General features: G+C 44.5%; 2 protein-coding genes across 3 annotated transcripts; one reads left to right on the plus strand and one right to left on the minus strand.

The window, feature by feature from the left end:
- Positions 1–15,188: 15,188 nt before the first annotated feature.
- On the plus strand, positions 15,189–179,986 carry TNNI3K (TNNI3 interacting kinase). Of its 2 annotated transcripts, XM_072128309.1 has the most exons (25): positions 15,189–15,345; positions 17,546–17,654; positions 39,990–40,075; positions 43,620–43,717; positions 52,713–52,823; positions 70,011–70,109; positions 71,063–71,201; positions 71,674–71,818; positions 78,828–78,932; positions 79,273–79,367; positions 81,269–81,418; positions 82,187–82,273; positions 82,548–82,604; positions 86,855–86,947; positions 87,036–87,093; positions 88,093–88,287; positions 88,988–89,092; positions 113,959–114,011; positions 114,648–114,700; positions 119,548–119,680; positions 131,716–131,825; positions 150,895–150,954; positions 155,025–155,194; positions 179,015–179,094; positions 179,613–179,986. In XM_072128309.1, the coding sequence occupies exons 1-25, from the start codon at positions 15,306–15,308 to the stop codon at positions 179,687–179,689; spliced, it is 2,508 nt and encodes an 835-aa protein (XP_071984410.1). In that variant the 5' UTR covers positions 15,189–15,305; the 3' UTR covers positions 179,690–179,986. The 2 variants fall into 2 exon arrangements, with proteins under 2 accessions (XP_071984410.1, XP_071984411.1); XM_072128310.1 differs by lacking the exon at positions 39,990–40,075 and having other exon boundaries at positions 15,200–15,345.
- LRRC53 (leucine rich repeat containing 53) lies at positions 136,177–173,119 on the minus strand. Its single transcript, XM_072128308.1, has 4 exons — positions 172,996–173,119; positions 143,809–144,615; positions 142,087–142,566; positions 136,177–138,910 (listed from the first exon to the last, which is right to left on the minus strand). The coding sequence occupies exons 1-4, from the start codon at positions 173,000–173,002 to the stop codon at positions 136,674–136,676; spliced, it is 3,531 nt and encodes a 1,176-aa protein (XP_071984409.1). The 5' UTR covers positions 173,003–173,119; the 3' UTR covers positions 136,177–136,673.
- Positions 179,987–219,066: the final 39,080 nt, after the last annotated feature.

Raw genomic sequence — 219,066 nt, forward strand, 5'->3', positions numbered from 1 at the left:
AGCCGTGCACCTGTGTGACATCACATGACCAGAGATATAACGAGCCGGGCACCTGTGTAACATCACATGACCAGGGATATAACGAGCAGTGCTCCTGTGTGACATCACATGACCTGGGACCAGTTTTTATCCACAGGAAGAAAACAATGCAGTTTCCTATAGAATGACAGCAAGCAGAGATCTAGAAAACTGAAGAATTGATGCAGAAATTATTTGGGAAAATTATAGAACTTTTCATTACACAAATAATATCAAGTATTTGCTGAAAGTGGACGACCCCTTTAAGTTCTGATTATGTTTTGTTCTATTTGATTGTTACAATGTTTTTATGTGTCGCACTCCTCAGGATATGTAATCAGAATATATTTACGCCTCTATTATGCACGTTTTATGCCATTGTATTGATACTATTGTCATGTGAAATGTTATTCTGTGCTGGTTCGGTCCAATCCCTCGCATAGACGTGGACTTGTATACACCCCGTGGTACCAGCTCATTACAGCTGCATAATAAGAGGGGGGGTAATTCCATCTTCCAAAGTGTCCAGTGGGCGGTGCCTATCTGGGAAGTGTCCTGTACGATCAGGAGATGGCGGGGGAGAGGTGTGAATGGCGCGGCTGAGACTTTCAGTCCATCTCCCTCCCGAGAGGTCGGACCCCCTGCACAGGTCGGACCCCCTTCACTCTGTATCTTTCCCCTATTCGGTGGATATTAGTTAATATGATAGGACAATCCCTTTAAATCAGGTAATTGGGTAATAACCTCCCGTCTTGCCCACAGTCTAACACTTTGTAGAATGTTTTCACGTCTTGTCTAAACAATAATCCGCACGAAGCCTTAAGTGGATCCTACAGAACAACAGAACCCGAGGTGGCGCCGCACAATGGAGCGTTTTCTGGGAAGGAGCCGCAGGTAACGGATTTCCGGATAATTCTCCCTAATTCCCATTGTGTCTGAGCATAGGATACGGAGAAGGGCATTTCTGGCTGCGATAATGAATTACATTCATCTCTTCAGACTGAAGCGCTAATTAACCCTCCGCGGGATGGGAGTGTTTATCGCCCAACAGGAAAATAACGCAGGATCATGGCACCGTGATATCGGCCTCCGAGGTATTTACATACCGGATCCGCTCAGCGCCCCCATCCATTATCACCTGTGATGATTATTTTAGGTCCTCACACCAGCGCCTGATCGTTACATCCTCTAATAGGCGCCGCTCCGAAGGTCACAGCGCAGACGGAATTTTCCCGCTAGTTCCTACCGTTCCTGAGTAATTTGTATCTTTTGATTTGGCATCCGATATGCTAATTAGGATCTATACCGTCTGCAGGGCGGTCCTAGGCTGCTCCAATCCAGAACCTGGACACAGGACATTAGGGGTGGAAGTAACTCCACATGAGCCTCGTCCGGTGTCTACAGACGCCTCCCATGGACCTTTTGTACGTGGCCAAAACTTCCACTAATTGTTCCAGATTCAAAATAAGGTTCAACATTATTTCCAGCTCTGCTTGGTCAGATGTCTCCTATTCTTTCTGCTCTCAGGCTGTGTTGGCAGCTTCACAAAGACTTGGTCCAATGGGGAGGGCAGACAGATGGGAGGGGCCGGTCCAGACCACAGACAGATGGGAGGGGCCCGGTCCAGACCACTGACAGATGAGAGGGGCCGGTCCAGACCATAGACAGATGGGAGGGGCCGGTCCAGACCACAGACAGATGGGAGGGGCCGGTCCAGACCACAGACAGATGGGAGGGGCCGGTCCAGACCACAGACAGATGGGAGGGGCCGGTCCAGACCACAGACAGATGAGAGGGGCCGGTCCAGACAGATGGGAGGGGCCGGTCCAGACCACAGACATATTGGAGGGGCCGGTCCAGACCACAGACAGATGAGAGGGGCCGGTCCAGACAGATGGGAGGGGCCGGTACAGACCACAGACAGATGAGAGGGGCCGGTCCAGACCACTGACAGATGGGAGGGGCCCGGTCCAGACCACTGACAGATGGGAGGGGCCGGCCCAGACCACAGACAGATGGGAGGGGCCTGGTCCAGACCACTGACAGATGGGAGGGGCCGGTACAGACCACAGACAGATGGGAGGGGCCCCGTCCAGACCACTGACAGATGGGAGGGGCCCCGTCCAGACCACAGACAGATGGGAGGGGCCGGTCCAGACCACAGACAGATGGGAGGGGCCCGGTCCAGACCACTGACAGATGGGAGGGGCCGGTACAGACAGATGGGAGGGGCCGGTACAGACAGATGGGAGGGGCCGGTCCAGACTCCAGATAGATAGGAGGAGGCAGTCCAGACTACAGACTGATGGGAGGCGCCAGTCCAGACTCCTGGACTGATGGGAGGGGCCGGTCCAGACTCCTGATTGGTGTAGAGATAACTGTGGATTGCTATTCTGTATTTACATTAGCGATAGTTGGTAAATGCAGCTACTGACGGCTGTAAGGAGGCGGTCCAGACTACTGACTGCTGTCAGGGGGAGGTCCTTACTGTAGCCAGAGTGAGGCTGCTTCTTATCTCCATAATATGTAGCAGAGACGACAGTCGTGATCAGATCGGTCCGTGGCACGGCACTCGCCACGGCCACAATCACGGACTGACCTCCGGATAATGTGCAACGGCCCTAACATTGCGTTTTGTGCACAGGAATGTAATTCGGCAAATCTCCTCCTCCAGGCTCGAGCGCATGTTGTTTTTAACTATTTCCTGTTCACACACAGAAAGTGACTGAATATTTTCAGCTCCGCCGGGCGTCTTTCGGTTACTTGTACAGGGAATCTGCTCTCTGCGTTGTTGATTTTTTTCATGTCTTCCATTTGTTTGATGAGATTATTCAGGCCGCAGCCGGATATTAGATGTTTTTATATGTTCAGCTCCAATAAATCGCGCTCCAGATCGCTGGCCGCGTCCGCTGCCGTCTCTGCACGTAATTATAACCCGATCAATGGAGACACCGGGATTATAGGGGACGCCTCAGCACCTATTATACACATATATCTTCTATCCCCTCACGTGGCTGGGGGGGGGGGGGGGGCACAAATGAAGAATATCCATGGAGGGGGGGTAGTGATGGAACGACTATAAATGTCTCTGTGGTGCTGTCATTTTCAACAAATTCTTCAAACCACCCACAATCTTACATAAATGTGATTTATCTATTCTAAGCACAGCCCCTTTATCATTTTGGTGGGAGTCTGACATCAAGCCCCCCCCCCCCCCCATAGATGAGCTGAAACATAGAGAATGCAACCAGAAGGAAACAGCTCCACTCCCTGTGTAGTGGTTTACCTGAGTCACTGCAGCTTGGCTCCTGTTCAGCTAAATTGGAGTTGAACTGCAATAACCTGGTGTGACCACTACATAGACAATGGAGCTGTCTGCTTCCTGCCGGTCTCAGTCTCTGTTGTTTTGCCAGCCAGACCTATCCTAGATTTCCTATTATGCCCTACTGGAGGCAGGATGTAGTCAGGAACAAGCACAATATACAGAATTACAGAGGCAGCATTGTATTGTATGACAAGTCTCCATAGGAAAAGAAGAATCGGTGGTGACCAGACCCAAACTGCAAAGTTCTGTTTGGTGCTGAACATTGCGGGTTCACGTCCCTGAATAGGACCTAAACTTAAGTGAGAAGTCGGGGGTTTGGCTCAACTTCAACAATCGGTGGCAGCGATCAGTGTGGGTGGCGGCACGTGGCATGTGGGCGCCAGGACCTTCTCCTGACCCACGAACGACGAAATTTTGGAAAGGACTGTGGTCGGTGCCAGAACTGATTGTGGGTGTTACTCAGGGTCTTAGGTCCAGATACCAAAGCTACAGACACAATTTGCAGGGGGAAGGTTTACAGGTTCGCACATCACTAGTCGGAAAATAAAGATACAAAGTAGCAAAATTAAAAAAGGCATTACAATAAGTAGAACTAAACGGAATTTGTCATTTAGACCGTGAAGCCCAAAAAGATGAAACTAATGTGATTTTTGGCCACTCCCAACTCCTTCAGATTATTGTTCTCAGCTTTCTAGTACATTTCACAGTGTATTCAGTGGTGCCGCAAGAGAGTAGAGCTTGTCCTGCAGAAAACAAGTCCTCACAGTGCTCTGTAAATGGAAAGTAAGGAAATCAGAATCCATCCAGGGACATAACTCATAGATCCAGGCACCGGGACTGTGGTATCGTCTTATATTTGTTATATCCATGGCCTCTTTCCTTCCAAAATCAACTTTTAAAATTATGCTAATGAGTCTGAAGGGCTCTAGAGGCATTACCAGAGCCCTTCCTTGCTTTGTCTTCAAAGGCTGCTGCAGTGTCTCCCCCAATCCCTACTCCCTCGTCCCTTCCCTGCTCCTGCAAACTGTAACAGGTTGTGAAGCTGCAGCTCAGAGGAGCTCTGGTAACACCCCTCAGAGCCCTTCGGGCTCATTTGTATAATTTTAAAAGTTGATATTAGAAGTATGGAGGCCATGGATAACAAATATAAGAAGATACCGCAGTCCCGGTGCCTGGATCTATGAGTAATGTCCTGGGTTTATCAGGATGGAGTCTGTTGGCAGATTTTATGGGGTGTTTTTACTTAAAGGAAAACATAAGTATAATAGCTCCGGCCCCATCGTATCAATCTCTTGATGACACAGAACATGCGATTTTCTGGGATTTGTTCTTCCTTATACATTTGTGAGGTCCATGAATACCCGGACTGGCGCACATGATGATTGTTCCTGGATGAAGTCTCTTCTGTAATGAGTTGTGTGCGCTGTCATGTCCGTGTAATATCGTGTGATGGATTACGGCAGGACGCGTTCCGTGCTTCCATTACTAAGGTGTTAGTGCAGATTAGCGGCGTGCGCAGGTGGAGACGGGCGGCAGCGCATTCATTTATTTCTAATCAGGTTAATGGCAGGAGAGGAAGGAACGGGGCGACAGGTTTCAGGCGGATACTAAGAAATGTTATGTAGTAATAGTCTGGATTGGTTTCTCGTGTGCGGCTTTTCATGTGGATAAAATCCCCCAAATTAAACTACGATGAATAAAGCAGCGGCTCTGACTGCAAAATAAAGATCAGCATTTAGTAAGTCCTAGAAAATGAGATGTTCATGCACAGAGATCCCCTGCGGCACCGGATCTGCCATATATTGTATGTATAAGGGGATGTAAGGGATAGGAAGCTGATCCGTAATGGACAGACTGCTGGGACCCCGCTGATCACGAGAACCGGACCCCCAGCAATACGTAGCACTAGCGTTCTGTTCTCACTAATGGATGGAGACGCAGGTGGAGCTTGCGTCCTGCGGCTCCAGTCTTGTGCCCCCATTCTCCGCAGTACTGGGGGTCTGTTCTTGTGATCAGTGGGATCTCAGCAGTCGAATCCTCGTCCATCAGCTTGAAAACCTCTGATCCATGATCTAATAGAACGCACGCACTCTGCCCACACACAGCCACTATTTAATAGAGTTTAAAGGGAACCTGTCACCAGGAGAGCCATTTTTAGCCCTCCCCCAGTCCCCACAGAGCATAGTACATACACTGCCAAAGTGTTTTTGTATAAAAAATAGGTTTTGCAGAAAAAAAGCTATGTTATAATGTACCTTTCATTAGCATCTGCTGTGTGACTAGGCAGTTGCCAATTGGGAGGGGCTGGAAAGGAGCAGTCCCCCCCCCCACCCTTGGGAAACAGCTCCTCCATGTGACCTTTTCAAATATATGAAAACACCCATCACTTGGCTTAGCGACGCCCCCTGCTCCTCTACAGCCAATCCCGAGTGAGGGGAGTTATTCATATATTTGTAAAGGTCACATGTTTCCCAAGGGTGGGAGGGAACTGCTCCTTTCCAGCCCCTCCCAATTGGCAACTGCCTAGTCACACAGCAGATGCTAATGAAAGGTACAATATAACAGATCTTTTTTTCTGTAAAACCTATTTTTTATACAAAAACTCTTTGGCACTGTATGTGCTATGTGCTGTGCCTGCTATTCCTGCAGCTCTACCCACTGGTGAGAACAAAACGTTCTCCGGATTGATGGGGGGTCGGAAGGTCCTGACAGTCAGACGCTGAGATTGTTGGAATGGTCCCTACTGCTTGCTGAGCTCTCATTGGTGGCTTCTCCTTACTGGACACATTAGGATCCGTTATTCTGTCTCTTATATTTCCCCAAATTACTGTCGTCATGAAAGACTCTGGACACCCCAAACTTATAACAAGGGGAACAATCCCACCAAAATCGGCGAGTGCAGCCGGTATCCATCCGATTTGTATGGACAACGAAAGCTGCACTATTAACCCTTTCCTACTAGTTCTATCTTCATCCATCAGATGCCGTTTCCAAATCGCTTCCTTAAATCTCTCTCCTATCGCTGCGCGGCCGCTCTATTATCCGAGTAATTGCATGGAGTCTCCGGGGTGATGTAAACATCCTATGTAGACCACAGGATGGCGGTTTTATATACCGGAGATGGTTTACACTGGAGATCACAATCCCGCTGACGAGGGTGGAGGCGCCGCAGATACGTGAACTTCATCTGATCCCCGTCCCGCAGGGGCAGCCCCTCGCCTGGAGAGGATAGCGCCGGCCGTAAAAATCCCACTATTCTTACAGTTTGGGATCTTTGGGGTCCATTATACCCACTGAAGGTGGCAGAGTAATCGCAGCCGCCGCACAGACACTTCACGTAATGTTTCATCCCGGAACGTTTCAGTTTTACAGCTTTTGTGTTAATATAAACATAAAACTAACAGAAATGTTGCGCGGAAACGGTCGTAAAATCGTCTAATTATTAAATCTCATAAAAAGTAACGATCATTGTCATTTATTAGATCCTAATACCGCACATAGACGTTAGATAATGAGGAGTCCTGATCCCCCCGTGGTCACAGCTCAGAACCATCAGAACTAATCCCAGAGAAATAAACCATCAAGTGCACAAAAATGTAACCAAACAAAGAGACGGAAAGTGTCAATAATTTATTGTATTAATATAGAACAAGGAGAAAGATTCTATTATACTATATAGACAGGGGGCAGTATTATATTAGTTATATTCTTGTACATAGGGGGCAGTATTATAGTAGTTATATTCCTGTACATAGGAGGCAGTATTATAGTAGTTATATTCCTGTACATAGGAGGCAGTATTATAGTAGTTATATTCCTGTACATAGGGGGCAGTATTATAGTAGTTATATTCCTGTACATAGGGGCAGTATTATAGTAGTTATATTCCTGTACATAGGGGGCAGTATTATAGTAGTTATATTCCTGTACATAGGGGGCAGTATTATAGTAGTTATATTCTTGTACATAGGGGGCAGTATTATAGTAGTTATATTCTTGTACATAGGGGGCAGTATTATAGTAGTTATATTCCTGTACATAGGGGGCAGTATTATAGTAGTTATATTCCTGTACATAGGGGGCAGTATTATAGTAGTTATATTCCTGTACATAGGGGGCAGTATTATAGTAGTTATATTCCTGTACATAGGGGGCAGTATTATAGTAGTTATATTCCTGTACATAGGGGCAGTATTATAGTAGTTATATTCCTGTACATAGGGGGCAATATTATAGTAGTTATATTCCTGTACATAGGGGACAGTATTATAGTAGTTATATTCCTGTACATAGGGGTAGTATTATAGTAGTTATATTCTTGTACATAGGAGGCAGTATTATAGTAGTTATATTCCTGTACATAGGGGGCGGTATTATAGTAGTTATATTCCTGTACATAGGGGGCGGTATTATAGTAGTTATATTCCTGTACATAGGGGTAGTATTATAGTAGTTATATTCTTGTACATAGGAGGCAGTATTATAGTAGTTATATTCCTGTACATAGGGGGCAGTATTATAGTAGTTATATTCCTGTACATAGGGGGCAGTATTATAGTAGTTATATTCCTGTACATAGGGGGCAGTATTATAGTAGTTATATTCAAGTACATAGGGGGCAGTATTATAGTAGTTATATTCAAGTACATAGGGGGCAGTATTATAGTAGTTATATTCCTGTACATAGGGGGCAGTATTATAGTAGTTATATTCCTGTACATAGGGGGCAGTATTATAGTAGTTATATTCCTGTACATAGGGGGCAGTATTATAGTAGTTATATTCCTGTACATAGGGGGCAGTATTATAGTAGTTATATTCCTGTACATAGAGGGCAGTATTATAGTAGTTATATTCCTGTACATAGGGGGCAGTATTATAGTAGTGATATTCTTGTACATAGGGGGCAGTATTATAGTAGTTATATTCTTGTACATAGGGGGCAGTATTATAGTAGTTATATTCCTGTACACAGGGGCCAGTATTATAGTAGTTATATTCTTGTACATAGGGGGCAGTATTATAGTAGTTATATTCTTGTACATAGGGGGCAGTATTATAGTAGTTATATTCCTGTACATAGGGGGCAGTATTATAGTAGTTATATTCCTGTACATAGGGGGCAGTATTATAGTAGTTATATTCTTGTACATAGGGGGCAGTATTATAGTAGTTATATTCCTGTACATAGGGGGCAGTATTATAGTAGTTATATTCCTGTACATAGGGGGCAGTATTATAGTAGTTATATTCTTGTACATAGGGGGCAGTATTATAGTAGTTATATTCCTGTACATAGGGAGCAGTATTATAGTAGTTATATTCCTGTACATAGGGGGCAGTATTATAGTAGTTATATTCCTGTACATAGGGGGCAGTATTATAGTAGTTATATTCCTGTACATAGGGGGCAGTATTATAGTAGTTATATTCCTGTACATAGGGGGCAGTATTATAGTAGTTATATTCCTGTACATAGGGGGCAGTATTATAGTAGTTATATTCCTGTACATAGGGAGCAGTATTATAGTAGTTATATTCCTGTACATAGGGTGCAGTATTATAGTAGTTATATTCCTGTACATAGGGGGGCAGTATTATAGTAGTTATATTCCTGTACATAGGGGGCAGTATTATAGTAGTTATATTCCTGTACATAGGGGGCAGAATTATAGTAGTTATATTCTTGTACATAGGGGGCAGTATTATAGTAGTTATATTCCTGTACATAGGGGGCAGTATTATAGTAGTTATATTCCTGTACATAGGGGGCAGTATTATAGTAGTTATATTCCTGTACATAGGGGGCGGTATTATAGTAGTTATATTCCTGTACATAGGGGGCGGTATTATAGTAGTTATATTCCTGTACATAGGGGTAGTATTATAGTAGTTATATTCTTGTACATAGGAGGCAGTATTATAGTAGTTATATTCCTGTACATAGGGGGCAGTATTATAGTAGTTATATTCCTGTACATAGGGGGCAGTATTATAGTAGTTATATTCCTGTACATAGGGGGCAGTATTATAGTAGTTATATTCAAGTACATAGGGGGCAGTATTATAGTAGTTATATTCAAGTACATAGGGGGCAGTATTATAGTAGTTATATTCCTGTACATAGGGGGCAGTATTATAGTAGTTATATTCCTGTACATAGGGGGCAGTATTATAGTAGTTATATTCCTGTACATAGGGGGCAGTATTATAGTAGTTATATTCCTGTACATAGGGGGCAGTATTATAGTAGTTATATTCCTGTACATAGAGGGCAGTATTATAGTAGTTATATTCCTGTACATAGGGGGCAGTATTATAGTAGTGATATTCTTGTACATAGGGGGCAGTATTATAGTAGTTATATTCTTGTACATAGGGGGCAGTATTATAGTAGTTATATTCCTGTACACAGGGGCCAGTATTATAGTAGTTATATTCTTGTACATAGGGGGCAGTATTATAGTAGTTATATTCTTGTACATAGGGGGCAGTATTATAGTAGTTATATTCCTGTACATAGGGGGCAGTATTATAGTAGTTATATTCCTGTACATAGGGGGCAGTATTATAGTAGTTATATTCTTGTACATAGGGGGCAGTATTATAGTAGTTATATTCCTGTACATAGGGGGCAGTATTATAGTAGTTATATTCCTGTACATAGGGGGCAGTATTATAGTAGTTATATTCTTGTACATAGGGGGCAGTATTATAGTAGTTATATTCCTGTACATAGGGAGCAGTATTATAGTAGTTATATTCCTGTACATAGGGGGCAGTATTATAGTAGTTATATTCCTGTACATAGGGGGCAGTATTATAGTAGTTATATTCCTGTACATAGGGGGCAGTATTATAGTAGTTATATTCCTGTACATAGGGGGCAGTATTATAGTAGTTATATTCCTGTACATAGGGGGCAGTATTATAGTAGTTATATTCCTGTACATAGGGAGCAGTATTATAGTAGTTATATTCCTGTACATAGGGTGCAGTATTATAGTAGTTATATTCCTGTACATAGGGGGGCAGTATTATAGTAGTTATATTCCTGTACATAGGGGGCAGTATTATAGTAGTTATATTCCTGTACATAGGGGGCAGAATTATAGTAGTTATATTCTTGTACATAGGGGGCAGTATTATAGTAGTTATATTCCTGTACATAGGGGGCAGTATTATAGTAGTTATATTCCTGTACATAGGGGGCAGTATTATAGTAGTTATATTCCTGTACATAGGGGGCAGTATTATAGTAGTTATATTCTTGTACATAGGGGGCAGTATTATAGTAGTTATATTCCTGTACATAGGGGGCAGTATTATAGTAGTTATATTCCTGTACATAGGGGCAGTATTATAGTAGTTATATTCCTGTACATAGGGGGCAGTATTATAGTAGTTATATTCCTGTACATAGGGGGCAGTATTATAGTAGTTATATTCCTGTACATAGGGGGCAGTATTATAGTAGTTATATTCCTGTACATAGGGGGCAGTATTATAGTTGTTATATTCTTGTACATAGGGGGCAGTATTATAGTAGTTATATTCTTGTACATAGGGGGCAGTATTATAGTAGTTATATTCCTGTACATAGGGGGCAGTATTATAGTAGTTATATTCCTGTACATAGGGGGCAGTATTATAGTAGTTATATTCCTGTACATAGAGGGCAGTATTATAGTAGTTATATTCCTGTACATAGGAGGAAGTATTATAGTAGTTATATTCTTGTACATAGGGGGCAGTATTATAGTAGTTATATTCTTGTACATAGGGGGCAGTATTATAGTAGTTATATTCCTGTACATAGGGGGCAGTATTATAGTAGTTATATTCCTGTACATAGAGGGCAGTATTATAGTAGTTATATTCCTGTACATAGGAGGAAGTATTATAGTAGTTATATTCCTGTACATAGGGAGCAGTATTATAGTAGTTATATTCCTGTACATAGGGGGCAGTATTATAGTAGTTATATTCCTGTACATAGGGAGCAGTATTATAGTAGTTATATTCCTGTACATAGGGGGCAGTATTATAGTAGTTATATTCCTGTACATAGGAGGAAGTATTATAGTAGTTATATTCTTGTACATAGGGGGCAGTATTATAGTAGTTATATTCTTGTACATAGGGGGCAGTATTATAGTAGTTATATTCCTGTACATAGGGGGCAGTATTATAGTAGTTATATTCCTGTACATAGAGGGCAGTATTATAGTAGTTATATTCCTGTACATAGGAGGAAGTATTATAGTAGTTATATTCCTGTACATAGGGAGCAGTATTATAGTAGTTATATTCCTGTACATAGGGGGCAGTATTATAGTAGTTATATTCCTGTACATAGGGAGCAGTATTATAGTAGTTATATTCCTGTACATAGGGGGCAGTATTATAGTAGTTATATTCCTGTACATAGGAGGAAGTATTATAGTAGTTATATTCTTGTACATAGGGGGCAGTATTATAGTAGTTATATTCCTGTACATAGGGAGCAGTATTATAGTAGTTATATTCCTGTACATAGGGGGCAGTATTATAGTAGTGATATTCTTGTACATAGGGGGCAGTATTATAGTAGTTATATTCTTGTACATAGGGGGCAGTATTATAGTAGTTATATTCCTGTACACAGGGGGCAGTATTATAGTAGTTATATTCTTGTACACAGGGGGCAGTATTTTAGTAGTTATATTCCTGTACACAGGGGGCAGTATTATAGTAGTTATATTCCTGTACATAGGGGGCAGTATTATAGTAGTTATATTCTTGTACATAGGGGGCAGTATTATAGTAGTTATATTCCTGTACATAGGGGGCAGTATTATAGTAGTTATATTCCTGTACATAGGGGGCAGTATTATAGTAGTTATATTCTTGTACATAGGGGGCAGTATTATAGTAGTTATATTCCTGTACATAGGGAGCAGTATTATAGTAGTTATATTCCTGTACATAGGGGGCAGTATTATAGTAGTTATATTCCTGTACATAGGGGGCAGTATTATAGTAGTTATATTCCTGTACATAGGGGGCAGTATTATAGTAGTTATATTCCTGTACATAGAGGGCAGTATTATAGTAGTTATATTCCTGTACATAGGGGGCAGTATTATAGTAGTGATATTCTTGTACATAGGGGGCAGTATTATAGTAGTTATATTCTTGTACATAGGGGGCAGTATTATAGTAGTTATATTCCTGTACACAGGGGCCAGTATTATAGTAGTTATATTCCTGTACATAGGGGGCAGTATTATAGTAGTTATATTCTTGTACATAGGGGGCAGTATTATAGTAGTTATATTCCTGTACATAGGGGGCAGTATTATAGTAGTTATATTCCTGTACATAGGGGGCAGTATTATAGTAGTTATATTCTTGTACATAGGGGGCAGTATTATAGTAGTTATATTCCTGTACATAGGGGGCAGTATTATAGTAGTTATATTCCTGTACATAGGGGGCAGTATTATAGTAGTTATATTCTTGTACATGGGGGGCAGTATTATAGTAGTTATATTCCTGTACATAGGGAGCAGTATTATAGTAGTTATATTCCTGTACATAGGGGGCAGTATTATAGTAGTTATATTCCTGTACATAGGGGGCAGTATTATAGTAGTTATATTCCTGTACATAGGGGGCAGTATTATAGTAGTTATATTCCTGTACATAGGGGGCAGTATTATAGTAGTTATATTCCTGTACATAGGGGGCAGTATTATAGTAGTTATATTCCTGTACATAGGGAGCAGTATTATAGTAGTTATATTCCTGTACATAGGGTGCAGTATTATAGTAGTTATATTCCTGTACATAGGGGGGCAGTATTATAGTAGTTATATTCCTGTACGTAGGGGGCAGTATTATAGTAGTTATATTCCTGTACATAGGGGGCAGTATTATAGTAGTTATATTCCTGTACATAGAGGGCAGTATTATAGTAGTTATATTCCTGTACATAGGAGGCAGTATTATAGTAGTTATATTCTTGTACATAGGGGGCAGTATTATAGTAGTTATATTCTTGTACATAGGGGGCAGTATTATAGTAGTTATATTCTTGTACATAGGGGGCGGTATTATAGTAGTTATATTCCTGTACATAGTGGGCAGTATTATAGTAGTTATATTCCTGTACATAGGGGGGCAGTATTATAGTAGTTATATTCCTGTACATAGGGGGCAGTATTATAGTAGTTATATTCCTGTACATAGGGGGCAGTATTATAGTAGTTATATTCCTGTACATAGGGGGCAGTATTATAGTAGTTATATTCCTGTACATAGGGGGCAGTATTATAGTAGTTATATTCCTGTACATAGGGGGCAGTATTATAGTAGTTATATTCCTGTACATAGGGGGCAGTATTATAGTAGTTATATTCTTGTACATAGGGGCAGTATTATAGTAGTTATATTCCTGTACATAGGGGGCAGTATTATAGCAGTTACTGTATGACCCTGTATATATCTAGTACTTACTCTCTGTATTTCCTTGGTGCTGGATTCTCTCTGTGACATCGTCTGTCTTCTCTTATTTATTGGGCAGATCATTATCTCTCTCCATCTTGTGGACATATGTAAATAGAATGTTGGGCAGATATTATAATGCTCTCAGCCTGGAATGAGATGGATTCTTTATGGCAGACACCAGTCATTTATGTATCCGGCAAATAACTATTATTAATCCTGTGATGATACAATAAGGGATCTCCCGCTGTGTGATTTATCATCCGGCCGCATACATTACAGTCCCATCTCCTGTCGCCCGGCTCGCCCGTATTTCACACCCAGCCATTAGGACATGTAAAGTGGGTCAGTTATTAGTCGGATTGATGTGTAGATTAATTGCAGCCGCTTCTGCAGAATCCAATGTGACGCCCGCTGGATATTTATCACCCACATAAAGTTCTGGAGTGAAGGAGCAAATATCAGGCAATTCCGTAAATTCCTCTGCACTTCCAGGATTTACATCCAGATGTAGCAGAGGGATTTGTTTGAGGGAACCTGTCATCAGGAGCCCATTTTCTGCACCACCCCCCCTCCCCCAATGTCCTTATAGATAATAGTGTGCACATTGCCAGAGTGTTATTATAGCAAAACCGGCTTTTTCCGAAAAAAAGAAAAGTTAGTTGAAAGGTTCCCTTTCTCTCTGCAGAGCAGTGTCCCCTGGGCGTGGCCAGTGAGAAGCAGCCCGCCCCCTCCCCCAGCCTCGGGAAGTCGCTCCGTCATGCGTCTATTTCAGATGGGGGCGGGATATGGGTGTTTTTTTGAATGTGAAATCATTTTGCTCCGTGATGGAGCAGTTTCCCAAGGATGGGAGGGGAAACCGCTTCTCACTGGCCCCTCCCACGGGACTTTCATCAAACATAATCTTTCCAGAACAGAAGCTTCTACAGGTAAAAAACTTAGATCCAATTTTTTCTTTGATTCCAAGAAAAGGGACATGCGATGTCCTAACAGTCACCCTGATGCTATCTGTACCGGGTTCCCTTTAATGTGTGATTGCAGCTGAGCCCACTACGTTATCTTAAACTAAATTTAACGGCAATTTTAAAAAATTATGCTAATGAGCCAGAAAGGCTCTGGGGGGTGCTACCATGGCCCCTTTTTGCTGAAGCTTCACAGGCTGCTACACTGTGCAGGAGCACTTCCCACAATGCAGAGTTCTAAGAAAAGATGCTCCAGGATTGTAATTTCATGAAAATGTGCTGAAGCAGACTTTTACATTAAGAACCCCCCAAGCGCGTTCGGCTCTGCTACATCTGTGCTGTGATTCGCTCTGCTGATGCTTCTCTCATTGTTGTCTGACATTCCTCTTAGATGGGTTTATTTTTAGCCGGGGGCTATCGTGGTGGGCGCCAGCATTTGGGCCGTTTGTTCTCACAGTGAGACTCGGATTACACGGAGCGTCCGCCGTGAGAAAGAGACGTCCGATAAACATATGGGAAATTATAAATCTCGGCCGACCCAGACCTGCACAGGTAACGGATCACACGGTATACCTTCCTGCAGGACATTGTTATAGGGTCTTCTGGTATGGGTGGAGGGTGGTCATGGGGGGCCACATCCCTTAGACCCCTTATTATGCAGAGACCTGTGACCTCTCTATAGGATGCTACCTGTCTATAGGGACCAGTGACCTCTCTATAGGAGGATACCTGTATATAGGTACCTGTGACCTCTCTATAGGATGCTACCTGTCTATAGGGACCAGTGACCTCTCTATAGGAGGATACCTGTATATAGGTACCTGTGACCTCTCTATAGGATGATACCTGTCTATAGGGACCAGTGACCTCTCTATAGGATGATACCTGTCTATAGGGACCAGTGACCTCTCTATAGGATGATACCTGTCTATAGGGACCTGTGACCTCTCTATAGGATGATACCTGTCTATAGGGACCAGTGACCTCTCTATATGATGATACCTGTCTATAGGGACCAGTGACCTCTCTATAGGATGATACCGGTCTATAGGGACCAGTGACCTCTCTATAGGATGATACCTGTCTATAGGGACCTGTGACCTCTCTATAGGATGATACCTGTCTATAGGGACCAGTGATCTCTCTATAGGATGATACCTGTCTATAGGGACCTGTGACCTCTCTATAGGATGATACCTGTCTATAGGGACCAGTGACCTCTCTATAGAATGATACCTGTCTATAGGGACCAGTGACCTCTCTATAGGATGATACCGGTCTATAGGGACCAGTGACCTCTCTATAGGATGATACCTGTCTATAGGGACCAGTGACCGCTCTATAGGATGATACCTGTTTATAGGGACCAGTGACCTCTCTATAGGAGTGGATGAGTCTGTTCTATAGAGACGTGAGCCTAGATGATGCTCATAGAAGTTTATGGACCCCTGTGACCAGGGGTGGATAATAACTGCCCTTGGCCCGGGGATGTAGGAATATTATTGCCCCTACAAGTCTGGAATCACTTCCTACATCTGGGACTAGAATCAGCTTCTTGGGGAATGGAGGATGAGCCCCTTCTGCTGCTTTCAATCTGAGGTTTCAGGACCATTGGAGGAGCTTCAAAGGTCCTGAAAGGCTCTTGTGTACATGTGTATTGAATGTGATATATATATATATATATATATATATATATATATATATATATATATATATCATTACAGGCTGGAGAGTCTATATAATGTCTGTGGATACCTATGGGATATATCTATAGAGACCCGGGAGTCTCAGTGATGTCTATAGAGACCCGGTGGCCTACGTGATGTCTATAGAGACCCGGTGGCCTATGTGATGTCTATAGAGACCCGGTGGCCTATGTGATGTCTATAGAGACCCGGTGGCCTATGTGATGTCTATAGAGACCCGGTGGCCTATGTGATGTCTATAGAGACCCGGTGGCCTATGTGATGTCTATAGAGACCCGGTGGCCTATGTGATGTCTATAGAGACCCGGTGGCCTATGTGATGTCTATAGAGACTCGGGAGCCTATGTGATGTCTATAGAGACCCGGTAGCCTATGTGATGTCTATAGAGACCCGGTAGCCTATGTGATGTCTATAGAGACCCGGTAGCCTATGTGATGTCTATAGAGACCCGGGAGCCTATGTGATGTCTATAGAGACCCGGGAGCCTATGTGATGTCTATAGAGACCCGGGAGCCTATGTGATGTCTATAGAGACCTGTGAGCCTATGTGATGTCTATAGAGACCTGTGAGCCTATGTGATGTCTATAGAGACCGGGGAGCCTATGTGATGTCTATAGAGACCTGTGAGCCTATGTGATGTCTATAGAGACCTGTGAGCCTATGTGATGTCTATAGAGACCCCGGAGCCTATGTGATGTCTATAGAGACCCCGGAGCCTATGTGATGTCTATAGAGACCCGGGAGCCTATGTGATGTCTATAGAGACCCGGGAGCCTATGTGATGTCTATAGAGACCCGGGAGCCTATGTGATGTCTATAGATACCTGGGAGCCTATGTGATGTATATAGAGACCCGGGAGCCTATGTGATGTCTATAGAGACCCGGGAGCCTATGTGATGTCTATAGAGACCTGGGAGCCTATGTGATGTCTATAGAGACCTGGGAGCCTATGTGATGTCTATAGAGACCTGGGAGCCTATGTGATGTCTATAGAGACCTTTAAAATGAAGCCCGGACTGTGATATTGTTGCTTTTTGTTCTAGATGAGTGGAAGAAGAAGGTGAGTGAGTCGTATCAGGTGATTGTGGAGAGACTGGACGATGACCTTCACATCAAGGAGCTGGAGCTCGGGGAACTCACCTTGGTATTCAGGTAACGTCTCTGGGCTCTTCTGTGTTACCAATGAAATGTAGCAGGGTCGAGTTTGTCTTTTGGCACAACTCATTGTCATAGGCCAATAGTTTTACATGGAACTACAGAAACTTATAAGATTGTGTTCACACTGCAAACAATATGAGAGATGGACACAATCAGCCTGACCCTTCTGCCTTACCCCCGGTTGTAAGATGTAGATAAAATCAATGTCCTCCTTCTGGGACTTAGCTCCAGGCAGAACCAGTTTCCTTTTCGGTAAATCATCTGGACAACCAGTTTCCATCTTCTTCTGGGTATATACTCTGGACAGAATTAGTCTCCTTCCCCTTCTGGTTGGAGGCTCTTGAAAGAACAAGTCTTTTTCTACTTCAGGGTGTATAACGTGGAGAGAATCGATCTCACGCTGCTTCTGGGTATTTACTCTGGACAGGATCTCTGGAAATAGTCTCCTTCTCATTCTGGGTGTGTACTTTGAAGGAATCAGTCTACTTCTCCATCTGGGTGTATACTCAGAACATCAGTCTTCTGGGTTTATGCTGTGGACAGTATCAGTCTCCTTCTTCCTCCCGGTATACACTCTGACCAGAATCAGTCTCCTTATCCTTCTGGATATAGAATTGGGAAAGAATCAGTCTGTTCTCCTTCGAGGCATATGTTTTGGACAGAATCTGAGTTTATAATGTGCATCAGTCCCGTTATCCCTCTGCATATATACTCTGAACAAAATCACTCTCCTTCACCCTCTGGGTATACACTCTGGAAATTATCAGTCTCCTTCTCCTGCTGGATGTAGACTTGGGAAAGAATCAGTCTGCTTCTCCTACTGGGTGTTTAGAGAAGGGATAGAATTAGTTGCCTTTCCTCTCTAGGAATAAGATTTGGTTAGAGGAAGTCACTTCCTTCTTCTGTGTCTTCTTCATACTTTCTCACTGCTATGTTTTCTTGGCTGTACATCTATGTAAGGCAGAGGCTCGACTCCTTCCCTGGCGAGCAGGGGAAATGCTATTCCTATTGGCTGCCGTACAGAGGTAAAGTCTGCAGAGACTTGGCTGTAAGAGAGTGACTGAGCATGTCCGTCCACCAGCACTCATCCCGTCAGGTGGACGTGCATGTTACTATACACTCCAGACACTAGGTGGTGTCATATAATAGAAGTAAATGATTGGACTCAGTCTCCGGTGATAACCACTGATCCTCATCCTACCAGGGCCACTCAGACATGCTGATATGATAACTACACTAGATAGGGGCTGCTATTAAAGGGATTGTTTAAAATTTGATAAACACTAAATCTAGTATGTCTAAAACAGCAGCACATCAGCCTACAGGTTGTTTCTGGTATTGCAGTTGCATTAGTGACCTCAGGTCAGCCGCAGTATAAGACTGACCCAGCACAGCGGTGCCGTTATCAGACAGACATGGGGTGCAATCAAAGGATCTGTCTACACAACACACTCGGCTCTGCTGCACCTGTAGTCATGCAGTGTTGTTATTCTGGACGTTCCCGACTCTTCCCCACCCTGGGAGAGGCCAATGCAGATTTTAATGTTTCACACTAAATCACAGACACGGAGGAACTGAAAAAATAAATCCTGCTCCAATCTCAAGGCTGAGAGAAACCAGGAGGTTAATACCAAATCTACACTCAAACCTCAACACAGCGAATTCCAGAGAAGAAAGAGGAAAGTGCAGAGAAGCCGAAGATCTGGAGGGAAATCAGAAGATTTAAACAGTAATAAAAATATATATGGCCTGATATAATATAACTGAGGATCAGTACAGGATAAGTAATGTCATGTATGTACACAGTGACTGCACCAGCAGCAGAATAGTGAGTGCAGCTCTGGGGTATAATACAGGATGTAACTCAGGATCAGTACAGGATAAGTAATGTCATGTATGTACACAGTGACTGCACCAGCAGCAGAATAGTGAGTGCAGCTCTGGGGTATAATACAGGATGTAACTCAGGATCAGTACAGGATAAGTAATGTCATGTATGTACACAGTGACTGCACCAGCAGCAGAATATTGAGTGCAGCTCTGGGGTATAATACAGGATGTAACTCAGGATCAGTATAGGATAAGTAATGTCATGTATGTACACAGTGACTGCACCAGCAGCAGAATAGTGAGTGCAGCTCTGGAGTATAGTGCAGGATGTAACTCAGGATCAGTACAGGATAAGTAATGACATGTATGTACACAGTGACTGCACCAGCAGCAGAATAGTGAGTGCAGCTCTGGAGTATAATACAGGATGTAACTCAGGATCAGTACAGGATAAGTAATGTCATGTATGTACACAGTGACTGCACCAGCAGCAGAATAGTGAGTGTAGCTCTGGAGTATAATACAGGATGTAACTCAGGATCAGTACAGGATAAGTAATGTCATGTATGTACACAGTGACTGCACCAGCAGCAGCATAGTGAGTGCAGCTCTGGGGTATAATACAGGATGTAACTCGGGATCAGTACAGGATAAGTAATGTCATGTATGTACACAGTGACTGCACCAGCAGCAGAATAGTGAGTGCAGCTCTGGAGTATAATACAGGATGTAACTCAGGATCAGTACAGGATAAGTAATGTCATGTATGTACACAGTGACTGCACCAGCAGAATAGTGAGTGCAGCTCTGGGGTATAATACAGGATGTAACTCAGGATCAGTACAGGATAAGTAATGTCATGTATGTACACAGTGACTGCACCAGCAGCAGAATAGTGAGTGCAGCTCTGGGGTTTAATACAGGATGTAACTCAGGATCAGTACAGGATAAGTAATGTCATGTATGTACACAGTGACTGCACCAGCAGCAGAATAGTGAGTGCAGCTCTGGGGTATAATACAGGATGTAACTCAGGATCAGTATAGGATAAGTAATGTCATGTATGTACACAGTGACTGCACCAGCAGCAGAATAGTGAGTGCAGCTCTGGAGTATAATACAGGATGTAACTCAGGATCAGTACAGGATAAGTAATGTCATGTATGTACACAGTGACTGCACCAGCAGCAGAATAGTGAGTGCAGCTCTGGGGTATAATACAGGATGTAACTCAGGATCAGTACAGGATAAGTAATGTCATGTATGTACACAGTGACTGCACCAGCAGCAGAATATTGAGTGCAGCTCTGGGGTATAATACAGGATGTAACTCAGGATCAGTATAGGATAAGTAATGTCATGTATGTACACAGTGACTGCACCAGCAGCAGAATAGTGAGTGCAGCTCTGGAGTATAGTGCAGGATGTAACTCAGGATCAGTACAGGATAAGTAATGTCATGTATGTACACAGTGACTGCACCAGCAGCAGAATAGTGAGTGCAGCTCTGGAGTATAATACAGGATGTAACTCAGGATCAGTACAGGATAAGTAATGTCAAGTATGTACACAGTGACTGCACCAGCAGCAGAATAGTGAGTGTAGCTCTGGAGTATAATACAGGATGTAACTCAGGATCAGTACAGGATAAGTAATGTCATGTATGTACACAGTGACTGCACCAGCAGCAGAATAGTGAGTGCAGCTCTGGGGTATAATACAGGATGTAACTCAGGATCAGTACAGGATAAGTAATGTCATGTATGTACACAGTGACTGCACCAGCAGCAGCATAGTGAGTGCAGCTCTGGGGTATAATACAGGATGTAACTCGGGATCAGTACAGGATAAGTAATGTCATGTATGTACACAGTGACTGCACCAGCAGCAGAATAGTGAGTGCAGCTCTGGTGTATAATACAGGATGTAACTCAGGATCAGTACAGGATAAGTAATGTCATGTATGTACACAGTGACTGCACCAGCAGCAGAATAGTGAGTGCAGCTCTGGAGTATAATACAGGATGTAACTCAGGATCAGTACAGGATAAGTAATGTCATGTATGTACACAGTGACTGCACCAGCAGCAGAATAGTGAGTGCAGCTCTGGGGTATAATACAGGATGTAACTCAGGATCAGTACAGGATAAGTAATGTCATGTATGTACACAGTGACTGCACCAGCAGCAGAATAGTGAGTGCAGCTCTGGGGTATAATACAGGATGTAACTCAGGATCAGTACAGGATAAGTAATGTCATGTATGTACACAGTGACTGCACCAGCAGCAGAATAGTGAGTGCAGCTCTGGAGTATAATACAGGATGTAACTCAGGATCAGTACAGGATAAGTAATGTCAAGTATGTACACAGTGACTGCACCAGCAGCAGAATAGTGAGTGTAGCTCTGGAGTATAATACAGGATGTAACTCAGGATCAGTACAGGATAAGTAATGTCATGTATGTACACAGTGACTGCACCAGCAGCAGAATAGTGAGTGCAGCTCTGGGGTATAATACAGGATGTAACTCAGGATCAGTACAGGATAAGTAATGTCATGTATGTACACAGTGACTGCACCAGCAGCAGCAAAGTGAGTGCAGCTCTGGGGTATAATACAGGATGTAACTCGGGATCAGTACAGGATAAGTAATGTCATGTATGTACACAGTGACTGCACCAGCAGCAGAATAGTGAGTGCAGCTCTGGTGTATAATACAGGATGTAACTCAGGATCAGTACAGGATAAGTAATGTCATGTATGTACACAGTGACTGCACCAGCAGCAGAATAGTGAGTGCAGCTCTGGAGTATAATACAGGATGTAACTCAGGATCAGTACAGGATAAGTAATGTCATGTATGTACACAGTGACTGCACCAGCAGCAGAATAGTGAGTGCAGCTCTGGGGTATAATACAGGATGTAACTCAGGATCAGTACAGGATAAGTAATGTCATGTATGTACACAGTGACTGCACCAGCAGCAGAATAGTGAGTGCAGCTCTGGGGTATAATACAGGATGTAACTCGGGATCAGTACAGGATAAGTAATGTCATGTATGTACACAGTGACTGCACCAGCAGCAGAATAGTGAGTGCAGCTCTGGTGTATAATACAGGATGTAACTCAGGATCAGTACAGGATAAGTAATGTCATGTATGTACACAGTGACTGCACCAGCAGCAGAATAGTGAGTGCAGCTCTGGGGTATAATACAGGATGTAACCCAGGATCAGTACAGGATAAGTAATGTCATGTATGTACTGTGACTGCACCAGCAGCAGAATAGTGAGTGCAGCTCTGGAGTATAATACAGGATGTAACTCAGGATCAGTACAGGATAAGTAATGCCATGTATGTACACAGTGACTGCACCAGCAGCAGAATAGTGAGTGCAGCTCTGGGGTATAATACAGGATGTAACCCAGGATCAGTACACGATAATTAATGTCATGTATGTACAGTGACTGCACCAGCAGCAGAATAGTGAGTGCAGCTCTGGAGTATAATACAGGATGTAACTCAGGATCAGTGCAGGATAAGTAATGTCATATATGTACACAGTGACTGCACCAGCAGCAGAATAGTGAGTGCAGAACACAATTAGAGACATGTCTGGAGATATTGTTGTGTATTTCCTGTATTGGGACAGTAGGGGGCGATGTGCAGACGGTGATTTGTGGGATGTCGCGGTTAATTACCCTGTAATGATGCGGGTGAGATATTATTTCCATTAGCGCTGATGCAGACTGTGGTGTAATATTATATAACAATCCTTATTGGCGAGAGAATAAATATTCCAATGAGTTTATGAAGGATTCGCTATGAATTCTCCTCGGAACGTCTCACACATCCGGAATTTTGATTGTTGAACAATTAAATTAGGTTTCATCATTTACATGAGAAATGTTCAAGTTATAAAAGTTGTTGAGTCTGAATTTGGCTTCTATTTATCTCCAAACTTTTACAAGGAGGAATTAAAGGGGATGTTTTTAAACAGCGCCCCCGGAGGCTCGGTGTGGTATTGCAGGCAGCTGAAAACGTTACTTGTGTTTTTTTTAATTTTCTGCAAAAGTAAATTCAAAGAGAAGGAAAACTTGCAGGAAATGGTTAACTCCTCGCCTTCCCACGCAGTGAACGTGAGGCTGATGAGAGGGAGGGCAGCGCCGGCCGCTCCTGGCACTTACTATGGAGGATGAATGGGAATATTGAAAAGGTTGCAGGATCCCGCAGCCGCTCGCTGTATGTCCTGATAATGTCACATCCCGGGAGGATTCAGCTGCTACATTACTTCTCTTTCTGTAAGTTGTATCTACAACAAAATGCGAACTATATCCATCTACTCTATATGATACAGATATTATCCAAGAACAGAGAACAGAGCCAACACCGGAATACAGATACACAATGTAACCACCTCCTGATTATACTGTAATGTAAGTGTATACTAGTAGTAGTACATAGGGGGCAGTATTATAGTAGTTATATCCCTGTACATAGGGGGCAGTATTATAGTAGTTATATCCCTGTACATAGGGGGCAGTATTATAGTAGTTATATCCCTGTACATAGGGGGCAGTATTATAGTAGTTATATTCCTGTACATAGGGGGTAGTATTATAGTAGTTATATCCCTGTACATAGGGGGCAGTATTATAGTAGTTATATTCTTGTACATAGGGGGCAGTATTATAGTAGTTATATTCCTGTACATAGGGGGCAGTATTATAGTAGTTATATTCCTGTACATAGGGGGCAGTATTATAGTAGTTATATTCCTGTACATAGGGGGGAGTATTGTAGTAGTTATATTCCTGTACATAGGGGGCAGTATTATAGTAGTTATATTCCTGTACATAGGGGGCAGTATTATAGTAGTTATATTCCTGTACATAGGGGGCAGTATTATAGTAGTTATATTCTTGTACATAGGGGGCAGTATTATAGTAGTTATATTCTTGTACATAGGGGGCAGTATTATAGTAGTTATATTCCTGTACATAGGGGGCAGTATTATAGTAGTTATATTCCTGTACATAGGGGGCAGTATTATAGTAGTTATATTCTTGTACATAGGGGGCAGTATTATAGTAGTTATATTCTTGTACATAGGGGGCAGTATTATAGTAGTTATATTCCTGTACATAAGGGGCAGTATTATAGTAGTTATATTCCTGTACATAGGGGGCAGTATTATAGTAGTTATATTCCTGTACATAGGGGGCAGTATTATAGTAGTTATATTCCTGTACATAGGGGGCAGTATTATAGTAGATATATTCTTGTACATAGGGGGCAGTATTATAGTAGTTATATTCTTGTACATAGGGGGCAGTATTATAGTAGTTATATTCCTGTACATAGGGGGCAGTATTATAGTAGTTATATTCTTGTACATAGGGACAGTATTATAGTAGTTATATTCCTGTACATAGGCGGCAGTATTATAGTAGTTATATTCTTGTACATAGGGGGCAGTATTATAGTAGTTATATTCCTGTACATAGGGGGCAGTATTATAGTAGTATATTCTTGTACATAGGGGGAAGTATTATAGGAGTTATATTCCTGTACATAGGGGGCAGTATTATAGTAGTTATATCACTGTACATAGGGGGCAGTATTATAGTAGTTATATTCCTGTACATAGGGGGCAGTAATATAGTATTTATATTCTTGTACATAGGGGGCAGTATTATAGTAGTTATATTCCTGTACATAGGGGGCAGTATTATAGTAGTATATTCTTGTACATAGGGGGAAGTATTATAGGAGTTATATTCCTGTACATAGGGGGCAGTATTATAGTAGATTTAGTCTTGTACATAGGGGGCGGTATTATAGTAGTTATATTCCTGTACATAGGGGGCAGTATTATAGTAGATTTAGTCTTGTACATAGGGGGCAGTATTATAGTAATTATATTATTGTACATAGGGGGCAGTATTATAGTATTTATATTCTTGTACATAGGGGGCAGTATTATAGTAGTTATATTCTTGTACATAGGGAGCAGTATTATAGTAGTTATATTCTAGTACATAGGGGGCAGTTTTATAGTAGTTATATTCCTGTACATAGGGGGCAGTATTATAGTAGTTATATTCCTGTACATAGGGAGCAGTATTATAGTAGTTATATTCTTGTACATAGGGGGCAGTATTATAGTAGTTATATTCTAGTACATAGGGGCAATATTATAGTAGTTATATTCTAGTACATAGGGGGCAGTTTTATAGTAGTTATATTCCTGTACATAGGGGGCAGTATTATAGTAGTTATATTCCTGTACATAGGGAGCAGTATTATAGTAGTTATATTCTTGTACATAGGGGGCAGTATTATAGTAGTTATATTCTAGTACATAGGGGCAATATTATAGTAGTTATATTCCTGTACATAGGGGGCAGTATTATAGTAGTTATATTCCTGTACATAGGGGGCAGTGTTATAGTAGTTATATTCCTGTACATAGGGGCAGTATTATAGTAGTTATATTCCTGTACATAGGGGGCAGTATTATAGTAGTTATATTCTTGTACATAGGGGGCAGTATTATAGTAGTTATATTCTTGTACATAGGGGGCAGTATTATAGTAGTTATATTCTTGTACATAGGGGGCAGTATTATAGTAGTTATATTCTTGTACATAGGGGGCAGTATTATAGTAGTTATATTCTTGTACATAGGGGGCAGTATTATAGTAGTTATATTCTTGTACATAGGGGGCAGTATTATAGTAGTTATATTCCTGTACATGGGGGGCAGTATTATAGTAGTTATATTCCTGTACATAGGGGGCAGTATTATAGTAGTTATATTCTTGTACATAGGGGCCAGTATTATAGTAGTTATATTCCTGTACATAGGGAGCAGTATTATAGTAGTTATATTCCTGTACATAGGGAGCAGAATTATGGTAGTTATATTCCTGTACATAGGGGGCAGTATTATAGTAGTTATATTCTAGTACATAGGGGGCAGTATTATAGTAGTTATATTCCTGTACATAGGGGGCAGTATTATAGTAGTTATATTCTTGTACATAGGGGGCAGTATTATAGTAGTTATATTCCAGTACATAGGGGGCAGTATTATAGTAGTTATATCCCTGTACATAGGGGCAGTATTATAGTAGTTATATTCCTGTACATAGGGGGCAGTATTATAGTAGTTATATTCCTGTACATAGGGGGCAGTATTATAGTAGTTATATTCCTGTACATAGGGGGCAGTATTATAGTAGTTATATTCCTGTACATAGGGGCAGTATTATAGTAGTTATATTCCTGTACATAGGGGGCAGTATTATAGTAGTTATATTCCTGTACATAGGGGGCAGTATTATAGTAGTTATATTCCTGTACATAGGGGACAGTATTATAGTAGTTATATTCCTGTACATAGGGGGCAGTATTATAGTAGTTATATATTCCTGTACATAGGGAGCAGTATTATAGTAGTTATATTCCTGTACATAGGGAGCAGTATTATAGTAGTTATATTCCTGAACATAGGGGGCAGTATTATAGTAGTTATAGGAATCAAAAAAAGAAGAGGAAAATCGGGAAACCGGCACTCATGAAAAAAGGTCCAAGGGTAAGCGACTCTTTAAAAACATGTGGAAGCATTTATTTAGAAAAATATTTTAAAACACTGCTGAATAGCATGGAAAAACATGGACACAGCAATAGACAGTGTGACACGGAAAAAAAGGGGGGGGGGGGATAGCAGAGGTAACGCGTTTCGGACTCTATTCACTACAATCTCCACTACAACCAACTACAACAAAAGGGTGAGCCGTTACCAGAATTTTGTTTTTCCTTTTTCTATGTATTATAGTAGTTATATTCCTGTACATAGGGGGCAGTATTATAGTAGTTATATTCCTGTACATAGGGGGCAGTATTATAGCAGTTATATTCCTGTACATAGGGGGCAGTATTATAGTAGTTATATCCCTGTACATAGGGGGCAGTATTATAGTAGTTATATTCCTGTACATAGGGAGCAGTATTATAGTAGTTATATTCCTGTACATAGGGGGCAATTTTTATTAGTAGAAACATACAAAATACATGGTACATTCCAATCAGAATTTAACAGAAATCATACATTGAAATTAATAAATAAATGTATAATAAGTAACTTAAATGTCCATCATTGGTTAAAGGTAAAAGGATTAAACATAATTACACGATGCATTAGTCCAAACATATATTCCTACATAACTTCCTATTCCCATCTCTTTTTCCTATCTCTATGGATCGGATCCACCTGAGCTCAGACATGATGAGTGTGACTGCTGTCATGTGCTGGAAGGTCTCGCTGTGGATTGAGACTCGGGTCCTGTTGTGCCAGTGGTAATACTTAATGATGGTTATAATGAGGTACATGGTCACCCGGTCAATGTCCGTTATATGTGGTGTTACCCCATAGATGATATCTGGGTATCTGAGAGACAGTAGACGTGGTATATTCAGCCTGCGGGACACCTCCTCCCATATCTGCCTCCCTCCCTGGCACTCGGTGGTAAAGTGCTCCATAGTCTCCTCCTGCTGACATCCTAGGGGGCACATACGGTCAGAGACGCTCAGGAATTTTAAATTGCCCCTAACAAAGAGCTTCCCATGCAGAGATAACCAAGCGATGTCAAATAATTTTGCAGGAAGCCTAGGACTATTCAGAAACTTCAGACTCTCCTGCAGGGCGGTCGTCGTGCAGTCCCTCAAAGCTGGCTGTACTGTATAGTAGGTCTTACAGATATTAGTGTACAGCTCCTTCCTGGTCCTACTCTCCAGATAGGTCTTATCTATTCTCCACTTTTCCATGCACCTGAGACCATACTCCAGATACTGGGGGAGGAAGCCAGGAGTCCATCGGCCCCTCTTGAGACTGCCGCCTCGCACCCAAGACTCTGCAAAAGGCAATATCCAGTCCCTGACACTACTTACCCACAGGAGACCATTATTTGAGTCCAGGCAACCAAAATTGACTTTCAGAAACATGGAGTCAAAGAAAACCCTTGGATTTAACATATCCAGCCCACCCTCTCTCCTCTGCAGGTAGGTGATCCCTCTTTTTACTGGGTTCAACCTGTTCCCCCATAAAAGCTGGAAGAACAGGCTAAAGAGCCTAGCGGAGAAAGATTCTGGCAAAGGAAAGACGACAGAGACGTAGAGGAAGACATGGACCAGGTAAGTCTTCAGCAGAGTAACCCTTTCTCTATAGGTCAGCCTCCAGTTCTTCCATCGCTGAACCTTTGCATTTCCGGTTTCCAACTTCTCTTCCCAATTTAGTTTGGCATTATCTTCCCTCCCAAATTTCACCCCAAGGATTTTAATATGGGTGGAAGCCTTGGCGAACTGTGGCAGATCAAAGCCAGGAGCAGTATCCAATGTCCAGAAAGCTTGACTCTTCTCAAGGTTGACCAGAGACCCGGAGGCCTCTGAGTAACTTCTGATGGCTGCAGATAACATCTCCACCTCATGAGGTTCAGATATCACCACAGTCACATCATCCGCGTAGGCGACTACCCTCAAAGGCAAGCAACGGGGGACCGGCACCCCCCCGAAAATCACACCGCTGCAGTGATCGCAGAAACAAGTCTATGGCAAACACATACAGCAGTGGACTCAGAGGACAACCTTGTCTCACCCCAGCCTCTACCCCGAAAGTGTCCCCCTGCCAACCATTGATCAGAGGAAAGCTCTTCGCCTCTCTGTACAAAGTTCTCAGCCAATCTATAAATTGTCCCGGAATACCGTACTTTGACAAAGTGGCCCATAGATAGTCGTGATCAACCCTGTCAAAGGCTTTAGCCTGGTCCAGACCTACAACATATCTCCCACACCTCAGAGCTTTACATCTCTCAAACATCTCCCTTATCGAGATGACTGCTCCAGAGATGTTCCGCCCTCTTACTGTGCCGTACTGAGAGCCTGCCAACAGTGCCGGGGACAAACAGACTAATCTAGAGAATAGAATTTTTGCCAGAATTTTCCTGTCGACATTCAAGAGGGCGATCGGCCTCCAGTTCTTGATGTGACTAGGCTCTTTACCTTTGGACAGCAGAATAAGGGAGGACACTCTCATGGATGGAGGCATCAGGTGATTCTCTAGACAATTTGTAAATATATCCACAAGGATCGGAGCTAAGAGGTCTTTAAACTTTTTATAGAATTCTGCTGTTATCCCATCTGGTCCTGGTGCCTTCTTCAGATGTAACTTATCAATGGCCTCTTTAACCTCCTCCTCTGTTATTTCTGCTGTGAAAGGAGAAAAGTCCAAATCTTTAGTGTCAGGACCTGGAGTTGCCTCCAAGAATTGAGCCATTTTCTCTTTATCCAAAACCTTTTTCTGAAATAATTCAGCATAGTAGGATCTCACCACCCCCAGGATACCCTCCCGAGATTCCTGTAAAACTCCCTGGGAGTCAGTGAGACCTGTGATCGATTTCTTGGCCACACGTTCCCGGCAATTTTCATACATATCAGGGACGCCTAGAGTCCCGTAATCTCTTTCTATTACCAGGGACGTGTGGCAGCTGTACTGATACTGCTTTATCTCAGATTTCAGTCGGTCAATATTTTGTTTGTCATCCCCACCCGCCGAATACAGTGACTCCAATTCTTTCCGCAGCTTCAGATACTGGCTGTACTTACTCTTACCCTTTTTCACTGACAGTCTCCTTAAGAGGGACCTGATCTCCTCCTTGACGTTCTCCCACCAGTCAGATATGTTTTCATAGAAGTCCTGTCTCTGGAGCTGGTCCTGAAAAAGGGAGTGGACACAGTTCTGGACATATACATCATCCAGGATGCTGGAATTAAGCCTCCATAACCCCCGTCCAATATCAGAGCGGTTAGTGGCGCCTAGGTGAAACAGTAGGACAAGATGGTCAGAATATGGAACGACCCTCTCAATCATCCCACTAACAGTCTCTGAAGGACTTACAAACGCCATGTCAATTCTACTGTTCCTGTCAGCACATGTGTAGGTATATTTAGGTTTCCTCCCGTCCAGGGTGAATACATCACATAGATGGGCCTGTGATACGATGTTCTGTAGTACTTTTGAGTCTCTGACCACTGCTCTGCCCGAGGACCTGTCACCCGATGTCATGGTAACATTAAAGTCGCCCGCCAATACTAAAGGGATCGAGGTAAAAAGATATTGTTTTACCTCATTAAACAGCTGGATTCTCTCAGTCACTGTCTGTGGGCCATAGATGTTAATCAGCCGGAGCCGCCTACCATGGATGGTCACTTCCAGCACCAGGCACCTCCCCATAGCGACCTCCGTCAGCCTGTGCACCGTCACGTCTGTGGTGTTAAACAGTATGGCGACCCTGGCGTACGGCTCCACAGCCAGTGACCAGTAAGAAGGACCAGACCGCCACTCACGCTCAGCCTCACGGAGATGCCCTAAGGTGGTCAGACGGGTCTCCTGCAGGAAGATGACATCCGCGCCCAGATATCTCAGGTGGTCATATACAGCGTGTCTGGTCCTTCTTACTTTAATGCTGTTGACATTGCTAGAAGCAACTTTTAGAGAGAACCCAGCCATCACAATGAGAAAAAGCAGAGCAGTGACCCCCATCATCATGAGTCAGAGTCAAAGTCCCCCTGTCTTCCACCTGTCTCCATGTCTGACTCCACAGCGGTATCTTCAGGAGGGGGCTTCTTCTTAGTTGGGGGGTCCCCTGTGTCCACCTCACACTCATTATCAATGCGCTGTAACTCGCGCTCATAATCACCTTCTGACTCAGACAGAACATCATATCTGTTAGATAGGACCATGACCCCGGTATCACCACTGGACTTTTTCCTGGTTTTTGGACCTAAATTGCTTTCTTCCTCTGGTTTACGGGAGGACTTATCTTTTTTCTTTCTTTTATTTTTTTTTACCTCCTCATATTCACCAGGAGCTACAGAGGTGGCTGCCTGAGGCTGCTCCTGAGTTACCACCCCCAAACTCCCCTGAGCACCATCCGACATCTGAGGTGCTGGTACAGCATCACCTGACCCCTGTACCTCCCGCCTGGTCAAAATTTGCCCTGACACCAAGGCCTCCTCCTCTAAGGCGTCTGCCTCCTGCACCATCTCATCATCAGAGAAGTCTCTGGCGATGTTATGCCAGGCTTCCGGGCAGTCCTTGTGCGGGTGGCCCATCTCTCCACAGAGGTTACATTTCACCTTCTCACAGGTGGCGCTGAGATGACCGACCTCCCCGCACAGGTTACACTTCACCACTGTACATATATTGGCCACGTGCCCAATCTTACCGCACTTGAAGCACTTTCTTGGTTGCCCGGGATAAAAGCAGACACCTTTCTCTCTCCCTATGAAGAAGCTGTTGGGGAGGTGCAGGGTGATATTATTGTACTGCCTCAGTTTTACCAGAACCTTCCACCCACCAGTCCAGATGCCGTCGGCGTCTCTGTTCTTAGTGAGGTCAGACACCAGATCACAATGGCGCCTGAGCCACACTATAATATCCTGAGGGGGAACAGACTCGTTCCAGAATATCACATTGACCACCACAGTACCTGGCCTGGATATGGGGACAAACACGAACTTACTCCACCCGTCCTTATCCCTGAACCGGGGGAGTTTATCCCAGAACCTATCCAGACTAGACATGAGCTTAAAGCTGACATCGTAGCCCTGTCTGTCTGGTAGGTTTATGACCGCCAGGATATCATCAGGCGTGAACCCCATCTGGCTGCACAGGAGATCCCGCACCACAAACCTCCTATCTGGGAGATCTTCCTTGGTGCCCCTGTTTTTAAAGCGCACCACGTTCCTCCTCTTAAACGCCTGCCCTGTGTAGTGTGCGCTAGAGGTGAAGGAGGGAGCGCCGCGGCTCCAGGCGTTTCTGGGGGGTTCCTGATGGGGCTCACTCCGGGTATTGGGGGGAGGGTCTGGGCTAGAGCGACCTGACTCAACTGGGGGGCTCGATGTTATAGGGGGGAAGTCACTTACATTATCCTGTACCCCCTTTCCCCCATCCACCTCTATGTTATCCTCAGGTGACTGCACATCCCATACAGATTGAGGGTCCCCTCCATCCCCCGACCCCTCAGGAATATCATGATGTCCGCTAGTGTCCCCAGTGTCTGCTCCAGCAGTAGAACGGTCCTGGATCACCGAATCACCCTGACACATAGGTGCATGTCCACTGTCCTGCTGCGGTGTAGTGCCTCCTGGGACTTGTGGTGCCTGTGCCTGTGCATGCTCCTGCTGCGGTGTAGTGCCTCCTGGGACTTGTGGTGCGGGTGCATGCTGCGGTGTAGTGCCTCCTGGGACATGTGGTGCCTGTGCATGCTGCGGTGTAGTGCCTCCTGGGACTTGTGGTGCGGGTGCATGCTCCTGCTGCGGTGTAGTGCCTCCTGGGACTTGTGGTGCGGGTGCATGCTCCTGATGATGGACGGCTGCAGACCTTGGCAGCTGCTGTTTTCCCTTCTCGCCCTCATGAAACACAAAGCTTGGTGCCTGCAGTATGGGACGTGTTCCTCTCTCATCAGGGGACATGCTGGACACTGACGCAGCGTCAGAGGGTCTGGACATAGATGCAATGTTCTGGCTGGCAAAGCGTTCCTTGTTCCTATAGGACTCAGACAGCGGCCCCATCTTCTCCAGGACACAGTCCATCTCTCCCACCACCACCGCCAGCTCTTTACTCAGTGAGTGCAGCTTAGAGTCATACAGGGCGCTACTCTCAGGGTGCGCAGTTTTTAGTGAGTACATGCAGTCTATTTGCATTTGCAGCATTTGTTTGTGGTGACTAAGCTCCCCCATCCTCCTTACCAGTGCTGGGATCTCCTCCGCCAACTGCAGCTCAGGCGCTCGGGTGGTCTCCTTCACCTGCCGTGCTGGTCGCTGTAGTCCTCCAGGCTGAGTGCATCCACCTGTCTCCTTCACCTGCCGTGCTGGTCGCTGTAGTCCTCCAGGCTGAGTGCATCCACCTGTCTCCTTCACCTGCCGTGCTGGTCGCTGTAGTGCTCCAGGCTGTGTGCATCCACCTGTCTACTTCACCTGCCGTGCTGGTCGCTGTAGTCCTCCAGGCTGAGTGCATCCACCTGTCTCCTTCACCTGCCGTGCTGGTCGCTGTAGTGCTCCAGGCTGTGTGCATCCACCTGTCTCCTTCACCTGCCGTGCTGGTCGCTGTAGTGCTCCAGGCTGTGTGCATCCACCTGTCTACTTCACCTGCCGTGCTGGTTGCTGTAGTCCTCCAGGCTGAGTGCATCCACCGGTCTCCTTGTGTGTCACATCTCCAGGCTTGCTGCTTGCACCGGGCTTTGCAGGGACATGTTGTGGCTTCACAGCAGATCTGGTGCGGCCTGGAGCGGCCATGCAGGTCACCACATCCCTCTGCTGCAGGTTCTCTCGCAGGGTTTGTTTCTCTATGGATGTTCTCCTCTGTCTGGGTGCAGGAGTGGGGGGCTGTGCACCTGCTGCTGGTCTGACAATCTGCTGCTTCACCTGTGCTACTCCACGCTGGGCTGGTGAGGAACTTTCTTCTCTGCTTGCTGTACTCACTTTCTTCACATCAACTTTCTTCTCAACATAACTGCAATTCAGTTGATTCTCTTGCTTACTGAGAACTTTTGGATTTGCATCCATCTTTAGAGTTATCTGGGAGTTCACTCCCGGTGTAGGCCTGGAGGCCTGGAAGCCTGGGCCTCGCTTGGGGAATCTCCCCACCCAGGGTGGCCCCGCCCTGGGCTCGCTCCAGACATCAGGAGACTCAGGAGCTCTCACCACACACAACCTCCCAGCAAGGGGGCAGTATTATAGTAGTTATATTCTTGTACATAGGGGGCAGTATTATAGTAGTTATATTCTTGTACATAGGGGGCAGTATTATAGTAGTTATATTCCTGTACATAGGGGGCAGTATTATAGTATTTATATTCCTGTACATAGGGGGCAGTATTATAGTAGTTATATTCCTGTACATAGGGGACAGTATTATAGTAGTTATATTCTTGTACATAGGGGGCAGTATTATAGTAGTTATATTCCTGTACATAGGGGGCAGTATTATAGTAGTTATATTCCTGTACATAGGGAGCAGTATTATAGTAGTTATATTCTTGTACATAGGGGGCAGTATTATAGTAGTTATATTCTAGTACATAGGGGGCAGTATTATAGTAGTTATATTCTTGTACATAGGGGGCAGTATTATAGTAGTTATATTCCTGTACATAGGGGGCAGTATTATAGTAGTTATATTCCTGTACATAGGGGGCAGTATTATAGTAGTTATATTCCTGTACATAGGGGGCAGTATTATAGTAGTTATATTCCTGTACATAGGGGGCAGTATTATAGTAGTTATATTCTTGTACATAGGGGGCAGTATTATAGTAGTTATATTCTTGTACATAGGGGGCAGTATTACAGTAGTTATATTCCTGTACATAGGGGGCAGTATTATAGTAGTTATATTCCTGTACATAGGGGCAGTATTATAGTAGTTATATTCCTGTACATAGGGAGCAGTATTATAGTAGTTATATTCTTGTACATAGGGGGCAGTATTATAGTAGTTATATTCCAGTACATAGGGGGCAGTATTATAGTAGTTATATTCCTGTACATAGGGGGCAGTATTATAGTAGTTATATTCTTGTACATAGGGGGCAGTATTATAGTAGTTATATTCCTGTACATAGGGGGCAGTATTATAGTAGTTATATTCCTGTACATAGGGGGCAGTATTATAGTAGTTATATTCCTGTACATAGGGGGCAGTATTATAGTAGTTATATTCTTGTACATAGGGGGCAGTATTATAGTAGTTATATTCTTGTACATAGGGGGCAGTATTATAGTAGTTATATTCCTGTACATAGGGGGCAGTATTATAGTAGTTATATTCTTGTACATAGGGGGCAGTATTATAGTAGTTATATTCCTGTACATAGGGGGCAGTATTATAGTAGTTATATTCCTGTACATAGGGGGCAGTGTTATAGTAGTTATATTCCTGTACATAGGGGCAGTATTATAGTAGTTATATTCCTGTACATAGGGGGTAGTATTATAGTAGTTATATTCTTGTACATAGGGGGCAGTATTATAGTAGTTATATTCCTGTACATAGGGGGCAGTATTATAGTAGTTATATTCCTGTACATAGGGAGCAGTATTATAGTAGTTATATTCCTGTACATAGGGGGCAGTATTATAGTAGTTATATTCCTGTACATAGGGGGCAGTATTATAGTAGTTATATTCCTGTACATAGGGGGCAGTATTATAGTAGTTATATTCCTGTACATAGGGGGCAGTATTATAGTAGTTATATTCTTGTACATAGGGGGCAGTATTATAGTAGTTATATTCTAGTACATAGGGGGCAGTATTATAGTAGTTATATTCCTGTACATAGGGGGCAGTATTATAGTAGTTATATTCTTGTACATAGGGGGCAGTATTATAGTAGTTATATTCCTGTACATCGGGGGCAGTATTATAGTAGTTATATTCCTGTACATAGGGGGCAGTATTATAGTAGTTATATTCCTGTACGTAGGGGGAAGTATTATAGTAGTTATATTCTTGTACGTAGGGAGCAGTATTATAGTAGTTATATTCTTGTACATAGCGGGCAGTATTATAGTAGTTATATTCCTGTACATAGGGGGCCGTATTATAGTAGTTATATTCCTGTACATAGGGGGCAGTATTATAGTAGTTATATTCCTGTACATAGGGGGCAGTATTATAGTAGTTATATTCCTGTACATAGGGGGAAGTTTTATAGTAGTTATATTCTTGTACATATGGGGCAGTATTATAGTAGTTATATTCCTGTACATAGGGGGCAGTATTATAGTAGTTATATTCCTGTACATAGAGGGCAGTATTATAGTAGTTAGTCTTGTAAATAGGGGGCAGTATTATAGTAGTTATATTCCTGTACATAGGGGGCAGTATTATAGTAGTTATATTCCTGTACATAGAGGGCAGTATTATAGTAGTTAGTCTTGTAAATAGGGGGCAGTATTATAGTAGTTATATCCTTGTAGTGAGCAAATAGAGTTGGGCGAAGTAGCACAATTTAAATGGAGGATCCAGTGCTCAAACATGGATTCAAACGTGCTCCTGATGAGGTCAGTATTGTGTGTGGCCTCCACGTGCCTGTATGACCTCCCTACAATGCCTGGGCATGCTCCTGATGAGGCTCAGTAGTGTGTGGCCTCCACGTGCCTGTATGACCTCCCTACAATGCCTGGGCATGCTCCTGATGAGGCTCAGTATTGTTTGTGGCCTCCACGTGCCTGTATGACCTCCCTACAATGCCTGGGCATGCTCCTGATGAGGCTCAGTAGTGTGTGGCCTCCACGTGCCTGTATGACCTCCCTACAATGCCTCAGTATGCTCCTGATGTGGCTCAGTGTTAGGTTTGCTTCCACATGCCTGTATGACCTCCCTACAACACCTTAACATGCTCCTGATGAGGCTCAGTATTGTGTGTGACCTCCACGTGCCTGTATGACCTCCCTACAATGCCCCAGCATGCTCCTGATGAGGCTCAGTAGTGTGTGTGGCCTCCACGTGCCTTTATGATCTCCGTACAACACCTCGGCATGCTCCTTGTGAGGCTCAGTATTGTGTGTGGCCTCCACGTGCCTGTATGTCCTCCCTACAACCCCTGGGCAGCTCCTGATGAGGCTCAGTAGTGTGTGTGGCCTCCATGTGCCTGTGTGACCTCCATACAACACCTCGGCATGCTCCTGATGAGGCTCAGTATTTTGTGTGGCCTCCACGTGCCTGTATGACCTCCCTACAACACCTCGGCATGCTCCTGATGAGGCTCAGTATTGTGTGTGGCCTCCATGTGCCTGTATGACCTCCCTACAACACCTCAGCATGCTCCTAGTGACGCTCAGTATTGTGTGTGGCCTCCACGTGCCTGTATGACCTCCCTACAACACCTCGGCATGCTCCTGATGAGGCTCAGTATTGTGTGTGGCCTCCACGTGCCTGTATGACCTCCCTACAACACCTCGGCATGCTCCTGATGAGGCTCAGTATTGTGTGTGGCCTCCACGTGCCTGTGTGACCTCCATACAACACCTCGGCATGCTCCTGATGAGGCTCAGTATTTTGTGTGGCCTCCACGTGCCTGTATGACCTCCCTACAACACCTCGGCATGCTCCTGATGAGGCTCAGTATTGTGTGTGGCCTCCACGTGCCTGTATGACCTCCCTACAACACCTCGGCATGCTCCTGATGAGGCTCAGTATTGTGTGTGGCCTCCACGTGCCTGTATGACCTCCCTACAACACCTCGGCATGCTCCTGATGAGGCTCAGTATTGTGTGTGGCCTCCATGTGCCTGTATGACCTCCCTACTACACCTGGGCATGCTCCTAGTGACGCTCAGTATTGTGTGTGGCCTCCACGTGCCTGTATGACCTCCCTACAACACCTCGGCAGCTCCTGATGAGGCTCAGTATTGTGTGTGGCCTCCATGTGCCTGTATGACCTCCCTACAACACCTGGGTATGCTCCTAGTGAGGCTCAGTATTTTGTGTGGCTCTTATCTCAGTACCTAATAGTAGCCAGACAGCCTCTAGTGATCACATGGAGGGCTGTGCGGCCCCTTAAACATTATTGACCCACTGCCAAACCGAACATGCTAAAATATGCTGCAGGCAGCAGATCACTCTCTGCGGCGCCTCCAGACTCTGTCTTGTCTGTCACATGTGCTCAGGGTGAACCTGATTTCATCTATGAAGAGCATGAACATTGGGCCATCAAACCATCCACCATGGAGTCAGTTTCTAAATGTTATGCAGATACATGGGGGTGATTTTGCAGGGCTCTGGCAGTGCCCTTTATGTTCCTCCTTGCACAAAGATGGAGGTAGCGGTCCTGCTGCGGGGTTGTTTCCCTCCTACGGCCCTCTCCACGTCTCCTGGTGTACTGGCCTGTCTCCTGGTATATACTTCTCCATGTCTCCTGGTGTACTGGCCTGTCTCCTGGTATCTGCTCCTCCTCCATGTCTCCTGGTGTACTGGCCTGTCTCCTGGTATATACTTCTCCATGTCTCCTGGTGGTGGCCTGTCTTCTGGTATATACTTCTCCATGTCTCCTGGTGTATTCGCATGTCTCCTGGTATCTCCTATACCTCTCCTGGTGGTGGCCTGTCTCCTGGTATCTCTTCCATGTCTCGTGGTGTTCTGGCCTGTCTCCTGGTAGCACCTCCAGCCGCTGGACACCAAACCGACCGAACAGACAAAGAAAACCTTCTTCCCACGGCTTGCATTGATGTGCTCTCCTAGATGAGCGGCACTACCTGTTGTAGAGTCCGTCTCTTGCTACCACGAATGTGAAAGCACCAATAACATTCAACACTGACCAAAACATCAGCCGGAAACCATCGGTACTGAGAAATGGTCTGTGGTCCCCACCTGCAGAACCTCTCCTTTACTGAGTGCGTCTTGCCATTTGCCTGTGAAATTCATTGTCCATCAGTGCGGCTTCCTGCGTGCACAGTTTGATCTCACAGTTTCATCTACTTGGAGTTATATATATTGGGAGTCCATTACTAAGGGCCCGATTCGCGTTTTCCCGACGTGTTACCCGAATATTTCCGTTTTGCGGCGATTTCCCCTGAATTGCCCCGGGTTTTTGGCGCACTCGATCGGATTTTGGTGCACCGGTGCCGGCATGCATGCGACAGAAATCGGGGGGCGTGGCCGAACAAAAACCCGACGGATTCGGAAAAACCGCTGCATTTTTTTAAAAAATGTGTTGCGAAAATTGGACTTGCCTTCACTCAGCCCGCCTCGGTGAACTCCAGCGCGTTTTGATGCTTTTCAGCGCAGCCACCTGGTGGACAGCGGAGGAACTACCTTAATAAATCCCGGCTGGACCCGAATCCAGCGCAGAGAACGCGCCGCTGGATCGCGAATGGAGCGGGTAAGTAAATCTGCCCCAATGTGTTGTGTAAGTTGAGCAGTATGTAAAGGGGTAGTACAACTATAGTCTTCATAAGAGAAACAGAGTGAAGTTTTCAGACTGTTAGTTACAGACATCGGGGGCTTATACTTGTCTGTTTAGCTTTTTTTCCTATTCATTTTATCAAACAATAATTTGCAATTGTTTGGACCATTTACAGAACCGCGACACATCTGCTCTTGGGTCAGTTCTGGATCTGAATTCCATCTTATTACACGTTTATGTTGTATCCTTTGAATTGATGATAAGTTGTGCCACATAACAAGCTCAGCTCTGCTACATCTGCACTTGTATGACTTGGAGACAGACACATTGATGTCTGAGATGAGCAGTTTAATATCTTTTAGGTTCGTTTCTTTGTTAACATTTTGCCGTCCATCATTTTACATCACTTTAAACCCATCAGCGCTTCACTTTTCTGCTTCGTGTCTGATTAAAATTCACATAACTAAATAAAATAGCGCCGCCGATAAAGCCTGTGTGATCAGCTGGAAAATCTATTTTGCAGCTCAGACGAAGCCTTTGGCAAAGTCAATTTAAACTATCGAACAGAGAATGGCCTCTCTCTCCTTCACTTGTGCTGCATCTGTGGCGGTAAGTAGGCGACCTCCGAAATATACGATATACAACTTCATGTAAGAAATGAATCTGAGATAAACACATTAAATGGTAGAACGAGCAGAACAATCTCTAAGCACATGAACTTCAATGAGGGGCTCCTGCAGCTCCGAAATATAACTACTATAATACTGCCCCCTATGTACAGGAATATAACTACTATAATACTGCCCCCTATGTACAAGAATATAACTACTATAATACCGCCCTCTATGTACACGAATATAACTACTATAATACTGCCCCTATGTACAGGAATATAACTACTATAATACTGCCCCCTATGTACAAGAATATAACTACTATAATACTGCCCCCTATGTACAGGAATATAACTACTATAATACTGCCCCCTATGTACAGGAATATAACTACTATAATACTGCCTCCTATGTACAGGAATATAACTACTATAATACTGCGCCCTATGTACAGGAATATAACTACTATAATACTGCCTCCTATGTACTGGAATATAACTACTATAATACTGCCCCCTATGTACAAGAATATAACTACTATAATACTGCCCCTATGTACAGGAATATAACTACTATAATCCTGCCTCCTATGTACTGGAATATAACTACTATAATACTGCCCCCTATGTACAAGAATATAACTACTATAATACTGCCCCTATGTACAAGAATATAACTACTATAATACTGCCCACTATGTACAGGAATATAACTACTATAATACTGCCCCCTATGTACAGGAATATAACTACTATAATACTGCCCCTATGTACAGGAATATAACTACTATAATACTGCCCCCTATGTACAAGAATATAACTACTATAATACTGCCCCCTATGTACAAGAATATAACTACTATAATACTGCCCACTATGTACAAGAATATAACTACTATAATACTGCCCACTATGTACAGGAATATAACTACTATAATACTGCCCCCTATGTACAAGAATATAACTACTATAATACTGCCCCCTATGTACAGGAATATAACTACTATAATACTGCCCCCTATGTACAAGAATATAACTACTATAATACTGCCCCCTATGTACAAGAATATAACTACTATAATACTGCCTCCTATGTACAGGAATATAACTACTATAATACTGCCCCCTATGTACAGGAATATAACTACTATAATACTGCCTCCTATGTACTGGAATATAACTACTATAATACTGCCCCCTATGTACAAGAATATAACTACTATAATACTGCCCCTATGTACAGGAATATAACTACTATAATCCTGCCTCCTATGTACTGGAATATAACTACTATAATACTGCCCCCTATGTACAAGAATATAACTACTATAATACTGCCCCTATGTACAAGAATATAACTACTATAATACTGCCCACTATGTACAGGAATATAACTACTATAATACTGCCCCCTATGTACAGGAATATAACTACTATAATACTGCCCCTATGTACAGGAATATAACTACTATAATACTGCCCCCTATGTACAAGAATATAACTACTATAATACTGCCCCCTATGTACAAGAATATAACTACTATAATACTGCCCACTATGTACAAGAATATAACTACTATAATACTGCCCACTATGTACAGGAATATAACTACTATAATACTGCCCCCTATGTACAGGAATATAACTACTATAATACTGCCCCCTATGTACAGGAATATAACTACTATAATACTGCCCCCTATGTACAAGAATATAACTACTATAATACTGCCCACTATGTACAAGAATATAACTACTATAATACTGCCCACTATGTACAGGAATATAACTACTATAATACTGCCCCCTATGTACAGGAATATAACTACTATAATACTGCCCCTATGTACAGGAATATAACTACTATAATACTGCCCCCTATGTACAAGAATATAACTACTATAATACTGCCCCCTATGTACAAGAATATAACTACTATAATACTGCCCCCTATGTACAAGAATATAACTACTATAATACTGCCCACTATGTACAAGAATATAACTACTATAATACTGCCCCCTATGTACAGGAATATAACTACTATAATACTGCCCCCTATGTACAGGAATATAACTACTATAATACTGCCCCCTATGTACAGGAATATAACTACTATAATACTGCCCCTATGTACAGGAATATAACTACTATAATACTGCCCCCTATGTACAAGAATATAACTACTATAATACTGCCCCCTATGTACAAGAATATAACTACTATAATACTGCCCCCTATGTACAGGAATATAACTACTATAATACTGCCCCCTATGTACAGGAATATAACTACTATAATACTGCCCTCTATGTACAGGAATATAACTAGTATAATACTGCCCCTATGTACAGGAATATAACTACTATAATACTGCCCCCCTATGTACAGGAATATAACTACTATAATACTGCCCACTATGTACAGGAATATAACTACTATAATACTGCCCCCTATGTACAGGAATATAACTACTATAATACTGCCCCCTATGTACAGGAATATAACTACTATAATACTGCCCCCTATGTACAGGAATATAACTACTATAATACTGCCCCCTATGTACAGGAATATAACTACTATAATACTGCCCCCTATGTACAGGAATATAACTACTATAATACTGCCCCCTATGTACAAGAATATAACTACTATAATACTGCCCCCTATGTACAGGAATATAACTACTATAATACTGCCCCCTATGTACAGGAATATAACTACTATAATACTGCCCCCTATGTACAAGAATATAACTACTATAATACTGCCCACTATGTACAGGAATATAACTACTATAATACTGCCCCCTATGTACAGGAATATAACTACTATAATACTGCCCCCTATGTACAGGGATATAATTACTATATTACTGCCCCCTATGTACAGGGATATAATTACTATAATACTGCCCCCTATGTACAGGAATATAACTACTATAATACTGCCCCCTATGTACAGGAATATAACTACTATAATACTGCCCCCTATGTACAGGAATATAACTACTATAATACTGCCCCCTATGTACAAGAATATAACTACTATAATACTGCCCCCTATGTACAGGAATATAACTACTATAATACTGCCCCCTATGTACAGGAATATAACTACTATAATAATGCCCCCTATGTACAGGAATATAACTACTATAATACTGCCCCCTATGTACAAGAATATAACTACTATAATACTGCCCCCTATGTACAGGGATATAACTACTATAATACTGCCCCCTATGTACAGGAATATAACTACTATAATACTGCCCCCTATGTACAAGAATATAACTACTATAATACTAATAGAAATAAAGTGATTTTCTCCATTACAGTATTTTTCGGAGTATAAGGCGCACCATCATTAAATGTCTGCTAAAATGTCTAGGTTCATATATAAGGCGCACTGGACTATAGTCCAAAAAATACGGTAAATAGTATATATATATATATATATATATGTAGGTGGATTCTTCTTCTCATACGTCTCTCGGTTCCTTTGTGTTCTGATCCGTTTCTGCTTCCATTGCAGGTAATAAGTCACATATTAGATCCCTGATGCTGAAAGGTTTACGCCCCTCCAGACTGACCAAAAATGGCTTCACCGCCCTCCACATCGCGGCTTACAAGGTCAGATGAAGCTCTGAGATCACATCGAAACTTTGTATTTTGTGGCAGATTTTTCTATATATTTGCACCAGTTTTCCTCCCGTAGACATATAATAACATTTGGCTATTTGGGCCAACACTGGTGAACTGTAAAGTTGTCACATTAATTGTTGTTAGTAGCCGCAGGACTGTGAAATATGGATTTATATTCCAGGATTGTAGGTTCCCCATGTGTCCTGGGGGCGTGTCCTCACACTGCTGTGCTCTGTACTCTCTGCACCCAGCTGTTCTCTTCCATCTGCTTTGCATTAGAAACAGAATTATTCTTCAATGTTTTGTTTCTTTAAATCACCCAAACAGGCTGAGAAATTTCCTTACAGGGATCCTATAAACCATTTTTCTGCCCTAGACCACCAGGGAGTCGTGCACTGTTCCCTGCCTTAGACCACCATGTATGTACATTAACCCCAGCTCTAGACCACCAGGGATAGTGCCACTAGCCCTCCTACTACACTAGACCGCCAGGGATACTGCCACTAGCCCTCCTACTACACTAGACCACCAGGGATACTTCCACTAGCCCTCCTACTACACTAGACCACCAGGGATACTTCCACTAGCCCTCCTACTACACTAGACCACCAGGGATACTTCCACTAGCCCTCCTACTACACTAGACCACCAGGGATACTGCCACTAGCCCTCCTACTACACTAGACCACCAAGGATACTGCCACTAGCCCTCCTACTACACTAGACCACCAGGGATACTGCCACTAGCCCTCCTACTACACTAGACCACCAGGGATACTGCCACTAGCCCACCTACTACACTAGACCACCAGGGATACTGCCACTAGCCCTCCTACTACACTAGACCACCAGGGATACTTCCACTAGCCCTCCTACTACACTAGACCACCAGGGATACTGCCACTAGCCCTCCTACTACACTAGACCACCAGGGATACTGCCACTAGCCCTCCTACTACACTAGACCACCAGGGATACTGCCATTAGCCCTCCTACTACACTAGACCACCAGGAATTCCTATTTTAGTCTTGCCATAGACCAACATATACTTACATTGCTCCTTACTACACTAGAGAACCAGGGAATCTTACAAAATGTCTTCCTCTCGACCACCAGGGGTGCTCACATTAACCCCTTCATTGTCGCAGAACATCATTGATGCATACTATTCACATAGATAGACAACCTGCATTATCCCAGACCACCAGGGACACTTAAAATGAATCCCATTTTCTATCAAAGGCCACCAAGTATCCGGACATTAACCCTCTTACTACACTTGACCTCCAGGCATTCTTGTTATTCCTTAGACCAGAGATACTTATTATATTACCCCCAACTCTAGACAACCAAGAATCCGGACATGGACCTTCCCTCTCCACTAGACAACCAAGAATCCGGACATGGACCTTCCTTCTCCACTGGACAACCAGGATTTTGGACATCATTTGCTGCCCTAGACAGCCATTAACCCCTTTATTGCCCCGGATCACTGGAGGTGCCTACAATAACTCTAGCAATAGACAACCAAGTATATTATCACAAGTTCCATCACATAGACCACCAGAGACACTTACAATGAACCTCATTTTTGCCTTAAGCCACCAATGCTCTTGAAATTAACCCTCTTACTACACTAGACCACCAGGGATTCCTCCATTATTTTCTGCCACCAACAACATGGTTTAAATGAAATTAATACTAGCTCTAGACCACCAGGAGTGATAAAACTTCTGCAACACCCCTGGCAATGCGCAAGGCAGAGGAGTGTTTGCGAATAAGCCCCCTGTATCATTCGGTACATCTAGAGGTAATTAGCAGCGGTAGTTTCTGCCTGGACGGGCAAGGGTTAATCTTATTAAATACTGTTATCCAATGATGTTCCAATCTGTAAACTGGAGTGTGATTGGAGAGTGAGCACCCACTTACTGGAGTGTAACGAAACCTTTGGTCGAGGAGGGGCAAGGCCTCTTAGTGCTGAGCTCTCACCTCATGAGCAGCTCTTGGCCAGCAGTTCCTGACACAGGAGCATCTCTTCCCGGTCTTCTAGAACACTGAGTGACCAGAGACAGCCGCACACCTTCAGTGTGTCACAGAATTAAAGCTGCATCTTCCATATCTGGACACAGCTACTTCCCAGGCTGCACCAATGTACAGGCTGGTGAATCTACTCCAGAGGATCACTCTCCATGACCACTCCAGTAATCCGGACTTCTCCAATTATCCGGCCTGCAGTTGTTCCAATAAAGAACCGTGAGTTATTTTTGCACAACGTTGCCTCGGTCTGGTCCCGAATATGGCTGTAACATCAAGGGCTTCCCCATCCACTAACCAGGGACATATACTATGGACACTAAGGGGTTGCCCCAGGGAGAACCAGTACCACAGCCTCTCCCTCATCTAATTTCTAGCACACACCACCCGCTGGAGACCTGCCAGGCTGTAGTACAGCCCTCCTGTCCCCATACCAAGCACCGTGACCACAGCGTGCCTAGGCTGCAACTGCCAGCCACTCCGGTATTCTGGGCCCCGGCAGCCTTCATGCCCCAAGAAAAGGCTAGGCCCTGGTGGGGGATGATGCAAGTGGCGTCACGAACAGGATATCTACTTCTGTGCCTTATACTGGCACTATAGACTGTCGTTTTACTAAAAGACTGTGCTGCCTAACCCTGCTGCCATCCAGGTTTAGGTCCAAGTGATTTTGCGTTATACAACATTGACATTGTTACTACATTGCCACGTGCTGTCGAGCTCCGCTCCAGGACTCAGGAGATTAATCCCTGCAACGGACTTTGCCAGCTCTGCTACATCTCCTTGCTGCGCCACAATCTCCAGTCTGCCAAACCTTCACTGGCGGGAAATCCAGGTGACTCACCAAGCTTCATCAATATGCGAATGGTGCAACCCCGCCTACTGTGGCGCAAAGGAAAATCAAGCCTGCCACAGTCCTTGGCGGGAAAGAGAGTGACTCCGCCCTCTGGCGTGAAGCGGACTTCCTGCCATGCCTGATTGCAGCGCCAGAACTCCTGTGGACCGGGAGGTCAGCACCATGTTAGGTCCTAGGCCTTTCTCCCCCGCTGAGAAACCGGAGTTCCTAGAATGTGATTGTGATCTCCGCACAGCCAGTCCAGAGGCCCTTTGCAGGGCATCGGCTGCAATGCGGGATGACCAGGGCCTTTGTCATGAGGACTTACCTGCAGTCGGTGACGGAGCACCATGCATCACCCGGGCGGTTTCTGTTGCCTCTCCTGGCTACCATGCTGGTGCCGTGGACCTACGTGGAGGCACCACATGGGGAGGCCCCGACTCCTACGGAGCCCGTGCTTGGGCCTACAGCTGCCGACCAAACTAGGGTTCCTGCTCCAGTTTCAGCACCTGTCCGACCATGTGTGAAGCCTGAGCTTGTTCCGGCGAGACAGCCTGCAGCAGCGGCACCCATGCAACCTCAGGGCTGAGGTGAGGCCCTCCGCCGGCATCTCAGAGGCGCTGTCTCGGATCAAAGACGACGGAAAAAGGGGGCCCAGCGGTTTATGGCCAGCCGCTCCAAGGAGGGTATCTGGGTCAAACAGAACCGGACCACCGGTTAAGTTCGCTGCTTTGACCGGCAGCGGGGCTTGGGCTTCGCCAAACAAAAACTACACCAGACGGGAGGTATTTACTCCCCGCCGCTCTGTCAAGTGCCCTGACTTGCCGGAGCGTCTAGAGGACCGGTGGTGTTCATCCAGTAGCACCTAGACGCCATATACTCAGGGTAAGACGGTTAGACGGTAGGTAAAACTGTATTGTATGCACTACATATACTGATAAGTGTATTATATTTGTGGGCAAGGACAAAGAGTTTTCGGACAAATAGTCAAGCCTTGGTGCAAGGAGTGTATTACCGGACACCACACCTTTCCCTACTATACAGTTGATTCAAGGGCATTGGCTACCGACTGTCACATATGTTTGTATTTTGTGTATCCAGTCCAACACCATCACAGGTGTCTCCAGGACCATGGGCGGTTTGTCCCCTACACTGCACATAGCCAGCACTTCACAGTGTAAAACCTATACCATCTACACCCCCTACCGGCCGTAATGTACGTGGACCCTCTGGAAACCATCTGCTGCTGGCCAAACTAAGCCCTAGCTACACTAGACCATGATAAAACTATCTCCTTCATGCCCTACACCACCAGGAGATTTGACATAACCAGGGATATTGTAATCTTCGCATTCACTACCTAAAGACCAGAATCTGCCGGTGTTACTCCATTATTTCCCCTAGACCACTAGGCATGTGGTTATTAACCCTTTCACTGCGCTAGAATATAAGAAAATAGTTGTTATTATAAATATTATTATTCGTTTCTTTACCCCCCGCCCCCCCAAGGGGAGACCCCATAGGACCGTATCTCATTACTTTGCCAGGTGCTCATTTTAGACAATGGGGCAGATTTATTTACCCGGTCCTGTCGCGATCCCGCGGCGCGTTGTCCGACGTGGATTCGGGTTCTGCCGAGATTCACTAAGGTCCGTGCATCCGAGTTCCTGCAGGTGTCACTGCTGCGCCGAGGTCCGCCGGAGATCACCTTCTTCTTCCTGGTGCATGTAAGTGTGTGTCAAGCGACACATTTCCTTTTTTAAATTCCGCGGTTTGCCCAAATCCGTTGGGTTGTCACATCACTGAGCCCATAACCCAATTCCAGCAGAGTCTGACTACAGAACCAGCGCCGCAGCTCTATGGCGGTGGAAACGTTTCCTACACAGTCTAATTCTCCCGCAATGAAGTGAATGGCCGCTCAATGTATCAACAAGGAGAAGACAAACAAAACTTCTTCCTGTCTTATCAAATGAGGCTCCACTCGCGAGTTGTGAGATTTAATCACAATCCACTTAATCCCCGACATTATGTTTACAACTGGAGGATTATAATATAGAGGAAACCAGAAACAAAGTCACTGCCGAAAATGTTACTGAATACTAAGTATAAGGAGGGGACATGAAATGGTTAATCATACCGCCATCTAGTGCTGCATGTGACACAAGGACGCGAAGGGACAAATGTACTTACCTGGTCCAGTCGCCTTCCCCGATTGGGACTGTCCGACGAGGATTCGGGTCCGGCTAGATTCATGAAGATCATGTACCCGAGTTCCTGCATCCGTCGCTTCCCTGCGGAGTTTACCTTCTTCTTCCCGGTGCATGTAAGTGCGTGTCTTGCGATACATTTCTAAATGTTAAATCTTGCACGTTGTCCGAATCCGTCAGGTTGTCCGACGGCCATGCCCGCTGATTTCTGTCGCATGCCAGCCGGTGCCAATGTGCCAAAATCCGTTCACGTGCGACACAATCCCAGGCACAATGCAGTGCTAAACGTAAATCGTCGGGAAACCCGAAGTGATTAACCCCAAAATGTTTCCAATTCTGGAGGTTTCATTTGAGCTCTTGTCTATTCGTGTTAGAATTCTGAATAAAGGAAAATAGAAAAATTTTTACTCATAAAGGGTAAAAAGCCGAACACCTCATCCATATAGACAGGAATAAATCTCTACAGAAAAAAATCTACCCCTATGTACAAGAATACAACTACTATAATACTGCCCCCTATGTACAAGAATATAACTACTATAATACTGCCCCCTATGTACAAGAATATAACTACTATAATACTGCCCCCTATGTACAAGAATATAACTACTATAATACTGCCCCCTATGTACAAGGATATAACTACTATAATACTGCCCCTATGTACAGGAATATAACTACTATAATACTGCCCCCTATGTACAAGGATATAACTACTATAATACTGCCCCCTATGTACAGGAATATAACTACTATAATACTGCCCCCTATGTACAGGAATATAACTACTATAATACTACCCCCTATGTACAGGAATATAACTACTATAATACTGCCCCTATGTACAGGAATATAACTACTATAATACTACCCCCTATGTACAGGAATATAACTACTATAATACTGCCCCCTATGTACAGGAATATAACTACTATAATACTGCCCCCTATGTACAGGAATATAACTACTATAATACTGCCCCCTATGTACAGGAATATAACTACTATAATACTGCCCCCTATGTACAGGAATATAACTACTATAATACTGCCCCCTATGTACAGGAATATAACTACTATAATACTGCCCCCTATGTACAGGAATATAACTACTATAATACTGCCTCCTATGTACAAGAATATAACTACTATAATACTGCCCCCTATGTACAGGAATATAACTACTATAATACTGCCCCCTATGTACAAGACTATAACTACTATAATACTGCCCCCTATGTACAGGAATATAACTACTATAATACTGCCCCCTATGTACAGGAATATAACTACTATAATACTGCCCCCTATGTACAGGAATATAACTAATATAATACTGCCCCCTATCTACAGGAATATAACTACTATAATACTGCCCCCTATGTACAGGAATATAACTACTATAATACTGCCCCTTATGTACAGGAATATAACTACTATAATACTGCCCCCTATGTACAGGAATATAACTACTATAATACTGCCCCCTATGTACAGGAATATAACTACTATAATACTGCCCCCTATGTACAGGAATATAACTACTATAATACTGCCCCCTATGTACAAGAATATAACTACTATAATACTGTACATTATGTACAAGAATATAACTACTATAATACTGTACCCTATGTACAAGAATATGACTACTATAATACTGTACCCTATGTACAAGAATATAACTACTATAATACTGCCCCCTATGTACAAGAATATAACTACTATAATACTGCCCCGTATGTACAGGAATATAACTACTATAATACTGCCCCCTATGTACAGGAATATAACTACTATAATACTGCCCCCTATGTACAAGAATATAACTACTATAATACTGCCCCCTATGTACAGGAATATATCTACTATAATACTGCCCCCTATGTACAGGAATATAACTACTATAATACTGCCCCTTATGTACAGGAATATAACTACTATAATACTGCCCCCTATGTACAGGAATATAACTACTATAATACTGCCCCCTATGTACAGGAATATAACTACTATAATACTGCCCCCTATGTACAGGAATATAACTACTATAATACTGCCCGCTATGTACAGGAATATAACTACTATAATACTGCCCCCTATGTACAGGAATAAAACTACTATAATACTGCCCCCTATGTACAGGAATATAACTACTATAATACTGCCCCCTATGTACAGGAATATAACTACTATAATACCGCCCCCTATGTACAGGAATATAACTACTATAATACCGCCCCCTATGTACAGGAATATAACTACTATAATACCGCCCCCTATGTACAGGAATATAACTACTATAATACCGCCCCCTATGTACAGGAATATAACTACTATAATACTGCCCCCTATGTACAAGAATATAACTACTATAATACTGCCCCCTATGTACAAGAATATAACTACTATAATACTGCCCCCTATGTACAGGAATATAACTACTATAATACTGCCCCCTATGTATAAGAATATAACTACTATAATACTGCCCCCTATGTACAGGAATATAACTACTATAATACTGCCCCCTATGTACAAGAATATAACTACTATAATACTGCCCCCTATGTACAGGAATATAACTACTATAATACTGCCCCCTATGTACAAGAATATAACTACTATAATACTGCCCCCTATGTACAGGAATATAACTACTATAATACTGCCCCTATGTACAGGAATATAACTACTATAATACTGCCCCCTATGTACAGGGATATAACTACTATAATACTGCCCCCTATGTACAGGAATATAACTACTATAATACTGCCCCCTATGTACAGGAATATAACTACTATAATACTGCCCCCTATGTACAAGAATATAACTACTATAATACTGCCCCCTATGTACAGGAATATAACTACTATAATACTGCCCCCTATGTACAAGAATATAACTACTATAATACTGCCCCCTATGTACAGGAATATAACTACTATAATACTGCCCCCTATGTACAAGAATATAACTACTATAATACTGCCCCCTATGTACAGGAATATAACTACTATAATACTGCCCCTATGTACAGGAATATAACTACTATAATACTGCCCCCTATGTACAGGGATATAACTACTATAATACTGCCCCCTATGTACAGGAATATAACTACTATAATACTGCCTCCTATGTACAGGAATATAACTACTATAATACTGCCCCCTATGTACAGGAATATAACTACTATAATACTGCCCCCTATGTACAGGAATATAACTACTATAATACTACCCCCTATGTACAGGGATATAACTACTATAATACTGCCCCCTATGTACAAGACAGTAACTACTATAATGCTGCCCCCTATGTACAGGGATATAACTACTATAATACTGCCCCCTATGTACAGGGATATAACTACTATAATACTGCCCCCTATGTACAAGACAGTAACTACTATAATGCTGCCCCCTATGTACAGGAATATAACTACTATAATACTGCCCCCTATGTACAGGAATATAACTACTATAATACTTCCCCCTATGTACAAGAATATAACTACTATAATACTGCCCCCTATGTACAAGAATATAACTACTATAATACTGCCTCCTATGTACAGCAATATAACTACTATAATACTGCCCCCTATGTACAGGAATATAACTACTATAATACTGCCCCCTATGTACAGGAATATAACTACTATAATACTGCTCCCTATGTACAGGAATATAACTACTATAATACTGCCCCCTATGTACAAGAATATAACTACTATAATACTGCCCCCTATGTACAAGAATATAACTACTATAATACTGCCCCCTATGTACAGGAATATAACTACTATAATACTGCCCCCTATGTACAAGGATATAACTACTATAATACTGCCCCCTATGTACAGGAATATAATAATTGAATTAATATAATCTTCTTATTTCAGGATAATTCTGAGCTTCTCACAGCTTTGCTTCATGGTGGAGCAGATATCCAGCAGGTTGGTTATGGAGCTCTCACCGCTCTTCATATTGCGACAATTGCAGGAAATCATGAGGTAATCAGTTATTTCAATGAAAATAGATGATTAAATAGTACCGTATATACTCGAGTATAAGCCGAGACCCCTAATTTTACCACAAAAAACTGGGAAAACCTATTGACTCGAGTATAATCCGAGGGTGGGAAATGCATTGGTCACAGACCCCCCAGTAGTATACAGCCCAGCCTGCCCCCAGTAGTATACAGCCCAGCCAGCCCCCAGTAGTATACAGCCCAGCCTGCCCCCAGTAGTATACAGCACAGCCGTGCCCCCAGTAGTATACAGCACAGCCAGCCCCCAGTAGTATACAGCACAGCCGTGCCCCCAGTAGTATACAGCACAGCCTGCCCCCAGTAGTATACAGCCCAGCCTGCCCCCAGTAGTATACAGCACAGCCTGCCCCCAGTAGTATACAGCACAGCCGTGCCCCCAGTAGTATACAGCACAGCCGTGCCCCCAGTAGTATACAGCACAGCCTGCCCCCAGTAGTATACAGCACAGCCGTGCCCCCAGTAGTATACAGCACAGCCTGCCCCCAGTAGTATACAGCACAGCCGTGCCCCCAGTAGTATACAGCACAGCCGTGCCCCCAGTAGTATACAGCACAGCCTGCCCCCAGTAGTATACAGCACAGCCGTGCCCCCAGTAGTATACAGCACAGCCTGCCCCCAGTAGTATACAGCACAGCCTGCCCCCAGTAGTATACAGCCCAGCCTGCCCCCAGTAGTATACAGCACAGCCCCCAGTAGTATACAGCACAGCCCCCAGTAGTATACAGCACAGCCTGCCCCCAGTAGTATACAGCACAGCCTGCCCCCAGTAGTATACAGCCCAGCCTGCCCCCAGTAGTATACAGCACAGCCCCCAGTAGTATACAGCACAGCCCCCAGTAGTATACAGCACAGCCTGCCCCCAGTAGTATACAGCACAGCCGTGCCCCCAGTAGTATACAGCACAGCCGTGCCCCCAGTAGTATACAGCACAGCCTGCCCCCAGTAGTATACAGCACAGCCGTGCCCCCAGTAGTATACAGCACAGCCGTGCCCCCAGTAGTATACAGCACAGCCTGCCCCCAGTAGTATACAGCACAGCCGTGCCCCCAGTAGTATACAGCACAGCCTGCCCCCAGTAGTATACAGCACAGCCTGCCCCCAGTAGTATACAGCACAGCCTGCCCCCAGTAGTATACAGCACAGCCCCCAGTAGTATACAGCACAGCCCCCAGTAGTATACAGCACAGCCTGCCCCCAGTAGTATACAGCACAGCCTGCCCCCAGTAGTATACAGCACAGCCCCCAGTAGTATACAGCACAGCCTGCCCCCAGTAGTATACAGCACAGCCTGCCCCCAGTAGTATACAGCACAGCCGTGCCCCCAGTAGTATACAGCCCAGCCAGCCCCCAGTAGTATACAGCACAGCCAGCCCCCAGTAGTATACAGCACAGCCTGCCCCCAGTAGTATACAGCACAGCCGTGCCCCCAGTAGTATACAGCCCAGCCAGCCCCCAGTAGTATACAGCCCAGCCAGCCCCCAGTAGTATACAGCACAGCCAGCCCCCAGTAGTATACAGCACAGCCAGCCCCCAGTAGTATACAGCACAGCCAGCCCCCAGTAGTATACAGCACAGCCAGCCCCCAGTAGTATACAGCACAGCCTGCCCCCAGTAGTATACAGCCCAGCCAGCCCCCAGTAGTATACAGCACAGCCAGCCCCCAGTAGTATACAGCACAGCCTGCCCCCAGTAGTATACAGCACAGCCAGCCCCCAGTAGTATACAGCACAGCCTGCCCCCAGTAGTATACAGCACAGCCTGCCCCCAGTAGTATACAGCCCAGCCGGCCCCCAGTAGTATACAGCACAGCCCCCAGCAGAATAAAAAAATAAAGTTATATACTCACCGTGCGTCCCGATGCGCAGCGCTGCTCCCCCGATGTCATCACGGCTCCTCTTCTGGCTTCCCGGCTGTTCTTCTTCCTTCAGCTTGCTGTGCGCCGTCTTGTCCTTCTCGCGGGCGGCGCCTAGTATGACGCGCCGCTGCTGACATCATACTAGGCGCCGCCCGCGAGAAGAGCATGGCGGCGCCCAGCACGCTGAAGGAAGAAGAACAGCCGGGAAGCCAGAAGAGGAGCCGCGATGACATCGGGGGAGCAGCGCTGCGCATCGGGGCCACCGGAGGGTGAGTATATAAGTTTATTATTTTTTTAGTCAATTTTAGTCAGTATTGACTCGTGTATAAGCCGAGGGGACGTTTTTCAGCACATTTTTTGTGCTGAAAAACTCGGCTTATACACGAGTATATACGGTAAATAATATGTTGTTTTTTTAATGTTTAGGTCTTCCAAAAATACTACAACCCTTATTCAGAAAGTCATTCCTTCCTATCATTACATCACTACTGACAATAGATGATGTCACAGCTTATCTCCTCCCCCTCCCTGTACAATGACCTCTATATAGATAACACTGACCCATCATTACATCACTACTGACAATAGATGATGTCACAGCTTATCTCCTCCCCCTCCCTGTACAATGACCTCTATATAGATAACACTGACCCATCATTACATCACTACTGACAATAGATGATGTCACAGCTTATCTCCTCCCCCTCCCTGTACAATGACCTCTATATAGATAACACTGACCCATCATTACATCACTACTGACAATAGATGATGTCACAGCTTATCTCCTCCCCCTCCTGTACAATGACCTCTATATAGATAACACTGATCCATCATTACATCACTACTGACAATAGATGATGTCACAGCTTATCTCCTCCCCCTCCCTGTACAATGCCCTCTATATAGATAACACTGACCCATCACTACATCACTACTGACAATAGATGATGTCACAGCTTATCTCCTCCCCCTCCTGTACAATGACCTTTATATAGATAACAATGACCCATCATTACATCACTACTGACAATAGATGATGTCACAGCTTATCTCCTCCCCCTCCCTGTACAATGCCCTCTATATAGATAACACTGACCCATCACTACATCACTACTGACAATAGATGATGTCACAGCTTATCTCCTCCCCCTCCTGTACAATGACCTTTATATAGATAACAATGACCCATCATTACATCACTACTGACAATAGATGATGTCACAGCTTATCTCCTCCCCCTCCTGTACAATGACCTCTATATAGATAACACTGATCCATCATTACATCACTACTGACAATAGATGATGTCACAGCTTATCTCCTCCCCCTCCCTGTACAATGCCCTCTATATAGATAACACTGACCCATCACTACATCACTACTGACAATAGATGATGTCACAGCTTATCTCCTCCCCCTCCTGTACAATGACCTTTATATAGATAACAATGACCCATCATTACATCACTACTGACAATAGATGATGTCACAGCTTATCCCCTCCCCCTCCTGTACAATGACCTCTATATAGATAACAATGACCCATCATTACATCACTACTGACAATAGATGATGTCACAGCTTATCCCCTCCCCCTCCTGTACAATGACCTCTATATAGATAACAATGACCCATCATTACATCACTGCTGACAATAGATGATGTCACAGCTTATCCCCTCCCCTCCCTGTACAATGACCTTTATATAGATAACAATGACCCATCATTACATCACTACTGACAATAGATGATGTCACAGCTTATCCCCTCCCCCTCCTGTACAATGACCTCTATATAGATAACAATGACCCATCATTACATCACTACTGACAATAGATGATGTCACAGCTTATCTCCTCCCCCTCCCTGTACAATGCCCTCTATATAGATAACACTGACCCATCACTACATCACTACTGACAATAGATGATGTCACAGCTTATCTCCTCCTCCTCCCTGTACAATGACCTCTATATAGATAACACTGATCCATCATTACATCACTACTGACAATAGATGATGTCACAGCTTATCTCCTCCTCCTCCCTGTACAATGACCTCTATATAGATAACACTGACCCATCATTACATCACTACTGACAATAGATGATGTCACAGCTTATCCCCTCCCCCTCCTGTACAATGACCTCTATATAGATAACAATGACCCATCATTACATCACTACTGACAATAGATGATGTCACAGCTTATCTCCTCCCCCTCCCTGTACAATGACCTCTATATAGATAACACTGACCCATCATTACATCACTACTGACAATAGATGATGTCACAGCTTATCTCCTCCCCCTCCCTGTACAATGACCTCTATATAGATAACACTGACCCATCATTACATCACTACTGACAATAGATGATGTCACAGCTTATCTCCTCCCCCTCCCTGTACAATGACCTCTATATAGATAACACTGACCCATCATTACATCACTACTGACAATAGATGATGTCACAGCTTATCTCCTCCCCCTCCCTGTACAATGACCTCTATATAGATAACACTGACCCATCATTACATCACTACTGACAATAGATGATGTCACAGCTTATCTCCTCCCCCTCCTGTACAATGACCTCTATATAGATAACACTGATCCATCATTACATCACTACTGACAATAGATGATGTCACAGCTTATCTCCTCCCCCTCCCTGTACAATGCCCTCTATATAGATAACACTGACCCATCACTACATCACTACTGACAATAGATGATGTCACAGCTTATCTCCTCCCCCTCCTGTACAATGACCTTTATATAGATAACAATGACCCATCATTACATCACTACTGACAATAGATGATGTCACAGCTTATCTCCTCCCCCTCCCTGTACAATGCCCTCTATATAGATAACACTGACCCATCACTACATCACTACTGACAATAGATGATGTCACAGCTTATCTCCTCCCCCTCCTGTACAATGACCTTTATATAGATAACAATGACCCATCATTACATCACTACTGACAATAGATGATGTCACAGCTTATCTCCTCCCCCTCCTGTACAATGACCTCTATATAGATAACACTGATCCATCATTACATCACTACTGACAATAGATGATGTCACAGCTTATCTCCTCCCCCTCCCTGTACAATGCCCTCTATATAGATAACACTGACCCATCACTACATCACTACTGACAATAGATGATGTCACAGCTTATCTCCTCCCCCTCCTGTACAATGACCTTTATATAGATAACAATGACCCATCATTACATCACTACTGACAATAGATGATGTCACAGCTTATCCCCTCCCCCTCCTGTACAATGACCTCTATATAGATAACAATGACCCATCATTACATCACTACTGACAATAGATGATGTCACAGCTTATCCCCTCCCCCTCCTGTACAATGACCTCTATATAGATAACAATGACCCATCATTACATCACTGCTGACAATAGATGATGTCACAGCTTATCCCCTCCCCTCCCTGTACAATGACCTTTATATAGATAACAATGACCCATCATTACATCACTACTGACAATAGATGATGTCACAGCTTATCCCCTCCCCCTCCTGTACAATGACCTCTATATAGATAACAATGACCCATCATTACATCACTACTGACAATAGATGATGTCACAGCTTATCTCCTCCCCCTCCCTGTACAATGCCCTCTATATAGATAACACTGACCCATCACTACATCACTACTGACAATAGATGATGTCACAGCTTATCTCCTCCTCCTCCCTGTACAATGACCTCTATATAGATAACACTGATCCATCATTACATCACTACTGACAATAGATGATGTCACAGCTTATCTCCTCCTCCTCCCTGTACAATGACCTCTATATAGATAACACTGACCCATCATTACATCACTACTGACAATAGATGATGTCACAGCTTATCCCCTCCCCCTCCTGTACAATGACCTCTATATAGATAACAATGACCCATCATTACATCACTACTGACAATAGATGATGTCACAGCTTATCTCCTCCCCCTCCCTGTACAATGACCTCTATATAGATAACACTGACCCATCATTACATCACTGCTGACAATAGATGATGTCACAGCTTATCTCCTCCCCCTCCCTGTACAATGACCTCTATATAGATAACACTGACCCATCATTACATCACTACTGACAATAGATGATGTCACAGCTTATCCCCTCCTCCTCCCTGTACAATGACCTCTATATAGATAACACTGACCCATCATTACATCACTACTGACAATAGATGATGTCACAGCTTATCTCCTCCCCCTCCCTGTACAATAACCTCTATATAGATAACACTGACCCATCATTACATCACTACTGACAATAGATGATGTCACAGCTTATCCCCTCCTCCTCCCTGTACAATGACCTCTATATAGATAACACTGACCCATCATTACATCACTACTGACACTAGATGATGTCACAGCTTATCTCCTCCCCCTCCCTGTACAATGACCTCTATATAGATAACACTGACCCATCATTACATCACTACTGACACTAGATGATGTCACAGCTTATCTCCTCCCCCTCCCTGTACAATGACCTCTATATAGATAACACTGACCCATCATTACATCACTACTGACAATAGATGATGTCACAGCTTATCCCCTCCTCCTCCCTGTACAATGACCTTTATATAGATAACACTGACCCATCATTACATCACTACTGACACTAGATGATGTCACAGCTTATCTCCTCCCCCTCCCTGTACAATGACCTCTATATAGATAACACTGACCCATCATTACATCACTACTGACAATAGATGATGTCACAGCTTATCTCCTCCCCCCTCCCTGTACAATGACCTCTATATAGATAACACTGACCCCTCATTACATCACTACTGACAATAGATGATGTCACAGCTTATCTCCTCCTCCTGTACAATGACCTCTATATAGATAACACTGACCCATCATTACATCACTACTGACAATAGATGATGTCACAGCTTATCTCCTCCCCCTCCCTGTACAATGACCTCTATATAGATAACACTGACCCATCATTACATCACTACTGACAATAGATGATGTCACAGCTTATTCCTTCCCCCCTCCCTGTACAATGACCTCTATATAGATAACACTGACCCATCATTACATCACTACTGACAATAGATGATGTCACAGCTTATCTCCTCCCCTCTCCCTGTACAATGACCTCTATATAGATAACACTGACCCATCATTACATCACTACTGACAATAGATGATGTCACATCTTATCTCCTCCCCCTCCCTGTACAATGTCCTCTATATAGATAACACTGACCCATCATTACATCACTACTGACAATAGATGATGTCACAGCTTATCTCCTCCCCCTCCCTGTACAATGCCCTCTATATAGATAACACTGACCCATCACTACATCACTACTGACAATAGATGATGTCACAGCTTATCTCCTCCCCCCCTGTACAATGACCTCTATATAGATAACACTGACCCATCATTACATCACTACTGACAATAGATGATGTCACAGCTTATCTCCTCCCCCTCCTGTACAATGACCTCTATATAGATAACACTGACCCATCATTACATCACTACTGACAATAGATGATGTCACAGCTTATCTCCTCCCCCCTCCCTGTACAATGACCTCTATATAGATAACACTGACCCATCATTACATCACTACTGACAATAGATGATGTCACAGCTTATCTCCTCCCCTCTCCCTGTACAATGACCTCTATATAGATAACACTGACCCATCATTACATCACTACTGACAATAGATGATGTCACAGCTTATCCCCTCCCCCCTCCCTGTACAATGACCTCTATATAGATAACACTGACCCATCATTACATGACTACTGACAATAGATGATGTCACAGCTTATCCCCTCCCCCCTCCCTGTACAATGACCTCTATATAGATAACACTGACCCATCATTACATCACTACTGACAATAGATGATGTCACAGCTTATCTCCTCCCCCTCCTGTACAATGACCTCTATATAGATAACACTGACCCATCATTACATCACTACTGACAATAGATGATGTCACAGCTTATCTCCTCCCCCCTCCCTGTACAATGACCTCTATATAGATAACACTGACCCATCATTACATCACTACTGACAATAGATGATGTCACAGCTTATCTCCTCCCCCTCCTGTACAATGACCTCTATATAGATAACACTGACCCATCACTACATCACTACTGACAATAGATGATGTCACAGCTTATCCCCTCCCCCCTCCCTGTACAATGACCTCTATATAGATAACACTGACCCATCATTACATCACTACTGACAATAGATGATGTCACAGCTTATCTCCTCCCCCTCCTGTACAATGACCTCTATATAGATAACACTGACCCATCATTACATCACTACTGACAATAGATGATGTCACAGCTTATCTCCTCCCCCCTCCCTGTACAATGACCTCTATATAGATAACACTGACCCATCATTACATCACTACTGACAATAGATGATGTCACAGCTTATCTCCTCCCCTCTCCCTGTACAATGACCTCTATATAGATAACACTGACCCATCATTACATCACTACTGACAATAGATGATGTCACAGCTTATCCCCTCCCCCCTCCCTGTACAATGACCTCTATATAGATAACACTGACCCATCATTACATGACTACTGACAATAGATGATGTCACAGCTTATCCCCTCCCCCCTCCCTGTACAATGACCTCTATATAGATAACACTGACCCATCATTACATCACTACTGACAATAGATGATGTCACAGCTTATCTCCTCCCCCTCCTGTACAATGACCTCTATATAGATAACACTGACCCATCATTACATCACTACTGACAATAGATGATGTCACAGCTTATCTCCTCCCCCTCCCTGTACAATGACCTCTATATAGATAACACTGACCCATCATTACATCACTACTGACAATAGATGATGTCACAGCTTATCTCCTCCTCCCTGTACAATGACCTCTATATAGATAACACTGACCCAACATTACATCACTACTGACAATAGATGATGTCACAGCTTATCTCCTCCCCCTCCCTGTACAATGCCCTCTATATAGATAACACTGACCCATCACTACATCACTACTGACAATAGATGATGTCACAGCTTATCTCCTCCCCCTCCTGTACAATGACCTTTATATAGATAACAATGACCCATCATTACATCACTACTGACAATAGATGATGTCACAGCTTATCCCCTCCCCCTCCTGTACAATGACCTCTATATAGATAACAATGACCCATCATTACATCACTACTGACAATAGATGATGTCACAGCTTATCCCCTCCCCCTCCTGTACAATGACCTCTATATAGATAACAATGACCCATCATTACATCACTGCTGACAATAGATGATGTCACAGCTTATCCCCTCCCCTCCCTGTACAATGACCTTTATATAGATAACAATGACCCATCATTACATCACTACTGACAATAGATGATGTCACAGCTTATCCCCTCCCCCTCCTGTACAATGACCTCTATATAGATAACAATGACCCATCATTACATCACTACTGACAATAGATGATGTCACAGCTTATCTCCTCCCCCTCCCTGTACAATGCCCTCTATATAGATAACACTGACCCATCACTACATCACTACTGACAATAGATGATGTCACAGCTTATCTCCTCCTCCTCCCTGTACAATGACCTCTATATAGATAACACTGATCCATCATTACATCACTACTGACAATAGATGATGTCACAGCTTATCTCCTCCTCCTCCCTGTACAATGACCTCTATATAGATAACACTGACCCATCATTACATCACTACTGACAATAGATGATGTCACAGCTTATCCCCTCCCCCTCCTGTACAATGACCTCTATATAGATAACAATGACCCATCATTACATCACTACTGACAATAGATGATGTCACAGCTTATCTCCTCCCCCTCCCTGTACAATGACCTCTATATAGATAACACTGACCCATCATTACATCACTGCTGACAATAGATGATGTCACAGCTTATCTCCTCCCCCTCCCTGTACAATGACCTCTATATAGATAACACTGACCCATCATTACATCACTACTGACAATAGATGATGTCACAGCTTATCCCCTCCTCCTCCCTGTACAATGACCTCTATATAGATAACACTGACCCATCATTACATCACTACTGACAATAGATGATGTCACAGCTTATCTCCTCCCCCTCCCTGTACAATAACCTCTATATAGATAACACTGACCCATCATTACATCACTACTGACAATAGATGATGTCACAGCTTATCCCCTCCTCCTCCCTGTACAATGACCTCTATATAGATAACACTGACCCATCATTACATCACTACTGACACTAGATGATGTCACAGCTTATCTCCTCCCCCTCCCTGTACAATGACCTCTATATAGATAACACTGACCCATCATTACATCACTACTGACACTAGATGATGTCACAGCTTATCTCCTCCCCCTCCCTGTACAATGACCTCTATATAGATAACACTGACCCATCATTACATCACTACTGACAATAGATGATGTCACAGCTTATCCCCTCCTCCTCCCTGTACAATGACCTTTATATAGATAACACTGACCCATCATTACATCACTACTGACACTAGATGATGTCACAGCTTATCTCCTCCCCCTCCCTGTACAATGACCTCTATATAGATAACACTGACCCATCATTACATCACTACTGACAATAGATGATGTCACAGCTTATCTCCTCCCCCCTCCCTGTACAATGACCTCTATATAGATAACACTGACCCCTCATTACATCACTACTGACAATAGATGATGTCACAGCTTATCTCCTCCTCCTGTACAATGACCTCTATATAGATAACACTGACCCATCATTACATCACTACTGACAATAGATGATGTCACAGCTTATCTCCTCCCCCTCCCTGTACAATGACCTCTATATAGATAACACTGACCCATCATTACATCACTACTGACAATAGATGATGTCACAGCTTATTCCTTCCCCCCTCCCTGTACAATGACCTCTATATAGATAACACTGACCCATCATTACATCACTACTGACAATAGATGATGTCACAGCTTATCTCCTCCCCTCTCCCTGTACAATGACCTCTATATAGATAACACTGACCCATCATTACATCACTACTGACAATAGATGATGTCACATCTTATCTCCTCCCCCTCCCTGTACAATGTCCTCTATATAGATAACACTGACCCATCATTACATCACTACTGACAATAGATGATGTCACAGCTTATCTCCTCCCCCTCCCTGTACAATGCCCTCTATATAGATAACACTGACCCATCACTACATCACTACTGACAATAGATGATGTCACAGCTTATCTCCTCCCCCCCTGTACAATGACCTCTATATAGATAACACTGACCCATCATTACATCACTACTGACAATAGATGATGTCACAGCTTATCTCCTCCCCCTCCTGTACAATGACCTCTATATAGATAACACTGACCCATCATTACATCACTACTGACAATAGATGATGTCACAGCTTATCTCCTCCCCCCTCCCTGTACAATGACCTCTATATAGATAACACTGACCCATCATTACATCACTACTGACAATAGATGATGTCACAGCTTATCTCCTCCCCTCTCCCTGTACAATGACCTCTATATAGATAACACTGACCCATCATTACATCACTACTGACAATAGATGATGTCACAGCTTATCCCCTCCCCCCTCCCTGTACAATGACCTCTATATAGATAACACTGACCCATCATTACATGACTACTGACAATAGATGATGTCACAGCTTATCCCCTCCCCCCTCCCTGTACAATGACCTCTATATAGATAACACTGACCCATCATTACATCACTACTGACAATAGATGATGTCACAGCTTATCTCCTCCCCCTCCTGTACAATGACCTCTATATAGATAACACTGACCCATCATTACATCACTACTGACAATAGATGATGTCACAGCTTATCTCCTCCCCCCTCCCTGTACAATGACCTCTATATAGATAACACTGACCCATCATTACATCACTACTGACAATAGATGATGTCACAGCTTATCTCCTCCCCCTCCTGTACAATGACCTCTATATAGATAACACTGACCCATCACTACATCACTACTGACAATAGATGATGTCACAGCTTATCCCCTCCCCCCTCCCTGTACAATGACCTCTATATAGATAACACTGACCCATCATTACATCACTACTGACAATAGATGATGTCACAGCTTATCTCCTCCCCCTCCTGTACAATGACCTCTATATAGATAACACTGACCCATCATTACATCACTACTGACAATAGATGATGTCACAGCTTATCTCCTCCCCCCTCCCTGTACAATGACCTCTATATAGATAACACTGACCCATCATTACATCACTACTGACAATAGATGATGTCACAGCTTATCTCCTCCCCTCTCCCTGTACAATGACCTCTATATAGATAACACTGACCCATCATTACATCACTACTGACAATAGATGATGTCACAGCTTATCCCCTCCCCCCTCCCTGTACAATGACCTCTATATAGATAACACTGACCCATCATTACATGACTACTGACAATAGATGATGTCACAGCTTATCCCCTCCCCCCTCCCTGTACAATGACCTCTATATAGATAACACTGACCCATCATTACATCACTACTGACAATAGATGATGTCACAGCTTATCTCCTCCCCCTCCTGTACAATGACCTCTATATAGATAACACTGACCCATCATTACATCACTACTGACAATAGATGATGTCACAGCTTATCTCCTCCCCCTCCCTGTACAATGACCTCTATATAGATAACACTGACCCATCATTACATCACTACTGACAATAGATGATGTCACAGCTTATCTCCTCCTCCCTGTACAATGACCTCTATATAGATAACACTGACCCAACATTACATCACTACTGACAATAGATGATGTCACAGCTTATCTCCTCCTCCTCCCTGTACAATGACCTCTATATAGATAACACTGACCCATCATTACATCACTACTGACAATAGATGATGTCACAGCTTATCCCCTCCTCCTCCCTGTACAATGACCTCTATATAGATAACACTGACCCATCATTACATCACTACTAACAATAGATGATGTCACAGCTTATCTCCTCCCCCTCCCAGTACAATGACCTCTATATATAGATAACACTGACCCATCATTACATCACTACTGACAATAGATGATGTCACAGCTTATCTCCTCCTCCTCCCTGTACAATGACCTCTATATAGATAACACTGACCCATCATTACATCACTACTGACAATAGATGATGTCACAGCTTAGCTCCACCCCCTCCCTGTACAATGGCCTCTATATAGATAACACTGACCCATCATTACATCACTACTGACAATAGATGATGTCACAGCTTATCCCCTCCCCCCTTCCTGTACAATGACCTCTATATAGATAACACTGACCCATCATTACATCACTACTGACAATAGATGATGTCACAGCGTATCTCCTCCCCCTCCCTTTACAATGACCTCTATATAGATAACACTGACCCATCATTACATCATTACTGACAATAGATGATGTCACAGCTTATCTCCTCCCCCTCCCTGTACAATGACCTCTATATAGATAACACTGACCCATCACTACATCACTACTGACAATAGATGATGTCACAGCTTATCTCCTCCCCCTCCCTGTACAATGACCTCTATATAGATAACACTGACCCATCATTACATCACTACTGACAATAGATGATGTCACAGCTTATCTCCTCCCCTCCCTGTACAATGACCTCTATATAGATAACAATGACCCATTATTACATCACTACTGACAATAGATGATGTCACAGCTTATCTCCTCCCCTCCCTGTACAATGACCTCTATATAGATAACACTGACCCATCATTACATCACTACTGACAATAGATGATGTCACAGCTTATCTCCGCCCCCTCCCTGTACATTGACCTCTATATAGATAACACTGACCCATCATTACATCACTACTGACAATAGATGATGTCACAGCTTATCCCCTCCCCCTCCTGTACAATGACCTCTATATAGATAACACTGACCCATCATTACATCACTACTGACAATAGATGATGTCACAGCTTATCTCCTCCCCCTCCCTGTACAATGACCTCTATATAGATAGCACTGACCCATCATTACATCACTACTGACAATAGATGATGTCACAGCTTATCTCCTCCCCCTCCCTGTACATTGACCTCTATATAGATAACACTGACCCATCATTACATCACTACTGACAATAGATGATGTCACAGCTTATCTCCTCCCCCTCCTGTACAATGACCTCTATATAGATAACACTGACCCATCATTACATCACTACTGACAATAGATGATGTCACAGCTTATCTCCTCCCCCTCCCTGTACAATGACCTCTATATAGATAGCACTGACCCATCATTACATCACTACTGACAATAGATGATGTCACAGCTTATCTCCTCCCCCTATGAGTTCGGGTTGGATGTCCGTCCTCTGATCATGGACAGAAAACACTATACAAAAATCATCATCAGAAATTAAAATTAGATTAGAACACAAATCTCTGGAAGAGCTGGGTACTACATTCATTATAAATCGAGTCGATCCATCGCTTTGCAGAGCAGTTTGTACAAGAGACATCGCAGACTTTAGACGCTTTGAAAAAAAAACAGTTTTTGTATTTTTCTTTTATTTTTTTATTGTATAGAAATCAATGAGAAGTCCGGCCGCTCATAAAGGAAGTTTTTGAAGTTTAATTGGCGCTAAGCAATGATAATTGTTGGTATTTTGTCCTGAAACCGCGGAGTGCAGCACCAGGGTCAAAGGTCATTGATTTTTTTCCTAAGGAATCGGGAAGAGAATCCTCTGATTTGTGATCACATCATGTTCTTGTCACATCTCGCAGTCTCCGGCTCTGGTATTAAATCATGTGGAAGTAAACAGGACCCGACTGCGACCCCCGACCCTGAATGTTTCGCCACCCGGAGAAATTGATACCGACCTTCATTTAAAGGCAAATTCCGGGGTCACTGCCTCCACATTAAAGGCTTCGCTAGACCTCAATATATTTCACCACCTCAATTGTTTTGCTGATGTCTTGTGGACTCCACATAAATCCCCGGAGAATCCGAACGTCTCCGTTTTGTTTTCAATTTTCAGGACAAATGTCAGATTTGAATAATATGGCTGGAAAATAGAAGGAACGGGATGGTATGGAAGCCGGAATATTTCCATATTTATGACTTAACCCTTAAAGGGAAACTGTCGGCAGCGTTGACCGTAGATAGAATACACTCATTGGGGCTCATTTACTAAGGGTCCGAACGCCGCGCTTTCGTCGGGGTTTCCCGAATATTTCTGATTTGCGGCAAATTGCACCGGGATTTTGCTGCACGCGATCGGATTTTGGCGCATCTGCACCGGCTTTCACGCGACAGAAATTCGGGGCGTGGCCGTCTGATAACCTGACTGATTCAGAAAACCTGCAGAAATTAAAAAGCGATTTGTGCCGCAAGATCAAGCACTCACATGCACCGGGAAGAAGAAGGTGAACTCCGGCGGACCTCGGCGCAGCAGCGAAACCTGCTGGATATCGGGCGCACGATCTTAGTGAATCCCGGCAGACCCGAATCCTTGTCGGACAACACGCCGCAGGATCGAGACCGGGTAAGTAAATCTGCCCCAATGGGGGTCATTTACTAAGGGCCCGATTCACGTTTTCCCGACGTGTTACCCGAATATTTCCGATTTGCGCCGATTTCCCCTGAATTGCCCCGGGATTTTGGCGCACGCGATCGGATTGTGGCGCATCAGCGCCGCCATGCACGCGACGGAAATCAAGGGGCGTGGCCGAACGAAAACCCGACGGATTCGGAAAAACCGCCGCATTTATAAAAAAAAAAATGTGTTGCGAAAATTGCACTTACCTTCACTCAGCCCGGCTCGGTGAACTCCAGTGCGTTCCGATGCTTTTCAGCGCAGCAGCGCCACCTGGTGGACGGCGGAGGAACTGCCTTAGTGAATCCCGGCCGGACCCGAATCCAGCGCAGAGAACGTGCCGCTGGATCGCGAATGAACCAGGTAAGTAAATCTGCCCCAATATGTGTGTTGTTAGTAGCCGTGTATCCTCACACTGCTGTGTTCTTAGCTCTGTACAAGTAAGAACTACTATGGTCACTCAGGACAGAGGAAGAGGGGCTGTGACGCCTGTTGGTGCAGAAAGAGCACAGCAGTGTTAGGACCCTCCAGAGCGCAGTATCATCCCTTGGGAGCTGCTCAAACTAATTTTTGTATATGATTAATGTAAAAACTTGAGTGTGGAAAATCAAGTTATATTTCAGGATTGTAGCTCCAAGTGCACTGAGGTGCTTCCTCACACTGCTGTGCTCTAAGGTCTTGTAGTTACATTCACCTTTAAGGCTGGGTCCATTATATACCTGCCCAAGTACAGACCTCCCAACAATCCCCTCTAAGTCACACCCCTAATCAGGCTCTGGCCACACCCCAAATTGTTCTTACTAATAATTATCTCCATAATAAATACATCTTTGCCCGGGATTTGAACCAACAACCTCCCCCCTCCACCTGCCATAGAGAGACAGGACAAAGCCTCTATGCACAGAGTCCAGGCTCTGGTATATAGAGATACATCTTCTCAGAGATTATTATTGTAATTCTTATTATTTTATTATTTTTGGAGGACCTGCCCCATCCATGTCATTTATTATTTCCTATTCCTTGGATTGGGACTCATGCAGTACAACATTTCTCCTGTAGAGGTCACTGCTGGGATCTCCCTATAACTTCCTGGAAGTGATTGAATCCGGTCAATGGGATTTTCTGATATTGGGCTGAATCCAACCATTGGATGATCAGGGATTCTATGGGATATAATGGTCGGGAAAAGTAAGAAGTGTAAAGTGCTGAAGACCAATCAGTCCCCTGAGATCAGAATCAGTGGTACCTTGCCTTTAAGGATTTCCCCTTTTACACCCCCCCCCCATTCTCCCTCCATATATTAAATATTCATCTTATCGCCGCCCATCAGATAATTTTATTTTCTTGTTCATGGCCCGATGAAAGAAATATTGTGTGCGTGGGGGGGGCGCTGCATCCGATGTTTACATTTCGTCCCTAATCTGTATATAAATAAAGGAATTATTATTATCCTCCTCCTGACTTCCATGAAATCTTTATTCCTTCAGGCTGTGGACATTCTATTACAACACGGGGCGTACGTTAACGTTCAGGACGCGGTGTTCTTCACCCCGTTACACATTGCGGCGTATAACGGCCATGAGCAGGTGAGATATTGGAGCTTGGATTGAATGCGATGTGCGATGTAGCAGAGCTGAGTTTGTTAATGTGAGTTCCCAAGATTGTGATGCAATCCCAGACACAAACGTATAGGCTGAGAAGGGAATTCTGGGTAAAAAATAACTTGATGGAAGTGGTGTTTAGTAATCTACATTTATCACCCTTCCCTCTAGTGGTCAGAGATCATTTTATTCTGATACAGAGCTCCACATCCTGCGCTTCCCTGCACACAGCTAGAACACTGGGAGATTAAATTATGTTGATTATGTTGTATCCTGAGAGTACACAGATTATAGTGCTCAATACTGTTATGCATCAAACAAAATGGGGCAGATTTACTTACCCGGTCCATTCGCCATCCAGCGCGTTCTCTGCGTTGGATTCAGGTCCGGACGGGATTCATTAAGGTAGTTCCTCCGACGTCCACCAGGTGGCACTGCTGCGCTGAAGTCCGCTGAAATGCACTCAAGTACACTGGCCTATTCCTGGTGAAGGTAAGTGCAAGCTCTGCGACACTTTTTGTTTTTTAAATGCGGCGGTTTTTCTGAATCCGTTGGGTTTTCGTTTAGCCACGCCCCCCGATTTCCGTCGCGTGCATGCCAGCGCCGATGCGCCACAATCCGATCGTGTGCGCCAAAATCCCGGGGCAATACAGGGAAAATCGGCGCAAATCGGAAATATTCGGGTAACATGTCGGGAAAACGTGAATCGGGCCCTTAGTAAATGACCCCCATTGTTCTAGATTTTAGATTCCAGTGTCCACCATTTAATACCAAATGTTTCCTGTAGTGGTCGCAATAATAAAGATAGTACAGTGACCTGGTGCTCCCATTCAGACATATGGAGCTCCTCGTCGTCAATCCATTGGAATAGAAGAATGTGATGAATTGTACAAGTTCTCTATAAGTGAAGATGTCCGCCATTTCTTGATCTATGTTAGGTCACTCGTCTCCTCTTGAAATTCGGGGCAGATGTTAACATGAGCGGAGAGGTTGGGGACAGACCCCTGCACCTCGCCTCTGCCAAGGGATATCTTACAATTGCAAAATTACTGATGGAAGAAGGCACCAAGGCTGACGGTAAATCATTTGTTTAGTTTTTTTGGGGGGAAAAACAGATCCTCCCGAATATGTAAGGGTCCTGGGTAGTTCAGTGGTGCATGAGAGGTTAATTTGTAGAGATTGGCATCCAGTTTTTATAGAAACTTAAATGGGCTTTTGCCTATTCCATGAATGTTTCCATGAATGTACTTTTGTACTGTGTGCAGACTCTCCGTGCTTCTTTGTTTACATGCCTGAGCTCTGCTGAAATGTTATGACTGATCCTGCTCCCTCCCCCTCCCCTCTTCCTGTGTCTGTCAGTGAGGATGGACAGTGAGAAGAAAGAGACGCCATAAGGATGGCCTAGAGCAGTGAGAGGAAGCTGTGTATAAGGGGAGAACTGGGGGAGGCGGAAGCTGTCACAGATACATATACATGCAGAGACATGTCTGATGGAAGAGATTTATTGAAAAGTGGCCAATCCCTTTAATAATAATTTATTATTTCATAGTCAACGCCCAGGACAATGAGGATCATGTTCCGCTACATTTCTGCTCACGTTTTGGGCATCATGATGTTGTCCGATATCTTCTGCAAAACAACTCAGACGTGCAGCCCCATGTGGTGAATATATATGGGGACACGGCCCTACACCTGTAAGTACTCTGTATACAGGACCTAAGTTCTCCAAACACAGGCCTCTACCAACTGTAGAGGAAGAATCCACCCCTCTCCATACAGGACCACTCGTAAGCGCAGGACACACTTACCTAAGCAGACCCCTAACCAAACACTGTAGACTAATAATACTAGATAATAACTAGAAATACAGACCTATAGACTATACCACCTGTATACCGACCCCCAGACCATACCATCTAAATATATACAGCCCCCAGACCATACCATCTAAATATATACAGACCCCCAGACCATACCATCTAAATATATACAGACCACCAGCCCATATTTATATATAAATATATACAGCCCCCAGACCATACCATCTAATTATATACAGACCCCCAGACCATACCATCTAAATATATACAGCCCCCAGACCATACCATCTAAATATATACAGACCCCCAGACCATACCATCTAAATATATACAGCCCCCAGACCATACCATCTAAATATATACAGCCACCAAACCATACCATCTAAATATATACAGCCACCAAACCATACCATCTAAATATATACAGCCCCCAGACCATACCATCTAAATATATACAGACCCCAGACCATACCATCTAAATATATACAGACCCCCAGACCATACCATCTAAATATATACAGCCCCCAGACCATACCATCTAAATATATACAGCCACCAAACCATACCATCTAAATATATACAGCCCCCAGACCATACCATCTAAATATATACAGCCCCCAGATCATACCATCTAAATATATACAGCCCCCAGACCATACCATCTACATACATACAGCCCCCAGACCATACCATCTACATATATACAGCCCCAAGACCATACCATCTAAATATATACAGCCACCAAACCATACCATCTAAATATATACAGCCCCCAGATCATACCATCTAAATATATACAGCCCCCAGACCATAACATCTAAATATACAGACCTCAGACCATACCATCTAAATATATGCAGCCCCAGACCATACCATCTTTATATATATATACAGACCTCAGACCATGCCATCTAAATATATACAGCCCCCAGAGCATACCATCTAAATATATACAGACCCCCAGACCATACCATCTAAATATATACAGACCCCCAGACCATACCATCTAAATATATACAGACCTCAGACCATGCCATCTAAATATATACAGCCCCCAGAGCATACCATCTAAATATATACAGACCCCCAGACCATACCATCTAAATATATACAGCCCCCAGACCATACCATCTAAATATATACAGCCCCCAGACCATACCATCTAAATATATACAGCCCCCAGACCATACCATCTAAATATATACAGCCCCCAGACCATACCATCTAAATATATACAGCCCCAAGACCATACCATCTAAATATATACAGCCCCCAGACCATACCATCTATATATATACAGCCCCAGACCATACCATCTAAATTTATACAGCCCCCAGACCATACCATCTAAATATATACAGCCCCAGACCATACCATCTAAATTTATACAGCCCCCAGACCATACCATCTAAATATATACAGCCCCCAGACCATACCATCTAAATATATACAGACCCCCAGACCATACCATCTAAATATATACAGACCCCCAGACCATACCATCTAAATATATACAGCCCCCAGACCATACCATCTAAATATATACAGCCCCCAGAGCATACCATCTAAATATATACAGACCCCCCAGACCATACCATCTAAATATATACAGCCCCCAGACCATAACATCTAAATATATACAGACCCCCAGACCATACCATCTAAATATATACAGACCCCCAGACCATACCATCTAAATATATACAGACCCCCAGACCATACCATCTAAATATATACAGACCCCCAGACCATACCATCTAAATATATACAGCCCCCAGACCATAACATCTAAATATATACAGACCCCCAGACCATACCATCTAAATATATACAGACCCCCAGACCATAACATCTAAATATATACAGCCCCCAGACCATACCATCTAAATATATACAGACCCACGGACCATACCATCTAAATATATACAGACCCACGGACCATACCATCTAAATATATACAGCCCCCAGAGCATACCATCTAAATATATACAGACCCACGGACCATACCATCTAAATATATACAGCCCCCAGAGCATACCATCTAAATATATACAGACCCCAGACCATACCATCTAAATATATACAGACCCCCAGACCATAACATCTAAATATATACAGCCCCCAGACCATACCATCTAAATATATACAGACCCCCCAGACCATATCATCTAAATATATACAGACCCCCAGACCATAACATATAAATATATACAGCCCCCAGACCATACCATCTAAATATATACAGCCCCCAGACCATACCATCTAAATATATACAGCCCCCAGACCATACCATCTAAATATATACAGCCCCCAGACCATACCATCTAAATATATACAGACCCCCAGACCATACCATCTAAATATATACAGCCCCCAGACCATACCATCTAAATATAACAGCCACCAGACCATACCATCTAAATATATACAGCCCCCAGACCATACCATCTAAATATATACAGCCCCCAGATCATACCATCTAAATATATACAGCCCCCAGACCATACCATCTAAATTTATACAGACCCCAGACCATACCATCTAAATATATACAGACCCCCAGACCATACCATCTAAATTTATACAGCCCCCAGACCATACCATCTAAATATATACAGCCCCCAGACCATACCATCTAAATATATACAGGAGGACACCCTCACCACATTACTCCTTGTAGAACAGTAGAGTCCAGTAGCATGAGGACACCCTCGCCACATTACTAATCAGAGAGCACTAGAGTCCAGGAGCATGAGGACACCCTCACCACATTACTCCTCGGAGAGCAGTAGAGTCCAGGAGCATGAGGACACCCTCACCACATTACTCCTCGGAGAGCAGTAGAGTCCAGGAGCATGAGGACACCCTCACCACATTACTCCTCGGAGAGCAGTAGAGTCCAGGAGCATGAGGACACCCTCACCACATTACTCCTCGGAGAGCAGTAGAGTCCAGGAGCATGGGGACAGCCTCACCACATTACTCCTCGGAGAGCAGTAGAGTCCAGGAGCATGAGGACACCCTCACCACATTACTCCTCGGAGAGCAGTAGAGTCCAGGAGCATGAGGACACCCTCACCACATTACTCCTCGGAGAGCACTAGAGTCCAGGAGCATGAGGACACCCTCACCACATTACTCCTCGGAGAGCAGTAGAGTCCAGGAGCATGAGGACACCCTCACCACATTACTCCTTGTAGAACAGTAGAGTCCAGGAGCATGAGGACACCCTCACCACATTACTCCTTGTAGAACAGTAGAGTCCAGTAGCATGAGGACACCCTCGCCACATTACTAATCAGAGAGCACTAGAGTCCAGTAGCATGAGGACACCCTCACCACATTACTCCTCGGAGAGCAGTAGAGTCCAGTAGCATGAGGACACCCTCACCACATTACTCCTCGGAGAGCAGTAGAGTCCAGGAGCATGAGGACACCCTCACCACATTACTCCTCGGAGAGCAGTAGAGTCCAGGAGCATGAGGACACCCTCACCACATTACTCCTCGGAGAGCAGTAGAGTCCAGGAGCATGAGGACACCCTCACCACATTACTCCTCGGAGAGCAGTAGAGTCCAGGAGCATGGGGACAGCCTCACCACATTACTCCTCGGAGAGCAGTAGAGTCCAGGAGCATGAGGACACCCTCACCACATTACTCCTCGGAGAGCAGTAGAGTCCAGGAGCATGAGGACACCCTCACCACATTACTCCTCGGAGAGCAGTAGAGTCCAGGAGCATGAGGACACCCTCACCACATTACTCCTCGGAGAGCAGTAGAGTCCAGGAGCATGGGGACAGCCTCACCACATTACTCCTCGGAGAGCAGTAGAGTCCAGGAGCATGAGGACACCCTCACCACATTACTCCTCGGAGAGCAGTAGAGTCCAGGAGCATGAGGACACCCTCACCACATTACTCCTCGGAGAGCACTAGAGTCCAGGAGCATGAGGACACCCTCACCACATTACTCCTCGGAGAGCACTAGAGTCCAGGAGCATGAGGACACCCTCACCACATTACTCCTCGGAGAGCAGTAGAGTCCAGGAGCATGAGGACACCCTCACCACATTACTCCTTGTAGAACAGTAGAGTCCAGGAGCATGAGGACACCCTCACCACATTACTCCTTGTAGAACAGTAGAGTCCAGGAGCATGAGGACACCCTCACCACATTACTCCTTGTAGAACAGTAGAGTCCAGTAGCATGAGGACACCCTCGCCACATTACTAATCAGAGAGCACTAGAGTCCAGTAGCATGAGTCCAGGAGCATGAGGACACCCTCACCACATTACTCCTTGTAGAACAGTAGAGTCCAGGAGCATGAGGACACCCTCACCACATTACTCCTTGTAGAACAGTAGAGTCCAGTAGCATGAGGACACCCTCGCCACATTACTAATCAGAGAGCACTAGAGTCCAGTAGCATGAGGACACCCTCACCACATTACTCCTTGTAGAACAGTAGAGTCCAGTAGCATGAGGACACCCTCGCCACATTACTAATCAGAGAGCACTAGAGTCCAGTAGCATGAGGACACCCTCGCCACATTACTAATCAGAGAGCAGTAGAGTCCAGTAGCATGAGGACACTCTCACCACATTACTCCTCGGAGAGCAGTAGAGTCCAGGAGCATGAGGACACCCTCACCACATTACTCCTCGGAGAGCAGTAGAGTCCAGGAGCATGAGGACACCCTCACCACATTACTCCTCGGAGAGCAGTAGAGTCCAGGAGCATGGGAACAGCCCCACCACATTACTCCTCGGAGAGCAGTAGAGTCCAGGAGCATGAGGACAACCTCACCACATTACTCCTCGGAGAGCAGTAGAGTCCAGGAGCATGGGGACAGCCTCACCACATTACTCCTCGGAGAGCAGTAGAGTCCAGGAGCATGAGGACACCCTCACCACATTACTCCTCGGAGAGCAGTAGAGTCCAGGAGCATGAGGACACCCTCACCACATTACTCCTCGGAGAGCAGTAGAGTCCAGGAGCATGAGGACACCCTCACCACATTACTCCTCGGAGAGCAGTAGAGTCCAGGAGCATGAGGACACCCTCACCACATTACTCCTCGGAGAGCAGTAGAGTCCAGGAGCATGGGGACAGCCTCACCACATTACTCCTCGGAGAGCAGTAGAGTCCAGGAGCATGAGGACACCCTCACCACATTACTCCTCGGAGAGCAGTAGAGTCCAGGAGCATGAGGACACCCTCACCACATTACTCCTCGGAGAGCAGTAGAGTCCAGGAGCATGAGGACACCCTCACCACATTACTCCTCGGAGAGCAGTAGAGTCCAGGAGCATGGGGACAGCCTCACCACATTACTCCTCGGAGAGCAGTAGAGTCCAGGAGCATGAGGACACCCTCACCACATTACTCCTCGGAGAGCAGTAGAGTCCAGGAGCATGAGGACACCCTCACCACATTACTCCTCGGAGAGCACTAGAGTCCAGGAGCATGAGGACACCCTCACCACATTACTCCTCGGAGAGCAGTAGAGTCCAGGAGCATGAGGACACCCTCACCACATTACTCCTTGTAGAACAGTAGAGTCCAGGAGCATGAGGACACCCTCACCACTTTACTCCTCGGAGAGCAGTAGAGTCCAGGAGCATGAGGACACCCTCACCACATTACTCCTCGGAGAGCAGTAGAGTCCAGGAGCATGAGGACACCCTCACCACATTACTCCTCGGAGAGCAGTAGAGTCCAGGAGCATGAGGACACCCTCACCACATTACTCCTCGGAGAGCAGTAGAGTCCAGGAGCATGAGGACACCCTCACCACAGTACTCCTCGGAGAGCAGTAGAGTCCAGGAGCATGAGGACACCCTCACCACATTACTCCTTGTAGAACAGTAGAGTCCAGGAGCATGAGGACACCCTCACCACATTACTCCTTGTAGAACAGTAGAGTCCAGTAGCATGAGGACACCCTCGCCACATTACTCCTTGTAGAACAGTAGAGTCCAGGAGCATGAGGACACCCTCACCACATTACTCCTTGTAGAACAGTAGAGTCCAGTAGCATGAGGACACCCTCGCCACATTACTCCTCGGAGAGCACTAGAGTCCAGGAGCATGAGGACACCCTCACCACATTACTAATCAGAGAGCACTAGAGTCCAGTAGCATGAGGACACCCTCACCACATTACTAATCAGAGAGCAGTAGAGTCCAGGAGCATGAGGACATCCTAACCACATTACTCCTCGGAGAGCAGTAGAGTCCAGGAGCATGAGGACACCCTCACCACAGTACTCCTCGGAGAGCAGTAGAGTCCAGGAGCATGAGGACACCCTCACCACATTACTCCTTGTAGAACAGTAGAGTCCAGGAGCATGAGGACACCCTCACCACATTACTCCTTGTAGAACAGTAGAGTCCAGTAGCATGAGGACACCCTCGCCACATTACTCCTTGTAGAACAGTAGAGTCCAGTAGCATGAGGACACCCTCACCACATTACTCCTTGTAGAACAGTAGAGTCCAGGAGTATGAGGACACCCTCACCACATTACTCCTTGTAGAACAGTAGAGTCCAGTAGCATGAGGACACCCTCGCCACATTACTCCTCGGAGAGCACTAGAGTCCAGGAGCATGAGGACACCCTCGCCACATTACTCCTCGGAGAGCACTAGAGTCCAGGAGCATGAGGACACCCTCACCACATTACTCCTTGTAGAACAGTAGAGTCCAGTAGCATGAGGACACCCTTACCACATTACTCCTTGTAGAACAGTAGAGTCCAGGGGAATTTGACCAATTGCGATGTAGAAATTGCTCCTAGGAGGAGGTAGAGTCCAGTAGAAGGTGGTTCCTGGAATCTATCACTCTCCATGGACTGGACCTTCTCCGTCTTTTCCCCAGGGCTTGCTACAATGGAAAGTTTGAAGTAGTGAAGGAACTGATCCAGCTGTCAGGAACGGAGAGTTTGACGAAGGAGAATATTTTCAGCGAGACGGCTTTTCATAGGTAAATATTTGCACAATTTCTCTCTTATTGGAATTGATACCGTACATTATATATTATAATCATCCGTCTGAGTCATCTCTGTGACAGTCTCCTAGTAAATCATTGAGAGGGTTGTCTTCTGTACCAGTGCTCTCCATACACCCTGTGAGGAGATAGGACGTCATACAGGATAGTCTCCCCTCGCTCCATGGACCAGGAGGCGTCCAATCCATAACTCGGGTCATCCCTTTATTACATAGACAGATGGTCTTTGGTCACCATGAGGTCTGCTCTGAGTAGAGTCTGGTGCCTTCTTCATGGTCATCTGAGCTTCTTCTTCACATATTTCTGTTTTTCGCAGCGCTTGTACATACGGCAAAAACCTAGAACTTATTCAATTCCTTCTCGATCAAAATGTCTTGAACATCAATCATCAAGGAAGAGACGGACATACAGGTAAGAAGGTGTCAGCACTGACCAGAGGGAGGAGCCTAAGAGCTGCGCTGTATAGGTGAGCGCCCTCTGCTGGGGGATTTCATATAAATAAAAATTACTATACCTGTAAAATATGTCAACTGAGGGTAATTATAGTGTGTCATGGCTTTCATGGGACCCATAAGACTTAAAATAAGGCAGAAAGGAACATTGTAGCTGTAGAGCAAGTAATATAGCGCGATGTCACGGCCTATACATAATTACTTTTGTCTGGCACTTTGAAACATTGGCCAGAAACACCCCCGTTTTTGGCATGGATTGTACCAGTTCCACCTCTTTTTAGAGTCGAGACAGGTTGTATTTGCCCACATTGTCTCAGAAGTTCAGGGTGGGACTGTTGGCAGATATGGGACACGATGCCAAGGACACATGGACTACTGTGACCTTCATTGTTTGGGATGTAGGGAAAGGGACCAAAAGTAAATTTCCTACTCTTCTAAACAGCACAAGAGGATGACAAGGCTACCTGGTATCTATGTATCCGTGGTGACCAAACTCAGGGTTCAAAATGGCCGACAATGGGCAACTTCCTGTGTTCAGTTAACATTTCGAAGCGCAGGTCTGAAGAACAGAGTAATGTGAATCAGTGTGTAGATTGCGAACAGGGGAGCACATGCAAGTTGTTATGTGGAGCACAGAGGCTCCATCTAAGTGTTACATGTCCGGCACAGGGAACTTGATGCGATTGTGATCAGATGATGCGATTGATATTATGGGGGCCAAAAAGTAAATTGCCTTCAAGCACAAATGTGTGAGAAGACCAAGTAAAGAGATAATCATGGTATCTGTGCGTGAATGGTGTCTGTATACCCAACCTAACTCTCCAGAACATTCAAAATGGCCGACACCGGTCCCAACTTCCTGTTTCCACAAAACATTTGAAAGCGCAGCTCTGAAGGACATATTGATGCTCCATCTAGTGAATTACTAGATTAGAGTGATGGGAGCACATGTAAGTTTTATTATTTGGGCAGAAGGAAACTTAAGAGACGCCCATCTGGCACAGGGGAGTAGATGTGATTGTGATCAGATAATGCGATTGATAATATGGGGGCCCAAGAGTAAATTTCCTATGAGTACAGAGGTATGAGAATCCCAAGTAAAAAGATAATAGCTGTATCTGTGTATGAATGGGGACTGTGTAGCCAAACTCGGTCTCCAGAGCATCCAAAATGGCCGACCATAGTCCCAACTTCCTCAAAGCATTCGATAGCCCATCGAAAAAGTACTGTACATGTAAGTGTGATCGATAATGTTGGGGGCTCAAAAGTACTTTCCTTCTGGTATTTCCTTCAATCCCAGAAGTATGAGAAGACGAGGTAACGAGATAATGGCAGTGTGAATCATGACGGAGCATCCAAAATGGCCGACACCGGTCTCCACTTCCTGTTTCCACTAAACATGTGGAAGCGCAGCTCTGAAGGACATATTACAGCTCCATCCAGTGATTTAGTGTGTGGATTATATAACAGAACCTCATGTAGGTTTTATGATCTGGGTGCGGGGGGCTCTTTCAGGGTTCCCCATGGGGCACCGGGCAGCAATGAATTTAGATTAAGAAGCGTTAATGTCTGTGAGTGATCTACGTCTCTGTCCTTTGCACACTCCCAGCGCTTACGGTTATTCTTCGCTCTCTCTCTCCGCTATTGGCTTTTGTTTGGCGGTGATCCGTCTTCGGGGCTGGCAGGATAAGCACCAGCTTGTTGGTTGTAATAAAATAAAATCATCTTGTCCTTTCAGCCCTCAGTAATTTTCGGCATAACGTATTTCCCCAGGAAGAATATCACTCCCGGCTTTATGATTATTGGCTGTTCTTGTATTATGTGTGTGTAACGCGGCCACTTCCTGTCCCGATCCTGCAGGATTACACTGCGCCTGTTACCACGGACACATCCGCCTGGTGCAGTTCTTGCTGGATAACGGAGCGGACATGAACCTCGTCGCCAGCGATCCCAGTAAATCCAGCGGGGAGAAGGATGAGCAGACGTGTCTGATGTGGGCGTACGAGAAGGGTATGGCGGTTACATCCCAGTACTGATGTGCGGTAGTATTGTATATGGTCATGTGACCGGACCGCTAACATCCTGGTATTCTTACCCATAGGCCACTGCTTCTTTTTTTTTCCAGCCCAATTAGACATTGGTATTTTACACATAAACAGGATTACGGTCGGTCGTCCTACACGTCCCCCATTCTACAAAAAGTATCTCTCCTCCAGCCCAGCCCTTTAAAAATCCCTTGGAATGTGACTAGGATCTGAGCTGAAGCCAGTGAAGCATTCCCACTACAGATACTCACCCCCTCCTCTTTATCTCCATCCCCGCACGGTCCTCTGCTAGTTCTGACATCCCGGGATGACCTAGAAAAGAAACTTATACTTAGCAGCACGGAGTGCCGGGACAGGCTGGGGGAGAGGGCGTCAAATGGGGGCGGGATTTGAATAATTAGCAGCCCGGAGCGCCGGACATCTTGTCCCTGCATTCCGTGCTGCTAATTATAAGTTTCTTTTACTTTATTTTTTACACAGGTTGATTTCCTTTTTCGATGGATTTAGTGGAAGGTACCTGACCGATAAGTCAATGTCTAACACTTTAATCAGGCCTTGGAGCATGACTGCAGTATGAAATGCTGTATGCAAATCAGTTCACAAATTGTCTCTAGTGCCACCTAGTGGAAGGTAGCTGCTGCCCAATCAATCAACGCCCGACCCTTTAAACAGGCCTGGAAACATGAGTAGGATATAAGCTGAACCAGAACCTCACCGGACGTTTTCCCCGCAGGTCATGATGGTATCGTCACCCTGCTGAAGCATTACAAGCGGCCGCAGGAGGAGTCTCCCTGTAACGAGTACTCGCAGCCCGGAGGAGGTAAAGCCCACGTGTTCTGTGCCGGTCCATGCCGGAGGCTACCGGATAAGGGGAGGAGTAAATGGCACCATTAGGGGGTATTAAAGTGTTACTAAAGAAATGTCTTCATTTACTAATAACTTTTTACATCTTCAGTTGACGTTGCTGAATGAAGGCTTGGTTTTTGTGGTGTGAATTGTATTTTTAATTTCCATTTCATTTAACCCCTTTAGCCTGTTTCTTCATACATAGTGTTGATATTTGCTGGTAACATCACCGTATGTCTGTGTCTTAGATGGCTCCTACGTGTCCGTCCCATCTCCTCTGGGGAAGATTAAAAGCATGACGAAAGGTACGGTATCTTAAAGGAGCTCCGATAATATGGAGGATGTATGTTCATAGATTGTAATACGCAGACTCTCCATAAGGGGGAGCACAAACATTTACTACAGACACTACCCACGATGAGACAGACATAGTTATATTGTGGACAGTATGACGTCCCTGACTGTATACTTATGCTGTTTTAGATTTTTAGAAGGATTTAGAAAGAAGGTAAATCACTGTCCCCCCAGCAGGCAAAGCAGGTGTCTCTAAATGCCCATGTAAAGCTGAGGCATCATGGATTTGATAGCAAATATATCAGAGAAACTGAGAAATCTTATGGTGTATTGTAGATGGTGTCTAATGAGAGCAGACAGGAGGCTGCACTGCAGAGAGATGAGTGTGGTTTACACACTGTCCCCCAGCAGGCAAATACAGAAGTTTCTAACTGCCCACTGGAAGCCGTGCTGAGGCATCATGGGACTAATAACAGATTTCAGAGAAATAGAGAAATCTGATGGTGTAAATGGTGTCTAATGACAGGAGGCTGTGCTGCAGAGAAATGTGTGTGGCTCACACTCTTTCCCTCCAGCAGGCAAATAGAGCTGTCTATAGCTGCCTAATGGAAGCTCTGCTGAGGCATCATGGGATTGATAATAGATATCAGGCAAATGGAGAAATCTAATGATGAAAGTAAGTGTCTAATGACAGGAGGCTGCGCTGCAGAGAGATGTGTGTTTTATGTATATTGTCATCAGGTAAGGGGTGCAGGAAGGGACAAAAAACTTTAAGACATTGTCCACTTGAGAATGTGGTGTTCTTTTTACCAAATGAACAGGGTGACAGTTCCAGCATGTGCTCTGCTGCCTCTATGGTACTGCCAGAGATACTGTACCTGTCCTATAGAGCCGCAGTGCACACCTGTGACCTGCGTGACATGTGACCCATGACCTGTGACCTGCTGCCCCATCCAGACTGGACCCCTTTTCTTGTGATGGATGTGGGTTCTAGTAGGTAGGAAATAACATTAAATATTGAGCCAAACTTAGGAATTTTTACAGCTCAATTTAACAATGTCATCACAGTGAGCTCCCCCTAGTGGTGGCTCTAGGCAGTAGGATTTTATTCCACTCTACATGATACAATGTATTGTCTTTCTGTATCACATAAAGATATTTACAAATATTTACAAATCCACAGAACATTCTGTACCTTAAAAGCAACAAAGTGTAAAATAGTTGGAGTAACCCTTTAGATCCTGGAATGTATAAGCTCCGGCTTTGTAGCTTTCTGTATGAGAAGAGAAATGGTTAATGTTTTTGCAGCTCCTTGCGCCCGGCGTTCAGGTGAAGGAACGTTCCTCAGGATTAATCTTCCCAGAACGACTTTCCATCGACAAATGCTTTCAATCCTCTGCGGCATAAATATTATATCAGCCCGATCCAAACAGATTGTCATTAAATGTTCTCCCGCAACAGCAACAGATGCACTTAAAAAATAAATCGCCCAACAACACGGTGATAGATAGAACCTGGGCAAGGATCCAGTCTGGAAGGAGCGCGGATGACCAGGCTTAAAGGGAAAGATGCTGCATAAATGAGCTTCTGAGGGAGTCAGGCACCCCCCCCCCCCCCGCGGGGTCACATAGGAGGGGGGTATCATACAGTATTTGCATCAGAAAGACATTTACCATCCAAGATCCTTCACTAGATACATGTATAAGAAAGCAGAACTAATAGTTATTGTAAAAACAGCGCCACCCCTGTCCTCAGGTTGTGTCTGGTATTGCAGCTCGACCCCAAAAGCTGGAAAATCTAAATTCTTAACTTTCTGTCTCTCATCATTCATGTTTTTTATCCTAATCCCATACAATCACTTTTAGGGTATGTTCTTAAGGCAATTTTACACGATTGTTTACATTTTTATAATTTGACATTACTTTTACAATAAATATTAGTTTGCTAAATGCTCTCACAATGCTTACAAAATGCTAAAGTTTTGTTAGAGAGGGTCCATCAGTCTTTCATAATCTGTAGAGGAACGTGGTATGAAGGGTTCCCTCTCCCTGCAGCGCCCCCAGAGGTGAAATAAGGTATTACACAGTTACTGGAATGCATGGGGATTGTATTCAGGTGCTCAGTCCTCCACAGTACTTATAGTCAGGGACTGATTTACCAGGGACCAGGAACCGCACAATCAGCGCTGTGTCAGGCCATTCACAGTGAAGCTTTACATTAAGGACATGGCTGAGCAGTTGTGTAGTAGTGCTGGTTAGCCATGGCCGGTGTAGCAGTGCTGAATTAGTGCTATGCTGCTAATAGTAAATCAGATGACACTGGAGGTAATAGAGCAGCTGTTGTGGAGCAGTATAGATGCAGCAGTAAAGCAAGGCTGTTCACATGCTGTAGTCAGTAGATATGGAACTATGTGTTCTAGCAGAGCTGGGTCACTGCTACACAGTAAAGGAACCAATGGTGGAGCAGAGTTGCACCAGCAATGTAACAGGTTGGAATTTGTGGTGTAGCAGTGTTGAAGAAGTTGTGTAGCAGTTTTGATACAGAGTAACACTAGTGATGTAACAGAGTTTATTAAGCTGTATAGCACAGTTGATCCAACATTGCAGCAGTACTTGTATAGCAGAGTTACACTTGTGATGTAGCAGAGTTGGATAAATTGTATAGAAGAGTTGAACCAGTGTTGTAAAAATGCTGAGGCTACTGTCGTATAGCAGAGTTGGATAAGTTGTATAGTACAGTAGATACAGCGTTGTAGCAGAGCTGAGGCTGTTGTATAGGAGAAAAAAGGGCTAATGAAGTAACAAAGTTGGATATGTGGCATATCACAGTTGAACTAGTGTTGAAGCAGAACTGAAGCTACTGTTGTATAGCAGGGTTGTATATGTTGCATCATGGAGTTGATGGAGTGTTGTAGCAGAGCTGAGGCCACTGTTACATAGCAGGGTTGGATAAGTTGTATCATGGAGTTGATGGAGTGTTGTAGCAGAGCTGAGGTAACAGATCATCTATATATCACAGTTGAGCCATTGTGGAAGCAGAGGTAAGGCTACTGTTGTATAGCAGAGTTGGATAGGTTGTAAAGTACAGTTGATGCAGTGTTGTAGCAGAGCCGAGGCTGCAGTTGTATAGCAGAGTTGGATAGGTTGTATAGTACAGTTGATGCAGTGTTGTAGCAGAGCCGAGGCTGCAGTTGTATAGCAGAGTTGGATTGGTTTATAGTGCAGATGCAGTGGTGTAGCAGAGCTGAGGCTACTGTTGTATAGCAGAGTTGGACAGGTTGTATAGTGCAGATGCAGTGGTGTAGCAGAGCTGAGGCTGCTGTTGTTTAGCAGGGTTGGATAAGTTGTATAGTGCAGATGTGGTGGTGTAGCAGAGCCGAGGCTGCAGTTGTATAGCAGAGTTGGATAGGTTGTATAGTACAGTTGATGCAGTGTTGTAGCAGAGCCGAGGCTGCAGTTGTATAGCAGAGTTGGATAGGTTGTATAGTGCATATGCAGTGGTGTAGCAGAGCCGAGGCTGCAGTTGTATAGCAGAGTTGGATTGGTTGTATAGTGCAGATGCAGTGGTGTAGCAGAGCCGAGGCTGCAGTTGTATAGCAGAGTTGGATTGGTTGTATAGTGCAGATGCAGTGGTGTAGCAGAGCTGAGGCTACTGTTGTATAGCAGAGTTGGACAGGTTGTATAGTGCAGATGCAGTGGTGTAGCAGAGCTGAGGCTGTTTAGCAGGGTTGCACTGGTGATGTAGCCGGTTTGGATAAGTTGTATCGCACAGTCGGTGTGGTGTTGTAGCAGAGCCGAGCAGCAGCTGTATAGCAGAGTAAGACTAATGAAGTAGCAGAGTTAAGTTGCAGGACATAACTTGTATATTTAGGCAGCGACCAGGTGGGGGGTGAGACTGGAGTCAAGCCCGGATCTGGGTAGGTGAGTAACATCTATGTTAGGCATATTTGAAAATCGCTTCTATCTCTGTTCCCTATGACAACCCTTCCTGTCAATTTTGTCCTGCGACAACAAAGAGCACAGAAGACAGAGCACAGAAGTGTTGTCATGGGGCCCTTAATAAAATATTCTCCCCATATTATCTACTGATGTGAACTGTACCCAATCTATGTGGGGGCGCCCCCTGCTGTTAACCCTGCCCTGCCTGGCTCTTGCCCCTTTCTTCTGCACCCGGTCCCCTCCACCAGATAATCTCGTCATTTTCATGCACGGACGTTTGGCGATAATATGTTATTATTTTCCGTGTGTTATTTTTTCCGCAGAGAAAGCCGATGTCCTCCTCCTGCGCGCCGGCCTGCCCTCGCACTTTCACCTTCAGATGTCAGAAATTGAATTTCACGAAATAATTGGATCAGGTGTGAGATGCGGCGCCGGCCGCTGCCTCCGAACCTTCCCTTTAATTACTTAGTGGCGGCTCTTACCCGGCTCTCTGATATTTCGTAGGGTCATTCGGGAAAGTCTACAAGGGGAGATGCAGAAATAAGATTGTCGCCATTAAAAGGTAAAGTCACATCCCACTTTATGGCTAATGAAGGAAACGGAGGGGAAAATTATATTTCTTCATTATTGGAGATTTTTTTTAAATCTAAAATACAGTTTTTATGGATGATTATTGCAGTATAGGAGTCGTCTCGCTGCAGGAGGCTCAGACACCTATCAGTGTCATTGTGGGAAGAGTCTGGTGAAAATGCCTTTAACACAGCGCCACCCCTGGGTTTTGTCCGGTATTGCAGCTCATTCACTTAAATGAAATTGAGCTGCAATACCAAACACAACCTGTGCACAGATGTGGCGCTGTTTTTGGATCCTAGACAACACCTTTAATGAACACTAATGGCTGTGGCTGGTATCAATGCTGAGTCTTAAAGGGGCATTTCTGGGCCGAGGGGTCCCATTTTTGACACTAATGATCAATTTTTAAGATATATCATCAGACTAGAGGGGGTCGGATAGAGACTGAGCTGTAGTACCCTGACATGACCACTATACAGTAGATGGAGCCATCTCCTTACTCTGCAGAACAGCTGATTGGGCTTGGATCTGGTTGTTGGACCTTCCCCTTTAAGTAGTGCAGGGGGCTATGTTGCAATACCATAACCAGCCTGTAGACAGCGGTGGCGCTGTTTATTGTTCTTCAAATCATGGACAACTCCTCTAAAATATTAGCCATAAGCCACCATAAGTAGTTTTGTATTTGTATCCTCTTCTTTGGTTGTAAAAATGAGTTCCACCTCTAGCCCTGCCCCCTTGACACTTTTGGGTGTGGTTCGCCTTTTGCCCCACCCCTTTGTACAATAGCAAATGCTGAGGTTATCTCCACATTTTTGGTCTATTTTGCGCCTGTAGCCAAATCCCTGAGCAGAATTAAGGGTCCTCATCTCTTTCTGCCGGACTGTAGCGCCCCCATGCACTGGTGGCCATTCCTGGTACTGCAGCTCTTCCTAAAATGATCTATTATAGGATCCACCTGACCTCCATCTTCTTACCCTGTATTACACAGATACAGAGCCAACACCTACTGCTCCAAGTCAGACGTGGACATGTTCTGCCGGGAGGTCTCCATCCTGTGTCGTCTCAATCACCCCTGCGTCATTCAGTTTGTCGGCGCTTGTCTGGACGACCCCAGTCAATTCGCTATTGTGACTCAATACATCTCCGGAGGGTCTTTATTTTCTCTTCTACATGAGCAAAAAAGGTAAAAGATCATAAAGAAAGACTGGGGAGAGATCTGGCAGATAAACTTCCAGCTCAGAGAGGGATCAGATCACATCTCCCCATACAAGTCTATGGAGATGATGAAGCAGAATATGATGGAGCTATAGAAATAGGATTATTATTGAGAGGTGAACACCGAGTAGGAGGAGGTCCTGCTATCGTGAGACCGGGACACACACAATGAAAGAAGCTGCTGCAGCAGCAGTAAGTTTGCTATCTCGCCCGAGAGCTTTATTAGTTATTTTTATTATATTTGTCATTTTTTTCCTGTAGTTTTTCACATCTTCATAGGAACATTTTATATTTTGCAGACGAGGAGACCTGATCCCTCTGTATTTGAGTGCTCCTGTAGCCTGCGGCTATTAGGCTCTGGCAGTGGTGGTACTTAGATGGTAACATTGGGTCAATGGTTACCCGTCTCCGTCACAAGGCATCGGCACCCGGCTATTGCATTCTGGGAAGGCAGTTAGGGGGCACAGACACTATTGTCACTATTGACAGGTTAGAAGATGACGCTCGGTGCACTGAGCACTCGTGGTGCCATGTTCTGGTCTGTGTATAATAGAGACGGGGGGGCACATACTTTATAGCTGCTCTCTTACCCTCTATACGGTATATTGTGGTTATGCTGTATGGGGGAGACTGATCTTCGATGACTTGTTACTTTATTCTTTCTGCAGGAATCTTGACTTACAATCTAAGTTGATAATCGCTGTGGATGTAGCCAAAGGCATGGAGTATCTCCACAACCTGACCTACCCCATCATCCACCGGGACCTGAACAGGTAGACGCCGGCTCCTCCATTACTCTCTATAAACCGCGATAAAACTGCGCCATAAATAAGTCACCAGACGCTGCACCTGCCGTATCCTCACACCCCTCACCTGCCGTATCCTCACAGCCCTCACCTGCCGTATCCTCACAGCCCTCACCTGCCGTATCCTCACAGCCCTCACCTGCCGTATCCTCACACTCCTCATCTGCCGTATCCTCACAGCCCTCACCTGCCGTATCCTCACAGCCCTCACCTGCCGTATCCTCACCCCCTCACCTGCCGTATCCTCACCCCCTCACCTGCCGTATCCTCACCCCCTCACCTGCCGTATCCTCACACCCCTCACCTGCCGTATCCTCACACCCCTCACCTGCCGTATCCTCACACCCCTCACCTGCCGTATCCTCACACCCCTCACCTGCCGTATCCTCACACCCCTCACCTGCCGTATCCTCACACCCCTCACCTGCCGTATCCTCACACCCCTCACCTGCCGTATCCTCACACCCCTCACCTGCCGTATCCTCACACCCCTCACCTGCCGTATCCTCACACCCCTCACCTGCCGTATCCTCACACCCCTCACCTGCCGTATCCTCACACCCCTCACCTGCCGTATCCTCACACCCCTCACCTGCCGTATCCTCACACCCCTCACCTGCCGTATCCTCACACCCCTCACCTGCCGTATCCTCACACCCCTCACCTGCCGTATCCTCACACCCCTCACCTGCCGTATCCTCACACCCCTCACCTGCCGTATCCTCACACCCCTCACCTGCCGTATCCTCACACCCCTCACCTGCCGTATCCTCACACCCCTCACCTGCCGTATCCTCACACCCCTCACCTGCCGTATCCTCACACCCCTCACCTGCCGTATCCTCACACCCCTCACCTGCCGTATCCTCACACCCCTCACCTGCCGTATCCTCACACCCCTCACCTGCCGTATCCTCACACCCCTCACCTGCCGTATCCTCACACCCCTCACCTGCCGTATCCTCACACCCCTCACCTGCCGTATCCTCACACCCCTCACCTGCCGTATCCTCACACCCCTCACCTGCCGTATCCTCACACCCCTCACCTGCCGTATCCTCACACCCCTCACCTGCCGTATCCTCACACCCCTCACCTGCCGTATCCTCACACCCCTCACCTGCCGTATCCTCACACCCCTCACCTGCCGTATCCTCACACCCCTCACCTGCCGTATCCTCACACCCCTCACCTGCCGTATCCTCACACCCCTCACCTGCCGTATCCTCACACCCCTCACCTGCCGTATCCTCACACCCCTCACCTGCCGTATCCTCACACCCCTCACCTGCCGTATCCTCACACCCCTCACCTGCCGTATCCTCACACCCCTCACCTGCCGTATCCTCACACCCAGGGGCGTTGCTAGCTACACAAAAGATCCGGGGCACGGGCCCCAATGTATATCTACCAAATTCTCAGTAGTGTCCACCTACGTGCTCTACGCCCCACATGCACTTGGTCACAACTGTAGTACCAATAATATAAAATACCTACTTGTTTCATTAGTGACAGCAGGTGACGTGTTCTTGGATTGTAGTTTTCTGCGTTCTCCATCAAGCCCACCTTTATTTTCTCTATTGTGGTCCCTAAACATTGTCATCCTGCTGCTACCCCTAATACAGCTACCCCAAACACTGCAATAGGGTTACACGAGAACTACACAAATAATACTCTAAAATGCTCCCTATTCTACCTTGTACTGTAAAATGCCCTTTTGTGAAATGACAATAATGCCAACAACACCAATATTGCCCATCTTTCTGCCCCCAACACTGGAATATTCTCATGTATATGTGATATTTCTACAGGACCAGAGGAAGGCCATACACCTGTCTTTATAAAAGAGAGACCCCACTGTACATGTTGCAGATTTCATGCAGATTTTCCACATTAATTTTTTACGTTTTGTTTCACCTGATCTGATGTCATTTCAAGCAAGAATCTGCATCACATTCCACAGCATGGTGACGCAGATTTGTTGCAGATTTGTACTCTTCCGTAGAAAAACGCTTGCAAAAATTTGAGAGTATGCGCAAGAAAAGTAACATGATCATTATTTATTTTCCACACTGAGGAACAATTTCTTTGCGGAATTCTTAAGCATCATCTGCATGACTTTTTCCAAATCCCCTTAACTTTATTGATACTGTATTACACTGCATATTTTCTACACAAAAATCTGCATGTAAAATCTGCGACCTGTGCAAATAGCTTTAAAGGGGTATTCCCACGAATACTAATATATACAAAATAGCACATTCTCTGTTAATAACAAAAATACAGCATTTCACAAATAAAAGTCCAACCTATCAGTCCTGGTGTACACAATTTCAGTTGCCCCTGGTTTCTGACCCTCTGTCTTCTGACTTTCGGGTCGGCAGCCATTATGTCTGATGCTGTGGAGGTAAACTGTTCTCTGCAGCGGCCCGTACCCCCTGCATTCTAGGGGGAGCTCACACTGATACAGACTAACTTCCTGCCGGTATACAAGAGCAGCAGCGAGAGGAGAAATACAAGCTACGGGAAGATAAGTTCATTATACGGTGAGGGGGAGGCAGGAACATCATCTCGATAGTGTGAGAGCAGAGATGTAGCAAGAGCTGGAAAGTGTCATTGTGTGTTATATCCATCATCATGGATCTCATCATCTCTGATCTGTCTCGTCTCTCTTTTTCCATGTGTCAGATACTAGTAAATGTTAAGAAGTTAAATAAAAGTGTAGCTACCCTGATAATCTAAGTACATTGTCAGCACACAGCATCTCATAGCACAGAGGGATCATGAAGTGTCTGCTTAGAGAGTCCCCGCTCACACTCTGGAATCTTACACTGACCATCACTGAGTGATAGCAGCAATAACACTGAGTAACATTGTAAAGTAAGGGGTTAAAATGATCTTTTTTGTGTAAACATCACTAGGGGATTGAGATTTGTGAATTCTCTTTCATGGGCAAACCCTTTTAAGGTGCAACTATATCCCATGGCCATGACACAGCAGAGATGCGATGTGATGCAGCCAGACACATCAATTAATGGATTGTGCCGATAACCTATAACACCATTATCATTTAGTAACCGTTTCATGTCTTGTTAACATGAAAGTGTTACTAAATATTTTTGTTATGAATTATTGACACAATCCATTAATTGATCCAGCCCACTGCATCACATCGCATCTTCGCTGTGTCCTGGCCATGGGATATATTCGCACCCTTACAGTGTTTATGACATATCCTCCATCCCCTGAACACTGCTCACATCTCCTAATCACCCATCCTGACCCCGGCTCACGTCCCCTGACCCCGGCTCACGTCCCCTGACCCCGGCTCACGTCCCCTGAGCCCTGCTCACGTCCCCTGAGCCCTGCTCACGTCCCCTGAGCCCTGCTCACATCCCCTGAGCCCTGCTCACATCCCCTGAGCCCTGCTCACATCCCCTGAGCCCTGCTCACATCCCCTGACCCCTGGTCACATCCCCTGACCCCTGCTCACACCCTCTGACCCCTGCTGACATTCCCTGACCCTTGATCACATCCCCTGGCCCATGCTTGCATCCCCTGAGCTCTGCTCACGCCTCCTGCTCACATCTCCTGACTCCTGCTCACACCCTCTGACCCCTGCTCACCTCCCCTGGCCCATGATTACATCCCCTGGTCCATTATTACATCCCCTGGCCCATGATCACATCCCCTGACCCCTGCTCACATCCCCTGGCCCATGATCACATCCCCTGACCCCTGCTCACACCCTCAGACCCCTGCTGACATTCCCTAACCCTTGATCACATCCCCTGCTCACATTCCCTGGCCCACGATTACATCCCCTGGTCCATGCTTACATCCCCTGAGCTCTGCTCACACCTCCTGACCCCTGCTCACACCTCCTGACCCCTGCTCACACCTCCTGACCCCTGCTCACACCTCCTGACCCCTGCTCACACCTCCTGACCCCTGCTCACATCTCCTGACCCTGTTTACACCTCCTGCTCACATCCACTGAAACCTTGCTCACACTTCTGATCCCTGCAGATACCTCTTTTGATTCACCAGTCTAGGTGTCACTCATCTGCTGGCTTTCTCCTACTTCCTTCTTCTTAGCTCCGCCCACTACTCGCGCTCCCGGCATCTTCTCCTTCTGCAAGTGAGAGGCTGCTGTTCCCTCCTGTCAGACTCCGATGTGGGGGCGGGGCAGGCGGCGATTACTCCTCCCTCCTCACCACCAGCCACAACAGCATGATGCCCTGCCTGCTGAGTTCCTATCTCTGCAGGGACTTTGTAGCAGTGAATGGAGCTTACTGCTCTATGCTGCTCCGCAGTGGATGCAGGAAGAGGTGATATCGCTGATGCAGCGCAGGGAGATTCGGGGCACAGGCAAAAAGATCCGGGGCACGGGCCCCGGATCTTTTGACCTAGCGACGCCCCTGCTCACACCCCTCACCTGCCGTATCCTCACACCCCTCACCTGCCGTATCCTCACACCCCTCACCTGCCGTATCCTCACACCCCTCACCTGCCGTATCCTCACACCCCTCACCTGCCGTATCCTCACCCCCTCACCTGCCGTATCCTCACACCCCTCACCTGCCGTATCCTCACACCCCCTCACCTGCCGTATCCTCACACCCCTCACCTGCCGTATCCTCACCCCCTCACCTGCCCTCTCCGAGTCACTGCCATGGTGAATACTCGGAGCTTGGAGGAGGAGCTGAGTTGCAGTTCAATGCAGAGAGCTAAGAGCACAGCAGTGTGAGGACACTCCCCCTTTGTGAAGCTACAATCCTGAAACATAAATCAACATTTCGTGACAAGACGTCGGAGTTTTCAGCGACGGCAAATGTAATTTATTATGCCAGCGAGATGAAATGGCGCGCACCTCTGCGCTATAATTACGCGGCTCCATATTGCTTTGTGCAGGTTAATTACCTTGTACCGTCTAGAATTGGGTTTTCTCATATACACGATATAGGTAATTAATTATTTCTAAGCTGAAAGCTGGAGTGGCGGGGGTTAAACATCCCCTTAATTAAAAGTTAATGTCTAATTATGTCACTGTTCCGATTCCAATCTATGGCCGTGTATCGCACAATGCAAAGCGCATCCCGATGAGCTCGCTGTCTGGGGCGGAACATGTATAATGAATGCGCAAAAACTTCAAGACGTCACCTGTGTTCATGGTTTGCAGCTGAGGTTCTTAAAGGGAACCTGTCATCCGAATCTTGTCCGTTTACCTATACAATAAATCATATGCAAATGAAGTGAGAAGAGTCACTTTTGCCTTGAATGAGTCACTTTTAGAGCAGGGGGAGTATAATTTCAGACGCCCCTATCTTTGGTTCTATAGCACCTAGAACTGCAAATAAAATCACCTCCAAGGATATGTACAAATGAGCTAAGATGAGTCACTTTTAGAGGCTGAATATGGAGCTTCATTAGATGTGTATATCATTAGCTACATAGCACCTAGAACCATGTTTATGGTTTCATCTTAAAGAGGAGACGCTCATCTTTCAAAACATATCAGGACAGTGTTTCTCTGTGCTACGCAACCGGTGAACACATAACATTTTGGAGAAAGTAAAGTCTACCTATAAAAAAATCACCTCCAAGGTTAAGTACAAATGACCCAAGATGAGTCACTTTTAGAGGCTGCATAGGGAACTTCACTTCAGATGCCCATATCGCTGGCTATATAGTACCTAGAACCATGTTTATGGTGTAACTTTAGAGAGGAGAAGCTCATGGTGGCTCACTTAACCAATTGTGGCTCAGTTGTTAGCACTACAGCCTTGCAGCACGGTGGATCAGTGGTTAGCACTACAGCCTTGGAGCGCTGGGGTCCTGGGTTCAAGTCCATACCAGGTCAACATCAGCAAAGAGTTTGCATGTTCTCTCCGTTTTTTGTGGGTTTCCTCCGGGTCCTCCGGTTTCCTCCCACTCTCCAAAATATACTGGTAGGTTGGTTAGATTGTGAGCCCCATTGGGGACAGGGACTGATATGACTAACTCTGTGCAGCGCTGCGGTATCTGTGCGCGCTATATAAATAGAGGAATTATTATTATCTTTCAAAGCATATCAGGACAGTGTTTCTCTGTGCTACAGAACTGGAAATGCCGGCAGTTAAACATTGTCATGAATTCTGCAGGTTACGTTCCCTGCCTACATAACTTCCCACAGCTCTGGCTCTGTAGCACATGCTTACCACATCCTGATGATTTTGAAAGACTAGTTTCTCATCTTTAGAATAGCACCATACACATGGGTTATCCATCTGCTAAAAATGGCTCAAATTAGGAAAAAAGTGACTCTGCTAAGCTCATTTGCACATAATATTGCTGGTGATTTGTTTTTTCCAGCTTAACTTGTGGCCCTTCAAATTATTATGTGTTCGCTATACGCTATTACTATGGGGATACAATTTACCGCTGTAACATGGGATGAGTTAGGAGCTTCAACCAACTCCACCAATGACATTTCTCCGCAATAGACGTCGCTCCACGGATTCTACTCCCACTGTTCCCAGGTAATCAGTGCTGTTAGCTTTATCACACAATGAGAAAACTAATCTCCATATTGTCATGTGGGTGGGGCCAGGGTGCCCAGGACCACCCTGATTACCTGATTACCATATTTGGGGCTAGAGCTTACAACACTGATTTCTCGGGAATGATAAGTCCTAGAGAAGAAATTCCAACTTCTCCGGGATCAGTGGAGCCGAGGCTATTAAATGATGCAAAGATCCGGAGTCATTGGAGGAGGTGAAAGATTCCCTTTAAATACAGTAACCTGAGCTGCGTGGACTGTTCTGTATATGGTGGACATAGTTGTGGATGGAATTTTCGGATTTACGTTATTTGCATACTGGGAGGTTTGTCTCGTTGCGGCTCCTGGCGGCGAGGAGGAGGAGGAGGAGGAGGAAGCGTTTGATTCGCTGACAGGTTCCCTTTATACTCTGTAAACTTTGTGCTAATCACCGGAGGATAGAAAGTTCTGCTGTCACGCGGCTCGGCGCCTCTAATGAATGATTTAACGATAACTGCACCTGCCAGAAACAGAACGAGGCGTTTGATACCTCAATCCGAGAACACAAAGCAACATTGTGACTGTCAGTCCACGAGGGATTCACCCAACGTTATCACCGTCCATTAGATTTCTAGGTCTCTTCTGTCTGTTCTGTGTTTGATCCCAGAAATCACAAAGGCTTTGGATCCAGAGCGTTTGATTGTGGATGACGGATTAACAAAGGCAATTCTACTCAGAAATAAAAATCCTCTTAAAGGGATATTCCCACGAAGACAAGATTCCTAAATGTATCAGGATAACAAAGTATCACATTCTCTACGTCACTGTTATTAACAATAATCCAGCATTTCACAGATATAAGTCCAACCTGTGTCTATCAGTCCTGGTGTACACAATGGTGGTTGCCCCGGGATCCGACCCCCAATCTTCTTCTGACAAGGGTTCGGTATGGCAGATTTTTCTCATGAATAGCTTCTCCTGTCTGCACACTGCAGAGCCCCCTCCTTCCATTCCAAGACGAGGGGCAGTATTATAGTAGTTACATTCCTGTACATAGGGGGCAGTATTATAGTAGTTATATTCCTGTACCTAGGAGGCAGTATTATAGTAGTTATATTCCTGTACATAGGGGGCAGTATTATAGTAGTTATATTCTTGTACAAAGGGGGCAGTATTATAGTAGTTATATTCTTGTACAAAGGGGGCAGTATTATAGTAGTTATATTCTTGTACATAGGGGGCAGTATTATAGTAGTTATATTCCTGTACATAGGGGCGGTATTATAGTAGTTATATTCTTGTACATAGGGGGCAGTATTATAGTAGTTATATTCCTGTACATAGGGGCGGTATTATAGTAGTTATATTCCTGTACATAGGGGCAGTATTATAGTAGTTATATTCCTGTACATAGGGGGCAGTATTATAGTAGTTATATTCTTGTACATAGGGGGCAGTATTATAGTAGTTATATTCCTGTACATAGGGGCGGTATTATAGTAGTTATATTCCTGTACATAGGGGGCAGTATTATAGTAGTTATATTCTTGTACATAGGAGGCAGTATTATAGTAGTTATATTCCTGTACATAGGGGCAGTATTATAGTAGTTATATTCCTGTACATAGGGGGCAGTATTATAGTAGTTATATTCTTGTACATAGGAGGCAGTATTATAGTAGTTATATTCCTGTACATAGGGGCAGTATTATAGTAGTTATATTCCTGTACATAGGGGGCAGTATTATAGTAGTTATATTCTTGTACATAGGGGGCAGTATTATAGTAGTTATATTCCTGTACATAGGGGCGGTATTATAGTAGTTATATTCCTGTACATAGGGGGCAGGATTATAGTAGTTATATTCTTGTACATAGGGGGTAGTACTACAGTAGTTATATTCCTGTACATAGGGGGTAGTATTATAGTAGTTATATTCTTGTACATAGGGGGTAGTATTACAGTACTTATATTCCTGTACATAGGAAGCAGTATTATAGTAGTTATATTCCTGTACATAGGGGGCAGTATTATAGTAGTTATATTCCTGTACATAGGGGGCAGTAATATAGTAGTTATATTCTTGTACATAGGGGGCAGTATTATAGTAGTTATATTCCTGTACATAGGGGCAGTATTATAGTAGTTATATTCCTGTACATAGGGGGCAGTATTATAGTAGTTATATCCTGTACATAGGGGGCAGTATTATAGTAGTTATATTCCTGTACATAGGGGGCAGTATTATAATAGTTATATTCCTGTACATAGGGGCAGTATTATAGTAGTTATATTCCTGTACATAGGGGGCAGTATTATAGTAGTTATATCCTGTACATAGGGGGCAGTATTATAGTAGTTATATTCTTGTACATAGGGGGCAGTATTATAGTAGTTATATTCCTGTACATAGGGGCAGTATTATAGTAGTTATATTCCTGTACATAGGGGGCGGTATTATAGTAGTTATATTCCTGTACATAGGGGGCAGTATTATAGTAGTTACAGTCCTGTACATAGGAGGCAGTATTATAGTAGTTATATTCCTGTACATAGGGGGGCGGGATTATAGTAGTTATATTCTTGTACATAGGGGGCAGTATTATAGTATTATATTCCTGTACATAGGGGTCAGTATTATAGTAGTTATATTCCTGTACATAGGGGGCAGTATTATAGTAGTTATATTCCTGAACATAGGGGGCAGTATTATAGTAGTTATATTCCTGTACATAGGGGGCAGTATTATAGTAGTTATATTCTTGTACATAGGGGACAGTATTATAGTAGTTATATTCTTGTACATAGGGGGCAGTATTATAGTAGTTATATACTTGTACATAGGGGCAGTATTATAGTATTTATATTCCTGTACATAGGGGGCAGTATTATAGTAGTTATATTCTTGTACATAGGAGGCAGTATTATAGTAGTTATATTCTTGTACATAGGGGGCAGTATTATAGTAGTTATATTCCTGTACATAGGGGCAGTATTATAGTAGTTATATTCCTGTACATAGGGGGCAGTATTATAGTAGTTATATTCTTGTACATAGGGGGCAGTATTATAGTAGTTATATTCCTGTACATAGGGGGCAGTATTATAGTAGTTATATTCCTGTACATAGGGGGCAGTATTATAGTAGTTATATTCTTGTACATAGGGGGCAGTATTATAGTAGTTATATTCCTGTACATAGGGGGCAGTATTATAGTAGTTATATTCCTGTACATAGGGGGCAGTATTATAGTAGTTATATTCTTGTACATAGGGGGCAGTATTATAGTAGTTATATCCCTGTTCATAGGGGGCAGTATTATAGTAGTTATATTCCTGTACATAGGGGGCAGTATTATAGTAGTTATATTCTTGTACATAGGGGGCAGTATTATAGTAGTTATATCCCTGTACATAGGGGGCAGTATTATAGTAGTTATATTCCTTTTTTTTTTTTTTTTTTTTTTTTTTTATTTTATTGTTTTTACAAAAAAATACATACTCTATAGTTCCAATATTTAAACTCGACAAAAGGTAAACAGCAATTGCATTTCAATTGTTACATATCATACATAGTTCATACAATATTCACTGCACCTTGTAAGGGGTAGAAGATGTAAAAAAAAAAAAAAAAAGAAAAACAAAGAGAAAAAAGAGAAAAGAGAAAAAAAAAATAAGAATTAAGGAAAACACAGGGGGGAAAAAAAAAAAAAAAAGATAGGTTTTATGATTGACTCTCTGGTGTCATCATTGAATATGAGAGGGATTTTATGCCATATTCCTATCATAACCTGGCCATGATTTCCACAATTCATCTAGCTCGTTACTCTTTATAATACCTTGTTCCCCAAGGCATTTTTCCATTCTCCATGTGGAATTAACCAAAGAAATTATTTCAGTAATAGTCGGATTGGTTTCATCCTTCCATTTTTTAACAAGTATAACCCTAGCTGCTGTCAAGATTTTATTAATAACCCATTTATATTTATAAATTTTCTTTTGTAAATCCCTTGTCACAATGTTCAAAAGTGCCCATTCTGGTGAGAGTCCAAGGGAGCCCCCTGCTACTAGTTCTATAATTTTTCCAACACCCTGCCAGTAGCTACTTAGCTTAGGGCATGACCACAATATATGGTATAGAGTTGCTTTTTTCCCACAACGTCTCCAACATAAATCAGATTGATCAAAAAACATGTTAGCAAGCCGTGCAGGAGGAGTATACCATCTCATATGAATCTTGATTAATATCTCATGATAATTTAAGCATAACGTATTCTTATTAATCCCTCTAGTAGCATTAAGCCAGTCCGCTAACGGAAAAGGTCTCCCTATTTCCTGCTCCCATACAGTCATGTATCCCAGTTTCCCATCGCTAGAGGACTCCACAAGTTCTGAATATGCTATTGATATACCACCTTTGTATTTAGCTTTTGATGTCAAAAACCTAAAAAATCTGGATGGATTTAACTCATTAGTTCCAATGCACATAACGTTTCTAACCGATCTTACGAAGAATTTCAGCCTTGCATACACCATAAATTCTGTAGCTGGAATACCAAATTTTCCCCTTATGAGATCAAACATGCATATACCATCCTCAGTCCAAATATCAGCTAATGTTGAGACCCCCTGCCTTTTCCAGACGTTCAGATTTATATCACTTATACAGGCACTCAGAGTGGCCATTCTCATATCTGATGGTTCAAGCATTAAGTGTTTTTTACTCCTCTGCTGTTTTCTACAAAATTTGATCCATACCACAAGCATTAACCTTGTGGTATCGAGAAGCTGGATATAACTTTTCTTTAGATCCAAATTAGTAGCTATGAGCAGATCTTTTAATAACTCATATGACGCAAACTCCGCTTCTATCTGCATCCAGTTTTCCGGAGGGCTCTCTATCCAGCATCTCTTGCAAGCCTCCAAGATTACCGCTTGATGATATATCAATATGTTTGGGAGGCCTGCCCCTCCCCACCATCTATTCACATATAGTGTTTGGCTGGAAACTCTTGGAGGCTTGTTATTCCAGACAAACTGGATCAAAATTTTCTTAATTATCTTGAGAGTGGACTCTGCAAATGATAGGGGAATACAACGAAAATAGTATAGTATTGTAGGAAGTAGGTTACTTTTGATGGCACTTATTCTCTCAAGCCATGATAATGAATTTGGTAGTTTTTTAATCAAAGTTTTTAATTTATCTATCAAGTCCGAACTATTCAAATTAATAATTACTTCCAGAGTAGGTCCTAACATAATTCCCAAATACTTTGTACCGTTTTTTGCCCAGGCAAAAGAAAACTTTGAACTGATTTTTTGTTTAAGATCACTAGTTTCATTTATTAAGAAAATATTACTTTTTGTTTCATTTATTTTATAATAGGATAGACTAGAGTATTTAGTAATAGTTTTCCTTATCTCCTCTAGAGAAGAGAGTGGATCCATACAAGTGATGATTATATCATCAGCATATAGCCCTATCACATGTTCTTAGTCTCTGCTTTTGATCCCATGAATGCCCGGATTTCTTCTTATGGCTTGGGCTAGTGGTTCCATCATTAAGTTAAAAATCAATGGAGATAGAGGACATCCCTGCCTCACTCCATTTGATATAGAGAACTTTTTCGAAATAAGTCCCATTCCAGACACATATGCTTTCGGGCAAGAGTATAGGGACATTATTAATCCCAAAAATATGGAGGAGAAACCAAATTGAATCAGGACAGCTTCGAGGAACCCCCAGTGCACCCTGTCAAATGCTTTTTCAGCATCAATTGACAGGACTGCACATGGGGATTCCTGAAGCCCCGCTAATTGTATTAGGTTAATTATTCTGCGTGTAGCGTCCCTAGTTTGTTTTCTCGGCATAAATCCTACTTGATCTAAATTTATCAATGTATTTATAACTAGGGACAGTCTAGAGGCTATTATGGACGAAAGGATTTTTAGATCACTATTTAAAAGGGAAATTGGTCTATAATTATCAGGACGAGTTGGGTCTTTATTTTCCTTGTGTATGGTGACTACTTTTGCCAATACCATTTCCTCTGGGATTCTCTCCCCTGCCCTAAAAGTGTTAAACAAGTTGGTGAGGTGAGGTATCAAGGTGTCCTTCATTTCAATATAGTAATCATTCGAAAAACCATCAGGGCCCGGGGATTTCCCTTTTTTTAATCTTTCAATAGCCAGTTTAACTTCTCCCAGCGTAAATGCTGCGTCTAGAATCTTATTTTGACCAGGATTCAATTCTGGGAGACCCAGGGTCATCAGATATTCCTTCATACTTTCGCTTGAAGGGCTATCAACTTCTCCGGCTAATGCCAAATTATACAAGTTTGAGTAGTAATCACTGAACCTATCTAATATTTTTTGTGGGTCATATATTTCTTGACCATTAAATATTAATTTCTCAATTTTCCTATCTATTTGTTCTTTCTTTAGTTTATTAGATAATACCTCTTTAGCCCTCAATCCTACTTTATATTTTGTCATTCCTGATTTAAATAGGTTCTTAACATAGTCCTTTTCCATAAGCTGTTGAAGACTCTGTCTTAACTCTAATAAATGAATGTTGATTTGATCTGTAGGAGATTTTTTATGTAATTCTTCTAGACATGCAATTTTTCCTATTAGGGAATCTCTCTCTTGATTTTCTTCCCTTTTTAAGCGATGATTTAGTTCTGAGAGAAGGCACCTAATTACTGCTTTATGTGATGTCCAAAGTGTCACTGTTGACAACAGGTTTGCCTCTTTCTGGTAAAAATGTTCCTGTATAGCCTTCTCAACTCTATCTCTATATTTTTTTAAAGTCCTAAACTTTAATCTCCAATTATTATTAGAAAATGGGATTTTATGCATTATTACAGTCATGGTCGTTGGTGCATGATCAGAGCATGTGATAGGGAGAATTTCTGTATTTAGAATTCTATTCAATAATTCTTTTTTTACTGTAAAAAAATCTATCCTAGAATAGGATTGATGTCTGTTAGAGAAGAAGGTATAATTTCTTTCACTACCATGTGCATATCGCCATATATCATGCAGATCTTGATCAATAAATAATTTTTTAAGATCGATATGAGAAGTATTAATTCTATTGGAGCGGTCTATCCGAGAATCAATCACCGTATTAAAGTCCCCAGCTAGTATAAGTTTACCTTTAAGGGTATCTTTTATTATATCTAATACTTTCAATACAAACTTTTTCTGGCCCACATTCGGCGCGTAGATATTAACTATGGTAAATAGTTCATCAAAAATTTCGCACTCCAATATGATATACCTGCCTTCTTTATCACTTATATTTTTAATCAATCTAAATTTTACTTTTTTATTTATGGCTATTAGTACTCCCCCTCTCTTTTTTTTTTTTTTTTTTTTTTTTTTTTCCTGTACATAGGGGGCAGTATTATAGTAGTTATATTCTTATACATAGAGGGCAGTATTATAGTAGTTATATTCCTGTACATAGGGGGCAGTATTATAGTAGTTATATTCCTGTACATAGGGGGCAGTATTATAGTAGTTATATTCCTGTACGTAGGGGGCAGTATTATAGTAGTTATATTCCTGTACATAGGGGGCAGTATTATAGTAGTTATATTCCTGTACATAGGGGCAGTATTATAGGAGTTATATTCTTGTACATAGGGGCAGTATTATAGTAGTTATATCCTGTACATAGGGGGCAGTATTATAGTAGTTATATTCTAGTACATAGGGGGCAGTATTATAGTAGTTATATTCCTGTACATAGGGAGCAGTATTATAGTAGTTATATTCTTGTACATAGGGGGCAGTATTATAGTAGTTATATTCCTGTACATAGGGGGCAGTATTATAGTAGTTATATTCTTGTACATAGAGGGCAGTATTATAGTAGTTATATTCCTGTACATAGGGGGCAGTATTATAGTAGTTATATCCCTGTACATAGGGGGCAGTATTATAGGAGTTATATTCCTGTACATAGGGGACAGTATTATAGTAGTTATATTCTTGTACATAGGGGGCAGTATTATAGTAGTTATATTCTTGTACATAGGGGGCAGTATTATAGTAGTTATATTCCTGTACAAAGGGGCAGTATTATAGTAGTTATATTCCTGTACATAGGGGGCAGTATTATAGTAGTTATATTCTTATACATAGAGGGCAGTATTATAGTAGTTATATTCCTGTACATAGGGGGCAGTATTATAGTAGTTATATTCCTGTACATAGGGGGCAGTATTATAGTAGTTATATTCCTGTACATAGGGGACAGTATTATAGTAGTTATATTCTTGTACATAGGGGGCAGTATTATAGTAGTTATATTCTTGTACATAGGGGGCAGTATTATAGTAGTTATATTCCTGTACAAAGGGGCAGTATTATAGTAGTTATATTCCTGTACATAGGGGGCAGTATTATAGTAGTTATATTCTTATACATAGAGGGCAGTATTATAGTAGTTATATTCTTGTACATAGGGGGCAGTATTATAGTAGTTATATTCTTGTACATAGGGGGCAGTATTATAGTAGTTATATTCTTGTACATAGGGGGCAGTATTATAGTAGTTATATTCCTGTACAAAGGGGCAGTATTATAGTAGTTATATTCCTGTACATAGGGGGCAGTATTATAGTAGTTATATTCCTGTACATAGGGGGCAGTATTATAGTAGTTATATTCCTGTACAAAGGGGCAGTATTATAGTAGTTATATTCCTGTACATAGGGGGCAGTATTATAGTAGTTATATTCTTATACATAGAGGGCAGTATTATAGTAGTTATATTCTTGTACATAGGGGGCAGTATTATAGTAGTTATATTCCTGTACATAGGGGGCAGTATTATAGTAGTTATATTCTTGTACATAGGGGGCAGTATTATAGTAGTTATATTCCTGTACAAAGGGGCAGTATTATAGTAGTTATATTCCTGTACATAGGGGGCAGTATTATAGTAGTTATATTCCTGTACATAGGGGGCGGTATTATAGTAGTTATATTCCTGTACATAGGGGGCAGTATTATAGTAGTTATATTCTTGTACATAGGGGGCAGTATTATAGTAGTTATATTCTTGTACATAGGGGGCAGTATTATAGTAGTTATATTCCTGTACATAGGAGGCAGTATTATAGTAGTTATATTCCTGTACATAGGGGCAGTATTATAGTAGTTATATTCCTGTACATAGGGGGCAGTATTATGGTAGTTATATCCCTGTACATATGGGACAGTATTATAGTAGTTATATTCCTGTACATAGGGGGCAGTATTATGGTAGTTATATCCCTGTACATAGGGGGCAGTATTATAGTAGTTATATCCCTGTACATAGGGGGCAGTATTATAGTAGTTATATTCTTGTACATAGGGGGCAGTATTATAGTAGTTATATTCCTGTACGTAGGGGACAGTATTATAGTAGTTATATTCTTATACATAGAGGGCAGTATTATAGTAGTTATATTCTTGTACATAGGGGGCAGTATTATAGTAGTTATATTCTTGTACATAGGGGGCAGTATTATAGTAGTTATATTCTTGTACATAGGGGACAGTATTATAGTAGTTATATTCTTGTACATAGGGGGCAGTATTATAGTAGTTATATTCTTGTACATAGGGGGCAGTATTATAGTAGTTATATTCCTGTACATAGGGGGCAGTATTATAGTAGTTATATTCCTGTACATAGGGGGCAGTATTATGGTAGTTATATCCCTGTACATAGGGGCAGTATTATAGTAGTTATATTCTTATACATAGAGGGCAGTATTATAGTAGTTATATTCTTATACATAGGGGGCAGTATTATAGTAGTTATATTCTTATACATAGAGGGCAGTATTATAGTAGTTATATTCTTGTACATAGGGGGCAGTATTATAGTAGTTATATTCTTGTACATAGGGGGCAGTATTATAGTAGTTATATTCTTGTACATAGGGGGCAGTATTATAGTAGTTATATTCCTGTACATAGGGGGCAGTATTATAGTAGTTATATTCCTGTACATAGGGGGCAGTATTATGGTAGTTATATCCCTGTACATAGGGGCAGTATTATAGTAGTTATATTCTTGTACATAGGGGACAGTATTATAGTAGTTATATTCCTGTACATAGGGGGCAGTATTATGGTAGTTATATCCCTGTACATAGGGGGCAGTATTATAGTAGTTATATTCTTGTACATAGGGGGCAGTATTATAGTATTTATATTCTTGTACATAGGGGGCAGTATTATAGTAGTTATATTCCTGTACATAGGGGGCAGTATTATAGTAGTTGTATTCCTGTACATAGGGGGCAGTATTATAGTAGTTATATTCCTGTACATAGGGGGTAGTATTATAGTAGTTATATTCCTGTACATAGGGGGCAGTATTATAGTAGTTATATTCCTTTACATAGGGGGCAGTATTATAGTAGTTATATTCCTGTACATAGGGGGCAGTATTATAGTAGTTGTATTCCTGTACATAGGGGGCAGTATTATAGTAGTTATATTCCTGTACATAGGGGGCAGTATTATAGTAGTTATATTCTTGTACATAGGGGGCAGTATTATAGTAGTTATATTCCTGTACATAGGGGGCAGTATTATAGTAGTTATATTCCTGTACATAGGGAGCAGTATTATAGTAGTTATATTCCTGTACATAGGGGGCAGTATTATAGTAGTTATATTCTTGTACATAGGGGGCAGTATTATAGTAGTTATATTCTTGTACATAGGGGGGCAGTATTATAGTAGTTATATTCCTGTACTTAGGGGGCAGTATTATAGTAGTTATATTCCTGTACATAGGGAGCAGTATTATAGTAGTTATATTCCTGTACATAGGGGGCAGTATTATAGTAGTTATATTCTTGTACATAGGGGGCAGTATTATAGTAGTTATATTCCTGTACATAGGGGCAGTATTATAGTAGTTATATTCCTGTACATAGGGGGCAGTATTATAGTAGTTATATTCCTGTACATAGGGGGCAGTATTATAGTAGTTATATTCTTGTACATAGGGGGCAGTATTATAGTAGTTATATTCCTGTACATAGGGGGCAGTATTATAGTAGTTATATTCCTGTACATAGGGGGCAGTATTATAGTAGTTATATTCCTGTACATAGGGGGCAGTATTATAGTAGTTATATTCTTGTACATAGGGGCAGTATTATAGTAGTTATATTCCTGTACATAGGGGGCAGTATTATAGAAGTTATATTCCTGTACATAGGGGGCAGTATTATAGTAGTTGTATTCCTGTACATAGGGGGCAGTATTATAGTAGTTATATTCCTGTACATAGGGAGCAGTATTATAGTAGTTATATTCCTGTACATAGGGGGCAGTATTATAGTAGTTATATTCCTGTACATAGGGGGCAGTATTATAGTAGATATATCCCTGTACATGGGGGGCAGTATTATAGTAGTTATATTCTTGTACATAGGGGGCAGTATTATAGTAGTTATATTCCTGTACATAGGGGGCAGTATTATAGTAGTTATATTCCTGTACATAGGGGGCAGTATTATAGTAGTTATATTCTTGTACATAGGGGGTAGTATTATAGTAGTTATATTCTTGTACATAGGGGGCAGTATTATAGTAGTTATATTCCTGTACATAGGAGGCAGTATTATAGTAGTTATATTCCTGTACATAGGGGGCAGTATTATAGTAGTTATATTCCTGTACATAGGGGGCAGTATTATATATATTTGGGACTGATGATCTATAGATGTGATATGTTTTCTATACATCTTGCGGCACCATTGATGACAATATGTATTGTGTGATGTAGAGGAATGTTCTGGTCACATTGTTTCTTCCTCGCTGTTCTCCTACATTTGCGCGGAGCACATTCAGCACATTTGTGATGCGTCTATAGTCCAGATACTTGGATGTCTGTGACCTTATGATTCTATACGGATTGATTGCGGTTGTATGAACAATTAGGATTCTTCTCCCTGTTGCTTTATTTTCTGTAACATTTTGTATTTTCTCGCCTTTGTTGTGAGTCACAGATTTGTTTTATAGTCAGATTCAGAATCCGCAGCGGCTAAGCAGTAGCTCTCGCAACGGGACGCGTCTCCAGTAATAAGCCTCCACGTATGAATCGCTTTATGTCTCCGTAAGGTTTTGCTGCATAGAAAGTTTCTGGTAAGACAATAGCAGAGAGATTTCTTCACAATCACATCTGCTGCTATAGGCGGCTTTACTACAGATCTACAAGTCTGCGAGTGTATAGATACCGGGGCCCGGGGTCATATATAGAGAGGGTGACCCAGAGACAGCGCCACATGTCTCCAAAGGTTACTGGTGGAATTGCATCTCCAATTTACTAGGACTGAGCTGCAGCTACAGCATATACTTTGTATTCTGGACAACCCCTTTAAAAGTGAATCTGTCAGAACCCAGGTCACATACAAACTTAAAGAGGACCTGTCACTATCTTACACGTGTGGAGATGAACGTACAATCTACTCAGATTCAGGGGCTTTTTGAATTTTCTTTGTAACCCCCACAAGGGCTGAGATATCAGTCCCGGTATCTGACCATTATAATCCTCTGTACTGTCAGAGAGGAGGTGCAGGAAGGGGGCGTGTGTTATGCAAATAATCTCTGACAAGTAGAAGATTATCATAACACACGCCCCCTCCTCTGCTCCAGCTCCTCCCCTCCGACAGTGGAGAGGATTATAATGGTCAAATATCTTTACTGATCTCCCTGGGGGCTAGAAAGAAAATTCAAGATGCCCCAGAGATAGAGAAAGGTCATCACTACAAGGATCACAATGACCTGAATGCAGAAAAACTTTCATTGTTATTTATTGAGAAATTAGGTGCACTATGGGTGTGTCCATGATGCCCAGTGCCTCCCAGTCAGCTGTGATTATTAGTGTCCTGCTCTAGCTGTTAGTCTGGGGTGTGCCGGACCTCTTGGCCACACCCACAGTGCACCTACGAGAACAGAAGTCTTTGTTTGCTGCTCTTTAACCACCAGGACCTCCAGCAGCAGAGGAGCCTTAATGCCGAAGGTCAGGTTCAGATAACCAAGGAGGTAGGACCACCAGGGCTGATGGGGGGGGGAGGGTACTGTAGAAGGGGGTGGGGCTACTGTGTGTCGGAAATCTCATAGAAGTCGATAAAGCTCAGGATGCAACTCAGTTCTTAGGTCCAGTGACTTGTGATTGGCTTACAGGATGGTCAAAAACCAGCAAGTCCCTCCAGTATAGAGGCCCCTCCTTCTATGGATTGTCAGGGTCCCTGCTTCTATGGATTGTCGGGGGTCCCTGCTTCTATGGATTGTCGGAGGGGTCTCAGTAGACGGACTCTCCATGATCGTGAGTTCCACAGGATACGGGATAAATGATTGACTTCACTCATCCCCTTTAAGGTGGCATTTTACCATGTGGCAGCACAAAAATGCTTCAGTACAAACATTCAGCTTCACATATTGGCATTTCCTCCAATGCTGCACTGTCCTGCCAAGCATCCCCAGAGAGGCGGGGCTTGTAAACAGTTGTATAAAAGTGGGTGGACATGGTTTAAAGATTATCCTTGCAAATGAGGGTGAAAAATGTTGAGAGGATCACATGACGTCACAGGATATTTATAGGATCCGGTCAAGAGATTCACCAGCCATTAGGGAAGTTGAGTCTGTTGCCTCAGGCAGCACAACCTGCCTTAAAATGGGGGGAGGCAACATCAGAGACACAGTCAGCGACTACAAATCAGGAGCAGACTCTTAAAAATAGTGTCTTTTCAGCCTTGATTGTGAGATTGAAGAACCTGATATATCACTTCTGGAGGGGGCGCCGTTCTATAGCCTGCAGCCTTGGGCAGCGCATGTTTCGGATCACCCCTGTATGCGGATGGCATTTTATACTGGGATATGGGGTCCCATACTTTTACTTGTTTCCTGCCCGCTTTGCATATGCAAATTCTACCTAATTCCCAACGTCTGCATTATCAGGGCTCCAAAAAAAAAACAATAAACCAAATCTGTGTACAAAAGCCCCTCAGATCCTTGCGCCGGAGCTGCCGCTGCACTCGCTCTGATGAGTCTGATGCCGAAAATCTTTTTCCGTTTATTAAGATTTCTGTTTCCATGACTTCAAAGGCTCGTAATAAAATGAGTCATTTTACATATCACAGCGCTGGAAACACTCGCCGATTCCCCAGACATTTGCATAATCTGATTTCTGATAAGGACGTTTCGTTTACACCAGGAGGAGGTTTTTTATTTATTTAATATCTTGTAGGATTTTACATCTTACACCCGGTTTATGTAAATAAGTGACCCCCCCCCGTGATCCTGATAATGGGTCTCCCCAATGGCATTGCAGGTAGCAGATAGGCGGACGGTCTATTCCTTGGCGCAGGGGTGTCCTAGCTCTGAGCCCTGGGAGATGCCGGGGAGGGCTGAGCTCCGCCTTCTGTACTTGTCAGGTTTGATGACGGGTTATGTCAGTTATTTATGGCTTATTTTGCTTCTGATCTTGTTGTTGTGGGTGCGGGGCTTAAAGGGGATCAGTCAATTATAGGTTTGAACTTGCGGTTTTTACATCTGCGGGTTTTTATTCTTCCAATTACAGAGCTGTATGAGGGCTTGTTTTCTGTGGGTGGATTGCACTTCCTATTGTCACTATTTAATATTCCATAGAACACAATTTTCAGCTCATCGTCGCCAGGGGTCTTGTTTCTGTTATCCACATGGAAGGTTATGGGACAAAAGGCGAAGGTCTGGAACCACCACGTGAACCTATCACCAGGAATGTCCTTTCTAGCTGGGGGCAGGCTCCGATAGCCCCTGCTATGCTGATTATAAAAATGGCTTTGTCAGATTTATGAATAATTTCAGTACTTTATAAAAGTTTATTTCCCATTACCTGGCTCCCTGTCAGCAGCATGTGGTGAGTCCCGGAGGAAGCAATGGGGGATCTGCAGCAGCCAATGTACAGCTCATCCAGCTCCCTCCCCCTTCCTGTCATGTGCATTAAGCAGGGGAGGGAGGGGGATGGTGTGGAGGAGAGCAGTGATGGGAATTACGGATCTCTTTAGTGAGCTGGATCGTTACAGCCGGCTCTTCCAGCTCCTGAATGGCTCCCTATTAAATATATAATAGGGAGCCTCAGTCCAGCCAGTCTCCACTATTAACCACTGTTAACCCGATTTTGTTGGGGTTACGCGAGCTATCAGCCTACTGTAGGGAGCTGACTCCCATCGCTCACACGAAAGAGCGGAATAAATACCAAATTGGATGAATATTTTACATTTTAATAGATTAGAGATTATAACAATTAGAGCAAATATGGTGGTGTCTGACGTATCATACAGCAGACACCTGAGCTGTATGGGGGGGGGGTACATACTTGTGATATACATGTTTAGCATTATGTATCAGTGCCTGCATTAAGTAGAAACAACCACTATAGTACAGACGGAAAATGTCTGAGTGGACCCAATTCTATTATCTCTACAGTTACTAATTCTGGCAAGTTGGATAAAATGTAGCAAAGATACGTATTTCACAGTCCTGCAGCTACTAACAACATATACAAAGGTCTAATTACACATCTCTCCAGGGACAATACCTGACACTTCCTGCAGAGAGCACAGAGCACAGCAGTGTGAGGTCTGATTACACATCTCTCCAGGGACAATACCTGACACTTCCTGCAGAGAGCACAGAGCACAGCAGTGTGAGGTCTGATTACACATCTCTCCAGGGACAATACATAACACTAGCTGCAGAGAGCACAGAGCACAGCAGTGTGAGGTCTGATTACACATCTCTCCAGGGACAATACATAACACTAGCTGCAGAGAGCACAGAGCACAGCAGTGTGAGGTCTGATTACACATCTCTCCAGGGACAATACCTGACACTTCCTGCAGAGAGCACAGAGCACAGCAGTGTGAGGTCTGATTACACATCTCTCCAGGGACAATACATAACACTGGCTGCAGAGAGCACAGAGCACAGCAGTGTGAGGTCTGATTACACATCTCTCCAGGGACAATACATAACACTGGCTGCAGAGAGCACAGAGCACAGCAGTGTGAGGTCTGATTACACATCTCTCCAGGGACAATACATAACACTGGCTGCAGAGAGCACAGAGCACAGCAGTGTGAGGTCTCATTACACATCTCTCCAGGGGCAATACATAACACTGGCGGCAGAGAGCACAGAGCACAGTAGTGTGAGGTCTGATTACACATCTCTCCAGGGACAATACATAACACTGGCTGCAGAGAGCACAGAGCACAGTAGTGTGAGGTATGATTACACATCTCTCCAGGGACAATACATAACACTGGCTGCAGAGAGCACAGAGCACAGCAGTGTGAGGTCTGATTACACATCTCTCCAGGGGCAATACATAACACTGGCGGCAGAGAGCACAGAGCACAGCAGTGTGAGGTCTGATTACACATCTCTCCAGGGACAATACATAACACTGGCTGCAGAGAGCACAGAGCACAGTAGTGTGAGGTATGATTACACATCTCTCCAGGGACAATACATAACACTGGCTGCAGAGAGCACAGAGCACAGCAGTGTGAGGTCTGATTACACATCTCTCCAGGGACTATACATAACACTAGCTGCAGAGAGCACAGAGCACAGCAGTGTGAGGTCTGATTACACATCTCTCCAGGGACAATACATAACACTGGCTGCAGAGAGCACAGAGCACAGCAGTGTGAGGTCTGATTACACATCTCTCCAGGGACAGTACATAACACTGGCTGCAGAGAGCACAGAGCACAGCAGTGTGAGGTATGATTACACATCTCTCCAGGGACAATACATAACACTGGCTGCAGAGAGCACAGAGCACAGCAGTGTGAGGTCTGATTACACATCTCTCCAGGGACTATACATAACACTGGCTGCAGAGAGCACAGAGCACAGCAGTGTGAGGTCTGATTACACATCTCTCCAGGGACTATACATAACACTGGCTGCAGAGAGCACAGAGCACAGCAGTGTGAGGTCTGATTACACATCTCTCCAGGGACAGAACATAACACTGGCTGCAGAGAGCACAGAGCACAGCAGTGTGAGGTCTGATTACACATCTCTCCAGGGACAATACATAACACTGGCTGCAGAGAGCACAGAGCACAGCAGTGTGAGGTCTTATCACACATCACTCCAGGGACAATACATAACACTGGCTGCAGAGAGCACAGAGCACAGCAGTGTGAGGTCTGATTACACATCTCTCCAGGGACATAACACTGGCTGCAGAGAGCACAGAGCACAGCAGTGTGAGGTCTGATCACACATCTCTCCAGGGACATAACACTGGCTGCAGAGAGCACAGAGCACCGCAGTGTGAGGTCTGATCACACATCTCTCCAGGGACATAACACTGGCTGCAGAGAGCACAGAGCACAGCAGTGTGAGGTATGATTACACATCTCTCCAGGGACAATACAGAATACTGGCTGCAGAGAGCACAGAGCACAGCAGTGTGAGGTCTGATTACACATCTCTCCAGGGACAATACAGAACACTGGCTGCAGAGAGCACAGAGCACAGCAGTGTGAGGTCTGATTACACATCTCTCCAGGGACAATACATAACACTGGCTGCAGAGAGCACAGAGCACAGCAGTGTGAGGTCTGATTACACCTCTCCCCAGGGACAATACATAACACTGGCTGCAGTCTGTATGGATACAATGTAACTGCTGATACAGTCCCTTTATGTCAAAGATTCTAGGACAAACCCTGTAATCAGATAATGAATTACTATGACGACCCTTTGTGAAATCGCTGTGAGCGAGGAATCTTTCATAGTTACAGTGTGAGCCTGCGGCTGCTTGGAAGGTCCATTAACCCTCAATGTTAAGTTATCTTTTTCATATGATATTTTTGGTAAATTTTTTCAGAGATATTCACAAAACATCTACTATACCTGAGATACCAACAGTTTCCCAAAGCAAATGCCCAACTCCGAGCTAAACATGAAAGACATAAGTCACTTCTCTTCTATTCATCCTATACACACAGTGGGGCAGATTTAATAAGTGTCTGAAAGGCAGAATATTTCTAGTTGTCCATGGGAACCAATCACAGCTCCCCTTTAAAATATTCATGAGCACTGGTAAAATGAAAGCTGAGCTGTGATTGGTTGCCATGGGCAACTAGAAATATTCTGACTTTCAGACACTTGATAAATCTGCCCCAGTGACTCCTCCAGCAGCAGAATAGTGAGCGCAGCTCTGGAGAATATTTGGATACTTTGTCATCCTTGTAACATAACTTGCATTTCCATTTTCAGTCACAACATCCTGCTGTATGAAGATGGCCATGCTGTGGTCGCTGACTTTGGAGGTAAGTACCGCACCATTAAGTAGGCCTGTCTACTGCTGCGGTATCTATAATGTCCTCTTTGTCCTGTGTATAATGTAGGAGACCCCATCACTCATCATCAGTGCAGGTTCAGGCTCCCCCAGAAGGTCCTGACATTGTGGGGGTGCGATGCTGAAGCAGCGTTACATCTCCTGCACGTGGTGGGTTATGGGGCAAATTTTCTGCCCGGATTTATTTAATCCCCTTATGTTGTGCCCCCCCTTATAACCCACCGGACTCTGCCCCATGTAGCGCCAGGTATTGTACATTTGGTCACTACCCTGTGATCTCCGTGCGGCGCTGGAATAGCAGAGCGGATCAGAACTTGTCCATGGGATGGAGCTCCGGGTACTTCCCAGCAGCCGCTCACCCGGGGCTTGTTCTCCTTAACCTTGACCACATGTAGACACAGAAACGTGACCTTTCCTGTGATAGAATGTCATGTCCATGAATACGCTCCCGGTTCGCGGTGCGGACGCTTCTTTTGGGGGCCGGCGCCAATCACCGCGCTCCAGCGACTTCTCATTTATTTCTGTAAACGGCTTCTTGATCCACGGCTCGAGGTTTTCTTCAAGAAAAATAACATGATCTTTTTTCTTTCTATTTTTTCCTCATCAGAATCTCGATTTCTTCAGTCAATGGATGAAGACAACATGACCAAGCAGCCCGGGGTGCGTCCGCGTTATTGATTTGACCCTTTCACTGCCGTCACACACAATAGGACTCTATTTACTGCTGCGGAGCCCTCGATGAGCACAATAATTACACGTATCATTCCTGGAGGTGACATTGTGCTGTGGACATCTGCAGGACAGGTCCTTAAAGGGAATCTGTCAGCAGCATTGATCAGGCAACACTGGGCGGGGTCAGGTATTGGCCCTTGAGAGATGTTTCATCTCATGGATGTAGATGGTTTGTCCTAATGACAACGGCAACCAATGAAATATGATTATGCATAAGAGGAGTAGGGGAGGGGCAACGAAGAGGAGTAGGGGAGGGGCAACGAAGAGGAGTAGGGGAGGGGCAACGAAGAGGAGTAGGGGAGGGGCAACAAAGAGGAGTAGGGGAGGGGCAACAAAGAGGAGCAGGGGAGGGGCAACGAAGAGGAGCAGGGGAAAGGCAACAAAGAGGAGCAGGAGAGAGGCAACGAAGAGGAGCAGGGGAGGGGCAACGAAGAGGAGCAGAGGAGGGGCAAAAAAGAGGAGTAGGGGAGGGGCAACAAAGAGGAGTAGGGGAGGGGCAACGAAGGGGAGCAGAGGAGGGGCAAAAAAGAGGAGTAGGGGAGGGGCAACAAAGAGGAGTAGGGGAGGGGCAACGAAGGGGAGCAGAGGAGGGGCAACAAAGAGGAGTAGGGGAGGGGCAATGAAGAGGAGCAGCGGAGGGGCAACGAAGAAGAGGAGAGGAGCAGGGGAGAGGCAACGAAGAGGAGCAGAGGAGAGGCAACGAAGAGGAGCAGGGGAGATGCAACGAAGAGGAGCAGAGGAGGGGCAACGAAGAGGAGCAGGAGAGATGCAACGAAGAGGAGCAGGAGAGAGGCAACGAAGAGGAGCAGAGGAGGGGCAACGAAGAGGAGCAGAGGAGAGGAAACGAAGAGGAGCAGAGGAGAGGCAACAAAGAGGAGTAGGGGAGGGGCAATGAAGAGGAGCAGCGGAGGGGCAACGAAGAAGAGGAGAGGAGCAGGGGAGAGGCAACGAAGAGGAGCAGAGGAGAGGCAACGAAGAGGAGCAGGGGAGATGCAACGAAGAGGAGCAGAGGAGGGGCAACGAAGAGGAGCAGGAGAGATGCAACGAAGAGGAGCAGGAGAGAGGCAACGAAGAGGAGCAGAGGAGGGGCAACGAAGAGGAGCAGAGGAGAGGCAACGAAGAGGAGCAGAGGAGAGGCAACGAAGAGAAGCAGGGGAAAGGCAACAAAGAGGAGCAGGAGAGAGGCAATGAAGAGGAGCAGGAGAGAGGCAACGAAGAGGAGCAGAGGAGAGGCAACGAAGAGGAGCAGAGGAGAGGCAACGAAGAGGAGCAGGGGAGGGGCAACGAAGAGGAGCAGGGGAGATGCAACGAAGAGGAGCAGGGGAGAGGCAACGAAGAGAAGCAGGGGAGAGGCAACGAAGAGGAGCAGGAGAGAGGCAACGAAGAGGAGCAGAGGAGAGGCAACGAAGAGGAGCATGGGAGGGGCAACGAAGAGGAGCAGGGGAGGGTCAACGAAGAGGAGCATGGGAGGGGCAACGAAGAGGAGCAGGGGAGAGGCAACGAAGAGGAGCAGGGGAGGGGCAACGAAGAGGAGCATGGGAGGGGCAACGAAGAGGAGCAGGGGAGGGGCAACGAAGAGGAGCATGGGAGGGGCAACGAAGAGGAGCAGGGGAGAGGCAACGAAGAGGAGCAGGGGAGAGGCAACGAAGAGGAGCATGGGAGAGGAGCAGGTGAGAGGCAATGAAGAGGAGCAGAGGAGAGGAGCAGAGGAGAGGAGCAGAGGAGAGGCAATGAAGAGGAGCAGAGGAGAGGAGCAGGGGAGAGGAGCAGAGGAGAGGCAATGAAGAGGGGCAGCGAAGAAGAGCAGGGGAGAGGCAAAATATAAGGAGCATAGTAAATAAAGTTTAGCTGAATAGCAGAATACAGGCAGATTTCAGCTTCTAGTTTTTGAATGGTCCCTGGTATTAGACAAATTTCTTGCCTAAAAGCGGGTCCAGCCATCATAAGCTACTGCACTAGATGTGGACAATGAGGGATTTTATTCATTGACCTCAAGCAGAGGTATTGATGCAGAAAGTAAATGACAGAACTCTACATGGAATAACCTGTATTTTCAGGCAGCAGAATTCCCCTTTAAGTACCGGCATCGCATCCTCCGGCAGACGAGCACCTGAAGTCTAAGCCCCGTGTTTGGAGATTTTGTCAGTGTGTTGTTCCACGTCCTGCTTGTTAGACAAATCTCATTCTGTCCAAAAGCCAAGCCGTATTGTAGTCTGTTACCATAGCAACCCCTAGCATCCAAAATGATAATTACCGGTAGACCCTAATGACGAGCGCATGAATAATGATAAGGAGGAAGGTTGTTAATAATGGAAACATTTCTTTGGGATTCTAATCCATGCAATCCCATATTTGGCCCAATAAGCTGCGGATTACAGGTACCGGTGCCAACTAAGTAGGAACAAGCTCTGTCAAGAGCGCGACTTCCCCGGTAGAGAAGTAAACACGTCCTCGAATTCTGTGCTGATAAGAGCAGATGAGGCTTAGGGTAATATGTGTATATGGGGGATTTCTGGGCTGACCGGAAAACACCTCTATGTCTGGGGTGGGGTGAATGTGCACCTACCTCCAGTGCTCTGCTACCATGGTGCAGCCCAGTTCCTTCATACGTTCTGGGAGCAGTGCTGTTCCCATGAACAAGTATCCGGACAGGATTTAGCAACAACATAGAAAACATGGCACACACCAAACTGGATTTCTTTGATTTTTTTATTTTTAGTGAATATTTCACACAAGATTTAGCAACAACCCAAGCCAATAAATACCTTATATACTCGATTATAAGCCTAGTTTTTCAGCTAGACAGTCTGAGACAGAAGAGGACCTATGGGGGACGTCGGAAAGATGAGTACAGTGTTATTTTTTTTCCTACTACAGGGGCTGGCAGACTATATACTGGGAGGCTGTAACTAATGCATTTCCCACCCTCGGCTTATACTCGAGTCAATAGGTTTTCCCAGTTTTTGTGTTGAAATTAGGGGTCTCGGCTTATACTCGGGAGAGCTTATACTCGAGTATATACGGTAAGCCAATAATAAAGATCCCTTTAATCAACACCTAGAGAGAATAAGTACCTACTGCTGGTTTGGTTGATGAGTAGTTTCCATGAGACCACTTCAGCTACATTAAGGGATTGACCCCTTTGGGCAGTGACGGCAAACCTTTTAGACACCGAGTGCCCAAACTGCAACCAAAACCCACATATTTTTCGCAAAGTGCAGATGCATCCATTTAAGCAGTAACCTATAACTCCCTGCTCTATCACATGTTTAAATTGTATAGGCACCTGAGGACACCAATACAGTAGAAAGAAGGTGTAGATCATTGTAGCTTCCTTCTAGGGTCCTGGGCTGCCTGGGACTGCAAGAGGCCTTGAGTCTGGTCTGGCGAACTCTGCGCTGGGGAGATGGTGCAGGTGCCCATAGAGAGGGCTCCGAGTGCCACCTCTGGCACCCGTGCCATAGGTTCGCCACCACTGTTCTAGGGCATCGTATGGTTGGCTCTTTCATTCCAGAGAGAGAAGAGATGAGTAAACTCAGTGGTTGGGTTTGGTGTTCAGGTTCAGACCTGGACATATTCCCAAGTAGGTGGCCAAACAACCAATCTGGCAAATTGACATCCCTACCAATTAGCCACGGCTATGACTCTGTGGGAGTCCTCAGGCCAATCATAGCTGTGGCTAGTTGCTCTTTAATTTGCCGGATTGGCTGTTCGAATAGTAATCCGGCAATATGTCTGGGTCAGGCGGCCAAACCGGAACACCAAACCCCACCATCAGGTCTGCTCATCTCTAGAGCTGGGTAATACATGACTATGAATCCTTAGAAGTAGGACCCCCCCCCCCCCCTCGTGTTCTGCATGTCATCAGGGAACCTTGTTGAGCAGCACTTGATGGACCCACTACGCCCCTCCTACTGGACCCAGAAGATGTTTAAATGGGTCATCCTCCTCCTTGTCATGGACTTGTAGTTGGGGTTCCCCATTTTGATAATCACCGGGTTAGGACTCCCAGACTCTAACATTTATCATCAATCCAGTAGAGATTCTTCTAGATGAAATAACCGATTACACGTTTTAAAGTGTCCCGTCTCCTTTATGGGATCCGCGGGTGGTGCCATCTCCACCAGGTATCCCTTTTGCACCGTTCAGAACCAATTATTCAATTTCTGTGGATTATGCTCACATATTGGGGCAGATTTACTTACCAGGTCCAGTCGCGATCCCGTGGTGCGTTGTCCAACGAGGATTCAGGTTCTGCCGGGATTCACTAAGGTCCGTGCGCCCGATGTCCACCAGATGTCGCTGCTGTGCCGAGGTCCGCCGGAGTTCACCTTCTTCGTTCCGGTGTATGTGAGTGCTATTTTTGCTACAAAATTATTTTTTTAATTCCGCGTTTTTTTTCCGAATCCGTTGGTTCTTCCGACGGCCACGCCCCCCTGATTTCTGTCGCGTGAAAGCCGGCGCTGACGCGCTACAATCCGATCGCATGCGCCAAAATCCCAGGGCAATTCAATGCAAATAGGAAAAATTCGGGAAACCCGGCGGAAAAACGCAATTTGGACCCTTAGTAAATGTGCTCCATTGAGTTTCGACATATACTTTACAATTTGGCCTTAAAGCGGTTCACCAATCAGGACAAGTAGCTCAGTGTGTGAACATAGCCCAGGGTGTCCTTTAGCTGCGGCAGGGGGCAGTTAGCCTAGAAACAAGGGGCATTATCCTCTCATGGCTCAGAGACATCTTGTACTGGAATAATGTGGTCTTGTTTCTGATAGAACCTGCGCTGGATGGCTCCGGAGGTTTTCAGCCAGTCCACCCGCTACACCATCAAGGCCGACGTGTTCAGCTACGCTTTGTGTCTCTGGGAGCTGCTGACTGGAGAAATCCCTTTTGCTCATCTTAAACCAGGTAAGTCTGTTGATGATGGTTACTTATTATTCTAGATTCCTCTTCCTCATAAAGCCTGGTTCTTCCTCTTCACACTGGATTCTCTTCCTCTTCGCTAGGCCAGGGAAGTAAGAGATCTACATACAGAGACTTTGCCATTGAAGGCCTCCTTGCTGCCGTTTGGAGACTTAAAGGGCGTCTACCACCAGGATGAAGGACTGTATGCAAATGAGCCTGAAGAGCTCCTGGAGCCCCATAGGTTCATTTGCATACAGTCCTTCATCCTGGTGGTAGACGCCCTTTAAAGCCCTTGGTGTTCCACTGGGGAATTCTGGGAAATATTCAGATAAGGAAAACCTTGCCTTTTAGGACGACCTTAGAAAGTACCGATGTTAAAAAACCTGATTCTTCTGCCCTTCAAATGTTTGACTCTTCTTCTTCTGTCTAGTTTCTCTTCTGTTTCTTCCTTTGCTTTTTGTCTCATCTTATAGATTTTTTTTGTTCCTATTATTTTTGGTAACTTTTTTATTGTCATTTTTGATTCTTTCTCTTCTCTCTTCTGGGTCCTCCTCATTGACTTATTTTTCCTATAATTTTTCATTTTTCCCCTTCTCCTTTATGATGATTTTTGATTGCTTTTTGTTTTTGTCTCTCATTCTTGGTTCTTCATCATTTCCTTTGTTCCTCCTCCTCTCCTTTGTCTGCACTTTGTAGTATAATTGTATTTTAAGCCTTAACCTAACACATGGAATATGAAACATCTTCTGTCTGGTCCTTTGTGCGCCAAGTGGAAGATTCCTCTTTAGAACCAAAACTAGAAAACATCAGGACTTGGTCCTTGGTCGCTGGTCCTACATTAATTACTTTCATTAGGACCATTAGAGTCCAGCAATCTCTCTACAAGGATAAGGATATAAGGAATCCTGATGTTTAATGTTTTGAAAACTTCTTCGGTAAAGACTCCTCCCACAATATCCCAAATATTTCCATCCCCCTCCAGTATGTCCTCCTATGGATAAGATGTTGCGCTATTGTTTTTCCTGCTTTGCTTGGGCTCCACAGTCTCATAAACATTAAGCTGTAATTTCGGAGACGATGTAAATGAGCGACCGCGCGCTTCAGACGAGCTCAATATCAATATTTTGGATGATAGAAATTTGCATACATATTTGTACTGTAAAAAAAATCACTTTTCTCTGTGAATTTAAAGCGATGAAGCGCTGATTGGCTGCGTCATAATTATACGCTTATCACATTTTAACCTACAATTTCTGCTCTTAATTACACACGCCCACGCCGCTATATACACTGCTATACACGATGCTATATACATATGGCGCGCTATTTATTTTTAAGATGTTTCATAAAAGACATAGCTGAGCAGGTATTTACAGAGTTTAAGTACAGTTCACACCAATCACCCACGCAGCTTTTACCAAGAGCCCTGGAAGATGAGATTCACATTTACAGTTGCTGTGTGAGTCCTATCATCCATGGGTTAGCAGGTTAGAATTATTTAATGCACAGATACAGAGCCCTTGTGTAATGGGAGGAGGACCGGGGGCAGACATTGGGGCAGATTTACTTACTCGGCCCATTCGCGATCCAGCGGTGCGTTCTCTGCGGTGGATTCGGGTCTGCGATTCACTAAGGTAGTTCCTCCGCCATCCACCAGGTGGCGCTGCTGCGCTGAAGTTCCCCGAGGTCCGCCGGAATGCCCTGAAATTCACCGGCCTATTCCTGGTGAAGGTAAGCGCAAGTCCGGCGACACTTTTTTTTTTTTAATGCGGCGGTTTTTCCGAATCCGTCGGGTTTTTGCTCGGCCACGCCCCCCGATTTCTGTTGCGTGCATGCCGGCGCCGATGCGGCAAAATCCCATCGCGAGTGCCAAAATCCCGAGGCAATACAGGGAAAATTGGCGCAAATCGGAAATATTCGGGTAACACGTCGGGAAAACGCTAATCGGCCCCTTAGTAAATGACCCCCATTGTGTAACGTAACCTTTTAAGTTTTGACCCTTTAACCCAGAACAGGGAAATAGTCCACATATAGTTAGGTGGCAGCTAAATTGGGCAGATCAGGAGATGCTGGTGGAACTCACCAGGATGCCAGGCAGAGAGTGGTCAGTGGCAAGCAAAGGTCAGGGCAAGTTACTCAATGACTTGGCCAAGGATGATGCCTGGTCATCATTGAAACAAAGCAGGACAGTATCGGAATATAATCAGGAGCAGATCAGGAGATCCTGGTATAACTCACCAGGACGCCGGACAGTAAAGTGGCCATTAAAAAGGCAAGGTCAGGGCAGGCCAATGTCATGGTCAAGGAACAGTCATGGTCATCATTGAAACAAAGCAGAACAGTATCGGAAATATAAGCAGTGTCATGGTACAAAGATCAGAAGAAATCAGGAAGAAGGTAAAACTCACCAGGATGACAGGCAGAGAGTGGTCGGCAGGAAGGCAAGGTCAGGGCAGGCCAAAAAATGTCATGGTTAAGGACCAGCCGGGGTCATCGTAGAAACAAAGCAGAACAGAAATGGAAGTGTCATAGTACGAAGATCAGGAGATGCTGGTGTAACTCACCAGAATCCCAGGCAGAGAGTGGCCAGGAAGAAGGCAAGGTCAGGGCAGGTCACACAATGTAACGGTCAAGGAAACAAAGCAGGGCAGAATTGGAATCGGAGCAGTGTCATGGTACAGAAGAGGCATAGTACTGGATCAGGGCGTTTCTGCAGGACCTTTAGAGAAGTAACAAGGCAGCTGTGACCGGTGTGGGATCGGGGGGAATCAACCGTGTAACATCCTCTATCCCAAAACACCATGTCATAAAACACTGTATATAAAGCAGAAGGGCGCTATTCTCATATTCTCATTGCGTTACCACATTAATGACCGCCCTGATTTTTGGGCTGCAGAAATATCCTCCTAAAGTTCAAGATTTCATCCAACTTGATGTCAAGATCATTCATGTAATTATGTGATCATTGCCCTTCACCCGCTCACACCCGTCACGCCCGTCACGCCCCGCCTCTCGTCCCTGACCTTTGCCGACAATTTCACGAGCGATAAACCTTCGGTGTCCACAGGTTTGATTCCTCACTGTGATGAGATTTTTTCTAGGTGCAGGAATATGAATACATTTTGTATTTTATTCCTATTTGGCGACTTTGATTTAGTCGGTAATGTTTCCATAATTCAATGGAAGATTGATATTTGATTGAATATGGTCCGGCCCGCCGGCTAATAAATTAGATTCCTTAGGTAATGGAGAGAAGCTTTCTTCACCGGGGTTTCTTCCAACCTATTCAGCTTCCAGCATGGGTCCAGACAAACAGAGAATTGTGTATGCCTGACGCCGCGCGCCCTCCCCCGCCGCTGCCGCCGCCTCGCTCCCTCCCCCGCCGCTGCCGCCCGCCTCGCTCCCTCTCTACGATTCTGAATATTTGAGTTCAACAGCCTCTAAAGAATATTTGTTGAACTCTGATTATTATGAGCAGAAGAAGGTCAAAACTTCAAAGTGAGGGCTAAACAGAGACGCCGAATGAGGCCGCCGCAGATTTATCAAATATTCGGCTCAAAATAAATTTGTGGAGACATTTGCATATATAAAAAAAACAAAAAAAATGTCAAAAATTCCCCCAGACAACACGGCAACGATAAGATCCAGGCGGCCGCTAAATCGGGTGATCGCAAGTTCAACAATGTCGCAAAGGAGGTTGTTCCTGATTTATTTGTTGTTGATGGGGAATAAGAAAACCGGAGATTTGGGCGGGGGAGCAGTTTTCGGGTTTTCGCGCGACTTGCTTTAAAAAAATTAGAAAGTGTCAGAAGAAAGTATCAATGATCAAAGTATCGAGTGACGCAGAGAACTTTCCTCCAGATAAAAAGATGCCACCAATTAGTAAATGAGAGGAAGCTCCGGAGCAACGATGTCTGATCACAGGGCGACGCCGCTCAGTGCACAAATCTATCGATCTGAGCAGAAGAAAGGGAATAAATAAGCGGGTGGTTACAAAGTGATTAAAGAAGTACCGCAGCAGCTCAACATTTATGTACAAAGGGGTCCGTGTTATCTGCATACAGGACCTTCAACCTCAGCTGCCGGGGCCAATGCAGACGAATGAAGGAGAAATGACTTGTATCTGTCACCAGGGGGCGGTCAGGGACAAGCCGAGGTCAGGGCAGGCAGCTCAATGTCATGGTGATTATAGAAATTGGGAGACCCCCTACTGCTTAAAAGATGATTAGGAGACCCTAATGCTAAACGCTAGAGTTATAAGTAACCTGTGTAACCCGGGTTTATTGGCAGCCGTTACAGCAAATTGACCCCCTGGTTGATAGACGTGGCTGTGATTAGCTAGGGGTGTCCCCCTGACACTCACAGCTAAGGCTGGTCGCTCGGTCAGTTTGCTGTATTGGCTGCACTGCCACCAGTTTGGCAACATGTCCGGGTCACGTGGGGGGCACCTGTAAGATTCTGGACACTCATCTCTATTCCCAAGTAATCAATGCCATTATTTTTGGATGTTAAAGGGAACCTGTCATCAGAAACGGGCCTAATAAACCACTACCTGTATGTTGTCAAGGAACTTAACGCCTTCCTGATCATGTCCATGGCCCAGCAGGTTCCATCACCCAGAAAATAAACTTTAAAGTGAGATGTAGACTGGTCGTATAAAGTGAAGTAGGCGGAGAGAGTTAAAACGGAAGTTACGCTCTCCACACCTCCTTCCCTATGATTGACGTCATGCACTGGACTTCTGAAGATCCGGTTAGTAATGTTTTTGGATGCTGGACTATCAACTACAGTGGAGGAGATGGGGAGAGCTTGACTTCAGTGCTAGACTCTCCGCCTCCATGACTTTTACATCTCACTTCAAAGTTGATTTTCTGGATGATGCCGCCGCACTGGGTCTTGTAAGAAACACAATCTGGAAGTCTTCAGCTGTATAACAACTAGTAGCAGTTTATTAGGTCAATATCTGCTGACAGGTTCCCTTTAAGTGTCTGCACCAACCCATGACCACCCACCTAGTGACAAAGAGCCTAATTAGTACAGTCTCAGTACCTAATATGATAATTAGGCTCCCCACTGTCAGAAAGGCGGTCCTAGGCTGCAGGACGCAGTGTGGCTCCACCCATCTGACAATAAATAATCAGAACTTTCATTGATTTGTAACATGATGTAACTGTAACTCTTCCAGAATCGGTGCGGTGGCAAATCATTGGACACTTCCTCTCCGATGGTTCGTCTTCTATCCGGCGTCCGTATGTAAATGTTTCATCTCACAATCCATCGGATCCATCAGGACGAGGTCGCGGAGACTGGTAATGGGCCCTCGCTGGGAATCACTGGCGGGCAAATAGCGAAGGGGCAATTAAGAGGGAATGTGCGGCGCACCTTGTATCCCGCTAATTAACACGGCGATGGATGGGGCCGAGTTTTATATCCCACTCATCTACTCCAAGTCATTGGAAGCTTTTAGTCTTATTGATGGATTTGGGGGTTTAATGGAAATTTATTCATACATTTTCCGTGGATGTGGGAATTTAGGAAAAAAAAATAAGGGTAAAAGAAGTTCTGGAAGATCAAAGGTTCAATGAGGTCTCCTCGAACCCCTCGCCTGCTGCTCGTGTACATTCTCATCTGTTGCTGCTTTTATTCAGCTTTTCCATGGTTTTTCTCCTCGTGCTCCTACAAACACTTCACTTCCTGTTTGGGTCACTACCTCTTGAGTACAAGTAGTATAGTATTCAAGAGGTAGTCACCCAAACAGGAAGTGAAGAGGCTACAAGGAAACCTACCACTAGAACACACCGCAGAGATTTATTATAGTAGGGAGATTGCGATGGAAGGTTTGACATTTCTTATTAAACTGATGGTCCCAGGTAGTGCATTCCAGAGAACTGGTGCAGCTTGGAAGAAGTCCAGAATACGAAAGGGAGAAGTTCAGCCAATAGAAGATAAACACCGCTGTATAGACTCCTGCACTGCTCATACACCGCTGTATAGACTCCTGCACCGCTCATACACTGCTGTATAGACTCCTGCACTGCTCACACTGCTGTATACCCTCTTGCACCGCTCATACACCGTTGCATAGACTCCTGCACTGCTCATACACCGCTGTATAGACTCCTGCACTGCTCATACACTGCTGTATACCCTCCTGCACCGCTCATACACCGCTGTATACCCTCCTGCACCGCTCATACACTGCTGTATAGACTCCTGCACCGCTCATACACCGCTGTATAGACTCCTGCACTGCTCATACACTGCTGTATAGACTCCTGCACCGCTCATACACCGCTGTATACCCTCCTGCACTGCTCATACACCGCTGTATACCCTCCTGCACTGCTCATACACTGCTGTATAGACTCCTGCACTGCTCATACACTGCTGTATAGACTCCTGCACCTCTCATACACCGCTGTATAGACTCCTGCACTGCTCATACACTGCTGTATAGACTCCTGCACCGCTCATACACTGCTGTATAGACTCCTGCACCGCTCATACACCGCTGTATACCCTCCTGCACTGCTCATACACCGCTGTATACCCTCCTGCACTGCTCATACACTGCTGTATAGACTCCTGCACTGCTCATACACCTCTGTATAGACTCCTGCACTGCTCATACACCTCTGTATAGACTCCTGCACTGCTCATACACCGCTGTATAGACTCCTGCACTGCTCATACACCGCTGTATAGACTCCTGCACTGCTCATACACCTCTGTATAGACTCCTGCACTGCTCATACACCTCTGTATAGACTCCTGCACTGCTCATACACCTCTGTATAGACTCCTGCACTGCTCATACACCGCTGTATAGACTCCTGCCCGGTATGTAGGGCTGATGGCCTGGAGCTCGGGGCCCCCTGTTCTCGGTGCAGACGTCTCGCACGTTTATCGCCTCCTAATAGATGCAAATGAAGACTCGTTAGCGATTTTCTCTGCATAGTTAATTTTAGTGCAAAGAAGACGATGGAAAACTCAGCGGTGAAGAAGTTAATTAAAGCAGAAAGACAACAACAGGAAAATATTCCAGAATCATCAAGTATCGGATTATTGATAAACGCCCCCGGGATCTGGATACACAAATACGACTAATAACAGCAAATTCTATTCATTCTGCGAGAATTTATATTGTTTGTGAAGTGAAATGTTCTAACATTTTCCAATCTACATCCAATCCTCGAGGTTTTCTAGATCTCTGCTTCATTTTTACTTCCCTGGTCATGTGATGTCACACAGGTGCACGGCTTGTTATATCCCTGGTCATGTGATGTCACACAGGTGCACGGCTCGTTATATCCCTGGTCATGTGATGTCACACAGGTGCACGGCTTGTTATATCCCTGGTCATGTGATGTCACACAGGTGCACGGCTCGTTATATCCCTGGTCATGTGATGTCACACAGGTGCACGGCTCGTTATATCCCTGGTCATGTGATGTCACACAGGTGCGCGGCTCGTTATATCCCTGGTCATGTGATGTCACACAGGTGCACGGCTCGTTATATCCCTGGTCATGTGATGTCACACAGGTGCACGGCTCGTTATATCCCTGGTCATGTGATGTCACACAGGTGCACGGCTCGTTATATCCCTGGTCATTTGATGTCACACAGGTGCACGACTCGTTATATCCCTGGTCATATGATGTCACACAGGTGCACCGCTGGTTATATCCCCTAGTCATGTGATGTCACACAGGTGCACGGCTCGTTATATCCCTGGTCATGTGATGTCACACAGGTGCACGGCTCATTATATCCCTGGTCATGTGATGTCAAACAGGTGCACGGCTCGTTATATCCCTGGTCATGTGATGTCACACAGGTGCACGGCTCGTTATATCCCTGGTCATGTGATGTCACACAGGTGCACGGCTCATTATATCCCCGGTCATGTGATGTCACACAGGTGCATGGTTCGTTATATCCCTGGTCATGTGATGTCACACAGGTGCACGGCTTGTTATATCCCTGGTCATGTGATGTCACACAGGTGCACGGCTCGTTATATCCCTGGTCATGTGATGTCACACAGGTGCACGGCTCGTTATATCCCTGGTCATGTGATGTCACACAGGTGCACGGCTCGTTATATCCCTGGTCATGTGATGTCACACAGGTGCACGGCTCATTATATCCCTGGTCATGTGATGTCACACAGGTGCACGGCTTGTTATATCCCTGGTCATGTGATGTCACACAGGTGCACGGCTCCTTAAATCCCTGGTCATGTGATGTCACACAGGTGCACGGCTCGTTATATCCCTGGTCATGTGATGTCACACAGGTGCACGGCTTGTTATATCCCTGGTCATGTGATGTCACACAGGTGCACGGCTCCTTATATCCCTGGTCATGTGATGTCACACAGGTGCACTGCTCGTTATATCCCTGGTCATGTGATGTCACACAGGTGCACGGCTTGTTATATCCCTGGTCATGTGATGTCACACAGGTGCACGGCTTGTTATATCCCTGGTCATGTGATGTCACACAGGTGCACGGCTCGTTATATCCCTGGTCATGTGATGTCACACAGGTGCACGGCTCGTTATATCCCTGGTCATGTGATGTCACACAGGTGCACGGCTCGTTATATCCCTGGTCATGTGATGTCACACAGGTGCACGGCTCATTATATCCCCGGTCATGTGATGTCACACAGGTGCATGGTTCGTTATATATCCCTGGTCATGTGATATCACACAGGTGCATGGCTCGTTATATCCCTGGTCATGTGAAGTCACACAGGAGCACGGCTCGTTATATCCCTGGTCATGTGATGTCACACAGGTGCACGGCTCGTTATATCCCTGGTCATGTGATGTCACACAGGTGCACGGCTCGTTATATCCCTGGTCATGTGATGTCACACAGGTGCACGGCTCGTTATATCCCTGGTCATGTGATGTCACACAGGTGCACGGCTCGTTATATCCCTGGTCATGTGATGTCACACAGGTGCACGGCTCGTTATATCCCTGGTCTTGTGATGTCACACAGGTGCACGGCTCATTATATCCCTGGTCATGTGATATCACACAGGTGCACGGCTTGTTATATCCCTGGTCATGTGATGTCACACAGGTGCACGGCTCGTTATATCCCTGGTCATGTGATGTCACACAGGTGCACGGCTTGTTATATCCCTGGTCATGTGATGTCACACAGGTGCACGGCTTGTTATATCCCTGGTCATGTGATGTCACACAGGTGCACGGCTCGTTATATCCCTGGTCATGTGATGTCACACAGGTGCACGGCTCGTTATATCCCTGGTCATGTGATGTCACACAGGTGCACGGCTCGTTATATCCCTGGTCATGTGATGTCACACAGGTGCACGGCTCATTATATCCCTGGTCATGTGATGTCACACAGGTGCACGGCTTCTTATATCCCTGGTCATGTGATGTCACACAGGTGCACGGCTCCTTATATCCCTGGTCATGTGATGTCACACAGGTGCACGGCTCGTTATATCCCTGGTCATGTGATGTCACACAGGTGCACTGCTCGTTATATCCCTGGTCATGTGATGTCACACAGGTGCACGGCTTGTTATATCCCTGGTCATGTGATGTCACACAGGTGCACGGCTTGTTATATCCCTGGTCATGTGATGTCACACAGGTGCACGGCTCGTTATATCCCTGGTCATGTGATGTCACACAGGTGCACGGCTCGTTATATCCCTGGTCATGTGATGTCACACAGGTGCACGGCTCGTTATATCCCTGGTCATGTGATGTCACACAGGTGCACGGCTCATTATTTCCCCGGTCATGTGATGTCACACAGGTGCATGGTTCGTTATATATCCCTGGTCATGTGATATCACACAGGTGCATGGCTCGTTATATCCCTGGTCATGTGAAGTCACACAGGAGCACGGCTCGTTATATCCCTGGTCATGTGATGTCACACAGGTGCATGGTTCGTTATATCCCTGGTCATGTGATGTCACACAGGTGCACGGCTCGTTATATATCCCTGGTCATGTGATATCACACAGGTGCATGGCTCGTTATATCCCTGGTCATGTGAAGTCACACAGGAGCACGGCTCGTTATATCATTGGTCATGTGATGTCACACAGGTGCATGGTTCGTTATATCCCTGGTCATGTGATGTCACACAGGTGCACGGCTTGTTATATCCCTGGTCATGTGATGTCACACAGGTGCACGGCTCGTTATATCCCTGGTCATGTGATGTCACACAGGTGCACGGCTCGTTATATCCCTGGTCATGTGATGTCACACAGGTGCACGGCTCGTTATATCCCTGGTCTTGTGATGTCACACAGGTGCACGACTCATTATATCCCTGGTCATGTGATGTCACATAGGTGCATGGCTCGTTATATCCCTGGTCATGTGATGTCACACAGGTGCACGGCTTGTTTTATCCCTGATCATGTGATGTCACACAGGTGCACGGCTCCTTATATCCCTGGTCATGTGATGTCACACAGGTGCACGGCTCGTTATATCCCTGGTCATGTGATGTCACACAGGTGCACGGCTTGTTATATCCCTGGTCATGTGATGTCACACAGGTGCACGGCTTGTTATATCCCTGGTCATGTGATGTCACACAGGTGCATGAAGTTTTCTATAAAACTGATACAGAAAGTATATCGGAAAATTGTAGAACTTCTCATTACACAAATAATTATTTGCTGATAGTTCACGACCCCTTTATGATCTGTTCACCCCCCAAATCCAGTAACATCCGTCTGGTGCGGAGGGTCCGGGGGTCTGTGATGTGGATTTGGCACATTTGGGGTGGGGGGGACATGATCTCGGTGATCCGGGGGACGTCTGGGATTTTATTCTCTATAATAATTGCAGATTTTCCACGACCCGAATAACAGGAGATTTCTACAAAAAATCTAATAAAATGTTTTGTATTTACTTTTACGAAAAATTTTGTGAAAAACCCACAAGTATCGCCGCGGTGACGGCTTCACGCCGAGCAGACCGGCAGCATTGACCCAGAAATGACGGAGATTTGTACGTCCCAGTTGCCCGGCAACATCCAGGCTCCGTTATGTGAGGTGCGAGGTGCCGGACGCCTCGGATGTGTCACCCGGGGATACAGGGTGCACTGTCACCATCCGCCACCTGAGGACGGGGGCGCTGAGGAGCCGGGATGGGAAAGGGGGTCAGGAGGGTCGCACTGAAAATACAAACAGATCGTCTGTGTAGCTGTACTAAACAACCGGAGCCCCAGGAGGAAAATTAGACTTAAACGATCACCAGTTTGGAGAACCAGGGATTTTATCCTGACCCCCCGGATCACCAGGGGCATCACTGCTCACAGTCCAGCACCAACAGGGATTGACATCACTAGTGTCTTTACTTATAACCCATGCACTGACCTAGACCACCAGGGACCCATGTACTAACAATAAATAGACAGGTTATTAAATTTAAATTTAAACTCCTTGTGGTAGAGCCCCATTAACTAACTGATACCCCATGTATGTATCTGATTACATGAAATCACAGCAGCCTCCATGGACTTCTACTCCTCTCTTTGCCTCCATGCAAGCTGCTGTGATTCCATGTGATCAGATGTATGCATGGGGTACAGCTTGCTAATGTTATGAGGCTAAAGGACCTGTGATGATGTCACCTCGGTCACATGACATTATTGCTAACTGCTGAGAGGGAATGGGGAGGAGCTGCTGTATTCAGCCAGAGGAGGCCACGCCCATCTGACTCGCTCGATCCCTGGATACCAGGCAAGTTTATAAGTCTGATTTTATGTGGATCTGAGGGAAACTATTTTTAGCTAAGAGAAGGGCGGGATTTAGGTAATAGGGATCTATGGGAACCTGTCAGTAGCTGTGTATGTGAGAATGTGCTGACAGGTTCCCTTTAATCCCCTCCATGTGCAGAGCTTTGTGGTGGTGACAGCAGCGCCGCTTGTCCCCGGAGGTCCCCGCCTTCTTCTTCAGGACCACATGTTCTCTGGACATTTCTAAGAGTTTCCTGACCCCTTGTGTCTTTCAGCGGCTGCGGCTGCGGACATGGCGTATCACCACGTCAGACCCCCCATAGGATACTCCATACCCCGACCCATCTCATCGCTGCTGATCAGAGGATGGAACGCCTGTCCCCAGGTAAGGAAACATTGTTTAGACTCTTTTCTGCTGTTATAATTATCAGATGTTCCTACACCGGGTCCATTCATGTCAGTGATAACTGTGTAATACCTCGTTTCACCTGCGGGGGAGCTGCAGGCAAATAGAAGACTTGCTTTCAGCTTTCTGAAGACATAAAGTATTAGCATTGACTTATTATAGGCTGCATTTGTTCATTAACCCCTAACACTAAAATGAGGGGGGGGGGATGAAAGTGTTAGTTTTTTATTGTAGATATTTAATGTATTCCTGTATAATGTCATTAGGGGGCTGCCTTACAAGCTGCTAAGAGGCAACGTTTCCCTGTATCACAGGATGTGATTGAAGTCTGCTGCATCCTGTGTGAACCCATTGATGAAGCAGAATCAGGGCCAGACTATGGAGAGGGCTCCTGGGGTGCGAGCCCGGGGCCCCCACCACTTGACTCATCAAGTCCCCCTAGTACCTGGTTGCTAGTGAAGTTCTATCAGTGTTAGGTTTACTTCCTGACAGATCACTTGCCCCACTCTCCCCCCACCGAGTGATCGGACAGAAGAGGAGAGAGAAGTCTCAGAGAAGCAGTGGCGGGTAGGACTGGTGGGACAACGGGGACTAGTAGACAGTACTACTGTCACGCTGCTACACTGCTGTACATTGTGCTGCTTTCCTAAAGCACTAAATCAAGGCAGAGGGAGAGTTCAAGGCAGATAGTTAGGTGCACAGCAGTGTGAGGACAAGCCCTCAGGAATCTCTGAGAAGCTACAATCCTGGAATATAGACTCAAACGTCACAGTCCTGGTACTACTAACAACATACACAAAGGACTGATTATACATCTCCAAGGACAATACCCAACACTGGCTGCAGTGAGCACAGAGCACAGCAGTGTGATGGAAAGCCTCCAGTGCTCTTAGAGAAGCTACAATCCTGGAATATAAATCCAAATTTCATTGTCCTGCTACTACTAACCACATACACAAAGGTATGAGTACATATCTGTCCAGGGAAAATAAATAACACTGGCTGCAGAGAGCACAGAGCACAGCAGTGTGAGGTCTGATTACACATCTCTCCAGGGACAATACATAACACTGGCTGCAGAGAGCACAGAGCACAGCAGTGTGAGGTCTGATAACACTTCTCTCCAGAGCCAATACATAACACTGGCTGCAGAGAGCACAGAGCACAGCAGTGTGAGGTCTGATAACACTTCTCTCCAGAGCCAATACATAACACTGACTGCAGAGAGCACAGAGCACAGCAGTGTGAGGTCTGATTATACATCTCTCCAGGGACAATACATAACACTGGCTGCAGAGAGCACAGAGCACAGCAGTGTGAGGTCTGATTACACATCTCTCCAGGGACAATACATAACACTGGCTGCAGAGAGCACAGAGCACAGCAGTGTGAGGTCTGATTACACATCTCTCCAGGGACAATACATAACACTGACTGCAGAGAGCACAGAGCACAGCAGTGTTAGGGGAAGCTATTATCCTGGAATAAAAATCCATATTTCACAGTCCTGCTCCTACTAACTACATACACAAAGGTCTGATTACACTTCTCTCCAGGGACAATACATAACACTGGCTGCAGTGATGCCTAAACCAAGCTGGAGGATTAAAGGGATTGTCCTTTCATGTAGCACATATGTACAATTGTCCCCCACCTTTACCCCTATTGGAGACTGTGTGCAGGACCACCCTTCTTGGGGGCTTTGCTGAGCCCCTTAGCTCTGGCTATTGGCTATGCACCGGGCATGCTGATACTTGTAGTCCCACAGCCGCCGCTCGTCGTGCTCTGGGAGCTGCACATGATCCGTGGTGTGACACTGATGAGCTCCGTGTCTTCATGGCGGATCCTCGTCTCTAACACAATTTGGAGAACTTTGAGCTGTAATTTATGCGCCACAATTAACCTATATGTCACACTGATAACAAGGCGCAGCCACCAAAATAACATCATATTTAAGCAGCAGATAAGAAATGAGTCGGGAGGAAGTGATGGATTTTTTGGATAAAAAAATAATTAAAAAAAAAATCTGCAATTAATAACAATAATAATAAGAGATGAAATGTCGCCCCCCAGTGGTCGGGACCGGGATTTATTCATTCAATTTCAATCAAGGAGAATGTTTGACAATAAAAGAAACATGAAAAAATCTAAAGAATAAAATATATATATATTTTTTTTATGAATATTATATTGTAATGTGATGTAAATGACCTCAAATATCAAAGAACAGGAATTCTACTGCACCAAATGATATCATGTATAGAAAGCCGCTGGGGGCTCTGAGATGTGCGACGTGACCTAGTGATGATTCAGGAGGGGGTGTCAGCCCCACGTTAGTTTAATATGGCTGATAACAGGGAGACATAGCTGCAGACACCAAGTTTATATGTTATTTCCTACCCACAGGATAAGGGTTAACGAGCTGATCAATGACCCCCACTGATCACAAGAGCTGGACCCCAGCAATCCAGACAATGGGGGTCCTCTCCTCATTATTGGGTAGAGAAGAAGGTCAAGCATGTGTCCAGTTAATAGTGTGAGAATCTCACAAATTGCTGGACACAGCGCTCAGGTATCTCTGGTGCTCCCATTCAATGTTATAGTGATTACTGGTCACAACGCTCTGGTATCTCTTGTGCTCTGGTATAGTGATTGCTGGACACAGCACTCAGGTATCTCTGGTGCTCTGGTATAGTGATTATTGGAGGCGATTGCTGTGCTTTGCAGCTCCATCCATTACTGAGAGCGGGACCCCCATTCTCCCATTTGTCAGGGGATCCTATTCTCATGATTAGTGGGAATCCCAGCAGTCGGACCTTTACTGATTGTTTTCCAATATCCTGCGGGTAGGGAATGACTTTGTGCAGCCCCTCTAAAGGCTTCTTTAAGGGTTTGTTACATCCAGTTGTGTTCAGCAGTTTATTTGTAACGGGTTTATAATCCAAAACAGCCCCTCATGGTTATATTATATATAAAGCCCCCCTCACCCCCTATGTATTCAATATGTGCAGCCTTATGTGGCCCCCCAGCAGCTCTGGGCCCCGGCACTTGCCAAGGTATACCCGGTGTCAGAACCAGCTATGGCTACAGGTAAGGGGGCATTATATGGATGGGGCTATAGATAAGGGGGCATTATATGGATGGGGCTATAGATAAGGGGGCATTATATGGATGGGGCTATAGATAAGGGGGCATTATATGGATGGGGCTATAGATAAGGGGGCATTATATGGATGGGGCTATAGATAAGGGGGCATGATATGGATGGGGCTATAGATAAGGGGGCATTATGAGGATGGGGCTATAGATAAGGGGCATTATACAGATGGGGCTACAGATAAGGGGCATTATATGGATGGGGCTACAGATAAGGGGGCATTATATGGATGGGGCTATAGATAAGGGGGCATTATATGGATGGGGCTATAGATAAGGGGGCATTATATGGATGGGGCTATAGATAAGGGGGCATTATATGGATGGGGCTATAGATAAGGGGCATTATATAGATGGGGCTACAGATAAGGGGGCATTATATGGATGGGGCTATAGATAAGGGGGCATTATGAGGATGGGGCTATAGATAAGGGGGCATTATATGGATGGGGCTATAGATAAGGGGGCATTATATGGATGGGGCTATAGATAAGGGGCATTATATAGATGGGGCTACAGATAAGGGGGCATTATATGGATGGGGCTATAGATAAGGGGGCATTATATGGATGGGGCTATAGATAAGGGGGCATTATATGGATGGGGCTATAGATAAGGGGCATTATATAGATGGGGCTACAGATAAGGGGGCATTATATGGATGGGGCTATAGATAAGGGGGCATTATATGGATGAGGCTATAGATAAGGGGGCATTATATGGATGGGGCTATAGATAAGGGGCATTATATGGATGGGGCTGTAGATAAGGGGCATTATATGGATGGGGCTATAGATAAGGGGGCATTATGAGGATGGGGCTATAGATAAGGGGGCATTATATGGATGGGGCTATAGATAAGGGGGCATTATATGGATGGGGCTGTAGATAAGGGGGCATTATATGGATGGGGCTATAGATAAGGGGGCATTATATGGATGGGGCTATAGATAAGGGGGCACTATGAGGATGGGGCTATAGATAAGGGGGCATTATATGGATGGGCTATAGATAATGGGGCATTATATGGATGGGCTATAGATAAGGGGGCACTATGAGGATGGGGCTATAGATAAGGGGGCATTATATGGATGGGGCTATAGATAAGGGGGCATTATATGGATGGGGCTATAGATAAGGGGGCATTATATGGATGGGGCTATAGATAAGGGGGCATTATATGGATGGGGCTATAGATAAGGGGGCACTATGAGGATGGGGCTATAGATAAGGGGGCACTATGAGGATGGGGCTATAGATAAGGGGGCACTATGAGGATGGGGCTATAGATAAGGGGGCACTATGAGGATGGGGCTATAGATAAGGGGGCATTATATGGATGGGGCTGTAGATAAGGGGGCATTATATGGATGGGGCTGTAGATAAGGGGGCACTATGAGGATGGGGCTATAGATAAGGGGGCACTATGAGGTGGTGGGCACAGAGGGGATGTGTTCCCTGTGTAATGTAGGACAGGTCCTCCGGAGTGACAGACTCTCTTTGTAACCAGGAGATGAGGTTCCCAAACCGGATAAAGTTTAGGCGCAGTTTTCCAGAGAGCTGTAACTTCCATACACTTTAATATTTAACCACCTGACAGCGGAGGCCGGGACCTGGTGCCTCGCGTCTCCCGCTGATGTTTTGGCTCTTTAACAATTGATAGCGGAGAAGTCACTTGATTTTCTTGCTGGCAGATTTGGGGTCCCGGGCTCCGGATTTCTCGGGAAGGATGAGGCAGATTTTCTTCCTCTGGCTGCCGTCTCCTGGTGCGCTGTCATTGTCATTAGCGGGATGATTTGTCGCCTGCCAGGTGTGGCGTCTTGCGTTGCGTTCGCTCAGATATTTTTGTATGTTGATTGTTTCGTTTAGACTTTCTACAACAATGATGACTTTGGAGGTGTCTGACAGGCTGAGGCGCTTCCTCCCGCTCTCCGCAGACGCTTTGGAGTGATTGTTATTTGCATTACTTTGCCGGTTCGGTTGAGGGGGTGATGCAGATGTCTGCGCCTCCGACCCCTCCGGTGCCTCATTATTTTGACTCGGAATTAAGGAATCCTCATTCTTTACAGGAGACTCGGCTTCTCGTGACTGATGTGACTTAAGGGGCAGGTCTGGTTCTAGCGCAACATCTTGTCGAGCGACTTTCATTCCATCAAGTTTATGATCCTGGGCCGGTGTCTTCTCCACCTGCTGATTGATGTTACGCTGAAGGTCAATGACTCCGCTCAATGGTGGATCATCTCTTGAGGGAGCGCTTTGTAAACTAGAAGCAGGAAATATTTCTCCATGGTCTGCGTGATCCATAACCTTCTCGTTTCCTTCTGTGTGTACATCTTCCCTTTCCCCTATAAGGAGCCCGGTCTCGTCTGCCTTGGATTCAGCCGCTGAGCCGGCACTGGCCTCCTTAATCTCTCCATCTGTGGCTTCATTGATCGTTGTGTTTTTAATTGAATTATCAGGTCCGGGCAAATGACCCGCTTCAGTAATATCATCTCTTCTATTGCCCTCTAAATGGCCATTGACCTTATTACCTGGCAATGATGAAGCAGTAATATCTATTTCACAGTTAATGTTATTTCCACTTGAGGAAGAGTCTGTTCCTCCAGAAATACCGGTGACATTTGACGGTGGTGGATCAAGCGCATTGCCGCAGAGATCGCCAGTGTTATCTTGGTTTTCCAACTGTGTCTGTGGCTTGGTCTCCGTTAACTCTTCGCTCTTGTCTTGTATCTTCAGATCTTTAAGCTGGCCGGGATTATGGCTTTGCTCTGCAGAACGCTTTTCTTCACATTTCAAAGCCTCGTCACAGTTGAAGGCTGTTTTTGAACCTTGATCTTCAAGAACATTTACTGAGGAACCTTCTAGTTTCCCGATGGAAAGACCTTCTAGTTTATCATCCTCTTCCTTGACTGGTGTCATTGCTTCTTTACCAGATTTATCATTCTCATTATCGCCTCTCTCCATCTTCCCCTTAGACTTTGGAGGATATTTAGCTTTTTGATCTTTCAAAACCTTCGATGGACGGTCAACAAGAGATGTGTCATTCTCCATAACCATGGTTTGGGTTGTTGGTTTTGTCTGGGAAGAAGATGAGGATGAATTTCCCGGTCTTGACTTCTTCCTCGGTGACTGCGGTGGGAGTCGATGACCTCTTTTGGTGGCCTCCATAGCTTGCTGTGGATGGACCCTGATTTTGCGAAACGGTTGAAGATTGACTTTCACTCTTAGGTGGTCTTGTTCCTTTCTGGAGTACATGGTGTTGCAGTTGATGTACACATCCTTCAAGGTATCCACCAGGGTGCCGGTGCAGCTTGTCTGTCTAGCTCCATAGTCTTGGTTATTTATAGTCAGCAGATACTTGCTCCCAAGGTGCGGGCGGCAGAGCTGTTCCTGCCGTGATTGAGGGGTGTTTACCGCCATGTCTGACTTGTGCTGAATGTGTGGTATATAAAAACCAACACTCTTTGGAATATTCACTTTTCTTATCCGGGCTGACAGCAGAACGCCGTCATTATTCAAAAAACAATTTTCTTCAGTGACACGACTTTGGATTTTCTGTTCCTCAAATTTTACATTTTGTGTCTCCGGTTCAGTTATTTGTCTTCTGGGTTCCTCTAATTTATCACATTCCATGTATTTACAGATAAGGTCATTGTCTGTCTGTGAAGAAATATCTTTTCTCTCATTCAGAAGAACGCTGGGGCCACCTCTTAGTGATCGATGGGCACGCGGCGGCGGTCTCGCGACATGCATCTTCATTTCCGCCGATCCCTTTGTTGTTAAACGACTCATGACATCAGCATTTTGCTTGTAAGGGCCCATATTTCTTTGTGAGTCGCGGCACAGATCCGGTTGGGGAAAGTTGTCAGATCTGATTTGTGACATGTCTCGTCTTCCACTCGTCTCACCTGTTGGGCGAAAACATGGACGTTAGATGTTGGACTAATATACGCGTCGTCACATCATAATGGCCGTTATTGTATGACCGCATCTTTTTGGGATTGTACGATGACGTATGGAACTGCTGAGTCTGCAAATGTTGTCAATCCTAATAAACATTTGGGGGGGACATTTATTATTGGTAGGTGCTTTATGCTCCGGCCTATAAAGCGCCACCTGTTCTGCTAGATACATCCGGAGGCTCCGGCTTCTTGATGTATTTGGCGTCCGTCTGCGCTGATGTACGATTTGGTGTCTGGCCCTCTGTAGCCTAGATGTTCCGGCGCTGGCTGTAGCGATTGCGAAGGAACACCAGGCCCACCCCACCACGGACTGCGCCCCCTTCAAGCCCCGTTGGTGTGGAGGTGGTGTAAAGAGGAAAATCAATGTGATGTCTGGCAATTGGATAAACAATTTTCGCCGGGTTACCCGAATTTTTCCTATTTGCGCCGCATTGTCCCGGGATTTTGCCGCACGCGATCGGATTGTGGCGCATTGGTGCCGGCATGCACGCGACGGAAATCGGGGGAGTGGCCGTTGGAAAACCCGACGGATTAGGAAAAACCGCCGTATTTAAAAAAAAAATGTGTCACTCGACACACACTTACCTGCACCCAGCATAGCTTGGTGAACTCCAGTGAACTTTGATGGACTTCATCGCAGCAGCGACACCTGGTGGACATCAGGCGCAGGACCTTAGTGAATTGCCGGAAGATCTGAATCAGCGTCGGAGAATGAGACGCTGGATTGCGAATGGACCGGGTAAGTAAATGAGCCCCATTGTGATTATTTCCAGGCTTCAAATAACTAGTAAAATAAACCCTGATAAATCCCCCCATTGGCTTTTGTAAATGCTCCATTATAACACAGAGCTGCATTCACAATTCTCCCAATATTCTCTGCACTATAAGCCAGAATTTCAGTTGTGTTATTCCCTAATGGCTCGTTCAGACGGACAGATCAGTGCGCTATACGTTTTTTTTGTAGATTGCATGGCGACCTATTGATTTCTATGGGTCTGTTCACTTTTTTTCTTGTCACTGATGTGCACGGCCTGAGAAAAATATTTCAGCATGCGCTATTTCTTTCTCAACTGCCGACCACAGACCAAGTCAATGGATCCGCAAAAAAAAAAAATGACGGCACGTGGATCTGTATGAAGTCCTTTTTTTCTTAAATGTTTCTAGGCAACCAACTGGGCAAAACATAGATTAGGAAACCATCTTTTTTTGTGGTTGTAAAAAATAAAATGAATGTCGTATGGATGAAAAAAAAAACGGATGCAGATACAATACGGACTGCACATGGATATAACAGATCCGCATTTTTTGTCTGAATGATCCCTAAGATTGTTTCCTGCCATCGGATTGGCTAGTGACAAGCCACATGTCAGAGGCCACAAGTATCTCCTGAGCCGCAGCCCTGACATCATGGCGCCAGTTTTACTTGCTTTTTTTTTATTCCTGGTACAGTTTTGCCGTCACGTAGTAATAAGCGTTTCTAATTTATTTCAGGCGATGCGACCGTAAATCACCGTCTCGAGCGCGACCCGCCATAAATTCATTGTTCTGGCGTGAAGCCCTGCCCTCTGCGCTGCCCTCATTACAGGAGCTCTTACACTTTACAAGCAATTTAGCAAAGTTTAACCTAACACCCGGGAGACGGCGCTAGTATATTAAGGAGTATCCTGGCGTCTTCTTCATTCACGTGCCGGGCTCCGTGATATCATCAGATGAACACAACGTGGATCATTTTATGGCTTCGAGCCGAACAAGTGACCAGGACTGTCAGCCCAATGCCCCCACATCACAGCGCAGGGGCTAAGGAGCACATTGGGTCCCAAAAATGACCCCAGTAATTACTAGGAATCAGGGAAGTAGTAAACCACAATGTAACTTGAAACAATTTAACTTGAAACAATGTAACTTGAAACAGCAGGTGTCGCTGCTGCGCCGAGGTCGGCCGGAGTTCACCTTCTTCCTGGTGCATGTAAGTGCTGACCTGGCGACACAAATTCTTTTTTAAATTCTGCGGTTTTTCCGAATCTGTTGGGTTGTCCGACGGCCACTCCCCCCGAAAGCCGGCGCCATTGAGACACAATCCGATCGCGTGCGCCAAAGTCCCGGGGCAATTCAGCGCAAATCGGAAATATTCGGGAAACCCGACAAAAGTGCGGCGTTCGGACCCTTTGTAAATGAGCCCCAATATTTTTGCCCATTTTATTATTTGTATTCTGCATTATACAGCAGTTTTCCCCTCTGCAGGCTCTAATTCTAACCTTCAGTTGTCCCAGTGCTGGTGACTGGTTACCGGCTGCTATGATGTCTCCCATACACTGTGCACAGAGAGGAGAATCTGCTCCATAAACCTCTGTCTCAAGCTTCATACAGGACATTACAGAGAAGTTCTGACCTCTACTAATGGGAATCAAGGGATGAGATAGAAACGTTCTATTAACTGCAACGTTGTTGCCTCCCATTTCCATAGACGTCTATGGGAAGATGTAATCTGATCCTTCAGTTCAACCGCAACTTCCTTTTCCAAGATGTGATTGAACCAAGCTGTGCGGATGTAGGGGGTCACACAAAAATGTACTACAAGCTGCTAAATCTATGTCTGTGCTATCTTGTTTTTCAATCTACACCTCCTTTCCCCTTCTCTATAGACTGCTCTGGGGACATGTAATCTGATAGATCAGTGAGTTGACAGTCTGGAAGTTGGTAAAGTTTAGGAGATGGGAAATAAATGATTGTCCCATGCTCTAGATCCAGCTTGACCCTAAACTTCTCTTTGTTGCTATGACCTATAGTGACCACCAGGGCGGCTCCGCTGGACGTTGAGCGTTGTTGGAGACCCTTAGGCAGTGATGGTACCCGTGTTATAGCCCTGCATTACTGTAGCTGTGTCCTAGTGCAATATAAACAGACTGTTATTTCCTTTGCATTTGAGATAATCTCCTGGACGTAATAACCTGTAGCTTCACCTGAGTCCATGGAGACTAATTCTACCAACGTTGTGTTTTCTTAACCGCCGTCTCGCAGAGAAGGAAGAGAACGTCTTGGATCGCGGCTCATTTGACAGTAGGATTTCAGTACAAAGGGAGCAATATCAGAATCTTACCAGGTTATCTCTGCGATGGCTTTACCTTTATTAAATCTTGACAATTCCTGTAAGACAGTTGTGTTCGCACCTTCCCGCGGAGCCGCATGCACAAAGTCCTTTGGATTATCGGGAATCCTTTGAATGCTGTTTGAGATGCAGCCTACTTCATTAGTGTCAGACCTCGCGGTAGGAGAGGGGGGGCGCCACTGCACCAGCCGGCACTGGAAGCAGATGTAGTACCTTCCCGTAGACTTGCCTGAATCCTGCACGTTACACCCCAGAGGTGGCCATGACCCTGGACGTTTCTTCTGGAATATTCTACCGATCCTGCGAGGGTCTGCAGAAGACATCACATCACTGACCTCTTCTTGGGTTACGTCAATGTTTTGGACGGGTCCTCGGATCGCTGGGAGATGTTGAGCTTCTCTGCAGGAGCACCACGCCGCTCTCGGCTCAATCGACTTGTTCAGCTTGAGAGAACATTTCACGATGAGGGTGAGAAGGAAAGAGAAGGCGATAATTCCTGGAAATTAATGAAGGTTGGGATCAACATAAAGAATGTCCAAAATAATAGAGCGAGGGTCATATACAAAAAATAAGAGGTGACCCCACAATAAACCTCTTGCCAAGGGCCCATTATGGGTGACGGATTATGGCGTCCTTAATAACTTTTGCTCCTTCCTATCGCCACCAGGGGCGCAATATTGCAAACTGATGTAGTCACCAAAATGCAGTCAGTACCACTTGTTGTGACCGCTATTTAACAGTAACCACCAGCACCTACCTCCCCCGGGGATCATAGCGGCCAGACTATTTACAACTCCCAACATGCGCCCCTCTCTGTTGGCCCATGGTGCACATGTATGGCTCCCTGCTAAATTTTGCATGTCCCTGTTTCCTCTCCCAAACCAATCCCCTCCTTCCCCAAGATCATGCTGACTGTTTCCCGTGTTCCTAACACTAGTTTTTGCTTGCTCTTGAGCTACTGTTGGCCTACCATGACCCCAGCTTGCCCCTAAGTTCATCATTTGTTGCCTGTGGAGAACTACAGCTTAATAAATTATTCTAAATAGACATCTAACTATACAAATCTTTGGAAACTGCCATAATACTGTAGTACAACTATCCTTATACTGTTCTCCTCCATGTCTGTAAAGTTACACAGTCCATTTGTAAAGTTGATTCACTGTCTATGCAAATAACCCAGTGTGAGGGCAATCATCATCTTTTTTGGAGCTGTGTCCAGCGTATTCATGTCCATCCTGCTCAGTCGCGCCTCCGTTTTTTCTTCAATGAAGAGAATTCCAGAAGGAAGGGTGAGCTGATTTCTCTTCAGCCAATCATATGCAGCAGGGTTCTCTCTGAACCTCCTCAATCAGGAATTTTCTTTAGACACCAAGCACGTGAGTGACGTAGCAGAGCTGATTGGGCTCATCTGAAGAGCAGTAGGCTCCTTGTCAATCAGGAGGCTGGAGGTGCGGCTGAGCTAGATGGTGAGTCAACTTTACAGATGAAGTATGAGCTTTTATAGACATGGGGAGGAACAATATAGGGATAGTTGTACTTCTGTATAATAGCAGTTTTCAGACATATGTTTAGTTAGTGTAGCTTAGTTTGTTTGACCTTGGATTAGTAAAATGTTGGTCCAAAGCCAACCAGAACCTCCACAATTTCAAGAGGCAGCAACCTGGTGGTGAAGTCCAAGCGATCTCTACTAACTGTTCAAAGATATCATAAAAATGTTACATTTCATCAATGGACCTACCTGTGATGACAAGGATTGCTATAAGAAGACCTTCTCTGGTGGACCCTGTGTTCTTCTCTCTTGTTATCACTGTGATGTTATAAGATCTGGACCCACAGTTCTGGTCCGTCAGCTGTAGCAGAGAAAGGACGGTCGAGTTGCTGGAATAGTTACATTGGAGACCGTTCCTATTCTTCAGGAGTCGTCTCGTAGAATTCGTATAACTCCGTAAAAATTCTGCCAACTGGTAAAGTTCACAGCTGCAGTTCCAATAATTATGGCTCAGATTTAAGAGGCTGAGACGAGACAAGAATGAGAAGAGATTCGGTAGTTTTGTCAGCCGGTTCTTGGACAGGTCCAGTTCTTTGAGTTTCTGGAGACTTTGGAAAGTTCCTTCATGGATAAAACTGATAAAATTACTGGACAGGTCCAAGTATTGTAGATGGCGAAGAGCGTTGGATCCCAGACTTTTGTGGGTCAAGTCAGTGATGTGATTCCTGTTGATCTCCAGTCTGATGAGACCTTCAGTGTTCCTGAACCAAGTCCCATCGATGCCACCAAAGAAATTACTGTTCAGCTGAAGAGTTTCAAGACTGGTGAGGGTGAAGAAGGTCCTGTTACTGATGGAAGTGGATGATATCTGATTATGGTCCAAGATCAATGTCTGCAGCTTGGGGAGGTTGCTGAAGGCCCCATCTTGGATCTTCTTGATTTTGTTGCCCCTTAATTCCAGCAGCGTGAGGTCCAAGAGATGAGAGAAGTTGTTGATTCCGATAAGTGAGACATCTCCTTCTGTGATGACGACAACCTTGGAATTCCTAGGAAGGGCTGAAAAAGGATAAGGGACATAAGTAAAGACCAAGTCATGACCAGCCGGCACCCGCCTAAGGGACCCGCCCAATGGCTGCATCTATACATCCTACAGTGACCCAACATTTTTTACAATTTCAAAAAGTTGAACCTTCCTGGTAGAGTCTTCAATGACCTTTATAATCACACAGTTGATGTAGGGCTGTAGATAAATTGAGTGTCCTCTGTGCAGCCAACTAATGGGTGCTGCCATTTGGTTTGGGCAAACATGGACCAATGATGTCTACTGTGATACAGCACATTTCCATCCAACACTAAACCCCCGATCCTGTGACGGATAGATAAGGCTTCAATCACTCAAAGGCCAATCAGCGATGACCACCAACAAGCCACTGATTGGCTGAGCCAAGTTCTGTTGCACTTCCTGTAGGCTCAGGAGACAGGAAGTACCAGCAGATATCAGGGGAGTGGAGGCTGCTGGGATCATTTTTCTGCCGCTCAGTCATGAGTGTCCCGGACTTGTGCCTAGAGTTAGTAAGTGAGTAGCAAGTGAGAAGGGCAGAGCCCAAAGACACAGGTTCCCCAAACATACTAAACATGTTCTGCTAACGATGTGACTCCCCTTTAAGACCCAAATGCAAATGTTCTTCCTTCTAATATGTTTTTTTCGCACGAGGAAACGACCTTCGTTCTTGGCGTTTTTGTCTTTTATTTTTGGAGAAATCTAAGCGGTTAATGGTTTTCAGCTCGTACTGAAGAAAATGACTGGTAATCAGACAGAAATCTCATCTTCTCAGTCGGTTCATTTAGGAAACGGCAAAAAATAGACTGGCATTAAAAAATCCGGCTTTAGCGATAACGCGCCCAGACGCCCCCCCCCCCCCAGTCTACGCGGCCGCTACCAACTGCACTAATGGCGCCACAGATTGTTTTTTAAAGACGTAGTAATAAGTCATTAAGCAGGAGCCGGGTTCTCCCAAAAACACTAAATGTCCAGATGTAATTGGTAAAGAGCTTCTCTCCGTAGAACGCGCTGTGCGCCGCCATGAGCGGACCGAGCGGGGGCGACGGGAGACCATCTGCAAAACATGATCTTTACATGTGTAACATCCACGTCCCCGCAGCTCTGACTGGGGCTCAGTACATCAGGAATCCGACAGTTCATGTACAGGAGGCGCATGCTGTGCCGTAGGAAATTGGTGGGAAAGGGTTAATGTGCAAGACCGTCACCAAGTGCCAAAGTGTAGGGAAATGATGGCCACAGGGTCCCTCCTACGGATACAGTGGGCCGGCTTATGCTGTTTATAGGAAGTGATGAAGTAACCATCAGACTGGAGAACAGAGGCCTCTACCAGTCATAGTAGGTGCTATGGGGCCCAAGGTGTCAGGGGGCCCGGCAGCCCTTACAGGTCAGTACATAATAGTGATGAGTGAAGCTTTACTATCTGCACAGCTTCTCCACAATGAAATATATTTCCTATTTACAAGTCACCCCATCCCAATGATCGGACCCCCAACAATCACAAGTGTGGGGGCTACAGCTAATGCCCCATGTGAGTGCAGGTGTGAGTATCCACTCCATGCACTTCTATCGGACATCCGGGACTCCACCTCTCATGACTATACAGGAAACGACTTGATGGTCACCTGACCCGGACCCGAACCCCATGGTCGGCCGGGCCAATCATAGCCACAGCTAGGTGCTAGGGGTGAACAGCCACCCATAGCACCTAGCTGTGGCTATGATTGGCCCGGCCGACCATGGGGTCCACTCCTGTGGGGGTCATTAGTGGTACAATCCCTTTAATGAATCATTATAAAGAAAGGAACGTTGATTTTCAAGGATAAAAAAAGCTCAAAATTACCAAAACACCAAAAAAACAATAGTGTATCCGAGTTTTGTGATTAGCTTCCTAGTAGTTTTTATTACTCCCACATTTCATACTTTCTCACAATAGACGTTGAAATATCTGATTTTCTGGATTATTAGATATCGGACAATTGTTAGTTATTATCCCTCGGGATGTAGTAGCAGCAGGACTGTGATATATGGATTCATGTTTCATGCTGTGCGCTGGGGGCGTGTCCTCACACTGCTGTGCTCTGAGAAGGCGGGTATTGTCCCTGGAGAGATGTGTAATCAGACCTTTGTGTGTTAGTAGCAGCAGGACTGTGATATATGGATTCATGTTTCAGGCTGTGCGCTGGGGGCGTGTCCTCACACTGCTGTGCTCTAAGGAGGCGGGTATTGTCCCTGGAGAGATGTGTAATCAGACCTTTGTGTGTTAGTAGCAGCAGGACTGTGATATATGGATTCATGTTTCAGGCTGTGCACTGGGGGCGTGTCCTCACACTGCTGTGCTCTGAGAAGGTGGGTATTGTCCCTGGAGAGATGTGTAATCAGACCTTTGTGTGTTAGTAGCAGCAGGACTGTGATATATGGATTCATGTTTCAGGCTGTGCACTGGGGGCGTGTCCTCACACTGCTGTGCTCTGAGAAGGCGGGTATTGTCCCTGGAGAGATGTGTAATCAGACCTTTGTGTATGTAGCTCTGCTCTTAGCTCCCTGCACTGAACGTCTCCACAATCCATCCTTTCTTTTCTGCGTTACTGCTGTAATATTCAACCAGAAGCCCGCTTCACCGTTTACTCAGGAAAGGGGAGGGTCTGGAAAGCAGTGTTTGAGTTGAGAGACCTTACAGCTCAGCAGTGTGAGGACACTGGGTCCTTGGAGTAGCTACAATCCTGGAATGTAAATCCATAGTTCACATTCCTGCTGATTCCTCCTGAGATCTCTGCAGGGACAATACCCAGTGCTGGCTGCAGAGAGCACAGTGCACAGCAGTGTGAGGAGACACCCATTGCACTTGGAGAAGCTGCAGTCCTAGAGAGATTTTTTGAAGTTGAGAGAGCAGCAGTGTGAGGACTCTGTGCACTTGGAGTAGCAGTGTAGGACGCGCCCCAGTACACAATTGTGGAATATAAATCCATATATCACAGTCCTGCTGCTACTAAAAACGTGCACAAAAGGTCTGATAACACATCTCACCCGGCTGACACTGTCTGCAGCCCTTCTGATAGATCCCTTGAAATTTGATTATCAAATTCTATGGATTATTAGACATTTTTGATTGTGTAGTTTCTTTATGAATTGTGCGATTACTATGTGAGGAATTGCTACCACACAACCTGAGTATGACACCAGGTCCCTCCGTGCGGCCTTGGGGGAGGGGGGGGGGGTATTTATTTGCTGAGTTGTGACATTTATGATTTGCGAAGGGAGATTCATTACCGCCGGACGAGCCTGGAGCTCCAGCAGACAGGACTCTTACCTATTATATACGGGAGTCCTTGACAGACAGTCGCCTCTTCTGAGCAAACCTCACAGGAGGACGGACAGGTCTCCACTACATACAGGGAGGCGGCGAGCAGCAGGACCATGACACCTGCAACACACAGCAGGACAGAGATGCTCGTCACCCCAGATAGCAGGACAGAGATGCTCGTCACCCCAGACAGCAGGACAGAGATGCTCGTCACCCCAGACAGCAGGACAGAGATGCTCGTCACCCCAGACAGCAGGACAGAGATGCTCGTCACCCCAGACTGCAGGACAGAGATGCTCGTCACCCCAGACTGCAGGACAGAGATGCTCGTCACCCCAGACAGCAGGACAGAGATGCTCGTCACCCCAGACAGCAGGACAGAGATGCTCGTCACCCCAGACAGCAGGACAGAGATGCTCGTCACCCCAGACAGCAGGACAGAGATGCTCGTCACCCCAGACAGCAGGACAGAGATGCTCGTCACCCCAGACAGCAGGACAGAGATGCTCGCCACCCCAGACAGCAGGACAGAGATGCTCGTCACCCCAGACAGCAGGACAGAGATGCTCGTCACCCCAGACAGCAGGACAGAGATGCTCGCCACCCCAGATAGCAGGACAGAGATGCTCGTCACCCCAGACAGCAGGACAGAGATGCTCGTCACCCCAGACAGCAGGACAGAGATGCTCGTCACCCCAGACAGCAGGACAGAGATGCTCGTCACCCCAGATAGCAGGACAGAGATGCTCGTCACCCCAGACAGAAGGACAGAGATGCTCGTCACCCCACATAGCAGGACAGAGATGCTCGTCACCCCACATAGCAGGACAGAGATGCTCGTCACCCCACATAGCAGGACAGAGATGCTCGTCACCCCACATAGCAGGACAGAGATGCTCGCCACCCCAGACAGCAGGACAGAGATGCTCGTCACCCCAGACAGCAGGACAGAGATGCTCGTCACCCCAGACAGCAGGACAGAGATGCTCGTCACCCCAGACAGCAGGACAGAGATGCTCGTCACCCCAGACAGCAGGACAGAGATGCTCGTCACCCCAGACAGGACAGAGATGCTCGTCACCCCACATAGCAGGACAGAGATGCTCGTCACCCCACATAGCAGGACAGAGATGCTCGCCACCCCAGACAGCAGGACAGAGATGCTCGTCACCCCAGATAGCAGGACAGAGATGCTCGTCACCCCAGACAGAAGGACAGAGATGCTCGTCACCCCACATAGCAGGACAGAGATGCTCGTCACCCCACATAGCAGGACAGAGATGCTCGCCACCCCAGACAGCAGGACAGAGATGCTCGTCACCCCAGACAGCAGGACAGAGATGCTCGTCACCCCAGACAGCAGGACAGAGATGCTCGTCACCCCAGACAGCAGGACAGAGATGCTCGTCACCCCAAACAGCAGGACAGAGATGCCCGTCACCCCAAACAGCAGGACAGAGATGCTCGTCACCCCAGACAGCAGGACAGAGATGCTCGTCACCCCAGACAGCAGGACAGAGATGCTCGTCACCCCAGACAGCAGGACAGAGATGCTCGTCACCCCAGACAGCAGGACAGAGATGCTGCCGGGACCCATTATTCATGGTAGAGGAGAGGGCACTACATCATCCGACTAATCCCTGGACCGGGAGAGGAAGGACACAATGGGGCTCATTTACTTACCCGGTCCTGTTGCGATCCCCCGGCACGTTGTCTGGAGCTGATTTGGGTTTTGCCGGGATTCACTAAGGTCCGTGCGCCCGATATCCACTAGGTGTCACTGCTGCGCCGAGGTCCGCCGGAGTTCACCTTCTTCGTCCCGGTGCATGTAAGTGGGTGATCTTGCAACACTAATTGTTTTTTTTAAATTCCGCAGTTTTTTCTGAATCCGACGCATCCCCCCCCTCCCCCGATTTCTATCGTGTGAAAGCCGGCGCTGATGCGACACAATCCGATTGCGTGCGCCAAAATCCCGGGGTAATTTGGCGCAAATCAGAAATATTCGGGAAACCCGACGAGAGTGCGTGATTCGGACCCTTAGTAAATGAGCCCCATTGGTTCTGTATTGGACCTACAAACCAGAGATCATTTAAAGAGAGACTCAGGAAACCATCAGCATGTGTGACCATAGAGACTGCAGCCAGTGTTATATATTGTCCCTGGAGAGATGTGTAATCAGACAGCTGTGTATGTTGTTAGTAGAAGCAGGACTGTGATACATGGATTTATATTCCAGGATTGCAGCTGCTCCAAGTCTCACACTGCTGTGCTCTCTGCAGCCAGTGTTAGGTATTATCCCTGGAGAAATGTGTGATCAGACCGTTAGTTAGTAGCAGCAGGACTGTGAAATATGGATTCATATTCCAAGATTGTAGCTTTTCCTAATGCACTAGAGGTGTGTCCTCACACTGCTGTGCTCTTAGTTCTCTGCAGTGAACCTCTCTAGGTTCTGTGCATTAAGCCTCACATGACTTCTCATAATACAGGCTCATGGTTAAAATACTACAACAGTCACTCGGAGAGTGTTGGAGGGTATTGTGGAACAGTGTTTTCCAGAGAGCACAAAAGTGTGAGTACACAACCGCAGTGCACTTGGTGAAGCTACAAATTAATTTTTAACAGTCCTGCTGCTATGAACATTATACAAAAATGTATGATTAAGTAGCTTTTACTCAGAGCAGTGGGAAGTGGCTGTGAAGCAACTCAGTGCACAGAGCACAGCAGTGTGAGGACACACCCCCTAAGTGCACTTCTGCAATATAAATCCAGATTTCACAGTCCTGCTGCTACTAACAACATACACAAAGCTATGATTACACGCCTCTCCAGGGACCATACCTTACACTGACTGTATGGTCACACCTGCTGACAGTTTCCCTTAAACCTGTATAATAATAGTATAGTATATATCCTGTGTCACTCGTTACATTATTGTATCTTTTAATACATTTGTCTTACTCTGTGTCCGCAGGGAAGGCCGGAGTTCTCAGAAGTTGTGTCCAAGTTAGAGGAATGTCTCTGCAACATTGAGGTAACTAGGTCTCCACTTTTGTATTTAAGCTTATAATCCCTGTATTGGTTGAGAGGCTTTCAGGGCCCTTCATCTGATACAAAGCTCACAATTCCCTGCATAGACAGTAACATGAGGAAACTCTGGTTAGCTACAGCCACCACAAGGGGGCGCTCACTCTATTCTGTCTGAATGGGCTCTGTGTATACACCATATACAGTTAGCTCCCTCTAGTGGTGACTGTGACAAACTCTAATTACATTTTTAGTTCTAAGTTTTTGCAGAGAATTTGGAATTCTGTATTGATGAAACTCGATACAGTTAATTGCTGAATATATTGAGGGCCCCGTTTTATCTTGTCCCCTGGAGCCCGAAAAGGGAAACCTGAACTGTTGCTCCCACCATGGTCTTCTTACGCCCCCTAGTGTCAGGCTTGATCACACGACCCTAAGTAACTGTAACAAATCCCTGAATTACCATCTGGATATTTCATTATAAGTAATATTCCTCATTCTTCGCCCTCTTCCGTGTATTATTCGCATTATCGGAGATTGTTTGTGTGAAGCTTTGCCAAATTGTCAGCGGAGGCGGCTTAAGGAAATCCAGTCGCTGTCGCGGTGTCAGGGCAGATAAATAATCTCAGGTGGATATTTGCTGCTTTCTACAAATTGTGTATTTTGTTAGTGTCTGCGGCGAGTGATGGATATAGTCTGAGGTCTCTGTACAAGGCGAATACATCAAGTCACAGGGCGCCGGAGCCGCGACGGGCGTATTAACCATTGCTGGGACTATTAAACAGCCGCCATACTTTATATTATATACATGGTGACAGCGCCATCTGCTGAGACTGGGAGGTATTATAGCGCTTAGCGGGTTGCTCAAATCAAGTATCTGCATTTAAAGGGGTTGTCCACTTTTCAATAACTTCCATTAGACATGTATCTGCATGTTCCTATGTCTCCGCCTCCTCCAGCCTATCCGTTTTCACCATATTGCCCTCTGCATGTACACAGCTTCCTGTTTCTCAATCCTCCAGCCCGTCCTCATGGCGTCAGCCATTGTATGTCCCTATCTTATAGTCCGTCTCACTGACAGACACAGGAAGAGGGGAGGGGGAGGAAGCAGGATGAGTTGTAATCTCTTGCTAAGGCTCCTCCTACTCATCAGAGCTCACACGTGTAAACAAGGAATCACAGAGAGTCTACACAGAGCACAAAAGGAAGTAACAAGACTGCTGAATATCATGATGAACATTCAGGGTTATCCACTAAGCAGTAAGGGCAAATGAGCAGCTTATGTAAAAGAGTGGCCAACCCCTTTAACAACCCCTTCTGTACAGAAGACAAGATCTCCATCCACTGATGAAGTGTAAATTGGTTTCATTGAAATCATTGAGCGACTATTGATTTCAGTTGAAATGTTTCCTGATACATTGTACAATGTCTCCAGATTAGTCCACAATGTCGATACAATAAATCGTATAAACTCAGCGCTCAGTAGAAGTTAATTCACAAATATTCTTTATTAGAGCGTCACCGATTGGCCTATCCACATGTATTATTTAACGTTTCGGTCTATGCTGGACCTTCCTCAGAGACAGGATTGCCTGGGGGTAGAGATGGAGAAAAGGTCACCCCAATTGGGATAGATAAGTGTCTTGTGTACTGACCCCATAGGAAGCAGAGTCCTGAGCTCCGAGTGACGGGTAATAATATTCCGAGGGCAATTTGCATACAGTCCTGGGCAATTCTATCATGTTCTAGTCCTAAAAGGGGGTGGTACTTGTGAAGCGCCTCCCTATAGTTGCCATTTAGTAGGTGGGTTTCTTGGACGTCGCGAAGGGAAGAACTGAATTCTCCCTGTTGGTAAGTGTTCATATGTCACTGTTCACACCTAAGACCTCCACATTAATAAGAGTTTTTAGAAAAGCAAAGTGAACTTACCTACAAAACCCAAGAGACTGCGGGGTCATCAATGTCGTCCAAATTATACACTAATCCTCCAATCAAACCCCAAGATCCACAAGATTTTGTTTCAAAAAGAGGCACCGGTAATATTATAACCAAAAGAAAGAGTGGGCGGAGCCCTGGCTGCTGCCCCTCCCACTCCATAGACTCCAGTGTAATCTGACACCTCAGTGACCTTCTGTCTCACAGGCAAGAGGGAATTCAGCAGAAATACATCAAAGTAATAAAGCAGATTGGGTGGAGGGAGGGCAATGAGAACCAAAGTAAGTGGAGGAGGAAGCGCTTTCCTCTAATAAGATACATTACAGAGTTTCTTGTAGTCACTCGTGCTACTGATTTATCCAAAGTTTCTTAGTGACTGTTTAGTCTTGTGGATGATTGTAGTAACTTGTGTTGTTGGATTTGGATTCTGTCAATGTTACATGAGACATAATGGGCCCCTCTATGTCGGACCACCGGAAAGCAAAGTGGCCCCATTGTATGTTAGGGCCTATAGGAGCCCAGCGCACCTGATGTGTATATACTGTATATATATATATATGACACATTGATAAGACTCCTTATAAAATGTTATATAAAATCCATTATTCATCCCCCGTCACTGCCGGAACGAAGGAAACAATAAAAGGAGGCGGCAGGAAGATCCGCGTGATAGACACAAACATCCGGATACATTATTGCAGCCGCTGTAATTTATAGCGTTCATTGCGCAATGTCCCCGGCGTGGACAGGTGAGTAGAGCTCAGCCGTAACAATGAATGAGCCTCTCTCACATGAAGATCGGCAACCGCCGGAGCCGCGACGGTAAATTAAGGGACACTGCACCGGCTCACGGTCACATTAGGCGGCTGAAAAATCTCTTTAATTTCCCTCCTCGTTTTTCACGGCCGCGTCGTCTTCCCGGAAAGATCCCAGTTCTTTTTCAGCCCCGAATCATCTGTCTATTTATTTAGATAATGATCGTTATTACAAGCATCGGCTGTACTACATGAGGCCGGGAGCGCTCGGCTGTACTACCTGGGGCCCGGCGCGTCGTCCGTGCTCAGACCGCGCAGACATTCTCTTTAAGGGATTTGATGTTTTTTTATTATTTCTATTTTAAACTCCTTTTGTTAGAGGAGAAGGATTGGAATTCTTGAAGATTTCTGCACATGTGTCCTTCAGATGTCATCAGGTGGATGGTAGAAAATATGTGCAAAAAATTACACAAGCCTCTTACTGTGGTGCAAACTGAAGCTCCGGGCACCAATGCAAATTAGTAAAATGCAAATATATATAAATATAAATGAGATGTAGAAGAGTAAATATTTAGATGCAAAATATCTCTCTTTTATAGATTGTGCTTGTTAAAAATCATTTCCATCAATTTGTAAACTAATGGGTTTTGCGGGGGTGGAGCTAGACAAAGAATAGCCACTCATCTTAGTGGCTTCACTTGTCTACTTCTACCTAGGTTAGATGTTTTGATTCACAATATCTCTCTTTTATAAATTGTACTTGTTATATCAATTTTCCATCAATTTGTAAAGTAATGGGTTCCGCAGGGGTGGAGCTAGACATAGAATAGATTCTATCTTAGTGGCTTCACTTATCTACTGTTATCTAGGTTAGAAAACGGATGTAAGTACACAACTGGAGTTCTGGATACCTGCCGGTCTGTGGGTGGACTGTAGATAACATTCAAAAAGAAAACCTTCCATCATGGCGATCAGTGGTGGATTATAATATAGCTGGTGTGGATGTTAGCCTGGGGCCCAAGACTTCTAGGGGGCCACCCAAACCATCCACCAAGTTTTATACTGAGAAGGACCTTCACCCATGAATTCTTCATTCATATGTTCATGTTCTAAATACACATGTACACAAGAGCAATTTCAGGACCTTTTGAAGGTCCTCCAAATGTCCTGAAACCACAGATTGAAAGCAGGTAGAAGGGAGCCATCCTCCATTCCTCAATAAGTACCAAACTAAAGCTACAGGGCACCAATCCAAATGTAGAAAATGCAAAAATATATAAAAGTCTCTCTCTTTCAATTTCCGATCAATTTGTAAATGAATGAGTTCCGCAGGGGTGGAGCTAGACATAATGTAAAATTACTGAATCTACTTGACTTCCTGTTGCAGTTGATGTCTCCAGGATCCAGTAACAGCAGCGGTTCCTTGTCCCCATCTGCCTCCTCGGATTGCCTGGTCGGTCGCGGAGGCCCCGGTCGCAGCCACGTGGCAGCTCTCCGGACACGCTTTGAGTTGGAGTATGCACTAAACTCTAGAGCCTACGCAGGCTGGCCGCAGAGGTAAGTCCTCATCAGGTTTACTGTAAGTATCATTGTCATATTTACTAATTGGGACTTGTCTTATGAGAAAATATCATATCCAAACTCCCAAGTAATGGCTCACTATGTATATTTACATCCCCCGGACTCTCTATGGATACATACAATGCAGAGTTCCATCAGAACTTTCCGATACATCGTTATTGTCATGTGAACTTTGACTTCGCTACAAGGGATGTAGTCGGTGCAGTTTCTACCCATAAGCCCCGAGATCCCAATGGCCAATATCACAACATTTTCATCTCTCTGAAGTCTGGCAGTCTAAGTATCATAAATCCCCCCTGCTCTCTGCCCTGATATTTATGATACCTTTCCTTCAGACATATAATCCGCCTAGAACAGTGTACAGACAAGTAAGAGAATAATCCATCTGTCTGTATACTGCTGTATACTGGAGACTGCGGAGTGAAACAGGAAACTTGCCTCCATTCACAGCACTAGAATAGAACCGAGCCATTATATGTAATCTACCATTATAGAGATATCTACCATACATAGAGCTGAGCTGCTGTATCTAAGCCGCCATTATAGAGGTATCTACCATACATAGAGCTGAGCTGCTGTATCTAAGCTGCCATTATAGAGGTATCTATCATACACAGAGCTGAGCTGCTGTATCTAAGCTGTCATTATAGAGGTATCTATCATACATAGAGCTGAGCTGCTGTATCTAAGCTGCCATTATAGAGGTATCTACCATACATAGAGCTGCTGTATCTAAGCTGCCATTATAGAGGTATCTACCATACATAGAGCTGAGCTGCTGTATCTAAGCTGCCATTATAGAGGTATCTATCATACATAGAGCTGAGCTGCTGTATCTAAGCTGCCATTATAGAGGTATCTACCATACATAGAGCTGAGCTGCTGTATCTAAGCTGCCATTATAGAGGTATCTACCATACACAGAGCTGAGCTGCTGTATCTAAGCTGTCATTATAGAGGTATCTACCATACACAGAGCTGAGCTGCTGTATCTAAGCTGCCATTATAGAGGTATCTACCATACACAGAGCTGAGCTGCAGTATCTAAGCCACCATTATAGAGGTATCTACCATACACAGAGCTGAGCTGCTGTATCTAAGCTGCCATTATAGAGGTATCTACCATACATAGAGCTGAGCTGCTGTATCTAAGCCGCCATTATAGAGGTATCTACCATACATAGAGCTGATCTGCTGTATCTAAGCTGCCATTATAGAGGTATCTACCATACATAGAGCTGAGCTGCTGTATCTATGCTGCCATTATAGAGGCATCTACCAAACATAGAGCTGAGCTGCTGTATCTAAGCTGCCATTCTAGAGGTATCTACCATACATAGAGCTGAGCTGCTGTATCTAAGCTGTCATTATAGAGGTATCTACTATACATAGAGCTGAGCTGCTGTATCTAAGCTGTCATTATAGAGGTATCTACCATACACAGAGCTGAGCTGCAGTATCTAAGCCACCATTATAGAGGTATCTACCATACACAGAGCTGAGCTGCTGTATCTAAGCTGCCATTATAGAGGTATCTACCATACATAGAGCTGAGCTGCTGTATCTAAGCCGCCATTATAGAGGTATCTACCATACATAGAGCTGATCTGCTGTTTCTAAGCTGCCATTATAGAGGTATCTACCATACATAGAGCTGAGCTGCTGTATCTAAGCCGCCATTATAGAGGTATCTACCATACATAGAGCTGAGCTTCTGTATCTAAGCTGCCATTATAGAGGCATCTACCATACATAGAGCTGAGCTGCTGTATCTAAGCTGCCATTATAGAGGTATCTACCATACATAGAGCTGAGCTGCTGTATCTAAGCTGCCATTATAGAGGTATCTACCATACATAGAGCTGAGCTGCTGTATCTAAGCTGCCATTCTAGAGGTATCTACCATACATAGAGCTGAGCTGCTGTATCTAAGCTGCCATTCTAGAGGTATCTACCATACACAGAGCTGAGCTGCTGTATCTAAGCTGTCATTATAGAGGCATCTACCATACATAGAGCTGCTGTATCTAAGCTGTCATTATAGAGGTATCTACCATACATAGAGCTGAGCTGCTGTATCTAAGCTGCCATTCTAGAGGTATCTACCATACATAGAGCTGAGCTGCTGTATCTAAGCCGCCATTATAGAGGTATCTACCATACACAGAGCTGAGCTGCTGTATCTAAGCTGTCATTATAGAGGTATCTACCATACATAGAGCTGAGCTGCTGTATCCAAGCTGCCATTATAGAGGTATCTACCACACATAGAGCTGACCTGCTGTATCTAAGCTGTCATTATAGAGGTATCTACCATACATAGAGCTGAGCTGCTGTATCTAAGCTGCCATTATAGAGGTATCTACCATACATAGAGCTGAGCTGCTGTATCTAAGCCGCCATTATAGAGATGAGATGAGAAGAGGCGCGGTGCACGTACAGGAGGCGCGGTGCACGTAAAGGAGGCACGGTGCTCGTACAGGAGCCGCGGGGTTATTTGGAGGTAATGTCTCGGGGGTCACTTACTTTCCCATGAATAATCCTGTTCCCACCTGCAGAGTTTCGGTTTTGTATAATATCAATTATTCGCCGTTCACTTCGCTCGTTTATTCTCGCCACATAATTAAAGCTGAGATTCCCCGGACGGTTCCTGTTTTGATCTCTAAAAATAAAAAAATAATAATAATAATAAAAACCTTCATAGCCAAACACAGGAGACTGACAGCGACATTATTACTGTAGTCATTTATCAGCCAATCGTGTGACAGGACGAGCGCCACTCGCCGCCGCCATCCGTATTTCTGTGTCTAGACGCTTTATCAGTTTGTCATTAAAGGATTTCGCTTTCTGCTGCCGCAAAATTTACCATCGTTTTTTTTCTCTTTTAATATTTTTAAAAATGTTCCTGGTTTTTTATGATTTATTTTTATACATTTAAAGGGGCTTCTTGCTTTCGCTCGAGTGATTCATCGGGGGTGAACCTAAAGGCTCCGCTGCCTGAGGCGACCTATAGACCGGCGGCCCCTCCAGCCGTGACACTGTATAGCAGGATATTGTTGTAGTACGTGGCTTCTCCATGCAGACGTCGGGTGTTAGGAGACTATTTTTAGGTATCAGGACCTGCCTTGTAGCAGGTGACTGCGCCCCTGATGCTGCCCCCTATCTTACTGCAGGGGGCGCTGCCTGAGGCAATAGGTTCAGCTCGCCTCATTACTGGTGCACCCCTGGATGTTGTGTCACAGATCTGTAATAAGATGTCTCTATGGCCACAAGGTGGATGAAAATTATTTAAAAAATTGTCCCTGTGCGGTAGTTGGGTACAAAGCGGCAGCCGGTGCTGAAGAATTATCTTGTAAAATTACATTTTCTACATATTATCACTAGAGATGAGCGGACCTGAACTTTAAGTCCGGGTCTGGGATTACGGTGCGTCCTGCGGGACCCAGACCTACTGCCGGATTGGATAGCCCTGGCCAATCCCAGCCATGGCTATAAGTTAGGGGGGTCAATTTGCCGGATTATCTGCACGGCCACCAATCCGGCAACATGTCCCACAGGAGGCACCGGAACCCCGGAACCCCGGACTTAAAGTTTGGGTCCGCTCACTTCTAATTGTCACTGTTTAAAGGGGTATTCCCATGACCAAATATACAGGATATATCATATGTACCAGAACCCATAGGTGGGACCAGAACCGACTCTGAGGACACAGGTCCATTGGCCTCCTCCTTACTCACTTTTCGGAATGAAGTGATGGCTGATCTGACCTCATGACCTTCATTCAAGTCATTGGTAGAGTCGAAAATACTGCACATAGATTGTCCTATATCCGTCCAACCATCGCTCCAGGAAAGGGAATGGGAAGGAGGTAAGAAGGGCAGAGGTGCGGGACACCCCCTCTTCATGGATTCTGGAGAAAGATCTGGATTTGTGACGTCTTTGTCCATGTACCAGCCCTACCTTAATTGTTAGTCTAAAGTTAGAAGCCCCCAGCTAAAATTTGTCCCTTACTTGTCCCCTAAACCACCTACAGGTGTAACTTGAACTTCTTGGTCCAGTCCAAAATCTATCCCTGACCTATGTTCTTTGCAGTATTTGGGTCCTTTCAGACTAGAAGGTCCATTAGCGACTGTTATCGAAGGTCGGATTAAGATGTCAATGGGCTCTATAAAAATTGGCTAAATTATTAATGGTATTTACTTAGGAAAGGAGGGGGCCCTTCTGTCCACCTGTAGTTCTGCATTTTGAGGACCTCTGAGGACCTTGTATAGGTATGTGTTGGCAGCATGCGGATTATATGACTGGAGGTCCTTCTCTTTATTATCTCTGCAGACGATTGGTTATGGTGGTCATGAGCTTCTTAGAGGCCTCGGGCCCCGGGCGGCCGCCCAAACCGCCCATATTATAATGTGCTTCTGCTCTGTACTGATCCCGGGGTTAGTGCTGTGTTTGGGTTTGGGTTCAGGTCCCGGAACCAAACTTTTTCTCTACTTTGCGACAGAATTTGCCGAATCCGAACTGACCTGAGTCTGTTCATCCCTTTGGTCCTTTCTTCATCAACTTCAATCCAAACCTTTTTGAAATAAAAATTGAAACAACGTTCATAACTTGATACATTTCCTGATACTGTTACATAATTTTTTTTTTTGGAGCCTGGAGAAGGAGCGCGGTCGTCTCCAGATAATTGGACTGGATTGACAGTTGTAGAAAATAAAGGAGAAGAAGAGGCGCCATAGTCGTAATTGTGTTATTAGGGGAGGGGGACGCCAGACAATACGTTACCTGAGAGAAGACATTAGCATAGTAATAGCGCAGGAGAGCCGGAGACAGCGCAGGGATGTGCCCCCGCCTTTCACCAACCTCTTCTACACTTTTCACATTGTAAATACTGTCTGTAATTTATTGAAATACTCACGGTTTTTACTGTGAAAGAAAAACATTTAATATGAGCTGATGAAGCGTCGTGGCGTCTATTCAGGGGCCCGGGCCCCGCTACAAATGTCAGAGGAAGGGGCTACCGGCGCTCAATGCCCTTCACTACACAGGAGTCTAAAGGAGAAGCCACTTAGTTTCCTCAACGTCAGGGGACTATGCGGTATGAGTTTTTTTAACCTTATTTGACAAGGGGGTGTGGCCTAGCAGGGAACTGATGTGGCTTACAAGAACGGGACTTAGCTCAAAGAGAGTTTGTCTGTACGTTCAAGAGTCCCTTTAAGACCAAAATACCAATTCATTTTACAATATATCTGCAGAAATTGGGTTTGCAGAATATTCTGGATCAGGATGGGTGTAGCTGTGCACAGAGGGGGCGCCGTGTACAGTTCAGTCTCCTGGAGATGGAGCCTCTGGGCCCATGGAAAGTTCCTTTAAGAAGTGCGTCCGGTGTAATGATCTTGAAGCAGTGACACTTCCTCTGCAGTTTTGGAGTTTTCCTCGGGGGTCGCCCGGTTTGGCTCGGGTTTCGGCAGCTCTGAGTGATTTACATGGAGTCTGTGGAAATGAATGAATCTTTAATCTTGCGGAGCAGGAGGAGAGCGGCTGCACACCGAGCGATGGAGGAGCCTGAGACGCAGAGATAACTGCAGCGCGGAGTCATATACATCACAGCTGGTTACAGACGCACATCATTACATTACACTTGCTTCATTGTAAGGAGGCGAAGCCGGCGGAGACGTCACTCTGCCTTACCAGGGAGCAAACACTGGGTATTAGGGACGAGAAGAGGTTAATATTCACCGGGAGATGATCCCAAAAAATTCAAGAAACCTGAAGAAAATCTTCACAAGTATTACAAGTGTGAGCTGTCCTGACAATGCTAAAGGCAAATCTGCAGCCTCACAGGCTGTTACACTGTGCAAGAGCACTTCCCCACCTCCCATTGTGTGCTGAAGCTTCCTGTGCTGCAGTGAGACTACATCAGGCAGAGGGGGGTGGGAGACAGTGTAACTGCCTGTGAAGCTGCAGAACGGAGGGGCTCTGGGAATGGCACCAATAGCCTTCCAGGCTCATTAGCATAATTTTAAAAATTTATTTTAGAAGGAAGGAGGAGACAATATAGGTCACATGATACACTATCTTTTAGGAATGACAGACAGGTCTGTGATTGGCTTCCGAGACTTTACAATTGGCTTGTTCTAGTCCCATCTCTAGATCACCCGTTGTCACCAGCCTAAACCAGATGGAACGCCCACTTTGGGGCTAGCTTTGAAAGCCCCTCCCATTTTAGGCCAGGAAATTTCACCGGGACTATCTGGTAAAAGTTTGGACACTTGGAAAACATTCGCTGTTAGAGATGTAAGGCCTGGGAATCAAACGGTGATCCCAAGGGATGGGCCCTACGGATTCAAGAGAAGTAAAGGCAAAAGAGGGAAAGACGGAAACCGAGGGTGATAACATTTTTAGATAGATGAGAGTCCCTCTGAGCCCCTGTGCATTGCACCTCTCTGTCAGTAGGATATACAGGCCGTGAACATCCAAACGGCAGCCGGACCCCTTGGGAAAATGCCAATTCCCACTCCAGGTCACGGAGAGCCCAGAAGATCTGGACGAGGTGTCCGCAGGAGAACCAAAGGCTTTTTCCAATTCTGTGTTGTAGAAATACTGCAAAATGTTTTGTTGTATTATTTGCCCGAAGTCCATGGTACACCTCTAGGGGCACCGCTGGCGGACACCTCTAGGGGCACCGCTGGCGGACACCTCTAGGGGCACCGCTGGCGGACACCTCTAGGGGCACCGCTGCCGGACACCTCTAGGGGCACCGCTGCCGGACACCTCCAGGGGCACCGCTGGCGGACACCTCCAGGGGCACCGCTGGCGGACACCTCCAGGGGCACCGCTGGCGGACACCTCCAGGGGCACCGCTGGCGGACACCTCTAGAGGCACCGCTGGCGGACACCTCTAGGGGCACCGCTGCCGGACACCTCTAGGGGCAGCGGTGCCGGACACCTCTAGGGGCACCGCTGCCGGACACCTCTAGGGGCACCGCTGCCGGACACCTCTAGGGGCACCGCTGGCGGACACCTCCAGGGGCACCGCTGGCGGACACCTCCAGGGGCACCGCTGGCGGACACCTCTAGAGGCACCGCTGCTGGACACCTCTAGGGGCAGCGGTGCCGGACACCTCTAGGGGCAGCGGTGCCGGACACCTCTAGGGGCACCGCTGCCGGACACCTCTAGGGGCACCGCTGCCGGACACCTCTAGGGGCACCGCTGCCGGACACCTCTAGGGGCACCGCTGCCGGACACCTCTAGGGGCACCGCTGCCGGGCATCTCTAGGGGCACCGCTGACGGACATCTCTACAGATCGCTTAATTCTTGTGTAAGCAAAGGATTGGATATGTTGAAATCCATGAATTTGACCTTAGGATCCTAGTGCAGGTGTTGAATTCCAGTAGAGCGCCTCCACATGGAAGATGTAGTATTACACGGTGTGAGTCACAATCCATAGACCATTGCCTTCCTGTAAGGTCCTCCAGGGAGAGACGCTCTTGTTGGCCGCCCTCCACTCGTCTCACTCCCTTGATCAGGGATCACTCTCCAGCGGTGAATGGATTGTTCTATCATCTCGCCATCATTACATCCATTCACTGAGATCATCGCTTCGCATCCGGCTGTAAATATTAATGTGTCGTCGCAGTCGCTGAGCCTCCCGTTACTTTGTATAATTTTATTATAACATCAAGCAATTTCCCAACTGGCAGATGTGTCATTTTGGATCCTGGCAAAGTCGCTCTTCGGAGCCAGATTGTGCTGTAGATTATGATGGCGTCTCCATGATATCCAGCCAGGAGGACTTGCCCAGAAGAGGGATAGAAACGTTCCTGATACAGACACTTGAATAAATCAACATTTGCCGACTGATTATTGAAATAAATGATTGTTTATCACATTGGACTCACGTGGCTTCTACCAAGTGCCAGGACGCTGCACGGCGCCCCTCATAATCCTCCACTTCTGAGGCTTTTACAAATTCATTTATAGACTTTTATTCAGGCCAGAAGTGAAGGCGGCTTTGTCATACTTTCACCTTCAAGGGGCTTCACTTGTAACCCCCAACCCAAAAGAACCAACCTTTACTGTACAGCACAAAATGCCACCCCAGACACTACAGATGATGTAGACAATATCACCCTAGAAGTACCAGATAATAATACAGATCTAGGGGTCGTGGGACCTTCTTCATATAATTAGTGGCCTCCTCAGATGGATCAGAGACACAGCAACCACATGTTGCTTAGAGGCAAGTATTTCCATAATTGCATAGGGAAGGGTAAAGACTAGAGATGAGCGAGCACTAAAATGCTCGGGTACTCGTTATTCGAGACGAACTTTTCCCGATGCTCGAGTGCTCGTTTCGAGTAACGAACCCCATTGAAGTCAATGGGAGACTCGAGCATTTTTCAAGGGGACCAAGGCTCTGCACAGGGAAGCTTGGCCAAACACCTGGGAACCTCAGAAAAGGATGGAAACACCACGGAAATGGACAGGAAACAGCAGGGGCAGCATGCATGGATGCCTCTGAGGCTGCTTAATCGCACCATTATGCCAAAATTATGGGCAACAGCATGGCCATGACAGAGTGACAGAATGAAGCTAGATAGCATGTAAAACATCCAATAATTGACCCTGACACTATAGGGGACGGCATGCAGAGGCAGAGGCAGCGGCAGCAGGCTAGAGAGTGTCATGGCAACATACCCTAAATGGACTCAGGCTTCAAACCAATGGGTGGCAGAGAGGAACCAAAGGAGGTGAGCAAGAAGCGCTCAAATAATATCGGTACATGATAAAAGTTTGCCAGTATATTTTGTGGATTACACAGCAGGGTGGCGACAAAGTTAACATGGAAGCCATGAAAACAATCCAAAATTCTGCCTGACACAGCTCGTTTGATAAGGGGACCATGTATGGAGGCAGTGAACTAGTAGTAGATTAAAGGTGCTGCAGTTAAAACTATGTTAGTTGGACCTTGGCATGGAGCTGGCGCTCCGCTGCCAGGCGAGCTTTCGCCAATCCAAGCCCCTGTCTATAGGCTACTCCCCAAACAGCACTTCTAAGAACCTTTTGTATAAGATCAAGTGTAGTAGCGTTCTTATAAGTTTAGGATATGCCGGGTGAGGGGAATGTAAACAGATGCGCAAGAAGCGCTGAAATAATATCCGTAAATGGTAAAAGTTTGCCAGTATATTTTGTGGATAATACAGCAGGGTGGCGACAAAGTTAACAACTTTGATGTGGAATCCATGAAAACAACCCAAATTTCGGCCTGACACACCTCGTTTGATAAAGGGACGATGTATGGAGGCAGCTATATGGACGACTTTTGGAGGTAGCAATGGAGACAACGTGTGGAGGCTGCTATGGAGACAATTTAATTTGGATAGTGCCTGTATGTGGCAGTCCCAAACATTTTTCAAACCAGAGGAGCAGGTAGGTGGCCCTCCAGTAAAATGGGATAGATTGAGTGCCTGTATGTGGCAGTCCCAAAAATGTTTTCAAACCAGAGGAGCAGGTAGGTGGCCCTCCAGAAAAATGGAATAGATTGAGTGCCTGTATGTGGCAGTCCAAAAAAGTTTTCAAACCAGAGGAGCAGGTAGGTGGCCCTCCAGAAAAATGGAATAGATTGAGTGCCTGTATGTGGCAGTCCAAAAAAGTTTTCAAACCAGAGGAGCAGGTAGGTGGCCCTGCAGTAAAATGGAATAGATTGAGTGCCTGTATGTGGCACTCCCAAAAATTGTTGAAAACAGAGGACCGGGTCGGTGGCCCTCCAGAAAAATTACATGCATAAAGTACTATAGCTAGAGCCAGTGGGCCCTGTCAAAAAATAGCCAGTTTCCTCTGCTTTACTGTACAAAGAGGAGGAGAAGGAGGGAAATGAGGAGGAGGAGGAGGAGGAGTGGATAAATTATTCAGGTTGAGCTTCCTTCACCTGGTGGAGATTGGAAATTATGAGAAATCCAGGCTTTATTCATTTTGATAAGCGTCAGCCTGTCAGCGCTGTCAGTCGACAGGCGTGTACGCTTATCGGTGATGATGCCACCAGCTGCACTGAAAACCCGCTCGGACAAGACGCTAGCGGCAGGGCAGGCAAGAACCTCCAAGGCGTACAGCGCCAGTTCGTGCCACATGTCCAGCTTTGAAACCCAGTAGTTGTAGGGAGCTGTGTGATCATTTAGGACGATGGTATGGTCAGCTACGTACTCCCTCACCATCTTTCTGTAAAGATCAGCCCTACTCTGCCGAGACTGGGGACAGGTGACAGTGTCTTGCTGGGGTGACATAAAGCTGGCAAAAGCCTTGTAAAGCGTACCCTTGCCAGTGCTGGACAAGCTGCCTGCTCGCCTACTCTCCCTCGCTACTTGTCCCGCAGAACTACGCACTCTGCCGCTAGCGCTGTCAGAAGGGAAATACTGTTTCAGCTTGTGCACCAGGGCCTGCTGGTATTCATGCATTCTCACACTCCTTTCCTCTCCAGGGATGAGAGTGGAAAGATTTTGCTTGTACCGTGGGTCCAGGAGAGTGAACACCAAGTAATCGGTGCTGGAATAAATTCTTTGAACGCGAGGGTCACGGGATAGGCAGCCTAGCATGAAATCTGCCATATGCGCCAGAGTACCAACGCGTAAGAATTCACTCCCCTCACTGGCCTGACTGTCCATTTCCTCCTCCTCCAACTCCTCCAACTCCTCTTCTTCTGCCCATACACGCTGAACAGTGAAGGTCTGAGCAATGGTCCCCTCTTGTGTCTCGCCAACATTCTCCTCCTCTTCCTCCTCATCCTCCTCCACCTCCTCCGATATGCGCTGAGAAACAGACCTAAGGGTGCTTTGGCTATCAACAAGGGAATCTTCTTCCCCCGTCTCTTGTGACGAGCGCAAAGCTTCCGACTTCATGCTGACCAGAGAGTTTTTCAACAGGCCAAGCAGCGGGATGGTGAGGCTGATGATGGCGGCATCGCCACTGACCATCTGTGTTGACTCCTCAAAGTTACTCAGCACCTGACAGATATCAGACATCCACGTCCACTCCTCATTGTAGACTTGAGGAAGCTGACTGACCTGACTACCAGTTCTGGTGGAAGTTGACATCTGGCAGTCTACAATCGCTCGGCGCTGCTGGTAAACTCTGGATAACATGGTCAGTGTTGAATTCCACCTCGTGGGCACGTCGCACAACAGTCGGTGAGCGGGCAGTTGGAGGCGGCGCTGCGCTGCCCTGAGAGTGGCAGCATCTGTGCTGGACTTCCTGAAATGCGCACAGATGCGGCGCACCTTCGTGAGCAAATCAGACAGATTGGGGTATGTCTTGAGGAAACGCTGAACTATCAGATTTAACACATGGGCCAGGCATGGCACATGTGTCAGTCTGCCGAGTTGCAGAGCCGCCACCCGGTTACGGCCGTTGTCACACACAACCATGCCTGGCTTCAGGTTCAGCGGTGCCAGCCACAGATCAGTCTGCGCCGTGATGCCCTGTAATAGCTCTTGGGCGGTGTGCCTTTTATCGCCTAGGCTCAGCAGTTTCAGCACCGCCTGCTGTCGCTTAGCGACGGCACTGCTGCTGTGCCTAGAGCTAGCGACTGATGGCGCCATGCCCACGGATGGTCGTTCGGAGGAGGAGGTGGAGGAGGGGTGGGAGGAGGAGGAGGCATAGTAGGCCTGAAACACCTGGACCGAGGTAGGCCCCGCAATCCTCGGCGTCGGCAGTATATGACCAGCCGCAGGGTCAGACTCGGTCCCAGCCTCCACCAAGTTAACCCAATGTGCCATCAGCGATATATAGTGGCCCTGCCCGGCAGCACTCGTCCACGTGTCCGTGGTCAGGTGGACCTTGTCAGAAACGGCGTTGGTCAGGGCACGGATTATGTTGTCTGACACGTGCTGGTGCAGGGCTGGGACGGCACATCGGGAAAAGTAGTGGCGGCTGGGGACCGAATACCGAGGGGCGGCCGCCGCCATGAGGCTGCGAAAGGCCTCGGTCTCTACTAGCCTATAGGGCAGCATCTCCAGGCTTAGCAATCTTGAGATGTGCACATTAAGGGCTTGGGCGTGCGGGTGGGTTGCACTATATTTGCGTTTCCGCTCCAGCGTCTGGGGTATGGAGAGCTGAACGCTGGTGGATGCTGTGGAGGATCGTGGAGGCGACGATGGGGTTTTTGTGGCAGGGTCCTGGGCAGGGGGCTGACTATCAGCTGACACAGGGGAAGGAGCAGTGGTGTGCACGGCCGGAGGTGAACGCGCTTGTTGCCACTGAGTGGGGTGTTTAGCATTCATATGCCTGCGCATACTGGTGGTAGTTAAGCTATTAGTGGTGGAACCCCTGCTGATCCTGGTTTGGCAAATTTGGCACACCACAGTCCGTCGGTCATCCGGTGTTTCCTTAAAGAACCTCCAGACTTCTGAAAATCTAGCCCTCGCCGCAGGAGCCCTCGCCACGGGAGCTTCACTAGTTGACACATTTGGCGCTGATGCACCAGCTCTGGCCCTGCCTCTCCGTCTGGCCCCACCACTGCCTCTTCCAACCTGTTCTGGTCGAGGACTCTCCTCCGTCTCAGAAGCACTGTGTTCACCCGGCCTCTCAACCCAGCTTGGGTCTGTCACCTCATCATCCTCCGATCCCTCAGTCTGCTCCCCCCTCGGACTTCCTGCCCTGACAACAACTTCACCACTGTCTGACAACCGTGTCTCATCATCGTCGGACACCTCTTTACACACTTCTTCCAGTACGTCAACAAGGTCATCATCACCCACAGACTGCGACTGGTGGAAAACCTGGGCATCGGAAAATTGCTCAGCAGCAGCAGGACAAGTGGTTTGTGACTGTGGGAAGGGTCCAGAAAACAGTTCCTCAGAGTATGCCGGTTCAAATGGCAAATTTTGCTGGGAGGGGGCAGACTGGGGGGGAGGAGGCTGAGGTGCAGGAGCTGGAGGAGTGCCGATTTCGGTGACATGGGTGGACTGCGTGGAAGACTGACTGGTGGACAAATTGCTCGAAGCATTGTCGGCAATCCACGACATCACCTGTTCGCACTGTTCTGGCCTCAACAGTGCTCTACCACGAGTCCCAGTAACTTCAGACATGAACCTAGGGAGTGTAGCTCTGCGGCGTTCCCCTGCTCCCTCATCAGCAGGTGGTGTCTCACCCCGCCCAGGACCACGGCCTCTGACCCCTGCAGTAGTTGGACGCCCACGTCCCCGCCCTCGTCCTCTACCCCTAGCCCTCGGGTTAAACATTTTGAAAATGAGAGTTATAACTTTAATTTTTTTTTTAACGTTTTTTTGTGTTTTTTTTTTTTTTTGTGTGTTTTTTAGTTTTTAAAACCAAACGATGCTATCCTATTGCTATGGCTATTTTCTAGCCAAGTATAAAAGCACACGGCTATGCCAGATGAGATGACACTGAGTTATGAAAAAAATAAACGTAAAATAAAAAAGGAAATGGCAGACTGTGCCTAGTTGAAATACAACCCCGGGCCCTAATAAATTTTCCCACTTCGGTCTTTGCGATGGATATGTGCGTCACTAAGCGCAAAACACAGTGGTCGCAAGTCTCACTCCAAATTGCTCACAATTTGCTAGTAGATGCACTGCAGCAACTACAGCCACCAGCAGATCAACCAGAAATCAAATATATAGAACGCTACTGTAGGCGTAAGTAAGCTCTTTGTATTCTCCTATGGCTATTTTCTAGCCAAGTATTACAGCACACTACTATGCCAGATGAGATGACGCTGAGTTATGAAAAAAATAAACGTAAAATAAAAAGTAACTGGCAGACTGTGCCTAATTGAAATCAAACCCCTAATAAATTTTCCCACTTTGGTGTTTGAGGTGGATATGTGTGTCACTAAGAGCTAAACACAACGGTAGCAAGTCCCCCTGCTAATTCCTCACAATATGGTACTAGCTGCACTACTAGTGCCAGCAAGCCCAGCCACAAGCAAATAAAAAAAAAAGTATAACGTTATTGTAGCCCTAAGAAGGGCTGTTGGGTTCTTGTAGAATCACTCCTGCCTAACAGTAAGCTAATAGAACAGCCTAACGCTTTCCCTGACCAGCAGCAGCTCTCTCCCTAGCGGCATCCAGACACAGAATGATCCGAGCAGCGCGGGCAGCGGCTAGTCTATCCCAGGGTCACCTGATCTGGCCAGCCAACCACTGCTATCGACGTGTGAGGGTACCACGTCATGCTGGGTGGAGTGCAGAGTCTCCTGGCTTGTGATTGGCTCTGTTTCTGGCCGCCAAAAAGCAAAACGGCGGGAGCTGCCATTTTCTCGAGCAGGCGAAATACTCGTCCGAGCAACGAGCAGTTTCGAGTACGCTAATGCTCGATCGAGCATCAAGCTCGGACGAGTATGTTCGCTCATCTCTAGTAAAGACGTTATTAAAGTATCCGAAAAAGGAACTCAAAAAGTGTGAACCTGCAAAAAAGTTCTGCACCTACTCTTCTTAGAGGCCTCTGAACTCAATGGAGCAGATTTACTTACCTGGTCCATTTGCGATCCAGCAGCGCGTTCTGTGTGGAGGATTGGGGTCGTCCGGTGATTCACTAAGGCAGTTCCTCTGACGTCAAGCTGAGCCGAGTGAAGGTAGGCGCGTGTCTAGCGACACTTTTTTTTTTTTTAAATGCGCCGGTTTTTACCAAATCCGTCGGGTTTTCGAACGGCCACGCCCCCGATTTCCGCCGCGTGCATGCCGGCGCCGATGCGACACAATCCGATCGCGTGCGCCAAAATCCTGGGGCAATTCAGGGAAAATCGTCGCATCATGGCCTGGGGCATTCCACCCTCTGATGTTCGTCTCTTCGGGTCAGATCCTGCATTTTCTTGTAGACTAAAATAAGGGCAGGCACTTCTATGGTCACCCACAGAATCCCTTAGATGGGGACATGCAACCCCAGGATTGTATCGCTGCAGAATATGGACCTCTAACACCTCCAAGCAACTGAACCCTCAAGGATTCTACTCCAGTATAATCTTATTGACCTTTAATAGGATTATTTCTCAGAAGAGCAGAGTATGGCGCGACCCTAGATAACAACACAGTCCAATATATGCCTGAAAATATAATTAAGTGGTCATCTACATGGCCAACAATGTTGAGGGACATCTAGACTGGAATAGATGACCTTATATACAATGGCCTCAAGGTCCCAGCTGGAGTCCCAAGGACCTACTAGACAAAATGATTCTGGGGGTCCACAATCCATCCCACCCTCGGTTGTCCTCTGTTCTCAGGGGTTTTATTGTGTCTGAAGGAGAATCCCCTGTTAGTCTGGTCTGACCCTAAGTGGTCCTGGGGATAAACCCGACCAGCACGACATGCACAACAGCTAAAATAAAATAATAGTGGACTAATAATCATAAAAATATAGCGTCTGCCTCCCGTAGATGATAAGGCTCTGCAGACCGGACACGTAATGTCCTGCACACCGGGTAATGGCTGCTCCGGTCCACCCGGCAATACTTGTTCTGTGCTGACTCGCCATTGTGCACCCACATTCCGAAAACTTATGTTGATTATCTCGGCGTTTTTATTAAAACCTGCAATGAGCGTTAGGACAGTAAAACCGAGACTAACGACGTTCTCTAGCAAAGCTCCGCAACGTTAATGTGAGCATTATCGGAAAAGGCAGACGCGAGAAGGAGCTTCACGAGCGCGACATTCACATCCGCTTTATGGAGCATTTCACGTCAATAGCCGCCGGTATCTGCCCTGACACAGGCGCGTGCGGCCGACGCATGGATCCCCGGAATAACGTTCTCACGCAGGGATCCGTCTCCTCGGAATAAAATCAACTTTCTCGTTTGTCGCACTTCTTTTATTTCTCGCTTCTCGTTTTGACATTGTGGAAACATTGTGTTTGTAAAAGTATCAGGAGCTCGGGAGGAAAGTGTCCCCAGAGCAATCGCCATTAACATAGCGGAAGTGTAACTGCGACCTGCTGATTCCGGGCTCAACACAAACAATGGGATCGTTCTCCGGTATCGGAGGAGACTGTGGATAACCCGGACCATAGGCACCCGATGAGCCCGCATCATAGCGCCGCGCCACACCCATGGAGGGGACATCCTGCAGACCGGGCTGAGAACTTCCCAAAGCTCCTGAATCCCAGGGACCAGTCACTATGCGCAGTCTCTATGTGCAGTCACTATGCGCAGTCACTATGTGCAGTCTCTATGCGCAGTCACTATGCGCAGTCACTATGCGCGGTCACTATGGGAGAGGGACAAAGGCTCCACGTGTCCGAGCTCCTGCAGATGTCACCGGCTCCAACCTGGGAATCCAACACATCCAATCCATACCTGACAGCGGCCTCCACCAGCCGGAAAACAGCCTCCATCAGCCGGGACGCGGTCTCCATCAGCCGGGACGCAGCCTCCATCAGCCGGGACGCGGCCTCCATCACCCGGGACGCGGCCTCCATCAGCCGGGACGCGGCCTCCATCAGCCGGGACGCGGCCTCCATCAGCCGGGACGCGGCCTCCATCAGCCGGGACGCGGCCTCCATCAGCCGGGACGCGGCCTCCATCAGCCGGGACGCGGCCTCCACCAGCCCAGACGTGGTCTATATCGGCTGGGCCGCGGCCTCCACCGGCCGGGACATGGCCTCCACCTGCCGGGACGTGGCCTCCATAAGCCCGGAAATGGCTTCCACCAGCCGGGATGCGGCCTCCACCTTTTGCCCAATATCAAAGGACAATTCCAAGAATAATTGAGGGGTCCGATAAATGGCAGCGCCAGAGCTAAACACCCAGAGAACCAGGAGGTTCAATGCCGCCTCTTCCCCCAATTCTATTATGACTTATCTGCAACTTTTTTTTTTTCAATATAGCAGCTATGCGCAGTCACTATGTGCAGTCACTATGTGCAGTCTCTATGCGCAGTCACTATGTGCAGTCACTATGTGCAGTCACTATGTGCAGTCACTATGCGCAATCACTATGCGCAATCACTATGCGCAATCACTATGCGCAGTCACTATGTGCAGTCACTATGTGCAGTCACTATGCACAGTCTCTATGCGCAGTCACTATGCGCAGTCTCTATGTGCAGTCACTATGTGCAGTCTCTATGCGCAGTCACTATGTGCAGTCACTATGTGCAGTCACTATGTGCAGTCTCTATGTGCAGTCACTATGTGCAGTCTCTATGCGCAGTCACTATGCGCAGTCTCTATGTGCAGTCTCTATGCGCAGTCACTATGTGCAGTCTCTATGTGCAGTCACTATGCGCAGTCACTATGTGCAGTCACTATGTGCAGTCACTATGTGCAGTCACTATGCGCAGTCTCTATGCGCAGTCACTATGCGCAGTCTCTATGTGCAGTCACTATGTGCAGTCACTATGTGCAGTCACTATGTGCAGTCTCTATGCGCAGTCACTATGTGCAGTCTCTATGCGCAGTCTTCCGGACCTCATAGACCCTATTAGCCTTCGGGACCTCACAGATGTCACTTCCTGCTGCCTTTTAGATAATTGTGACCCTAATATTTTGTAATCACCCCCTGAGGATCCTTGTAGCGAGTCCTTCCCCATCCGTTACATAAAACACGATGACAATTATATATGAGATTCCAAAATCCTCTACAAGAACAGGACAACAATGTCAGCTCCTTCCACTACAACTCCCATCATCCGGACAATATTCTGACATAAACGTCGCTGCCTGAGAACTTCTCCAGAATTTGCTACAAATCATCTGGATAGTCACAGCGAGAGCCTATGGACGGCAGATCGTTTGCTACAATGTATCAGCGGAGGTAAAGCCACTCACCTGCCATGTGCCAGGGAATTACATTGTATTCCTGATTATCCGGATATTTATGTGGATTTATTGTCCCCCAGACCCGGAGTCTCCGGGAGACACTGAGCAGCCGCTCCGGACTTTCCTCTGTGAGTTCTGGGCTGAACTTCTGCTATTTGAGAGGAGACGGAAGAATCAAGATGAAGGTTTGTCTTACCTGGAAAAAGCTGATAAACCTCCGAGGAGACGATGGAGACTCTCGTGCACCTTGAGGCGTCACCTCAGCCGCGGCACAGCAGTCACCCGATAGCGGAGCAGCCATCAAATATTTATGGGAGAGGGACAAAGGCTCCACGTGTCCGAGCTCCTGCAGATGTCACCGGCTCCAACCTGGGAATCCAACACATCCAATCCATACCTGACAGCGGCCTCCACCAGCCGGAAAACAGCCTCCATCACCCGGGACGCAGCCTCCATCACCCGGGACGCGGCCTCCATCACCCGGGACGCGGCCTCCATCACCTGGGACGCGGCCTCCATCAGCCGGGACGCGCTCTCCATCAGCCGGGATGCGGCCTCCATCACCCGGGACGCGGCCTCCATCACCCGGGACGCGGCCTCCATCAGCCGGGACGCGGCCTCCATCAGCCGGGACGGTGCCTCCACCAGCCCAGACGTGGTCTATATCGGCTGGGCCGCGGCCTCCACCGGCCGGGACATGGCCTCCACCTGCCGGGACGTGGCCTCCATAAGCCCGGAAATGGCTTCCACCAGCCGGGATGCGGCCTCCACCTTTTGCCCAATATCAAAGGACAATTCCAAGAATAATTGAGGGGTCCGATAAATGGCAGCGCCAGAGCTAAACACCCAGAGAACCAGGAGGTTCAATGCCGCCTCTTCCCCCAATTCTATTATGACTTATCTGCAACTTTTTTTTTTTCAATATAGCAGCTTAGATACAGCAGCTCAGCTCTATGTATGGTAGATACCTCTATAATGGCAGCTTAGATACAGCAGCTCAGCTCTATGTATAATAGATACTTGTATAGTGTTAGATTAGATACAGCAGCTCAGCTCTATGTATGGTAGATACCTCTATAATGGCAGCTTAGATACAGCAGCTCAGCTCTATGTGTGGTAGATACCTCTATAATGACAGCTTAGATACAGCAGCTCAGCTCTATGTATGGTAGATACCTCTATAATGGCAGCTTAGATACAGCAGCTCAGCTCTATGTATGGTAGATACCTCTATAATGGCAGCTTAGATACAGCAGCTCAGCTCTATGTATGGTAGATACCTCTATAATGGCAGCTTAGATACAGCAGCTCAGCTCTATGTATGGTAGATACCTCTATAATGGCAGCTTAGATACAGCAGCTCTATGTATGTTAGATACCTCTATAATGGCAGCTTAGATACAGCAGCTCAGCTCCATGTATGGTAGATACCTCTATAATGGCAGCTTAGATACAGCAGATCAGCTCTATATATGGTAGATACCTCTATAATGGCAGCTTAGATACAGCAGCTCAGCTCTATGTATGGTAGATACCTCTATAATGACAGCTTAGATACAGCAGCTCAGCTCTGTGTATGGTAGATACCTCTATAATGGCAGCTTAGATACAGCAGATCAGCTCTATGTATGGTAGATACCTCTATAATGGCGGCTTAGATACTGCAGCTCTATGTATGGTAGATACCTCTATAATGGCAGCTTAGATACAGCAGCTCAGCTCTATGTATGGTAGATACCTCTATAATGGCGGCTTAGATACAGCAGCTCAGCTCTATGTATGGTAGATACCTCTATAATGGCAGCTTAGATACAGCAGCTCAGCTCTATGTATGGTAGATACCTCTATAATGACAGCTTAGATACAGCAGCTCAGCTCTATGTATGGTAGATACCTCTATAATGGCAGCTTAGATACAGCAGCTCAGCTCTATGTATGGTAGATACCTCTATAATGACAGCTTAGATACAGCAGCTCAGCTCTATGTATGGTAGATACCTCTATAATGACAGCTTAGATACAGCAGCTCAGCTCTATGTATGGTAGATACCTCTATAATGGCAGCTTAGATACAGCAGCTCGGCTCTATTTATGGTGGTTACCTCTATAATGGCAGCTTAGATACAGCAGCTCAGCTCTATGTATGGTAGATACCTCTATAATGGCAGCTTAGATACAGCAGCTCAGCTCTATGTATGGTAGATACCTCTATAATGGCAGCTTAGATACAGCAGCTCAGCTCTATGTATGGTAGATACCTCTATAATGACAGCTTAGATACAGCAGCTCAGCTCTATGTATGGTAGATACCTCTATAATGACAGCTTAGATACAGCAGCTCAGCTCTATGTATGGTAGATACCTCTATAATGGCAGCTTAGATACAGCAGCTCGGCTCTATTTATGGTGGTTACCTCTATAATGGCAGCTTAGATACAGCAACTCAGCTCTATGTATAGTAGATGCCTCTATAATGGCAGCTTAGATACAGCAGCTCAGCTCTATGTATGGTAGATACCTCTATAATGGCAGCTTAGATACAGCAGCTCAGCTCTATGTATGGTAGATACCTCTATAATGGCAGCTTAGATACAGCAGCTCGGCTCTATTTATGGTGGTTACCTCTATAATGGCAGCTTAGATACAGCAGCTCAGCTCTATGTATAGTAGATGCCTCTATAATGGCAGCTTAGATACAGCAGCTCAGCTCTATGTATGGTAGATGCCTCTATAATGGCAGCTTAGATACAGCAGCTCAGCTCTATGTATGGTAGATACCTCTATAATGGCAGCTTAGATACAGCAGCTCAGCTCTATGTATGGTAGATACCTCTATAATGGCAGCTTAGATACAGCAGCTCAGCTCTATGTATGGTAGATACCTCTATAATGACAGCTTAGATACAGCAGCTCAGCTCTATGTATGGTAGATACCTCTATAATGACAGCTTAGATACAGCAGCTCAGCTCTATGTATGGTAGATACCTCTATAATGGCAGCTTAGATACAGCAGCTCGGCTCTATTTATGGTGGTTACCTCTATAATGGCAGCTTAGATACAGCAGCTCAGCTCTGTGTATGGTAGATACCTCTGTAATGGCAGCTTAGATACAGCAGCTCAGCTCTATGTGTGGTAGATACCTCTATAATGACAGCTTAGATACAGCAGATCAGCTCTATGTATAGTAGATGCCTCTATAATGGCAGCTTAGATACAGCAGCTCAGCTCTATGTATGGTAGATACCTCTATAATGGCAGCTTAGATACAGCAGCTCAGCTCTATGTATGGTAGATACCTCTATAATGGCAGCTTAGATACAGCAGCTCGGCTCTATTTATGGTGGTTACCTCTATAATGGCAGCTTAGATACAGCAGCTCAGCTCTATGTATGGTAGATGCCTCTATAATGGCAGCTTAGATACAGCAGCTCAGCTCTATGTATGGTAGATACCTCTATAATGACAGCTTAGATACAGCAGCTCAGCTCTATGTATGGTAGATACCTCTATAATGACAGCTTAGATACAGCAGCTCAGCTCTATGTATGGTAGATACCTCTATAATGGCAGCTTAGATACAGCAGCTCGGCTCTATTTATGGTGGTTACCTCTATAATGGCAGCTTAGATACAGCAGCTCAGCTCTATGTATAGTAGATGCCTCTATAATGGCAGCTTAGATACAGCAGCTCAGCTCTATGTATGGTAGATACCTCTATAATGGCAGCTTAGATACAGCAGCTCAGCTCTATGTATGGTAGATACCTCTATAATGGCAGCTTAGATACAGCAGCTCGGCTCTATCTATGGTAGATACCTCTATAATAGAAGCTTAGATACTCACCTTTATGTATCTAAGCTCTGGTTCGGATACCGGTTGTACACAATGCTTTACAGTACAGTTTTACGTTACAAGGATATAGATATAAGTGAGGATACGGCGTCTCCAGGTCATTGATATCTCGTTATATTCTTATTCTCTTCTACACAACAAATATTTATCATTAAAGAGGAAACTTTGAATGACTCAAAAACTCTTTTTTGAACAACTTTATTTGTCTGTGACACAGACACACATGGGACAGGAGTCCTCTCCGCTATAATCCCCCCCCCCATCATTATAAATAATACAACACCCAGTCACATCTCAGGCAGAGAACTTATCGCTACAGATCTGGATCGTATCAAAGTGAATGAGGACACGTTCAGATTTATGAGTGTTTTATGAATTTTTTTTTTTTTAACCTGATTGCAACCAATTAAATCTCCCTGCCTGTTCCCTATGATGTGCTCCTTATTATTAGCGCCTCGGCTCGTTATGACTCCTGATTAATTAATCACGGCAGATATTTTCAGATCCTTGTGTTAATATTCTCTCCCTTTGATTTGCAAATAATAAAAACATTTCTCCTTGTGCTGACAGATGACTAATTACCGCTGCCTTTTATATCTGGGGTCAGGTCACTAATTATACATTCTCATGAAAGTAAAAAGTGAAGTAGCTTCAACTTTAAAGGGATTGTCCATGATTTAAAAAAAAAAAAACATGATTTTTCATTGTTGGGAGAAACAGCGCCACTTTTCTGATTAGGTTGTATCTGGAATTGCATCTCAGTCTCATATCTACTTTTCATCAAGATGAGCTGCAATACCAGACGTGACCACTGAAAATGAGCGGCACAGGTTTTTTTTGTTATTATTTTATCATGGATTTCCCCTCTAAGCCTTATTCATATGTAGGGGGCCCCAAAAAGAACTACACCCCTATAGCACAAACAGTTATAGCAATAGGGTGCAGTACAAACACGTGATCAGTGCAATACCCAAGAGATCAGGCACATAATGGGGCAGATTTACTTACCCGGTCCATTCGCGATCCAGCGGCGCGTTCTCTGCGGTGGATTCAGGTCTTCCAGCGATTCACTAAGGTAGTTCCTCCGATGTCCACCAGGTGGCGCTGCTGCACTGAAGTTCCCCGGAGGCGCGCTGGAATGCCCTGAAATTTGCCGGCATATTCCTGGTGCAGGTAAGCGCAAGTCCCGCGACACTTTTTTTTTAAAAATGCAGCGGTTTTTCCGAATCCTTCGGGTTTTCGCTCGGCCACGCCCCCCGATTTCTGTCGCGTGCATGCCGGCGCCAATTCGCCAAAATCCGATCACATGTGCCAAAATCCCGGGGCAATACAGGGAAAATCGGCGCAAATCGGAAATATTCGGGTAACACGACGGGAAAACGCGAATCGGGCCCTTAGTAAATGACCCCCTATTGTGTCTCTATAGTTGTTTGTCCTCCATGGGTTTCAAACAGATGTTTATTAATAACAAGGAATATAAAGACACCTTGTTATACGCAACCTACAGTAACGTGCAAATGTCTTAGGCAGGTGTAAATAAATGCTGATAAGCGAATGAACAAAAGAGAAATCAGAATCAAATCAATGTTTGGTGCGATCTCCATTTGCCTTCAAAACAGATTCCGTTCTTCTAGGCCATTGTTGGCGAACCTTCAAGACATCTTGGGAAACTAAGCAGAGATCCCGCCCCAGGAGCCTCTGCAGCTATTTTACATATTGCTAAAATAAAGGTTGTAACAAGTTATGTTCCAGGATTATTACATTATAGATCAGGGCAGAGGCAGGAGGCTTCCACCATCACATCTTCTTCTGATTCCTCATGGTAGGATCATTCTCCTGCCCCATAACACATTTTGGATGCTTTGGATCTTGGATTGCTTTATACTCTGCAGCTCCCCCCCCCCCCCCCCCCCACTTGCCTAAAACTTTTGCACAGTACATCTTATACAACTTGGACAAGTAGCGGGACCCCACCGAGGGCAGATTCCCACTTACATTAATCTTATTGAAAGAAATGATTACATAAAAACTGCAGGTGTGAACCGGGTCCAGAACCTTCCATAGTCACGAGGATTTGGTTATATTCTGGAAGGTCTAGTAATCTGATACTTTGTGTGTGTGAACAGCCCCATTAAGAGTTCTTGGTCTTGTTTTTCCCTCTTGGTGTTTTGTAGCTCGGATGCCGCCCCCGGACGCGGTTTGACCTTAGAAGAAATGAGGAAATCTTTCCAGTACCCACCTATAGACAAGAACGGTAAGTGCCCTTGCCCCGGCCTGTGATAACACAATGACCGCGCTGTTACGAGGGATGAAAAGCGGAACATTGGTTTCTAGCAGAAGATCGGACGGCGATGGAGTCAGGGGCTCCATGCTTCACTATCAGGGGCTCCCTGCTTCACTATCAGGGGCTCCATGCTTCACTATCAGGGGCTCCCTGCTTCACTATCAGGGGCTCCCTGCTTCACTATCAGGGGCTCCCTGCTTCACTATCAGGGGCTCCATGCTTCACTATCAGGGGCTCCATGCTTCACTATCAGGGGCTCCCTGCTTCACCACTGCTGGACTGCTGGTAGGATCCTGTGATCACTAGAGGGGGAGATAAATCAATTATATTTGTGTATTTCCCGGCATCCAGTCGCCTTCCTATTCCTTGCTGTGTGATGGCGGCTGCAGCGATGTGGCTGATCCGGCGCTATCTGGCGGATAACCCGCGTCTGATATGTGATCCGCCTGCGCGCCGCTGCATTGTCTTTATTTCTCTTCATTTCACAGGTTACGTGTCTGATCCCATGAGCACAATGCGATTTCATTCTTGCTGCAGGAGCGGCAGTTTCGAGGACAGTAACTGACAGATGGAGCTGTTAGCGGCGGTGACGATATTCCGGTAAAAGGGCGAACGCTCCGCCACCTGACAGCCCGCAGGGAAGCCGCGCTCATCCAGGTTTATTTATGGCGGATCATTCATCTTTATGGTTTTGTTTTGCTCTTGTTTCATTACATGATAACGCTGTGACCCGGCAGCAGGACGCCTCGTGATGTTCTGTAACGCCGGAGACCCGGGACTTGTCCTGATGTTTGGCTTGAAGTGTTACTTTTTAACAATTTTTCCCCAAAATGATTGTAGCTTATTAAAATACATGAAACTGTGTGATAAATCCTTTCCATAATAATCTGATCAGCGAGGGTCCGAGTCCTGACATCACAGGAGCTGGGGGGGCAGTTCTCTCTACTGGACGCAGCAATAGGTCGAGCGCACCTACTATCACTGTCTATGGGAGAGCCATCGCTTGCCTAACACGGGCCCCTTCATGTGCCGGTTATGGGGGATACCAGAGATACCCGAGTCCATTGTTTACCAATTTCAGACACTTTCATATTAGTGAAAAGAGCAGCAGTCGGCAAACTCAACCTGCGACTCCAATAGTAAGGATAGGACCCCCTTCTAAAGTTTAATAAAATAGCTTTAAAAGGAAATCTCCCATCAGGATCCGTCCTGATAAACCCGGGACATTACTCATAGATCCGGCACCGGGACTGTGGGATCTTCTTATATCTGTTATACATGGCCTCCTTCCTTCTAAACTCAACTTTCAAAATTATGATAATGATCTTGAAGGGCTCCTGGGGGTGTTACCAGAGCCTCTCTGTACTGTAGATTCACATGCTGTTACACTTCCCCCACCCACCCTATGAGATTACATCAGGCAGAGGGAGGGGGGAATGCTGAGAGAGGATGAGACAGTGTAACAGCCTGTGGGGCTCGGGAGTCCTTCAGACTAATTGGAAACATTTTAAAGTTGATTTTAGGATTTATGTGTAAGTGTCTCTGGTTTATCATGATATATTTTTATGGTAGAATTCCATTAAAGGAAACCTACCATGAGGAATCTACCTATACTTACCTACCATGAGCCGGGCGCTGGGGGACAAGGCTAGGCCACGCCCCCAGGAGCCTCTGCAGGTAATTTACATATTACTAAAATAAAGTTTTGAAAAAATTTGGTTCCAGGATTATTACATTACAGATTAGGGCAGAGGCAGGAGGAGGAATCTACCATCACATCTACTTCTGGTGGTAGATTCCTCATGGGAAGTCTCTTTTAAAGGGAATCTGTCAGCTGATTTGCTCGAGTAAAGTTAAGCACAATATAAACTATTGCCCTGGAGATCTGTGTAATCATAAATCTCTGTATGTTATTAGTAGCAGCGGGACTATGAAATCTTCCCTGAGCGAATACTGTAATATCCAACCAGGATCCTGACACAGCAAAGTGGAGAAGCTATGGAGCTCTTCAGGGTGAAGCCCCTCCCAGAGCACCTGCAGAGCTGCAACCTGGGATCAAAACATTTCTTTTAAAATTATTTTAATTGTTCAATTTTAGTTATGATTAAGCATTTCTCCAGGATCGCTACCCAACACTGGGACAAGGACTGCATGAAGGGGTTTCGGGGTACAATAAATGAGCAAAGAGGTTCACATACATCACTGTGTGCTCATATCTAATGTAATGACCCTGTAGCTCTCCATCATTAATTGAATACTAGAACTGCTACAGACTGCACCTCCCCCGCTACAGACTGCACCTCCCCCGCTGGAGGATTCTGCGCCCCAAGTATCAAACGTATCATTCATTACAATTAGCCTCATGTAATACCACAATTCTCCAGCAGTGGCCGCCACAGAAAGCAAAAAGATTAGCCATCGATAGTTTCCTCTGGTTACATCCGCTCCATCGATCAGCCGATCCGGAATCATAATTTAAAGGGGATGTCCAGATGGCAACAAATTCTGGTTCTTTTCCCCTTTAAGACTCCATGTAACTTAAAGGGAAACTTTTTTCCACCCATTAAACTTTTAAAGTTGGACTTACTCAGTGACTGAGAGTGATCATATGTGAGCCGGATACAAACACGTAGAATTTAGAAGGAGTGCTGACACTTTTAGCAGCCAGCCGAGAGCCGTGCACATAAATTCCCGTATAAACCGGTATCAAATGGCGAACGTGATAAACGAGGCAGCGGCAGATTCTTTTCGGCAGGATCAGCGTCTTCCGTACACAACGTGTTGATGTCGCCGTAGAGGAATGGACTGAAGTCCAGGACCAATCGTTATGTACTTGCTCATCTTCTGATCTAGACGTCTATGTAAAATAAAAGCGGAACAAGTCTGAAATAAAGCAAAGTAATGACGCCATAAACCCTTCCTGGCGCGCACATAAAAGCGTTCCAAGCCAGGCGCCGCCTGAGGCAGATGATCTCGCAGACTATAACACACACTGTACAGACTTTATAATTCACCACTCAGAGAGGATCAGGAAGATCTGCAGCCCAGGGGATATATAATGACACTGGGGCAACCACCAGGTGGCAGCACTGCTCTGATGGGGGAGTCCAACTACAGATCTGGCCTGGCGTAGAATTGTGCCATAACCCGTGCCCCTTCAGACATTGGGGCTCATTTACTAAGGGTCCGAACGCTGCACTTAAGTCTGGTTTCCCGCATATTTCTGAATTGCCCCGGGATTTTTGCGCACGCAATCGGATTGTGGCGCATCGGCGCCAGTTTTCACGTGACAGAAATCGGGGGATGTGGTTGTCGGAAAACCCGACGGATTCGGAAAAACCGTAGAATTTAAAAAGGGATTTGTGTCGCAAGATCAGCACTTACATGCACCAGGAATAGGATGGTGAACTCCGGTGGACCTCGGCGCAGCAGTGACACCTGCAGGATATCAGGTGCAGGACCTTAGTGAATCCCGGCAGATCCGAATCCACGACGGACAACGCACCGTGGGATCGTGACAGGACCGGGTAATAAATGAGCCCCAGTGTGCTTAGCTTGTACAGAGGCCCCCACTTCACACCCTCCACACCAAGTGGGGGGGGGGGAAATAGGTGCAATACCTGGCAATGCACCAGGAACTTTCATGCGTACAAGCCCTGATAAATGTGCCCCATGGAGTGTAGTGGGCATGCTCTGTGACCTGGGTAGAGGTCACTGTAAAAGGAGGGGGAGGAAATAGGAGGAGCTAACTGTCCCTATAACTTACAGAACGTTTTTATGTCCTCACACTACTGTACTCTGTGTATTAGGAGGCCCCGTAGTTTCTTCTCTAAGTGACTGCTGTACTGTCCAACCAGAGGCCAGCTGCTGGTTTAAAGCACTTCAGAGATTAATCAATGGCAGGTCACACCCCCTGTGTATGACCAAAAGTTACAATCCTGATATATAAATTGATACTTCACAATACTGTTACTACTCACAGCACAGACCGGTAGCTATGATTATTCATGTGCAGAGAGCACAGCAGTGTGAGGACACCCCAGTGCACAAAGACAACAATCCTGCAATATAAATCCATATTTATGAACGGTGCTGCAGCTTTAAATATTCACAAGAGAAAGATGCAATACCTCCTATGGCCACTATACAATGTATGGAGCTGTGCACGTTCTGAACAGTCATAGATAATAGGGGAGCAAAGAATTGATCCCTACTTAATTTAAAGTGCAACTCCAACAAATCAACAGCTAATGTGATGCCTATTACTGTCACTAACACTGTGAGGCAGATTTACTTACCCGGTCCTGACGCGATCCAGCGGCGCGTTCTCCGACTAGGATTCGGGTCTTCCAGTGATACACTAAGGTCGTGCGCCCGATGTCCACCAGGTGTCGCTGCTGCGCCGAGGTCGACCAAGGTCCGCTGGAGTTCACCATCCTATTCCTGGTGCATGTAAGTGTGTGTCAAGCGACACTTTTTTTTTTTTTTTTAAAAGCACGACTTTTCCGAATCCGTCGGGTTTTCCGACTGCCACGCCCCCCGTTTTTCATCGCATGAAAGCCGTCGCCGATGCGACACAATCCAATCGCGTGCGCCAAAAACCCGGGGCAATTCAGTGCAAAACGGTAAAATTTGGACAACCCGGTGGAAAAACGTGATTCGGACCCTTAGTAAATGTGCCCCTGTATGTCCAGCAGCTTCTTTGCTATCCTCCTCAGTATAGCCCGTCTCTCCAGTAGCTGTCTCGCTTGGCTGTGCTGCTTCTCTCTGTGAGACTGTAGCTTGTTTACACAAGAAACCAAAGCATTCTAACTGCTGGAGGGAAGGGTCTGCGGCTCCCTGCTCACTCTGGAGAGAGAAGGAGATCATGTGCTGTGGAGTAGGAGTACTGAGTGTGTGCAGAAGTCTCCTACACAGCATAGTTTAGTACAAGATCTCCCCAGTTCCCCATCAGTCCCTCCATCCCAGTCAGTGGTTTTGCAGATCTCTCTCTGTACCTCATGCTGTGTCATAAACTCCTCTGCAGCCCCTCCCCCTGCTATCTGGACACTATCTACACAGCAGGGAAGCCTTCACCAAGCACAGACTATACACGTGATAATGTAGCTGCTGATTTCACCGCATTTACTCCAGTTACTTCATGAAAAAACACAAAGCATCACAGGAAGTGCGGGCAGCTTATAACGGACTCAATTAAGGGCAGATACAGGAAGAGGTTTGTCTCCGCCCCCTTCACTGCTGCCGAGGAAGATTTCTGACAAGTATGAAGAAAATATGGAGAAAGAGAGGTGCGAGCAGCACAATATGGGGCTTGTACAGTTTGTTTTGGAAGCAGAAATCACATGTGACAACTCTGAAAAATTCATGATGAAACCGCAGGGACACTTTAATCATTTCTTTAAAAAGTTTGGTGAAAAGGACGGAACAAGAAGATCTCCCAGCCAGATCCAATTGTCACACAACCACAGAAGACATCGCCAAAAGCTCCTGCCCCCTGTGGTTGTCCTGGGTGGTGCAGGATATTAGTTGCTTCTTCTACCATTTGTACGAGGTGTTATATTTGCTTTCACATCTCTGCGCCGCGTCTACACAAACACAAACAGTAACTGCAAACTGATATTACCATCAAAACCAAAATGTGAGAAGTAACATGAAAGTCGACCGCCTGCAGTACACCCGCCATACACCTGCTATAAACCTGCCAAACACCTGCTATACACCCTCTATACATCTGCCATAGTGGGCAGTATTATAGTAGTTATATTCCTGTACATAGGGGGCAGTATTATAGTAGTTATATTCCTGTACATAGGGGGCAGTATTATAGTAGTTATATTCTTGTACATAGGGGGCAGTATTATAGTAGTTATATTCTTGTACATAGGGGGCAGTATTATAGTAGTTATATTCCTGTACATAGGGGGCAGTATTATAGTAGTTATATTCCTGTACATAGGGGGCAGTATTATAGTAGTTATATTCCTGTACATAGGGGGCAGTATTATAGTAGTTATATTCTTGTACATAGGGGGCAGTATTATAGTAGTTATATTCCTGTACATAGGGGGCAGTATTATAGTAGTTATATTCCTGTACATAGGGGGAAGTATTATAGTAGTTATATTCTTGTACATAGGGGGCAGAATTATATTAGTTATATTCCTGTACATAGGGGCAGTATTATAGTAGTTATATTCTTGTACATAGGGGCAGTATTATAGTAGTTATATTCTTGTACATAGGGGGCAGTATTATATTAGTTATATTCCTGTACATAGGGGCAGTATTATAGTAATTATATTCTTGTACATAGGGGCAGTATTATAGTAGTTATATTCTTGTACATAGGGGCAGTATTTTATTAGTTATATTCTTGTACATAGGGGGCAGTATTATAGTAGTTATATCCCTGTACATAGGGGGCAGTATTATAGTAGTTATTTCCTGTACATAGGGGCAGTATTATAGTAGTTATATTCCTGTACATAGGGGGCACTATTATAGTAGTTATATTCCTGTACATAGGGGGCAGTATTATAGTAGTTATATTCCTGTACATAGGGGGCAATATTATAGTAGTTATATTCCTGTACATAGGGGGCAGTATTATAGTAGTTATATTCTTGTACATAGGGGCAGTATTATAGTAGTTATATTCTTGTACATAGAGGGCAGTATTATAGTAGTTATATTCTTGTACATAGGGGCAGTATTATAGTAGTTATATTCCTGTACATAGGGGGCAGTATTATAGTAGTTATATTCTTGTACATAGGGGGCAGTATTATAGTAGTTATATTCTTGTACATAGGAGGCGGTATTATAGTAGTTATATTCCAGTACATAGGGGGCAGTATTATAGTAGTTATATTCTTGTACATAGGGGGCAGTATTATAGTTGTTATATTCCTGTACATAGGGGGCAGTATTATAGTAGTTATATTCCTGTACATAGGGGGCAGTATTATAGTAGTTATATTCCTGTATATAGGGGGCAGTATTATAGAAGTTATATTCCTGTACATAGGGGGCAGTATTATAGTAGTTATATTTTTGTACATAGGGGGCAGTATTATAGTAATTATATTCCTGTACATAGGGGGCAGTATCATAGTAATTATATTCCTGTACATAGGGGGCAGTATTATAGTAGTTATATTCTTGTACATAGGGGACAGTATTATAGTAGTTATATTCTTGTACATAGGGGGCAGTATTATACTAGTTATATTCTTGTACATAGGGGGCAGTATTATAGTAGTTATATTCCTGTACATAGGGGGCAGTATTATAGTAGTTATATTCATGTACATAGGGGGCAGTATTATAGTAGTTATATTCTTGTACATAGGGGGCAGTATTATAGTAGTTATATTCTTGTACATAGGGGGCAGTATTATAGTAGTTATATTCCTGTACATAGGGGGCAGTATTATAGTAGTTATATTCTTGTACATAGGGGGCAGTATTATAGTAGTTATATTCTTGTACATAGGGGGCAGTATTATAGTAGTTATATTCCTGTACATAGGGGGCAGTATTATAGTAGTTATATTCTTGTACATAGGGAGCAGTATTATAGTAGTTATATTCCTGTACATAGTGGGCAGTATTATAGTAGTTATATTCCTGTACATAGGGGGCAGTATTATAGTAGTTATATTCTTGTACATAGGGGGCGGTATTATAGTAGCTATATCCCTGTACATAGGGGGCAGTATTATAGTAGTTATATTCCTGTACATAGGGTCAGTATTATAGTAGTTATATTCCTGTACATAGGGGGCAGTATTATAGTAGTTACATCCCTGTACATAGGGGGCAGTATTATAGTAGTTATATTCCTGTACATAGGGGGCAGTATTATAGTAGTTATATTCCTGTACATAGGGGGCAGTATTATAGTAATTATATTCCTGTACATAGGGGGCAGTATTATAGTAGTTATATTCTTGTACATAGGGGGCAGTATTATAGTAGTTATATTCCTGTACATAGGGGGCAGTATTATAATAGTTATATTCCTTTACATAGGGGGCAGTATTATAGTAGTTATATTCCTGTACATAGGGGGCAGTATTATAGTAGTTATATCCCTGTGCATAGGGGGCAGTAATATAGTAGTTATATGCCTGTATATAGGGGGCAGTATTATAGTAGTTATATTCTTGTACATAGGAGGCGGTATTATCGTAGTTATATTCCTGTACATAGGGGGCAGTATTATAGTAGTTATATTCTTGTACATAGGGGGCAGTATTATAGTTGTTATATTCCTGTACATAGGGGGCAGTATTATAGTAGTTATATTCCTGTACATAGGGGGCAGTATTATAGTAGTTATATTCCTGTACATAGGGGGCAGTATTATAGAAGTTATATTCCTGTACATAGGGGGCAGTATTATAGTAGTTATATTCTTGTACATAGGGGGGCAGTATTATAGTTTTTATATTACTGTACATAGGGGGCAGTATTATAGTAGTTATATTCCTGTACATAGGGGACAGTATTATAGTAGATATATCCCTGTACATAGGGGGCAGTATTATAGTAGTTATATTCCTGTACATAGGGGACAGTATTAAAGTAGTTATATTCTTGTACATAGGGGGCAGTATTATAGTAGTTATATTCTTGTACATAGGGGGCAGTATTATTATGTAGTTATATTCTTGTACATAGGGGGCAGTATAATAGTAGTTATATTCCTGTACATAGGGGGCAGTATTATAGTAGTTATATTCTTGTACATAGGGGGCAGTATTATAGTAGTTATATTCTTGTACATAAGGGGCAGTATTATAGTAGTTATATTCTTGTACATAGGGGGCAGTATTATAGTAGTTATATTCTTGTACACAGGGGGCAGTATTATAGTAGTTATATTCCTGTACATAAGGGGCAGTATTATAGTAGTTATATTCCTATACATTGGAGGCAGTATTATAGTAGTTATATTCCTTTACATAGGGGGCAGTATTATAGTAGTTATATTCCTGTACATAGGGGGCAGTATTATAGTAGTTATATCCCTGTGCATAGGGGGCAGTAATATAGTAGTTATATGCCTGTATATAGGGGGCAGTATTATAGTAGTTAAATTCTTGTACATAGGAGGCGGTATTATAGTAGTTATATTCCAGTACATAGGGGGCAGTATTATAGTAGTTATATTCTTGTACATAGGGGGCAGTATTATAGTTGTTATATTCCTGTACATAGGGGGCAGTATTATAGTAGTTATATTCCTGTACATAGGGGGCAGTATTATAGTAGTTATATTCCTGTATATAGGGGGCAGTATTATAGAAGTTATATTCCTGTACATAGGGGGCAGTATTATAGTAGTTATATTCTTGTACATAGGGGGGCAGTATTATAGTAGTTATATTCCTGTACATAGGGGGCAGTATTATAGTAGTTATATTCCTGTACATAGGGGACAGTATTATAGTAGATATATCCCTGTACATAGGGGGCAGTATTATAGTAGTTATATTCCTGTACATAGGGGACAGTATTAAAGTAGTTATATTCTTGTACATAGGGGGCAGTATTATAGTAGTTATATTCTTGTACATAGGGGGCAGTATTATTATGTAGTTATATTCTTGTACATAGGGGGCAGTATTATAGTAGTTATATTCCTGTACATAGGGAGCAGTATTATAGTAGTTATATTCTTGTACATAGGGAGCAGTATTATAGTAGTTATATTCTTGTACATAGGGGGCAGTATTATAGTTGTTATATTCCTGTACATAGGGGGCAGTATTATAGTAGTTATATTCCTGTACATAGGGGGCAGTATTATAGTAGTTATATTCCTGTATATAGGGGGCAGTATTATAGAAGTTATATTCCTGTACATAGGGGGCAGTATTATAGTAGTTATATTCTTGTACATAGGGGGGCAGTATTATAGTAGTTATATTCCTGTACATAGGGGGCAGTATTATAGTAGTTATATTCCTGTACATAGGGGGCAGTATTATAGTAGTTATATTCCTGTACATAGGGGGCAGTATAATAGTAGTTATATTCCTGTACATAGAGGGCAGTATTATAGTAGTTATATTCCTGTACATAGGGGGCGGTATTATAGTAGTTATATTCCTGTACATAGGTGGCAGTATTATAGTAGTTATATTCTTGTACATAGGAAGCAGTATTATAGTAGTTATATTCTTGTACATAGGGGGCAGTATTATAGTAGTTATATTCTTGTACATAGGGGGCAGTATTATAGTAGTTATATTCTTGTACATAGGGGGCAGTATTATAGTAGTTATATTCTTGTACATAGGGGGCAGTATTATAGTAGTTATATTCTTGTACATAGGGGGCAGTATTATAGTAGTTATATTCCTGTACATAGGGGGCAGTATTATAGTAGTTATATTCCTGTACATAGGGGGCAGTATTATAGTAGTTATATTCCTGTACATAGGGGGCAGTATTATAGTAGTTATATTCCTGTACATAGGGGGCAGTATTATAGTAGTTATATTCCTGTACATAGAGGGCAGTATTATAGTAGTTATATTCTTGTACATAGGGGGCAGTATTATAGTAGTTATATCCCTGTACATAGGGGGCAGTATTATAGTAGTTATATTCCTGTTCATAGGGGGCAGTATTATAGTAGTTATATTCTTGTACATAGGGGGCAGTATTATAGTAGTTATATTCTTGTACATAGGGGCAGTATTATAGTAGTTATATTCTTGTACATAGGGTGCAGTATTATAGTAGTTATATTTCTGTACATAGGGGACAGTATTATAGTAGATATATCCCTGTACATAGAGGGCAGTATTATAGTAGTTATATTCCTGTACATAGGGGACAGTATTAAAGTAGTTATATTCTTGTACATAGGGGGCAGTATTATAGTAGTTATATTCCTGTACATAGGGGACAGTATTAAAGTAGTTATATTCCTGTACATAGGGAGCAGTATTATAGTAGTTATATTCCTGTACATAGGGGGCAGTATTATAGTAGTTATATTCTTGTACATAGGGGGCAGTATTATAGTAGTTATATTCTTGTACATAGGGGGCAGTATTATAGTAGTTATATTCCTGTACATAGGGGGCAGTATTATAGTAGTTATATTCCTGTACATAGAGGGCAGTATTATAGTAGTTATATTCTTGTACATAGGGGGCAGTATTATAGTAGTTATATTCCTGTACATAGGGGGCAGTATTATAGTAGTTATATTTCTGTACATAGGGGACAGTATTATAGTAGATATATCCCTGTACATAGAGGGCAGTATTATAGTAGTTATATTCCTGTACATAGGGGACAGTATTAAAGTAGTTATATTCTTGTACATAGGGGGCAGTATTATAGTAGTTATATTCCTGTACATAGGGGACAGTATTAAAGTAGTTATATTCCTGTACATAGGGAGCAGTATTATAGTAGTTATATTCCTGTACATAGGGGGCAGTATTATAGTAGTTATATTCTTGTACATAGGGGGCAGTATTATAGTAGTTATATTCTTGTACATAGGGGGCAGTATTATAGTAGTTATATTCCTGTACATAGGGAGCAGTATTATAGTAGTTATATTCTTGTACATAGGGGGCAGTATTATAGTAGTTATATTCCTGTACATAGGGAGCAGTATTATAGTAGTTATATACTTGTACATAGGGAGCAGTATTATAGTAGTTATATTCTTGTACATAGGGGACAGTATTATAGTAGTTATATTCTTGTACATAGGGGGCAGTATTATAGTAGTTATATTCCTGTACATAGGGGGCAGTATTATAGTAGATATATCCCTGTACATAGGGGGCATTATTATAGTAGTTATATTCCTGTACATAGGGGACAGTATTAAAGTAGTTATATTCCTGTACATAGGGAGCAGTATTATAGTAGTTATATTCTTGTACATAGGGGGCAGTTTTATAGTAGTTATATTCCTGTACATAGGGGACAGTATTAAAGTAGTTATATTCCTGTACATAGGAGGCAGTATTATAGTAGTTATATTCCTGTACATAGGGGACAGTATTAAAGTAGTTATATCCCTGTACATAGGAGGCAGTATTATAGTAGTTATATTCCTGTACATAGGGGGCAGTATTATAGTAGTTATATTCCTGTACATAGAGGGCAGTATTATAGTAGTTATATTCCTGTACATAGGGAGCAGTATTATAGTAGTTATATTCTTGTACATAGGGGGCAGTATTATAGTAGTTATATTCTTGTACATAGGGGGCAGTATTATAGTAGTTATATTCCTGTACATAGGGGACAGTATTATAGTAGATATATCCCTGTACATAGGGGGCAGTGTTATAGTAGTTATATTCCTGTACATAGGGGGCAGTATTATAGTAGTTATATTCCTGTACATAGGGGGCAGTATTATAGTAGTTATATTCCTGTACATAGGGGGCAGTATTATAGTAGTTATATTCCTGTACATAGAGGGCAGTATTATAGTAGTTATATTCCTGTACATAGGGGGCGGTATTATAGTAGTTATATTCCTGTACATAGGTGGCAGTATTATAGTAGTTATATTCTTGTACATAGGAAGCAGTATTATAGTAGTTATATTCTTGTACATAGGGGGCAGTATTATAGTAGTTATATTCTTGTACATAGGGGGCAGTATTATAGTAGTTATATTCTTGTACATAGGGGGCAGTATTATAGTAGTTATATTCTTGTACATAGGGGGCAGTATTATAGTAGTTATATTCTTGTACATAGGGGGCAGTATTATAGTAGTTATATTCTTGTACATAGGGGGCAGTATTATAGTAGTTATATTCTTGTACATAGGGGGCAGTATTATAGTAGTTATATTCTTGTACATAGGGAGCAGTATTATAGTAGTTATATTCCTGTTCATAGGGAGCAGTATTATAGTAGTTATATTCTTGTACATAGGGGGCAGTATTATAGTAGTTATATTCTTGTACATAGGGGGCAGTATTATAGTAGTTATATTCCTGTACATAGGGGGCAGTATTATAGTAGTTATATTCCTGTACATAGGGGGCAGTATTATAGTAGTTATATTCCTGTACATAGGGGGCAGTATTATATTAGTTATATTCCTGTACATAGGGGGCAGTATTATAGTAGTTATATTCTTGTACATAGGGGGCAGTATTATAGTAGTTATATTCCTGTACATAGAGGGCAGTATTATAGTAGTTATATTCCTGTACATAGGGGGCAGTATTATAGTAGTTATATTCCTGTACATAGGGGGCAGTATTATAGTAGTTATATCCCTGTACATAGGGGGCAGTATTATAGTAGTTATATTCCTGTACATAGGGGGCAGTATTATAGTAGTTATATTCTTGTACATAGGGGGCAGTTTTATAGTAGTTATATTCCTGTACATAGGGGACAGTATTAAAGTAGTTATATTCCTGTACATAGGAGGCAGTATTATAGTAGTTATATTCCTGTACATAGGGGACAGTATTAAAGTAGTTATATCCCTGTACATAGGAGGCAGTATTATAGTAGTTATATTCCTGTACATAGGGGGCAGTATTATAGTAGTTATATTCCTGTACATAGAGGGCAGTATTATAGTAGTTATATTCCTGTACATAGGGAGCAGTATTATAGTAGTTATATTCTTGTACATAGGGGGCAGTATTATAGTAGTTATATTCTTGTACATAGGGGGCAGTATTATAGTAGTTATATTCCAGTACATAGGGGACAGTATTATAGTAGATATATCCCTGTACATAGGGGGCAGTGTTATAGTAGTTATATTCCTGTACATAGGGGGCAGTATTATAGTAGTTATATTCCTGTACATAGGGGGCAGTATTATAGTAGTTATATTCCTGTACATAGGGGGCAGTATTATAGTAGTTATATTCCTGTACATAGAGGGCAGTATTATAGTAGTTATATTCCTGTACATAGGGGGCGGTATTATAGTAGTTATATTCCTGTACATAGGTGGCAGTATTATAGTAGTTATATTCTTGTACATAGGAAGCAGTATTATAGTAGTTATATTCTTGTACATAGGGGGCAGTATTATAGTAGTTATATTCTTGTACATAGGGGGCAGTATTATAGTAGTTATATTCTTGTACATAGGGGGCAGTATTATAGTAGTTATATTCTTGTACATAGGGGGCAGTATTATAGTAGTTATATTCTTGTACATAGGGGGCAGTATTATAGTAGTTATATTCCTGTACATAGCGGGCAGTATTATAGTAGTTATATTCCTGTACATAGGGGGCAGTATTATAGTAGTTATATTCCTGTACATAGGGGGCAGTATTATAGTAGTTATATTCCTGTACATAGGGGGCAGTATTATAGTAGTTATATTCCTGTACATAGAGGGCAGTATTATAGTAGTTATATTCTTGTACATAGGGGGCAGTATTATAGTAGTTATATCCCTGTACATAGGGGGCAGTATTATAGTAGTTATATTCCTGTACATAGGGGGCAGTATTATAGTAGTTATATTCTTGTACATAGGGGGCAGTATTATAGTAGTTATATTCTTGTACATAGGGGCAGTATTATAGTAGTTATATTCTTGTACATAGGGTGCAGTATTATAGTAGTTATATTTCTGTACATAGGGGACAGTATTATAGTAGTTATATTCCTGTACATAGGGGACAGTATTAAAGTAGTTATATTCTTGTACATAGGGGGCAGTATTATAGTAGTTATATTCCTGTACATAGGGGACAGTATTAAAGTAGTTATATTCCTGTACATAGGGAGCAGTATTATAGTAGTTATATTCCTGTACATAGGGGGCAGTATTATAGTAGTTATATTCTTGTACATAGGGGGCAGTATTATAGTAGTTATATTCTTGTACATAGGGGGCAGTATTATAGTAGTTATATTCCTGTACATAGGGAGCAGTATTATAGTAGTTATATTCTTGTACATAGGGGGCAGTATTATAGTAGTTATATTCCTGTACATAGGGAGCAGTATTATAGTAGTTATATTCTTGTACATAGGGAGCAGTATTATAGTAGTTATATTCTTGTACATAGGGGACAGTATTATAGTAGTTATATTCTTGTACATAGGGGGCAGTATTATAGTAGTTATAGTCCTGTACATAGGGGGCAGTATTATAGTAGTTATATTTCTGTACATAGGGGACAGTATTATAGTAGATATATCCCTGTACATAGAGGGCAGTATTATAGTAGTTATATTCCTGTACATAGGGGACAGTATTAAAGTAGTTATATTCTTGTACATAGGGGGCAGTATTATAGTAGTTATATTCCTGTACATAGGGGACAGTATTAAAGTAGTTATATTCCTGTACATAGGGAGCAGTATTATAGTAGTTATATTCCTGTACATAGGGGGCAGTATTATAGTAGTTATATTCCTGTACATAGGGAGCAGTATTATAGTAGTTATATTCTTGTACATAGGGAGCAGTATTATAGTAGTTATATTCTTGTACATAGGGGACAGTATTATAGTAGTTATATTCTTGTACATAGGGGGCAGTATTATAGTAGTTATATTCCTGTACATAGGGGGCAGTATTATAGTAGATATATCCCTGTACATAGGGGGCATTATTATAGTAGTTATATTCCTGTACATAGGGGACAGTATTAAAGTAGTTATATTCCTGTACATAGGGAGCAGTATTATAGTAGTTATATTCTTGTACATAGGGGGCAGTTTTATAGTAGTTATATTCCTGTACATAGGGGACAGTATTAAAGTAGTTATATTCCTGTACATAGGAGGCAGTATTATAGTAGTTATATTCCTGTACATAGAGGACAGTATTAAAGTAGTTATATCCCTGTACATAGGAGGCAGTATTATAGTAGTTATATTCCTGTACATAGGGGGCAGTATTATAGTAGTTATATTCCTGTACATAGAGGGCAGTATTATAGTAGTTATATTCCTGTACATAGGGGGCAGTATTATAGTAGTTATATTCTTGTACATAGGGGGCAGTATTATAGTAGTTATATTCTTGTACATAGGGGGCAGTATTATAGTAGTTATATTCTTGTACATAGGGGGCAGTATTATAGTAGTTATATTCTTGTACATAGGGGGCAGTATTATAGTAGTTATATTCTTGTACATAGGGGGCAGTATTATAGTAGTTATATTCCTGTACATAGAGGGCAGTATTATAGTAGTTATATTCTTGTACATAGGGGGCAGTATTATAGTAGTTATATTCTTGTACATAGGGGGCAGTATTATAGTAGTTATATTCTTGTACATAGGGGGCAGTATTATAGTAGTTATATTCCTGTACATAGGGGGCAGTATTATAGTAGTTATATTCCTGTACATAGGGGGCAGTATTATAGTAGTTATATTCCTGTACATAGGGGGCAGTATTATAGTAGTTATATTCCTGTACATAGAGGGCAGTATTATAGTAGTTATATTCTTGTACATAGGGGGCAGTATTATAGTAGTTATATCCCTGTACATAGGGGGCAGTATTATAGTAGTTATATTCCTGTACATAGGGGGCAGTATTATAGTAGTTATATTCTTGTACATAGGGGGCAGTATTATAGTAGTTATATTCTTGTACATAGGGGCAGTATTATAGTAGTTATATTCTTGTACATAGGGTGCAGTATTATAGTAGTTATATTTCTGTACATAGGGGACAGTATTATAGTAGATATATCCCTGTACATAGAGGGCAGTATTATAGTAGTTATATTCCTGTACATAGGGGACAGTATTAAAGTAGTTATATTCTTGTACATAGGGGGCAGTATTATAGTAGTTATATTCCTGTACATAGGGGACAGTATTAAAGTAGTTATATTCCTGTACATAGGGAGCAGTATTATAGTAGTTATATTCCTGTACATAGGGGGCAGTATTATAGTAGTTATATTCTTGTACATAGGGGGCAGTATTATAGTAGTTATATTCTTGTACATAGGGGGCAGTATTATAGTAGTTATATTCCTGTACATAGGGAGCAGTATTATAGTAGTTATATTCTTGTACATAGGGGGCAGTATTATAGTAGTTATTTTCCTGTACATAGGGAGCAGTATTATAGTAGTTATATTCTTGTACATAGGGAGCAGTATTATAGTAGTTATATTCTTGTACATAGGGGACAGTATTATAGTAGTTATATTCTTGTACATAGGGGGCAGTATTATAGTAGTTATATTCCTGTACATAGGGGGCAGTATTATAGTAGTTATATTTCTGTACATAGGGGACAGTATTATAGTAGATATATCCCTGTACATAGAGGGCAGTATTATAGTAGTTATATTCCTGTACATAGGGGACAGTATTAAAGTAGTTATATTCTTGTACATAGGGGGCAGTATTATAGTAGTTATATTCCTGTACATAGGGGACAGTATTAAAGTAGTTATATTCCTGTACATAGGGAGCAGTATTATAGTAGTTATATTCCTGTACATAGGGGGCAGTATTATAGTAGTTATATTCTTGTACATAGGGGGCAGTATTATAGTAGTTATATTCTTGTACATAGGGGGCAGTATTATAGTAGTTATATTCCTGTACATAGGGAGCAGTATTATAGTAGTTATATTCTTGTACATAGGGGGCAGTATTATAGTAGTTATATTCCTGTACATAGGGAGCAGTATTATAGTAGTTATAATTCAAATTCAAGGAATAGCTCAGCATCAATAGTAAAAATCCATTCTTCTTTATTTCATTTAAATTAAAAAGTCCATAGCAAAGACCAACGCGTTTCAGGAGAATAATCTCCCTTAATCATGGTAACATTTTGCTCAATGCACAACCATATTTAAAAGAAAAGAGGACTGACATGGGCGGGTACATGGGCGGGTACACCCAAGTCTGGACATCACTTCCTCTTTACACAGCAGATACAATTACAAATACACAGTGGATACAATTGTCATTACAAAACATTTTATACATTTCTTTAAAAAATCATCATAAGGTCTTCCCTGAAATTCATACCTGAGGGGATTCTAGTGTTTAAATTCATAATCCAATAAGCCTCTCTTTTTCTTAATGCTTTTAGCCAGTCACCACCTCTTTCTGGTCGGTTAACCCTCTCTACACCAAAGAATTTCAAAAAATTTGTTGTTCTATTGTGTTTTTCTACAAAGTGCTTTGTCGCCCCTGATATTCCCTTACTTTTCTTTGACACATCCCCTATATGTTCACTTATTCTGTCCTTTATTTTTCTTTTTGTGCTGCCCACATATTTTATGCAGCATGCTGTGCATTCAATGACATAAACCGCATAGTCTGAATTGCAATTAATAAATGTTTCAATATCAAAGGATCTGTCATTGCTTTTCACAGTGTTACATTTTTTGGCATATGCGCACATATTGCACCTACTCCCATGACAAGGAAAAAAGCCCTTCTGTGAGAGCCAAATTTTTTTGTTTTTTTGTTCTTTGTAAAGACTAGGGGACACTATGCTTCCAATGGTTCTACCTCGTCTGGCTACAAATTGCACTCCCTCCTTTAAGATAGTTCGTAATTTTATGTCACTATTCAGCATTGGCAGATATTTTTTTACTATATTACACACTTGCCCATAGTTGCTGTTAAAATTTGTTGAAAGGGTGATTTTTTCCTTTTTTTGTTTTTTTCTTATTGCACCCTGTTCAGACTCTAATAAAGTGCTTCTGTGAACAGTGTCTATGCGTTTTTTTGCTTCCTCAATATGCCATCGCTTGTACCCTCTAGACTTTAAATTTTGGGCTAATTTCTCACATTCTACTTGAAAAACCTTATCTTCAGTGCAGTTTCTTTTTAGTCTGTGCATCTGACCTAGTGGGATTGCTTTTATCGTGTGGCTTGGATGACAGCTATCAGCCTGTAAAATTGAATTGACTGCTTGTGGTTTACTGTATGTCTCTGTGAGGATTGATCTGCATTTAGGATCTCCTGTGAGGAGCAGATCCAAAAATGATATCTTATCCTTTGCCATATCTCCTGTGAACACCAGATTGCAGGAATTATTATTAATATATTGCCTGAATAAACTTATTCTGTCCTCTGGTCCCTTCCAAATAATGAGGATGTCATCCATGAATCTGCCATACCATAGTATATCACCTATAAAAGGGTTGGCAGATCCATAGATGACACCCTCCTCCCACCAGGACATATATAGATTAGCTATTGATGGACTGAATTTTGACCCCATCGGGGCTCCCTCTGTTTGTAGGAAAAAATCACCATTAAAGCAAAAGTAGTTAGTCTGAAACAAGTGGAATACAGCTGACAAAAGAAACTCCTTCAAATTATTCTCATACCCACTGTATTTGTATAGGTGGTGTTTGAGTGCTTCCATAGCCAGGTGATGGGGGATGCAGGAGTATAAAGCTGTGACATCACAAGTCACCCACCTGCATCCCTCATCCCACGCAATATTGCGCATTGCCTGAAGTACAGATGTTGTATCTCTTAAATATCCTGGGGCTCTCTGAACAAGGGGCTGAGATTGTTAGAGGAGGGTAAAGCTCTAGGAGTTTTTTCCCAAAAAGAAGCTAATTTTCTGTTTAATAAAAACCCCATCACACCTATCTTTCATGGATTGCCAAAAATCCACAAACCTGTTTTCCCACCTCCGCTAAGACCCATTATTGCGGGTATTGGCTCCCTGAATGAGGGGCTGAGTAACTGGGTGGATTTGCACCTTCAGCCCCTTGTTCAGAGAGCCCCAGGATATTTAAGAGATACAACATCTGTACTTCAGGCAATGCGCAATATTGCGTGGGATGAGGGATGCAGGTGGGTGACTTGTGATGTCACAGCTTTATACTCCTGCATCCCCCATCACCTGGCTATGGAAGCACTCAAACACCACCTATACAAATACAGTGGGTATGAGAATAATTTGAAGGAGTTTCTTTTGTCAGCTGTATTCCACTTGTTTCAGACTAACTACTTTTGCTTTAATGGTGATTTTTTCCTACAAACAGAGGGAGCCCCGATGGGGTCAAAATTCAGTCCATCAATAGCTAATCTATATATGTCCTGGTGGGAGGAGGGTGTCATCTATGGATCTGCCAACCCTTTTATAGGTGATATACTATGGTATGGCAGATTCATGGATGACATCCTCATTATTTGGAAGGGACCAGAGGACAGAATAAGTTTATTCAGGCAATATATTAATAATAATTCCTGCAATCTGGTGTTCACAGGAGATATGGCAAAGGATAAGATATCATTTTTGGATCTGCTCCTCACAGGAGATCCTAAATGCAGATCAATCCTCACAGAGACATACAGTAAACCACAAGCAGTCAATTCAATTTTACAGGCTGATAGCTGTCATCCAAGCCACACGATAAAAGCAATCCCACTAGGTCAGATGCACAGACTAAAAAGAAACTGCACTGAAGATAAGGTTTTTCAAGTAGAATGTGAGAAATTAGCCCAAAATTTAAAGTCTAGAGGGTACAAGCGATGGCATATTGAGGAAGCAAAAAAACGCATAGACACTGTTCACAGAAGCACTTTATTAGAGTCTGAACAGGGTGCAATAAGAAAAAAACAAAAAAAGGAAAAAATCACCTTTTCAACAAATTTTAACAGCAACTATGGGCAAGTGTGTAATATAGTAAAAAAATATCTGCCAATGCTGAATAGTGACATAAAATTACGAACTATCTTAAAGGAGGGAGTGCAATTTGTAGCCAGACGAGGTAGAACCATTGGAAGCATAGTGTCCCCTAGTCTTTACAAAGAACAAAAAAACAAAAAAATTTGGCTCTCACAGAAGGGCTTTTTTCCTTGTCATGGGAGTAGGTGCAATATGTGCGCATATGCCAAAAAATGTAACACTGTGAAAAGCAATGACAGATCCTTTGATATTGAAACATTTATTAATTGCAATTCAGACTATGCGGTTTATGTCATTGAATGCACAGCATGCTGCATAAAATATGTGGGCAGCACAAAAAGAAAAATAAAGGACAGAATAAGTGAACATATAGGGGATGTGTCAAAGAAAAGTAAGGGAATATCAGGGGCGACAAAGCACTTTGTAGAAAAACACAATAGAACAACAAATTTTTTGAAATTCTTTGGTGTAGAGAGGGTTAACCGACCAGAAAGAGGTGGTGACTGGCTAAAAGCATTAAGAAAAAGAGAGGCTTATTGGATTATGAATTTAAACACTAGAATCCCCTCAGGTATGAATTTCAGGGAAGACCTTATGATGATTTTTTAAAGAAATGTATAAAATGTTTTGTAATGACAATTGTATCCACTGTGTATTTGTAATTGTATCTGCTGTGTAAAGAGGAAGTGATGTCCAGACTTGGGTGTACCCGCCCATGTACCCGCCCATGTCAGTCCTCTTTTCTTTTAAATATGGTTGTGCATTGAGCAAAATGTTACCATGATTAAGGGAGATTATTCTCCTGAAACGCGTTGGTCTTTGCTATGGACTTTTTAATTTAAATGAAATAAAGAAGAATGGATTTTTACTATTGATGCTGAGCTATTCCTTGAATTTGAATTTTCACTATTTGTGTCCGTGGCCGGCGGACTAGGCTCTCTTGCATCCCAGAGGAGTGGAGACTGGATTACAGACTACATGTCCAGGTGTGTGAGCGCTTATACCTGTTTCCCTCTCATTACTTTGAGCATTGTGCTCCCACAGGACTTTTGCAATATATTTGCCTTATAACACTTGCTTGTGTGAAATCTTGGAGGGCAAAGTGCAATAAGATGATCTGACATTGTCCATTTCTCCACGGAACTTTTCTGGAAGTGTGATTCTCATTTAATTATCCTTCTTCATATTGAACTGTGTTCACATTGGACGCTTTTCTCAACATGGCAGATGTGGTGTCAAATGACTCTGATATGAATAATGTATTTAATACGGACTTAGAAGCACGTTTTTCTAAACTTACAAAGATGTTTAATGATCGGACAAATGAAGAAACAAATGTTTGTAGAACTGAATTAATGAAACTAGAAAAACTGCTGGTATCGGAACAGCGGATCTGGTGGGACCATCATACCCTTAAAAAATATATTGAAAAGAGCATGATCCCACGTGGACTTCGTCTAAGAAAAATGCCAACTTTCATATATTCTGACGAATTTAAAAACTCATGGTTTACTATCTTGAGCGAATGCTCTATGAAACTAATGCATCTTATTGTGGAACATGAGGAAATAAAAATGGAAGAACTAAAACTTAATATACAAGATTTAAGACAAAATGTGGGAAAATACTCAGACACTGCAGAGTATAAAGATCTAAACTCCAACATCATGAAAAATCTTCAACATCTGGAGCAGACGATCATGGATACCAAAAGCCGCAAGTATCAGAGAGATATTAATGATTATGCCACAAATACAGTATATGAGTGGAAAAGAAAAGAACAGAGGGGACGTTTAAGATCTATTTTGAGGAAATCTAGGGAAAAACATGTATCCTTTACATCATCAGAGTTGGAGACATCGGACTCAAATGTTGATTTATCCGATAATGACAATGCTAGTAAAAAGAATAAAAAACAACAAAAAAATAAACAGGCATCAAAAAACGGAGGAGAGGTGGCAGAAGATGGAGGAGGTCGAAGGTATACTACAAGGAAAACCACTATCCAATCAAACCAAGCCCAAACAACTTAAATATGGACTGTGTGAACAATGTCATAAACTTGTCTGCCACGGTTTTGAATGAATATCAGATAGAGGTTCTAAACAAGGGCTTGGGGTTTGTTCCCACTAATACGTTTAACATGTTTGACACCCTGATGGATTTAAATAAATTTATTAGGTTATTAACCATTAAAAGACATTTTTTTGATGATGAATGTGCAAGCAATAATATGCCGGTTGAGGTGTCAAACATGCCAAATGAATATGCGGATATGCTGTTTGCAGAACAGAATACTTTATGTGACTTACAAGATCTATCTAGGTTGAATACTGATACTGCCCCTCTAACTCCAGGTATTCTAATGACTCCCAACCCCCACTTCTATCCCATCAAGTCTAGAGCTTCTGTTCTGGAGGACTTTCATGCTCTGATTGAGGGAGAGCTGAGAGACCTACATGAGCAGAACCTAAAGACTGATACAATTCCATCTAGGAATTTAACTAAGAAACAAAGTGTTGCCTTGTATGACATAAAGAGGAATCCTAATATTGTAGTCCGCAGTGCGGATAAGGGGGGTGCAGTGGTCATTTTAGATGCTAAATTATATGAGAAGATTGTATACACAATGCTTGATAGAGAGTCTACCTACAGAAAACTTAAAGAAGACCCAGTAGAGTCTTTTTCAGAGCATCTTCTGAGATTGTTAGAGGAGGGTAAAGCTCTAGGAGTTTTTTCCCAAAAAGAAGCTAATTTTCTGTTTAATAAAAACCCCATCACACCTATCTTTCATGGATTGCCAAAAATCCACAAACCTGTTTTCCCACCTCCGCTAAGACCCATTATTGCGGGTATTGGCTCCCTGAATGAGGGGCTGAGTAACTGGGTGGATTTGCACCTTCAGCCCCTTGTTCAGAGAGCCCCAGGATATTTAAGAGATACAACATCTGTACTTCAGGCAATGCGCAATATTGCGTGGGATGAGGGATGCAGGTGGGTGACTTGTGATGTCACAGCTTTATACTCCTGCATCCCCCATCACCTGGCTATGGAAGCACTCAAACACCACCTATACAAATACAGTGGGTATGAGAATAATTTGAAGGAGTTTCTTTTGTCAGCTGTATTCCACTTGTTTCAGACTAACTACTTTTGCTTTAATGGTGATTTTTTCCTACAAACAGAGGGAGCCCCGATGGGGTCAAAATTCAGTCCATCAATAGCTAATCTATATATGTCCTGGTGGGAGGAGGGTGTCATCTATGGATCTGCCAACCCTTTTATAGGTGATATACTATGGTATGGCAGATTCATGGATGACATCCTCATTATTTGGAAGGGACCAGAGGACAGAATAAGTTTATTCAGGCAATATATTAATAATAATTCCTGCAATCTGGTGTTCACAGGAGATATGGCAAAGGATAAGATATCATTTTTGGATCTGCTCCTCACAGGAGATCCTAAATGCAGATCAATCCTCACAGAGACATACAGTAAACCACAAGCAGTCAATTCAATTTTACAGGCTGATAGCTGTCATCCAAGCCACACGATAAAAGCAATCCCACTAGGTCAGATGCACAGACTAAAAAGAAACTGCACTGAAGATAAGGTTTTTCAAGTAGAATGTGAGAAATTAGCCCAAAATTTAAAGTCTAGAGGGTACAAGCGATGGCATATTGAGGAAGCAAAAAAACGCATAGACACTGTTCACAGAAGCACTTTATTAGAGTCTGAACAGGGTGCAATAAGAAAAAAACAAAAAAAGGAAAAAATCACCCTTTCAACAAATTTTAACAGCAACTATGGGCAAGTGTGTAATATAGTAAAAAAATATCTGCCAATGCTGAATAGTGACATAAAATTACGAACTATCTTAAAGGAGGGAGTGCAATTTGTAGCCAGACGAGGTAGAACCATTGGAAGCATAGTGTCCCCTAGTCTTTACAAAGAACAAAAAAACAAAAAAATTTGGCTCTCACAGAAGGGCTTTTTTCCTTGTCATGGGAGTAGGTGCAATATGTGCGCATATGCCAAAAAATGTAACACTGTGAAAAGCAATGACAGATCCTTTGATATTGAAACATTTATTAATTGCAATTCAGACTATGCGGTTTATGTCATTGAATGCACAGCATGCTGCATAAAATATGTGGGCAGCACAAAAAGAAAAATAAAGGACAGAATAAGTGAACATATAGGGGATGTGTCAAAGAAAAGTAAGGGAATATCAGGGGCGACAAAGCACTTTGTAGAAAAACACAATAGAACAACAAATTTTTTGAAATTCTTTGGTGTAGAGAGGGTTAACCGACCAGAAAGAGGTGGTGACTGGCTAAAAGCATTAAGAAAAAGAGAGGCTTATTGGATTATGAATTTAAACACTAGAATCCCCTCAGGTATGAATTTCAGGGAAGACCTTATGATGATTTTTTAAAGAAATGTATAAAATGTTTTGTAATGACAATTGTATCCACTGTGTATTTGTAATTGTATCTGCTGTGTAAAGAGGAAGTGATGTCCAGACTTGGGTGTACCCGCCCATGTACCCGCCCATGTCAGTCCTCTTTTCTTTTAAATATGGTTGTGCATTGAGCAAAATGTTACCATGATTAAGGGAGATTATTCTCCTGAAACGCGTTGGTCTTTGCTATGGACTTTTTAATTTAAATGAAATAAAGAAGAATGGATTTTTACTATTGATGCTGAGCTATTCCTTGAATTTGAATTTTCACTATTTGTGTCCGTGGCCGGCGGACTAGGCTCTCTTGCATCCCAGAGGAGTGGAGACTGGATTACAGACTACATGTCCAGGTGTGTGAGCGCTTATACCTGTTTCCCTCTCATTATAGTAGTTATATTCTTGTACATAGGGAGCAGTATTATAGTAGTTATATTCTTGTACATAGGGGACAGTATTATAGTAGTTATATTCTTGTACATAGGGGGCAGTATTATAGTAGTTATATTCCTGTACATAGGGGGCAGTATTATAGTAGATATATCCCTGTACATAGGGGGCATTATTATAGTAGTTATATTCCTGTACATAGGGGACAGTATTAAAGTAGTTATATTCCTGTACATAGGGAGCAGTATTATAGTAGTTATATTCTTGTACATAGGGGGCAGTTTTATAGTAGTTATATTCCTGTACATAGGGGACAGTATTAAAGTAGTTATATTCCTGTACATAGGAGGCAGTATTATAGTAGTTATATTCCTGTACATAGGGGACAGTATTAAAGTAGTTATATCCCTGTACATAGGAGGCAGTATTATAGTAGTTATATTCCTGTACATAGGGGGCAGTATTATAGTAGTTATATTCCTGTACATAGAGGGCAGTATTATAGTAGTTATATTCCTGTACATAGGGAGCAGTATTATAGTAGTTATATTCTTGTACATAGGGGGCAGTATTATAGTAGTTATATTCTTGTACATAGGGGGCAGTATTATAGTAGTTATATTCCTGTACATAGGGGACAGTATTATAGTAGATATATCCCTGTACATAGGGGGCAGTGTTATAGTAGTTATATTCCTGTACATAGGGGGCAGTATTATAGTAGTTATATTCCTGTACATAGGGGGCAGTATTATAGTAGTTATATTCCTGTACATAGGGGGCAGTATTATAGTAGTTATATTCCTGTACATAGAGGGCAATTTTTATTGTAAAAACCAACAAAATACAATTAAACAAAATCATAAATACATTCTTCTGTATACACAATTAGGAATCAAACAAATATAAACTCATAGTAAATGTAACTTAGAGTCCATAGCTGCTGCTGGAAAGGAAAAAGAAGAAAACTAAATCAATAAATACAGAAATTAAACACCAGATATATTCCTCCATAATTTCCTATTTCTCTGGTCTTTCCTGATTTCCAGTGATTTTATCCACCGGAGCTCAGACAATATCTGGGATACCACAGCCATGTAGTTATAGTCCTCGCTATGCAGGGACACCCGGGTTCTGGCATGCCATTGGTAATACTTTATCACTGTTATTATGAGATACATGGTTCCCGGATCTATAATACCATCTGGAGATGGGACGCCATAGATGATGTCCGGGTACTGGAGGAATTGCAGCCTCGGGATGTTCAGCAGGTCAGACACTTCCTTCCAGATCTTCCTCCCTCCCCAGCACTCAGAGATGAAATGCTCCATCGTCTCCTCCTGCTGACACCCCAGGGGACACTTCCTATCTGCCACACTCACAAACTTTAGGTTCCCTCTCACAAATAACTTCCCATGTAGTGACAACCAAGAGATATCAAACAACTTGGGGGGAAGTCGCTTCCCATTGAGGAACCTGAGACTCTTCTGTAAGGTCGTGGTCACACAGTCTCTGAGAGCGAGTGGGGAGTGGTAGAAAGCCCGACATATCCTAGTATAGAGGTCTCTCCTGGTGTTACTGACAATGTAGGACTTCTCCAGCTTCCACATCCTGACACACTTCAGACCATATACCAGATACTGGGGGAGGAAGCCAGGAGTCCATCGGCCCCTCTTGAGACTGCCGCCTCGCACCCAAGACTCTGCAAAAGGCAATATCCAGTCCCTGACACTACTTACCCACAGGAGACCATTGTTTGAGTCCAGGCAACCAAAATTGACTTTCAGAAACATGGAGTCAAAGAAAACCCTTGGATTTAACATATCCAGCCCACCCTCTCTCCTCTGCAGGTAGGTGATCCCTCTTTTTACTGGGTTCAACCTGTTCCCCCATAAAAGCTGGAAGAACAGGCTAAAGAGCCTAGCGGAGAAAGATTCTGGCAAAGGAAAGACGACAGAGACGTAGAGGAAGACAGGGACCAGGTAAGTCTTCAGCAGAGTCACCCTTTCTCTATAGGTCAGCCTCCAGTTCTTCCATCGCTGAACCTTTACATTTCCGGTTTCCAACTTCTCTTCCCAATTTAGTTTGGCATTATCTTCCCTCCCGAATTTAACCCCAAGGATCTTAATATGGGTGGAGGCCTTGGCGAATTGTGGCAGATCAAAGCCAGGAGCAGCATCCAATGTCCAGAAAGCTTGACTCTTCTCAAGGTTGACCAGAGACCCGGAGGCCTCTGAGTAACTTCTGATGGCTGTGGACAGCATCTCCACCTCACGAGGTTCAGATATCACCACAGTCACATCATCCGCGTAGGCGACTACCTTCAAAGGCAAGCAATGGGGGACAGGCACCCCCTGAAAATCACACCGCTGCAGTGATCTCAGGAACGGGTCGATAGCAAACACATACAGCAGTGGACTCAGAGGACAACCTTGTCGCACCCCAGCCTCTACCCCGAAAGTGTCCCCCTGCCAACCATTGATCAGAGGAAAGCTCTCAGCCTCTCTATACAAAGTTCTCAGCCAATCTATAAATTGTCCCGGAATACCGTACTTTGACAAAGTGGCCCATAGATAATCGTGATCAACCCTGTCAAAGGCTTTAGCCTGGTCCAGACCTACAACATATCTCCCACACCTCAGAGCTTTACATCTCTCAAACATCTCTCTTATCGAGATGACTGCTCCAGAGATGTTCCGCCCTTTTACTGTGCCGTACTGAGAGCCTGCCAACAGTGCCGGGGACAAACAGACTAATCTAGAGAAGAGGATTTTTGCCAGAATTTTCCTATCAACATTCAAGAGGGCGATTGGCCTCCAGTTCTTGATGTCACTAGGCTCCTTACCTTTAGACAGCAGAATAAGGGAGGACACTCTCATGGATGGAGGCATCAGGTGATTTTTTAGACAATTGGTAAACACATCCACAAGGATCGGGGCTAAGAGGTCTCTGAACTTCTTATAGAATTCTGCTGTAATACCGTCAGGACCTGGTGCCTTCTTCAGATGTAACTTATCAATGGCCTCTTTAACCTCCTCCTCTGTTATTTCTGCTGTCAAAGGAGAAAAGTCCAAATCTTTAGTGTCAGGGCCCGGAGTTGCCTCCAAGAATTGAGCCATTTTGTCTTTATCCAAAACCTTCTTCTGAAATAATTCAGCATAGTAGGATCTCACCACCCCCAGGATACCCTCCCGAGATTCCTGTAAAACTCCCTGGGAGTCAGTGAGACCTGTGATCGATTTCTTAGCCACACGTTCCCGGCAACTCTCATATGGATCTGGCGTGACTAAGTTTCCATAGTCACGCTCCACAACCAGGGACGTGTAGCGGCTGTACTGATACTGCTTTATTTCAGATTTCAGTCGGTCAATCTTTTGTTTGTCATCCCCACCCGCCGAATAGAGTGACTCCAATTCTTTCCGCAGCTTGAGATACTGGCTGTACTTATTCTTACCCTTCTTCACTGACAGTCTCTTCAAGAGGGACCGGATCTCCTCCTTGACGTCCTCCCACCAGTCGGATATGTGGTTATAGAAATACACTCTCTCCGATTCACCCTGTATAAGAGAGTGGACTTGCTCCTGGACAAACACATCTTCTAATAGGGTAGAATTTAGTCTCCACAAGCCTCTTCCTATATCTGGCCGTTCTGTATTACCTAAGTAGAAGTATAGGGCCAGGTGATCCGAGTATGGGACAGACTTCTCACTTCTATCCCCAATGACCTCCGAGGGAGTCACCAGCGCTAGGTCTATTCTGCTATGCCTCCCAGCACAGGAGTAGGTAAATTTGGGTTTCCTACCACCCTGCACAAAGACATCAGACAAACCTGACTGTGCTATAATATCATTTAAGACCTTAGAGTCCCTAGCAAGAGGCCTACCAGTGGGTCTGTCACTCACTGTCCTAGTGGCGTTGAAATCACCCGCCATGATGACTGGGAGAGATGTAAATAAATATGGCTTCACGTCATTAAATAGATTGACTCTGTCAGTCACTGTCTGTGGACCATAGATATTGATAAGCCGCAGCCTTCTACCTCGGATAGTAACCTCCAGCACCAAACATCTTCCCATCGACACCTCGGTTAGTCTGTGAATGGTGACATCGTGGGTATTAAACAGTATGGAGACCCCGGCACACGGCTCCACAGACAGTGACCAGATGGACGGCCCGGAGCGCCATTCTCTCTCTGCTTCTTTTAACAAACTAAGACTATTAAGATGAGTCTCCTGTAGGAAAAAGACATCGGCATCGAGATAATGTAGATGTTCATACACCGCATGTCTTGTCCTTCTTGCCCTAATGCTGTTGACATTGCTAGATATTATTTTCAGGTTGAAGTTCGCCATTAGAGCCATAACAAGAAGCAGAGAGAGTGTCCCCATCATCATAAATCTGGATCAGATCCCTCCTCTTCACCACCCGTCTCCATGTCTGATTCAGACTCTGGCCCAACCCTATGGGGTCTCCGTTTTGAGGGGGGGTCACCATCGGGATCCTCATCATACTCTGCCACCATCCTCTGCAGTTCCTTCTCTAGCTCCTCCTCTGCGTCTGACTCTGAGAGGACACTGAATCTATTGACTGTCATGGTCATGTCTGTTCCACTGTCCACTCTGATCTTAGATGACTTGTGAACTGTGGTCCACTCACCCTCAGGCTTCCGGGTGGACCTATCTTTTTTCCTCCTCTTATTGGCAGATGTTGTGGCTGGAGAGGGAATGAGCACTGAGGGTGGTGCAACCTGCTGGACAACTTCCATATCTCCCTCTGTGGTTTGAGTCTGAGGCTGGTCTGGTGTTGGTACAGCATCACTTGATTCTAGGACCTGCTGAGGTTCTGGCGTAGCCTGATCTGACCCTAATAACAAAGCCTCCTCCTCCCCCAGGTCATCTGCCCCTGCCAATAGGTCTTCATCAGGGAAGCTCTTACATATGTTGTGCCAGGCATTGGGACAATCCCTGTGGGCATGCCCGATCTCACCGCACAGGTTACACCTGATGTTTTGGCAGTCCGCACTCACATGGCCGATATCCCCACACAGGCTGCACTTGACCACAGAGCAATTACTGGCGATGTGACCGACTCTACCGCATTTGAAGCATCTACGGGGCTGACCTGGATAGAAACATACCCCCTTCTCCCGGCCAAAGAAGAAGGAGTTGGGCAGATGCTGGGTTATGTTGTTATATTGTCTTAATTTCACCAGGACCTTCCACCCTCCTGTCCAGATCCCGTCCTCATCCCGGGTCTTGGTGAGCTCTGACATGAGGTCACAGTGCCTCTTGAGCCAGATGACAATATCCTGCTGGGGGACAGACTCATTCCAGAAGATGACTGTGACTGTGACAGTACCAAGTTTAGAGATGGGGATGAAGCTGAAATTATTCCACCCCTCTGCATCTCTAAACCTGGGGAAGATGGCCCAAAACCGGTCCAGGTTGCCCATCAGCTTAAAGCTCACATCATATCCCTGGCGATCGGGGAGGTTAATTACTGCCAAAATGTCACTTGGCGAGAAACCCATTTGTTCACACAATAGCGACCTGACCACTAACCGCCTGTCAGGTAGGTCCTCCTTGGCCCCTTTGTGCCTAAATCTCACCACATTCCTCCTCTTAAATGCCTGACCGGTGTAATGAGAGCCGGATGAAAAAGATGGTGCACCCCGGCTCCAGGCGTTGCCAGAAGAAGACTGGTGAGGGCCAGTACCCTGCTGTGTCTGGGGGCGCTGCGGGGGCTGCTGGGCTCCTGCACTCTGAGGGTCTGATACCTCAGCAACTAGAGGAGGGAAGTCCTGAGCATCAGACTGTACTACCCCCTCCCCACCATCAGCCTCCATACACTGCTCTACCTGCTCTATGGCAACATCCCACACAGACTGCCCTTCCCCTGCTGGAACATTATCACACACAATGGTATTATCAGGAGGAGATACAGATGCATCAGCATTATCACCAACATTGGGGGCAGCAGTGTCACAGATATTAGAAACAGCATTAAGCACTGATGTATGAGCAGTATCAGGCACTGAAGTCCCATTAATGTCAGTACAATCAGTCCCAGCAGAGTCCTGATGATCCTGCTCAGATGCCACAGTGTTACCTTCAGGATCAGGTGCACCGTCCTGCTGCAGTGAGCCGTCAACTGGGACTTGTGGTGCTTGTTCTCCACCGCTACCATCAGGCAGATGTCCACGTTGCACGCTGAATGCTGGGACATGTGGTGTTTGCTCTGCTCTGGTAACATCAGAGGGACGGCTGTGATCCTTCTGCTGATTGCAGGCTGCTGGGACTTGTGGTGCTTCTGCTGTGGGTGGTTGCTGTTTCATGGCTTTATCTTTCTTGTAGAGATCCCCTTGCTGGTATGGGAAAGTCGCAGGCTGGAGTATAGGTTTCCCCTTGGTCTCAGTTGCCGGATTAGATGCCCCTCCATGATGTCTCTGGGCCTGGAAGCGCTCCTGGTTCCTGTAGGTCTCTGCCAGGGGACCCATCTGCTCCAGGACAGCCTCAGTCTGGGCGACATTGTCAGCGAGCTGCTTGGCCAGGGTGGTCAGCTTCTTGTCTAACAGCTCATGTCTCTCCGGGTTTGCTGCCTTGAGCTTGTAGGCACAGTCAATGTTTTTTTGTAGCAGCAGTTTTTGTTCCTTCAGGTTTCCCAGTCTCTTTACCAGTGCTGGGATCTGATCAGCCAGGAGGAGCTCAGGTGCACGCTCAGCCGCTGCATAGGGAGTTGCTGCAGGTGCACGCTCAGCCGCTGCACATGGAGTTGCTGCAGGTTTCTTATAGGTGGTAGGTGATGGCACTCTGTTGGGTCCGGGTCTCTGCGCCACTGTTGGGTTCTGACGCGCTGCGGCTCTTACTGCTGGGGGATGACACTGTCCAGTAGCAGCACTTGTGGCAGCCTGAGGCCTCCCTGCTAGTTTGGTCTCGGCCTTGCTGCCTCCACTCCCATACCTTGTGCGCTCAGAGCGGATCAGCACAGGCTGCTGCAGGTTCTCCAGCAAGGTCTGCTTCTCCAGAGATGTCCTCCTCTGCCTGGATGATGGAGGTGTACACGGCACAGGTGAGGCCGGGGCTGGAGGCTTCCTCTGCTCCTGCACAACCTGCTCGCTCCTCTGTCCTGGATGACCCGACATTGTGTTCCCACTCACTGGCTTCTGCTGCACATTCACACTGGTAGGTGACTTCACCAAACTGGAACTTACTGCTGCTTCTTTCTTCACAAACTCTTCATTCTTTACATGACTGCTTCTGGCAGAACTGGAGCCGCTGACATGACTTACTGTACCGGAGATTTTAGGATTCTCATCCATTAGTTTTGGTGTCTGGGAGTTATTTCCCAGAGAAGGCCTTGGAGCCTGGGCCTTGCATGGGGAAGTTCCCCACCCAGGGTGGCCCCGCCCTGGGCTAGCTCCAGACATGAGGAGACCTCAGGAGCTCACACTGCACACAACCTCTCAGCAAGGTCGCAGTATTATAGTAGTTATATTCCTGTACATAGGGGGCAGTATTATAGTAGTTATATTCCTGTACATAGGGAGCAGTATTATAGTAGTTATATTCCTGTACATAGGTGGCAGTATTATAGTAGTTATATTCTTGTACATAGGAAGCAGTATTATAGTAGTTATATTCTTGTACATAGGGGGCAGTATTATAGTAGTTATATTCTTGTACATAGGGGGCAGTATTATAGTAGTTATATTCTTGTACATAGGGGGCAGTATTATAGTAGTTATATTCTTGTACATAGGGGGCAGTATTATAGTAGTTATATTCTTGTACATAGGGGGCAGTATTATAGTAGTTATATTCTTGTACATAGGAAGCAGTATTATAGTAGTTATATTCTTGTACATAGGGGGCAGTATTATAGTAGTTATATTCTTGTACATAGGGGGCAGTATTATAGTAGTTATATTCTTGTACATAGGGGGCAGTATTATAGTAGTTATATTCTTGTACATAGGGAGCAGTATTATAGTAGTTATATTCTTGTACATAGGGAGCAGTATTATAGTAGTTATATTCCTGTACATAGGGAGCAGTATTATAGTAGTTATATTCTTGTACATAGGGGGCAGTATTATAGTAGTTATATTCTTGTACATAGGGGGCAGTATTATAGTAGTTATATTCCTGTACATAGGGGGCAGTATTATAGTAGTTATATTCCTGTACATAGGGGGCAGTATTATAGTAGTTATATTCCTGTACATAGGGGGCAGTATTATATTAGTTATATTCCTGTACATAGGGGGCAGTATTATAGTAGTTATATTCTTGTACATAGGGGGCAGTATTATAGTAGTTATATTCCTGTACATAGAGGGCAGTATTATAGTAGTTATATTCCTGTACATAGGGGGCAGTATTATAGTAGTTATATTCCTGTACATAGGGGGCAGTATTATAGTAGTTATATCCCTGTACATAGGGGGCAGTATTATAGTAGTTATATTCCTGTACATAGGGGGCAGTATTATAGTAGTTATATTCTTGTACATAGGGGGCAGTATTATAGTAGTTATATTCTTGTACATAGGGGCAGTATTATAGTAGTTATATTCCTGTACATAGGGGGCAGTATTATAGTAGTTATATTCTTGTACATAGGGGGCAGTATTATAGTAGTTATATTCTTGTACATAGGGGCAGTATTATAGTAGTTATATTCCTGTACATAGGGGGCAGTATTATAGTAGTTATATTCCTGTACATAGAGGGCAGTATTATAGTAGTTATATTCTTGTACATAGGGGGCAGTATTATAGTAGTTATATCCCTGTACATAGGGGGCAGTATTATAGTAGTTATATTCCTGTACATAGGGGGCAGTATTATAGTAGTTATATTCTTGTACATAGGGGGCAGTATTATAGTAGTTATATTCTTGTACATAGGGGCAGTATTATAGTAGTTATATTCCTGTACATAGGGGCAGTATTATACTAGTTATATTCTTGTACATAGGGGGCAGTATTATAGTAGTTATATTCTTGTACATAGGGGGCAGTATTATAGTAGTTATAGTCTTGTACATAGGGGGCAGTATTATAGTAGTTATATTCTTGTACATAGGGGGGAGTATTATAGTAGTTATATTCTTGTACATAGGGGGCAGTATTATAGTAGTTATATTCCTGTACATAGGGGGCAGTATTATAGTAGTTATATTCCTGTACATAGGGGGCAGTATTATAGTAGTTATATTCCTGTACATAGGGAGCAGTATTATAGTAGTTATATCCCTGTACATAGGGGGCAGTATTATAGTAGTTATATCCCTGTACATAGGGAGCAGTATTATAGTAGTTATATTCCTGTACATAGGGAGCAGTATTATAGTAGTTATATTCCTGTACATAGGGGGCAGTATTATAGTAGTTATATTCCTGTACATAGGGGGCAGTATTATAGTAGTTATATTCTTGTACATAGGGGGCAGTATTATAGTAGTTATATTCCTGTACATAGGGGGCAGTATTATAGTAGTTATATTCTTGTACATAGGGGGCAGTATTATAGTAGTTATATTCTTGTACATAGGGGGCAGTATTATAGTAGTTATATTCTTGTACATAGGGGGCAGTATTATAGTAGTTATATTCTTGTACATAGGGGGCAGTATTATAGTAGTTATATTCTTGTACATAGGGGGCAGTATTATAGTAGTTATATTCCTGTACATAGGGGGCAGTATTATAGTAGTTATATCCCTGTACATAGGGGGCAGTATTATAGTAGTTATATTCTTGTACATAGGGGGCAGTATTATAGTAGTTATATTCTTGTACATAGGGGGCAGTATTATAGTAGTTATATTCTTGTACATAGGGGGCAGTATTATAGTAGTTATATTCCTGTACATAGGGGCAGTATTATAGTAGTTATATTCTTGTACATAGGGGGCAGTATTATAGTAGTTATATTCTTGTACATAGGGGGCAGTATTATAGTAGTTATATTCCTGTACATAGGGGCAGTATTATAGTAGTTATATTCTTGTACACAGGGGGCAGTATTATAGTAGTTATAGTCTTGTACATAGGAGGCAGTATTATAGTAGTAATATTCCTGTACATAGGGGGCAGTATTATAGTAGTTATATTCTTGTACATAGGAGGGCAGTATTATAGTAGTTATATTCTTGTACATAGGGGACAGTATTATAGTAGTTATATTCTTGTACATAGGGGGCAGTATTATAGTAGTTATATTCTTGTACATAGGGGGCAGTATTATAGTAGTTATATTCCTGTACATAGGGGGCAGTATTATAGTAGTTATATTCTTGTACATAGGGGGCAGTATTATAGTAGTTATATTCCTGTACATAGGGGGCAGTATTATATTTCTTTCTCTTCCTTTGTGTATAATCTTCTGCTTCTCTCTAACTACATTTACGTGATGTTGGGTTTTGTTTTGAAATGCCTCGGAAATTTTGTTAATATTTAGAACATATTTTCCTGTAGATAAAGTTGCACAAACGATGAGACGGTTTCCAGCATTAGACGCGATTAGTTGACATTTCTCGTGAACGCTACAATATGTTCTCCTACGCTTCCTCCTACTCATACACCAAAATATATTGAGGAAAGGTAATTAATCCGATCCCTTCAGGCAGGAACATAACATCCCAAATATAGAAGATAATATTCATATGTTGCTGGTCCCTGGATGGAGGATCTTGGTGTGAGATCATCCTCTGGTTCTTGTCTGTGATGTTTTCCTGTTACTCTCCTTGTGTATATGGGGTAACATCTTACAGGGGTGCGGAGAGGCCCCCGATTACTTCTCCATCGGCCTTTGGGGGATTGGGTTGCTCTGGACTTCTCATTGGCCGATCACCTCCGCTCCGTGTAGATGTTACTTTGATGACCCTGACCTCAGTGTCTGAAGGTCTTCTGCTTCCACTCCTGGTTGCGGTTCCCCACCAATGGTTTGTTGACATCACACTGTGCAGCCCCTATAGCAGAGACAACTGGCAGAATCCATCCTGATAAACCCGGGACATTACTCATAGATCCAGGCACCAGGACTGTGGGATCTTCTTATACTTGTATCCATGACCTCTTCCTTCTAATATCGATTTTTTAAATTATGCTAATGAGCCTGAAGGGCTCCTGGGGGTGTTACCAGGGCTCATCCATGCTGTAGCTTCATAGGCTGTTACACTGTCTCAAATAACTTCCCCCCTGCCTAGTGTAATCTCACACATTAGGAGGGGGAAGTGCTCCTGCACAGTGTGACAGACTGTGAATCTACAACACTCAGGGGCTCTCTTGATGCCCTCTGAATCCCTTGATAAACCCGGGACATTACTCATAGATCCGGGCACCAGGACTGTGGTATCTTCCTTTATTTGTTATCCGTTGCCTCCTGCCTTCTAAAATCAACTTTTAATACTCCTCTGTATAATAGCTTTGCAGGCCATTACACTGTGTATGAGCACTTCCCCCCTAACATTGTGAGATGAGATGACTTTAGGCACATAGAGGAGAAATGCTGAGGGAGCAGCAGGGGAGGGGGAGACAGTGAAACAGCCTGTGCAGCTACAGCATGGAGGGGCTCCGATAACACCACCCATAGCCCTTCTGGCTCATTGTACATTTTTAAAAGTTGATTTTAGAAGGGTAAAGGCCATGGGTAACAGATATAAGAAGATACCACAGTCCTGGTGCCTGGAGCTTTCCAGTGCACTGTCCCGGGACAGGAAGTAGCTGCAATGTCTACAGGAAGTAGCTGCGATGTCTACAGGAAGTAGCTGCGATGCCTACAGGAAGTAACTGGAATGTCTACAGGAAGTGGCTTTAATATCTACAGGAAGTAGCTGCAATGTCTACAGGAAGTAACTGCAATGTCTACAGGAAGTAGCTGCCTGACAGCCATATTACTAATTTCAGGCCATACATTTCTTGTCACCCAATTATAAAGAAATTTGAACGACTTTCACTTCTTCAGTTCTACTCAGATGTCAATTATTTTGCAGGTAAAACACTTATCACACTGGAAAAGTAATGGATATTGGTGACCCCCATCACGAATATGTCTGACATACAAAAACACTCGTCTTGGTTAAAGGTCGACAGTATCAGCAGTGGTTGGGATCCAAGGACCCAAGTATCCAGGATGGGACATATCTGTCCAAAATGTAGGTCTTACTTGTCACACATTCATTATAGGCCACAAGGTAGAACCACATATTGGGTTCTCATGTTCTACGACGCGTTGCCTGTCGTCCCATCACTCAAAATGGCTTCCAACCCCAAGGGATCAGGCTCATGTTCACCATAGACACATCCATGAGTCCACCCTTCCTGACCAATTCCAGCGTCCCGGCACTTCGAGGTAGGTGAAAATCAAATATTCTTCTTTTATTTAACAAGACATCATAAATCAAGTATAACACGCAAGGAAAACGCGTTTTTTCGGCTCCACCTGAGCCTTCATCAGCTTTTTTCTTGTCTATTTATAAGCACCATTTGTCCACGAGCACGAGGCGCAGGTGACTGAGTGCCGAACCATCACAACTAAACACAATTCCAGCGTCCACCAGAAGATATTCCACAAGCCCCAACTATATGAAACCTGAAAAAAGCTCCCGGACTCCAAGACAATTGACTCTGTTCTCTTACATGTAACGACTCTCCCCTCCACCTACTAACTTACTTTTGAGGTACTTCGACCATATTTCCCCCTCTGACGGGGGTGTATTTACTCCATATGGGCGAAGAGTAGAGTCGTCCAGTATCGATTTCTGCAATTGATCTCTTCTGTACAGGGGATCGGCTGCAGTTCTTGTTCTCACCACTAACTAGAGGATGGAGCTCTGATCTCTTTTGTTAGGATCCTGATGATCCCAACCCCCGATAACCTTCACATCTATGAACATTGGGAGCGATTTCCCCTTTAAGAGATTCATAAATGGTTTCCATGTTGTTGTTTCTATTTACTCGGAGAGAAGAACATTCGCAGTTTCCAATGTCCTGACGTATTTCTCAGCTTCTATAAATGACAGACGATTGGCCCAATCCAAGAAATATCTCAGTGACATCTGCTGATGAGTATGAGGGAGACGGAGATGACGTTATATTATTGTATATGAGGTCACGACCACCAAACAAGCCCAAAAAACACCCGGAGAAAGTTCTACAAGGTCATCCCAGAAGTTTATATCAGAGACCCGGAGAAAGTTCTACAAGGTCATCCCAGAAGTTTATATCAGAGACCCGGAGAAAGTTCTACAAGGTCATCCCAGAAGTTTATATCAGAGACCCGGAGAACGTTCTACAAGGTCATCCCAGATGTTTATATCAGAGACCCGGGGAACGTTCTACAAGGTCATCCCAGAAGTTTATATCAGAGACCCAGGGAACGTTCTACAAGGTCATCCCAGAAGTTTATATCAGAGACCCGGAGAAAGTTCTACAAGGTCATCCCAGAAGCTTATATCAGAGACCCGGAGAAAGTTCTACAAGGTCATCCCAGAAGTTTATATCAGAGACCCGGAGAACGTTCTACAAGGTCATCCCAGAAGTTTATATCAGAGACCCGGGGAACGTTCTTCAAGGTCATCCCAGAAGTTTATATCAGAGACCCGGGGAACGTTCTACAAGGTCATCCCAGAAGTTTATATCATAGACCCGGGGAACGTTCTTCAAGGTCATCCCAGAAGTTTATATCAGAGACCCAGGGAACGTTCTACAAGGTCATCCCAGAAGTTTATATCAGAGACCCGGAGAACGTTCTACAAGGTCATCCCAGAAGTTTATATCATAGACCCGGGAAAAGTTCTACAAAGTCATCCCAGAAGTTTATATTAGAGACCCCGAGAAAGTTCTACAAGGTCATCCCAGAAGTTTATATCATAGACCCGGAGAACGTTCTACAAGGTCATCCCAGAAGTTTATATCAGAGACCCAGGGAACGTTCTACAAGGTCATCCCAGAAGTTTATATCAGAGACCCGGAGAAAGTTCTACAAGGTCATCCCAGAAGCTTATATCAGAGACCCGGAGAAAGTTCTACAAGGTCATCCCAGAAGTTTATATCAGAGACCCGGAGAACGTTCTACAAGGTCATCCCAGAAGTTTATATCAGAGACCCGGGGAACGTTCTTCAAGGTCATCCCAGAAGTTTATATCAGAGACCCAGGGAACGTTCTACAAGGTCATCCCAGAAGTTTATATCAGAGACCCGGAGAACGTTCTACAAGGTCATCCCAGAAGTTTATATCATAGACCCGGGAAAAGTTCTACAAAGTCATCCCAGAAGTTTATATTAGAGACCCCGAGAAAGTTCTACAAGGTCATCCCAGAAGTTTATATCATAGACCCGGAGAACGTTCTACAAGGTCATCCCAGAAGTTTATATCAGAGACCCGGGGAAAGTTCTACAAGGTCATCCCAGAAGTTTATATCATAGACCCGGGAAAAGTTCTACAAA

The sequence above is a fragment of the Engystomops pustulosus genome, chromosome 10 (assembly GCF_040894005.1).
Source record: "Engystomops pustulosus chromosome 10, aEngPut4.maternal, whole genome shotgun sequence".
NCBI lineage: Eukaryota > Metazoa > Chordata > Amphibia > Anura > Leptodactylidae > Engystomops > Engystomops pustulosus.

Coding starts and splice junctions, on each gene's coding strand:
- TNNI3K (XM_072128309.1), top strand. CDS start 15,306: ATGGGAAATTATAAATCTCGGCCGACCCAGACCTGCACAG. Junction 71,202..71,673: donor AGAAGGCACCAAGGCTGACG/GTAAATCATTTG, acceptor ATTATTTCATAG/TCAACGCCCAGGACAATGAG. Junction 114,012..114,647: donor TGTGGTCGCTGACTTTGGAG/GTAAGTACCGCA, acceptor TTTCCTCATCAG/AATCTCGATTTCTTCAGTCA.
- LRRC53 (XM_072128308.1), bottom strand. Junction 142,567..143,808: donor AGCAATCCTTGTCATCACAG/GTAGGTCCATTG, acceptor ATTAATTTCCAG/GAATTATCGCCTTCTCTTTC. Junction 138,911..142,086: donor ATTGTCAAGATTTAATAAAG/GTAAAGCCATCG, acceptor TTCGCCCAACAG/GTGAGACGAGTGGAAGACGA.